We start from the raw sequence: 243,793 nt of genomic DNA, 5'->3' as shown, positions 1-243,793 counted from the left end.
AAATGTATTTGAAGTTAAGAGATCAACAACATAAAACAATCATGTATAAATACAGATTACTATATAAATACCTCATGGTAACTACAAGCCAAAAATCTATAATAGATACACAAAAGAAGAGAAAAGGAATCCAAACATAACACTAAAGATAATCATCAAATCACAAAAGAACAAAAGAAGGAACAAAAAAGCCCTACAAAAAAACCCTAAAATAATTAACAAAATGGCAATTAGAACATACATATAATTACTTTAAATGTAAATGGACTAAATGCTCCAATCAAAAGACACAGAGTGGCTGAATGGATTAAAAAATAAATAAAAAGACCCATATATATCCCGCCTTCCTGCCTACAGGAGACTCACTTCAGATCTAAAGACATACACAGATTGAAAGTGAAAAGATGCAAAAGGTATTGAACACAAATGGAAATCAAAAGAAAGCCAGGGTAAGTAGCAATATTTATATATGAAGATGTTACAATAAGGACTGTTGGAAGAGACAAAGAAGGACACTACATAATGATCAAGGGATCAATTCAAGAAGACATAACAATTGTAAATATATAAACACCAACATAGGAACACCAAAATACATAAAGCAAATACCAGCAGACATAAAGGGAGAGATAAACAGTAACACAATAATAGTAGGGAACTTTTACACCCCAATTACATCAATGGACAGATCATCCAGACAGAAAATCAGTAAGGAAACACTGTGTCTTAAATGACACATTAGACCAGATAAGACTTAATACATTTAGAACATTCCATCCAATAGCAGCAGCATACATTCTTTTCAAGTGCACATAGAACACTCTCCAGGATAAATCACATGCTAGGCCACAAAACAAGCCTCAGTAAATTTAAGAAAATTGAAATCATATCAAGCATCTTTTCTGACCACAACACTAAGAAGACCAGAAATCAACTACAAGAAAAAAATTGCAAAAACACAAACATGTGGAGGCTAAACAATATGCTACTAAAAAACCAATGGATCACTGAAGAAATCAAAGAGGAAATTTTAAAATACCTGGCGACAAATGAAAATGAAAAACAATGATCCAAAATCTATGGGACACAGCAAAAGCAGTTCTAAGAGAGAAGTTCATGGCAATACAAGCTTACCTCAGGAAATGAGAAAAAGCTCAAACAACCTAACCTTACATCTAAACTAGAAAAAGAACAAACAAAACCCAAAGTTAGTGTAAGGAAAGAAATCATAAAGATCAGAGCAGAAATAAATGAAGGAGACTTAAAAAACAATAAAATGAAACTAAAAGCTGCTTCTCTGAAAAGATTAAAAAAAAATTGATAAACCTTTAGCCAGACTCATCAAGAAAAAAAGAGAGAGGGCCCAAATCAATAAAATCAGAAATGGAAAAGAAGAAGTTACAACTGACACCACAGAAATATGAAAGATCATAAGAGACTACTACTACAGGGACTTCCCTGGTGGCGCAGTGGTTAAGACTCCCTGCTCCCAGTGCAGGGGGCCTGGGTTCGATCCCTGGTCAGGGAACTAGATCCCATATGCATGCCACAACTAAGAGTTCACATGCTACAACTAAGGAGCCCGTGATCCACAACTAAGGAGCCCATGTGCCACAACTAAGGAGCTGGCGAGCCACAACTATGGAGGCCATGTGCCGCAACTAAGGAGTCCGTGATCCAAAACTAAAGGAGCCCTCCTGCCCCAACTACGACCTGGTGCAACCAAATAAATAAATAATTTTTAAAAAAAAATAATAAAAAATTTTAAATTATGGAAACTAATTTGATAAATAGATCCTTTCTTTGAAAATCTTTTGTTATGAATCTCAGTATAAATGAGTGAATGGTGTATTACATCACAGACTAATTTTTTAACCCACCAAGTATATTCTGATCTTTTTTTCCAGAAGTCCTTTATAAAAAAACCAAGTAGAACATCTGTAGCCTAGTTAAAAGAAACTGCCACTTAACATATTGATGTGTTTTGTTCTATAATTACTTTTAAAAGCATTTGTTGCTCCTATAGGAAGTAAAATACGGTTGTTTTCCAATAAAGTGTAATAGACAAGTTTCTTAAACAAAATATAATCTTTAACATAAAATAAGACTATCCACATGCTCCATAATGTAAAATATTTTCAAACATCTCACAGATATATTCTAGCAAGGACTGTACTTCATTATCTTTGATTGCCACCCAATAAATCCAGACAATAAACATAATTATTTCTACATCCAATAATAAGCATTGATTCCCAGACCACAGGAGAAGAGAAAACTTCTCCAGGAAGTTGATACACACTTTGCAACTCTCCACTCTTAGATTCCAAGATCCATAGCTTCCCATCAGTAGATGCTGCTGCCAGCAACATTTCATTGCCACGGTTGTGGTTATGGAAAGCAAATGGTGTTGAATACACCCTTGAAGTAGTTTCAAATTTCCATTGGAGGTGACCTTTCATACTACAACAGTAGATAAAGCAATCATGGGAACCAAAAAATATTTCTTGCTCTGATGCTGAGGTACATGGGGATGAAAAGATTGGTTCATTGGTAGAGAACTGCCAAATCTGAAGAGTAATAAAGGCAAAAATAATTCATTCATCTCATTTCAACAATTCTGTAAAGCTTTTTGAAATTCTTAATAAAATGTGAGAGATGCAGGCTACTGAATGGTAACTATACATAGAGAAAATAATGGCTTTCTCCCAAAAGTAGCACCCTCAGATTAGACCTCTGTCCCAATGGTAAAATCTAGCACAAAACACACCAGTGTCCTTATTACATAAATCACCACTATGCATAATATTATGAAGTAAAATTCATTTCGAACCCCATTCAAAAGTTATTACTAATATGTTCAGAGACACTTATTTCAAAGAAAAAACTACACAGTTTTCAGTGTATCTTATTAAAAACTGTATCTTATTCTGGTCTCCTAATGGAGGAATAAGGGGGTAAGTAGGCTGAAAGGAAGAGTTTATGTGCAATAATTTAAAGCTTTAAACAAAGAGCTATGAGTTGTGTGTCTACCCTGTAGATATATACACTGTTTGCTTATTTCAAAGCTACTATAGATTAACCTGTCAGCCATATTTTAAAGAAAACACACAAGGAAGAAAAAGCCTAAGTCTAAGATAGTGTTTACAAATCCACAGTAATAGCAGTATAGTAAAAGCAAAATAAAAAGAGTGGGTATATTCATGAAATATGATTTGTAATTTCAATTCTGTCCCTGACTTGGACAAAATCACTTTAATCTTTCTTTGGTTCATTCAGAAAAGGTAAAAAAAGGGGTAATAGCATTTGCTCCTTCTTTTTAGAAATCCAAAGGTGAGAATATATTCAAATTACTTTGTAAATAAAAAATATTAAGTGAACTTAATAAAAGATTTCATCACAGAGTAATTGTCACACAGAACAAAAGAAACTGCTAGGCTATGAGGGGTGAATGTAGAATAAAAAGCACCCAGAGTCAACTCTAGCCAGCAATGGGCTAACTTATGTTGGAGCTAGTACACTCTCAAGTCCACAAAATAATCCCCAAAATCAAAAACACAGAAGTTGTGCCATAGTCACTTATGGGTAAAGAAGTAGAGATTATTATCCCAACGAAAGAAGGAGCCTACCCTGCCGATCATGAAGTTGAAGATGGAACTTCCATACAATGTAAATTGGGTTATGTAACAGATTTAGGTTTTCATAGAAAAAGCAGGAGTTTATTTCAATGTTCACAATCTGAATAGAGGTTATAATAAAGTTGGCTAAAAACTGGTAACATTTTTTAAATTGTGAGCAGAGAATGGCAAAAGTAAAACAACGTTTGGATAGAATCTTTTAAATCTATTATAGTGTCATTCTAAAATTTAAATACCCGTGGTTTGACAAATAAAATAGAATTATTTTTCAACACAATGGTTCGAATACTGTTTAAAATTTTACTTCAGTTGTCACCAGCTACCATGCCTTTGAGAAATGTAAGTAAAACAGAACTAGAAATTTTTACCTGTTCTCCAAAGTGAGTAAAGCAGAGAAAATTCCCATCTACACAGCCAATACAAATATACTGTAGGCAACACCGTGGAGAAGAAAAGAGTGGCTTTCCACAGGAATGTTTCCAAACTCTCTTCCCAGTGGCCTGTCATGGGCAAAAGCAATTCACAGCATTTAAATCATTCTACTAATCAACTACCCTTTATAAAATAAACTCATAAACCTCCCAGAGGTAAAGCTATAAACACCAGAAAATGCTATAATGGCATGCTGACATTATAAATGAAGCTAGTACACATATACACAGCTATAAAATTAATGAGTGCTACTTATGAATGCTAAGATAAAAACTTGCAATAAAACCAGGAAAGAAATAACTAGCACATAAACTCCATCCTTAGAATGGACATGAAGTTCTTGACAGGACTGAGAACAGTCTGCCAACTTAAAAAATTGATAGGACTTCCCTGGTGGCACAGTGGTTAAGAATCCGCCTGCCAAAGGAGGGGACACGGGTTCGATTCCTGGTCCGGGAAGATCCCACACGCCACGGAGCAACTAAGCCCGCATGCTGCAACTTCTGAAGCCCACGCCTAGAGCCCGCACTCTGCAACTACTGAAGCCAGAGCGCCTAGAGCTCGTGCTCCGCAACAAACCACCGCAATAAGAAGCCCACGCACCACAATGAAGAGTAGCCCCCGCTCTCTGCCACTAGAGAAAGCCCATGCACAGCAATGAAGACCAAACACAGCCAAAAAAATAAAATAAAAAACTGATAAAAGACATACACAGAACTTAGATTTTTCTCATCTTTCTATACTTCATGTCAGTCATTTTTAATGAATTCTGGTTCAGTAATGTATGGACTATATCTAACTGAAATCTACTTCAAATTTTCAGAATTCAAAGCAAAAATAAAAACTATTAAAGAAAAATAGGTAATAAAATCAATAAATATTCTTTTATGCCTACAGGATTTATAGCCAGTAAAAGTCCTCCCAGTGTAGCAAAATACAAGTGATATGGAATCAGGCTCAAACAAGGAGAAGAAAAAACAGTTCCTCCGCATTTCAACTTCCAAACACACTTCTTTTTCTGCAAATAAGAAAGCAAATTAAAAAAAAAAAAAAAGAAAAAGAAAGCAAATTAATTGGTTTCTGCTGGTGATTAACAAAATATACATATCCTGTCCCTCCTGATGTTATGTCTATCTTAGTTAATATAATTTTTATTTTTAGTATAAAAATAATATATACTCACTGTGGAGAATCAAGTTAGTATAAAAAGATGACAAAAGCCAATACCCAGAGATTACCACTGTTACCATTTTAGCATTTACCCTTGTGATCTTTTTGGTGTATGCACACCCACACACAGCTTAATATGCTTGAGATCATCATTCTGAATATCATACACTTTGTATCTAATTTAGCTCACTTATTTTGTAAAACTCTTTAAATGTTACTTTAATGGATCATATCCCATATGAACACAAAATAATTTCTCTACCTTATCATTGAAAATTGTCTGGAACTAATTGCTTGGTGTTATAAACAATTTGGAAATAGACATCTTGGTGCATATGTCTGTCCATGTTTCTGATTATTTTGCCAGGATAGATTCCTAGAAGAATTTTACTGAATCAAAAGATATGAAATTGTTACCTATGGTCAAATTGTTTTCCTCGAAGGCTTTACCTCCCACCATTCTCATCAGCATTTAATGCTACCCTCTAATCTAATAACATTTGCTTCTTTATCTCAAAGTTTTAAATTTTCATTCCTTTGATTCTTAAACATATGAAATATTTAAATACATTTACCAGATATTTCTTCTTTGGGGTCCTGTGCATTTATATCCCTTGTTTATTTTTCTATCTGGACCTTTATATTTTTCTTATTAATTTGTATTTGCTCTTAATTTATACTTATAAATATTTTAACTCTGTCACACTTGTTTCAAAAACTTTTCCCAACTTATTTCTTTTTAATTTTATAATTCTTAAATTTAAAAATTTTATGTAATCAGTTCTTACTGATATTTTTGTGATTCTTCTCTATTGTCAAGATGGCATTCTAAGTTCCTTATATTTCAAAACTCTGAGTAGCAAATTTATTTGTGAAAATTCGGTAAGGAAGTTAAAATTGTCTTAAGATATTATGGCTGTTAATTAACCCCTTAATCTTCCCAGATCACAAACTTGGGAATAGTTAATACCTGCTCCCCTAGTCACCACCACCTGATAGTTTCACACTCTTCTATCTATGCTTATGGTATGAAATTGATGAAGTGAATTCTTACATATATATCTAAAGCATATGCATGCTGGTCATGAGAGCCAATGTAAAAAAGTCCTGTGGTTGGATCCACAGTTGCTGAGCTTTTGACAGCATCCTCAGTAGTAAACGTCCAGTATTTTTCTCCACTATTACTCTTCAGAATATAAACCAACCCATTATAACAGCCTGTTGGGAAACAAAATACAAAAGATGAGATTTAGATATGTCACTGGAAAATAATTATTTGGCTTAAATCATGACAATATATATTCGATGTTCTTCATGTGTACTTAGGCTCTATGTCTGGCTCGATTTACATTTCAGCAAAGCAGCAACCATTTGTGTAAAAAACCTATTTAGTAGGTACACCTTACATTTTAAAAAAAGTACCATAAAGTGCTTCACTACCAGGAAAACAGTGAAGATGAGCATGTTGCAGCAGAAAGAGGCTTTGACAGACCTGGATTCAGATCTTGTCGTGGCCATCCTTTGGGCAAATTACCTAGCATCGCTGGGCCTAGATTATCCTTCTGCTGAATGTGGATACATCTACATCAGGGTTACTGTGATAATTAGGATAAATGCCCAGTACATAGTAGGTGTTCCAGAAATGCTAACATTAACAATGACCAAATGTTTATTGACCTTTTACCTTGTGAAGGATACTACTCGAAGAATTTTATATCTATTAACTCATGTAATGCTCACAGTGAAGTGCTAGTATATGCACATATATATATATTTTTTATTTTGGAGGTGTTGGGTCTTCGTTGTTGCGCACGGGCTTTCTCTAGTTGCGGGGAGCAGGGGCTACTCTTCCTTGCGGTGCACGGGCTTCTCAATGAAGCGGCTTCTCTTGTTGTGGAGCATGGGCTCTAGGCGTGCGGGCTTCAGTAGTTGTGGCGCATGGGCTCTAGAGCACAGGCTCAGTAGTTGTGGCGCATGGGCTTAGTTGCTCCGCTGCATGTGGGATCTTCCCGGACCAGGGATCAAACCTGTGTCCCCTGCATTGGCAGGCGGATTCTTAACCACTGCACCACCAGGGAAGTCCCTGGAGCAGTGGACTCTTGATTGTGGTAGTGGTTACATGATAGTATGTATCTGTCAAAATATAAAACTGTATACTAAAAAGGGTTTTACTGTATATTATATTAATAACAAATATTTAAAGTACTAAGTGATAGTTAACAACACTGAACTGTATATTTGAAAATTGCTGAGAGTGAATCTTAAAAGTTCTCATCACAAGAAAAAAATTGTTACTCTGTGAGGTGATGTATGCTAACTAGATTTACTGTGGTAATCATTTTGCAATATACACATATATCAAACATTATATTGTATACCTTAAGCTAATAAAATGTTATATGTCAATTACATCTCAATAAAACTGGAAATTTTTTTTAAAAGAGAAAAAAAGTACTAAGTGACCACCATGTGCCAGAGGCTTTGGGTTTAGACACTTGGAATGCAAACAGTAACCTCAATGAGCTGACTTTCATGGATAGGGATTACTCATGATCATTCACATGTATAACTTAAAGTTTCCTGTAGTATAATTTTCAAAATGTAGGTTTTCAATACAGAAGAATCAAACTCAGATTCAAGTAGATTCTAGCCAGGATAATATAAGTAGGGAGATATATTCCTAAGCACTTAGTCTGAAAAGCTTTGGTAAACAGATGCCATGAGCACTAAAGTAAAACTTGATGTAGTTTGGGGGGTAAAAAGAGAGTGGTAGTTGAGGAGACATTATGCCTAGACCCCCATATCTTTGTAAAGTAAAAGTCACCTACACCTTAATGAAACTGAGTAGAAAGTAGTAGCTAATACTTGTTGAAGGTCACAGAGCTGGTAACAGCTTTAGAGCTAGGTTCAAATCCAGAAACTCTGACCTAAGGCCCACACTGTGAATCAGCATGCAGTTAACTATTATTCTTTGAGCACTTAGTCTGTCCCTAGCAATGTACTAAAGGATTCACAAGCAATCATTTCATTTAATCCTCTCAAAAGCTCTATGATTATTGTGGTAGTTTTAAAATATATCCACAATTTCTTTGATACTCAAAGAGATATTCAACAGGTGAAGCTAATTCCCCTCCCTCTGAGTGTGGGCCAGACTTAATGATGTTCTTCTAATAACAGAATAAAGCACAAATAATGGTATACAACTTTAGACACTAAAAGTACTGCGTTCCTCCTCAATCACTCTCTTGGGTCACTCACTCTGAGGGAAGTTAGCTTCCATGTTGTGAGGGCACTCAAGCAGCCTATGGAGAAGCCCATGTGGCAAGAAACTGAAGCTTCCTGCCAAAAACCAGCAAAAACTGAAGTCTTCTGTTTGCAGCAGTGTGAGTAAGCCAACTTAGAAGCAGATTTTTCCAGCTCGTCAAGCCTTCAGATGGTTGCAGCCACATGAAAAACCCTGAGCCAGAACTCTCAGCTAAACCCCTCCTAAATTCCTGACCCATAGAAACTGTGAGATAATAAATGTTTATTAAAGCAACTATATCCCAATAAATAAATAAATAAATAAATAAATAAATGTTTATTAGTCTAAACCATTAAGTCTGGGGATAATCTGTGATGCAGCACCATGTTTTATTTATTATGCCCATATAGTCATAAGAAAACTGAAGTTCTAAGAAGTTCAGCAACTCGTTGAAGGTCACAGAGCTGGTAACAGCTTTAGAGCTAGCTTCAAATCCAGAAACTCTGACCCAAGGCCCACACTGTGAATCAGCATGTAGTTAACTTTTATTCTTTGACAGCAACCAAACCTACTATACATAGGTTTTTTAAATTTAACTTGGTCCTACTAGCATTATCATATGGTAATTAAATTTAACTCTATAAACATCAAATTCAGAAACTTACCCACTACAATAAAGTTTCCACACTTAGATACACATGCTGAGGATTCAATGCGATCTCCCAAAATCTGTTCCCATTTCACCTTTCCAGAGTAAAGATCAACTGCCATCATCCTATGAGAATGGGAGCCAATGTACACAGTCGCAGATGACTTATCAACAGCTGGTATTACAACCAGAGGTGAAGCATCCACACATTTGCCTGTGTCCGACCTCCACCTCACATGAAACTCCATTTTCTCAGCCCCCATCACAGATGTTTCCTCTTCAGAAACTTCTGCAACACAGGACATATCTTTTGACTTCCCAATAAGAGCTGGAGGATTTAAGCTTTTCATATTTTGAATGTTAGTCTGTGAAATTAAATCAGAAGAATAGGCTGAAGGGCAATGTTCCAACTTAGTTAAAAACCTAGTAGTATTCAGAGACAAAATCTGACTCCCTCGGCTCAGTGCAATAAAAGCATTGATTTCGTTGTCACAATTTAAAGGCATGACAGATTCCTGATGTAAAGATTTTCCACTGGTTTCCTCTTGATTAACATCGCTGGATTTTCTTTTTGTGGCATAATTCTTGCTAAATGTCAGATCTTCATCTGGAAACACTGTTTGAAGGATGTGATTGTAAATCTCTAAAATAGAACTGCTAAGAATAATTTCCAGAAGCCCAGGTACTGATGTGCCAACAAGGTTTTCAATCTCATTGAGGAGCCGGATGGACTTCAAAGAATCTCCACCACTATTTAAGAAGAGTGACTCATCAGGAACCTTCAAAGGGTCTTCTGAGAGACTCAGAACAGACTACAGATTAGAGAAGTGAGAAATATGGTGAAGTTAAAGATCTAAAACCAAAAGAATTCAGCATTTAAAGGTAATATATAGATGATGGTAACTACATTAATGAGATGAACACAAAACACACACAAAATAAATTTTTTAACAATTAAAATAAATTTTAAAATTATTTTCTGTATAGTAAAGGAGACCATCATTATGCTACCAATTTTGTCACAAACTACCCTAGAACTGCAAATTATACTTCCCTTTAGAGCAGTTTTTCTACCCATACAATAGGGAATGGAATTATAAAAACACCTGATTTAATATCAGATATTAACAATATCTGATGTTTCTATAATACGGGAATAATTATTTTCATTAACTTCACATAAACCAAAATTATTTTCCAAGAATCTAAAAATGTAGTGGATATTACTTTTATCTAGATATCCTCTATTTTCAGACAAGACTGTACAGTTACATCCTCTTGTTAGAACCCTTTAGAAAACTCCAAATTTTATCTAAGAAAAATTATACTGACCTGTAAATCATAGGTAATAAAATATATATATTTTAAAATAAGTTTTTAATTGTTATATACATATATATATATATATTAATTTCCTTAAGCAGAAACATACATGTTGTTACTGAAAGTTCTTCTGGAATAATTATGTTAAGCCTTTATACCACAGATTGTGGTACAGCAAGATTCGGCTATTTTTTCAACTCTGACAAGTGTTACTGCACTTGACTGACCCTCTTAGGGAAAAGTTATGTCAAGAGAGGTTTTGTCTACTCGTGCCTTTTATGACTACCTCACTTCCAATAAATTTCTATATAGGGAGCTTAATCTAATCTTGCAGTAGAGAACCTAACCCTTATTTGAATACAAATTGAATAAAACAAAGCTATACTACTTAACATCTGGGCAGCAGTAACATTCTTGGAAAATTTTATCAGACTTATTAGGATGCTACATTCCCTGAAGATATACAACGACCTCTTTATAATAACAAATTTGTATCTTAAAAGTTGTACCGGGCTTCCCTGGTGGCGCAGTGGTTGAGAGTCTGCCTGCCAATGCAGGGGAGACGGGTTCGAGCCCTGGTCTGGGGGGATCCCGCATGCCGCGGAGCGGCTGGGCCCGTGAGCCACAACTGCTGAGCCTGTGCGTCTGGAGCCTGTGCTCCGCAACAGGAGAGGCCGCGATGGTGAGAGGCCCGCGCGCCGCGATGAAGAGTGGCCCCCGCTTGCCAGAACTAGAGAAAGCCCTCGCACAGAAACGAAGACCCAACACAGCCAGAAATGAATAAATAAATAAATAAATTTATAAAAAAAAAAAAAAAGTTGTACCTTCCACAAATGATGTAATTTTTCCCAAAGTTCCTCTTTTCCATTTAGTTTACACTCAGACTTCAAGTCTATGGAGTTTAAATAAATCTTATTTAACTCAGAAACATCAATTTTGCCTTAATACAAAAGAGAAATAACAATTTTTAAATTTCAGCTTGACCCCTTCATGTCTTTGTTAGTCACAATACACACATTTTTCATTGTTAAGGTTAGAAAATCCTATAAAAGTTTGTCATGCAGAATCAATAATCAAGAATACAGTCCCATGCTACCCAGAATGTAGTGGGTAGCAGATAAGAAGAAAGGAGGGACTTCCCTGGTAGCGCAGTGGTTAGGAATCCGATGCCTGCCAACGCAGAGGACACCGGTTCGATCCCTGGTCTGGGAAGATCACACATGCCGCGGAGCGACTAAGCCCGTGCGCCACAACTACTGAGCCTGTGCTCTGGAGCCTGCGAGCCACAATTACTGAAGCCTGCGAGCCTAGAGCCCATGCTCCACAACAAGAGAAGCCACCATAATGAGAAGCCTGCTCACCGCAACACTAGTGCACCACAACAGAGTAGCCCCCGCTCGCCACAACTACATAAAGCCCGCGCACAGCAGCAAAGACACAATGCAGCCAAAAATAATTTTTAAAAAAGAAAAAAAAAAAGGAGAGAAAGCCCGCGTGCAGCAACAAAGACCCAACGCAGCCAAAAAATAAATAATTTTAAATAAAAGAAAAAAAAAAGAAAGGAGGGGCTGATGTTGCTCTCATTTAAAGAGCTAAAAAAATGGTACTATTTACTGAGCAATAACCACATTCTGAAATATTAAATAAAGATGAAATTGGGAAAGTAATAGACTATGGTGATTAAGAGCACATGAAGTCAAACAGTCCTACAGAATTTCAACTCTACTACTAAGTAGCAATGTGATTTTGGGGAAATTATTTAACCTCTTAAGCCTTATTTTCCACATCAGTAAATGGGAATAATACCACCTACTCACAGGAGTTTCTGGAGATAAAATGAGTTAATTATACAAAGTATTTAACAGAGGGTCTACCACAATATATATTAGTATTACTTATAATAATAAGGATTTAAGTGGCCTTTAAACTAGTTAATACAATTAGTATCATTTGGCACTGAAACATAGCTGCTTCAAATTATTTTACCATGAGATGTAAATGGTAGAGAATCAATCAACACAAGCTCATCCGGGATTGCATGACTTGGAAGATGTTTCTGCAGTTCTTTAAAGATGTAATCCTTTACTAAATCATTTTTGGACACCATGAACAAAATTAATTTTTCCTGATTATACCATGTAACTGCACAAGACTCCACTTGTTGAAGACCTTCAGCAACCTATGAGAGAGATTATCTCAATTTGCCAATAAGGACATTTAAAAACAAACTTCCTAAATACTCTGCATTCAATACAGTCAAATTAAAATCTGTAATTCACTAGAGATTTTTAAAAAATTGTTTCCTACTATCACTATTACCAGCACATAGGGTTCTTAATGTTTTCCAAAAATAATAGCTCCCAGAGCAAAATAAGTCAACTTATTTTCACAGTTATCAAAATCCACTTTGTCACTTATTTAAAAAACAACTCTTCATGCTGAGAATAAAGTGCACAATGTATTATCCATATCTTCTACTGTAATTCACCACTAACACAAAAGTCTTAGGTTTAAATAATACTGACAGAGAACCCTGGAACAGAAAAGTAGTTATGGCTGCCTCTAATACCTACATATATTAATAGATATTTAATATTTAAACAGTTCTACCTGTTGCACAAGTTCAATGTTAAGACGTTTGCCATGACGTTTGATCTGACTGTCCTTTCGTCCCAAGAAAAATATCTCTCCATCTTTTATAGTCACAAAGTCTCCTGTGGCCCTCATTGTGCCAAGTGGTACTGTCATTTCATCATCAAGAAAACATACTCTATTTCTGCCACCTTTCACAAGATATAAACAACAATGTAATTTTTAAAATTCATGGAAAATATATTAAAAACCATGAAATCAGAACACCTCCAAAAGCTCAGTTACTAAGTTTCAAAGTTTGAATATTTATATAAAAAGGGGGATTCACTTTTAAATGTTATCTGATAAAATTATATACAATAAGAACCTTAGTAAAATAAGCAAAGGGACGAAACACAATCTAGTTCTAAAAATACATGTGATTAAAAACATTCTTAAAATACTAATTAAATAGAATTTTGGCTATAAACAGAAATACAAACAACCAATTTACAGTTTCTAAATTACTTTTATATCTTCTCTTAGAGTATTAGACATTGTTATCTGAAATAATTATGGTAACTAATTAAATGTTTCATGACTGTGAGGATGAGATTAAAAATTACCATCACTGAAAAGAATACTAGACTTAAGAATAATTGAGGAAAGAATAAAATTAACACATCAGATTTTTTTCTTGAAAAAAAAAAAGAAATTATTCCCAATCAACAAATGTAAAACAACCTAAAAATACTTGGCCATTGCCTTCTTGAACTGTGAAACCATTAGTATCTTTGACTTCAACTACTGTTCCAAGCAGTGGAAATCCCAGTTGTACAGGCAATTCACATCTATGAAAACACAACAACCCAAACCAAATTTAAAATTTTTCATTTGAATAGAAAATTTACCAGTGTATTTAAATCACATTGTACCAAATAAAGAAAAATAAAGTTTTTGTTATAATTCAAAGATTGACAAGAGGAAAAGGTTAGGTGGAAAAGTTATCATGTTATTCATTGCTGTTTAGTTACAAAAACCTCTAGCAGGATCTGTAGCACCAGTTAAAATAAGAAAGGTTCTGGATTCCCAGCTTAAAATTCTAGATAAAATAGTGTTTATAAAATATTACTCCAGTGCCCATCAAAAATACTATTTGTGTTAAGATACTGGAAAAATAACAGTTTCTCTCTACCCTACCCTGAAGTAACTGAAACCCTTACTTCAAAGTAGAGTTAAGAATTTTCTCTGGTATCCTGTAAAAAGTCGCCCAACTTGATACCTCTGTGATACCATAAACATTAAATATTTGTGTTTTATTGCCTATTCCTCTCCAGCTTTTGAGAACAGTTAATGATGGAAATGCTTCGCCACCAAGGGCCAATACTCGAAGAGAAGTATTGGTTGATAAAACAGTTGACTTGATACGCTGAGATCCAAATCTTCTAAGCAATGTCGGTGTTGCCTGTAGATACATTAAAAATAAATTATTTCTTTCCCATCACTTCTTTAAAAAAAAAAAAAAAAACAACACACTGTAGTGATTAGTCCAAAGCTTAACATTGGGAGCTCACAAGGAAATTAAGGCTGTGTTTACTAAATGGCAAATCATATTTGGAAAACTACTGAAGCAGCATTACCTTTTTAATGTGGACATAAATTTTGCTTCAGTAAAAAACAAGCAAATATTAATTATGTTTCATTATGCAGTTTAGACAAAAAGGTTTACAAGGACAAAAATCTATAAAATGAATTTACATTTCCTTTCCCATTATTTCTATGTAGAAAAAGTATATAAAAGTGTTAAGGAAGTGCCTAAGCAAAACAATGAATAAAGATTTTAAAAAACAACTTTATTAAGATAATATAATTGACATACAATAAACTATACATATTTAAAGTGTACAATACAAATTTTGAGATATATTATCGGTGAAACCATCACCACAATCCAGATAATGAACATATCCTTCAACCCTAAAATCACCTATGTACCATTGTAATTCTTCCCTCCAACTGGACCTCTCCTCCAGACAACCGCTGATCTATTTTTTGTCACTGATGATCAGCTGACATTTTCTAGAATTTTATAAAAATGGAATCATACAACATGTATTCTGTTTTGACCTAGCATCTTTTACTGTATGTTCAGTGAAAATACTTTGTGATTCATGTTGTATATATCAATAGTTCATTCTTTTTTGTCTTAGTCTGTTCAGGCTGCTATAACAAAATACTGTAGACTGGGTAGGTTATAAACAGCAGAAGTTTATTTCTCACAGTTCTTGGAGGATAGAAGTCCAAGACCAGGGTGCCAGCATGGTCAGGTTCTGGTGAGAGCTCTCTTCCAGGTTAGACTTCTTGCTGTGTCTGCACATGGTGGAAGGGGATAGGAAGCTCTGTGGGGTCTTTTTTACAAGGGCACTAAAGCCCATTCATGAGGGCTTCACCCTCATGACCTAAGCAGTCCCAAAGGCCCCATATGAATTCTGGGGGGACACAAACACTCAGACCACAGGACTTTTTATTCTATTGTATGGATCAGGACTAGCTTTTGAATTTCCATATAAAATTTAGGATCAGCTTGTCAATTTCACTCCCAAAAAAGTCTATCAGGATTTTGATAGGGACTGGGTTTAATTTATAGGGAGAACTGCAATCTTGACAATATTGAGACGTCCAATCCATAAACATGAAATGTCTCTTCATTTATTTAGCTCTTCAATTTCTATCAACAATGTTCTATAGTTTTCATCGTACAAGCCTTGCTCTTCTTTAAATTTATTCCTATTTTATTATTTTTGATGCTATTGTGAATATAATTATTCTCTTAATTTCATTTTTGGGCTTTTTTTTCTATAATGTAGAAATATAGTTGATTTTGCATATTGATCTTGTACCCTCCAACCTTGCTGAACTTGTTTATTAGTTGTAGTAGTTCCCCCATGTCATCTGCAAATAGTTTTACTTCTTCCTGTCCAGTGTGGGTGCTTAATTTCTTTCTTCCTTTTTGCTTTATTGCACTGGCTAGAACAACCAGAATAATGTTGAAGAGAAGTGAAAAAGCAAACATCCTTGCCTTGTTCCCAATCTTAGGGTGAAAGCATTCAGTCTTTTATCCAATTATAATGTTAGCTGTAGTCTTTTTGTAGACATCCTTTATCATGTTGGGGAAGTTCCCTTCTATTCCTAGTTTGTTGACTTTTTTTTTTAATCATTGGCATTGGATTTGCCAAATAATTTTTCTGCATCTGCTGACATAATTATGTGCTTTTTGTCCATTATTCTTTATCTAGTATATAGCATCAGTGGATTTTTGGATGTTAAAGCAAATGTGCATTCCTGGGACAAATCCCACTTAGTCACATTTGATGAAATAAAATTATTTTTAAGGCAGGACAAAAAAAAATTTTTTTAACATAAAATTCTTTCTCTGCCCATTTGGTCCTCACTACCCTTGCTTTACGGTGCAATGTGCATCTGCATTATACATTAACCAGACCACCTTAGAAGACACAGAAATTCCTGCTTCATCATAAAAAGCAAATTTCTCCTCGCACCAACAAGGTAATCCTTAGAAGATAACATTCCTTTCTTAATCCTGTGACGGGTCACAATGACCCACTACTTGCCTTATATGTGCAGATCTAGACTATGTAAACTATCAATATGTCACTTCAATAACTCTTTGTTTCGAAAATGTACATAATTGTGCTTTGACTTCTAACAGGCAGAAGGGTCCTCAGATCTTTCTGAAAGACTGTCTCCCGGGTTATAATCCTCAGTTTGGCTCAAAGAACATTCTTTATTTCTTTCTTAGATTGACTAATTTTTCATCAACACATTTTACATTTCCTGAGACTTATTTTGTAGCCTAGCATATGACCTATCCTAGGAAATGTGTACTCTGCATTTGGTGGATGGAGTGTTCTACATATGGAATTTGACTGATAATGTTATTCAAGTCTTCTTTATTATATGCACATTGATTTCTGTATAGTTTTTCAATGAATTACTGAAAGTAGGGTACTAAAATTTCAAACCATTGAGTTGTCTATTTCTCCTTTCAGTTCTGTCCATTTTTGCTTCATGTATTTGGAACCTCTATTTTCAGGCAGATATCATGTTCTTGATATAACAATATACTTCTTTTTTTAAAAATTAATTAATTAATTAATTTTGCACCAGGTCTTAGTTGCAGGAGGCAGGCTCCTTAGTTACTGCTTGCCGGCTCCTTAGTTGTGACATGCGAACTCTCAATTGCAGCATGCATGTGGGATCTAGTTCCCTGACCAGGGATGGAACCCGGGTCCCCTGCATTGTGAATTGTCTCCCCCGTATGGTCACTGATGCCACTGCTCAGTTGGCTTTTAAAGTAGGTATTTGGGAACTCCCTGGCAATCCGGTGGTTAAGACTCAGCACCTTCACTGCCGTGGCCCAGGTTCAATCCCTGGTGGGGGAACTAAGATCCCACAAGCTGCATGGTATGGCCAAAAAATAAATTAATTAAATACTTTTTTTTTTGGCCCTTGGCAGTGAGAGCTTGGAATCCTAACTGCTGGACCGCCAGGGAACTCCCTAAAATACTTTTTTTTTTTTTTTTTGGCTGCATCAGGTCTTAGTTGCGGCACACGGGATCTTTCGTTGTGGTGCGCAGGCTTCTCTCTAGTTTTGGCATGAGGGTTTTTCTCTCTCTAGTTGTGGTGTGCAGGATCCAGAGTGCGTGGGCTCTGTGGTTTGCGGCACGCAGGTTCTCTAGTTGCAGTGCGCAAGCTCAGTAGTTGTGGCAAGCGGGCTTAGTTGTCCCGCGGCATGTGAGATCTTAGTTCCCTGACCAGGGATCAAACCTGTGTCCCCGGCATTGTAAGGCAGATTCTTTACCACTGGACCACCAGGGAAGTCCCAAAATACATATTCTTGTTTTCATTTTTAAGTCTTACTTCCTAAGGGTCGCCTCATGTCTGCATAGCTCAGATGTCAACCAGTGACTGGACAGATTGTCTGTATAGATGGATCTGTGTGTGGATAGGGGAGCTCATTCAAAGTTAGGTCATTTTCAAGTCTGATCCAGCTTTTATTTTCCATGGGCTCTTTTGTGTCTCTTACATGCATGCACATAGCCTCAAGGTCAGTCAGGAATGTGCTTGCCCTCCTCACCATAGCAACCTCAGGCTATTGGAGCTGTAGGCCCTTCTTGCTGGCTAGAATGCCACAGATTCCCTTTTTTAAAGCAAAATTCAGCAGTTTTTAAAAATGTAAACATATTTCTGTTAAAAAAAATAAAATAAAAACAAAAAAAAATAAACATGTTTCAGATAGTTATATGCCTTTAGTTGATTTCTAAAGTATTGAAATGGTTATTTTTGTCAATTTTGTCCAGCTTTATAGTTGCTTTTTGGGGAGCATATCTGCCAATCTCCTCACTTGGCTGTAGCCAGAGGTTACGTGAATAAAGATTTTAAAATGGCTTCTTTCAATAAAAGCTAAAAGGACAACCTGAATTTTAATTTGGGGAGATTATTTAAGGTCATGGCTTGTCAAAATATTTAAGTAGTAGAATGACCCTATATTCCAGTATGTTCTTATTGTTCCAGATTACTGTCTGGGAATTTAGTGCTTTCATTCACTCTCAGGATTCCAAGTTTCTGGTAATAAATTACAGTGGTCACCCTATTTATCCTGAAATGATCCTAAATCAAGCTCTTAACTGTTCCACCAAGAGCTGTTTTTTTTTTTTTTTAAATAAATTTATTTATTTGTTTGTTTTTATTTTTGGCTGTGTTGGGTCATCGTTGCTGTGCGCGGGCTTTCTCTAGTTGCGGTGAGCAGGGGCTACTCTTCATTGTGGTGCATGGGCTTTTCATGGTCGTGGTTTCTCCTGTTGCGGAGCATGGGCTCTAGGCGCACAGGCTTCAGTAGTTGTGGCACGTGGGCTCAGTAGTTGTCGCTTGCGGGCTCTTGAGCGCAGGCTCAGTAGTTGTGGCGCACGGGCTTAGTTGCTCTGCGGCATGTGGGATCTTCCCAGGCCAGGGCTCGAACCCGTGTCCCTTGCATTGGCAGGCAGATTCTTAACCACTGCGCCACCAGGGAAGCCCCCAAGACTTTTATCATAAGGAAAATCTCTTGTCAAAATGACGACTGAATGGTCCTGCTCTCCATTTTCAGTAAAGCAAATCTGAAACATTCTGGCCTAATTTCTAGTGTTAAGGATAATTTCAACTTTGAACTCTACAAATGAATGCACAACTATGAATATTCAGCAAGGTAAAGCATAGTAACACTTTTCAGATACTGATAAACTGAAATGATCAATTTATTGGCACAGGACAACTCAACATCCTTTGCTACCAAATCACCTTAGGCATAGGAAAACAGGACTTAGCAAATAACAGAAAAACGTGATAGAAAATATTATAGTTTTCTTCCAGATTGTCTAAGTAAAAATTTATGTAAAAATGAAAAACACTTATGTTGACCCTTTGGTAGCTAGCAACCTAAGATTTTGCTCTAACTAAAAGGTTTCACTTTTAAAAGGCATCAAGTTTAAATAATATAACTTTGTTACCCAGAGTATGCAAAAAATTCCCAAATATACTTTAGGTTTGTAAGAAACCAAATACTGGCCCTTTCTTCGCAAGAGAAAACTCTTACTCCTGAGATAAAGAGGTTCTTAATTTCCTCAAAAGCTTAGTCCATCTCACTTTGGGGCCTTTCTCTCCTGCAATAACTCAAGATATTCTATTTTTTCCAATTTTCAAAACTTTAGTAGCATGTATTCTCTTTGAGAGCTTTTAAGATCCTTGTTTAATATCCAATTAGGTTTGGGCAAGGTTATCTGTAAATAAAATCTGTACAAGGAGCTCTTAAAAATATATATATATGTATCTCCTTGATGACTTACATATTATTTGGTAAGAAATTGACTCTGGAGGGAAAAGGTGAACCCTGATAATAAAATAAAGCTAAAATTTACTACAAGACATGTGTCTTATACGAAAGAAAGGCTAGCCTGTCAGCTTTTGTGCTTCTCTTCCTTACTCAAACCAAGTCAAATGTGATCTGCTCATAATATTCCAAGTAAATATGTATTGTGAGTTATATAAAATCACAATGAAACTATATGCGAAATTTGCTGTATTTTGGGAACAGAGTTAGTAAATGTGTATCCATTTCTCAGAAGGATCTATGATCCCAGAAAAGTTAAAAACCACTGCTAAAGTAAATTTATCTGAGATTGTGCTTTAACATTAAGCAAGGGGGTCAGATTTAGAGAGGTGTAAGACACTATTAAGGTACTTAGCAAATATTCCCTGAAAAATTATGCTCCTTGAATTTTACAGGAAAATAAAAGTTGTATTAAAATCTTGCCCAGATTCATAGAATGATTCACCAACAGATGAGAATTTATACCACTGATACCTAGCAAACTGCATTGCTATACTCATTTCATTTATATATAATGGTTTTTTTAATAGGAAGAAAAACACATTTCCTAAGAAGAAAGTCAGCATCAAATTTTGTCTCTGGGAAGAAATTTAACATCCTCTCAAGTCTCATTTTAAAAAATTTTAATTTATCATGATATGCATATAATTTTATTAATTCTCTCTAGTTTCATTAACCACTTGCAATGCTATATCTTTAGGCTAGAGTACAAGTCACATACTTTCACATATATATTTTTTAAATCTTCAAAAATGCCAAACTTAAAAAATATATTTTTTTAGGTTAATATAAAACATACCGATGTAAAAATCAGAAAATCTAAATTTCTAAGTCAATTATAATTTAACTTACTTAAAGCAGCTTTTAGTGGGAAACACAATAAACTCAAAACTTTAAGACAAGAGAGGCATATTCCAACAGATTTGAGTAAAAGTTCCTTTAGTTACTATAGTATGTACAAAGTGCATAGTAAAAGAATTTTCTAGACAGAATTAACTGATTTTTTTCATTCTCAAACAAACAAAAAGCGACATCATCAGGAAGACAGCCCTTGATAATCTAACTAGATTATCATTAATCCATTGTAAAGAGCTACAGGAATATAAAATAGTCTCTAACACACTTAAAATACTGAATAATTAAAGACAAAACATTTCATTTGCTACTAAAATGTACCTGTAAAATAGTCACTCTGTGATGGGAAAAGAGAACAGCAGCTAATTTTGACGGGAGCACTTTGACAGAAGTTGGTACAATAAGCAGAGAGGCACCACTTGATAGAGCAACAAATATTTCCACAACAGAAGGATCAAAGGTCAGAGGTGAAGCCAGAAACAAAACATCTTCTTGAGTGATCTCAAAAAGCACCCTAAGGCAAAACAGAATGTAATTATGAGAAATGCCTAACACTTAGTAAACACATATCCTAAAGAAGTATTTACAACCATTAAGTTTCCAGATGTTGGCCAGATTTTTTTTTTCTCTTAGATTAACCAAAACGGTGCTATTAATTCTAGAACTCTTCTTTATAAATGTAAGGATTAAAAGCCATTTAAAGCAAAGCCACTTTTTACCATGACGTATTTTATCATATGTGATGGCCTTCTGATGCATCAACTTGACTGGACTGAATTACGGTCCTCAGAATTCCCTTTCTATTGATAGTATGTTTCCCGTTAGGGTAGAAGACAAGGGATATTCTCTCTAGACAGTTGGAGGACAGAAGGCGGACAGCTGTCATTTGATAGCACACACACCTTCTCCCATTTATTCAATCAAACACTAGCTTAGGTGCTGCTGTGAAGGGATTTTGTAGATATGATTAAAGTCCCTGATAAGCTGACTTTAATCAAAAGGGAGGTTATCCTGCACTGGCTGGATTAACTCAGTTGGAAGGCCTTTAAGAGAGTGTTTAGGCCTTCTCTGAAGAGACTCCAAACATCAGCTGGATCAGCAATTAGCTAGTTCAGCAGTTAGTCTCCCTTTCCCCTGGATCCTCTTCCCTGACTTGCCTGTGGACAAGCACATGCCCATGGGGTTCCAGTCTGTTCACAATCACCCCTTTCTAATTGTCTACCCAATGGACTTCCGTCTTGCTTAGCCAGCCCCACAAGTGTAAGCCAATTCCTTGTAATAGATCCCTGATATATACTCCCAGTTCTGTTTTTCAGGTAGAATCTTGACTTCTTCTATACTACTTATTGAATGATGATTAATAGAGACCTCTGACTCCCTTTTCCCATTATTTGGCATTTTCTCTCAGTAACTCAACAAAGAGCAGAACAGAATATATGTGATAAGGGTATTATAGAGCATGGATGGTCAGCGATGAGCCTATAACACTTTTCAATTTAAAGACAAAAAACTCATTCTATCTAAAAGCAAGGATTACCTTAACTTCAAAATATCTTCAAGTATGGTATTGTGGGGACCCACTTGGAACCCCAGGGTTGGTATGAAGATTATTTTAAGCTGAAGACATTTTGGATTCAACAGATGCAGAAAGAAGCCTTCCTGGAGCTTCCCTTATCTGATTGATAGCAGAAACTTCTGGGGAATGAGACTACCATAAATTCCATCTTCAGGGTGACTTTTACTCCCAAAAGTACACCAAGAGTAAACCCACCATAAACCCCTCTACTGGGGAGTTTTATGGCCCTGACGACATGATGAAACTACCCTCACATGCATAGGCCAACATTACCACAAAGTTTCTTATCTGCTTTTGTCTTTCCTAAAGAAACCAATTTGTATTTCCCATAGAAGCCTTTCTTCCCCTCCCTTTCCCCTACTAAGTTAGGTAGATAAGCCCCAACTTTAAGCATTTAATGATGGAGTTCAGAACATGCTACCCCAAAATATGCAGCTCTGGTATATTGACCATTTTGAGTTAAAGGCACTTGAAAAACAGCAAAACAAAAACACTCTGACCTTCCTGTTTTTCATAAAGGCAGATGAAATTCCCACATGAAAGATGTCCTCCCTATACCAGAAGGAAAGTAATGTTCTTAATATCAAGGATGAGACGCTGAAAGCAAGAGAACTCTATACAAACAGACCTGGTTAAAATAATTCTTATCTTCCTTTAGCCTCCCCACACAGTTTAGTCACTTTTCCACAATTGCCTTTCTTTGTTTAACCTAATATAGTCTTGTCATCTCTTTGGGTCATTCCTTATGAAGGATCCTGTGCCACATAAAACTTGTTATACTTAAATGTATGCTTTTCTTCCATTGACCTTTCTTTTGTCAATCTAATTCTCAGACCCAGCCAAAAAGAACCCTAAGAGGGTAAAAAGTGATGAAATAAAATTTACATTTTAAGGCGAGACAAGAAAATTTAAACATAAAATTCTCTGTGTCTGTTTGGGTCTCCCCCACCTCCTTCCCAACTGTGCAGCGTGCATCTGCATTACACCTTAACCAAGCCTCCTCAAAGATGTGAATGCCTCCTCCACTGTAAAAGATCATTTCTCCCCCCTTTCTTCTGATGCTAGCAATGTGACTTCTTAAAAGAACAGCATTCTTTCCCAACTCTGTAGGGGGTCGTAATGACTTGCAACTCGCTTTGTACATGTTTACCTGGACTATATATATCTTTGGAGAACTTTATGTAAAATATCAGTATGTCATTTTGGCATATGATCATTTGTCCAGAAAATGTATGAGTGTGCCTTCGACTTTTAACAGGCAGAACAGTTCTCAGAGCTTTCTGAGACTCTCTCGGGTTATAATCCTCAGTTTGGCTCGAATAAAATTCCCTTTTTTCTTCTTAATTTGTTAATTGAATTTTCATCGACAAAGGTAAAAGTTTGCCTCCCCTACAATGAGCGAGCTATTTCTTTTGTTAGCTCCCATATGTATATGAATAAACATTTTTTCTTTGTTAATCTGTCTTTTGTCAGTCTAATTCACAGGTTCCCAGACACTGAACTTAAGAGGGTAAAGTTTTTCTTCCCCAACAATATAGGTTTTTAAACCTAATTATATATACATATATATATATATATGTATATATAATTTTTAAAAAAATAAATTTATTTTATTTATTTTTGACTGCGATGGGTCTTCACTGCTGTGCTGCTTTCTCTAGTTGCGGCAAGCGGGGGCTGCTCTTTGTTGCGGTGCACGGGCTTCTCATTGCGGTGGCTTCTCTTGTTGCGGAGCACAGGCTCTAGGTGCAAGGGCTTCAGCAGTTGTGGCTCGTGAGCTCTAGAGCGCAGGCTCAGTAGTTGTGGTGCACGGGCTTAGTTGCTTCGCAGCATGTGGGATCTTCCCAGGCTAGGGCTCGAACCCATGTCCCCTGCATTGGCAGGCGGAGTTTAAACCACTGCGCCACCAGGGAAGCCCATGTACTTCTCTTTAAGATATGATTACAAAAATATATTTAACAAGATAAATAATCTAAACAAATATATAAAAAGGATATGTTTTGTTGGGCATTCCTTCAGAGTACTATATTAAGTCATCAAGCTCCAGAAGTGAAAGGGGGCTTAAAAAAAAGCCACAATAAAATAATAGAAAAGTTCTACTTTTTTTTTTTTTTTTTTTTTACTTTTTTTTAACTTCACTGAGCTACTTTTCTTGTTTGACTGAAACAAAAGGAGTTTTAAATTTCCATTTCATTTCTGACTCTGCAATCAAACTAGGTAACTGTGCACAAAAAAGAAAATAGTTCCTTAAAAACTAAAAGCTCACAAATGCTTATACAACTAAAGACTATATATTTGATGCACAGCTATCAAAGAGCAGCTATTCAGCTTTTTTTTCTTTTTTTGTTTTGGCATAATCTAGAAAGATTAGTAAATATTTTAAGGGAAGTTCAATTCCATGTTATCACTACAGAAGATACCATATCTGTCTTTGTAAAATGTCTGTGGGCATAAACAACACAATTCTTCTCACATGTTCTTATTAAAACAATAAAGCAAAAGACAAAAAGCAAATCAAAGTCCCATAATCTGCTTTCAGAGAGTAGTACTGTCACAGCTAAAAAAAACAAAACAAAAAAGGTTTACCCTCACACAGTTTACTGAGTTTACTGCCTATATTAATAGGACTTACTATTTACATTGTCTTCATTAGCACAGTTTTATTATTCTAGGAGACTCTAAACCAAGAAAACAGAAGTTACGTATAACTTTATTGTTCATTAATGAAAACCAAATCATCTCTTTAGCAAAAGCATCAAAAACAGTTTACAACCCAAGACTCTCTGAACCTCTTTTCTCAAAAGTTCCTTTGCTATTTCCACCAATCCATCACGATTATATCACAAACCTTACCCAATCCTTACATTAAGCCCCTGTATTGAAAGGTCTAGGATCCTCCCTGGTGGTGCAGTGGTTAAGAATCCACCTGCCAGGGACTTCCCTCGTGGTGCAGTGGTTAAGAATCCGCCTGCCAACGCAGGGGACACGGGTTTGATCCCTGGTCCGGGAAGATCCCACATGCTGCGGAGCAACTAAGTCCGTGCACCACAACTACTGAGCCTGCGCTCTTGAGCCCGCGAGCCACAACTACTGAAGCCCGCACACCTAGAGCCCATGCTCCACAACAAGAGAAGCCACCGCAATGAGAAGCCCGCAAACCGCAACTAAGAGTAGCCCCCCTTCGTCGCAACTAGAGAAAGCCGGCGTGCAGCAACGAAGACCCAATGCAGACAAAAATAAATAAAATAAATACATAAATAAAAAATCCGCCTGCCAATGCGGGGGACACAGGTTCGAGCCCTGGTCCGGGAAGATCCCACATGCTGTGGAGCAACTAAGCCCGTGCACCACAACTACTGAGCCTGTGCTCTAGAGCCTGCGAGCCACAAGTACTGAAGCCCGCGAGCCACAAGTACTGAAGCCCGTGAGCCACAGCTACTGAAGGCCACGAGCCTAGAGCCCGTGCTCTGCAACAAAAGAAGCCACCGCAATGAGAAGCCCGCGGACCGCAAAGAAGAGCAGCCCCTGCTTCGCTGCAACTAGAGAAAGCCCGTGCACAGCAACGAAGACCCAATGCAACCAAAAATAAATAAATTACTTAATAAAAAAAAAAGAAAGATCTACCTTACTTCAAAATCTCAGTAAATCAGATCCTGCCCTTCTCCCTCTGAGACCATCATACTCTTGGAGGTAGGCAGCATTCTCTCCTACCAATGTAAGCAATAAACTCAGCTTTATCTTACTAACAGGTTATTCTGATAATATTTGGGGGGTCAGCTGAAATTTGGTACTCCGTAGCTTGGTGATTTAGGTCCAAATGAAATAGAAAATTTAACATCACTGTTTCAATTTCTAAATTGGATATCTTAACATTTCATCTTTCAGAATCCAATTATTTAGCACTTTGCTTACTTGTGAACCTAAAAGTAAACCAAGAAGGGTTTAATAAGCAAATAGAGTTCATTAAGTTCAAGCACAAAATAGCTATCAAGAAATTTGTACACTCTACTCACAAATTAGCCCCTCATCCCTCACTGAGCACATATTTGCTCTCACCTTACAGACAATTCCTGCCTGTTAGGCCCAGTGCCTCTTAGTCAGCTGTCTCTCCCACCTCTCCTAGATTCCAAATCAGTTCCACTCTCTTCAAGTTGCCTATATCTCCATCCCCACCTCACTTCCCATAATGTTAGCATAGGACATTGCATCCTATTTCTTTCTAAAGTTACAATCCATCAACTTCCTCTAACATTCCTTATTACATAAAGAATTTATGTAACTTATTATCCCTCTTATCCTTTTAAGGCTCTCTAAAGAAGAGAGAGTATTTTAAATATCATCTCCTCCCATCTCAAAATATCTTACTCCTTTACCATATTCCTACTACTTGATTTTTCTAACCAATCCTCTCTACCAGGTCTTTATGCTCAGCCTACAAGTCTCTCCCATCTAAAATCAAAGATAAAAAAGCTACACCCTCCCAGAATCCTTTCTCTTCTATTAAAACTAGTTTCTAGAAAATAACACTTTACTTTTGTTGTCTCCATTTCCTTATCTCTCATTCTCTTATCTCCAGCCTGTACTGTCTTCAGCCCTGGGAATTAGAAGTGAAGTCACTAAAAACCAGATTGTCAGGACTTCCCTGGTGGTCCAGTGTTAAAGAATCCGCCTTCTAATGCAGGGGATGCGGGTTCAATCTCTGGTCGGGGAACTAAGCCTGCGCACCTCAACTAGAGAGAAGCCCGCGTGCCGCAAACTACAGAGCCCACACACCACAACTAGAGAGAGAAAACCTGCACACCAGAACCAGAGAGAAGCCACACGAAGAGCCCATGCGCCTCAACAAAAGATCCCACATGCCACAATGAAGATCCCGCGTGCCACAACTAAGACCCAACGCAGCCAAAAATTAAAATAAATAAATAAAATAAATATTAAAAACAAAACTAAAACTAAAAAAACAGATTGCCAATTACAACAGACACCTCTGCAGCATTTAACCATTCCTTCCTTCTAGACCTGGGCATCCAATATGGTAGCCACTAGATACATGTGCCTATTGAGCACTAACAATGCGACTGGTCCACATAGAGATGTTTATAAAATACGTGCTAGATTTTGAAAATAATTAGTATATAAAAAAGAATGTAGGACTTCCCTGATGGCACAGTGGTTAAGAAACTGCCTGCCAATGCAGTCAACACCAGTTCGATCCCTGATCCAGGAAGATCCCACATGCCGCAGAGCAACCAAGCCCATGCACCACAACTACTGAGCCTGCGCTCTAGAGCCCACGAGCCACAACTACCGAGCCCGCACGTTCTGCGACAAGAGAAGCCACTGCAATGAGAAGCCCGCTCACAGCAACGAAGAGTAGCCCCCGCTCACTGCAACTAGAGAAAGCCCTTGTGCAGCAACGAAGACCCAACGCAGCCAAAAATTTAAAAAAAAAAAAAGATTGTAAAGTACCTCACTAAATTTTTATATTGATACATATTAAAATGATATTTGGAGTATACTGAATAAGATATATTGTTAAAATTAATTTCACTTTTTACTTTTTTAAAATTAATTAATTTATTTATTTTTGGCTGCGTTGGGTCTTCGTTGCTGCACGCGGGCTTTCTCTAGCTGTGGTGAGTGGGGGCTACTCTTTGTTGCGGTTTGTGGGCTTCTCATTGCAGTGGCTTCTCTTGTTGCGGAGCATGGGCTTTAAGCACACGGGCTTCAGTAGTTGTGGCTCGTGGGCTCTAGAGCGCAGGCTCAGTAGTTGTGGCACACGGGCTTAGTTGTTCCGCGGCATGTGGGATCTTCCCGGACCAGGGATCGAACCCATGTCTCCTGCATTGGCAGGCGGATTCTTAATTACTGCGCCACCAGGGAAGTCCCCACTTTTTACTTTCTAAATGTGGTTACTAAAAAATTTTTAATTACATAAAACTTATAATGACATAAAATTACGTATGTGTCCCATGAGGTTTCCATTTCTATTTCTGTTTCCTCCTCTGATTTTCTAAGCCTACTCTCCTCTGGTTCCTTTCCTCCTCTATTTCCTCCTTTCTTCAGAAGTTGAGAATCTCAACTTTATAGAGATTTCTCATTTCCCATAACAGTAAAACCAACTCAACGATGCTACAAGAGTAAACATAATGAAATGCAAAATTTTTTAATGGTTCCTTGGATTAAGTTCAAACTTCTCCAGCAGAGCACACCAGGTGCCTGCCCCCTCAGGTCTTATGACTCCTACCCTCCCACTCTTCAGCTCTGCCCAGTGCACTCTAGCAAGCCAAGCTCCTTCTTTCTCCCATACCTCTGTAGGTACCTCTGCCAGGAATATGTTTCCTCTCTTCTTACTAATAATTAAGAAGCAAAGCTTCCAGCCATATCATTTGATTGTTGTTTGGCTCCAGGTCTGGATCAAACAGGTAAAGCCCTACTCTGCAGAGAACTAAAGTTCAGATATAGCTGAAACAAGAGACCCAAGTACTTAGGACGGTCAATTTAGAAACAAGAGTTATAAAGAACAGGTATTTCAAAATTAATTTTTCCCTTTAAAATACGAGTTCTGAAGAAGGATTCTAAGGATAGAACTTACCGGAAGTGCTGGATGTTTGGCACTATACATGCATGAGGGACTCTGACAATCTTAGGTATCCCCGTGGTGCCTGATGTATGGAGAACATAGGCCAAGCAATGCTTTAGCCTCACATCCATGTGCTCTTCTGACTTTTCTTCACTGCTGTTCTCAGAATTCATGCTCTTTGTCATTTTTTCTTTTTCATATGTCTCTCTTCTTATGCTATTATTTAGCATCAAGCTCACCTCAACATTTTTCCAGTGAAGTCTGAAGAGTACTAGGTCATTATGTTCTACTGTAAACACATCATAGTTCAATAATGTTTCATAGGAAGATCTGAATTTCTGTGTTAAATGGGGAACAAAGTTTTACAACATTAATATGTTAAAAGGCATTCTCTTTCATATAGAATATATATAGAATATTAAGTATTCATTTACTCATTCAACATAGCTTTTTTTTTTTTTTTTTAAGTACAGCTGACTTTTGAACGTGGGTTTGAATTGCGCAGGTCCACTTATATCCGAGGTTGGTTGAATCTGTGGATGCGGGTACCAAGGACAACTGTAAAGTTATAGGCGAATTTTCCACTGCACAGAAGTCAGTGCCCCTAACCCCTGAGTTGTTCAAGGGTCAACTGTACTTGCTATATATCCAAGAATAAAAAGATAAATGAGAAACCTCCAAGAGTAAAGTGCGGTGCTTACTTTCAAACTCATCTTTAAAATAGAGACATAAAAACACACAACTTCAGTGTAATGTGGTGTGATAATGAAATATGCTTTAAATGTGAATGAGAACAGGGGATTTCCCTGGTGGTCCAGTGGTTAAGATTCCATGCTTCCACTGCAGGGGGCGCAGGTTCGATCCGTGGTCTGGGAACTAAGATCCCACATACCACGGCACAGCCAAAATCAGTCAATCAATCAATCAAAAGAAAAAAAAAAAAAAACCATGAATGAGAACAGAGAAGGCTGAACTTAACTTGCCTGGAAGGTCAGAGATTGATTCTTCATATGTAATATTTGTGTTATAAGTAGCTATTCTCCAAATAAAGAGGGGTACTTTAAACAAACAAGTCAATACACAGTATCTGACCTGACAAAGCTGGTGTTATGGAGAACAGTACACATTCCAATAAGCTGCAGAATTGGGGGAGATGGAGAAGATAAGTAGTGCTATTGATAGGAGATGAGATGCTAATCCTTAAGAACTGTATACTCAACACCAAGGAGTTTAGACCTTAACCTGTGATGGGATCTAACTGAAAGTGGCAATAGCACAGACTAGACTTTGCTTGTCAAGGAGAGACTGATATGCAAGACTCATTTAAATGAGAGCCTTTAATGAACCTTTCATAACAATTCAGATATGCTATATGGGCCTGAATGGTCTGTTGCAGCAGAAGTAGATAGAAAGGGTCTATGAAGAAAGAATCAATAGGACTTGATGACTTTCTGGATAGGGAGTAAGCTTGAGAAGATTGCTGAGTTTCTGGCTCAGTTATCTGGTAGATGGAAATAGATTAATACAGAAGTTTGCTTTGAGTATGTCTTTTTAGGTTGATAAGCAGCAGCTTAATGAAGCATAACAAGTTTTCACAATAAAGAAATCAATTTAAATGAGAGGAAAAGATCACAACCCAGGACCAGGAGTTTTCTGTTTGTGTTTGTGTTGTGGTTTTAGGTGTAAGGTGTGGTATATCCTATAATGTGAAAAAAATTAAGGCCCACATATTCTTAAGACCTAGCTCAAAAACCATCCTCCTCCATTAAAACTGTCCTATCTCTACTAGGTTATGTATACTTTGCTTAGGGCAATATCACACTATGCAGACCTTGGAAGTACTAACCTTTTCTCTCCAACTATATAAGCAACTGGGGGGCAAGAATCATATCTTAGGCTGCTTTCACATACCAATGCCCTCCCAAACACCCTGTCTCTAGTGCAGAGTTTCTCAATGTAAACACTACTGACATTCTGGAACAGTTAAATCTTTGTGGGGACTGTCTTATGCATTGTAGAGTTTTTAGCAGCATCCCTGGCCTCTACCCATTAGAAGCCAGTGCACCCCCTTTCCATCATGACAATAAAAAATATCTCCAGACATTGCAGAATATTTCCTGGCAGGTAAAATCATGGCCAGCTGAAAACCACTACTCTAGTGGATCATGGGCATACAGTAGATGCTCAATAAATACAATGATTGCTCCTGTGTTAAGTGAAGGAAGAACACTTACACCATCATCAAAATCATGGAACAGGAAGCAAGGTAGTTTCTGTGGGGTTTGCTGCTATGTACTCAACTCCTTCCTATATGCAGTTATAAAGAATAGCTTGATGTTGACAATTAATTCTCCCACCCACCCACCTTGTCTATAGAACTTTCACCAAGGTTGTTATAAAAATGAATATCACATCCTCATTTTAGTCTTGCTAACTTATCAACAAATAACCAATTTCAGGAACAGAAGAGAAAACTGTGGCCAGACACTGATATATGTGTACTTAGAAAATATTTATTAACCAAATTAATACTTTATTGTCTCTTTCTGGAGGCCTTACTCTAATACCCATTATTCTCTAGGACGTCCTCCATATAATATCTGAAGCTTTTGAATTGTCTTACTGCTATATATTACAGATATAGATGCACACACATATACACAAATAGGTAAAATGCATTTAAGTTACCCCTAATATAAAATGGTTCATATAGGAAATGGGTAACAATAGGCTAAATTGAATATAGTTTCTATAATGTTTTCTCCATGGTAAAACAATATTTTATAAACAAGAAATGAAGAAATAATAATGAAACATGGGGTACCCTGCTTAACATATAATACCAATTCTTGCCCCTAAAGCAGTGTTTCTTGGCTAGATCTCTGGTTGGCAGTCACTTAAAAATAAAAAAAATAATAAATTTAGTTTTCCAGAAAGGTCTGGTTTAAGTGCCAATCTCTTTTTCAAAATCTAAGCTTGGATACAGTTCTTTAATGTTGCTGACCACTGTAAGTTGCCATAAATACACCAAGATAAAAGTATCAAGTATTATAAAAGTTTCCTACTATAAGAACAACTTTGGAAAGAGAAAGTAAATTCAAAACAATGCACAATACATTATTATGAGGCTAGAAGATATGTCCATGCCATTGAGCAGTGGTTCTCAGTGGAGCATGCGGGGTGGAGGGTGCCTCCAGGAGACATCTGGCAATGTCTGAAGACAATTTTGGTTGTTGCAACTAGGGGGTGCTACTGGCAATTATTAGATGAGGCCATGGGGGTTACTAAACATCCTATAATGTACAGGACACTCCTCACAACAAACACCCAACCCAAAATGTCAACAGTGCTGAGACCAAGAAATTTTGCTGAGTTAGTGAATTTAGAAATCAAGACAGAGGATGGGACCCCTTCAATTGAAAAGTAAATGTAACACATAAAAATACAAACAAACAACTGAAATACCCACACTTACATTAATTTGCTGTTTTTCAACAAGGATATACTTTAGATTACATTTTTTCATAAAATGAATTGATAATGCTGGTGGTGAATCTGGATCAATAGGTGCATAAGCAGCCGGGACTTGGAGAATTCTAAAGAAACAAAGTACAGAGTCAGCACAGAATATCTGTTGAAAATAATCTTACTTTAAGATATCAAATTTTTAGTTCTAAAAAATATTACCCTAAAATCCAAGAGGGTAAGTTTATCCCAGGATGGCAGTACAGACCAATTTCCCGAATTCCTTGAAAGTCACAATGTAACAGCAGAAAATTTGATAATTCTGAAGCAGCATTAACCACAGTCTTGTAGGTGTAATAAACTGGAGGCTGGTTGTTACATTCATCAAAACATACAGCTATTTTATCCGAATAACGGGAGGCAGCCTGATGCACCAATTCCTGAAGAGTCATTTCACTGAAGTTTATCTGAACATCACTGGTAGCAGAGAATTCTACCTATTTCCAGAAATGTTAGGGGGACAAGGAGTTTTAGGGAGTTTGTTGGGGGACGGGAAGTAGAGAAAAAATTCTATACAATCACTCCTCACAAAAATAACTACATCAAAGACACACAGTTAATCTCTGAACTACCAACTGTCTATGGTAACTTTGCTGAGAACAATGAGGTTGAAATTTTGATACAAGCAACCTAACTCCCTGTCAGAGGTGGAAGAAAATTTGAGAGGGGAATGGTATATACATAGGTGAGGATGAAACAAGCAGAAATGTAGAATTCTCTCAAAACAGAACACAAGGTAAAAAAGAAATGAATAATAATAAATAATTACCCAAAATAAAACCAAATCTAAAGTACCACATGCTTAATTTTTTCATTTTTCTTCAGTTGTTACACATTGATTAAAATAAAGTGGTTACAATCCTGTATGGTAACTTTGAAAAGACTAATGCAAATGAAGTCTGCTTTTAGGAACTGAATTTAGGTGAAAGCAAAACCAACCTCTGATAGAAAGAAGACAAAAAACCTTTACATCCATCCAGTTCTAGTCCTCTATATATAAACTGTGCTTATTATTATTGTAACACAGTAAGCCACTTTTATAATTGTTAAGAAGTAAGCTCTTCATACTCTAGTTTGATATTTATTTGTTTGGTTTGTTTGTTTGGCAGCTTGCAGGATCTTAGTTCCCCGACCAGAGATCCAACCCAGGGCCCCAAGAGCGCCAAGTCCTAACCACTGGACCGCCAGGAAATTCCCTCTAGTTTGATTTTTAAATTGTCAATAAATTCATTTAAATTTAGACTCTAAATATAGTATTATGACTCAGTAAAGTATTGTATCAATACAATGTTCTTTGGGCTTCTCAATGCAGATTCTATAAAAAGAAAATCTGGGGCTTCCCTGGTGGCCCAGTGGTTAAGAACCTGCCTGCCAATGCAGGGGACACAGGTTAGAGCCCTGGTCCGGGAAGATCCCACATGCCTCGGAGCAACTAAGCCCGTGCACCACAACTACTGAGCCTGCGCTCTAGAGCCCGCGAGTCACAACTACTGAGCCCGCGCGCCACAACTACTGAAGCCTGCATGCCTAGAGCCCGTGCTCTGCAACAAGAGAAGCCACTGCAGTGAGAAGCCCGAGCACCACATCGAAGAGTAGCCCCTTCTCGCCGCAACTAGAGAAAGCCCACGCGCAGCAATGAAGACCCAACGCAGCCAAAAATAAATAAATAAAAAAAATTTTTTAAGTTAAAAAAAAAGGAAATCTGAAACAGTATTTCATCTAAGAAACTTTAGGGATGACTGAACAACAACAAAAAAACTTCACAACTCCTAGTATTTCCTTGAAGGTAAAGGTGATTTTTGTTTTCCCACTGTGAAATTTATTTTCTGGATTTCAAAGCAAATAAGATTTATCAAATAGTCTATTTTAATTATTCAAGTTTTTTATTTGTTTATGCTTATTTGAACTCATTTCCCTACTGATTCATCCATGTCATTTAATCAATATCAATTACAGAAAATAAAACATTTCTAAAGAGAGTAAAATGAACCAATAACTGCTGACACCCATAAGGTTTGGAAATGCTATGATTTCTAAACACAAAATTTTTAAATATAAAGTAACTTTAGTACGTACAGTCTTTTCCATAAATACTAGCTCTTTCTGTGATGCACAAGATAAAATTTTTAAGCTTTCCTCATACACACAAATGACCGTTACGTAAATATAAGGAAAGCTTTTCATAACATGCACTAAAATTATGGGAATGAGTTCATTCTTCAAGATTCAGTTAGTGCAGAAGGGGACCTTCTGCTTCCCTCTCCCCAAATGAATAACAAATTGCCTATACTACAGAATGTATTATACTAAAGCATTTTAACAAAAAGTTATAGTCTACATGCAAAAAAAAAAAAAGCACTGTTTTAATGCAAAAACACATCCAGCAGTTAATTTTCCACAGGAGGACAATTTGATTAATATACTATAATCTAAAATCCCTTGACATCAAAGTAAGGGGCAAGATTATAAAATGGATTAAATTCTTTTTTAAAAAGTCATTTTTTTATGACAAATTACAAGATTCACCACACATATCTACACAACAATTAAGATGTTTTTAAACTTTTAATTGCCAGTTTCCCAGTGGCTGCTATAGAGAATTAAGGCAAAAATCTATTCTTGTTGTCTAAGGTTTTCATTTTCATTAACTGAATCATAAATACATTCGCTCCAATAGAGAATGCTATACTAAATTCGCTCCAATAGAGAATGCTATACATATAAGAAGGGGGCAGGGGGGAAGCAAAATCTGATAAACAGATTATATATGTAATGGGGTCATTAAGTTTTAAGATATTTGCTACTTTATATCTGTAGAGGCTGCTACTTTAGTCATCAGAAGTCTCAGGGGCTCTCCCTAGGTTATTGGCTATTTTAAAGACATAAATAATCTAAAAACTTTATTTTCCCGTATCCACCAGCTTCTTAACTTTCACTAAGCAACTCCGTTTAATAACAATGCACTTTATACCTTCTAACACATTTTTTCAATTGCTTTTCGAAACCACGCTAACAAGACAGGGTAGGCTTATTTCCATTCGAAATAAGGAGCAGAGGGTCTAAGGCAGGGTGAGTGGGGAGAGCACACGGGTCAAGTTCAGCTTTTTGCACCACACTCTATCCCTCCAGACACCACTGATTCAACTCCGAGGCCAGGCGGTTGCCCGGAAGCTAAGCAAACCTGTGCGCAGTCAGCCGCAGGTGTCTTCGTACTTCGCCTCCCTCACACATGTCCCCAGTGGATACCGCCTCCTGCCGAGACCCACTCACAAGGCGTAGGGGTGAGGGGGTAGCGGGGAGGTCCGAGCCCATACGGACCTTCTCCCGACAATCCAACCCCAACACTTCTTCACACACAGCGAATAAGCCAACACCTTAAAGCCGACCCACCGCGCAACCCACCGGGCTCTCTGGTTCCTAGAAATGTTTCTCGTCGCCTTGCTGACGTCAGCAGGAGCGACCCGGGGCAGGCAGCGTCCTGCTGCCCCGCCCCTTCCCGGAGCTGCGGAGCCAATGGGAGAGAAGTGTTGGCTGCTTTGCCGCCCGCTCTCGTTTCAGATCTCTGGTCTGGTCTTGCTGGGTTTTGGACAGGGCTTGCAAGGACTTTGAAGTTGACCCGGTTGGAGTCGTACCCTTTCATATTTGCCAAGAAACTCCGGGCAAGAATCTTTAATTCCAAGCAGCTATCTCCTCGTTCACAAAGTGGGGATAAAGATATTACGTAGAGTTAACGTGAAGAGCGATGAAATCATTGTGAAATAAGAGTGACTGGACTTCATGCGTTGGACTCTTTTTTATAACCTGCCCTACACTGTGGGGAACTGTGCAACAATAAAGCCTGCAAACGAAGTCCCTGTCATAAGTAGGCTGACATTTTAATCGGAAGAGATGAATTTAAACGATAACTAAGAAAATTTCAACTTTCAACAGGAGCTATAAAGAAAACAGGTCTGAGGAGAGTTACTTAAGCTATACGCTGAATAAAAATCTGTTTTTAAGGGAATTTTAGTTGGAATTTTAGTTGGAGGCGTTTAAGTTAGTTATTTAAAATGTCAAGAGCAGTAATAGTGATATTTTTTAAAGCTACTGTGCCGGTAGCAGAGAGGAAATTGAAACCGAGTCCCCCCTACTGAGTTTATGATTAATCTCTCCCTCCACAACTGTATTCCCTTTCTTGTCCCCTCTGACCTCAATCATGTGTTAACTGAACACTAATCAAAGTCAGATGAGTAAGACTGCTGTTGTTGACAACATCGTTAATGTACTAAAATTGCTGTTGTAGATATATGCATCATCATTAACATACAAACTCAGGATGTTTCTCCAAGGCAAGATGAGCTCACAGACCTGTATCACCTGGCCAGAGAATCATAAACTGGAGACAACCTGGCTCACAAAACCATATTTAAGAAATGTAAGAAGACTGTGATTAACCCCAGTTTCTTTGTTCTTCCCCTTTAAAACGTCCCTAACTCAAAGACCAAGATGGGGTGGATATGAGATCTATCTCCCACTTCCTTGCTTGGCACCCTGCAAATAAACCCGTACTTTGCTGCAAACACCTGCTGTCAAAGAGTTTGGCTTTCTGCACCTGGCACACGGGATCCCTTGCTCAGTTACAAAGTGATCAGGGTTTTGGTTTTGTTTTGGCTAGGGGAAGGACTGAGGAGGCAGCCGGGCATCAATAAACGATACATGAAAAGGCATAGGATGCTTTCGTGTCCTTTGGCGTGGTGGCAAGAAACTGTAGCAGTAATCCAAGCAACAGATACCTCCACTTGCCCATGAGACTTTCACCAGGTTGTACTATGGGTCTTTTATTTGGGGAGGGGCCACTCAAAGGTGTCTCTTTTTTTCTGTATTTGGGAATGACACCATTATCCACCCAGTGAGACAGTAAAGAAACCCTAGATATCCACTCCCACCCAACTTCTTTTTTACCCTCCTGTATGCAATTAGATCCTACGTCCTCTACTCCCCAATCTCTAGACCAATGCCCAGCTGGCTATATCAGAATTGCCTGTGGTAATGTTAAACAACACAGATTCCAGATTCCTGGATCTCCATCCCAAGAGGTTCTGAATTCATTTTCTAGTGAGGGAGGGGCCTGCAATCTGCATTCCTCCCCTGCCCCCCATCTGCATTCTTTAAATGATAACACTGTCATCTCCACTACTGCTATGTTAGTTCAGGTCTTCTTGGTCAGTGTTTCCCTAAAGCCCTTCCAGTCTTGCTTGGCTACAGTAGACTCTGAACTGCTGCCAGGATAATGTCTGTTTCATTATTGAAAATATCATTTTTCAATTCTGATATTAATGATAGCTTTTTAAAGTTTTTTTCCCCCCTTGCAGTCTCTATTTCTTCTGCTGGTTTTGGATTCTTTCATGTTAGAGGCTTCCACGGGTGTCTGGTAATAATCATTGATTATCTAATCATATTTAAAAGTGGGCATTTAAAAGCTGATTGGAAGCTCTGAATCCATGGAGCAAGTGTTTTGAAAATCAAATGAGAGAAAAGGGCTGCAGGGGTGGGAGGAGGGTCTCAGAATTCTGTATAAAATTTTTCACTTAATTCTATTCCAGGTGCCTGATGTCCTCCAATACAAAGACCCTCTGTTTTACTCTCTCCCAAACAAAACGGCCTTCAGAGTTAAGCTTAAGGGTGCTGGGAGGTAGCATAAGGGTGTAACTCATTCCTAAGTGAATTTCCAATCCTTCTGGTTACCATCTTTACCCCTGCTTCCAAAAGCCAGTTTCTCAGTTTTTAAGGGTGCTCTATGATGTAAATAGGAGTGCTTATTGGCTTTGCTCACTGCTGGTTTAGTCTAGCTTTTCCAAATCAGCCAAGCCTTTGCTTTTTTGCTTTTTTAAAAAAATTAATGAGTTTGTTTATTTATTTATTGGCCACGCCATGCGGCATGTGGGATTTTAGTTCCCCAACGAGGGATTGAACCCATGCCCCCTGCAGTAGAAGCGCAGAGTCCTAACCACTGGACCGCCCAGGAATTCCCTGAGCCCGTTGCTTTTGATTTCAGAATTTTGTTTCTGTTATCTCTTTCCCTCTATCCTTGAGAGTTTGTGACTCTAAAAATCCCTTCACTGTCATTTTCAGGGGGTCTAAGAGGGAGCAAATGTAGAAGACTATGTTCATTTTTACCTGGTAATCTAGAGTGATCATTCTAAAACATACACCAGAGCAGCAACAGCACTCTCCTGCTTAAGAAGCTTCAGTGGGCTCTCATTGCCTGCATGACATTCAGACTCTAGCAAGGTAAACAAGATAGTTTGTTATCTTTCTAGCCTAATCTCTCACAGTTGGCTACTGCTTCCTCACCCCATGCTCCACATTCCCCACACCTGGTACTGTAAGATCCAGCTATAATAAGACCCTAGTAAGTCTTCTGAGCCTACCAAACCCTTATCAAGTCTCCACACCTGTGCTTTGGCTGAGTCAGGCTGAAAAACCCTTTCCCTCCCCACACCTGCTTGATGAACGTTTATTCCTCTTGTGAAAAAAGTTCTAACCTCACCTCCTCAATGCCTTTCTTCAAGCCTTGTATGAGAATTTACCCCATCCAACCCCCATCCCATAAACCTAGCATACTGCTGGGAAGAGCAATTTGCCATGGGCCCTGAGTGTCCCTGCAAATTTTTGCTGGGTACGCAAAGAATGCAAGGTACTGACTGCTCTTTATCCAGGTCATTTTTCAGGGTTGTTCGGGGTGATCAATCTTCAGAGCTGAGGTAATGCCTTCCCCAAGCAGCAAGCTTTCTTCCACTTACTGTAAAAGGAATGAATCCCCCCCAAACTTAGTATTCCTTTCCTGTAACGCAACCCACTGTGTGTGCAGACATCCATCTATGTCTATCTTAGTTACCCGAGGGGGACTGAGGAGGCATGGAGAATTGACAGACATGAAGCTCCAGCTACTGCTTTTGCCGTGAGTAATGAAGTTCTCTTTGACCCAGGAATCTCACGTCCACTACCATGAAACAGGAACACACTGGCTTATTAGCTTTTAAATAGGGTACAAGCCTTCCCAAACGGTGACTTACACTTCTCATAGGACCTGTAACAGCTGCATTATTTCCAAGTCTGCCTTCATTTAATCCCTTCTTGACAGCAGAGATTCATGTGTTTTGCACCTGTTTCCTGAACTATCTTTTTACTCTTCCCCATCTATTTACTACATCATTCCAATTCCCAAGAAGTATCAAATGCCTGCCCCAGTACCTTGCTGATCCTTTGCACATTTATTGGTACATTGGTACATTCTCATTTCACTGCTTCTTCAGCTACTTCCCAACTCATCTCTCAGTTGTCAATGTCATTGTTTCTTTCAAAAATAAAAATTATTTCAAAAATAATTTTGAGGGACTTCCCTGGAAGTCCTGTGGTTAAGGCTCTGCGCTTCTACTGCAAGGGGCACGGGTTCGATCTTTGGTCAAGGAAGGTCCGGCATGCCACGCAGCGCGGCCAAAATAAGTAAATAAAATAAATACGCTTAAAAAATTTCTAAACAACAACAACAACAAAATTTGAAAACCTTTGACCCTACCCCAAGACAAGGTTAGGTCCCTGTTATGTGCTCTGGTAGCACTGTAGCCCAGGTCACAGTTGGGACAGTGGTGTGTGATTTACTCTAAGGAAGCTCAGCTGCCCATGGGTTCATTCAGGTTTGGTATTTTTGTCAGGTGATTGTGAAAGAACGGAGGGATGAGGGAAGTTAGGCTTTTTGCAAGAGTGAGCCCGTTAGAGTTCTCTAGAGGGAATTCCCTGGCGGTCCGGTGGTTAGGACTCTGCGCTGCCACTGCAGAGGACACGGGTTCTTTACCTGGTTGGGGAACTAAGCTCCTGCGTGCAGTGGCAAAAAAAAAAAAAAAAAAAAAATTGATGTTGCAGTCTTGAAACAGGTTGGAGACTCTGGCAGGGTTTCTAGGGTGCAGTCTTGAGAATTCTATCTTCTTCTGGAAACCTCAGCCTTTACTCTTAAGGCCTTCAACTGACTGGATGAGGCGCACCCACATTACGGAGGGTAATCTGCTTTACTCAGAGACTACTGATTTACACGTTCATCCCAGGTAAAAAAAATACTTTCACAGCAACGTCTAGACTGGTGTTTGAACAATGTGGCGCCAAAGCCTAGCCAAACTGAAACATAAAATTAACCATCACATCTAACATACCCATCAGTGGAGCCAAACAAGCAATCTTCAATGATTGAGGTAGAGTGCAAGCGCCCACTTGGGTCTCCGTTGTGTAATCATTATCTGTTTGTCATAGTGCAGTGAGAAATTGATTCACTTTGTTATAAAGCAGAAACTAACACACCATTGTAAAGCAATTATACTCCAATAAAGATGTTAAAAACAAAAAAAAGAAATTCTAAAAAGGTTAAAAGCATTGGTTCCTGCCATCCAACAAATTCTCAGCTACATGAGAAGACAATTTCTGCACACAAAAACATAAATTTACATGGCATTTTTTGCAGTTTTCTCTAAAATGTCTGAGTGAGCAGTTATTTTCTGAGAGGGCTGGATTTTCTTTTTGACCTCTTTATGAAACATGAAGGCAATTTTCCTTAGAGGAGTTGACTACACCCTACTTGAAACCCTAAGAAAGGCATCAGAAACTCAAGTGAGTTAATCATATTAATATGATTAACTTAAGTCTACCTGTCAGAGCAAACTTTGCTAGATTCCAGGGAAGAAATAGAGATAATATCTAAAGTTGGTACAGTAAGAAGTAAATAGTATGAGCTAATTGTTTAAAACATAGAGATTAACAACAGAAAAAATATTTAAAAGTGGATGCACTACAGAGGACTGGAGAGGGCAGTGACCTCTTTATTTTCTTCATTTTTAACTATATGCATGTATTATTTTGATAGTTTTTTTTAGAGGTAGGACCCTGGTATCTTTATTTTTAAAGACTGTTTTTTAAAGTAGTTTTAGGTTCATAGCAAAGTTGAGCAGAAAGTACAGAGTTCCCATATGCCCCCTACCCCCGCATAAAATAATCTCCCCCGTTATTAATATCCCCCCCCGGAAGTGGTCCATTTGTTACAGGTGATCATTACACTGACACATCATTATCACCCAAAATTTATAGTTTACATTAGGGTTTATTCTTGGTGTCATACATTCTACAGATTTGGACAAATACATAATGACATGTATCCACCATCATAGTAACATACAAAATAGTTTCACTATCCTAAAAATCCCCTGTGCTTCACCTATTCATCCCTTTCTCCCCACCAGCTCCTGGCAACCACTGATCTTTTTTATTCTCTCCACAGTTTTGCCTTTTCCAGAATGTCATATAGTTGGAATCATACAGTATGTACTCTTTTCAGATAGGCTTCTTTCACTTTGTAATATCCATTTAAGTTCCCTCCACATCTTTTCAAGGCTTGACAGCTCATTTCTTCTCAGGACTGAATAATATTCCATTGTCTGGATGTACCACAGTTTATTCATGTACCTACTTTATTTTTATTTTAAAAAGTACTCCTCCTCAACACACACACGCAGTTTGGGAATCTAAGCCTCCTCTTCTGTGACACCTTCCCTATTCTTGCTAGTGTTTCCACATAACTTGGCACTAACATAGTGCTTACTTAGCACTGCATTTCTAATTATTTTATTTGTCCCTCCTACTCAGCCAGCAGTTTTGCCTGGTTCATCAGAGATGGTCTATTTACTGAAATGCCTGAATCAGAGAAATAAGATATGACTAGCTGGTGCCAAGAATGGATCCTGGATGTGACTGTCACTGTGCTGTTCACCATAATGCACTACCTAAAAGTCACTATTTAGAAAAAGTACACGCACATATTTAAATGTACTCATTACATATATTTGTCACCAACGCATCACAAGGAAGTCACAAAAAGTAGGCTTAGTTTAGTACACAACATAGATCCTGTGAAAACACATTTCTCATTTGCTCTGCAGTTTACAATACCTATATAAATTTAAAGCAGTTAAACAACATTTGAGATTACACTGGTATAAAATTGTAATTCACACTTCAGAAACTTGTGAAATAAAAGGCCATGATGGAGAAAGAGTAAGAAATTTGTAGAATTACCAAACTGTCACAGTACCATTTTCCTTTATAAACGCATTTCAATAAAACAAAATAAAAACTATGGAAAACACAGAAGTCAAATCAGAGATTTTGGTTTAGTACTTTCCCTGAGTCTCTTGTTTTTAAAAAAAATAAAAGTAAGTAAGGCTGGTTCAAAACTGACCCATAAGGTCTTGCCTCCTCCATATGCTGCCATGAGGAATACATTTAAGGCAAGAGGCTATACACACAAATGGTCCCAGGGCTTTATTCAGATGCCAGTTTGCTTGTGTTACCACCACAGGGTTATCTGACTGCTGCCCGCTGCACATGGGCTTAAAGAGCTGTCAACATTTTCTCTTGGCCTGCCATGATACAACACATGAGACTAAATATCAAATGAAGACAAAAGATTATGGTTATTAATAAATATTACAATTCTAGGTGGATTTGGACACTATGTACACCAAATCATGGTAATAACACAGAAACAAACACTTTTATGTTTTAGAAATCTTACATAAACAAGGGTTCAAGGCAAGTCATTTTAAAGTTTTAAATCTCAGATGTTAAAAAACAAACAAACAAAAACCTTTAAAAAAATCTAATTCATTAGATCCCAATAAAACAAAGTAGAAAAAGTGATACGTTGATGCTCGGAATTAGATGAACGTGCTAAATGACAAAAGTTGCTGTCTCCTTGTTCCGTAAAATTGGCCCCTACAATGTTTCTACTTGATCATCTCATTGCATACACAGTATATTTGCAAGTGATCAAGCACTTCATTAAAAAAGCATATAATCAAATTAAGGATAAAAGGTTTGTTAGAATCTAAAAAATTATTTTTTACTTCAAATGTACCAGGTTACTTGCTGGGCTTCTACTATAAGGGCACTAAGTAGTATGGATCATACTTTCTAGTCAAATGTAGGAAAATATTTTGCACAGCCATGTTTTTACAATCATTCTCAGAGCATCTCAAAGATAGGTTGCAAACTACTGCTGTATGTCTCCCTCTTGAAATCTCGATTGCAGACCAACGGCCAACATTTCAAAAGCTAATAATCATGCACTGTCTTAAAACTGAGGGGTGGAATGATGGCTCTAACCACCAAAATAACTGCTGCTAGTTATTTAATTTAGTAATATAAGCACCTCATTGCACAGGTGGGGAAAGTGAGGCACAAAAAGGTGTTTCTTCTGTTTTTTGTTTTTTTTAAAGAGAACTCTTGATGCTAGATAACTTTGGGGTATAATGGATTCAAGGTTTGCATGAAATGTTATACTTAACTCACATGTCCTGTTTGCATCACAACACCTTAGTCTAACCTCTTGCAAACTCTTTAAAGCATGGACCTGGCAAATGCCACTGACCACCTGCCTTCTCTGACCAGGTGAAAAAGGCTAGCCAATGCTTGAGCGAAAAAAAAGAATACCACATATTGTTGTATTATATGTAATTAGCAAGGTTCAATTATGAAAATATTCCATAACTGAACTTCCGTAACTCTCAAACATTCCACAAAATTCTCTAAGAACCTGTGGGAGGGTAGAGTACCTGGCAATCCTCTCTTAAACAGAAATTTACCGATTTGTTGCATTACTGTTGATGATCTGAAGTTAAATGTATACGATTTCTAAAAAGAAAAGTACTAAACTACTAAATAAAACTGAAAGGATCATCCAAGTTCCTAGATAATACCAAAATATTTATCTAGGATTACTAAAGAAATCATAGCACTTTGGTACCCTTTTCAGAAAAAAAATCTCAAAACTTATAACACAAGCATGTGGCATTTCACACTGTACCGAGTAACAGTAAATGGAGGTGTAACCACTATAACTTCTCCACTAACTCTGTGTTTTGAAACATCGTGTCTGCCCCTAGCAGCTACCATTCCAGTTCCACAGGGTATTTTCCAGTCAGACAAGCTGTACAATGATCGTTCTTTTCAAAACATTCCAGACCATTCCCATTCTCTTGAACCATAACATCTTCCTTTGTACAATGACCGTTCTTTTCAAAACATTCCAGACCATTCCCATTTTCTTGAACCATAATATCTTGCCTTTTCACTTTCTGTTTTTTAAATGTTATCCCTTCTTGTACAGATGAAACCAGTCCTTCTACTGACAGATACACAACACTGTTTGCTCCTACGGGGGAAAGACAGGGAAAAAGGTCATGAGACTTCCTTTGGAAAGGAAGAATTGCCTTAACAGAGAATAGTTACAAACAGAAAAACATAAGCCAAAATAAAAATTTCTCCTTTAGCCCCTGTCTCTTTTTTTTAATTTTTAAAAATTTATTTATTTATTTTTTGGCTGCGTGGCTTGTGGGATCTTAGTTCCCTGACCAGGGACTGAACCCGGGCCCTCAGCAGTGAGAGCTGGAGTCCTAACTACTGGACCACCAGGGAATTTTCTCCATTAGCCTCTCTTAAAAAAAAAGGCGGGGGGGGGGGCGGTGGTGGTGGTGGTGGCTGGAGAATCAATAAAACTCAGGGCCTTTATTATTTTTTTTTAATTTTAAATTGGAATTTAAGGGATAACAATTTAAAATAGCAGTGGAGGATTCAAGTCTAGAATGGCTTCAGAAGGCTTTAGGAGTCATTTTCTTGAATAACAGATCTTGAAGTCAGGAAGATATGGGTTCACATTTAAGCTCAAGGTCACTTACTTTTCCTAAGCCTTTTTTTTTCAGCTATCAGATAAGGGAAATATTGCCTAATTGTAGCATTTTTGTGATGTTATTATGATAATATAGATATGTTCCTGGCAAAGAGTGAGTGCTCACAATATATCAGTTGGGTGACATTCAAAATATTTAATTGGTAAGGTGCAGGCATGACCAGTCAAGAGAAACAACAGCCGTAAACAATCAGTGTGGAGGTACCATACATGGATGAACACGTATGTGATATTTATAGTTTATACCTCACCTGAATTTGAAAGGCAAATGTCTTATCAAGGATAACCTCCATCTTCAAGACTTCTGACCTCATTATTAAAGATAAGCCTATATAAGCTTTTCACTTTTTGATTTGTACCCACATCCAAATTATTCTATTAGAATCTGTGGTGAAATTGCTTTTGTTTTTCTTCTGATCTGACCTTTGGGAGGCTTTAACTGATTAGCAGTTCTCTCTACTAGGAAAGCCTTTCTTCCTTCTTCTCTGATCTCACCTTAGCCTAGCTCTCCATCACAGCACTCACTATGGTGTCCACACATATCAGGCTCTCTCACTATTCATCTGCTCAACACATACAACATTTACTTTCAATAAATACTGAACACTATTTTTTATTAAAAGTGTAAAGATTAACAGGCTTGGATTTTCTGTTAATAAATGAATAAAGATAAAATTTTATAGAAATTGTAATACCTACCTAGATGATCTGAGATATGCTCAAATTCTGGTTTATTGGCAATAAGCTCTTCTTTTGTTGGTATGTTTATTCCCATGAAGCATGGATATCTAATTGGTGGTGAAGCTACGCGAATGTGTACCTTGGAAAGAAATCATTTCACACATTCATTAGTTTGACATTCACTGTAAGAACAATTATGCAAAATTCTGTCACTGACAAATACAACATAAAATTGTTTTACACAATACTTTAACAACATACAGGTAATAAAGCATACGAAAAAATTTCTTTCACTATAATAGGTGGAAAAGAATCCTAGAAAATCATGTGATATACATATAGAACTCCAGTGTTCACTCAGAACTACTTTTAGAATTAATTCATTACCAAGAATCCTACTTGAGCAGTCCTGTCCTAGACTCCAAAGTGTCCTGAACAAGAATTTCAAAATGTTAGACACCTGTAAAGGGTTCTTTTTACAGAGATGCCCATTGTTTCCTTCTGTCACCTACTAACAAGGACATTTCTTGCTTCTGATCTGTCATTTCTCATTTATTATATTCCTAGGACCACCTTCATTTTTTTCTTCTAACACTTGAATGGTACTTTTGCCTACCTCTTATTTTACCTTTTTAAAAAGAAAAATAACATCTACCAGGATATATAATAAAAACCTTACTACTACTACAAAGAGCTATGTTTGTCTATTTTTTTATCTATCATTATTTTCTGCCTTTTGTCAGGAACATTTACACAGCTATAATCAGTGTCCACATTTACTTTTTACCTTTCTTGTAACAGCAAAGATTTTCCCATGTTTTGCAGTCTTCATAATTATAGTTTTTAATGGTTGCATCGTATTTCATCATACTGCTGTATCGATTTACTAAATTATTTCCTGTTGGTAGATATATGAGCTATTTCCAGTTCTTTTGTTTGTTTATTTCTGTCTATTCTTTTTTACTATTGTAATGGATCTGAACTTGCTTTCTAAATAGACTGTCATACTGCTTTCTATACCATTTTCTCCACAATAGATTTTATTTCTAAATCTGATCAACTATTAGCTGTAAATGACATCTCACTTCAGTAATTTGAATTACTGAATTATTTAGTTAGAATAAGCTTTGAGATTTGAAAATATAACCTAATGTGTCAAATTTATTACACTAGGATTGCTTCTATATCTTCAAAAAGAAAAAGTAATCAATACTCTACAAATTTAAAAGTATTCTATTTTGTGGTCTGTTAGTTTTAAAATTAGGTTTATAAAAATTTTAACATAAAATTTTCATGACTATCATATTGTAATTATTGGTGCTTCAGGATAGGTGTTTTAACATTACTTACCTCTTTTGCACCAGATTCTTTGAGCAATTTGATTATGGGTGAAATGGTATTGCCTCTCACAATTGAATCATCTACAAGAACAATTCTTTTGCCTTTAAAGTTGTCCGACAATACTCCAAATTTTTTCGCAACACCAAGTTGTCTTAACCTCATGTTTGGCTGAATGAATGTTCTTCCTACATACCGGTTTTTACATAGCACCTCCACATATGGAAGCCCACACTGACAGAGAAGGAATAAAAGGACAATGAGTAGCACATATACAGAGAACTCTAGGGTTCTGTTTTCTCTAGGTCATGTTTCCATTATAACATGTATGTAAAAAATTTTAAATGTGGTTGTTATTCTGAGCTCTCCATCATCAGATTATAATTTTCCTTCACTATTTAAACTGTAGGGAAGAAAACGCAAAAAGAAAAATTATTGAAAGTCCTCTACTTAGTAGGAAAAACAATTCATTTTGCTAGAATTTGTAATGCTTCTTTCTTAAACAAATATTATTTCTCTATCTTGGAAAAAAACACCAAGAATGTGAACACATGACAAAGAATAAAGCACTGTCAGAAAAATTCACATATTTAAAAACTGTCAGCCGGAAATGAATTAAAACCAGTAGGCTAAGGAGATACTTTCTGAGGGACAGGAGGTGACTTATCCATCTAACAAGGTAATACTTCTCTAAAATGTATGCATATTATTTCATTTAAAAATTCACAAACTAAACTTTCCAACGTAGTGAATGTTGGGTATTATACACCAGGATCACTATAATTACACATTCTACCTGGTTATGAAAAATGAAATTAAGTATAGTACTAAGAACATTATACAAAATTAACATAAACAACTTTATTATCACCCACATTCAGTAGGGAATAAATACACCAGTGGCTTGTGAGGGTACTTAATAATAAGCAAATATTACCACTAAATTCTATATATAGTCATGATATTATTTGTTTAAAATGAAGGGGATCGTTTTCCTAGTCTTTGGGTCAACTTTTTGTGGACCCATTAAAAAATAGTGCCACTGAATGAAAAGGCTGGAAAATAAGTAACTCTTGCAAAGGAACCAACACTTTCTTTTTCCTTACAATAAACTGATGAGTTTCTCTTTATATACATGGATTTCTAATCTCAGTGCTAAATGAGCAATTCACTGTGTGTTAATTAAGAGAAAATACCTTTGCTGCGTAACCAAGGGCAGCAGGCGTAGCAGATTCCGGGACAGTGCTAACTAAATCCACATCCACAGGGGCTTCAATTGCCAGCTGCAGACCACAACGGTATCTTACTGTGTAAACCATTTGGTCTGGAATGTTTGGAAAAGGAAATAAATTTTTACTTACTATAATATAGCACAGCATAATATCACTATTCTAAGAAACTAGCTTGTTAGAACTCTATAGAATTGAGCGTGCAGCAACGAAGACTCAACACAGCCAAAAATAAATAAATTAATTAATTAATTGAAAAAGAAAAGCAAGACAAAAAACCACTAAAGTGGAAACACATAAACTGGGGGAATTCACTCTTTAAAAAAAGAATTAACCTTAATACATATCTGAAAATCATAATCCTTACTCCTAAAAGGAAAACAAAATCCAAGAGTCAGATGAAAAGGAAAAACTGTGATCTTATGACTTGTAAGCTCAGTCCCAAAATTCGCAACATATAACTATGTGCCTTCAAAGAGCCAGGTAAGCCTTTGGGCCCAAGAATTGCCATGTTTCAATGAGGTAAATAATAGATTTATATCAATAGTTAGAGATATTTTACTTACCTTCAAATATACTATCTGGTCTTGCAAAATAAACATATTCAAAGATACAGAAAGCCATTGGGTTTCCTTCAGACCTTGGTATAATATCAAGAGTTTGGACATTATGTCTGGATATTTCCACAATTTCTCCAGGCAAGATTTCACGGTAATATCTTGGGAAACAATATTAAAGAAGACTATAAATAAACCAGTCAAATTAAGGCAAATTATCTATTATAAAGCACACAGAGTCCCTTCCCTTATAAAGGAAAAATGGCTCAATTTAATATAAAGTCTATTGGCTTAAAAAATTAAAAAGTAGTATTCCTGGGCTTCCCTGGTGGCACCGTGGTTAAGAATCTGCCTGCCAATGCAGGGGACATGGGTTTGATCCCTCGCCCAGGAGGATCCCACATGCCACGGAGCAACTAAGCCCGTGCGCCACAACTACTGAGCCTGTGCTCTAGAGCCCATGAGCCACAACTACTGAAGCCCGCACCTACAGCCCGTGCTCCCCGACAAGACAAGCCATGACAATGAGAAGCCCGCGCACTGCAACAAAGAGTAGCCCCTGCTCGCTGCAACTAGAGAAAGCCCGCACACAGCAACAAAGACCCAATGCAGCCAAAAATAAAAACAACTAAATAAATAAATTTATTAAAAAAAAAAAACTAGTATTTCTCCAGCAGTAATTTCTATAAATCTGTTACCCTTAAATTCAAATTTAGAATTTAAAAAATTAAAAGCCCTATATTTTATTGATTTTTAAAAACATGAAGGCTAAAGAGAACATTTTTATCCTGGCTTAAATTTTTTGCTCATAACTATTACTTGTTGAGGAGATTCTTCCTTTCTAAAATAAGTCGCATGGTATTTTGAAAACAGGATGCCAGTTCCAGGATTAGAAGGTATTACTGGGACATTAATGTCAGTGCAACTGCTGAGCACAATGTACAAAAGGAACTGCATTTATAAACATGTATTCTTGCAGACATCAGAAACAAAAAAAAATTTTTTTTATCGATGTGGAAAAAGTTGATCTGCTGAGTGAGATAAAACTTACCTTGCACCAATAGATAAAAAGCTACAAGATTCTGAGGACACCACCCATCCTTCTGTTTCTGAAGATTTTTTTTCTGTAAATCACAAGACAATCGATTCAGTTACTGAATTCAAGAAATTTTAAAAGAGGCTACGTATTTCAAGAGAACAGTTAAACACCAAATAGGTAAGCAAAAGAGCTCATAGAATATCCATTACTATGACTTTAAGAGAATATGGTTCCTCATTTGACTAGAAACAAAGATAAAATTAATAATCCCAGGATTCCTTCAAACAATATGGTTTCATGGCTTGAATAAGACATCTGATAAGTCAAAAAGGAAATCACTGAAATCATACTGCACAAATGAAAAAGCTGGGCAAAGGATATGAATAGGCCACTCAAACAGGACAAAACAGGAATGTCCATTAAATATATTAAAAATGGCTCAGCTCAGAAATACTCAAGGAAACGTACTTTGAAAACTAAGTGCCATTTTTTTCTTTTTTACCTAGCTTTTACTCAATAAGCTCCTTATACCTAAAGATTTCAGGGTGTGCCAATAGTAGGACAATGACTTGGGAAAGCATTATAAAATTATATTTCTTTTGAAGTTCATTACCTTTATCATTTATATCAGATACAGGAATAAGACGACCAATGCACAGAGGACGATTTCCATAAGGATCTCGTACTGCATAAATCACATCTCTGTGCATTATAATCAGCGAGTATGCCGTGGGTGCTTCCTTCATTAAGTTTTTAATCCTGGAATCAATTAAATAATTGAATGAATAATTTTAGTTATAAACACATGCAAGACCAAGCTCTCATTACCAGAGCTGCACACTCAGCCTACTTTTACCATTACCTTGCCACCCAGTCTGGGGTGTCATCTTGTTCCTGAGGAGGGGTATATGCCAGTAACTGGGTGATCATTTCGCTATCAGAACTTGTTGACAGACCAATACCATGACGCAGAAGCTATTTGGAAAGGAGAAAAGTTGCAATCATTAGAGGGGAAGCTTTAACTCACCCCTCACCCAATAGCCTGCCAAGAGAAGAGATCAGGCACTGTGTAGATGCTCAGTTAAGGAATCCTGCCTCCTACCAATTGTAGGTATGTATGCATAATAACGGAGAACCGCTGCTGGAGGCAATGGGAAGTGTCTGAATCTTTTCAAACAGGAAAAAAAGGGGGGAAAAAGTGCTTTAGGAGGTATACAGGAAAGCTTTTGAAAACTAAGTTTGATGGAATGTAGACCTGCAGTGGGTGGCTGGAGGAGGGGGACGGAGAAGGCATGAGGGTTTGGGATTATGGTTCTAACTTTTTCAGCCCTCGACACTCCTGACAGATAGGACACATTCCCGTAGAGTGGCACACTGCAGTGCAGGCTCTCAACTCAGGTTTTTTGGTGGTGGTGACGGTGGCTACCCATCCTCACTGATCATCCCTGATGCAGCGAAATGCGTAGAGGTGAAGTCTAGCATTTGGGTAAGGCGTTAGGCAGAAAATAATGACCTGGGTATTGTTTAGAATGGAACTTCCAGTGGTACCTCTAAATAGTGAGTTTTTAAATAATTTTTACTTCATATTTATATTTTTTAAATTGTCTGAATAAAAAAAAATATTTCATTTCGGAGGAAAAAAACTGTATTATTGTAATGACAATGCCAGAGCTTAAGAAGAGGGCAGGACAAAGTTCTGGGAATACTTAAATCAATTTTCCAAATCTCAACTCCAAAGCAGTGCATCAGAATCACCTTAGGAGCATATTAAAATGCAGACTCAGCAACCAGTCCCTCCCCAGACTCTGGGGAGGAATCTCTTAGAATTTGTAATTATAACAAGTACTCCAGCTAATTCTGATACAGTTGTTCTTTGCAGTTAGATAACGGGTAGCAACAATAGGATAATACCTTTTTCCAAGTTCCTCAATAACTTCTTTTCAGTAATTTATTACAATCATGAAAAAAGCATTAAAAAAACCTTACCTTTTTCCTTAAGCGAGCAGCATTTACCAATTCACCATTATGTGCCACAGCTATTTTCCCATGAAGTGTTTCAACAACAAAGGGCTGGCAATTTTCTAATTCACAGTTTCCTGTAGTGGCGTACCTCGTGTGTCCAATTCCAAGATTTGAAGTATATAATTTCTTCAAATTGTCTTCAGTAAAGACGTGATTTACAAGACCCATTCCCTTGCAAAGTCAAAGTAAGAGCTCATTTTAGGGAAAAAAACACTAGTAGCATTTTTATATGTCTCTGCTCAGACAATCCCAAATTACAAAATGCAGTTCACTTAATTTCTCTGTGCTTCAGAATTCTAATCTTAAAAAAAAAAAAAGGGACTAACCTAATTGTAAGAACTGTGATGCATTAAAATATATATTTGAGGTGAAATTCACATAACATAAAATTAACCATTTTAAAGTGAAAAATTCAGTGGTATTTAATGTAGTCACAATGTTGAAGTGCTTGTTTTATAGGATACTTTTTGATAAAACATTGAAGAACAGATGTACTAAGCTAACATTTGTCAAATACAATAAACTAAATTATTTGTAATTTTAAATTAAAGCATGTTAAAGTATTCAAATAAATGACTTGTCTGAGTCAGTCTAGCAAATCATCACTGGGAGAGAAATAAAAATAGAAATGACAAATAGAAATGGTTGACCCTTGAACGATATAGGCTTGGACTGCACAGGTCCACTTTTTCATGGATTTTTTTCAATAAATATATCAGAAAAATTTTTTTGGAGATTTGCAACAATTTAAAAATACTTGGCAGATGAACCGTGTAGCCTAGAGTAACTGAAAAAAATTAAGAAAAAGATGGGTATGTCATTAATAAAATATATGTAGATACTAGTCTATTTTATCATTTACTACCACAAAATATACACAATCCTATTATAAAATGTTAACATTTATCAAAACTTATGCACACAACAAACATAAACCATAAACTGTGCTATTTGCTGTTTCGAGAAATGTAAACAAACATAAAGGTGCAGTATTACATCATAACTGCATAAAATGAACTGCAGTCTGTACAGTAATACTGTAATAATTTCGGAGCCCCCTCCTGTTAATATTGCAGGGAGCTCAAGTGCTGCAAGCACCCACTTAAAATGCCATGTGACACTAATCCTCTCCGGGTGAGCCCTTCATCTCTACCTCAAGTTGCCTACTGCAGTAAAATGTCTCCTCTCCCAGTTCCTGCGTATTTTTCTTCGTGTTTACTGCAATACCGTAAACCTTGAGTAACACCGTGGGACCCATACAAAGTGCCACTAGTGATGCTGAAAGTGCTCCCAAGAAGCAGTCACGACTTTACAAGAAGAAGTTGGATTGCTTGATGTGTACTGTAGATTGAGGTCTGCAGCTGCGGCTGCCCCACCATTTCAAGATAAATGAATCCAGCATAAAGACCATTGTAAAAAAAAAGAAAAGGAAATATGTGAAGCCGTCGCTGCAGCTACACCAGCAGGCACAAAAATCTTGCACTTTTTGTGAAATACCCTTTTATCTCATATTGAAAATGCAGCTTTTATGTGGGTGCATGATTGTTATAAGAAAGGCATACCTATCTAATATGATTCGAGAAAAAGTGAGGTCATTATATGATGGCAATGCAAAAGGAAGGTGAAGGATCTAAAGCTGCAGAATTAAATGCCAGCAAAAGATGGTTGGATACTTTTAGGAAGAGATTTAGCTTAAACAATGTCAAGATAACAGGAGAAGTGACTTCTGCAGACCAAGGGGCAGCAGACAAGTTCCCAGACAGCATTAAGAAAATCATTGAGGAGAAAGGATATCTGCCTGAACAGGTTTTTAATGCAAAAAAAAACAGGTTTTAACGCAAAAGTGCCCTACTGTGGGAAATAAAATACCACAAAGGACATTTATCAGTAAGGAAGTGAAGCAATGCAAGCACCAGGATTTAACGCAGTAAGGGATAAGCTAACTCTCCTGTTTTGTGCAAATGCAGTGGGGTTTAGGATCAGGACTGCCCTTATCTATAAAGCTGCTAACCCCCGAGCCTTGAGGGGAAAAGATAAACAGCACCTGCTAGTCTTTTTTTTTTTTTTAAATAAATAAATTTATTTATTTATTTATTTTTGGCTGTGTTGGGTCTTTGTTGCTGCATGCGGGCTTTCTCTAGTTGTGGAGAGCAGGGGTTACTCTTCGTTGTGTTGCACAGGCTTCTCATTGCAGTGGCTTCTCTTGTTGCGGTGCCCGGGCTCTAGGCGTGCGGGCTTCAGTAGTTGTGGCATGCTGGCTCAGTAGTTGTGGCTCACAGGCTCTAGAGCGCAGGCTCAGTACTTGTGGTGCACGGGCTTAGTTGCTCTGCGGCATATGGGGTCTTCCTGGACCAGGGCTTGAACCCGTGTCCCCTGCACTGACAGGCGTATTCCTTTTTTAACAAATTTTTATTTATTTATTTATTTATGGCTGTGTTGGGTCTTCGTTTCTGTGCGAGAGCTTTCTCTAGTTGTGGCTTCCCTGGCTTTCTGTAGAGCGGGGGCCACTCTTCATTGCGGTGCGCAGGCCTCTCACTATCGCGGCCTCTCTTGTTGCGGAGCACAGGCTCCAGATGCGCAGGCTCAGTAATTGTGGCTCACAGGCCCAGCTGCTCCGCGGCATGTGGGATCTTCCCAGACCAGGGCTCGAACCCATGTCCCCTGCATTGGCAGGCAGATTCTCAACCACTGCGCCACCAGGGAAGCCCGACAGGTGTATTCTTAACCACTGCACCACCAGGGAAGTCCGGCTGCTAGTCTTTTAACTCATGGTTGTACAACAAGAAAGCCTGCACAACAAGAACACTTTTTCTGGACTGGTTCCATCAATGCTTTATCCCTGAAGTCAGGAAGTACCTTGCTAGTAAGGGATTGACTTTTAAAGTTCTTTTGATATTGGACAACGCCCCTGCCACCCAGAACCCCATGAGTTCAACACGGTCAGACCCAAGCGGTCAAAGTGGTGTGCTTGCCGCCAAACATATCTCTAATTCAGCCTCCCTATCAGGGGATCATAAGGACCTTCAAGGCTCATTACACAAGGTACTGTATGGAGAGGACTGTCTATGCCATGGAAGACAAACCCAACAGAAAGAACATCATGGAAGACTGGAAGGATTACACCACTGAAGATGCCGCTGTTGTTAGAGAAAAAGCTGGAAAAGCCGTCAGGCCCAAAACAATAAATTCCTGCTGGAGAAAACTGTGTCCAGATGTTGTGCACGACTTCACAGGATTTACGACAGAACCAGTCAAAGAAATCATGAAAAAGATTGTGGATATGGCAAAAAAATAAAAAATAAAAATAAATATATAAATAAATAAAAATGGGATGGGATGAAGTTGTGTGGGATGAAGGTGAAGATAAGGATCTTGGAGAAATTCAACAGCGAACAGTCACCATACCAGAGGAATTAACAGAAGATGACTTGGTGGAGATGAGTGCTTTCGAACCAGTGCCAGATGATGAGGAATAAGACACAGAAGAAGCAGTGCCAGAAACAAACTGACACTCTGGCAGTAGGGTTCCGATTATTCAAGACTCTTTTTGGACTTCTTTTACAACATGGACCCTTCTATGATACAGGCACTGAAACTAAAGCAAACCGTGGAACGATTGGTACCACATAGAAACATTCTGGGAGAAATTAAAAAAGCAAAAAAGTCAGACAGAAATTATGACATATTCCCATCAAGTTACATACAGTGTACCTGCCTCTCCTGCCTCCCCTTCCCACCTCCTCCACCTCTTCCACACCCGGGACAGCAAGACCAACCCCTCCTCTTCCTCCTCCTCCTCAGCCTACTCATTAGGAATGAAGACTACTAGGATGAAGTCCTTTATGATGATCCACTTCCACTTAATGAATAGTGAATCATCAACATACTGTACAGTTAATAAACTTATCTGTTGTGGACGTGTGAGAGTCTTCTTGTGAAAATCTAGTAACTGTACAGCAAAAACCGTATGAGACATTTTTGTGTCACCACCATCACCATTGCCTAAGTAGTCATCGTGTACAACATCATGTGCAAGACCGGTATTAAAGTGGATAGCCCATCCTTACATAGGCATAAAGTGAGTGATATTTTATAACGATTCAGTTATTAGTGTATAGGCTAGGCAACCATAAAGCAATCATATTGCTGCTTCTTTGTTACCAATGCATGAATTGTTATACCAATCAATATGAATTTTTTCACATTATCTTTTCATTTTTCAGGTCTAGTGTTAGTAATACATATAACATATACAGTGTTCTATATTGTTAAGACATTAACATAGGTACCGACAGAATTTATCTTGTAAAAAGACAACAAAGCTTATTGTATCGATAAAGGCAGTACCAAACTGTAAATGTATTTTCTCTCCTTTATGATTTTAATAATATTTTCTTTTCTCTAGCTTACTTTATTGTAAGAACGGTATATAATACATATGACATACAAAATATGTGTTAATCAACTGTTTATGTTATCAGTTAAGGTTTCCCGTCAACAGTAGGCTATTAGTGGTTAAGTTTTGGGGGAGTCAAAAGATATATGCAGATACTGGACTGCACGAAGGTCAGCGTCCATAACCTGCATTGTTCAAGGGTCAACTATACTTCTAATTACAGATTATTTTTATTCAAAGTTCCTCCCCTCACCACTATAGACTAGTTATCTTTGGGCTATTGTTACCTTTATACTCAACATTTTTTAATGCTTAACTATACCTTGTGTGTTTTGAATGTTGGTATCGAATTCCCATCACTGGTCACAATACCAGCACTCTCCTGACCCCTGTGAATATAAAAAGGTATCAGCTGTTAAATTTACCCCATTGATAAGCTTCTTAATGACTTTTATGAAACATACTTTTCTCAATAACATCCATGAACTCAGTCTGACAACACAGTAAATGCTACTAGCACTAGTGCCACTTCCACATCATGTCATGATGATGACAATGACAACAATTAGCAATAGCAGCAGATGAGACTGAGTTCTAACTAATATGCCAGGCACTGTCCTAAGCATTTACATGAATGATCTAATTTATTAGGCTTTGAAAACAATCCTCTGAAGTAGGTACTATGATTACCATTCACATTTTACAGAAAAGGACAACACTAAAGAAACAGAAGTAACTTGTCTAATGCCACACAGAGAATGGTGGCACGGCCAGGATTAGAACACAGACAATCTGACTTCAAAACTTGTACTTCTAACCTCTGTATTATGTGACCTCTAAATAAGGTTGAGTATGTAGATATAAATAAAAAGCTCCAAATAAAATAGCAGGTAAAATGCTTGTGGGTACCGGAATTATGAACAAAATTTATTTTTTTGTTTTGTTTTGCTTTTTGCACTCATCAAATTTTTTCTGACAAATATCTATCACTTTTGTCTTCAGAAAATAAATGCTACTTCAAAAAACCCCAAGCTGATGAGGCACTCTGTATCTCATTTCCTGCATTAGTATTTTTAGGTGATGATACAAAGAAAGCCAGAAGCTAGGCTTCTAGCTAGGTAGGGTAACACACTGGTAAGACTTAGAGGATCTGCACCACAGTGGAGTACAAACTCAAAAGATACAATAAAGGTTCAAAGTGCTCAACAATTTTTAATAGTTCTGAACAAGTGCTATAAATACTAGATGTTTATTAACAAATTTTTGTTCCAAAGAATATATATCAGGGTAGAAATAAAAAGTAAATCTCTACCATAATATGTATGTATACATTAACAATTAATACATGATTTATTTGGTAAAAAGGATCTTTTCCAAAATTGTAATTGTTCAGACATTTTAATGACATGAAAAACTACAATATTAAATGTACTTGCAAAGTAAAAATCTAAAAAATTAAAATTGAAGTGATTTTACTAAATGCTTTAAATTTTACTAAAAGCTTACCAATGCTTTAAATACTATGAACTATTATGCTGAAAACAGACATGCATAATACTCTACATCCTATATAAATGAATAATTTGTGACTTAGGATTTATTTGTTTAGTGAAATGATGTGGTTTGTAGTTAACCAATGTTCAAAGACTAAGTGATTCATATCAGAGGAGAAATAAAAATGTTAGCCATAAACCTTAGGGCAGAAAGAACCTCTGCCAACCATTTCCAAAACAAACAAACAAAAAATCAACAATCATATAGTAAACTAGAAATAAACACAAAAAAAGTTTTCTTTCCCTTTCCTCTCAAGGGTAATTTTTCCTTTAAAGCTGAAATGAATAACATTAGGAATCATTTAGGTCCAGGCTTCTTTAATCACAAAGCCTGCTTATTTGGCAGTTTCTCAAGTTACTCCCCTCAGGCAGCTTGAACCAGTTAAACTAGATCCTTTCAGCTCTTCAGAGCTTATTGACAACCAGCCGTCTGGTTTCCTAGGAAACAAAACCTTGGCTAGAAATAGTGAATCATTTCCAGGTCACTTTCAACATGGAGAGTGGAGCAGGAAAGCACTGGACTGAGGAAGAGGTTAAAGCTTTGCTAAGTATCTGGGCAGAAAAAAATATACGAAAACAACTTTATGGAACACTGAGAAATAAAGGAATATTTATCTACATTGCTAAAAGGCTGCAAGCACTAGGAGTATACAGAGATTGGAAACAGTGCCGGGCAAAGTACAAAAATCTCAAATATGAATACAGAACAGTTAAATATGCCCACAACTCTGGAGACAGCTCTAAAACTATGAAGTTCTTCCATGATTTGGATGCGATCCTGCAGTATGAACCTGCCACACAATTAACAGAGGAAGATGCAAATGACAGGTGCCTGGCAACGCTGAGCCAAAGTACAGCTCCAGAGATCACTGAAGGTAAAAAGAAAAAGTACCATTCTTTTGTTTTTACCTAACAAACTGTAAAAGAACCAGACTTGAGTCCATATGATAAATATAGCCTAAATATCAAGGTTGAGAAAAATAACTGACCTGTTATGTATATGCTATTTTGCACAAGGTAAAAATTAATTTTAAAAAAGAGTTTAATGCCAACCATTTAAAAAATCTGTAAAATACAGAAAAAACACATTAAAATGACACCAACTGCTAGTGCCAACTGCTCCTTACCCATGTTGATGCAGTTTTTGGAAAATGGATTGGGTTCTGAAAATATTTTAAGTCTTAATTTTATGAGTCGTGAAAAAAAAAAATATTGCTCAACTGTTGTTTTCCCACAGCTCCAAATAAGACAGAACTTTCTGCTCTATATTATGTTCCCATTTTCCTAAATTTATAAATAAAAGCACTAAAGTACTAATAACTGATAAAGAACTTCAATACTTGTTTGGAAGAACATCTCCATTTTAACAGTAAGTAAAACAAATAGATTTGATAGATTAAATGATTTATGATTAAATGATTTAAATACTGGCATATCTCAGGGATATTGTGGGTTCAGCTCTAGACCTCTGCAATAAAGCAAGTATCCCAACAAGGCAAGTCACACAAACTTTTTGGTTTCACAGTGCATATACAGTATGTTTACACTATACTGTAGTCTATTAAATGTGTAACAGCATTAGGTCTAAAAAAAACCCAATGTATATACCTTAATTAAAAAATACTTCATTGCTAAAAAAATGCTAACCATCATTTTAGCTTTCAGTGAGTTGTAGCAGTAATATCAAAGATCACTGATCACAGATCACCATAATACAATTAAATAGTTTGAAATATCTTGAGAGTTACCAAAATGTGACACAGAGACCCGAAACGAGCATGCTGTTGGAAAAATGGCGCTAACAGGCTTGCTTGACACAGGGTTGCCACAAACCTTTAATCTGCAAAATATACAATATCTGCAAAATAATATATGCCTTATTAAAACAAGGTTCTTGAGCTGTTGTGTTGTTAAACCCAACACTATTTACATAGAATTTGCTCACTGTGAAAGCTGAATGCATCACTAGGCAAATTGGGAAAAATCAATGGCAGTAATGAGATTTCTCCCATGGCCAAAATCTTAGAGTAGCTATTTTTAAGAACAGAGTTGTTCAATTCAATTCAAAATCTGTTTAATACCTACTGTCTGTGTACACCGTGTGCAAAGCAGTGAGTTACATGCATTCAGGGATATAACCACAGAAAGGAGGGAACTGTGAATAAATGTAACCCAAAAGCAAGTGGTAAGTTGTATAATAAAGGTACCAAATAAGAAGGGGGGTTAAAGATGAGAGATTACAGTTGAGTTAACTTGGGTTATCTGAACTTCGTGTTTAAAGCTCAATAATAAAATCCTTTGGTAAAAAATCCACCCAACTTACTGCCTTTACACTTCTAATACCAAACCAAATTCTGAGAAAGTTTTGCAGTCATTACCAAGTTAAACAGTAATTATATTATTTTATTCAGTTAATCACTCTGCACTCATCATCATCTAAATGCTTTAAGTATTGATTAACAATAAGTAAATCACTCACTGAGCTTCTGAAAGGGCTTGATTTAACCACAGATTGGCGTAATGAAGATGTGATGCTAGTATCTCCACTTCTTAATGGGACCTTCTAGCCCTTTCAGCTACTTGCATGGCCCCATTTCACTCATAAGCAGAGGGCCCACAATACACCTTAACCATGTATGTTTAGGGTATGTCAAACACCCAGTTCTAAAACCAACTCTCTTTCCCCATCAAAACTGATCCTCCTACAAATTGCTTCCACCTTACTATCACTGTATTTCTGGTCACTTAAATAGAAATGTTTGAGACAACCTTGATTTTTTGTCAGTCACTAAGTCCTTAAAAAAAATCTACTGATGTGTTTCATAAATTTATCTCTCTGCTCCATTTTCATTACCACCATCCAGAACTTCATCATCGCATGGAACATTAGGATAACCTCTTAACTGGCCTCCCTAGTTTTCAGGCCCTTCTCACATTATCTTCCACAATACCACTGATTGTTTTTATACAATTTTTTAAATTATAAAATTACAAAAAAATTAGCATTTTGTTTACGTTTAAAATAATCTTTAAATTATACCCAGAATTGACCATAATTTAGGGTTAAATGTTACTTAATGGTTCCATAATATTTAACTGAGTGCATATACCAGAGTTTGGGTCTTTGCCCCCTTATATAACGGATGCTGCAATCGATTACCTTTCTCTTTTTTTGGCCACACCGGGATCTTAGTTCCCTGACCAGGGATTGAACCTGGGCCCCAGCAGTGAAAGCGCCACGTCCTAAACACTGGACCGCCAGGGAATTCCCTACAATCAATTATCTTTTGTCCATATTTAAAATTATTACTTTAGGATAGACTATCAGAGTTCAATTTCTGGTCGGGGGGGTATAATTACTTTGAAACATATTGCTAAAATAACTGCTTTCCAAAAGAATTGTACTTTAACAATGAGACTGTCCCTTTTATAGAACCCTGTCAAGTAAGATTATGGAGTGAGGTTGAAAGGGGGAGAGACTTTGCTAATTTAATAAATAATGGAGTATGCTAATTTAATAAAGAACAGAGTACAACAGTGTATGCAATAAATTACTTTGCATTTGTTTAATTACTAGTGCTGTGGAACATTTTCCTACATATTTATTCAGTTTTACAAATTGACTGTTCATGTCAATTGAGGTCTTAGAAAAATCTGCATGACCTCTTTCGCCTTACAAGTTTGGCTGATTTTTATTAAACCCACAAAAGTTGAAAGTTTTAACATAGTCACATAGTTTCTTTTCTAAGGCTTAGAAAGCTCTCCTTTCTCCAGGTCTAATTCATTTATAATGTCTTCTGGTGTTTTTGGTGGAAGCAGTAGAATTTTTATTGGTGTAGGGTAAAAAGAGGAAGGGAAGGAAATGAATGTGCCTTTTCTACTGTTGGGATCAACCGCATTCACGCAAGGGGTAAGGACAGAGGATCTGGTCCCCTCTGTTAGGCAGCAGGTAGTCTGACTGAGCCTTGGCAAAAGACCCAAATACAAATTCTAAGACGCTTCATGTTCCGGAAATTGTAATTATCCTCAACCTCAGAATACCTTTGGCTGACTGCGGCCAAATCATATTCCTTCACTGAAAGAAAGTTTCCGCTCTCTTTCCCTCCTCTTCCTATATACAAATGCATTAGGAATAATGACTTAAGTGTTTCAGTTTAAAATCTCCATGCCATGGGGCCCCGACATGCAATTTTGGGATTCATGCTAGGAATGACCAACCTAAGGGAAAAAAAAGAGAAATCCCCTGAAGAAGTTGGGGAGAGAGAGCTTCTCTTTTTTCCCCCCATCTATATGTTCAGCTCCAGGACCTTTTCAGTAAATGAAAGTAGGCCCTAAAGCAGATAACAGAATAGCAAACCCTACCTTTCCTTGCTGTTCTAATCAAGCTCAGTTGTTAAATTACCTGGGGATATGAATATCTTTTGTTCTTCTCTCTAAAGAGAATTCTTATGTAACTTCAGGTTTTTATTTCCCATATTCCCAACTAAATCCAAAACATTCCCTAACTGCAATTTAGCCTCAAATAATTATGAAACTTGATTTAAAAACTGACAATTTTTATTTTGAGTTTTAAATTTATGTAATTATGCCATTTGAAAACACTGATACTTCCCTTATTTTTCACTTGTTTTTTTTAATATAAGAATCCCCAGTATAATCTTTAAGATGATAAACAGCATTCATTTTCTTATTCTTTAATGTAATGCCTTGTAATTATAATGGTGAATAGTGATTTTAAAATGAACGTTTACACCATCAAAATCATACCTAACATTTGATCTCCTAATGTAAAATATAATGCTATTTCTGTTACTCAGTAAAACAAAATTAGAAAAACATGTGGAAATGATATAAGGAGATCAAGGAAGGATGTCTTCATATTTCAAGGCTGGCATGGTTCTTTTAAATGGTACATTCCTTGGTCCATTTAAGCAAAACTTAGATTAATTTCTGGAAAGTTTAGTATGTATCCATCAACTAGTTACATAAGATACATACAAACTCAGCTATTTGACCATATATGACAATAAAACAAGATTTTCTGATTATCTCATTGCAGGATTTCTCTCTCACATTACCAGTATCACTTAAAGGGCCAACTATGTTAAAGCACCTAAAATACAAAAAAAAGAAAATACCTCATTTTAAAGATGTAATTTAATTTGAAAACTAACTACAACCATCTCTAGAAACTTATAAAATAAGCAAACAATTCTAGTGGAAGTTCAAAATGTCAATGGGATGGAAGAAATTAGATTTCTCTTTATGTACATAAATATTTAAACCATATTATACCACTATTACAAAAAGCATCTACCCTAAATCTATAATCCTTCATGAATATGAACAAATTCAACTCAAACTATTAGCATTATAAGTTATAATCCAATTTTAATTTTCCTTCATACTTACTTCTAAAAGGAATTCTCTCTTTCCAGGCAAAATGTCAGTTACATCAGTAGACAAGGAAGACATCCCAGGAAATCCTTTACTGTTGGTTTCTCATGTCAGACCAATGGAACTAGGTAGGTATGGTATGGTGGGCCAAATATATAATGAAACTGATCCAATTTCAAATTGGAAAGTAAGATTGGTTTCAAATCTGAGAAAATGGATGCGTTTTCCTGGTAGAAACACTTAAGATTAATTTATGTTTCCCTCTTTTTTACCAACCTATACAAAAAAAAAAAAAATCATTTCTAAAACAAATGATTTCCTTAACAAAATGTAAATTGCCTGGAAATATTAGCCTTCAAACCTCCAATCTTTATTCTTTAAACATAGTAAGGAATCTGATGGCCAAAATTACACATAGTAAGTGCCTAATATTTAATGAGCATATGACTTCAGCATTCCTGGGGTCTAAGAAAACCAGAATTTTATATTTGAAAGTAAATAATATCAAATCCATAATGAAGTCAAGGATGATTTTATTCACCCAAAAAGTCAACATAAATCTCCTTCTTGCTTCTAAATTCTTACTGAAAGTTAATCCAAGTATGGAAAAAGACTGAAAAGCATCTTGAAGAAAAGAAATTAAATACACCACAAAATAAAAACAACTCCGTACCTCAAGTAAATACGACAGTGTTTTTTAATGAGTAATGTTATGGATGCTGAGGTCTGAACTACCTTTTTATTAAACATGAAATCTGAGAAAAACAAGATAATGGGTTGTTAAATAACCAATATAATGTCAAGTAATGCCATTACCATAAGACGAGTTGCAAAACTGTACCAGAGATGTAATACAAAGTTATTAAAGGATTTATAACTAAGTGGAGACATTCTGCCTAATGCATTATGAAATTTCTGGCACATTTCCTTGCATTGAAGGAATATAATATTTCACTTTGGCATTTGGTCTTTAACCAATGGGACATCTTTTATTTTCACAAAGAGTAGGAAGCACCAGTTATTAATGTGCCTCTTCCAAGCCCTTCATTCATGAATATTCTTGGTTCTCAACCCTGAACTGCACAATAGAATCACAATCCAGGGATGAGGGGTGAGGGCAGTGGTTTATAAAAGCTCCCTAGGAGATTCTGATATGCAGCAAATGGAAACCATTAGATAAAGAAAAAGCATGGGAAGGAGATAAATTGCTCACACCTATCATGAAAAAGTTGTCTTCAACAAGCTGTTTTCTTATGTAATTATATTTATTGCTTTTGACAAATAAATATTACAAAATTATATATTCGACTTTCACTATATACTAACATACATCCCACATACTAAAGGAGTGGAATGGAAGAGAAAGAAACGATAGAGAAGAAAGTTGATCGAAATGTAACTAATTAAAAACACAGCTTTATTAAAGCCAGTCACTGTCACGGTAAGGAACAGATTCAGGTTCTGTACTTCCATTTCCCAACTAGTTTAAGAGAAAAGCTAAGCTATGATTTGCATTCCATCTCCTACAGAGAAAATTACTTCCTTTACTAATGTTGCATCCAATTATTTATCTTAGCTGACGTATGTAACCCATATATCTGTTTCCCTCCCCACCCGGTACAGGTAACTCTACACCAATAATGGAACCCCCTAATAATCCAACTTTCATTCCAGCTGTAGCAAATGAAGGAGGAAAACACTGGACTGTGCCAGAAGTCAGGGCTCTAATAGGCATCTGGTCTGATAAAGGCATACAACAACAACTAGAGGGAACAGTGAGAAATAAAAGGATATTTGAACAAATTGCTGCCGAGCTTCAGAAACTCGGAATAGAGAGAGACTGGAAGCAGTGCAGAACAAAGTACAAAAACTTAAAACATGAATACAAGATTGTAAGAATGGCTCAAGACCTAAGCATGACTAAGAGTATGAAATTTTTTACTGAGTTGGATGCTATTCTGGGACACAGTAAAACAGAAAACTCACAAGAACAGGAATCCCACGATGGAAAGCAAGCCACAGGATGTGCCAATGTAAAAATGGAAGAGGATCAGACAGGTAGGAAGGCAAAGAAAAGTAATCTTAACATCATGCTACCATATAAAAAAATGTCAATACATGAATACAGTCTAAGTTAAATAGGTTTCATTAACTGCTATTCAACAAGCTAATTGCTCAATTTATCATGAAACAGATTTCACATATATTTGATCAGAACACAGAGAATAGTACAGAGTTACATAGAAGGAGGAAAGAAGTTTGAATTTCTAGAAGTTTAAAAAGACCAATTTTAATAAAGCAAAAATGCAATTCCAGATGGCAGAAGTTAAAGCAAATTTTCATACTAGTTGTGGTAAAATCATGAGTAAACAGAAAAGGGGCAGTGAAAAACTTAGAAAAATACAAAACTTGTGAGACTGTAAGTGTGAGTTGTCCTGGGACACATCATAAAGTTCTTCAAAATGAGTTTAACCCAAAGAATTGAGATGCAATATACACAAAGACATGACAGACAGCATGAAATAAACTGCATGAGTTCTAGGCCAGGAGTCAGGAAATCCAAGTTCTAACTCAGTCTCTGTGGAACTTTGAACTCACAAGTCTCTCCTCTAGACCTGACTATGTAAAATGGCGGACTGGACAAGACGTTCTTAAAGACCTCTACCAAACATAATGTTTCTAGATCTTAACATCATTAAATGATGCAGTCTTAATTCTTAAGAGTATGAGTGTGTGTCTACGGGAAAGAGAGGGAAATGATAGAGAGTTAGGATTGGGAAATGGTGGTGAGAAGTCCTAAAATGTTTCACTGGTGGACAAGAAAAGAAACTGGTCTGCTGGAGAACTATACATCTCCCCCATTAAAATTAAAATGTAAAATAACTGGTGATCAAGTAGCCCAACAGCAGCGGCCTGATTATGTTCATACAGTAATTGCTGGAGGTGCAGCTGAAGATGACTGTCAGTTTTATGTCAGAAGACCTAGTAAGAGATTTGTAACACCAGATATTTATAGTGACCTAAGACTAAAAAATATGTTTAAGGATGGGGAATCTAAGCTACAGAAAAGTAAACAACCATAGTTTTTAGTATCAGGTTCACTCTAAAGGGGAAAATAATATATCAGAACTTAAAACACAAATCTGAAAGTGAATAAAAAACAAACCACCATATATCCCACTATGTTCATACAGTCATTGCTGGAGATGCAGCTGAAGACGACTTGGTCAGTAATATGTCAGAAGACCTAAGAGAGACAGATATGAGACAAAGCCCTGGCACAGGTAAAACAATATTCGTTTTTGTTTTTTTTTTTTGGTCTGTGACAAAATACATAAGATGTTATTATAAGATGCTACTACAGACTGAACTGTGTCACCCCCAAATTCGTATGTTGAAGACCTAACCCCCACTGTTATTACATTTGGAGATGGGGCCGTTGGGAGATAATTAGGTTTAGATGAGGTCATAAGGGTGAGGTCTTCATGATGAGTTTTATGGGGACATGTGTATGCATATGGCTGATTCGCTTTGTTGTGCCACAGAAACTAACACAGTATTGTGAAGTAATTATACTCCAATAAAGATCTATTAAAAAAAAAGAACATATACGAGAATGTTATAACATTATGAAGTACTGTTCGATAATACATTTCCAAAATACAGAAATGGAAGGTGGAAATTATTAATGACAGTAAAGTTCCCTAAGGCTGTTGTTCTCAAAGTGTAGCGGCACCAGCATTATCTGGGAACTTATTCAAAACGCAAATTCTTGGGCCCCATCCAGACTCAGAAACTCTGAAGGTGAGGCCCAGCAATCTCTTAAGTACTTCAGGTGATTCTGATATATGTTCAAATTTGAGAACCACTGCCCTGGGGTATAGGGTAGTAAGGGGATGAAGAGTGTGTGTTTCTTCTTGGATGGTTTGCCTTTTACACAAACCAAAATTGGGGGAAGAGGGGATCACTAAGCCCCCAAGCAGAAGCCTAGCCATCACAGACCTTGTATGTAGTCTTTCAGTCCAAAGCTTCATAAAGCCTTGGAAAGTATAAAGACCAATGCTGATTAAAAAATCAGGTGCCCCACGGTCTTGGCAAACTTCAGATAAAAAGCTTGATGGGAGAAAGGATAGCTGCCAGAACACTGACAGGTATAAATGGAGGGAAATTAAGGAGACTAACTAGACAGGAATGTGCAGCTGACTAGAGTGAGACAACAAAAGTAAACAAAGCTCTGTGCTCCTAAGGATTCTTAAGGTATCACTGCAATGGCCCTTGTCATTAGGAGTTAAAGTCAGATTACTACGTATAGTGTTTAATAAGGCAGAAGGATTTCCATGAAAAAAGTTAAAAACTTTAGCATTCAGAAGATGTAAGCTTGTTAGTCCTCTGGAAAACTCACTTAAGGACAACACCTCAAGATAATTTTTTATATGTAAAAGGAAAATATTAAGTCGGATGTAAACTGATAGGTTTTAAAAAGTTGTTTGGTATGTTTACATGTTAGTATGGAATATATTTAGAAAATATGAAACAGGATGTTTAGAGTCATTCTAGAAATAATGCTATTTTAAACTTTCAGATGAAAATAAAAGCAAAGGTATAAACCCACATGGATCTCAGCAGCTAAATACATATGAAAACAATTTAAATAGGCAAGAATTTTAGGCACACCTGCAATATATACCTCTTGATGCACAAGTTGCCAGTCCACTATTTGGAAGATTGTTCTGTTGAGGTTAAAGACATGGATATTTATCTTTAGAAAAAAAGTTCACATCAATAGGTAGAGGTCACCTCATTTTGTTTTTATACATTTTACTAATAAATATTATTATCGGAGTTGCCATTGCTCCATATTGTTAATGTTGACACTTGGTCATAAAACCTATCTCCCAAAAGTAACACTTTCCTACCTTAAAAGTATACTATAAGCTTCTTTCGTATTTCAAATAAAAATCCAGCTAGAGCTGTGGACCCCTGAATTCTGGATAACTAAGTAGTTCCCAACTTAGAACTCCTGGAGATTTTGGTTTAGTGTGTGTTGTAGAGTGGATTCAGGCACCTGTATTTTTAGAGAAGATCATCAAGCACAGCCAGGTTGTCATGGTTTTAGAGAATAATACCGGCAGATGGCTGAAGACAGTAATACATAAAATCCAATTTGATTCCACTCGGGGTAGAAAAATCAGCTACTTCCAGCAAATTATCACTTAAAAAATGTATGACCAATGAAATATGAAGAAATTAATCACTGGAAAGAATCATAGAACTCTTAGGCTATGCCTAAGTAAATAAGTAAAAAGAAATGGCCCATGAAAACTGAATAACTACTTCTTTGGATCTTAAATAAATTTATTTTTCTCCCTGTCTGAGCATAGGCAACAGAGGATAAAAGGAATCAGAAAGCTACCGCGGGAGAAAGGGCTGGTTGTCTGAAGGGAAATTTGTGTTTGACAATCTTATCAGCTAGCTACCTGTCTCTTCTGAATATGGAGAAATTAAATTGCCTTAATGAATCTCCATATCAGTTGCTATTTAAATGAGGTAGAATACCTCAATACCTTGGCATTCTGGCCAAAGTCACTGCTTTCTAGTATAGGACAGTCACAGGTAGATCAACTCAGAGGGGTAGAGACTGGCACATATATCCTATTAGAGGCCACTCTTACCGTCAGCCTAAAAATCACATGTGAAAGACTACATGGTTCTTTTAAGAATAATCTTAAAATTATTTTCCTTTTGTCTGTAGTAAAATGTATTTCCAAAATTAAAATATTCACTACCCTGGCAATTTCACAAAAATTAGCAATGTGATGGCCAGCAGAGGGCATTAAAGTATCTATTAGTATCTCAAAAGGCGTGCCAAGCATTTTGTTTTCTCCAATTCATCTATTTCTTTTAACAGACTGAAGATTAGTCTATAGTTTTCCTTAAAATGGAATATTTAAACACTTCTGTATATTTTGTATACAATTTGGATAAACTTAGCAGTAAAATTATTATATATTGTAATGTACTTTAGTCATATGAAACAGTGTTGAGAACTTTTAAAAAATTATAAGTATATAAAAAAAGCTAAGACGTAGGTAAGCCGATAAATTTAAACACAGGCAACTTGTTAATTAAAAAGGTGTCATTTTTCTAATTCTTACTGTTTATACTTTAATAAACTTTTAAAAAGCTGTGACAAAATAAAGCTTATGTCTGGTCTTTGCCCCTAGTTCCTAGCACAGTTTCAAAACCTTTGGAATTTCTAGTGGTAGAAGTGTTTTGGGTTTTTGTTTTTGTTTTTGTTTTTAATTCTAATGAGGTGATCCAGGGTGGGTTTCTAGGTAGCTTCAGGATGGTCACCAGAAAAACCACCCTTGTGATCAGAGTTGGAATTTTGGCCCAGCCTGACCTCCAGGAGGTAGGTCATGCCATAAATCAATCATGTTGATGAAAACTTTGGCTCAGGTGAGCTTCTTGGATGAACACACTGATACGCTGGGAGGGTGACACATCCTGCATCCTGGACCCTCCCAAATCTTGCCCTACGTGCCTCTTGATTTGGCTGTTCCTGAGTTCTTTTATGATAAAACTGTAATCCTAGGTATAGCACTTTCCTAAGTTCAAGAGTCGTTCTAGCAAATTTATGGAACCTGAGGAGGTCATGGCACCCCCTGAATTTATAGCCAGGCAGCCAGAAGTGTGGCCGGCATGTGAAGTAAAGGCAGTCTTGTGGAAGATTTGAGTCCTTAAAACTGCAGAGTCTGATGCTAATTCTGGGCAATTAGTGTCAGAATTGAATTGCCGTACACACAGTTGGGGTGGACATAACAGAAACTAAATGCTCCTCTTTCCTTAAAAGATACTAAATTTAGGGAATTCCTCCCTCCCCCCCCAACATATGACATTTTACTGTCTAGAACTAATTACTCAAAATTTCTACATAATACCTAATCTCTGTAAATGTTATTTCCTGGAATAGAACGTGTGCCTCAGCCTAGGAACTGACAGTTTTAGTCACGTAAGTAAAATGTTCACTTAAGTATAAATTCATGTTTTGCTGAAATGAGATTTGAGCTCAAAGTTTACCTTGGACTTGGGCTCTCCGAAAGTAACCACTGGGGCAAGGGTAGGGGAAGGGTTTGGGCAAGGAAGGAGGTGGTAGGTGTAGTTATAAAAGGGCAACCTTTTGATGAAACTGTTGAGTATCTTGACCTTGATAGTAAAGACACAAACTTACATAGGTGATAAAATTATTATAGAAGTTAATGCACACTGCAAGTGCACATGCACACATTCACAAGTGAGTATAAATAAGATCTGGGAAATCAGGATCATAGTGGCAGATTGTACCAATGTCAGTATCCTTGAAGTAACAGAATATTATGGTTTATAAAATGTTACCATGGGAGAAAACTTGGCAAAGTTTAGAAGGGATCTCTATTATTTCTTACAACTGCATGTGAATCTATAATTATCTCAATAAAAATTTCAATTAAAAAAGTAGCTTATTAGGTAGCCTTATGTGGCTCCAGAGTACAGCCTGTCATTTGAGGTCTTGATGTTGCCAGAAGCTAAACTTCATCCTAGTCTCATAGTCCAGACATGTCCTAAATAAGAAGATCAGGTCCTATCCTGATATAAATCTCCACATACCCATTGCTGCATATGCTTACTGCCCTCTTAACTACATTTTTGCCTCGCAGATCTACTAATACAAACCTTTGTCTAATTTTACAATAATGATTGCAAGCAACTAGACGCCTAATCTTAGTAATATAGATTTTTTTAAAAATGTCCCAGTGTATAGGAAAGTACAGCTGGGATAAAAGAAGAGTGTCACAGCATTGCTGTACTTCAGCATAACAATCCAACATACCCATATGAGGAGCTCTCCCCAAATTACAAACATCTGACTTGTAAACATCCTAAACATATATTGGTCCACTAGAATAAATCCCTGTTATATTTACCGGGCTAAGCATTTTAAGTTCCTTAAAATATTTATCACTTGTCTGCTGTTAACATCTGAATGTGAAAACTGCTAAAACCACTTAAAATCTTATGAGTCTTTCATTCCTTTATATGTACTGCAATAAGGATCATTCTTAGTTAAAATGAGGATCAAATGAAAAAAGAGATATAAGAGCACTTTGGCAGGCATTAAAATGTAACAATGATAGACGTTACCAAATTGGATCACAAAGCACTTCCATACTCCCAAACAGAGCATACTGCCTTGAGACTTTTAAGGCAGAACACTTCCAACATTTTGGTGTTGGTGGTGAATCCTATAAGGGCATCTTAAAGTTTGGTTACAGATGGCAAATATTCCTGGCTTTGAGGTTACAGTTTTGATGCTGGGATCCAGTCTTACTACTTTTTCAGCACAATCTTCAATTGCAAAAGTAGATTAGGGTTCTGTGAACAACAAATTTAAATTGCTACTGTTTGTTTTCTGACAGAGGAAGACACTGTAAGTACTGCCTCAGAAGAGGTGGGCGGCCCTACAGCACTGCACAGTATCACTGGGTCAGGTACAGCATATACATTGTTGAATTTTAAAGGTTCTTTTGATACTGAAAATCTAATATATACCAGTTTAAATAGCTACAGGGAAGATCTCTGTTATGTATTATCCCAAATGCCTCATTATACCTGAGTTGGTAGAGAATATGGTAGGGAGTAAAGAAAATGTCTATTCCCACTTCTTTTTTTAAGTTAATTAATTTAATTTTTGGCTGCGTTGGGTCTTCGTTGCTGCGCACAGGCTTTCTCTAGTTGCGGCGAGCCGGGGCTACTCTCCGTTGCGCTGCGCGGGCTTCTCATTGCGGTTGCTTCTCTTGTTGCGGAGCACGGGCTCTAGGTGCGCGGCCTTCAGTAGTTGCGGCGCGTGGGCTTCAGTAGTTGTGGCTCACGGGCTCTAGAGGGCAGGCTCAGTAGTTGTGGCGCACAGGCTTAGTTGCTCCGCGGCATGTGGGATCTTCCCGGACCAGGGCTCGAACCCGTGTCCCCTGCATTGGCAGGCAGATTCTTAACCACTGCCCCACCAGGGAAGTCCCTATTCCCACTTCTTACTAAAAAAATCTGTAAATACAGAGACTCTCCATATTCATAAATATCCAATGAAGAATACCTATTGATGAAAAGCAGCTAAATTATTCTCACTAATATTGGGGATTAGTCTGCCTTATAATTTAAAAAATATTTTGTTTGCATATGAATATATGACAAAAATTGATCCTTATACTGAAATTCTCAGTGCTTTACATCAATCCAGGTTGTTTTAAATGAATGATATTCAAATACAGGATGTATCTAAAAGTTTGAATAATTGTAACTCATGTCGATTCATAGGTAATCATATTCCTTTAGAAGATGCTAAAAGTCATTTACAGATTATAACAGTGAGCGACACAGAGGCTGGAAAACACTGGTGTGACAATGAGGTCAGAGCACTTATAAACATATGGTCTGACGAAAAAATTAAGCAAATGCTTGAAGGGGCCACAAGAAACAAAGAAATATTTGAGGAAATCGCCAGAAGACTAATGCAGTTTGGAATAGACAGAGACTGGAAACAATGTCGTACCAAATACAAAAATTTAAAATATGAATACAGAGTTTTACAAAAGAAAAATGGCAACCCTCAAGGAAAAATGAGATTTTATGAAGAAGTTGATGGCCTCCTAGGACAACCATCTCTCAGAACTGCCAAATGGAAACATGGTAACCTTGGAATTGACCCTTTCAAAATGAAAATACTATAAACTTTCCCCTTTGCATTTAACTTAGCAAGAAATTCTTCAATAATAAATTCCTAACACTATTTTATGTTCAAATGACCCCCTAAATTATTATAAATCACATACCTAATATAAGTCAAGAATTTCAATGTCTTTTCAAATCTTGTACCAAAATATTCCTAATTCTTAAACTCATTTCTTCATCTGTCCAACTGCTTAAATGTTCTAACTTTAGTGTACTTGAATGCTTGAAGACTAATGTATTTTAGACGATGTCATATAATGATTCTTCTCCTATGTTCTCTTGTTTAAGAATTATTTGAAAGTCATACCAAAAACCCAAGAACTTTGAGCATCAAGAGAAAAGCACATGAAGACGGTAAGAGTCTGAGAAATGCCAACTTTTTCCACACTGAGAAAAACTTCTGTAGCTTTTTCCTGATAAGAGATGGTTATTCCTGTCCTTGACAAATTAGACTACATTGTTTATGAGCTGTGTGAGAGCAAAAAATGCTGAAAAATGATTTCTTTCATAGCTTATTAAGAGTGCAAGTAAGAAAGTAAACAGAAACTTTCCCAGATCAGAAATTTCTGCACAACTATGCATTTATCGTGAGCCTTTAAATTACACTTTTCAGTGATTGCTATTAGAAGACTAGGGTATAAAAGGAAAACCCCCCACAAACTAGTAAGTTCTGAATTTTGGTTTTCTCCAAAGGTAGCCAGCAATGGCTGTAACATTTTAGTATTGATAATTCTACAAATAAGCCAAACGCAGAAGCCAGCTAATTATGGAGCTGTAATTCCAAACTGACCCATTATAAGTATCAGGAAAGGTAACATACTATAGTATAGCACAGAGAAGAAAAACGGAGAATATAAGAAAAAGCACTGGTCTGAGACTCAGAAAACCTGAGTTCTAGTCTCTCTACCCGAAAAATTCAACACGGAGCAAATGACTGCATCTCTCTGGATCTCTATGATGATCCAACTTTAGCATATAGATTTATAATTTATCGAATTGTTTTGAGTTCACATAAATAGTTAAAGAGCTCAGTTTTTACAAAGTGAAGACATCTATGGAACTACTACTCAAGTCAAGATATAAAACATTACCAGCACCCTAGAGGCCCCCCTTCATCATTAATCATCCTCTTAGCCCCCATAACGGTTATCAATATTCTGACTTCCATCACCACAGATTAGTTTTAGAATCATACAGTATGTTCTTTTTCTTTAGTATGTATTTTTTCATGTCAAGCTTCTTTTATACAACATTGTTTGTGAGATTCATCCATGATTTTACTTGTAGCAGGAGTTTGTTCTTTTATATTGCTGTAGAATTTTCCATTATAGGAACGTACATCCCACTACCTTCTTTATCCAATGTTTCCAAATTGGGGCTACTATGAATAATGCTGCTATAAAAATTCTTGTGCATGTCTCCCAATAAACATATGTATGCACCTCTGTGGAGTATACACCCAAGAGTGGGATGCAGGGTCACTGGGTATGCATATATCCAGGCACTGTTCTAAGCACTTTATATATTAACGCATTTAATCCCTACTACAACCCTATGAGGTATAGGTGTCATCATCATCCCCAATTTACAGAGGAGGAAATGGAGGCATAGAGAAGTCTGTGCTGTTGCTCCGTTGCCTCTCTGTGAGGGGCAGGGACCACATCAGCCCTGTGTAGTACAGTATTCCTAGTGTCTATCACAGTGCCTTGCATACACACAGGAAGAGCTCAACAAATATTTTTTGAATAAAGTATTGGAGAATAGCAGGAAGCCACTGCCCCCCAGCCCTGCCAACAATGCTTATACCTCAAGTGAGCTGAAGATTTTATTCTCCACTTTTTGACATAAATTACAAATCAGACGAGTTGCCCCATGTTTGCCTTCTCTTAATGCCCTTTAATGGATACGCTATTGAAAAGGGAAACTGCTAAGGATTAACCACACAAAAGTATCATTCCCAATACACTGAATTGTGCACTGGACCTTTAAAATACATAAGTCTAGCCCAACAGATAAGAAACCAGACTCAGAAATTAAGGAGACTTGACCAAGATCAAACTGTTACTAGCAAACTTGGGACTAGATTTCAAGTCTTATGTTAAAGAGGCTGTTCCCAGTACTCACCAGAATGACAAAGCAGTAGTACTTTAAGACCCTTTTGGGGATAAGTCACTTTTCCAACTAAGGGAGTGTAAAACACTATAGGAATGTAACACGTCTGGTCATTATTTCTAAGAGATAAAAATCAAAAAAGTTAACTCCAGCCTTAATATGCAACTCAAAGCAAGTCCTCTGATAATCTACTCCTGTGTTCTCCAACAAACTAAATGAAGATAACTGGGAACTAATTCCCCAGGTTGGTCTGAGTGCATCTCTCTATCTCGCAAGTGCCTTTCTAGTGATACGTTATATACTCTGTTTGCAGAACCAGCGGCAGTATCTCTTAAGAAAACTGCTCCTGAGATCACTGCAAATCAGTTTCCTCAAAGAACAACAGAACCAAAAGATTGTACAGAATGTTTTTGCAGTCAGGAGACCCCCTACGTGACCCAACTTCATCAGGTAAATGTCATAAATTTTTAGAAAAAGTATGAAAATGTTTATCAGTTGTAGGGTTCAATTCCTAACCCAGGGAAATGATAATTCACTGAAAGGCATTTTCGTCTCCTAACTAACCAAGGAAAGGCTAACTAGTTGATTCACGGGATAAATCTATGAAATTTTAGTAATTCCTTTTATGGAATCTTCAAATATGTCCATGTCATTCTAGTCTCCATAAAATGTGACTGTGGTTTAAAGATGAAGATTTCTGATCTGTGAGGGGGTGTGTGATTTGTCCGGAACTCTGCAAACCACTGAACTAATATTTTTAGGGCTGAAAAAGCACTTGGTGATTATATGAATCTGGCATAAACAAGCATGCACACACAGTTTTACAGCTGAAGAGGACAACTAGTTAGTTTAACGTTGAAAAGTCCCCCTGACAGAAAGTAGAGCTATGGTATAAATCTGCAAATAGCCAGACTACTAAAAAGAAGTACTTCTGGACAAACCCATCTGAATTAAGCATCCAGTACATGACTGTCTAGTAATTGATACTCCATTTGTTTTTATATGTAAAATACATAACATTACAACTTTCAGGTGTTCTGTTATTCCTGACACTAAATGTCTATGCCTAAGACAAAAACAGAACCAAATACAATGCAAAAGTGATAGAAATTTCACCTTCTAGATTCCATGTCTTAGGAAGAAAACGTGTAAGGCATAAACCCCTTCATCAAAAATGGGCAAAAAAAAAATCAATTGAATCTTGTTGCTGTTGTTTTAAAACTAGCCATTGAGTGGAGGAGGGTGAGGAGGTAGATAGAGCCTTCTGCAACAAACCACCACTTGCCAGTGTACACTGTATATAACTAACTCTATATTAAACTATAACAACCTATCTAGGCTTCTAATTTTGACATTCCTTGATTCAATGCCATATTAAAACATTTTTTGTTAGTTTATTTTATTGAAGTATAGTTGATTTACAATGTTGGGTTAACTTATGCTGTACAGCAAAGTGATTCAGTTATACATATACATACATTCTTTTTCATATTCTTTTCCATTATTGGTACCACAGGATATGGAATATAGTTCCCTGTGCTATACAGTAGGACCTTGTTGTTTAACCATCCTATTAAAAGCATTATTTCTTAACCTTCGACCCCTACCTACGAGCTTAGAGAAGCAGAAGATTTTATCTTCTAGGCATAAAGAAGTTTCATATTCTTGGAATCAGAATCAGTTTCCCTAAAGGGTGAGGACTTTTGCTAATTTAAAATTTTGAATTGGATAGGATTATGGGTAAGAACCAGCCCTCTCAATGAACCTTAATGATTCTATGCCTACACAAGAAAAATTTAAATAGTTTTCCATTAACACCTTTCTTCCCCAGAAGCTACTGTTTTTCTTGCCACTGTTATTGAAAATATCACAAGGTCAATTTTCAGTACTACAGTTTAACAAATACTTGCTCCATCAAATAAGCAGCCTGATAGAATCCATTTAATTTTCTCTATCATCATGTAGTAATCACATTTTTATTGCCCTTACCTTGTATTATCTTATCTCATAATCCTTTCACTTAAAAGCCACTGCAGAAAAGTGCATGTAATTAGGAATGAAGTTATTCATTAAAAAGAAAAAAAAAATCACCCCCCTTTTCTTTACACACACATTTAAAGAGGAGATCTTGGGATGAACTTTCTGAGTTATTTTAGCTAAAAAATAAATAGTTAAAAAAAAAATTCAAGGTCAGTTCATTTCTTTCTCACAGACCATCAGGCAACTCTAAAGATCCCTTGTTTTTTATACCTCTTCCCATGACAGAATATCCACAATAACTTCTCCGAAGAATGTTATAAACTAATGTTGCTCTGGACTACCATATGAATAGCTTTTAGTTTTTCCTTGGATTATATATAATCCTCTCAATAATGTAAATGTATTTTAAAATAAGATTTCTATTATGGTCAACCCACAATTATCCAAGATTAGAGTAAGTCAAACTAGAAATATTCTTTTTGATTCATCCCAGATTCTAAGTTACTCTCAGCTCTTAGAAAACAAGGAGTACACAAGATGTGAAACTCAAACTCAAGTATTCAGGACCCTGGAAAAAGCAAAGAGACTACTTCTAATTTAAGTTTGGTGAGGGAAAGCTAATCATTTGGAATGCATTTATACATATTGCTCCCATACTGCTGATAAGCGTTGTTGCCAAGTTCCTTAACTGTTCTAGAAGTTGTTGCTGAGGTATTGCCTTATGGAAACTTTGTAATAGTTTCAGTGATAATGCCAAACTTAGGTTTATATTTCTTAAAGAAATTGTTTATATCAACTTCCAGTTAGTTCAGTTAGTAGAAAATGGAAAGATCACAGAAGCAGTTATTTTTTAACTCAAAGGATCTATCAGTTTTTCAAAGTCAACGTGTATCTTGTCAGACAGGAACTACTCTCCTCTCCCTCTTTTAAAGAGGGGAGTTATTTTGGCATTTCCTTACTACCAACCTTTTCATTCGTTATCTAAAACGTTTACCAATGAATTTTTTGCAGATATACTATTCCCTGTGATTGGGTTATTTTCTGTTAATTCATATGAGATCTAGAACCGGTAGTTCCTTTTGAACACCAAACTAATTCAGCTTCCCCGGGTTTGAATCCCTAAGTTCCCAATGCCTACGTTCAAATACACAATCTGCCCAGTAGCTCTGCCCTTGCAAACAAAAGCTTGCGGTGGCTGCAGGCTCCGCGCGAAACCTCAAGGTGTATTGTAGGTCCTGGACCAGCAGTCACCCAACACAAGCCTATCACAAGAACCGCTCCAGGCTCTGGGAGATTAAAACCCGCAAGCAGTCAAGAAAGAACCTCGACTGGGCTAGTCCAAGCGAGTCGGAGCCTTATAAACTGGCCAGACCAAGGAGGGGTGCACGACACCGGAAGAGAGGGGAGAGCCCCTAAAGAGCATGAAGAGTTGCGGGGGACAGGCTGAAATCCAGGGAGGCAAGGTAGCCCCCTCGCCCTCCTTGGCAATCGGTGGACGCCACCGGCAGGTACCCGTCCAGGTAAGAGAGAGATCCGGCCTCCGGTCCTCAAGCGCCCGCGAGACCGCCAACACCGGCCGCGGGAAGCGGCTCGGGCAGATGGAGAAGCACACGCGCCGCCATCCCCACCCCTCACCCAGTCGCTCACCGGTGCTGCAGCCCCACGAGTCCCAGAGTGATCACATGCGGCACATCTAGCTGCGTGGGCCACTCTCCTGAGGCGATGCATCCGAACACGCCACATTCCTCTCGGACCCCCAACTCCTCCAGCTCCATGTCGCCGCCGAAAGCACGTGGAGGGACCCGCCGCTGCAGCAGGGGTCTAAGCAACCAGTTGTTCGTTCGGCCTGTGAGCCTCAGAAGCTCGAGCCAGCTGCAGCCGCTTCCTAACCAGCTGCTCGACCCTCGCTACTGCGGCGGCGCGTGCTTTCCCTAAGTGAGAGTGATTAGCTCGCCCACCGCCACCCTGCCCCGCCCCTACAGGCCCACCAATGAGCGAGGACGGAGGGAGAGGCTCCGCGGCTGAGGGGCGGAGTCGAAGGCCCTGTGGGGGTGGAGCTAGCCCTCCACCGGAGCCCTGGGGGAAGATCATTTTTCTGCACGTGGGAATCTCCGTTATTTTCCAGCACCCAAGACTGAGATGATGAGACTAGCGGGGTTAACGTCATTTCTCTCCTAGAGGATGTAAATTTTATATGTCCCTCCCCACATGCTTTCCCCCCGGCCGTCACTACTTGGTATGCTCCAACCTCTGAGCCACTCTCGCTGCCGAGGAGGGGGCCAAGTCAGCGAGCTGCTGTAGGGTGGGGAGGGGCCGCCAGTGCGCGCCACTTTTCCTCTTTTCTGGAACTGCGCCCGCGCAGGGCGGGGCATGGTCCGCGTCGCTGCGCCTGCGCGGCGGGAAGCCTTGCGGGAGGCGCTAGCTCCCGGAGTCCAAGTTCCTCTCGGTCCGCAGAGACCCCCGAGGTTCCGTCACCGCGGTGGTGCTCGAAGAGACCGCGAGGGGGCACTCTGGGTTACGCGGCCCCGCCGGGGGCGTGTCTGTGGGCCGTGCCTCCCTTCCCAAACCCCGTGAGCCTCTCTGATCACTCCTCTTTTCCAGAGTCCTGCGTCTCTTCCTAGAGCTGCCGCTGCTTCCAGACCACTCCGGATAATGGCGACAGCCGAGGGTGAGTAACAGGCGTCCCCAGGACTTGGGACTCCCTGCCATCCACGGTCTTCCTGCCCCTCTGCCTTGAGCTCGAGGGTTCACGCCAGCACGTGCGCGCTCCGCGGCCCCGACGGCAGCCTTCCCCGGGCAGAACCCGGTCTCCCTGCACCCGCCCCTCTAGGCCACTGGGCTGGCGAGCACGTGGCCCAGGCGCTGCTGAGCGGTGCGTCGGAAACAAAGCGCTCCCGGGCCTCCGAACTTTCTGAAACAAACAGAACTGCTTCTGGGATAGGGAAAAGGCGCAAAGGGTCATTAGGAAGAGAAACGGCCAGGGGTTGGAGAGGTGCTTGGAAATCGCGTTTGCAATCAATAGATATTGCAAAACAATCGCAGGAGCATCTAGTGTTGACTCTTGAAACCAAAGTCTTGCTTTCTCCTGTTAGGCTAATAATAACCTGCTATTCCGGAAAGTTAATAATTGAACCTTCTGAAAAATTTGCTATTTTCTGTGCAGATTTTGTGTGTGTTTTTAGCCTTTTTATGCCAGTGATGGCTTTGGAGAGTTACAAAACCACCAGGGAAAAATTTCCTTCCTTCACTTTGCACTTATTATATTACATATTTATATAATCATTTTGGCCACTCGTGATTAGGATCCTCAGGAAAGATCGTTTGTGCTATTTTTACTGTAAAACGTTGTCTCCCAGCCCCCATACCCTATTTCTAAACTTACGGTGAACCAAATTCCTTGTGTTGCCCGGTCACTACATTCTCTTCCACATAGAAAAATTAAATTTAGGTAAAAAACTATAGACTAAACAAAATGGTCCTGGTAACAAGTAACAGCTCCATAAAATAAATGCATTAGACCAGACTTTTCCCTGCCATACCTCTAAACTGACAGATCTCTAAAATCTTTGCTCTTCCACTTCCTTCCATCTTGCTTTTTTTTTTTGGCAGGTTAATTTTTCCAAATTTTCACTTTTATGGTTTCTAAATGGCACTTCATTGCCCAAAAACTGTTCTCTGGCAATGTGAAAACTATTGAAATCCAGTCTGAAGAACCTTTCATTCACATCCTGCATACTGCTTCCTTCCTACCTCTTCAACCCTTACTTAGGTTTTTCTCTCTTATGAATCCTAAGCCTACATTCCAGGCAGGTTAATTCGCCAAGTTTACTCTTCTCTATGTTTGTTTTTGCTGTTTCTTCTAGAACAGTGCTGTCTAATAGAAATATAATGTGACACTATATGTAACTTTGTTTTCTAGTAGCCACATTTTGAAAAGTAAAAAGAAACAAGTGAAATTATATTTAATATATTTTATTTAACCCAATAAATCCAAAGTAGTGTCATTTCAACACGTAATCAATATAAAAAATTGTGATTTTTGCAAACCTTTTTTTCATATTGAAATTCACTGTGTATTTTACGCTTAACTTAACATCATCTCAATTTGGAGTAGCCGCGTTTCAAGTATTTCATAGCCACATGTGGCTAGTGACTACGTTATTGGACAGCACAGTCCTAGATGTTCTTACCTCTTTGTAGAAGTTCTGTACTTTTCAGTACTCTTAAATGTCAACTCTATGAATTATTCTCAGTCCTCATCAATCTCTTCTGAATTCATCTATGAATTTGTAGCAGGCATTTTGGCACTTATAGCAAATGTCTCCTATGATGTTATGTTATTTCTATCCATTAGTTGAAATTCCTACCCTGTTTAAAAATTAAGTAATAAATACCGATTCAGGGAATTCCCTGGCGGTCCAGTGGTTAGGACTCCTTGCTTCCATTGCAGGGGGCACAGGTTCGATCCCTGGTTGGGGAACTAAGATCCCACAAGCCGCACAGCGAGGCCATATGTAAATAAATACATACGTACATACCGATTCAACTAAATCAAGAGAGAGGAGCAGTAGGTACGAATTATCTAACCCAGGCAACATCTTAACTTTCCCTTCTTTTATCCCCCATATTGAATCAATTGTTATAAAAACTTTTACCTTTTAAATATCTTGAGTCTTACCCAACTGCTTTTTCTTTAGACCAGGACATTTTTTGCCTGGATTGCTGCCACAGCATCGTAAGTGGTCTCTCAGTCTCTAGTTTTCCTCCACCCACCCCCTCCTCATTTCATGCTCCACACAGCAGCCATAATGGTCTTTCTAATATAGAAACTCTGTCATTTTACTGAGGTACTTAAAAGCTTTATAGTTGTTCCTAGGATAAAGTGTAAACTCAATCAGCATGGCTTGTGAGACCCGAAGGGTGAGTAGTGAAATGGAAGGGAAGGAAACAGTGTTTCAGGCCTAAGGAAGAGCATGTTAGAAGCCTGAGAGGAGGATATAGAGATTCAGTTACAAAGATGGAGTTCTAGGAAGGGAATAGAGAAATCTGAATTTGGAGCCCTGAGCTGGGACTCCATTCTTGGAAGGACCTTTTAAACCTTGTTAGTGAATCAAGACATTACAATAAGAGGATGGGAATTCATCCTCTGAATTAGGTACCCTGCAGTGGCAACTATTAAACTGAATTGTAACTGTTTTGTTTACCTTCACTAACTGGTTATATGACCCCTGCCCAATTCCTCAGGCTTATCTCCTGCCTTCCCTTTCTACTCCTTAGCTGCTACCCTATCCTGCTCCCACCCCTTCACCCCCAACAGCAATGTACACACACAGTGCTCCAAACATACTGAAGTTCTGCCAGGCGCTCTTTCATCCCCTGGTCTTTTTCACCACCACTCTCTACCCCTTGCCATCTTCCAGCTAAATTTTGACTATTCCTCAGATCTCAGCCTAATCCTCACTTTGTTCTAGACTTCCTTCTTTGACGTCTAGACATCAGAGGTTAGGTTAAGTGATCCTGCTATGAACCTGTGATCCCATAGTCTGTGTATTTCTCCCATTATACTGATTATGATGTTTAATTTCAGCTTCCCTCAGACTCCAGTCACTTGAGAGCAGGAACTCGGTTTACTGGTACATCCCTAGTACCTGGCACATGGACACTAAAAAATGCAGATACTGAGAATGAGTTGATGTTCTGGGAGAATGAGGGGTGATTTCTTCTCTTGGAAATTTTAAGTCCTTAAATGTCTATTATGTCTGATCTTCATCGAAATCATTCTTTCTAATGACCCAAGTCTACTTTTCTTTAGGTCTGATGACCTGCATCAAAATTGGATTCTCTTGTCCTTACTTCTCACAGTTTTCTATAGCTGTTAGTGAGGAGAGGGGATCAAGGATGGGGGGGTGCTTCCAAATGGGCTAACTTCAGTGGGTGGAGGTGCCCCCTTTTGCACATTAGCTTGAAATCAAGAAACACATCTGGCTGAACTTTCCCATTTTGCCTGCCATGGAAAGCAGAAGACGGGAAAAATACAGCATTTTTTTCCCTGCAAGCTAGTTTAGTTATTGTATTGTGAGAACATATATGAAACTACTCATGTTGTTGCATTAACTTTAATGTATTTTAACTAATTCTACTTCAGTTCTGCTGTGAGAGAGGCAGGTTGATGGTGAAAAGAGCACGACACAGCATTAGATATCGGAAGACAGGGTTTTTTCTGGCTCTGCTATTTCTTAACTGTGTGACCTCTACTTTTTGATACTTAGTTTCCTAATCTATATAATTATTTACATAATTAAAATTCGTCACAAAATTTTATGAATGAAATTGATGATGCATTGAAAATTGTAGAGTGTAAGGTTCTGTGCAGATGAGTTCATTTTTATTAAAATTATTTAATTACGTTATGTTCACTGATTCATCGTTCTAGACAATTTAGTCTTCTAAATTATCTTCTCTACGAAACTTCCTGAAATCTGATGTTTCTGTTTTATTTCCACAGTACTGAAGATTGGTAGAAAACTCTATGAGGGTAAAACAAAAGAAGTCTATGAATTGTTGGATAGTCCAGGAAAAGTCCTCCTGCAGTCCAAGGACCAGATCACAGCAGGAAATGCAGCCAGAAAGAATCACCTTGAAGGAAAAGCTGCAATCTCAAATAAAATTACCAGTTGTATTTTTCAGCTGTTACAGGAAGCAGGTGAGTGGCTCTCCTAGTAGCCTCCCCCTTCATGTTCTTTCTCACGTATACATACTGGTCCTTTTCATGGGGAAATGACATTATTTGGATAAATAAGATGTTGATTACCAGTTGATTTATTTTTTTTTCAGTTGTTATATAGGAAGCAGGTAAGTGACTCCCGCTACAGCCTCCTCCCTTTCACACATACCACTCTGATCTCTTTAATGGGGAGACGGCATTATCTGGTTTAACAACATGTTTGGGGATGTCTCACATGCTAAACTTATTTAAATTAAACCAGAAACTTAAATTTCACTGTAACACTTTACTTGGTTTGGAATTACTTAAGTAGTATCATTCAGTTAGTTAAAAGGAATCTTAACAGTTTGCTACAGTCTTTGTCTGGCATGTATTTCTGCAACTTTCCTCTGCTAGGACATCTTAGGAGAGGCTTACCTGTGAAGGAACTTAAGGAACTTAACCTGTGAAAGAAGCACATTCTGGTGTTTGGCAGCTCTAACTGATGAATTGAAATTTAGTCCCTAAAATTCTATATAAATTTGCTCCACCTGTTGGAGATTATACAGAACTTCAAATCCCTCTTCTACTTGAAAGCCCTAAAAAGTAATTGAAGACTGCAACCTCGCTTTCTCATCCTGCCATTCCCCAAGTGAGAGATTTGGACTAGATCAAGATCTGCAGGGTTACCTCCTGCTCTAAAACTGAATGAAGACTATTTCCAATAGAGAAATCTATTCGAAAGATGAAATTCAGATCAAAACATTCTGTGGAGGGCATTTGGAGTGAAAGAAGGGAAATTAGGATAACGGTTTTTCTGCAGGAATTCAGGCAAAAGCTGATCGGTCTGTAGTGTATAAAATCTCAGCCAGCAAAAGATTTGAGCTCTTTGCCTACAGTGTAAGAGATTTTGTGCCTTGGATCATTCAACGTGTGAAGCGTCCAGTTCCTTATCTATAAAGTAAAAGCTTTGTTCTTTATCATTCCGGTTCTAATTTTACAGTTTAATAATATTGTCTCCTTTTACTTCCAGTATTCCCAGTTGCCCTCACATTTCTTAGATTTTCCAGTAAGCATTAATCTTAATTATTAGTAATTAAAATTAATTAATTACTCTTTCTTAAATCCAAAGGGGAATTTAATACCTTTGTTTCCAGTGAAGATAGATGTGCCTTCCACAAAATAACAAGGTAATTCAAGTTAAACCCATTCCATCAATACAGAATAGGTTCTTGAGTAGTTTTGCCTCTTCCAAAGTACCCTGTTTCACATTTTTAATTAATGTGTAAAAAATATGTTTACTTGACAGCCTAAATTGTCATCCATATCATAAATCCCTCTATGCATTGAGGGTGAAAATATTGCTGTAAATTTAAAGCACCTCCCTCAGTTCATAACTAATACAACCCAGGACTTTTACTTCAAGGCCTCCTTGATTGGTGGTTTCCCAATGACTGAGTAGATTTCTAGAGAGAGCATCAAACTAATATTAGGTTTCTTTTGCAGTACAAATAAGTGCTCCATTTTTTAACCTCACAAGTTATCTCCTCCCCATACACATTAAAATGGTTTATAGTTGCTAGACACTATAAGCTCTTAACAATACAACTAGCTTCTGTGTCCCCATAGTAATTGTACCCCTCTATGGGATTATATATATGCATTTAAGTAATGGGGGATAAGTACAGGCCCAAGTTTTTATTTGCTTATTTAATATGGCACCTATTCAGTGTACTTGCCAGGGCTTAAGAACAGGTGAATTAGGGTGATATAGTTTTGACTCTCAAAGTCCTGCATGCAGCTGGGAAGGTTGGTCATCCATGTGAAGTACTCCAGCAATCATCTATTTGGCATACTTAACATAGCTAAAACTTACTTGGTTCACAAGAAATGCTGAAAGGTGTTTTCCAGGTTTTATATACTGTGGAAAATCTAAGGTTTTAAAAATTCTTAAACAGATGATTAGTTTTGGGTATGGATTAAGAGTTCTATTAAGCCTTATATAATTTTTACTTGCTAGTAGTTAAATGCTATGTCTAGTTGACCATCAGTGGTCTATTTAAAACTGCTTTCTTGGGGCTTCCCTGGTGACGCAGTGGTTAAGAATCCACCTGCCAATGCAGAGGACATGGGTTCGAGCCCTGGTCCAGGAAGATCCCACGTGCCACGGAGCAACTAAGCCCTTGCGCCACAACTACTGAGCTCACGTGCCACAACTACTGAAACCCACACGCCTAGAGCCCATGCTCCATAACAAGAGAAGCCACTGCAACGAGAAGCCCGTGCACTGCAATACAGAGTAGCCCCTGCTTGTCGCAACTAGAGAAAGCCTGCGTACAGCAACGAAGACCCAACGCAGCCAAAAATAAAACTAAAATTAAAAAGTTATAAGTTTATTAAAAAAGTAAAATAAAACTGCTTTCTTTATAAACAGGGATATATTCGAAATTAAGATATTTCTAGAAATTCGAATGGAAAAAGCACCAGAATGAGAATCAGTAAATCACAATTCTAGTTTTCTCTTTGTCACTCATGAGCAAACTATAAAAGACTGTATTATACATGCTGTACCTGAATTTTGAAGTTCCTGAATTTAGTCTCATTACTAAAAAATCAAAATTTAACCTTTTAAGTTTCAGTTCCCTCCTGCACAGAAACGCACTATGATTACATTTTGGTGTGATAGTAGTGATATGACTAATAGTCTTGCAGTTGTTAAACCACAGGTGGGGAGCTGGGCAACCTTAATAGAGGGATGGCTCCAGCGCTGTCATACTTGGCCATTGTAATTCAGAATGTGAAATGACATTTACATTTTCTTAGTAGTCTTGATAGGCGTTTTGAATTTTGTAAACAACTGAGACTAATGGGAGGATTTCTTTTTCTCACTATATGAAGCCATGGAATTTGCTTTAATGATTAACACGTATATTAGAAGCAATCATTATATCATCTAAACTGAATCTCTCTTTTTTTTCTTAGTAGCAATTTTTTTTTTTTAATGTACAAGATCATTACCATAAGTTGATTCTGTGGTTTTGATTCCCTTAGATATAGGGGAGGACTTTCCTCTGAGTAACAATAACTGTTGTGTATATTTGAACAATAGATTTGGATGCTAGTCTATCAAGCTTGATAGACAACTGAGCAAATATGACTACTAGGTAACAAACCTCTTAAACCCAGACATGTACTTACCACCTCAAGTTAAGGATTGATTTAAATCATCTGCCTGCCCATGATCCCAATCATTCATTAAAGGTTAAAATGGCCTAAATATTGACACTTCTAACATTCTTTCCCAGAGTTGCTGTTCGTGCAGCATACAACAATTAATTTATTTATTTATTTATAAATTTATTTATTTTTGGCTGTGTTGGGTCTTCGTTGCTGCATGAGGGCTTTCTCTAGTTGCGGCAAGTGGGGGCTACTCTTTGTTGCGGTGAGCAGGCTTCTCATTGCGGTGGCTTCTCTTGTTGTGGAGCACAGGCTCTAGGTGCGTGGGCTTCAGTAGTTGTGGCTTGCGGGCTCTAGAGCACAGGCTCAGTAGTTGTGACGCACGGGCTTAGTTGCTCAGCGGCACGTGGAATCTTCCCAGACCAGGGCTTGAACCCGTGTCCCCTGCATTGGCAGCTGGATTCTTAACCACTGCGCCCCCAGGGAAGTCTACAATTTATTCTTTTCCCTGTTTTAATTGAATCTTCCTGGTTAAACCCAGAGGGAAGGTGGAGAAAACAGTACAGGTTTAAAAACTGGATAGTGCATTTCAGGTCCAGGCTCCATTACGGATTGGCAGCATGACCTAACTTGTTAAGTTACTTAACTGCTATGAGCCTCTACTTCTTTCACTGTAAAATGTGAATAATAACAGCTACCTCAAAAATTTTATGTATGGTTAAATGAGATAATATGTAAAATACTTCGGGGACTTCCCTGGTAGTCCAGTGGCTAAGACTCCATGCTCCCAATGCAGGTGACCTGGATTCTATCCCTGGTCAGGGAACTAGATCCCACATGCATACTGCAGCTAAGAGTTTGCATGCCACAGCTAAAGATCCCGTGTGCTGCAACTAAGACCTGGCGCAGCCAAAATAAATAAATAAATAAATATTTTTAAATAAATAAATAAAACACTCAGCATGATACAGGGTTTCCATAAATGTAGGTTTCCTTTACATATGGATACATACATAGGTACATACATACATAGATACATACATAAGATCAAAGATCTTCAGTCCTTTCCTGATAAGAAAAATTTGATCTTATTAGAGGTTTAGATGGGGATTGGAGGTACTAATATTGTAGCCCAAAGATGAGCATTATGTTAAACCCATGCAGGTTTCTAGGAGATATTTTAATTCATGTTAGTGCTATGATGTAATAACACGTCTAGGAGAGGCGGTATAGCATAGTGGTTAAGTGAGCAGCGTAAAGAGTTCAGACAGTGTGGGTTAGAAACCCTGCTTTACCTAGTACTAGCTGACGTAACTCCTGTGTCTCAGTGTTGTTATCTGTTTCATTGGATGAACATCATACCTTATCAGGTGCTATGAGGATTAAGCAAAAAGAAAATGAATTTATAATGCCTGACCTAAAGTAGGTCTTGCAAATTGTGGTAAAATATACACACATAAAATTTACCATGTTAACCATTTTTAAGTGTATGATTCAGTGGTGTTCAGGTACACTGACAATGTTGTGCAACCATCACCACTATCAATTTCTGGAACTTTTTCATCATTTCAGACAGAACCTCTGACCCATTAAACAATAACTCTCCACTGATAACCTCTATTCTACTTTCTGTCTCTATGAATTTGCCTATTTTAGGTACCTCATATAAGTGGAATTATACAATTTTCACCTTTATTTCACTTAGCATAATGTTTTCATAATGAATCATTCATCATGCTGTAGCATATATCAGAATTCCCTCCTTTTTGTGACTGAATAGTAATTCATTGTATGTAAACTACATTTTGTCTGTCCACTACACTCATCTGTTGTTAGACACTTGGGTTATTTCCCCCTTTTTGGCTCTTGTTAATAATGATACTGTGAACTTTGGTGTACAAATATCTGTTTGAGACCTTGCTTTCAGTTCTTTTGTGTATATACTTAGAGTGGAATTGCTGGATCATATAGCTTATAATACATTGTAACTATTATTAGAGAGGTTGTTATTTTTCATGGCTGCCACATAAACTAGCTCTTTATCTTAGTTTTCCAGTAACAGTTGGCATAAGAGTGAAGAGAGGACGGGCAAATATTTTCTTTGCTCTTGGCCAAATTGGCCTCCATGTTCCTGCTGCTACCTGTTGAATGCTTTTTTCAAGGACTCTTTGCTTTAAATATGGAGAGAAAAAGGCTGTCCAAAATTTAGGGCTGTATCTTATTATGATAAATAGATTAATATTTTACAAGGCCCATATAAGCCCGGACCATAGAATGAGAATTCTGCCACCAGATCTGATTTAGAGATAATTTAGTGCCACTTAGTCATGTGCCTTGTGCAAAGTTAGGTGCACAGTGGCAGAGGAGATAGTATTTTTTGAACAGATAAATGATGGTAAAAACATTGGGACCCAGATTTTTTGATCCAGCTTGCCTTGCAACATTAACATGAAATATTCCTGAATATTCTGATAAGCAGTAGAAAGCCATATTAATACTTTTTTTCCTAGTTCTGCCTTTTTAAAAAAAATTACATTTGTTTTTGGTATGCCATTTAAGGGTAATGCATTTGGCTACATAGGCTTTTTGTTTTGTTTTTTGTAAAGGGTAGAATTTTATTAGGCCTCAGATCTCCGTTTTTTAAATACAATTTTAATGCTTTTTTTTCTTTTTGTCATCAATCTGTAGGTATCAAAACTGCTTTCACCAGAAAATGTGGAGAGACAGCTTTCATTGCACCTAAGTGTGAAATGATTCCAATTGAATGGGTTTGTAGAAGAATAGCAACTGGTTCTTTTCTCAAAAGAAATCCTGGTGTCAAGGAAGGATATAAGTTCTACCCACCTAAAGTAGAGATGTTTTTCAAGGTAATTATTTTATACCTCCCTGTCTTACTGTAACATAGCAACAAGTTTATTACAAAGTCAAAAGATTTAAATATTATCAAAGCTTTTGATACTACAGTTGTCATTCCAGAAATATTTGTCAAAAATGTACACTTTAATTAGCAATGATAATTCAGATTTTTAAAAGAAAACCTTTGAAAATCTGCTTATCTTATTTTGGACCAAGATGACTAACAAAATGAACAAATTAAAATTAGCAGTTACAAGTCACTGGAAGAGCCTTTCCCAGAAGCATGGAGTGACACTTTCTCCTCAGGAAAAGGTGTTTTTTCTTTTTGGAGGCGGGTTGTGGGATCTTAGTTCCCCAACCAGGGATTGATGGCGTGCCCTCGGCAGTGAAAGCTCGGAGTCCTAACCACTGGACAGCCAGGGAATTCCCAGGAACAGGTTGGTGGGAAGCCTGGGTGAAGAAAAGAAGATGAACACAAGAACCAGATTGAAATCACCTGTACTCTTTGAACCCTATTAGGTGAAGCCAGAGTGAGGCCTTCACATAATGAGATTGAACTTACTGTTTTCTACAGTCGTGTGGCTGACAGGGTCTTGGTGCTCCAGCCAAGTGTCAGGCCTGAGCCTCTGAGGTAAGAGAGCTGAGTTCAGGACATTGGACCACCAGAGACCTCCTGGCCCCACGTAAAATCAATCGGCGAGAGCTCTCCCAGAGATCTCTGTCTCAGTGCTAAGACCCTGCTCCACCCAACGACAAGCAAACTCCAGTGCTGGACACACCATGCCAAACAACTAGCAAGACAGGAACACAACCCCACCCATTAGCAGAGAGGCTGCCTAAAATCATAATAAGGTCACAGACACCCCAAAACACCACCAGACGTGGTCCTGCCCACCAGAAAAACAAGATCCAGCCTCATCCAACAGAACACAGGCACCACTCCCCTCCACCAGGAAGCCTACACAACCCACTGAACCAACCTTACCCACTGGGGGCAGACACCAAGAACAACAGGAACTACGAATGTGCAGCCTGCGAAAAGGAGACCCCAAACACAGTAAGTTAAGCAAAATGAGAAGACAGAGAAATACGCAGCAGATGAAGGAGCAAGGTAAAAACCCACCAGACCAAACAAATGAGGAGGAAATAGGCAGTCTACCTGAAAAAGAATTCAAAATAATGACAGTAAAGATGATCTAAAATCTTGGAAATAGAATGGAGAAAACGCAAGAAATGTTTAACAAGGACCTAGAAGAAATAAAGAGCAAACAAACAATGATGAACAACACAGTAAATGAAATTTAAAATTCTCTAGAAGGAATCAATAGCAGAATAACTGAGGCAAAAGATGGGATAAGTGACCTGGAAGATAAAATAGTGGAAATAACTACTGCAGAGCAGAATAAAGAGAAAAGAATGAAAAGAATTGAGGACAGTCTCAGAGACCTCTGGGACAACATTAAACGCACCAACATTCAAATTATAGGGGTCCCAGAAGAAGAAGAGGGAAAAAAAGGGACTGAGAATATATTTGAAGAGATTATAGTTGAAAACTTCCCTAATATGGGAAAGGAAATAGTCAATCAAGTCTAGGAAGTGCAGAGTCCCATATAGGATAAATGCAAGGAGAAACATGCCAAGACACATATTAATCAAACTATCAGAAATTAAATACAAAGAAAAATATTAAAAGCAGCAAGGGAAAAGCAACAAATAGCATACAAGGGAATCCCCATAAGGTTAACAGCTGATCTTTCAGCAGAAACTCTGCAAGCCAGAAGGGAGTGGCAGGACATATTTAAAGTGATGAAAGGGAAAAACCTACAACCAAGGTTACTCTACCCGGCAAGGCTCTCATTCAGATTCGACGGCTAAATTAAAACCTTTACAGACAAGCAAAAGCTGAGAGAGTTCAGCACCACCAAACCAGCTTTACAACAAATGCTAAAGGAACTTCTCTAGACAGGAAACACAAGAGAAGGAAAAGACCTACAATAACATACCCAAAACATTAAGAAAATAGTAATAGGAACATACATATCGATAATTACCATAAAAGTAGATGGATTAAATGCTCCAATCAAAAGACATAGACTGGCTGAATGGATACAAAAACAAGACCCGTATTTATGCTGTCTACAAGAGACCCACTTCAGACCTATGGACACATACAGACTGAAAGTGAGGGGATGGAAAAATATTCCATGCAAATGGAAATCAAAAGAAAGCTACAGTAGCAAATCTCATATCAGACAAAAATAGACTTTAAAATAAAGACTATTACAAGAGACAAAGAAGGACACTACAGAATCATCAAGGGATCAATCTAAGAAGATATAACAGTTGTAAATATTTACGCACCCAACATAAGAGCATCTCAATACATAAGGCAAATGGTAACAGCCATAAAAGGGAAAATCGACAGTAACACAATAATAGTAGGGGACTTTAACACCCCACTTTCACCAATGGACAGATAAACCAAAATGAAAATAAATAAGGAAACACATCCTTTAAATGACACATTAAACAGGATGGACTTAATTGATATTTACAGGACATTCCATCCAAAAACAACAGAATACACTTCTCAAGTGCTTATGGAACATTCTCCAGGATAGACCATATCTTGGGTCACAAATCAAGCCTTGGTAAATTTAAGAAAATTGAAATCATATCAAGTATCTTTTCCAGCCACAACGCTGAGGCTAGATATCAATTACAGGAAAAAAACTGTAAAAAAATACAGACACATGGAGGCTAAAAAATACAGTACTAAATAACCAAGAGTTCACTGAAGAAATCAAAGAGGAAATCAAAAAATACCTAGAAACAAATGACAATGAAAACACGACAACCCAAAACCTATGGGATGCAGCAAAAGCAGTTCTAAGAGGGAAGTTTATAGCAATACAATCCTACCTCAAGAAACAAGAAATATCTCAAACAACCTACCCTTACACCTAAAGCAATTAGAGAAAGAATAACAAAAAAACCCCCAACGTTAGCAGAAGGAAAGAAATCATAAAGATCAGAGCAGAAATAAATGAAAAGAAATGAAGGAAACAGTAGCAAAGATCAATAAAACTAAAAGCTGGTTCTTTGAGAAGATAAAATTGATAAAGCATTAGCCAGACTCATCAAAAAAAAAAAAGGGAGAAGACTCAAATCAACAGAATTAGAAATGAAAAAGGAGAAGTAACAACTGACACTGCAGAGATACAAAGGATCATGAGAGATTACTACAAGCCACTATATGCCAATAAAATGGACAATCTGGAAGAAATGGAGAAATTCTTAGAAAAACACAACCTTCCAAGACTGAACCAGAAAGAAATAGAAAATATAAACAGACCAATCACTGACACTGAAATTGAGACTGTGATTAAAAATCTTCCAACAAACAAAAGCCCAGGACCAGATGGCTTCACAGGTGAATTCTATCAAACGTTTAGAGAAGAGCTAACACCTATCCTTCTCAAACTCTTCTTAAATATAGCAGAGGGAGGAACACTCCCAAACTCATTCTACAAGGCTACCATCACCCTGATACCAAAACCAAACAAAGATGTCACAAAAAAAGAAAACTACGGGTCAGTATCACTGATGAACATAGATGCAAAAATCCTCAACAAAATACAAGCAAACAAACTCCAACAGCACGTTAAAAGGATCATACACCATGATCAAGTTGGGTTTATCCCAGGAATGCAAGGGTTCTTCAATATATGCAAATCAGTCAGTGTGATACACCATATTAACAAATTGAAGGATGAAAACTATGTGATGATCTCTATAGATGCAGAAAAAGCTTTTGACAAAATTCAACACCCATTTATGATAAAAACTCTCTAGAAAGTAGGCATAGAGGGAACTTACCTCAACATAATAAAGGCCATATATGACAAACCCACAACAAACATCATTCTCAGTGGTGAAAAACTGAAGCCCTTTCCACTAAGATCAGGAACAAGACAAAGTTGCCCACTCTCACCACTATTATTCAACATAATTTTGGAAGTTTTAGCCACAGCAATCAGAGAAGAAAAAGAAATAAAAGGAATCCAAATTGGAAAAGAAGAAGTAAAACTCTCACTGTTTGCAGATGACATGATAGTATACATAGAGAATCCTAAAGATGCTACCAGAAAACTACTAGAGCTAATCAATGAATTTGGTAATGTTGCAGGATACAAAATTAATGCTCAGAAATCTCTTGCATTCTGATACACTGATGATGAAAAAATCTGAAAGAGAAATTAAGGAAACACTCCCATTTACCATTGCAACAAAAAGAATTAAATACCTAGGAATAAACCTACCTAAGGACACAGAGGACCTGTATGCAGAAAACGATAAGACACTGTTGAAAGAAATTAAAGATGATACCAACAGATGGAGAGATATACCATGTTCTTGGATTGGAAGAATCAACATTGTGAAAATGACTCTACTACCCAAAGCAATCTACAGATTCAATGCAATCCCTATCAAACTACCACTGGCATTTTTCACAGAACTAACACAAAAAATTTCACAATTTGTATGGAAACACAAAAGACCCTGAATAGCCAAAGCAATCTTGAGAAAGAAAAACGGAGCTGGAGGAATCAGGCTCCTTGGCTTTAGACTATACTACAAAGGTACGGTAATGAGACAGTATGGTACTGGCACAAAATCAGAAATATAGATCAATGGAACAGGATAGAAGGCCCAGAGATAAACCCATGCACGTATGGTCATCTTATCTTTGATAAAAGAGGCAAGAGTATACAATGGAGAAAAGACAACCTCTTCAGTAAGTGCTGCTGGGAAAACTGGACAGCTACATGTAAAGGAATGAAATTAGAACATTCACTAACACCATATACAAAAATAAACTCAAAATGGATTAAAGACCTAAATGTAAAGCCAGACACTATAAAACTCTTAAAGGAAAACATAGGCAGAACACTCTATGACATAAATCACAGCAAGATCCTTTTTTACCCACCTCCTAGAGAAATGGAAATAAAAACAAAAATAAACAAATGGGACCTAATGAAACTTCAAAGCTTTTGCACAGCAAAGGAAACCATAAACAAGATGAAAAGACAACCCTCAGAATGGGAGAAAATATTTGCAAACGAAGCAACTGACAAAGGATTAATCTCCAGAATATATAAGCAGCTCATGCAGCTCAATATCAAAAAACAAACAACCCAATCCAAAAATGGGCAGAAGACCTAAATAGACATTTCTCCAAAGAAGATATACAGAATGCCAACAAACACATGAAAGGATGTTCGTCATCACTAACCATTAGAGAAATGCAAATCAAAACTACAATGAGGTATCACCTCACACCAGTCAGAATGGCCTTCATCAAAAAATCTAGAAACAATAAATGCTGGAGAGGGTGTGGAGAAAAGGGAACCCTCTTTCACTGTTGGTGGGAATGTAAATTGATACAGCCACTATGGAGAACAGTATGGAGGTTCCTTAAAATAAAAATAGAACTACCATACGACCCAGCAATCCCACTACTGGGCATATACCCTGAGGAAACCATAATTCAAAAAGGGACATGTACCACAATATGCACTGTAGCACTATTTACAATAGCCAGGACATGGAAGCAATCTAAGTGTGCAGTGACAGATGAATGGATAAAGAAGATGTGGCACATATATACAATGGAATATTACTCAGCCATAAAAAGAAACGAAATTGAGTTATTTGTTGCGAGGTAGATGGACCTAGAGTCTGTCATATAGAGTGAAGTAAGTCAGAAAGACAAGAACAAATAGTGTATGCTTACACATATATATGGAATCTTAAAAAAAAAAGTTCTGAAGAACCTAGGGGCAGGACTGGAAAAAAGACACAGTTGTAGAGATTGGACTTGAGGACACGGGGATGGGGAAGGGTAAGCTGGGTCGAAGTGAGAGAGTGGCATTGACATATATACACTTCCGAATGTAAAATAGATAGCTAGTGGGAAGCAGCCGCATAGCACAGGGAGATCAGCTCGGTGCTTTGTGACCACCTAGAGGGGTGGGATAGGGAGGGTGGGAGGGAGACGCAAGAGGGAAGGGTTATGGGGATATATGTATACATATAGCTGATTCACTTTGTTATACAGCAGAAATTAACACAATGTAAAGCAATTACACTCCAATAAAGATGTTAAAAAGATAAATAAATAAAAAGTACAATTAGCAGTTATTAGGAAGAAGGGAAAAGTAACAATTCAGTAAATTTTTAAATCTATTATTTAAGAGGTTGAAGTAAAGGCTAATAAGGGGACCTTTTTATATATTTTTTTTGGCCACACTATGCAGCTTGTAGGATCTCAGTTCCCCGACCAGGGGTTGGACCCAGGCCACGGTAGTAAAAGCCTGGAATCCTAACTACTATGCACCAGGGAACTCCCAAGGGATCTTTTTATAGTCTAATATAGAAAAACTGTTACTCTCAATGTTTCTTATAAGCAAAAACATACAATAAAGGATGTAGGAATCAACGGTCATGAATTTGTATTGGTTTTCTTTATTGAAACTGCTTTTTTCTTTTCATCTTTGTTTATGCTGTTAAGTATATTTCTTCTATTTCAGAAGTGATGTTATTGTTGCTTTTTATTTTATTTATTTATTATTTTCTTTATGGGCTGCACTGTGCAACTTGTGGGATCTTAGTTCTCCAACCAGGGGTTGAACCCAGGCCCTCGGCAGTAAAAGCATGGAGTCCTAACCCCTGGACCACCAGGGAATTCCCTGCTGTTGCACTTTTATTCAGTGAACTGCACAGCTTAAAGCATTGTCTTATAATTATACAAATCAAGAATCCATAAAAGAAAAATTTCATGTTCAGTTGGGACACTACTTAGAATAAAATGAAAGTATTGTACTTTTTCACCCATCTCTTTACTTTGCACGAAGTCTCTTGAATTATCAAGTAATGTCCCTGAAGACTTATAGTCTTGTATGAATTCTTATCAAAAATAAGGTCAGGGGATTATGAAAGTTGCATTCTGCAAAGATTTTGGTGGACTAAAATGTGTTTTGGCCTTCTTACCATCTCTGTTGCCTCTGATTAAGGAAAGATAAAAATCACAAACTTGTATTTAAATTATTTATATATGGAAAGCAAATTCTTTACAAATACTTTGACATAGAATAAGTTACCCCAAAATTTTGAATTTTAAAGTAGCTATTGAAAATAGAAGCGTTTAAAATGATTGCTGTGAATTAAAGGGTTTTAAACAAACATTAAATCTTTAGAGATAATGAATGTTTCTGAGGAATTTATCATGCTCAAGGGACAAAGGACTTCAGTTTATCTGAAAAGTTCAAAATTTGTGTACTTAATTGTACTTCTATACTTTTTTCTCAGGATGATGCTAATAATGATCCACAGTGGTCTGAGGAACAGCTAATTGCTGCAAATTTTTGCTTTGCTGGACTTGTTATAGGCCAAACTGAAGTGGATATCATGAGTCATGCTACACAGGCTATTTTTGAAATACTGGAGAAATCCTGGTTGCCCCAGAACTGTACACTGGTTGATATGAAGGTACAAATGAAATGGAGTTTTGAAAGTAAAGGTTATAACCAAGAAATGTCTTTGTAGTAATTTTGAAAAACTCTTTGGTGATGTGCTATTTCTAGATTGAATTTGGTGTTGATGTAACCACCAAAGAAATTGTTCTTGCTGATGTTATTGATAATGATTCCTGGAGACTCTGGCCATCAGGAGATCGAAGCCAACAAAAAGACAAACAGGTAGGTAATGCTTCAGGTTTTCTTTAATCCTTTGCAAGATCAGGCTGGGATAGAGAAGAAGGGGAAGATGGGAGGAAAAGAAAAGTCAGTTATTGTTACTTATGATATGAACCTGAGTTGTTGATTGCTATTTATTTTTAAAGATAAATATCTCTTATGTTTCATATATCATGGAAAAAAAGATAGGAGTGATACTTCACATTTATGAAGCAGATTTCTCATTTATTATCTTAATAGACTCACGCAGAGTAAGTATTATCCTTGTTTGGCTAATTGAAAACTAAGGCTCTAAGATGATAGATACCTTCACAGTTACAAGAGTAAGTGGCAGATCTGGAACTTGGGTCTTGCAGATCTTATCAGGCTCCATATCTGCTCTTTCCTATGAAAAACAAAATTAGGGCAAGACTCTCTCTATACTTAATACGTAAGAATTGTCAGGGCAGCTAATTGTAGTTGCTGGTGTAGTAACTCAGATGAAAATACAAGTATACATCACCATCTGAACTTTCTCTAGTCTAATTCAGGAAATGAATTTGTTGACTCACATACATTTTCAGATATATCCTTTGCTATGCAAACTCTTCATAATCTGTACCCAAAACTCAGAAACCAAATAATTTTAGATGGGAAGAATATTACTAATAGAATACTTTACCCAGTCTTCTTTTCTATCAGAAAACTCTGGCTCTTTGAACTGACTTAGGTCTGGGAATTGGGTGAGAGGTAGTGAGTCTCTATAATGGTGGCTCACATCAGTCATCTCTGCTTACTAGATCTAGTTGCTGGGTGTTTTTTGGGGGAGGGAGTAGGGGGAGGTCATGCACATCTAGTGCTTGTATTCTAAACTTTCTATCTTATTTTCTAGTCGTATCGTGACCTCAAGGAAGTAACTCCTGAAGGGCTGCAGATGGTAAAGAAAAATTTTGAGTGGGTTGCAGAAAGAGTAGAGGTAAACCTTTTGTAATAAATCAGTATTGTATTGTATGTTTTTCTCCAAGAAAATCTTGCTTCAAAAAGAAAAAAAAAAAAAATGAGAGGGTGCAGTGCTTTTCTTTTTTCCAGTGAGTTTAAAGAAAGGAGCACCTTTAAAAAATGTACCAGATGAACTATCCTCACTGGCATACTGGAACTCCCTGCTGTGAAACTGGCCAGTCCTCATCTCCCAAATCCTGTTGGGGAAACCTGGAATCCTTTCCTCCCTGCCCCCTACAGGAGAAGCCTTACATTTCTTACCCACCTCTCCACTGCTACTCAGAGTTCCACTAGCAAGAGTTTAGAATTGGAACTCCATGTGACATTAAAATGTCACTCTAAAATTTATGGTATTATTATTAGTATAATTCCATGGAAATTGAATGGGGTTTATGGTTATCCAAGGGTAGTAACTACTTTTTAGAACATCATTGCCATAGGAACATGCATTTTGAATTCCAAGAAACTAACTTAAAAAGATTTATAATATGACTTCTATTATGGCTGATTATACCTTAAAACCCCCATTGAACAGAATGTACTAAAAATCTTCAATGATATATTTTATATTGTAGCTTCCTGAATATTAATTAAAAGGTTTGAGTATTTATCCTTGCTTTTTATTACAATAGTAAACAATTTATCTGATTAAAAATCTTACTCATTAGGTCTTAGTTATGAAGACCACTTTCCTTTATATATAGAGGTTATTTTGAAAAATAAATCCTCTATCATTTTGTTCTGCTTGTCTGTCTTAAATTTGGTCTATTAAAGGAAATATTATGGCAGGTTGTAATTTTACTATAAACTATAGCTCTGTAAACTGACTATTCTTACAGTACTCATTCCTATATTTATTCATTTTTGTCTTTGCCTTCTTTTGCATATTCATGTTTTTCTTTTCCAGTTGCTTCTGAAACCAGAAAGTCAGTGCAGGGTTATAGTATTGATGGGCTCAACCTCTGATCTTAGTCACTGTGAAAAAATTAAGAAGACTTGTGGAAATTTTGGCATTCCCTGTGAACTTAGGGTAACATCTGCCCATAAAGGACCAGATGAAACTCTGAGGATTAAAGCTGCGTATGAAGGTAAATGTAGAATAACTAGAGCATTTCAGGAAGTTCTCCTGATTTTGCCCCAAATTTTATGTTTAGACTAATAATGCTGAAAAATAGTGTCGCCACATTCCAAGGGAAAAAATGTGATATTCTAGGCTTTCATGATGTTTACCTCAAAAAGTTTTAAGGTGCTCTAGGAGCTTATAAAAGAATGGACCAGGGAGAAAGAACTGAAAATGCAAGCATGGGAGGAAAATGAAGACTAGAATTAGTCTTTACCTAATGCCCTCAAGCATCGTTTCTAATATGCTGCAACAGAAGACAGGCCCCACGTCAATTACAGAAGGAGGGCCTAGGGTTGAAGCAGCAGATTCTCTCAAGTATCTTTAACGGTCAGCCTTTCCTGGGAGGCAGTCAAACATGAAATTAAGGAATAATTTCAGAATTTAGAATATAAAAGAAATGCCTTGATGGGATAGCATCTAAAATACGGAGCCCTGTAGATCGGAATGTTTCTCAACTGGAAAAAATATTGGTTGAGTATTCCTTCTGAAGGTAGTTGCTATAGGAGCATCGTTAACTGAATTTTGGAGGGTTTTTTTTTTCAGGGGGTGGGTGGGAATGTCTCAGACCTCTTTGATAAGCTAATAAAAGCCAGATCGCTTTCTCCAGAAAAATGCAAACATAAAATTTTGGATTCTAAGTTAGGAATCACTGTTGTAGGAAACAAAGGAATAACTTATGAATTTATGAAAAAGTAAAATATTTATGAGGTATGTTTAAAAATATATTGAAGGGTCTTAAATATTTGGGTACTATATTATTGAATTCAGTTCCTCAACTCTTATTTCAAGAAGTGTCACTAAATGCATATATGTGGAACCTAGAAAAATGGTACAGATGAACCAGTTTGCAGGGCAGAAATCGAGACACAGATATAGAGAACAAACATATGGACACCAAGGGGGGAAAGCGGCGGGGGGGTGGGGATGGTGGTGTGATGAATTGGGCGATTGGGATTGACATGTATACACTGATGTGTATAAAATTGATGACTAATAAGGACCTGCTGTATAAAAAAATAAATAAGATAAAATTGAAAAATTAAAAAAAAAAAAAAAGTGTCACTAAACCTCTAGTCTCTATTAATTGTGTCTCCCATACCCTGTTGGTTGAAAGACACCAGGACAGATGCCGCTTCAGGTGGTGTCATTCTTTGCTTCAGCGAGCCAAAGTAGCAATAGTAGAGGGGGCCTTTGAACCATTCCCTCACTCACACCCTGGTGTTATACCTCCTTTGTACTGCAGATCTCAAAGATGGCCAAACTTCTTCTTGCTACTTCATTACTTGATATACAGTAGTAAGTGGCAGAGTGAACCTTATATTTTGAATATATATTTAATAATAGTGTCAATATAGTGCCTTTTCTGGAGACTATTGTTAAAGAACTCAAGGAGTTACTACACATGGGCCCTTTTTTTTTTTTTTTTAAACCTATCTTTAAATCTCTTGAGTGCTTAGCCTAATTATAAACTTGTAATTTGCCTAGGGGATGGCATTCCTACTGTATTTGTGGCAGTGGCAGGCAGAAGCAATGGTTTAGGACCAGTGATGTCTGGTAACACAGCATATCCAGTTATCAGCTGTCCTCCCCTCACTCCAGACTGGGGAGCTCAGGATGTGTGGTCTTCTCTTCGATTACCCAGTGGTAAGATAATTGAATTTTTAAAAAACGTTTATTAAAAAGTTTCAAATATGCACTGTAGTAGAGAGAATAACATAATGAAATCTCACGTACCCGTTACCCAGCTTCAGAAATTAACATCTTGCTGCATCTATAGCCCTCTCCTGCTGGATTATTTAAAGCAGATCTGAGAGATTATGGCATTTTATACTTCAATATTTATGTATGCCTTTCTAAATGATAAAGACCCTAGTTTTAAAATCATAATTATGATATCATATTCACACCTAAGAAAAATTAATGGTAATTTCTTAAAATCTAATTTCCAATTAGTGTTAAAGTTTTTCCAGTTGTCTCATTTGTTTTTACAGTTTGTTTATTCAAATTAAGATCCAACATAGCCCTTATATTGCACTTAGTTTATATATCTCTTAAGTCTCTTTTAATCTTCCTTTTTTTTTCCTCTTTCATTTCTCCTATAGAATTTTCTGCATTCTGGATTTAGCTGATTACATTCCTGGGTGTTGTTTAACATGCTCTTCCATCCCCTATTTTCTGTAAAGTGGTGGTAAAGTCTGTAGTTAGATCAAGTTCAGATTTGGTTTTGGTTTTGGTTTTTTTCCCCACCCAGGAATACATCATTCATGGTATTTTGTTGTTTTGTTTTGTTTTTTGTAAATGTGATTGTTACTTCTGTAGAGGAAATAAAATATTTAAAAATTAGGGATTAGAATAATTAAAACCAAGGAAGTTTCATCAGTTGGCTGGCTGAGCAGGATCTCATAAAATAACAATATTGTTGTGTGCTCATCATGGTCCAAGATAATGATCTGATCTACAAGGCCTGAGTGTCAATACTGTTTCAGTAAGAGTCGATCTGCTTATTACTTAATAAACCTCAATTTTTCTCACAGTCGTGTAAGTGTAAATCCGCTCTTGATACGTGTTAAGTAACTGTACCCTCTGACATGTTCCCATATGGACTGGCTTCTCTCTAGGCCTGCTGCACTGCTCTTGTCTTAGGATCTCTCTCTACAGCATCCTGGACATTCATTTTGCCTTCCTCTAGTCTCGGATCTCCTGTTTCCTAGGTCCCATATCTTTACCTTCTTGGTTTACTTTTTGTTGGAGAGCATTCTAGGGAACTTCCTGAGGAAAAGGTACAGAAGATAAACTTTTTGAGACCTTGTATACCTAAAACGTTTTTATTGTAGCTCAGTCTGATTTGATAATTTAGGAATAGAATTCGAGGTTGAAAACTATTTTCTGTCAGAATTTTTTCTTTTTTTAATTTATTTATTTTATTTATTTTTGGCTGCGTTGGGTCTTTGTTGCTGCTCGCGGGCTTTCTCAAGTTGCAGTGAGCAGGGACTACTCTTCATTGCAGTGTGCGGGCTTCTCATTGCGGTGGCTTCTCTTGTTGCGGAGCTCGGGCTCTAGGCGCACGGGCTTCAGTAGTTGTGGTGGGCGGGCTCAGTAGTTGTGGTGCATGAGCTTAGTTGCTCCGTGGCATGTGGGATCTTCCTGGACCAGGGCTCGAACCTGTGTTCCCTGCATCGGCAGGCGGATTCTTAACCACTGCGCTACTAGGGAAGCCCTGTCAGAATTTTGAGGTCATTACCTCTCTGTCTTCTAGCTTCCAGAGTTATTGAGAACTCCAGTGCCCTTCCACCATTCTGGTTCTAGGTCATTTATGAATTTTGTTTCTTTCTGGAAACTTCTTGGATCTTTTATCAATCCATTATTCTTAAATTTCACGAAGATGCATCTTGGTGAGTCTGTTTTCATCCTGGGCTTGTAGTGGGCTCTTTTATCTTTTAATCTGGAACTTTGATTCTTTAGTCCTGGGAAATTTTCTTGAATTACTTAATAATTTCCTTCTGCCTCCATTTTCTTTCTTCTTTCATTTTTGGATTTACTTTTCACTGCCTTGATTTCTATTTTGTTTTCTTATTCTTTTTTTTTTTTAATATTTATTTATTTTATTTTTGGCTGTGCCGGGTCTTAGTTGTGGCATGCGGACTTCGTAGTTGCGGCACACAGGATCTTCATTGTGAAATGCGGACTCTTAGTTGCAGCATGCATGTGGGATCTAGTTCCCCGACCAGGAATCGAACCCGGGCCCCCTGCATTGGGAGTGTGGAGTCTTACCCACTGGACCACCAGGGAAGTCCCTGTTTTCTTATTCTTGTTGCCATACTTTCTGGAAGATCTCTTCAACTTTACATTTCAACCCATCTATTGAGCTTTTCATTTTGAACGTGGTATTTTGAATTTCTTACAGCTCTTTTTTGTTCTCTGGTCTCCCCCTACCACCTCCCCAAACATCCTTTTCTTGTTTAATCTTTGCAATAACCTCTTCTATCTCTCTGAGATTATTATTGTTCCTTTCATTAGTTCCTTTCCATAGCTGTTTGCTAAGCCTTGGCTGTTTTCTCTTGTTTAAGAATGGCACTGTAAAAACCAATTGGAGGGACTTCCCTGGTGGTCCAGTGGCTAAGACTTCACGCTCCCAATGCAGGGGGCACAGGTTCGATCCCTGGTCAGGGAACTAGATCCCACATGCATGCTGCAACTAAAAGATCCCACGTGCTGCAATGAAGATCCCGCACACGGCAACGAAGATCCTGCGCACCGCAACTAAGACCTGGTACGGCCAAATAAATAAATATAAATTTTTTTTTTTTTAAAGTGTTATAAAAAACCAATTGGAAGCTCTGCAAGTGGGTAGGGCTTGTCAAAAGTGGCCTCCAGGGCTTCCCTGGTGGCACAGTGGTTGAGAATCTGCCTGCCAATGCAGGGCACACGGGTTCGAGCCCTGGTCTGGGAAGATCCCACATGCCGCGGAGCAACTGGGCCCGTGAGCCACAATTACTGAGCCTGCGCGTCTGGAGCCTGTGCTCCGCAACAAGAGAGGCCGCGATAGTGAGAGGCCCGCGCACTGCGATGAAGAGTGGCCCCCGCTTGCCACAACTAGAGGAAGTCCTCGCACAGAAACGAAGACCCAACACAGCCAAAAATAAAAATAAATAAATAATAAATAAAATTTAAAAAAAAAAAGTGGCCTCCACTGTGAGTGATCTTGTAGGGTCATTCTTTGAATAACCCCTCACATCAGTGTCTTTGATCTTTTCTCATGTGTTGGCCAGAATTACCAGAGAACCTTTTTAGTCTCAGTCTCCTGCCTGAGTTTGTTAACGTGTGCAAATTTAATCCCATGTTTTCACCGTGGCATTCCTTGCTTCACCTGTGCCCAGTTGGCACAGAAGTCTGGACTAAAGTCTGTTTTGCCTCCAGAAGAATTAAAAATTCTGCCACGGTGCAGAAGGGGCCATTGTTCAGGTACATAGAGTGGGGAGGAGGATCTGATGGCCTTACTTCTTCTTGACTTTCACTCAGTCTTCTTCTTTTTAGCCCCATTTTCAACCTGATTCCTCCCCTAAAAGGTATCTGGTGTCACCAATTCCTCAACCTTTGAGTGGGTTCTGTAATGTCAGGTTGCTTCTCATCTTTCCCTGCTTCTAGTTGGGATTAAATTTTCTTGGTCTGCCAAGTTAGTTACTACTCCATTTGCCAAAATGTTATTGCTGTTATCTCTTTGTGTATGTCTATTTTCTTTATTCCCTTTACTGTTGTTTTTATAGGTTTCAGAGATACATACATCTTGTGAGTAACCTGTCTTTAGCTAGACTGATCTGATTATATCAACTTCCCAAGTTAAAAATCTATAACTATAGATGAAACTATACCCAAATTTATGCCAGAGGAATAGTATAGATATTATTATCCATGGAGCTTAGAAAAAGGAATTTTGAGCAAATATGTGGCAGTTTTTGCCTAGTAATATCCAAGGAGAGACAGAACCTAGAATATTTTTAGATTCTGATCATTAGAATTGGGGAGAATCTTTTGAGGAACGTTTTCACAGTGGCCTGTGTAAGATCCTGAAAACTCCGTTCCTCTTGCTCTTATGGCATGCTCACCAGGTAACTTAATTTTTTGCTAATTAGGTTTTCTTGACATCAGAAAGTGAGTCATGGGCAGTAGGCACAGGTATTTCAGTTGCTAGAGTGGAATACTGTACCTAGTTTACTACTACTAATAATAATGGTTGACATTCATTGAGTATTTACTATGTGTCAAGCACTGCTCCAAGCACTTTATCTGTATTAACTCATTGAATCCTCACATAAGGTAGCTACTAGTTATCATTCCCATGTTACAGATAAGGACACTAAAATTAATTTGGCTGATGTTGGTTATGTAGTAAGTAGCAGAGCTGTGTAAATTGATTTATTAATACAAATTAAATCTTGTGATTTATACCTTAGTCTGTTCTTATTGGGGATAGTGAGAGTCAAAGAGCCTGATGAATTCCAAGAGTATTTAGGGAAATTGGAGCTTTTGGATCTATAACCTATTTAGTCCTTGACTCCAATGACACAGACATAATAGTACCACCTCAAGAAACTGCCTGAGCAAACCTGTGGCCCCCGAGGAAGTTACTTTCTTAGTCTACTGTCTTTTAGATCTTATTACTATTGAATTTTTTTTTTTTTAAAGAAATTCACGTTCTTTTATTTATTTATTTATGACTGTGTTGAGTCTTCGTTTCTGTGTGAGGGCTTTCTCTAGTTGCGGCAAGTGGGGACCACTCTTCATCGCGGTGCGCGGGCCTCTCACCATCGCGGCCTCTCTTGTTGCGGAGCACAGGCTCCAGACGCACAGGCTCAGTAATTGTGGCTCACGGGCCCAGTTACTCCGTGGCATGTGAGATCTTCCCAGTCCAGGGCTCGAATCCGTGTCCCCTGCATTGGCAGGCAGATTCTCAACCACTGCGCCACCAGGGAAGCCCATATTGAATTTATTTATAATATTTCTTAAAATTATTTTATGGATTTGACTTTTCCACTGCTTAAAAATGTTAGAATAATTCCAGTGCAAAAACAAAAGGAATAACTAGAAAATTACCAAAACAATGAACATACCTCAGGTTTGTCTAAGAACAGATGATTCTACCTCATTCCCTGTTTTATTTCTATTGCGTTTCACCAGGGATTTAAAGGAATAATGTATGTGAAACGAACTTTGAAAAAGGTAAATTTCTTTGCAAGTGGATTCAGTGAGAAGAGTGATAGTTGTATACAAAATATCTGTTCCTGGCTGATAAATATTACTTATCATCTTATAATCACTTTATCACTCTAAAGAGTAAAGATGGAAACTCCTTCCACAGATCTTACTTCAGACAAGGATAATATAGTAGCTGTATTGTCTGTGGCTAGCAGGGCTTCTGAGAGTATAAAATAGTTGGGTAAGTGGTATTTTCATTATTAATTTACAGCTCAATTTTCTGTCTTTTCTTTTATGAATAGGTCTTGGCTGTTCAACCATACTTTCTCCAGAAGGATCAGCTCAGTTTGCTGCTCAGATATTTGGATTAAACAACCATTTGATTTGGGCCAAACTGCGAGCAAGTGTATTGAACACCTGGATTTCCTTGAAGCAGGCTGACAAGAAAATCAGAGAGGGCAATTTATAAGAAAGAACATCATTGCATTTTTTAGGAGAAAAACTATAAATTTCTAGTTTAGCTGCAGAAAAAGAAAATCAAGTAAGATGAAAAGATTTTAAATCAATCAGAGAAAACAAAATTTATAAGTGAATAAATGCTTCTCTAGATTCATGAATTAGTAGAATAAATGTACATATATATTAGTATTTCTTTATAAGTAGTGAAATTACTATACATTTAAAATTAATCTCTTACCCATATATGGTCATTGTTAGGTAGGCAGTATAATTAAATATATTTCTTAAATGATAATAATGTCCTATTATAGAGCTAGCTCTAAAGTTACTACTTGACGTTCTACATCTCAGTCTGTAAGTTTTAGAAACTTAAAATGGTTGTATCTTAGGGTGGTTAAGGGCAATATAGTCCTCTTTCACATTATGATCTTTACAAAACTCTAGGGCATGGTTTTTTATTTGCAGTCAGTATGTCAGAAAATGATGTTGTATTTATCCCTAGCTATAGTTAGAGATGATGTTTGGGTTTGATATTGCCTTTTTTAAGAAAAGCTGAGATTGACGCTGGGGGTAAGAAAAACATGAAATAAGATGAAGGGGCACTGTGGAAACCATGGAGAGACTTCTGAGAACTTCTCTGTTAAGTATCAGGGCAATTTCCCATGGAAAAGAAGTAGAGTCACCTTTGCCATTGCAAATGAGTTAGTAAATCTTACTTGGCTCTGTAGGTCATAAAATTCTTTTAATTCTGATAACATATTTTAGCCAGACTAACAATCTCCAACCTACCATCATTTTCAGAAATTGGAATCTCCCAGTTAATACCCATAACTAGTTTCTTTCTTGTAATAGTATTAAGTCTAGGCAGTATACCCAGCAAAATGCACTTCTAAAGGAGCAGTTGTTACTGAGAGGTATGATAGTTCATCATGAGTCTATAAACCATATTTGGAAATATCAATGTTACATTATGCAGCCTTGAGGATTTTATAGATCATTAAACTTTAATCCAGGTGTCTATGAACCTCTTAAGCTTACATGTAAAATTTTATGTATATGTTCACTTCTGTGAGAAGGGGGCAATCAATTTTTACCTAAAAGATGTGTCCCCGCCAAAATGTTAAGAATCTCTGCTACAGATGAAATCTTGATAAAACTTTTGCCACTGGCCTACACTGCCTATGCTTTTTCACCTCCCTCTCAACTGTTAACAAGCTGGCATCTCATCACTTCCTTCACCTGATCGCTGTTGGGTATGACTGACCTAACTTCCTTTCTTGGGCTATACACCAAGTTGTTCCAACCTCAATCTTAATCATTCCTCATATTTTACTCTTTCCCTTAAGTATTGATGTTTCCTACTATTGAGTCCATTGTTTACAAATAATGATAGGATAATTTTAATTCTTTATAGTGAATGTCTGTAGACTTGTATTTTCAGCTGTCCATTTCTGTCTGAATGCTCCAAACTTAACTCATCTTCCACCAAGCCTATATCTGGCTGCACTCACTGTCCCAAATCAGAAGCTTAATTTTATCCTTGATGTTTTTCTCTGACCTTTCATTTCTAACTCATCACCAAGTCTTGAATTTACCCTGTTTACCCATCCACTGTACAGAAACCTCAAGCACGGGTCAAATTCAATATATTATTAGCCTGATGTAGGTCTTCATTCTTAACCCAGCCTTTCTGAGGTTGATTGTCCAAGGACTTACAACAAATACTCTTAAATAAATGTATTTTGCAACATAGACTCCTTTGAAAATATGAATGCTGTTGACCCTCTCCCTAGAAAATTACACAGTATGTTTACTAACAGGTTCCATTTGTTCCTGGGTTCCTTGAAGCCTATCCATAGTCTGTAGGTTAAAATTGCTGTTGTAACCCATCAAGGGAACTTGCTTTCCTCTTTTTCAGACTGTTGCATATCTGTACCTTTCGTTCTTAGAATGTTCTCATTTGTCATTAAAATCTACTTGTTAGTTACTAGAGCTTCATCTTCGCTTTCTCCATGAAACCTTCCCTGATAAACCTTCCAGCTACAGTGGCTACAAGTACTTTCTCTGTTGGATTGTAAGCTCCCAAAGAGGAGAAAACGTAATTCTACAGTTTATTTCCCTTACATTGTCTTATGGTCTGATGTGCTAATGCCTAGCTGTCTGTCAGAAATGGGGGAATTATAAAAATCATGTACTGCTTTATTTTCTAAAGTTAGATCACAAGAACAATTAAAAAGATTTGACTTTAACATCTTTGAACTTGGGCTTCATAGTCTCTGAATAGTCATTGGCTGGCTGCTATTTCAGCTGTTCTATCCCTGCCTAGCAAAAGCTCCACCTGTTTCTGTGCAGTACATAAAAATTTCAAACACGGATTGAGACTCGTAGATAGGACTTACCTTTATCAATGGTCATTATTTGTTTCTTAATAGAGTACATATATCCTCAGTAGTATAGTTCATCAGTGCTAGAGTAAATAATTGTTTGAAAGTATTTTAACTGTTATAAAAAGTAATTTACACAAACCTACCTGGTTTGCCATCTTTGGGTGTTTATACTTTCTGTGGGCTTATAGTTAAATAGAGGAAGAAAAATTGTGTCCGAATAACGCTGTACTTAAACTTTATATCTTAAAGCCACACTTAGAATTGCTTTAATGCCTTCTGAAATTTAAACAAAGCAGCCAAATAAAAGACAAGGATAAGCTCTTGTGTGAAGCTTTATTCATTCATCCATGTGTGAAATACATGTTTTGCCTTATTTTATTCTAGGCCCTAGGAAAGCAACACTGAACAGAGACAAGGCCCTCGCCCTCACAAAAGTTACATTTTATTGGGGATAACAAACCATAAAAGATAAATCAGATAGATTCAGGGAAGTATAAGTGCACATGAAGAACAGCCAAGGTGAGAGGACAGTGATGGGGTAAGAGGAAGGTTTTTAAGGAGAGCAGGGCAATGGTGTAAAAGAGGAAGCCATGCAAAGATACGGGGAAATAGTTTCCCAGACTAAAAGAACAGAAAGTAAAACAGCTTTGCCTTTCTGAGGACCTGCAAACATGCTAATATTGCTGGAGCTCTGTGAGCAAGGGTAAGAGTGGAAGGAGATGTTGATGTAAGCAAAGGCTAGATAGCTTAGGGCCTACAGACCACACTGATGTGTGTCAGGAAAAACCATTGGTAAGTTTGAGCAGGGGCTGACATGATGTATTCAACAGGTTTTAAAGTATTCTCTGGCTGTTGTGTGGATTAGAGGAGAAGCAAGGAGATTGGTTAAGAAGCTACTGTAGTCCAGTTGAGAGAAGATGTGACCTTCAACAAGTTACTTAAATTTCTTGTGCCTCCATTTCCTCGTGTGTAAAGTAGGACTAATACTACCTACCTCAAGGTGATTATGAGAACTAAATGAGTCAATATATGTAAAGTATATCCTAGCACATGAATGTGTAATGTAAAAATCTAGTTGGCTGACTGTATAGAATGAGTGGAGTTGATTCCATGAAAATTACCTTGAATTTGATATTCCCTTCAGCTGATTTAATTTCTAAAAATAGGAAAAAAGGGCAGAGAGCATAATGTGACTTAAGAAAAACATGACGTGCCATAGAACATCCACAATTTCTCCCCGCCATCTTCAGCCCAGCGGTCCTTGGAAAGCCAATGGAAACGCTTACTTATAATGGTGCCTTTTGCATTTAACTCCTCACAACCTCAAATACTTGGGGTGGGGTTGCTAACCCAGCATTGTGGTACAATGAAAACAGCAGTAGAATGGGAATGAAAAGATTTCTTTGGGCACATTTCTCTTTGAGCTTCAGTAACTCCTTGCACTCTGTCCTCAATCCCTCTTACCTTTCCTTACTTTTCTTCATAGAATTTATTACCACCAAACATGGTATATATTTATTGCCTCTCTCTCCAACTAGAAAATACATTCCATGAGTACACTAGGTTGTCTTTTTGTTGTTAATTGTATCCCAAGCGACTAGTATTGATATAATGCCTGAAATTGGCATTTAGAAGGCACTCAGTAAGTATTTGTGGAATGAATATATGTGCAAATTCCCATAGGTAATGGCAACATGGAACCATACGTAACTAAATATTAGAGAAGTATAACATGAAAGGGGAGTAGACAGTAACAAAAGATCATAAAGGACCTTACATGCTAGGCTTTGTAGTTTGGATTTTATCCTGAGGATAGAAGAGTGACATCAGGTATATGCTTTAAAACATCACTCTGGGGCTTCCCTGGTGGAGCACTGGTTAAGAATCCGCCTGCCAACGCAGGGGACACGGGTTCGATCTCTGGTCTGGGAAAAATCCCACATGCCGCGGAGCAACTAAGCCCGTGAGCCACAACTACTGAGCCAGCGTGCTGCAACTACTGAAGCCCGTGCGCCTAGAGCCTGTGCTCCGCAACAAGAGAAGCCACCGCAATGAGAAGCCCACGCACCGCAACAAAGAGCAGCCCCTGCTTGCCGCAGCTAGAGAAAGCCCGCACGCAGCAACGAAGACCCAACGCAGCCTAAAATAAATATATTTTTTAAAAAAATCACTCTTGTTTGGAAGACTCCTGTTTCAAAAGGGGCAAATTAAATCCATACATTTATATCTTGTTTGCCACAAAACCCCATTAAAAATGACAGAAGAAACAAACACAGGAATCCACAGCAGAGGAATTGAGGAAATTTCTAGAAGCTACAAAGTATATGAGATCAGACTGATATAGAATCCGAACTGTGAATCCTTAACATAAAGTCAATGTTCTGAAAAGAGAGAAATGCACTACTAAGGCAGTGGTTCTTAGCTTTTGGAGGGAGAGAGGGGAGTTGGTATAAACACCTTTGGAGAATCCAATGGAAGCTACAAAATCTTTACTCAGAAAAATTCTAATAAAATTTTGGGTATACCAAATGTCTTCCAGAACTCCCTTAAACCCTCTGAAATCCAGGCATAATTGGCTTGAAATACATGACAGTTCCACAGCTAGTAGAAGTCCACAGCCCTTCTCATGATTTTTACTAATTCACAGAGATTATATCCTCCTGAGCTATAGCTCATTGGATCATTAGTGCTGTTTTTGCATTGTACATATTAACCAGACATGAAATGTGACAGGCACCATAGGATATAGCCATAAGCTGGACATAGTTTCTGCTCACAAGGAACTCACAGATTAAGGGAGAAATAAGCAAAAACTCATTTAGTTAAAAAGTTGAGTACCAACTATATGCCAGGGAGTGCGCTAGATCCTAGGGATGCTGCAGTGAGCAAGGCAAATATAGTCCTTGGCCTCATGGAAATTACAGTCCATCTGGAGAAAGACAGGCCTTAAACGATGAGCAGTGCTCAGAAGCAGAGAGCTCCATAAGAGAGTGTAATGGGGAACCTTGCAGAGTCTGCAAAGTCAAAGAGGTAACCTTTAACCTGGAACCAGAAGGATACAGAAATATTGAAGGATGAAAAGGAATTAGCTAGTGTGCCGAGAAAGAGAGGAGGGGTGAAGAGGCAGGAACTGGTAGGATCGTGACCAGAAATGAGCCTGCAGAGTAGGCGTTCAATAAAATGTCCTGTCGTTCTCATCAAGAGTACTCAGTAGGTACTCGGTTTTGACAAGCACATCTTGATATTTAAGGTCTTACAAAAACTCTAAATCCCCTATGTCTCTGTGTTACTTGAGTGCTTACTATGACAGGATGCAGGAAGTATCGTTTATCCCTAGAACAATTACATATTATCCCTATTTTACAGCCAGGAAAACTGGGACTCTGATAACACGTTCACAAGTCATACATCTAGTGCGTCACATAAGCCAGGAACTGAACCTGGTATTCTCACGCCAAAACACATCACCCTTTCAGCCTTATTGCCAACTGCTCCTGAAATGCAGCCCAAAGGGTAGCCAGGGGGTTTTCACCAAACGTGCTTTGCACTTGGAGATTCTTTTCTTCTTTGCCTTTCCTCATATTCGCTTCTCTGACTGAACTTCACCCAGAACCAACCCCAGGTTTTCCTAATCACCTTTCAAGATCCCAGTCAAATACCAATTCCTCTATGAAGTATTCCCAGGCAGCAAGAAGCCGTCTCTCTCCCCCTCCCCTTCTCTCCCGTTCCTTCAGATGACCCCCTACGGTTTCTAGTTGGTATTTTACCACGCCATAGACCTGTTATTTATTTTCCATAGACCTTCGCCCAGCTCCGCCTCTAGGGACCTGGACACTTCTCCGCCCCCAGCGGTCGCCCCGGAAACGCACGCTGTTTTTAGCCGAATCTGTTTGGTGAATCCTTTTCAACCCCTTCCTGGGGTCCGACGCCTCGTTCCTCCAGACCCCCTTCTACTAAGGTGTATCGACTCTATCTTCGCAAATTTCTAGGTACGAGAGTGAAGACTACGGTCTTTGACGCCAACTCTGGAATAAAGACGCTTCCGACTGCGAAACGCTTAGCAACCACCTGCTTCCTTCTCCGCTTGGCCACCTCCGAGATCCTCTTCCGGGGCAAGAGGTCGTCCCGCGTCTCCGCCAAGATGGCGAGCGGCAGTAGTGGGGGGGTTTCGGTGCCTGCGCTCTGGAGTGAAGTGAACCGTTATGGCCAGAACGGCGACTTCACGCGCGCTCTCAAAACCGTCAACAAGAGTAAGTGTCCCGGCGGGCGCCGGGGCGGGGGCGGACCCGGGCCGGTGGGAGGATGCAGCCTCCTTCCGTAGCGCGCGACCACCTCCGAGCAGACAGCGGGAGGGGAGACCCCAGCCGCCCGCCGCTGGGGCCCGAACGCCCAGCGGGCGCGGGTCGCAGTGCCTCCGCTCCCCCCGGCCAGCCCTGGGTCCTGGGTGGCTTAGAGCCACGTGTACTTCCGTCTTTACTTCCCCCAATGCAGAAAGCGAGGGAGGGATTTAAAGAGACCGCAGCTCCCGACGTCTCTTCCAAACTGCTTTCTTATTTTACTCTGTTGTTTTCACGCCTTATTTCGCAAATACTCCACATTGCCTCCTTTTCGCTTTCCTTATAGCGGAGTGATCAAGACAGTATTGCTGAGGGAGCTTTTTCTCTTGGGCCGCAGCTGGGGGAGGAACCTGCCTGGGACACGTAATTTGGAAGCTGGCGCTGACAAGGTGGAAGCTGTACAGACTTAGGGTAGAGGGAAGGGTTGGATCTGGACGTCAGGCCTGTCATTCCCACAGATAGAATCCCTCCAGCGTCCTTAGACCAGAAAATGTGTGTGTGAAAGCACTAACATTTGCAATAACGTTGCAAAGACAAATGTTAATCCTGTTTTTTGCCCGGTAACTGATCATTTTGAGTGACCTGTCGTCGGTGTGAGGTTCAACTCATTATATTCTTTTATCCTTTACTGCCTAACTGTAATACGGCCATGCTTTTTAATGCTCTCTGTCGTGCTAAATTCTTTATTGAAGGTGTTGTCTGTATTTGTTAGATTTGGAAATGTAATTACCAGGACAGGGTTTGACTGTTGAAAGAAGTAATAACATACATGGTATGTCTGTAACGTACAAGTGTGAATTTTCAACAAACTATTTCTGGGTTAATGTGAAAAGAAGTGATTGTGCCCACAGTGCACTTTTGGTGATTTCAGACATTGAGGAAAATAGCTACTAATGACAATTATTTGATTCTTAAACTTGTTTTGAATTAACTTTGGCCTTTGCTAGGCCTGCAACCAGTATTAATCAGCAATGTAGTAAGTATTGTGCAGGAATTGTTTAATCAGCAAGGGCTGTCAGTTCTCCAATATATATTTTCTTAATTGATAGAAATTACTCTGATTCTTAGGTTGAGATTTGAATTCCTATAGTTGCCCAGGAGCAAGGGGGTGATCCTAGTCATTTTGACACTGAACAGCTGTTCAGCATTGAAATTTGGCCACCTGACTCCTTCCTTGCACTTCTCTTTAGTTATATTAGCTGAAAAGGGAAATTTTGAATGGTGTTTGGAAATATTGCCAGCAAAACAAATTGTATTTGTATACTTTACAGGTTATAGATTTTTTTTCAAAATATGCTCATGTAATTTTTTTAATAACCTTGTAAAATAGATAATGCTTTCATACTCGTTTTGCAGATCAGAAAGTTGAGATTTGGCAATCAAATGACTTGTCCAAGACCCTTGATCAAGGCATTTAGTGACAAGCTTGTACTCAAACCTAAGTCATTTGCTGCCAAGTTTTATGTGAACTTTTTTCTTTCCCTGTGAAGTATGAAATGTGTTGGATATAGCATGCATTGCAAGATGAAAAAGCAGTAGAAAACAACTTCATTCTTGCTTCTTTATCTCACTTTACTTTTTTGCTACATGCATCTTGGGAAGCTATCTCACTGGAAAGTCTAACTTAACTCTCCTTATTGTTACTTCTTAACTTAAAAATAAAGATCAGTCATTTAAAAAAATGTTCTGACTAATCATTTCTGCTGCAATAAAATTGGAAATGTGGCTTCCTGAGATGGGAAATGTGGAAAGGGAATGGATTTAAAAATTGCTTTCCTAAAATTGCTCTCTAGTACTGCAGATCAACAAGGATGATGTAACTGCCCTACACTGTAAAGTGGTGTGCCTTATCCAGAATGGAAGTTTCAAGGAAGCCTTGAATGTCATCAATACTCACACCAAAGTGTTTGCCAAGTAAGTGATTTAATTAGTTGTTTGTGCATGTTTACCATAGCTATAACCATTTCCATGTTTTTTTCCCCACTATTCAGTGACTTTTGACCTTTTTCTCTCCTTCCCCTCTTTTTTCCTTTTGCCTGCCAATGGTGCTTCTGAAACTGGAAAGAGCAATAGTAACTTTTGTTCTTTTCTGCCTTAAGGAGCCTTTTCTTTACCCCTGTCTTCCGTTTGAACCACTAAGAAGAAGGGAAACTGGAGGGATGTGGGGCATAAACAAGAGTCACAAGATTTCTTGGAGGACATAGGGAAAACAAGTCAGCAGAAGTTTAATTTTAAAAAAAAGACAGGGCAGAACATATAGGGTAGGGATGTATTAGTCGAGGCCTCTAGGATGGTATGGCAGTCTTAGCCTGACCTCTGTGCCTACCTCCTTTGAGAATTGTGTAGGTGAGTATGATTTTAGGCCAAGATCTTTCAGTGTCAGAGTTCTTTAGCAGCCTTTAGAATATATAGCAGTTTTTTTTCAATCTACTTTTTATTTATTTATTTATTTATTTTTGGCTGTGTTGGATCTTCATTGCTGTGCGCGGGCTTTCTCTAGTTGCGGCGAGCGGGGGCTACTCTTCACTGCAGTGCGCCGGCTTCTCATTGCAGTGGCTTGTCTTGTTGTGGAGCACGGGCTGTAGGCATGAGGACTTCAGTAGTTGTGGCACATGAGCTCAGTAGTTGTGGCTCGCAGGCTCTAGAGCGCAGGCTCAGTAGTTGTGGTGCACGGGCTTAGTTGCTCGGAGGCATGTGGGATCTTCCTGGACCAAGGCTCGAACCCATGTCCCCTGCATTGGCAGGCAGATTCTTAAACACTGTGCCACCAGGGAAGCCCTATAGCAGTTTTTTATTACTCTTAATCTTTTTCATTTATTTATTTAATTTATCATTTCATGAAACGTGAACTTATAATCTGAATTGGTACTGTAATTTCATTTTTCTTTACAGTTATGCCTAAGCCCCAAAAGAAATATGTATTGAAATGAAGGTTGTAGCATATTTATTATTTAATGTTTATAAGGTACAGAACAGTATATTGTATACTTCCTTTTGTATAAGAAAAGGAGGATATAAGAATTTCTATGTGTATTTTTTTGTATTTGCAAAGACAAACAATAGATGGAGAAACAATGAATAAAAATAGTCACTTGTAGGAGGTGAGCGGAACAGAGTAGATTTGAATAACAGTGGGAGTAAAACCCTTTCAGTGTATACCTTTTTGTTTTTTTACTTGGGCCAACTGCATGTATTACAGATTAAAAACAAATTTTTAAACTTTATTAAAAATAAAAGGGTAATAAAAGGGACACTGCTTTGTACTAGTAAACATGTTTATGCTAAAATTCAGTGTTTTGATTTTTGGCCATTTTGTGAGAGAGGGAAATTTTCAAATAATTTTTTGTTAGGTGAATAAAGGATGTTGCCATTTGCTTGATGTTTATTTTTCCTCACAGATTATGGTTGAAACTTCAAAATGTTTCATATGTGACATTAATGTAGATGAATTTTGAAGTCTGTATGTAAGTAGTGTTTTTGTAGTTGTGTGTTTGCCAGTTGTTTGATTACAAGTGCTATGTTCTTTTAAGATTTCTAGTTACTTTTTCTTTGCTAATTCTTTGCTTCTTGACAAGTTAGAGCAGCATTATGTGGCTTATTATAGCTTCTTAAATGGATTTAAGAAACTTCTATAACAACCCATTTAAAACAATGTTCAGATTGTCTTTTATCTAAAACAGTTTTTAGCTAATTCAGGATTTCATTCTTATATATTCGTTTCAAAGGCCAGTAATTCTAATAAGAATATCCATGAAAGCAAGAGAGCCTAGGGAAATGGATGTAATATTTTCTGCCACTTATGAGCCATCTGATTTTAGACAAATCGCTAACCTGTGTCATCTGTTGTTAAAGGGGATTAAATAATATGTATCAAGTGTGCTTAGAGCAGTGTCTGTCTTATAGTGGGTGCTCTGCAGTGTTAGCTAATAATCAGACATTGGTTTTTCCTTTTTCAGTAACTCTCTTTCCTTCGAGAAGGCATACTGTGAGTACAGGCTGAACAGAATTGAGAATGCCTTGAAGACAATAGAAAGTGCCAACCAGCAGACAGACAAACTAAAGGAGCTTTATGGACAAGTGGTAATTACTGCTTTAAAATCCCTGTTTGACAGTCGTCCTGCATGAACGTGATTCTACCTATAGCAAGGAGCAGGGATGAGGAAACCCAGCCCATCCTGATGCTCCGTAAAACTTGCCACCAAACCAGTTCTTGAGGTTTGAACATATTCCCTCTCCTTGATCTTCATATGAACAATTGCATGTATAGTGTTCGATGAACAAATGACTTCCTAAGGGTAATTGGAAAATTAAGAACTATCCTATGAAATTTGGACTTTTTAGTTGGAAAGATGAAGGCCAGTAAGCTTATATACTTACACAGTTTTGAAATAGTCTTTTTAGTTTTTAACTGATATTTTATTCTAAGTGTAAAATAAAGAAAATCATGATGAATAAGAATTTGGATGAATTCAGATGGTTCATGAAATCCCTGGAAATACCTTATTCTAAAAGAGTTTTGAGACATACAATTAAGCCTAATGTAAAATAGGGTTATTTATGATAAGAGGACAGAAATGTTATATTAGAACTAGCAAAACCCTCTTAAAATTTTTTAAAATGTCAGTTTAGGGCAAATAATGTATTGCATATATTGTCCCCAAAAGGTAGTGTGAGTTTAACAAAGATTTGGGCAAGTTCATGGATTGTAGGTCTATGAAGAACTTTTCATGTAAACTGGGTTAGCTTAGGGTAGATTCCAGCATTTTGATATTGATGAAGGGCACCCATCTTTGTCATACATGTAGACTAATTGACCCAGAGTGGCAGTTCTTATTGCCCTTTAAGAACAACTTGAATGAAATAAGCAAGAATTATGTTGTGTATACTTGATACTACCCTATACAATAGTTGGTTTCTGGAAAAGAGAAATGAAGATTCGGTATAATGAACTACTAGGAAATAGTAAGTCCTTTTGTTAACATCTAATTTTGTTCCTGTTTACTGGGGCTTAGTAAACTTGTGGGAAATTTTTTTAATTGTAAGTCAGATTTAGGTAACGGTTGATTTCTACAGAATGGTTTTCATTCACAACCCACTTAGACACTTACCTCACCTCAAGATGGGGGTCAATACAATGGCTTTTCTAACTGAATCATGCCTACAAATATGCAATATAGTAGAGATTCATTGCAAGTAACTTTTGGGAAGTATTAGTAGCATACAGAACTAATTGAAAAATTGTAAAGGAAAAACAATTAATTGCCCACGTTATGCTGAGTTAGGTTTCTTACATGGTGGTTTCAAAAAAAGGGTTTATATGGTGTTAGGATGTAACACAATATTTGTCTTCTCTGATTTTTTACTTGCTATTTATCTCTTCAGTTGTACCGATTAGAACGCTATGATGAATGCCTGGCTGTGTATAGAGATCTTGTCCGAAACTCTCAAGATGATTATGATGAGGAGAGAAAAACAAACCTTTCAGCAGTTGTTGCAGCTCAAAGTAACTGGGAAAAAGTGGTTCCAGTGAGTATCTCTGTGTACTTACACAGCCATGACATAATATTCCTGTCTAGTGTTTGACTGGTATTTTGCTCTGTGACAGGAGAACTTGGGTCTCCAAGAAGGCACACACGAACTGTGCTACAATGCTGCATGTGCGCTGATAGGACAAGGCCAGCTAAACCAGGCAATGAAAATTCTGCAAAAAGCTGAAGGTTGGAAGTTTGTTAAAATGATATGTAAATGTAATGTGCATATAACTTTGCAAAGCATTTCCAAAAGTTAAAAAGTTAAAAACTTTGGGAAGTTTTTAAATGGAAATTATTGATGCAGTGTAAATTTCTCAAAATCCATCTAGCCTTTCTCTTGGGTTCTTGACTCTTATCTCTCCTCTGTTACTATCTTATTCCTAAGCCTGTCTACTTGTCCATTTTCAACCACACCAAACCTTAAGTTTGAGTTTTTAGGAGTAGGTTTTTGAACAACTTACTATGAATGTTAAATGTAAATTAACTGAGTTAGTAAGCATTCGGTAAATATTATTATCATCATTATTATTGGTATTAAACAAGTACACAAATATAGTAACGATATGGTGTGCCACATTTATGCATTGATAACACTATTCAAGCACATTTTAACTCCACTTAGTATGTTTCCATATACAATATCTGCATGCTTTGAAGCTCTTAATTAAGTGAAAAAGAAAATAATTTATTAGAGAACTTATGTCTGGTCTCAACTCCTGAAACATTTCGACTTTCTTCTCCATACATTTCCCTTGGAAGCTATAAAAGTGATGTTGTAGGGACTGCAGTGAATGGTGGGAAGGAAAAATGGTGAAACAGGGTCTGTTTTATTCTTAAATATTGATGGTTAAAATAAGGGCAGAGGGGGCTTCCCTGGTGGTGCAGTGGTTAAGAATCCGCCTGCCAATGCAGGGGACACGGGTTCGAGCCTTGGTCTGGGAGGATCCCACATGCCGCGGAGCAGCTAGGCCCGTGAGCCACAACTACTGAGCCTGCGCGTCTGGAGCCTGTGCTCCGCAACAAGAGAGGCCGTGATAGTGAGAGGCCCGCGCACTGCGATGAAGAGTGGCCCCCGCTTGCCGCAACTAGAGAAAGCCCTTGCACAGAAACGAAGACCCAACACAGCCAAAAATAAATAAATAAATAAATAAATAAAAATAATAAGGGCAGAGGTTAGAGCATCATGAGGAGAAAAGTATGTTTAAGAATTATAATTTCTGGATCATACCCACTATTGACAGTGGTATGGGAGGACATCCTCATATATTGCAGGTATGAATGTAAAAGTAGTAGAGGCTTTGCCGTGGGCAGTTTGGTGCTGTGTAGCAGATTTTGAAATTTTCATACCCTTTGATCTAAGAATTTCATTTTTAGAGATTTAAGGAAATAAGGGAATAATTAGATAACATCCATACAGATATATATATATAATATATATATATGAATTTAATTGAAGGGATGTTCATAAGAACAAAAATTTAGAAACATAAGTTTCTGTCCTATTAGAAGACTTTATTATAATCACAGAATAGATTACCATGCAGTCATTAACAATAATCATGTTAAAAATACTAATGTAGATGTAAATGTGTTATAACATAAAGATGTCCACAGTATATTAAATGGGGGAAGGGAGGTTTCAAAATAGTAGACTATCCCACTTTCATTTAAAAATGTAGCTGTGCGTTTACATTAAAAAAAAAAATAGCTGAAATGCTACAGTGGTTATCTTTGGGTGGCAGGATTATTGTCCTTATTTTTATACTTTTCTATAATTGATTTTTTGCAGTCAACATTTGTTAAATTTATATATTTTAAATTCCCTTAAAAACTTTTTTTAACATAGGGATTACAAGTGAAAGAAAATTCCAAAGAGCTAGAATAATCAAGGATTGATTATATTTATGTAATATATTTGATGTTAACGATAAATTCCAAATTTGCTTGTTATTAAAATTATCTTAAATCTTCTGCCTAAGAATTTAGTTCTTGTTCTTTGGAACATGAAAGAAATGAGAGTTACCCAGCAATGTTAATTTTAAAACCATTTTCTCCTATAGATCTTTGCCGCCGTTCATTATCAGAAGACTCTGTAAGTATTCCACTGTGGTTAAACCCAGATTTTACATTTCTGCTAATATAAATTTGTAGGAACCTTCTTTGTAGTATTTATTGACTTTTTGAAATGATATTGATTCATTAGATAGGAATCACAGAAACCCTCTTAACCAGTTATTTGATGGACTCTCTTAGGGTGAGAAATTACAATACAAAATTTTATATGCCTTATGCATTTCATTTTAAATTCATATAAATTCATTCTCCTGTTTTAGATGTAGGGCTCAGGTCTTTGAGTAAGGTCCTATTCATAGGAATTCCATGCATATTTCTTACATAAACTATACATAATCCAACAGTCATGATCTCCAGTTTTTTTTTCTTAAGTATAACAATACTTTAAAGACAGTTGTGAATTAGTTTCATTACAGAGTCCTTTTTTTTTTTTTTCCTTCATTTTCTGGCTCATACCTAATTAGATAGTAATTTTCTTTAGGAACTAAACTTTGTCAAATATTTCTGAGCATTCAACATAGTTTTCATTGAAGCAAGTCTCTTTTCTCACGCATAGTTCTTGTCTTACTATAATACTTAAGTTTTATCATTTCTTTATCAAACACAACTGGCATAATGGGATTGGAAACAAACAGGTCTGACCTCCTGGTCAGCATATGCTTACCAGGTGAGAGTAGGAGCGCCTGGTATGGCAAAAAGGAGCAGCCTCCTAGCCGTGAGCATTCCCTCTACGTGGGCGTCAGTCAACCTCTCCAAAGGAATGGAAAATATAGATTGATCTGGGGTATCAGTTAAGAGGGCTGCTACTTTAATTACAGAATTAGTTTCAGCTTTTGAAGTTCTTTGTACAGTGATAGTTACTAGTTAGAATTTTGTAGTCTTTGGATTCGAATTATTTTAGAATTAAGAGTGAAGCATTTTGAAAATGTGTTTCTATGAGAAAATTGTTTCCAGAATTTAGGGGTACTGGAAAAAGTTAAACTTGTATGCTGTTTTTTACCTTTTTTTTTTTTAGTCTTAGCTTTTTAGAGAATAAAAATGATCAGTGAATGGTATTCCTGAGCTTGTCGCCATGTCCTTCCAGAATTTGTCTTTTTGCCATTCTCATTTAAGCTTCCCTCTTTTGGTAGCTATTCCTAAATTTTAACAAACTGACTCTACAGGAAAGTTCCTGGAAATTATATGTCTTCTTTAGGATGATACATCTTTTGAATGTTTGGATTACTTGGTTAATATGTGGATCAATTTGGAGAACTCACAGGAAAAAAAAATATTTCTTCTTCTGCTTAGGATGGGACTGAAGAGGACCCACAGGCAGAACTGGCCATCATCCACGGGCAGATGGCCTATATTCTGCAGCTTCAGGGTCGTACAGAGGAGGCTTTGCAACTTTACAATCAGATAATAAAACTAAAGTAAGTGGGTTATTAAAATGAAGTGTCTTTTATAGGGGATGAGTTTTCTTTTTAAAGGTTTATTCCTTTTTGACTGTTGCTTTTTGTTCACAGACCAACAGATGTAGCATTACTAGCTGTGATTGCAAATAACATCATTACAATTAACAAGGTACGGAATATCCATGGTTTTCCTACACTATTTTTTGCTGGAAGCATATTACCCCAGCCTTGTTCTAGGGTAAGTTTTTCCATGACAGAGTCCAGTTGCAGCAAAATCACAATGGAGAGTTTTATTTAACTCTCATAATGATTCTGCAAGGTATATTCAAATAACAAAACTATTTTGTAGTTACATACCCTGGACTTTAAAATCTTACCCTTTTCCCATTGTTTTTAAAAATTATTATTCTATATAATTACAATATTAATATAATTATAATATTATTTCCCATTATTATCATTATATGGAGAATACTTATTAGAGATATAAGTTGTTTGGACTTTGATTTCTTCATCTAGTAAGTCTGAATACAAGTTTTCCGTATATAGTTTTTCTCTTTCCAGTGGTTTTTATTTTGGGGGAGAGGAGGCATGGGCAGGTTCTGTCTCTTTCTCTGCCCCCCCGCCCGCAAGCCCTGTGTAAACTATTACAGGCATATATATAAACAATCCTAAAGAGTACTGTACTAGTCAAATTAACCACCTTTTGGAACATTGTTTTAATGGGAAGTTATTTCAAGTTCAGATTTGAAATTCAAGTCAATAGAAAATTAGAAAAGTAACATTTAGTTTCTTTTGATAGGCTGTGTGATTTTCCAAGTGCCAGCTTATTTCATCCTCACAATTATCTTTTTAGGTGGCAGTACATGTCTCCAATTTATAGGAGTGTAATCTGAGGCTAAAAGGAGTTAAGTGATTTGTATAAGATCACGGCCAGTAAGAGGTAGCACTTGGATTCAGATTCTAGTCTCTGACTCCAATGCACTCTCCTTTTAGGCCTGTGTGGTATCTCTCTCCCCCTATAGCAGAAATTCAGAGGGTTCTCAGATGTCGGATAATGGCATTAAGGGGGTAATAGATATAGGATGTTGTGGGCCATTGGCATGGTTTAGGTTTCCAAAAATTGATGCTGGCATTTGACTCTTAGCAGCAAAATGTACCTGCCTATGTTTATGAACAATTTGAAATGCCAGTGAGGACAAATTGTTTTTATCTGATACATAATTATGGGGAGGAGAGTATGTGAAGTACTAAATATCTCAATCTAAATGTATTTATACACTGAATTTTTCTTCAGTTAACATTTATTTCTAATTTTTTATTCAGTATGGTGCTGGATGCAATAGGAAATGCAAAAATAAATATGAAATGTGGTCTTAATCATTACATGGTATAAAAAAATCTAGTGTTGAAAAAAATTGTGCACATTTAAATTTCTTGTCGTATACTTTGTAACTACAGTATTTGGTGAAAGAAGATCTGGGTTGGCTAATTTGAGTAGAGCCTTGAAGGAGGGATATGGTTTGAAGGTTAAGCAACAGCATAAGCAAATGACTTATGGAGGGAAAGTGAGAGCAAAAGATGTGAGGATACGTACATGCTGGCTAGTTAAGGAAAAAAAAAAGGTTACATTGAATGATAATCAAGGTGTGGGAGACGTTGAAAAATCAAAAATGTTAATAAGTGCCATGGTAGCAAAGTTTAAGAGAAGTCTGGCAGTGGCATGCATGGTGAGTTTAAGTACTAAAATAGTGACATAGGAGTACCAACTAGAAATATGGTTTCTTGAGGATTGATTTATATGAAAGCCAGTTTCTTGCTGTACATTTAAAATAATTTCACATTGGTTTGGAGCTTCACAGTAAAAAGTAGAATTTATTTTAGATTTCTTCTTTGCCTCCTTTTAGTCTTTAAACTAGTAGAATACATGGTTTAAAAAGCACAGTGGTAACACATATTTGCAAATAATATTTAACAAAGTTAGAATACTGTGCACATAGTAGACACTTAGATGCCCTTTTTGTCCTTCTCAGGGTGCAATGTGACTTGTCTTCCATTCTTATTCCATTCCATTTGCTTATGTATGACAATATGTCAGAGAGGAATAAGTTACTTTCCTCATTTGTCATCTAAATTCTAAAGATAGTTTGTAGAAATTGCAAATTTAGGTATCTTTGTAGTCCTAATTTCCACTGTAAGATTTGTGCAGTCCCTTTGTACTTTTCATCAAAAAGCTAAAAAAAGCAATTAATAGTAGAAAGATAAAACCAAACCAAGAAACCAAGCCAAATTTATATGTACCTTAGGAGCATAGGCACCCCAGCCAGGTACGTGTATTATCTTCCAAGCTCTCCTGTTGTGTTTACATAAAATAACAAAATGAAAGAGGAATAAGGCCTTGGAGTGTTAAAAGAGTTGAAATCTGAGATTGCTGTTAATGGTGAATGAACTTTTCTTTGTCAGGACCAAAATGTCTTTGACTCCAAGAAGAAGGTGAAATTAACCAATGCAGAAGGAGTGGAGTTTAAGCTTTCCAAGAAACAACTGCAAGCTATAGAATTTAACAAAGCTTTACTTGCTATGTACACAAACCAGGTAGGTAATAGACCTCTGGTTCCCCTGGCTAAACCTTTTGGAGTATGGCACATGAGGCCTAATGGGTGTATCAGTCCAGTCTGTTTATGTTTTTGCTTATATTTTGTCTTAGACTCATGTAGTCTTCAGAAGGTCATGTATCATAGATTTTATCTATTAAGTAAGTAATTTGCCCAGTTCTTTGTAAAGGTCTGCAGTGGTGGCTTTTAAGAGGAAGAAAACACTATTCACGGCTATAAATGAGATAATTCTCTCATTACCTTATTTCTAATTTCTCTGAATTAAAGGAAAAATCATCAAAGATGCTGATCATGATTATAAATTTAAGATCCATCTTTCATTTTAGTTTGTGCATAATCATATCAAATTATAAATAAGAAGGGCAATTCTAACTCCAATATGTGTAAATTCTAATTAAATTATGATTTTGTACTCTTCTAGAGCAGAGGTTTTCAGTGGGGGACTGAGAGGCAGTAACATTTTCATTATTTAGAACTGAGTCAAGTTGTTCCTAAATACTGTAGCAAGAAATACCTATACATTTTGTTGCTTAGAAGCAAAGGCTGACACTTTATGTGTTTTGGGTTTTTTTTAAACAAAATTCTGCAATTTAAGCATCCAAATGAATGTTTAGGACTTATTCTTTCCTAAATGCTTTAAGAACTCATAGCTTACATTCAGTAAATGGAAATCTTTTTCTTTCAGGAAAAAATTGAGGATACTGTGAACCACCTCTCTTACCCTAGGTAGTTCTTCACTTACTATTTTGTTTCAGCTGGTTTCCTTCCACCTCCCCATCCGTCTTTTCTTTTTGGTCATTCACTTAATGTTTGATTTAATTAACCAGCTTATTTTTGTGTGGGGGGGAAATACTGTCTTTTAGGCAGAACAATGTCGCAAAATATCTGCCAGTTTACAGTCCCAAAGTCCTGAGCATCTCCTTCCTGTGTTAATCCAAGCTGCCCAGCTCTGCCGTGAAAAGCAGCACACAAAAGCAATAGAGCTGCTTCAGGTAAAACAATTACTTGCATTTTTAATGAGATGTCAGGTAGTTGTAGCCTTGTTTTATTTTCATCATTATAATTACAAGCTTGTAAATTTCATGGGAAAACTAATAGGTAATATACCACTATACACATGCCAGAGTGTCACTTTAGTTAGTTCTTGGGCCGCAGCTTTGTTTTATAGAAATTTGCATTAGTAAATGTTTGCTATAAACTCCGAAGAATGCTTTTCATTTGGAGATCGATATAACACTAGTTAACGGTTTGTTTTAGACTTACAATACCAGAACATGCTTAGCCCCTTTTTCAATAATGTATTTTCTAGTAAGTCCCAATCCAAAACCTCAGACAATTACAGAGATACTGACTTGGTTTTTAATTAAGCTAAACCAAACATTAAATCACATTCGAATTTCCTGAGAGTAGACTACATTGGAAAGTTGGACAGCATAAAATTAGGACCATCCTGAGGGGCAAAGTTGCCAAGCAGGGATCCTCAGTAAGGAGTCATCATTTTTTTGGAGTATCTTTCTTTAAAAAAAAGAAAAAGAAAAATCTATGTAGTAATTTTAATTATTGTTTCTCTACTGGCGACTTCCTAGAAACTTGACATTATTGCACTTTCTTTCAGAGCACAATCTTAAGCAAAGTGGGTGTCAAATAAAATTTTTCCAAATTTAAAATTTTGACCTGAAACCAGAAGTTTAATGTTTCAAAACTGGATTTAAAATTTAATGAGGCTGAAATAAGTAATTAGAATATGTGCGCTTAGTTGTATAAATGTGATTTTTTTTTTCCCAACTAAAAAAATTCTAGGAATTTGCAGATCAGCATCCAGAAAACGCTGCTGAAATTAAGCTGACCATGGCACAGCTGAAAATTTCCCAAGGTACTCATGATTATTTCATTATGATTACAATAATCCTGTTAATGGAAACATATGATTGGAATGATTCTGAAGTAGTTGTGGGCTATGTGATTTTTAAAAATTTCTGCATAATAGTGAAGCATAATGCTGTTTCAAATATAAAGCTAGATTGTGTGAACTCCAACAGATTTAGTAATAAGTTAGGAGGCCTTTTCTTGGGTTAATTCCTAAATTGTTAGAATGTTTCTCAATCCATGCCTTGAAAGTCTGTAGAAGCATAGAATTCCTCTGTTCTGTACTTGAATTTCCTGTGTACATCATGTGTAGAAATGCTTATATCTGTCACCTGGTAGTATTTGCATGAATTAAGAGTTACTTTGCTTCCTAGTTTTCAAAATTTCTTAGCCCTTTATTCTTCATTTATACTTTATAACCCATATCTTTGGTAGAGAAGAGGCAAGGAAGTTTAATGAGAACTCGTGTTTTTGAATCTTACAGAGAACTGACAGTTTTTTGTTTATAATTTTGAACCAGTGTTGAGTATCTAGAGCTGTGTTGTCCCCATTTGGTAGCCACTATCCATATGTAGCTATTTTAAGTTTAAATTAAAATTAAACGAAATTTATTTTTTATTTTTTTTAAAGATTTATTTATTATTTATTTTATTAATTAATTAATTTATTTTTTGGCTGTGTTGGGTCTTCGTTGCGGCACGTGGGATCCTTTGTTGCGGTGCACAGGCTCTTTGCTGTGGTACACAGGCTTCTCTTTAGTTGTGGCGTGAGGGTTTTTTCTCTTCTCTAGTTGTGGCACACAGGCTCCAATGCATGTGGGCTCTGAGTTGCAGCGCGCGGGTTCCAGAGGGTGTGGGCTCTGTAGTTTCCAGCACACAGGCTCTCCAGATGAGGCGCGCGAGCTCAGTAGTTGTGGCGCATGGGCTTAGATGCCCTAAGGCATATGGGATCTTAGTTCCCTGGCCAGGGATAGAACCCGTGTCCCCCTGCATTGCAAGGTGGATTCCTTACCACTGGACCACTAGGGAAGTCCCAAAATTAAACTAAATTTAAAATTCAGTTCCTCAGTTGTGCTGGCTACATTTCAGAAGTTTCATTGCCACATGTGGGTAGCTGGACAGCATAGATAGAGGATGTTTCCATCATCACAGAAAGTTCTATCAGACAGCTCTGGTGTAGACCATACATTCTCAATGGGGGTGATAATTGGTTTGGTGCACAGGATTGAAAAATATCTTAGATATTGTGATGGCTAAAATGAAAAGTTCATGGGTAGAGGGGAGGGGAGTTGGCAATTAGGAAAAAAAAAATGTCTAAAAAGGCACCTCAGTGGGGTAGTAATGAAAATCCGGTTGAGACCTGATAGCTACCCTGTTCTCACATTTCTTATCTTCCTCCTTTGTTTCTTTTTCCTTTTCCCACCTCTCTTTCTTCTTTCTTGCTTTCCTCTTTATCTTCTTTTCTCATCCAGTTTTCAGTTTATTTTTGTGAGGATTATTTATCATACTAATATTACTGAGAATGAGTCTGTCATGGTTATTGTTTTGTTTTGTCTTTAAAGACTTTGGAAGGTTTGTTATTGAGGTTTGCAATGAGTAGAAAATCAGACTTTAACATTGTAGGAAACTATCCATTGCACTCATATCTACAGTAACAATTTCAAGGCCTTTAGGGAAGGACTCCGACCTTTAAGTTACACTCTGAAAAGGGAGAAATAGAACTCAACAGATTGGGAGCTGGGAGACTTCTTTTCTGGTAGCAGCTCTGCCATTAACTTTGTGGGCATATGCAAGATATATTGTTTCTTTAGGATTTACTTTCCTTTGTAAAATGAATAAATAGAATACATTATTCCCAAGGTCCCAAAGCTTGAGTGTTTAGAGATGTTACAAAATATGACTCTTAAATTTTTTGTCTTTTTTTTTCCTCCATGAGATAATTTCTTCAACGTGATGCTGATTTTGTTTTTATTCTATTAAGGTAATATTTCCAAAGCATGTTTGATATTGAGAAGCATAGAGGAGTTAAAGCATAAACCAGGCATGGTGAGTTTATAACTAAAATATTTTAAGACTGAAAAAGTAATGGAATTAATAGTTCATTGGTATGTCTGATATTTCTTTGTTTTCACTTTAATTTCTGCTTATTTCTTTATTCAAAATGTAGAAGTTGTAGTTAAAATAATAGCTTTCTGGTGTAAATTTAATTACATTTTATGCTCTGCTTTGCATTGATTTATTATTTAGTCAAATGTGTCAGGAACTGTTTAGGCCTTATATTACCACTTGAAAGCCAACCTTAAATATCCTAAGACATATATAGGGAATTTCTTAGCCTATTATTTTATCATGTCTTCAGTGTGATTTCTTTGAGTTAAAACAATTTGGTAATAATGGCCTATGAATTTAGTTTTTAGTTCTCTGATTATTCAAGCATCACAGGTTTAGATCACTAATATAGCTGTGAGCACATCTGTTTCGAAGTAAAGACATTCTGTAGTGGTGGTATGTACATTTATTGTACAGGGACTGTTTCATTCTCCAACACAGCTTGTCTACAAATGGCACTCAGTAAATGTATAATAGTATTATGGTAGTGTTTTCTCTTTTGAAGAATCATACTTTAAGACTGGGCTGTGATTATGTTAGAATCAAATATAATATATATGACTAACAATAATCTTTCATCTAGGTTGTTGGATTTATTGGCATAAAAGTTGTTCAGATATTCCCTGTTTGTCCTTTTAATATCTGTAGGACATTTTGTTCCTATTATCTTTTTTTTCTAATTAGTCTAGCGAGAGGTTTGTTAATTTTATTGATTTTTCTCAATGATCTGGCTTTTTGTTTCTGTTTCCTTTTTGTCCTCATCTGCCTATGGCTCCTCCCCCTGTCACTCCACTCCAGTTACATGGGCCTCTTTGCTGTCCCTCCAGCACACTAGGCAAGCGTTCACTGGCTTCATGTAGTGGAGGCCACATGCAAGTTTAGCCTCTCTAGTGTGTGTACCTCAGTGATCATATAAACTAATTTTCTAAGTGCTTCTTCTCAACTTCTGTATTTACCTTGTGGTGTACTGGTAACAAACCATTTGTGAATGAGCTTTAGGGGAGGTATTTTTTTTTTTTACAGATAACCACCTTTGTGTTTGGAAAACACCATTGTTGTTCATGGTATTTCTAGTTATGCATTAGCAATTTTTATGATGAAATAGGTACTAGCACAGAGCCTAGCAACCTTTATTTGCTGTTTCTTTAATGTTATTCATTTTCAGAAAGTTTATTCTGAGAGAGAAGGAGGAATTCTGTTCACTAATTTATACCTTTGGCTGGGTAGGTGTCTGCATTAGTGACAATGTACAGCCATGAGGAAGATATTGACAGTGCCATTGAGGTCTTCACACAAGCTATCCAGTGGTATCAAAACCATCAGGTAAATAAATGGAGTAAAATGTTATGAGGGTACATTTTTGCATAAGAATGAAAAGCTGCAGCAGTGAACTCAAAATTAAGGAGAATTGAAACATTTCAACTCGCTGTTTAAAAAATGGAATGCTGTTAGACTGTCAGTCAGTTTTTAAGTATACCAGATCCAAATAAAGTTATTAGAAGAAAGAAATGGCTACCAAAAAAAATAAAAAGCTCAGTTATATTTTCTGAAGCTCCTTCCTGAGTGTATGTATGTGTGTTTGTGTGTGTAATCTCAAGAAATAAGAATATTAATTGTACATGATTGTGTATAAGAGAGCTCATGTTTAGTGGCTAGAGAGCCCATGGATGGTAGTAATTGGTAGAACAGCAGTACATAGAATAATTGTATATCTCTATCTAATAGGAACATCTTCTTTTTTTCCAGTATGGGTCTCTGCATAGGCAATATCCAACTTATAGATACACATACACACAGGGGGCATTAATACTGTTAGCACTGTTAGCAGTGAAGAGATATCAGTGTTCTAGGAAGTATCGTGTCAAATTAATGTTTGAGAACTATAGTGACGTAACTTTAAGATTTGATTATGCAATATTTCTAGTTGTAGACAAGACAGTCTAAATAGAGATGGGTTGTATACCAAATTCATACATTGGTCTTCACTTGTACTAATTTGTCTATCCCTCTCCGTGTGTGTGTGTGTGTCTGTGTGTCTGTGTGAATTTCTTTTTGTTGTTTCATGCATTCAGTAAAACTTAAGATGGGAACTCTAATGGATAGGTCCATTTTAAAGATCTAATGAATATAACTTCATTGACTTGCTAGATATTTAGCTTAAAACTTTTTTTCTTTCTTTATTGCACCTGTAGCCCAAATCTCCTGCTCATTTGTCCTTGATAAGAGAAGCTGCAAACTTCAAACTCAAATATGGGCGGAAGAAGGAGGCAATTAGTGACCTAGAACAGCTATGGAAGTAAGCTCTGAAAGGTGGAGGTGCAGAAATCCAAGTTTTATTTGATATGAGGGAGTTATTTTGCTTGTTTATGTTACTTTCTCCAGTTTTATAAACTGTTCAGTGACTTTCTTATTTCTTCTTTTAGACAAAATCCAAAAGACATTCACACCCTGGCACAGCTTATTTCTGCTTACTCACTTGTAGATCCTGAGAAGGCAAAAGCGTATCCTTTTGATTGTTCTAGACAGCTCCCAAGTAGTGCAATAAATCCCTTCCCTTACCTGTTTTGACCAGGGCTTTTTGTTATAAATTTCAACAAACAAAACCCCTCCTCTAACTAGTAAAAGCAAAATGAGAATTTATTGATCAATGTGCCTGAAAAATACAGTGATAGATCCAAACATATATATGTATATATATTGTGTTCCTGAACTCTTGTTCTATCCCAGCCTTAGTAGACACTTGCCTTCATCAGATAGTATGTCTCTAAAAGTAGATGTTGAGGCTCTTGAAAATTCTCCTGGTGCTACGTACATTCGGAAGAAGGGTGGAAAAGTTGCTGGAGATAGTCAACCAAAGGAGCAAGGGTAATGTTTTTCATTGTAACATTCACTAATGCTGATTTTAAGTTATATAAGGAATAAAAAATGCATTCTCATGAAAGTTCCATGTGAATAAAGTTTAAGTCCGCTTTGTTTCTTTTCCCTTCTCTTTTGCTGTGCCCAGCTTTTTGTCCTTGTTTCCCCTCCTCCTCCCCACCCACAGTTTACCTCTGGTACTAATTTAGTGTGTTTACTTCCAGATCTTTTTCTTTGTGTTTGCACACAGGCTGATGTAGAAATACTTTTCTTAGATTAGATTTTTTTTTATAGAAATGGGATTATATTGTATTTAACTGTCTTCGAATTTTCTTTCATTTAATAAGTCTTAGAGATTTTTCCATATTCTCAATGTAGACATATTTTATTCTTTTTATGCATAGTGTTCCATAGGCTGGATGTGTCTTACTTTATTTACCTGTGAGATATTGATGTACATTTAGTACATCATTTAGAATTCTAGACCAAATTTCAGATAAGGTTTATTTTGCTGATTTGGAGGAAAGTTAGCCAGCTTCAATAACTTATAAGAAGTCAAATTCCAGTTCTTTTCTTCTTCTCATACATTGTCATCTCAAAAATAGCAGAGGCCTACTAAATAAACTGTTTTAAGATTCTATTTTTGACTCAGGATGAGTAGAGAATGGAAGAGATATAGCACTTCCCCAGTTTTGTGACTTTCATAATTTTTCAGTTTTCTCTTTTTTTGAATGACTTTTGAAATCTAATTTTTCATAATTAAAAAAATATATATATCAGCAACAGTATATGATTGACTTCATTATGAACTCTGTGTTTGTTAAAAAGGTATTACCATCCTCATAATAGATTTTTTAAAGTTAAATAGGAAATTGGAGTCTCAGAAATATTACATTGTTCCAAATTTCATTTTATCATGATCCCAATTTCAAGCCTTATCAAGATCTCCTAAATAATAATTCAAGCCAGGTCTTAGGAGATTTTCATATAATGTGTATTTAAGTATTTTCAGTATTTTTTTTTTTCCTTTTCCAAAACAGGGCTGGGTAATTAGTAAGAACATACAGTTCTTTTCTAATCCTTTAATCGTCTTTATCTTTTCCATTAGACAATTATTAAGATGTACATTGACTTTAAAGCTTCTCAGCTTCAGCACAGTATTTTCGTTAGGCATTATTAATACCTTTTATTTTATGTTGACTTTTGGATACATAAAAAGGTGTAGTTTCTTTTGAAGTTAGCAGTATGTTGGTGACAAAAATAAATCATTGTCCTTGCCCTGAAAAGAAGTTCAGTCTAGCAGAAGGAAATATACTTAAGCAGTAGTTGAAATAAAGGTTGCACGTGCTGTGATTGTGCAAGCATAGAGGAGTACACCACAGGGAATAGTCAGTCCTTCCCGGGGACGGTGGGAGGTTAGGAGAGGCTTCATGGAGGAGGTGACTGTGTTGACTCTGGAGGAAGATGAGGATGAGACGGGCAAAATGTGAGCAAAGGCAAAGAAGTAAGACATGGCAGAGAGTCTTTGGGAAATTGCAGATATGGCTGTGTAGTATGATTTGTAGGGAGACAATTCAGAAGACTGTGGCATAGTCTGAGTGAGAGATGAAGCCCTAAAGTAAGATGCTGTATGTTGCATTTCTTACTCTTCAGGGTACCCTAAAAGAACTTTCACAATTGAATGACTTGGTAGAATGAAATTTGGGCAGACATTGTTGCTGTCTTATCTTTTTAGTTCACTGTTTCATAGTTCCCATAGAGGTATATAACATGAGTATATCCAGAGGGATTTTTTTAATGTCTTCCTCTTTTCTACTGTAGCTGTCAGAGTACTTAATAGTTATTTTGAAGGATTCCCCTGACTTTTTATGCTCTTTCAATACCTTTATTTATTTATTTTTGGTCAGTGTACTTAATAGTTATTTTGAAGGATTCCCCTGACTTTTTATGCTCTTTCAATACCTTTATTTATTTATTTTTGGTCAGTGTACTTAATAAAGATTTTACTTACTTAAAAAATTCAATAAACTCACAAGGTTCAAAGCCTGAAAGATTAAAAAAGTACAGTCTTCCTCCCACCCCTGTCTGCCCTCTTCCCACCCAAGGCCACAACCAGTATTACTTGTCTTGCATATCCTCCCAGAAATATTCTTTGCATGTATGATACCTGTACATGTTCTTCTGGCAAAGAGTTTAAATTACCTGTTTTCTAGTTTTGCCAAATAATAAGGTAACTTAGCACAGAACTATAGATTTTTGTGCTTGTACAAATTTCTTACCTTTTTACATAGACTTAATATGTGTCAGTGTAAATGGTATCTGTTTTCTGAAAACAGTTGTCACCCCTCTTTTCTAAAGCACCTTCCAAAAAGTACGGTGTTTGAAGCTTGATTAAATTTAACCTGAATTAATATCCCAACTGGTTTATTAGCTTTGGTGAGGTGACACCAAATCTTAAACACCTTTATGATAAAGTACCCAGCTCACTCTTTTGCACATGCTTAATGCTCTATAAATATTTTATCACAATGATGATAATGATTTTTCTTCTCTTTGTAGACAGGGAGATTTGAAAAAAAAGAAGAAAAAAAAGAAGGGTAAGGCTTTTTTTTTTTTAATCTTTAGATTTCTTTCTATAAGGTAAAAGCTTGAGTTTGGCCTTACATAGAAATCTTCAGACATAAACTCTCATATCTTTGAAACTGAGTTTTGTCTTGACTATAGCTAACATTTACTTAAATTTATAACTTTAAAGAGTGCAATTCTGAAGTTTATGAGTGCCTGAATTCAAATTGTTGCTCTAGTAACATTGCTGTTTCACTGTGACTGTGAACAGGTTAACATACCTTCCTGAGTTTTTCATCTGTAAGATGGAATATGATAGTATACACCTCATAGGATTAAATAAGATACTACATGTAAAGCTCTTAGAACAGTGCCTGGCACACAGTAAGCTCTTATACATTAGAATGCTTTTGGCTACAAGTACCATAGAACTCCGTCAAACTGGCTTAAGAAAATTTACTGTTTATGAAACTGGCAGTGTAGAGGAAGGTTATATCAGGGTTAGTTTATCCAGTAGTTGTATCTCTTTGTTCTCCTGTGCACAAAAATGAATCCCATTAGAGTAATCAGATGTTTGTTGGAAACAGAGCCATATACTTGTCATTTATATCCAGCAGGATGTAAAGAGAGCCTCTGCATTTGGCAAGTCTTTCCCATTAACCTGATTGGGCCAATATAGGTCAGTGTCCAGCCCTGAACCATTAACCAGAGGAATGCCATGCATTGATTGGCTTACCTATTTTAATCCATAGCAAGAGAGGATGGAATTACCATGCTTGGCTTCAACTAGTCAGAGGATATCCCTGGAGCCACCTACCTGTTCCTGAGTCTTTGGGAAATCTGTGGTATAAATCAGTTTGCTTCTTGATTTTGCTTACTGCAAAATCAAGGATTCAGGTTCCCCAAATCTGCTAAATTTATTACCACTCCTCCATCTGTTTTCCAGCTTCTAGAACTTTACTGAAAATATCTTTTCTTCCATTCTTCCTATTAATGGGTTTATTACTATTTTAGTGGAGTTTTGGATAGTGCAGAAGCCAGTGTTCCATTCACTCCACTGTCTTTACCTACAAGTCTTACTAGTTCTTCACTTTTATCACTGTACTTGGAAATTGGTAAAAACTAAAGTATTTGCTTCATGTGGTTTTATTTATTAGTAATACTGCAAGGAAATAGCTGTTAACTATAGGTATCAGTAACCTCCAGTTTCAGTTTCTTTTCTATTTTCGTGGTTTCCAGATGAGTATTTTTTTAAATTTACAAGAGATATGCTCATTATAAAAACAAAGGAAAATAAAAACAAAGGTAACAGACTTCTGTCATTATAGAATGGCATAAAGAATGGAAAATTCCCTACCCCAAATTCATTCTCCTAGAGATAATTACTTAACTTTTTTTGTATATAGAAACACATACACATTTACATGCTCAATTAATATTTTTACAAAACTGATATAAACAAATCATCAGGATAATTTGTTTTAATCTTCTACTTTAGACTATATTGTGCAGACATTTTTCCAAATTATTAAATATAGATGTACTTCATTTTTTAACTCAGTTTTATAGCTTGCTATAGTGTGGGGATACTATATTTAATCATTCTCTTATTGATAAACATTTAAGTTAATTTGCTGTTTTCAAGAATATCACAGAGAGTATTCTTACACATATATAGCTTTGTGACTTAGGAGTTTCTGCAGGATAAATTTCTAAAAGTATAAATTTTGACTGGTACTGCCAATTATTTGCTCTCTACAGAGGCTATACTAGTATATACTTCTGCCAGTAGTGTTTGAGAGTTTCCCACTATCTCACAAACACTGCATATTACGCTTTTTAATATAGAATTTTTTATCCTTTAAATTTTTTTTTTTTTTTTGGGCCACGCTGCACAGCTTATGGGATCTCAGTTCCCTGACCAAGGATTGAACGCAGGCCACGGCAGTGAAAGCCTAGAATCCTAACCACTAGGCCACCAGGGAACTTCCCTATCCTTATTATTTTTAATTAGTGAGGTCATGCATCTTTTCACATGGTTAATGACTTTTATTTCTCTTGGCTTACTCTAATTGCAGCTATGTCCATTTTCTTTACATGATTTACGTACTGATTATCAAGAACTCATTCTATATTAAGAATATTAATTCACTCTGTTACATAGTATGCAAATGTTTTCTTGTTTTGTTATTTCTCTCAAAAATTATCTTTTACCAAATCAAAATTTAAATTTTTTTATACAGATACATCTATGAAATCTTTTTATGGCTTCTGAATTTTGTGTCATGCTTAGAAATAAGTCCTTTTCCCCTGCTGGATTATACAAATAAAACTTTCTCAGATAAATTTATTTCAGTTTGAATGTTATTTATTCCCAGGTTTGGACACAGTGTTTAAACAAACTATCTCAAAAACATTATGGACTGATCTCTCATTTCTTTATCAATTAATTGTTACACAGGAAAATTGCCTAAAAATTATGACCCAAAAGTGACCCCAGATCCAGAAAGATGGCTACCAATGCGTGAACGTTCTTACTACCGAGGAAGAAAGAAGGGTAAAAAGAAGGATCAGATTGGAAAAGGGACCCAGGGAGCAACTGCAGGAGCTTCATCTGAACTGTAAGTCATTGCTTCCCAGTCCTCAGAGCATAGGTTGCTTCTTTCTGAGATTGACTCAGGGTCATCATTAAGAATTTTTGAAATATGTTTTCAGTATGAGAAGTATAGTCAGATATCTTTAATAAATGTTTTGTAATATGCTTATGTAAAGGAAAGAAAACGTGCTGTTTCTGGCTTGGTTGTATTGTAAATACTAGAATTGCCGGATTGTATTGCAGATGCTAGGATTACAGTACCTTCAAAAGGAAACTATGTACACTGAGTAATTCAACTAACTGAATATCTAGAGAAACAGATATAAATAAATAATTTGACTAGAAAGCAGAATTTAAAATGTTACTAAATCAGTTATTTCTACATGGTAGGATTATAGGTCATTAAAAGTTTTTTTTATTTTCTAAGCTTTCTAAAAATTGACATGTACCATCAATTACATTTTAAAAAATTATAAAGCAGTAAAAATTTTAATCAAAAGAAAAATGGATAGGGAGTTGGGGAATGCACCTTAAAAGAAAATATTTGTGGGAACTTCCGCGGCAGTCCAGTGGTTAAGACTCCGAGCTCAGAGGCACTGCAGGGGGCACGGGTTCCATCCCTGGTCTGGGAACCAAGATCCCGCATGCCAGCCCTGATCGGGGAACCAAGATCCCGCATGCCGTGTGGCACGGCCAAAAAAAGAAAGAAAAAGAAAATGTGTGTGGGAGATTGTGAGAGGTGGAAAGTGAAATCCATGTACATACGTTTTTATAGCCTTTTCCTTTGTTGAGTATATGAATGACCAACACTTCCCTGATCTGATGATTTCAGGGATGCCAGTAAAACTGTGAGCAGCCCACCCACCTCCCCAAGACCTGGCAGTGCAGCAACAGCATCTACATCTACAAGTAATATCATACCCCCAAGACACCAGAAACCTGCAGGGGCTCCAGCAACAAAAAAGAAACAGCAACAGAAAAAGAAGAAAGGTGGAAAAGGTGGCTGGTGATTAGAACATTCTTTTTGCAGGCTATTTTTAAACTAGTCTCAGTGACACTGGGAACATAATAAAGGTAACACAGCAAGAAGCACAGAGCTGCTCCCTCTCCCATCCCCACATTTTCATAAAATTATTTTCTTGTGCATCAAACAGAAAAGCATCTTCCTCAAACTCTGCCTAGTCAGACTTGGCCTACTTGTACCACCTTGCTTTGCACCGATGAGGAGGGCTTAGAAGGGCATTTACCCACTTTGATATCTGTTGCATCCTTTCTCTTTGTGTACTATCTGCTGTTTTTTTCAATTTCACAAACAAGGCATGTTATCCAAGGTTTCCTAGGATGTAAACAGAAACTACTTCTGTTTCAACTAGAGTGCAAAGATATTTGTTCTGTCAAGTCCCACTTTAAATTATGTCTTAGGAGGCCTTAGGAGACTGAAAGTGGAGTCTTCTGAGCATTCCAAATATCTGCTTAGAAATAGCATGTAATAAAAAGGGACCTTATTAGTACACTGGTATTTTTCAGTTTACTACATGAGTGGCCACAGGAAAACTAAATTAAATGTCTTGATTATTCTGACTGTAAATTCTCTCTGCCATGTGATACTGGAATATGGGATGCTATATATATATAGTAATGAAAAGTATGTGTATGTATATACATATATACACATGTATATAAATTAGGACTTCTTTGTGCCCGCATGTCATTTTCAAATTATGATAACATTATGCTGATTTAGCATTATTAAAGATCTCAAGGGAAAGACATCGATGTTGCAGGAAGTTGACTCTTAGACCCAGTGTTCTGAGGTCAGATGGATTTGACAGAAATCAGAAAGATTTAAACAGCCCCTATCAAGAGCATGAGCATTGACTTCCTACATAGAGAGGAAGTCAATACTAGAGTTCAGGAGTAGGCAGTATTAAAGCTTAAAAGAACTGTTAGCCCAATTGATAGGTCTCTAATGACTCCTCTTTCTAGTTGGGGGTATGACCATTCACTACCCTTCTCAAAGTAATGAAGTATTGTAGTCAGTGTGTGGTATCAGTGTTGCTCTGTTCTTGCCTTGCTTACAAGTCACCTTCCCATTGAACAGGTGTGAGACAGATACACTGGGATGCCTACCCTTGTTAGTATTCATTTTATGCTGCCCAAGATAGCATTCAGTTTAGACTTACGAGTATTTCCTTGTGATCATATTGCTCTGTCCTTGTTAATAAAGTGCTGCTGTGTTTGACTCTGACCATATCTACTGAAACTTCTTCAAAGAGTTTTTTTAAAGACTTTTCTCCTTTACAAGAGTAAGAAATGTGGTGCTGCCTTTCTGTTTAACATAAACTGTGGTAGCATCTAAACAAGAGACCTTCATATATGAATGATTTATTATGGCATTATACTTTTTGAGCTCTCAGAATAGTCTTGGTAAGTGACAGATATTTATTCCTTCTGAATATAAACCCCATTACAAAAATAATTGTTAGTAAATTTATGATTTTAGGATTCCATTAAATTTCTATGGTGAAGGATAATCATTTTTTAGGTTAACTAAGCTACAGAATTTTTGGTGAAAATTATCCACCAGTAAAAATTTTGACCCAAGGCACACAGAGAAATTTATAGTTCTCTATTTAAGTCATTGTAATTGCCAGTCGTTATTATCAGTCATTACTAAGCAACTGAAACCTCAGTTCAAATAAATTGTAATTGTCAAATGAAGTGTAAACACCTACATTAACTTTCTAGTAATTATTTCTTCTTTTGGACAGGTCTTTAACCAATGACCTATATACTTTGTGTGTGTGTGTATATATATATATATATATATATATATATATATATATATATATATATATGTCTCTGTGTGTGTGCATTTATAAAAACCAATATGGATATATCCATTCACTGTAGCACATTTTAAAATAAAATAATCTAGCAGTGAGTATGGATTAAGGTGTTCTGGGGTGTTGGCATTTTACAGAGGACTTCTGTTAGTATATCTAAGAATTTTTTAAGCGGAGTATCTAAAATTATACCCTGCCTCTCCCCCCAAAACGGGAAAACTAAACTAATGGGATTGAGAGAACCCAGTTTTAACTTGACTGAAAATTCATCATGTTGATATCTGTATATAAACAAATTGAGGAGTAAACATTTTTTCAGTTTTTATGCATAGCATTTTCAAGACTGCTTGGAAACTGCTAACCTTAAGAACTACTTAAAAACTGTTGCATCACTGACGCTTTCTGAAACCTGCAGTTCATTCGTTGTTTCCTTTAAGCCTGTTTAAAATGTAGATCTGATGAAGGTAAGTCAGTTTATTGCATTAAGATAATTTTGTTAGATTGTAAACTAAAGGGTCCAATTTAACAAAATAATAAAAAAGAACCATCCATATACTTCCCAAGCAGTGTAAGCAACGTTACACCACCTTTGCAAAGCCCCGTGGGTACCCGATTTGTTACATATTAGATCATTGGGAGCGACTAGACTATTTTGTTTAGTTGTGGTTTTAATACCCGGTATTACCAGTATCTGTGATCCTGGCAGACTAATCTCCAGAGAAATTTTTTTTTAAGCGAAATGTAACAAATTTAAAATAAGGGAACCATTCACATTCCTCTGTTTTTCCTTAAGCATCCTGGATAGCGTCTCTAGACGCTGCTGCTGGACTTAAACAGGACGGAGGGCGGAGAGATCCCTAACTTCACTCTCCAGGCTTGTGACTACTGACGAGGGGAAGGCGGGGCATCCTCTGGGGCGCCTCAAGCGTTCGGGTCGGAGACACGAGCGCTGGGCGGGCTCGGAGGGGGGGGGGGGGGGGGAGGAGGCGGGAGAGGTGAGAGGCTAAGATCTGGGCGTCTCGAAAGGCCTTTCTGAGACACCCTGCCCAGCCCGAGGGGATCTCGCTGTAGCGCGCGCTCCCGAGGAAGTGGCATCTGGGGACGCTTTTCCTGTTTGACTGGTCTTTCCGAGCTCCCGAGGCCGGGCGTCCCAGACCCCCTCGCCTGGGCTCGACCCTTCCTCTAGCTACCCTCGCCTTACCCTCTCCAATTCGCCTACCGCCCCAGGCTTCGGCGAATCTGCTGCGTGCAGCCCCCTGCGAGCGAGCGAGCGCGAGATGCCGTCGCCCCTCGGGGCAGCGCGGTGACCGCGGGGGCGCTGTACGCTGCGTGGACCTGCGTCTCCTCCCTGCGTCCCCCGCAGGGGCCACTCCTGCCGGGACCCCGCACCGCAGCTCCAGCGCGCGGGCGCGTGGGGGGAGGGACGGAAACAAGGGTGGTGGGGATGGAGAGGGGGAAAGTGAAGAGAGAGAAGGGAAAGGAGCCGGAGAAAGAGAAAATTCGGGGAAAAGGAAAGGAGGAGAAAGATAAGGAGGCGGAGAAGGAGAAAATTAAGGAAAAAGAAAAGGAGAGGGGGAGGGAGGAGAAAAGTAAGAGTAAAGAAGAGGAAAAGAGGAAAGGGCGGGAGACGGAGAAAGGGAAGGAACAATTTACGGAAAAAGAAGAGAAAGAGGAGGAGAGCAGCACGTTGGCAAAGCCCCCGCTGGAGCTGCTGGTAAGAGAAGGGTGCCTCAGACCCTCACCCAAGGCCGTTGTCGGCGTTCTGGCCGGAGCGCCGGCTCTCGCGCCGGCGGGAATCCGGTCTCGTGTGCAGGCCTTGTACCCGCGGATGGAACGGGTGTGCCAAGCTGCGAACGCCATCTCCCCAGCTCCTTGCCCGCTCTCACCCTTAACCCCGACCCTGCGTCCAAGGTCTAGGTCTAGTGTTGAGGAAGGTCAGGTCTAGTGTTGAAGAGGAGGCCTTAGTCGGGTTCACGGGAGCGCGGGGAACAGCCCTCTTTCCAGCCCCGTCTCTGTCCGACGCCCAACGCTAGCTCCCAGTCCGCCCACGACACTGAAACCAGCCCCAAACCCTCACCACACATGCGCTCTCTCTCCCAGTCTTTTCTGTTCCTAAGTTCCATGTGGGAAGGTGCAGGGTTCCTGAATTTGTGCAGGATGTGTTTTGGGTCCCTCTGGACATTTTCTGTGGGTGCTGAGGTTACTACTTCCATTGTTTTCAGACCACCAGCGCCCAGAAGGGACGGGCACAAAGGTTTAACTGAGAGGTCTCAGAAACCAGGCATTGCAGTCACAAAAGGACAAATACCTATGATTCCACGTATATGATGTACCTAGAGTAGTCAAAATCATAGAGAATAGAATGGTGGGGCCTGGGGGAAGGAGGATTGCGGAGTTAGAGTTTAATGAGTAGAGTACAAGATGAACAGTTTTGGAGATGGATAGTGGTGATGGTTGCACAATATTATGAATGGATTTAATATCACCGTATGTTAAAAAATGGTTATGATGGTAAACTTTATGTTGTGTATTTTACCACGATTTAAAAATTGAGGGGGAAGAAGGAAAAACAGGCATTATTTGGATCAGCTCACTGGGCTCTGTGCTCCTGGAGTTCCTGAGCTCAGAGCTGCTTTCTGGTTCTAAACAATGTGAATTATTAATGGAGATTTGATCTCTGGTAAAACACAGACTACATAGGTTCACATATAGTTAAATGAATAACTTTTGCAAGGAACAGTGGTGTTGAGAATCACATTTTGGGTCTGAACTCCTGGTTTACAGTAACCCCAGCTTTTCTTAAGAGATTATAAACATGAGGAGGCTTGTATTTTAGACTAAAAAATAAGCAAAATGTAAAGCATCAGTGACTGCAGAGTTTCTAGGGGTTTAGGAGCAGCGATATGGTTGGAAAGGGAGTAGGGAACTTTTTTATTCACAAAATTTCATAGGATCTAAGGTGCCATTATTTTAGGTACCACAAACAAAGAAAAAAAATGCTGCCAACCAAAATATGACATACCATAGATTTTAAAGTCGTCATTTCAGAGATGTTAAAATGTGAAAAAAACAAAAAACAAAAACCACACAGCATCTTGGAACTGATGAAATATGTTGGGATAGCCTGAGTAGAGCCATTGGTGGAGATAATGAGGGGGACACAATCCACATCTTGCAGCCAGTTCTTGGTGGCATCATTGCTTTAAAGCATCCCCTTCATGCATCAAGTCCCTCTTCCTTACCATCGCTCTCTCAGAATGACACTATGACATTTAGGTGTGGGTAAGAGGGAACGGGGAGGAAGTAGGGATGGAGAGAGGAAACACCTATGGAAATACCTTTTGCTTTAAGAGCCATCAAGAATTCACTCCAAAAACAAACATTATGTTATTCACTACACAGGTTTCTTAAATGCTGCCCTGTACACAAGACCCTATTAGACCAGACCTTAAAACATCTTACTTTTACACAGATCTTATATATTTAAAAAAAAAAAAAAAAAAAAAGAGGTTGGAGGTGGGATAGACATTTAGTGCTGTTTAGGATCACTTTTTTTTTTTTTAAACAGAAATCCAGTCTGAGTCTAATGTCAACATTTAGTGTTCAAGCAGAAATGTATAAGATTATTATTTTTAAACGAATGCCACTGAAGACATTTACTAGTGTTTTTTTATACATGAGAAATCTCTTTAGTAGGCTGTTTGAGAAATAGAATTCCTGTGAGTACTCTGGCTGGATTGTTGCTCATTTATTACTGTTTACATTAAAGTTTGTACCCTAAAAGTCACCTTTCTGAGCACTCTGAAATTTCTATTTCTGTCTTCATACCAGCCTGCCCTCTTGCCCCTCAATCACTTGTCATAAAATTTTACTTGTTGGTTGAATGCTTCTTCCTAAAGTTTACATCTAGTTCATCAGGTTTTAGCATCAGATTTTAAAATACTCAATTATGATTGGAACTGGTTTAACAGTTTCTATAATCTTCGCCTTTTCATTTATGAGGGTAAACCTTGCCCTAAGAGCTTTTAATCTAGTGATTCAACTGGGAAGACAAGACAGATTAATAATATGAGAACTTAGATGCTTACATGCTCAGTGGCAAAGTCAGTACATGGAACAAGTAGGCCCCAAGACCCCATACAACAAATTGAATTCTGTTGCAGTCTCCAATAGACGTGAACTCAGGAAGCAAAGTGAAGTCTGAAAATTGACCCTGAAAATATGGCACCTCCCATAAATCCTGATATATATATATAAAGTATTTATTTGATAGATTGACCAGGAGTTGGGGGATGGAGAGGGGGTATGCAATTAATATCACATAACTGATGGCTGATTATATAAAATACAAACTGACTGGTACAGTTTGTCCTATTAAATTTTTTACGAAGTTTTGTTCTGGTTTACAATTCCACAATATTATTGGCAGGCACACTGCCAGGAGCCAGGAAAACCAGGCCCTGATAGCATAGCTTTATTGACTTATCTTTTGTTTCGCAGGAGAAAAATAAGCAGATCCTAGTGCTGGGCCTGGGTGGAGCAGGAAAAACCAGTGTTCTCCACTCTCTAGCTTTAAACAGAGTCCAGCACAGCGTGGCACCAACCCAAGGTTTCAATGCAGTGTGCATCAGCACTGAAGACAGCCAGTTGGAGTTCCTGGAGAGTAAGCTGTCTTTCTCAGTAGTTCTGGGGATAACCGATAGCCTATAGCCACATTATTGTTATACCTTAAGCCAGATTTAATGTTATCAACATTGGGTCCTTGTGAAATGAAACACTGGGTCAGATTTTCCTAGATTTTCAGAATGCATGTGTAGTTTAGTGCTTGAGTACAGTGTGGGGATCACTTTCTGTTCTTTTATTTTTTTCTTTTTGCAGTGGTGGTGATAAAGGGGAGTTGAGACGAAGGCTTTCACACCTGTCCTATAACAGCCTCCCTCCTCCCTTACTACCCCAAATATAAATGCAATCTAAGTAAATACAGTGTGTTTCCTTCTCTGCAAATGCAAATAGAGGTAAGCTCCAAACCTCTTGTAACCAGATGGCAACCCAGAAACCCCTCCTCTGGCAGTTCTGGAGTCACCACCTCTCAAAATATTGCTGTACCCCAAAGTTGCATCCGATCCTCTTGTCTCCTCTTTATACTCTCTCCTAGGATGATTTCATCTTTCCTCTTGACATTAAATACTATCTATATGCTAATGACTCCCAAATTTATCTCTCCACCAAACATATCCAAATGTTGCCTGACAACTCTACCTGGCTGTCTGATTGGCCTCTCAAGCCTAATATCGTCAAGACAAAATGTTTGATATATCTCCGTATCTGTTCCTTTCCCTTGTAATCCAACTGGTCAGTAAATGTCTCCTCACCCATCAATATGCTCAAGCCAGAAAACTGGGAGTTTTCTGTACCCGCTTCTGTACCCCACCTCCAGTCTGCAAGTAAAATGCTGTGAATTTTTGCTTTCATTCAGTTGCGAAGAGAAAATGGTGTGCAGAGAAACTGGTAAACCTGCAGGCAAATCTTTATGATAAAAGCATTATTAAGAATAGAGTTTTCAATTTCCCCAGAAGCTATGGAAGAAATAATATTTTTAATGAAATGGATGGCTAACAAAAGTCTCAAAATATAAAAAGTGAAAAGAAAAAAGGGAAGGAAAGGAAAGGGAAGGAAAAAAAGAAAGGGAGATAGGAAGAAAAAAGAAAACTCCAGTTAAGGGGAAAAATGGACAGATCTGCCGTTGGAGTGAGGGGTTTCAACATATCTTTGTCAATTATTAATAAGATCAAGGAGAAAAAAAGTCTGCAGAGATATATAAAATTTGAACACAGTCAACAAGTTTGATCTAGTGAATAATATAAAATTGTCCAATTAGACAATTTTAGCCACATACAAAAGTTAAAATTCACGTTCTTCTCAAACACTCACAGAACAATTACCAACAATGACCGCTTACTGTGCCATACAGCAAGTCGTAACAAAGTTTTCAAAGAGGATGCATCATACAAACTGTTCTCAACTACACTGCTGTTAAGTTGGAAGTTAATAACTAAAAGATAGCAATCCCTATGTAGGTGAAATGTCATGGTGTTGCCAAAAACATGGGGAACGACATGTTCATTCATCTTTAAACTACATGTGTTAAAACCATATGAATTACTTGGATTATACACATTCTTTAAAAAAATTAAAAACACAAAATACTTCAAAGAATGACTAGCCTGGCTCTCCATACAAAAGAAAACAAAGCAAAGACAAATCAACACCCTTTCCTATTAGTTTTTTAAATGGTATTGTTAAGTCCCTACAACAGGAGTCTGCACACTTTTTCTGCAGAGGGCTCGAGAATAGCTAATGTAGACTTTGTGGCCGCACGGGCTCTGTGCAGCTACTCAACCCTGCAGTTGTACTGCGAAAGCAGCCGGAGACCATATGTGCACAAATCTACGTGCCTGTGTTCTCATACAACTTTATTTGTACTGAAATCCAAATGTGATATAATGTTCATGTGTTACAAAATGGTATTCTTTTTTTCCCCAAACATTTAAAAAGGTAGAATCCATTTTTTGTTCGTGGGCTGTACAAAAATAGGCAGTGAGCCAGATTTAGGCTGTGGGCCATTGTTTGTCATATTCTGTCCCAGGAGAAAAATAAAAACTGAATTCATTGTGTATGTATTATTATCATTCCAAAAAGTTTCTTCTGGGAAGAATCAGCAGAGTGAAATAACCCAAAGGAATTTTTTCTGAGGCAAGTATTCCTGAATGCCCACAGGATCATATTAACTCTTAGTGCAAGATTAAGAGAGGAAATTAGTTCTGGGATTTTGACAAAGGAAAAAAGTTGTGCAAGTGAGGCTAGCCTATGACATTTAAATCAGTCCATTTAAAACTTATTTTAGAGAAATATGTGTTTTAACCCACCACCCTGAATTATTTTAGTAGCCTACTCCCATTTGCTGAGCTATACCTGACAGACAGGCATTGGCCATCGTGGCTGCTGTGTATAACAGATCAGGAGGCATCCACTGTAGTACAAATTTAAGATCTTTATGCTGGTCCTTTGTGTTCCAGAATGAGTGACCCGCATGTGGAGGGTAAATATTCCCACCAATAAATTCCCCAGTAACATCGCTCAAGTTGTTCGAAGAATTGGGTAGAGTCTCACAGAGGTCTTTTATCAGAATACGTATCCAGTGTCCAGAAATTATCAAGATGTGTCTTTCCTGCCCCCCTCAGTGGACTCTTCTGAGGTTTGTGTGTGTGTCTTCCTTCTCTACTGTTCTTTGTAGTTGGTGGCAGCGAACCTTTCCGTTCTTGTTGGGAAATGTACCTGTCCAAGGGGTTGCTGCTAATCTTTGTGGTGGATTCAGCAGATCACAACAGATTACCTGAAGCCAAGAAGCACCTTCATCAACTAATTGGGACAAATCCAATCCTTCCTCTGGTTGTGTTTGCAAACAAACAGGTAAAAATTTGTGCAAATAAAAATTGTACTCAATAGTTTTATTATTAATACAAGAAGTAGAAATGTCTACTTTTAATAGCAAGATATTCAATAATATGTTGTATGTTCAGTTCAACTTATACTATTAGATCTATTGGATTATACAGTCAGCCCTCTATATCTGTGGATTCGACCACCCGTGGATCAGGAAAAAAAAGATTCTGGAAAGTTCCAGAAAGTAAAACTTGTATTTGCCACACACAGGCAACTATTTACATAGCATTTACATTGTATTAGGTATTATAAGTAATCTAGAGATGATTTTAAATATATGGGAGGATGTGCATAAGTTATTTGCAAATACTATGCCATTTTATGTAAGGGGCTTGAGCATCCTCAGATTTTGGTGTCTGCTGGGGTCTTGCAACCAATCCCACTCAGATACCAAGGGGCAGCAGTAAATTCCTTGAGAAAAGAGACTATCATTTACCTTTGTGTCCCTTGTAAAACCTAGCATAATGCCTTGTACATAGTAGGAATTCAACAAATACCTGTTGAATTTATTTTTTTTTAATTTTATTTTATTTATTTATTTTTTACAGAGCAGATTCTTATTAGTTATCTGTTTTATACATATTAGTGTATATATGTCATTCCCAATCTCCCAATTCATCCCACCACTTCCCCGCCTTGGTGTCCACATGTTTCTTCTCTACATCTGTGTCTTTATTTCTGCCCTGCAAACCGGTTCATCTGTACCATTTTTCTAGATTCCACATATATGCATTAATATATGATATTTGTTTTTCTCTTTCTGACTTACTTCACTCTGTATGACAGTCTCTAGGTCCATCCACGTCTCTACAAGTGACCCAACTTCGTTCCTTTTTATGGCTGAGTAACATTCCATTGTATATATGTACTACATCTTCTTTATCCATTCGTCTGTCGAGGGGTATTTAGGTTGCTTCCATGACCTGGCTATTGTAAATAGTGCTGCAATGAACACTGGGGTGCATGTGTCTTTTTGAATTATGGTTTTCTCTGGGTATATGCCCAGTAGTGGGATTGCTGGGTCATATGGTAGTTCTATTTTTACTTTTTTAAGGAACCTCCATATTGTTCTCCATAGTGGCTGTATCAATTTACATTCCTACCAACAGTGCAAGAGGGTTCCCATTTCTCCACACGCTCTCCAGCATTTGTTGTTTGTAGATTTTCTGATGATGCCCATTCTAACAGGAGTGAGGTGATACCTCATTGTAGTTTTGATTTGCATTTCTCTAATAATTAGTGATGTTGAGCAGCTTTTCATGTGCCTCTTGGCCATCTGTATGTCTTCTTTGGAGAGATGTCTATTTAGGTCTTCTGCCCATTTTTGGATTGGGTTGTTTGTTTTCTTAATATCGAGCTGCATGAGCTGTTTATATATTTTGGAGATTAATCCTTTGTCCGATGATTCATTTGCAAATATTTTCTCCCATTCTGAGGGTTGTCTTTTCATTTTGTTTATAGTTTCCTTTGCTGTGCAAAAGCTTTGAAGTTTCATTAGGTCCCATTTGTTTATTTTTGTTTTTATTTCCATTACTCTAGGAGGTGGGTCAAAAAAGATCTTGCTGTGATTTATGTCAAAGAGTGTTCTTCCTATGTTTTCCTCTAAGAGTTATATAGTGTCCAGTCTTACATTTAGGTTTTTAATCCATTTTGAGTTTATTTTTGTGTATGGTGTTAGAGAGTGTTCTAATTTCATTCTTTTACATGTAGCTGTCCAGTTTTCCCAGCACCACTTATTGAAGAGACTGTCTTTTCTCCATTGTATATCCTTGCCTCCTTTGTCATAGATTAGTTGACCATAGGTGCGTGGGTTTATCTCTGGGCTTTCTATCCTGTTCCATTGATCTATATTTCTGTTTTTGTGCCTGTACCATACTGTCTTGATTACTGTAGCTTTGCAGTATAGTCTGAAGTCAGGGAGCCTGATTCCTCCAGCTCCATTTTTCTTTCTCAAGATTGCTTTGGCTATTGGGGGTCTTTTGTGTCTCCATACAAATTGTGAAATTTTTTGTTCTAGTTCTGTGAAAAACGCCAGTGGTAGTTTGATAGGGATTGCATTGAATCTGTAGATTGCTTTGGGTAGTAGAGTCATTTTCACAATATTGGTTCTTCCAATCCAAGAACATGGTATATCTCTCCATCTGTTTGTGTCATCTTTGATTTCTTTCATCAGTGTCTTATAGTGTTCTGCGTACAGGTCTTTTGTCTCCTTAGGTAGGTTTATTCCTAGGTATTTTATTCTTTTTGTTGCAATGGTGAATGGGATTGTTTCCTTAATTTCTCTTTCTGATCTTTCATTGTTATTGTATAGGAATGCAAGAGATTTCTGTGCATTAATTTTGTATCCTGCAACTTTAGCAAATTCATTGATTAGCTCTAGTAGTTTTCTGGTGGCATCTTTAGGATTCTGTATGTGTAGTATCATGTCATCTGCAAACAGTGACAGTTTTACTTCTTCTTTTCCAATTTGTATTCCTTTTATTTCTTTTTCGTGTCTGATTGCTGTGGCTAGGACTTCCAAAACTATGTTGAATAATAGTGGTGAGAGTGGACATCCTTGTTCCTGATCTTAAAGGAAATGCTTTCAGTTTTTCACCATTGAGAATGATGTTTGCTGTGGGTTTGTCATATATGGCCTTTATTATGTTGAGGTAGGGTCCCCCTGTGCCCACTTTCTGGAGAGTTTTTAACATAAATGGGTGTTGACTTTTGTCAAAAGCTTTTTCTGCATCTATTGAGATGATCATATGGTTTTTCTTCTTCAATTTGTTAATATGGTGTATCACATTGATTGATTTGCGTATATTGAAGAATCCTTGCATCCCTGGGATAAATCCCACTTGATCATGGTGTATGATCCTTTTAATGTGTTGTTGGATTCTGTTTGCTGGTATTTTGTTGAGGATTTTTGCATCCATATTCTGATTTTTCCATCAGTGATATTGGTCTGTAATTTTCTTTTCTTGTAATATCTCTGTCTGGTGTTGGTATCAGGCTGATGGTGGCCTTGTAGAATGAGTTTGGGAGTGTTCCTTCCTCTGCAATTTTTGGAAGAGTTTGAGAAGGATGGGTGTTAGCTCTTCTCTAAATGTTTGATAGACTTCACCTGTGAAGCCATCTGGTACAGGACTTTTGTTTGTTGGAAGATTTTTAATCACAGTTTCAATTTCATTACTTGTGATTGGTCTGTTCATATTTTCTGTTTCTTCCTGTTTCAGTCTTGGAAGGTTATACCTTTCTATGAATTTGTCCATTTCTTCCAGGTTGTCCATTTTATTGGCATAGAGTTGCTTGTAGTAGTCTCTTAGGATGCTTTGTATTTCTGCGGTGTCTGTTGTAACTTCTCCTTTTTCATTTCTAATTTTATTGATTTGAGTCCTCTCCCTCTTTTTCTTGATGAGTCTAGCTAAAGGTTTATCTATTTTGGTTATCTTCTCAAGGAACAAGCTTTTAGTTTTCTTGATCTTTGCTATTGTTTTCTTTGTTTCTATTTCATTTATTTCTGCTCTGATCTTTATGATTTCTTTCCTTCTACTAACTTTGGGTTTTGTTTGTTCTTCTTTCTCTAGTTCCTTTAGGTGTAAGGTTAGATTGTTTATCTGAGATTTTTCTTGTTTCTTGAGGTAGGATTGTATCGTTATAAACTTCCCTCTTAGGACAGCTTTTGCTTCATTCCATAGGTTTTGGATCGTTGTGTTTTCATTGTCATTTGTTTCTAGGTTTTTAAAAATTTCCTCTTTGATTTCTTCAGTGATCTCTTGGTTAATTAGTAATGTATTGTTTGCCTCCATGTGTTTGTGTTTTTTACATTTTTTCCCTGTAATTTATTTCTAATCTCATACCTTTGTGGTCAGAAAAGATGCTTGATCTGTTTTCAGTTTTCTTAAATTTACTGAGGCTTGATTTGTGACCCAAGATGTGATCTATCCTGGAGAATGTTCCGTGCACACTTGAGAAGAAAGTGTAATCTGTTGTTTTTGGATGGAATGTCCTATAAATATCAATTAAATCTATCTGGTCTATTGTGTCATTTAAAGCTTGTGTTTCCTTATTAATTTTCTGTCTGGATGATCTGTCCATTGGTGTAAGTGAGGTGTTAATGTCTGCCACTATTATTGTGTTACTGTCGATTTCCTCTTTTATGGCTGTTAACAGTTGCCTTATGTATTGAGGTGCTCCTATGTTGGGTACATATATATTTATAATTGTCATATCTTCTTCTTGGATTGATCCCTTGATCATTACGTAGTGTCCTTCCTTGTCTCTTGTAACATTCTTTATTTTAAAGTCTATTTTATCTGATATGAGTATTGCTACTCCAGCTTTCTTTTGATTTCCATTTGCATGGAATATCTTTTTCCATCCCCTCACTTTCAGTCTGTATGTGTCCCTAGGTCTGAAGTTGGTCTCTTGTAGGCAACGTATATGGGTCTCGTTTTTGTATCCATTCAGTGAGCCTGTGTCTTTTGGTTGGAGCATTTAATCCATTCACGTTTAAGGTAATTATCGATATGTATGTTCCTATGACCATTTTCTTAATTGTTTTGGGTTTGTTTTTGTAGGTCCTTTTCTTCTCTTGTGTTTCCCAGTTAGAGAAGTTCCTTTAGCATTTGTTGTAGAGCTGGTTTGGTGGTGCTGAATTCTCTTAGCTTTTGCTTGTCTGTAAAGCTTTTGATTTCTCCATCAAATCTGAATGAGATCCTTGCCTGGTAGAGTAATCTTGGTTGTAGGTTCTTCCCTTTCATCACTTTAAATATGTCATGTCACTCCCTTCTTGCTTTTAAAGTTTCTTCCGAGAAATCAGCTGTTAACCTTATGGGAGTTCCCTTGTATGCTATTTGTCATTTTTCCCTTGCTGCTTTCAATAATTTTTCTTTGTCTTTAATTTTTGTCAATTTGATTACTATGTGTCTCAGCATGTTTCTCCTTCGGCTTATCCTGCATGGGACTCTCTGCACTTTCTGGACTTGAGTGGCTATTTCCTTTCCCGTGTTAGGGAAGTTTTTGACTATAATCACTTCAAATATTTTCTTGGGTCCTTTCTCTCTGTCTTCTCCTTCTGGGACCCCTATCATGCGAATGTTGTTGCATTTAATGTTGTCCCAGAGGTCTCTTGGGCTGTCTTCATTTCTTTTCATTCTTTTTTGTTTGTTCTGTTCCATGGCAGTGAATTCCACCATTCTGTCTCCCAGGTCACTTATCCATTCTTCTGCTTTAGTTATGCTGCTATTGATTCCTTCTAGTGTATTTTTCATTTCAGTTATTGTATTGTTCATCTCTGTTTGTTTGTTCTTTAATTCTTCTAGGTGTTTGTTCTTTAATTCTTCTAGACCTTTGTTAAACATTTCTTGCATCTTCTTGATCTTTGCCTCCATTCTTTTTCCGAGGTCCTGGATCATCTTCCCTATCATTATTCTCAATTCTTTTTCTGGAAGGTTGCCTATCTCCACTTCCTTTAGTTGTTTTTCTGGGGTTTTATCTTGTTCTTTCATCTGGGACATAGTCCTCTGCCTTTTCATTTTGTCTATCTTTCTGTGAATGTGGTTTCATTCCACAGGCTGCAGAATTGTAGTTATTCTTGCTTCTGCTGTCTGTCCTCTGATGGATGAGGCTCTCTAAGAGGTTTGTGCAGGCTTCCTGATGGGAGGGACTGGTGGTGGGTAGAGCTGGGTGTTGCTCTGGTAGGCAGAGCTCAGTAAAACTTTAATCCGCTTGTCTGCTGATGGGTGGGGCTGGGTCCCTTCCCTGTTGGTTCTTTGGCCTGAGGCAACCCAACAGTGGAGCCTACCCAGCTCTTTGGTGGGGCTATTTGCGGACTCTGGGAGGACTCACACCAAGGAGTACTTCCCAAAACTTCTGTTACCAGTGTCCTTGTCCCCGTGGTGAGCCACAGCCACCCCCTGCTTCTGCTGCAGACCCTCCAACACTAGCAGGTAGGTCTAGTTCAGTTTCCTATGGGGTCACTGATCCTTCCTATGGGTCCCGATGCACACACTACTTTGAGTGTGCCCTCCAAGAGTGGAGTCTCTGTTTCCCCCCAGTCCTGTCAAAGTCCTGCAATCAAATCCCACTAGCCTTCAAGATCTGATTCTCTAGGAATTCCTCCTCCCATTGCCAGACCCCCAGGTTGGGAAGCCTGACGTGGGGCTCAGAACCTTCACTCCAGTTGGTGGACTTATGTGGTATAAGTGTTCTCTAGTTTGTGAGTCACCCACCCAGCGGTTATGGGATTTGATTTTATTGTGATTGCGCCCCTCCTACCATCTTATTGCAGCTTCTCCTTTGTCTTTAGATGTGGGGTATCTTTTTTGGTGAGTTCCAGTGTCTTCCTGTTGATGACTGTTCAGCAGTTAGTTGTGATTCCGGTGCTCTCGCAAGAAGGAGTGAGAGCATGTCCTTCTACTCCACCATCTTGAACCAATCTACCTGTTGAATTTAATTCAGTAAACATTTATTGACTTTTGAATTGATTTCTACAAAATATTTGAGTGTTTAATATGTATAAAGAAGTAGTTTTAGATCAATTAGCCTGACCTGAATTTATTTCACACACATGCATTAAAATATTAAACATTCATGAAGAAACTGGAACCCTTGTGCAGTGTTGGTGGGGATGTCAAATGGTGCAGCCACTGTGAAAAACAGTATGGCAGTTCCTTAAAAAATTAAAAATAGAGTTTTCATATAGTCCAGTGATTCCACTTCTGGGTATATAACCAATAGAATTGAAAGCAGGAACTCAAACAGATATTTGCACACCCATGTTCATAGCAGAATTATTCACAGTAGCCAAAAGGTAGAAGCAACCCAAGTGTCCATCCACAGATGAATGGATAAACAAAATGTGATATATACATACAATGGATATTATTCAGCCTTAAAGAAGGAAATTCTGACACATGCTACAACATAGATGAACTTTGAAGACATTATGCTAAGTGAAATAAGCCAGTCACAAAAGGACAAATACTGTATGATTACACTTTTTAAAAAATATTTATTTATTTATTTATTTATTTTTGGCTGCACTGGGTCTTCGTTGCTGCGCGCAGGCTTTCTCTAGTTGCGGCGAGCGGGGGCTACTCTTCGTTTTGGTGCACGGGCTTCTCATTGCGGTGGCTTCTCTTGTTGCGGAGCACAGGCTCTAGGCATGCAGGGTTCAGTAGTTGTGGCACACAGGTTCAGTAGTTGTGGCTCGCGGGTTCTAGAGCACAGGCTCAGTAGTTGTGGCGCACGGGCTTAGTTGCTCCACGGCATGTGGGATCGTCCCAGACCAGGGCTCGAACCCGTGTCCCCTGCATTGGCAGGCAGATTCTTAACCACTGCGCCACCAGTGAAGTCCCTGATTACACTTTTATGAGGTCCCTAGAGTAGTCAAATTCATAGAAATGAAAAGTAGAATAGTGGTTTCAGGGCCTGGGGGAGGGAGAACGGGAAGTTATTGTTTAAAGGGTACAGAGTATCAGTTTTACAAGTTGAAAAGAGTTCTGGAGATGGATGGTGTACAACAATGTGAATGTACTTAACTGTACACTGAACTGTACACTTAAAATTGGTTAATATGGCAAATTTCTTTACGTGTATTTTACTACAATAAAGAAAGTTAAAAAGGGTATTAGACTATAGCATTGTACAGGCATACCTCATTTTATTGCACTTTGCAGATATTGTGTTTTTTACAAATCAAAGGTTTGTGGCAACCCTGCATCGCGCAAGTCTATAGGTACCATTTTCCCAAAAGCATTTCTCACTTCATGTCTCTGTGTAGCATTTTGGTAATTCTTGCAATATTTCAAACTTTTAAAATTATTATTATATTTGTTATGATGATCTGTGATCAGTGATCTTTGATGTTACTATTGCAAAAAGATTACAACTTGCTGCAGGCTCAGATGATGGTTAGCATTTTTTAGCAGTAAGGTATTTTTAAATTAAGGTATGCACTTTTTTTAGACAATGCTATTGCACACTTAATAGACTACAGTAGTGTAAACATAACTTTTATATGCACTGAGAGAGAAAAAAATTCATGTGACTAGCTTTATTGCAGTATTCACTTTATTGCAGTAGTCTGGAACCAAATTTGAAATATCTCTGAGGTATGCCTGTAATGCTAAAACCCCTCTCTTAATTGCTAGGGTTGCCAGTCATAAGAGAGCTCAGTTCCTGCCATTTCTTCCACTACTTCTATGGGTGAATATTTATGGAAGTAAACTAAATAATTACAAATGACGATCTAAAAGTGGGAGCCTATATTAAAGTCCAGCATAGATGCTAGTCCAGAAGATTATTTCTAAAAGAATAGCTGGAGATTTTTTTTAAAATGAGCATCTTAAGTACCACAAACTGTAAAGAGTTAGAGGATCCTGGTACATTTAAGTAAGCTGTGTAGTATTCCATGGCATGAATGTACCACGGCTTTACCATTTTCTCGTTGGATATTTGGTTTATTTCCAATGTTTTATTGTTAAAATCAGTTCTACAGTGAATCTTCATGTATGTGTCGCCTCATTGATGTGTACCAATATTTCTCTAGTGCATGAGGAATTGCTGGGTTTTGGATTTGTCCATATTCGATTTTGCTAGATATTACCAAGTTGCTTTCCAAAGATATTGAACCAGTTTATTTTTCCTACCAGCAGTACATGACAGTTTTTATAGCTCCACATCCTTGTCAGTACTTGGTTTGTCAAACTTTCATTTTTGCCAGTCTCATGGGGATGAAATTTTATCTTATTATTCTAATTTGCACTTCCTTAATTACTAGTGAGCTTGAACATTTTTTCAGATGTTCACTGGTTATTAGTTTCAAATTAGTTTCATTCTTTGAAATGAATTTCCACATTTGTGAATTATCTTTTAATATCTTTCCCCAAATTCCTGTTACGGTGTTTATCTTTTCTCCTTTGAGTTGGAGGAGTCTTTCATGTCCTTTGGAAAAACTTTTGTCTGTTACATGCCTTACACATATCTTCTCCAGCAATCTATTAGCTTATCATTTTACTTTGTTTATGATTCTCTTTTTAATACATAGGTTTTCATTTTTTAAAATAAATTTATTTATTTATTTTTATTTTTGGCTGTGTTGGGTCTTCATTGCTGCGCGCAGGCTTTCTCTAGTTGTGGTGAGTGGGGGCTACTCTTCGTTGCGGTGCTCGGGCTTCTCATTGTGGTGGCTTCTCCTGTTGTGAAGCATGGGCCCTAGGCATGCAGGCTTCAGTAGTTGTGGCATGCGGGCTCAGTAGTTGTGACTCACAGGCTCTAGAGCGCAGGCTAAGTAGTTGTGGCACATGGGCTTAGTTGTTCTGTGGCATGTGGGATCTTCCCGGACCAGGGCTCGAACCTGTGTCCCCTGCATTGGCAGGCGGATTCTTAACCACTGTGCCACCACGGAAGTCCCAGGTTTTCATTTTTAATAGTAAAATTTAGCAATACTCTCCTTTGTGGTTTATATCTCTTCATCAAATTGAATAAACAGAGCCATTTGGTGTCAAATTTATAACTTTTTCTGGGGTTTAATAATAAAAGGTTTGGATATTCTAGTTTAAGTTTAATGCATCTTGGTTGATACTCCTTGGCCAAAGTAATTTATTCTTTTGTATGACTCATTGGTTCAAGTTATTACATAAGTATTTTTAAAACGTCATCTTACTATCTTTACTCTTTGAGTGATGATCTCTATTAAGGCTCAGTTATGTAAGTGTGGAATGCACCTGATATTTATCCCTGATGTGCTTTTATCATTACAAGGAGCCCCTCCTCCCATGCAACACCCTCCTTCTCCTATTTTCTTCCTCTCCAATTCCATCAGTGACTTTTTTTTTTTAACTTGAAACATTGTCCACATGTTACTAGATTCATTAACACAGTTGCAAAATTCACTGCAGGCTCTAGGAATAAGTGAATTCAGGTTTCAGACAGGCAATATATTGGGAGGACCAGAAAGGTAATCATACCACATCAGGAAAAGTCTCACAGGCTCCCAGTTATGGAATTTGATAGGTTCATATTGGTACAAGAAAAAAATGACACAATATTGGACTATTTCCAGATGATGCCCTAAAGTTATGGGAGAACACTATGAAACAACAAAAAGCCAAATACAAATGCAATTTTAGGAGTGAAAATACTTAAACTTTTGCAAAGGACTTAAAAACTGTAACTGAATCTGTGTATGTATTTAGGAGAGGGAATGTCAGAGGTCATTTGCATAAATAATTCTTGATGTGTGAGAGGCAAAGAAATGTGTTTTGACCTTGGCATTTTGACCTCAGGGAGGTTTTGACCTTGGCATGCAGCATAAACACATGCTTTCTGTCTCCTCATTTTAATCTCTCTTCTCTCTGCCTCTCCCAGTGGGTTTCCGTCCTTTAAGCCTTCCCCACTTCTCCATCTTGTCCTCTTTCCCTCCACCTGTCCCTCCCCTCTCAGCCTCCTTTACGCACTATTTATTTTCTAAATTCACTTCCTCCCTTATCCCTTCTCTGTCTCCCTCCATCCCCCCAAATTTGATCCAAAATTTTTTGTTCAGTAGAAATAATGGTTGCAAAAGAAAACTCACATTTGGCAAATGCTTAATCAATAAAATATGATATGGACAATAACCAATGAATTAATGAATCAAATTTCTATTGTTAAAGACAAATTAAAAATTATCTTAGGAAAATAAAGATAAAAATGGAAAAACAAAATTAGAAGCAGATTGACTGCACTGTTTAGGAAATTGATTAAGGTATTATATTGACTTAACTTCATTCCAGAACATACTTTTTTGATGATAGCTCATAAATGCTGATATAATTCCAATGAAAATCATTATATTCAAACAGTCATTAAGATCATAGTAATGGGATTACAGTATCCTCCATATTAGAATGGAGGTGGGGTCATTGAGAGCAATAAATGAGAGTAAAAAATGTATCTATCCAAAAAGATTGCAAAATAACCAACTTTTTCTCAATTCTTTTTTCATTCTTGGTGAAGGATCTTGAAGCAGCCTATCACATTACAGATATCCATGAAGCTTTGGCGTTATCTGAGGTGGGAAATGACAGGAAGATGTTCCTGTTCGGAACCCAGGTGACTGAGAATGGCTCAGAGATACCCTCCATCATGCAAGATGCCAGAGACCTGATTGCACAGCTGGCTGCAGACATGCAGTGATCAGGCCTAGGCCCACTGTGAGGCTCATGATTTGAATGTCACCAGGCAATGTTTAGTGGCAGGCTGGAAGCCAAAAGTTTCCACTTCCCAATAAAAAATAAGGCATTTCCTATTTTCTCAATGCACGGCATATACACATATATAAGATAATGTTAATTGATTAAGAGGATCTCTATTTATATCTTGAACTTTAAAAATATTGGTAAAACAATGTATTTGGAGGGATTTGGATTTTTTTTTAAATTTTTATTTATTTTTGGCTGCGTTGGGTCTTTGTTGCTGCATGTGGGCTTTCTCTAGTCGCGGTGAGCGGGGGCTACTTTCCGTTGTGGTGCATGGGCTTCTCATTGCGGTGGCTTCTCTTGTTGCGGAGCACGGGCTCTAGGTGCATGGACTTCAGTAGTTGTGGCACATTGGCTCAGTAGTTGTGGCTTGCAGGCTCTAGAGCGCAGGCTCAGTAGTTGTGGTGCATGGGCTTCGTTGCTCCCTGGCATGTGGGATCTACCCAGACCAGGGCTTGAACCCATGCCCCCTGCATTGGCAGGTGGATTCTTAACCACTGCGCCACCAGGGAATTCCTGGGATTTGGATTTTTAATCAACCAAATTAAAGTGAACAGTAGCAAGCATTCATTCCATTTGTAATTTCTCAATGAAATGAGATTTACATTAAAATATTTTAATAACTTTTCTCTTTTCAAGTAAAAATCCAGGTGTCTTTCCTTTAAGTGGATCCGTTTAACACTGTAGGGAAAGAAATATCAGGATAGGGCAATAAGAAAGGTAAGCACTATCAAACCCACATAGAAATATAAATTAACAGCATTCAGAAAGATTTAGGAAAGGCTTCTTTTTTTTTGTTTTAATTTTATTTATTTATTTATTTATTTTTGGCTGCATTGGGTCTTCATTGCTGCATGTGGGCTTTCTCTAATTGCGGCGAGCGGGGGCTACTCTTCATTGCGGTGCACGGGCTTCTCACTGCGGTGGCTTCTCGTGTTGCGGAGCATGGGCTCTAGGCGTGCGGGCTTCAGTAGTTGTGGCTCTCGGGCTCTAGAGCACAGGCTCAGTAGTTGTGGCGCACGGGCTTAGTTGCTCCATGGCATGTGGGATCTTCCCGGACCAGGCCTCAAACCTGTGTCCCCTGCATTGGCAGGCAGATTCTTAACCACGGCGCCACCAGGGAAGCCCCAGAAAGGCTTCTTTTTAAGAAACTATTGCACTAAAAGAAGAACACCGTAGGGATTTGTTTTTTAAATTCTTGATATTTAGCTTTTTTATATAGATAAGCTTTCTTTACTAGAAATATTTTGTAAGAGTGATAACTCTATTTACCTACAGACATGATATAAATCCAACTTCAAACCTTAGTGTCCTGTCTTGATCTTTTTTTTTAAGAAAAAAAGGACTTCCAGTTTTGAGTCCAGCATGTAAGAAGCTTGGAAGCCACCACTCCATTCTAACAAGTTAAAAAGCTGAACAGACTAAAATATCAGCATTGGAGGGAGCAACAGGAGAATACAGAGATTAACAATTTACCAGAGCAGAGACTTATAGTGGGAAACTCCCCATGGGGACCCCAGGGTAGAACAAACGGAACGGTGATTGATGAATTGCTGGTTGCTCAAAGTGGAGTAATCTGAAAGTTAAAAAACTCTAGGGGAACCCAGTCATTGGAGGGGCCCCCAATTATTTGAGATTTACCTCCAGGACCTTGACCAGATTCCCATAATAAATATTGGAGAGAAATCCCCTGGTGCTTCCAAGGGAGGGGAAAAAAATTTTTGAAATATGCCAGAGCACTCTGTCCTTCTTAACAAGGCCTGCCCTCAGGGGAAACTAGTTAACCAGAGCCTAGCCTGCTGGGTTATCACCAGAGCCTAACTGACCTGGGGGAAATACCCAACTCCAGCCCACTCTAGACATTCTGTTCCACCTAAAAGGGCAGAAAACTAAGACTTAAGTTTGCAGTCCAGGGGCACTTAGTCTCTAAAAGACTAAGACCTAATCATAGGACTATATAACACTCCCCCTCCCCCCACACCTCACCACCACATTACTAAAGGCCTGTTTACAGCAGCTCCTTTTACCCAGTACATCATGCCTGGCTATCAAGAAAAACTACAAGACATACTAAAAGGCAAAAAATACAGAAGAGATACCACAAGCACCATACAGAAATGAAGAACGTGTTTGGTGGGCTTGTTAAAAGACTGGACATAGCTGAGGAACGAATCTCTGAGCTTGAGGATATCTCAACAGAAACCTCCAAAACTGAAAATCTAAGAGAACAAAGACTAGAAAAAAACAGAACAGAATATACAAGGACTGTGGGACAACTGCAAAAGTTGCAACATGTGTGTAATGGGAAACCAGAAAGAGAGAAAAGAAAGGAATGGAATAAATATTTGAAACAGTGAGTAAGAATTTCTCCAAATTAATGTTGGACACCAAACCACAGATCCCAGCAGCTCAGAGAACACCAAGCAGGACAAATGCCCTCCCCCCCAAAAAAAACAGCAACAACAACAAAAAACTATAGATAGGCATATCACTTTTAAGCTGCAGAAAATCAAAGATGAAGAAAAAATCCAGAAAGAAGCCAGAGGAAAAAACACCTTACCTATGGAGGATCAAAGATAAGAAGTACATTAGGCTTCTCAGAAACCATGCAAACAAGAAAAGAGTGGAGTAAAATATTCACAGTGTTGAGAGAAAAAAAACCGTTAGCCTAGAATTCTGTACCCTGTGAAATCCTTCAAAAGTGAAGGAGAAAAATTTCTTAGACAAAAATTGAGGGAATTTTTTGCCAGTACTTCTGTGTTGCAAGAAATGTTAAAAAGAAATTCTTTAGACAGAAGGAAAATGCTATAGGTCAGATATTTGGACCTACATAAAGAAAGGAACACTGGAAAAGGAATAAGTGAAGGTAAAATTAAAACTTTCATTTGTCTTATTTTTAATTGATCTAACAGATTACAGTTTCTTCAAAATAACAATAGCAACATTATATTTGACTATGTATGCTTATATGTGTGTATAAATGTTATGACAGCAATGATACAAGGGATGAGAGGGAGGAATTTGGATTATTTAGTTATTGTAAGGTATTCACATTACCTGTGAAGTGGTATAGTGTTATTTGAAAGTAGACTTGGATTTGTTGTTAATGTATATTGCAAACTCTAGGACAAGCACTAAAAAAAATAAAAGAAGTTATAACTGATATGCCAAGAAAAGAGAGAAAGTGAAATCAAATAAAATGCTCAATTAAAACCACAAAAGGTAGAAAAAGAATGGAAGACAAAAAGAGAAACAAAGAACAAGGACAACAGATAGAAAACAGTAAAAATATGGTAGCTATTAATCCAACTAAATAATCACTTTGAAGGTCAGTGGTCTAAATGCACCAACTAAAAGACAGAAATTGTCAGAGTGGATTAAAAAATAAAAGATCCAGAAACTCACTTCTTGCCTACAAGAAACTCACTTTGAATATAAAGAGACATATAGATTAAAATTATGTGAATGAAGAAAGATACAACACTAATCAAAAGAAAGCAGGAGTAGCTATATTAATTTCAGACAGAGAAGATTTGAGAATAATGAAAGTTATCAAAGATAAAGAGGGGAATTATACCTAAAGCACAAGCAACAAAATAAAAGATAAGTGGGACTACATCAAACTAAAAAGCTTCTACACAGCAAAATAAACCATCAACAAAATGAGAAAACAACCAATGGAATGGGACAAGTATTTGCAAACCATATATCTGACAAGGGGTTAATATTCAAAATATATAAAGAACTCCTACAACTCAATAGCAGAAAAAATAAATGGGCAAAGGACCTGAACAGACATTTTTCCTGAAGAAGATCTATAAATGGCCAACAAGTACATGAAAAGATACTCAACGTCACTCCTCATTAGGGAAATGCCAGTTAAACAATGAAGTATCCCCCCAAGCCTATTAGAATGGCCATCATAAAAAAGACAAGATAATAAACGCCAGCTTGGATGTAGAGAAAAGGGAATCTGTGGTACCATTGGTGGGATTGTAAATTGGTACAGCCACTGTGGAAAACAGTATGGAGGGTCCTCAAAAAATTAAAAATAGAACTACCGTATAATCCAGCAATTCCACTTCTGAGAATTTATCCAAAGGAAATGAAAACACTAACTCAAAAAGATATCTGCACCACGATGTTCCTAGCAGCATTATTTTCAGTAGTGAAGACATGGAAACAACCTAAGTGTCCATGGATGGGTGAATGGATAAAAGAATTTGTAGTGTATATATATATGTATATACATGCATACAAACGTGCATACAATGGAATATTATTCAGCCATTAAAAAACAAGGAAATCCTATCATTTGCAACAACATGGATGGACCTTGAAGGCATTATGCTAAGCAAAATAAGACAGAGAAAGACAAATACTATATGATCTCACCGATATGTGGAATTTAAACAAACACCAAACTCAGAAAAAGGAATCAGGTTTGTGGTTATATGGATTGGGGGGAGGGGGTCGGTTAGAGGAAGGTGGTCAAAAGATACAAACTTCCAGTTATAAGATAAATAAGCACCAGGGATGGAACCTACAACATGATGACTCTAGTTAACACTGCTGTATGCATTATAGGAAAGTTGTTAAGAGAGTAGATCCTAAGAATTTTCATCACAAGGAGAAAAAAAAATTTTTTTTATTGTATTGGTATGAGAGGATGGATGTTAACTAAACTTATCGTGGTAATCATTTCACAATACATGTAAATCACACCATCATGCTGTACACCTTAAACTTATACAGGGATGTATGTCAGTTATTTCTCAATAAAAGTGGAAAAATAAATTTTTAAAAGAGGGGAATTACATAATGATAAAGAGGTCAACTCTGCAAGAAGATATAATGATCCTACACGCAAGTGTATGCGCTTAGAAACAGACTTAAAGTAAGGGAAGCAAAAACAGCTGATCAGGGGCCCGCCCCCTTTCTCTTTTTCACCTGTGTCTCCTCTCTAAGGGGCGGGGCCGCAGGTGGGCCCTGGCAGCTTGGCGCGTCCTCTTGGCAACGGGAGAACGTGCAGGGAGGGGCCCAGAGGCGTCGCGCCGCTGCCGCGTCCGGGTTGGGCGCGCTGGGGCGGGGCGCGCTGGGGCGGGGCGCGGAGGGCGGGCCGCCCGCCCATCCTCTCTCATCTTCTAGAAGGCGAGTAGCCTCCGGCCGTCGTCCAGCAGGAGCTTCTGGGCCGCCAATGGAGAGCCAAGAGTTTTCCGGTTCTTCTGGGCTGTCCGATGGGCATGACACGGCAGAAATATCCGCTCGCTCCGAAGCCCTCCAGAAGCCCTTTGTAGTCAGGATATTTGACGTGCACAACCAGCCTGAGGAGTCTGAGGAGCCGGAGTTACCCGAGGAGGCCGACGAGCAAGACCAGCCAGGCGAATCCGAGGCGTGTGCAGAGTCCCACCAGATCCCCGAGCCCCACGAGCCCTATGAGCTCTACCAACCCTGTGAGCCCCACAGGCCCCCCAAACCCCATACACCCTACAAGCCTCATCCACCCCGTGAGGCCTGCGAGCCGCATAAGCCCCAGGGGCCCCGTGCTCCCCGCGAGCCCCACAAGCCCCACAAGCCCCACGAAGTCGAGTTGCTTCCCAGAGCTGGCGTGATGGTCTCCCCGTCTCTGCTGACCAGATTCCCGCCACGGCTTCCGCCATCTTCCCTGAGAGGTAGGTGTTGGGGGTCCCTCTGGGGGTTCTAATGGGAAGGTTTGCCTGCAAGGACCCTTTTTTTTTTTTAATATAAATTTATTTATTTATTTTTGGCTGCACTGGGTCTTCGCTGCTGCGCGGGCTTTCTCTAGTTGCGGCAAGCGGGGCTGCTCTTCATTGCAGTGCGCGGGCTTCTCATTGCGGTGGCTTCTCTTGTTGTGGAGCACCGGCTCTAAGCACGAGGGCTCAGTAGTTGTGGCACGCGGGCTCTAGAGTGCAGGCTCAGTAGTTGTGGCTCACGGGCTTAGTAGCTCCACGGCATGTGGGATCTTCCCTGACCAGGGCTCGAACCCGTGTCCCCTGCATTGGCAGGTGGATTCTTAGCCACTGTGCCACCAAGGAAGTCCCCTCATTTTGTTTCAAAGGAGGATAACACTTGTGTCATTTACCTGCTGTTTTACAATGCCCTGTCTTTGGACCTCAAGACGCTCTGATAGGAAATTGAGACTCTGGTGATGAAACAATCTCTTCACTCTGCTCTCTCTCCACCTGGGGACTTTCTAGCTGTCCTTGATTAGTCACTGTCACTAGCTGTCTTCGATTAATCACTGTCACTTCTTTTTGAAGCCCTTCTTAAGGCTTCTCTACAGTTAGTCATTGCAGTCCTCTGGGTTGCCACTTTGAACATACCTCTATTATAGCACTTAAGATTTTGGGTTATATCACTATCGTTTTCCTCAGCTAAGGGGAGGGATCCTTGAAGGGAGGATAGTTTTCTCAGTGTTTAGCACATGGTGGTGCTCAATAAATGCTATTACATTGTTAAAGATGGAGTAACAAAACACTCATTGAGCAAAAATTCAAAGAGTATGTTTACTAAGTGCTTGCTATATGTTCAGTCATCACCAAGTTCACAAGCTAACAGAGCTGATGGGAGTTGGGTATAAACATCCAGCTCACTTATGGCCTCTCATTGATGACTCCACCCAGAACAATTCCTTGTCCGCATTGGGCTTCCAGTTCCTTGGCTGACCACGTTTTATCTCATGTTCTCCTTGACTTGTCTTTATCAGCCTTGATTCTATGATCTGTCATGTCAGTTGCTTACTTACAACATCTTCACCACCCCATCGGCTCTTTGGCTGTTCACCGTACTTCTCCTGGGAAAACCTCAACCCTGGTTAAGCCCACCCATCCACCCTCTGCCTACACCTGAGCAGCTGACTCTTCCTGTACAAAATCACACAATCATACTGACTGCTTTTATTTCAATTTCATGACCACAAATCTCAGCTGGTCACTTGGCACTGCCTAGCAAGCCCACTTTATTCGCCTAATAAATTAGTTCTCCTAATCAGTGAGATGACTAAATGCCTTCTTTACTCTACTCCAGCCTTCACACCTTTGACCCCAAACAGCTGAAGACTTTGCCTCACACTTGAGAAAATAGAAGCGATGTCATGAACTCCCTTATTTTCTTACCACTAATCTATTGCCTTACTCTAATCTGCACCCATGGATTCTTTCTTTTCTCATATTTCAGGGAAGAATTGTGCCTCTTTCTATGAGAAGCAAAAGCTTCCACTTGTGCTTTAGATTCCAATCTTGTCTCCTGAAGACCTTTGTTCCTGCAGCTATCCCCTCTCTCTCCTAACAGCATCAGTCTCTCCCTTTCTAATGAATCAGACCCATGAACATACACACATACTCTAGAATCTTCTATCTTTTTTTTTTTTAACATCTTTATTGGAGTATAATTGCTTTACAATGTTGTGTTAATTTCTGCTTTATAACAAAGTGAATCAGTTATACATGTACATATATCCCCATATCTCTTCCATCTTGCATCTCCCTCCCTCCCACCCTCCCTATCCCACCACCCTAGGTGGTCACAAAACACCGAGCTGATCTCCCTGTGCTATGCAGCTGCTTCCCACTAACTATCTACTTTACATTTGGTAGTGTATATATGTCCATGGCACTCTCTCACTTTGTCCCAGCTTACCCTTGCCCCTCCCCGTATCCTCAAGTCCATTCTCTAGTAGGTCTTCGTCTTTATTCCTATCTTGCCCCTAGGTTCTTCATGACCATTTTGTTGTTGTTGTTTTTTAAATTCCATATATATGTGTTAGCATACAGTATTTATTTTTCTTTTTCTGACTTACTTCACTCTGTGTGACAGACTCTAGGTCCATCCACCTCACTACAAATAACTCAATTTCGTTTCTTTTTATGGCTGAGTAATATTCCATTGTATATATATGTGCCACATCTTCTTTATCCATTCATCTGTCGATGGACACTTAGGTTGCTTCCATGTCCTGGCTATTGTAAATAGAGCTGCAATGAACATTGTGGTACATGACTCTTTTTGAATTATGGTTTTCTCAGGGTATATGCCCAGTAGTGGGATTGCTGGGTCATATGGTAGTTCGACTTTTAGTTTTTTAAGGAACCTCCATACTGTTCTCCATAGTGGTTGTATCAATTACATTCCCACTAACAGTGCAAGAGGGTTCCTTTTCCTCCACACCCTCTCCAGCACTTACTCTTTGTAGATTTTTTGATGATGGCCATTCTGACCGGTGTGAGATGATACCTCATTGTAGTTTTGATTTGCATTTCTCTAATGATTAATGATGTTGAGCAGAATCTTCTATCTTGAAATAACCCTTAACCCCATGTCTTCTTCAGACCCTTCCTCTCGCACCATCAGCCCCATTTTTCTGCATTTTCCTGCAAGTCACTGCAGAGCTTGTCAAAAGAGTTATCTGTACTCACTGACTCCTTTTTCTTGCCTGCCATTCTCTCCTCAACCCACCTCGTTAGGTGTCTTTCTCCTCCACTCCACTGAAACTGCTCTAGTTTACTGTCATTCTCCCACCGCCAACCCTTTTGTCACGTGTGGATATTTCAGTATAGGTGATCCATTTGCCTTCTTAGTTCTTTGACCTCTTCAGTTTGAATGATGGGATCCTTCACTGCATCTTAGACACCCACTGCATTAGCCTTTGATAATGTCAATTGCTGTATCATTTTCCAAAATCTCTGTTTCAAGCACTCTAATCTCTAAGCACGTCTATCTTTCCAGCTCACTTACTCCTCCTTGTACCCTCTCAATTCTTCAACTTCAAAGGGACCTCTAATCCACTGATGCTATCAACTGTTCATTATATATCACTTACTACCTTATGTCCTTCTGTCTCTCCTTACTCACCTTATAGTCCATGGTCTACCAATGGAATCACTTCCTTGCAAGTATTAGCTCCCTTGTCTCTCCTTCTATCATTCTTGCTTAGTTAAATCCAATTCTTGCCTGCACTTGAAAAGATGCAAAAAAAAAAAAAAAATGATAAGAGAAAACAAACAACTATGTTGACTGATCTTTAAATCCATGACCTTGAACTTCAAGTGTGCTTTCATTGCTCTCAGTGTTTGTATGGCAATCATACTACATTTCCCTAATCAATTCATTTGCTAACGTGGAACCTATCAAACTACCAGGATCTATACATATATACTCTACCTTTTGTCCTGTTAATAATAGACAAGCTGTCTTTGTTCTTACCAGAGGCCATTCTCTCAACCTGTATGTTGAATCCTATTCCACCTAACTTTAAGTTCTTTGCCCTTAAAATTAACCCCTCTCTTTCCTGCATCATTTTATTTCCCTCTCCACTGGATCATTCCCATGAGCACATGAACATGCAGCAATAACTCCTAACTTGAAGAAACCAAACCTTCCCTTAACCCCATGTACCCCCCCCAGGTACCACTCCTATACTCTGCTCCTTTTTAGAGGAAAATTCCTCAGAATAGTTGTTTATGAGTTATTATCTCCATATCCTTTCTTCCCATTCTCTTGAGAACCGACTTAAGCTTTTATCCCCTCTACTTAGCTGAAGTTGCTCTTGTTGAGGTCACAATGACCTCTGCCTTGCCAAATTCAATGGCTAATTCTTCATCCTCATCTTACTTGTTTGACACATTCACTCCCTCTTTCTTGGAAATCTTTCTCTACTTGACTTCTGGGATACCACTTCATTGTCATCCTACCTCATTGAATGTTCCTGACTCAGTTTCCTTTGCTAGATCGTCTTTCTTTTTCCAACCTCTAGGTTGAAGTGGGCGATAGCTCAGTTCTCTCAGATTCTTTAGAACTTTCCTTGCTCCCTGGATGATGTCATCAGTTCTGTGGCTTTAATTGTATGCTGATGACTTCCCAAATTATCTCCAGCCTCCATTTCTTTCTTGAGCTCCAGAGTTTTGTAACCAATTGTCTCTTTAACAACCCTACTCGAATATCTAGTAGAAATGTAAAATTTAACATATCCATAACTGAACTCTTACTTCTGCCCCCAAACTTGTTCTTCCTCCATTGTTCCCCATTTTAGCAAATGGCACCACAATTCATTCATCCAGGTGCTCAGGTCAAAAACCTTGGAGTCATTCCTGACACCCGTTTTTCCCTTACACTTTGCCTCCAAGCCATTAGCAAACCCTAATTTTGAAATATGTCATGACAATGACCATTCTTAACATCCAAGCCTTCATGACCTTTGTAAGCCACTATCATCTCTTGCTTGGTCTGCTGCAGTAGCTTCCACTCTTGCCACATTCATGCCTTCCCCACACCATTTCCACCAGTTCATGGTTCATGTGGCAGTCACAGGGATCCCTTAGAACATAAATTACACACAACTCTCCTCTCCAGAGGGGGTTCTCATCTTGCAGAGTTTGTAGTCTAAAGTCCTAAGAAAGCCTACAAGGCCCACATGATCTGACCTGCCTCTCCAGCTTCGTGTCCCACCACTCTCCCCACTGTCTCTGCTCTGCAGCCACGTGGGCCTCCTTGCTCACACCTCGATCATTTCACTTGCTTTTTCCTCTCCCAGGACACTCTTCCCTCAAGTATTTGTCACCTCCTTATAAAGGTGTACCAGATCACTCTGCCAAAAATACACTCTTTGGTCTGCTCATGTTTTTAAAGTCCCACACTTCTGTATTCAACTGCCTACTGGACATCTTCATTTGGATGTATCATAGGCATCTCAAACATAATATGCTTTGAGACAGAAGTCTTGATTATCCTCCCAATCTTGTTCTTCCTTCAGTCTTCCAACTGAAGACTGAAGATTTCCCCCGCACCAAAATCTATTTCTCCCTGATTCCTTTTTCTTCACCCTCAAATCCAATGGAAGTTCTGTTTGTTTTCTTTCCAGACCATTTCCTGAATTATTTCATTTCCTCTGCTACTTACGGTCATTTACGGTCATCATCCCACTCATCCCACTTACAGTCATTTCTCACCTGGATTTCTACGTTCTCCTCCTGAGTAGTCTCCCTGCTTCTGCTCTTGTCCCCTTTCAGGTCTTTACTACCTTAGCCAGAGGGGATATTTTAAAAACCAAATTGGATCACATCTTTCCCTTACTATATTATCCTTCCTGTGGCGTCCCATTGCTCTTAGGATAAACCCAAACCTTTTGTAGGGGTCTCTAGAGCTCCACGGGCTCTCTGACCTCACTGCCTACCACTCTCGCTCCTGCTCACTCTGCCCTAGTCACACTGGCTTCTTTTCTGTTCCCCTAAAAGGCCAGTCCCATACTTGCTCCTGCTTCAGAATCTGCATGGGTGGTTTTCTCTCCCTAGATGTTTATTGTTTTCCTAGGATCATCTTATGGTTAATTCCTGTTCAGATCTCAGCCCATGTTTTGTTTTGTTTTTTTTAATAAATTTATTTGTTTATTCATTTATTTAATTTTTGGCTGCATTGGGTCTTCGCTGCTGCACGCGGGCTTTCTCTAGTTGCAGTGAGCGGGGGCTACTCTTTGTTGCGGGGCGCAGGCTTCTCACTGTGGTGGCTTCTGTTGTTGCAGGGCACAGGTTCTAGGCGTGCGGGCTTCAGTAGTTGTGGCACACGGGCTTCAGTAGTTGTGGCTCGCGGGCTCTAGAGTGCAGGCTCAGTAGTTGTGGCGCACGGGCTTAGTTGCTCCGCGGCATGTGGGATCTCCCCGGACCAGGGCTCGAACCCGTGTCCCCTGCATTGGCAGGCGGATTCTTAACCACTGCACCACCAGGGAAGCCCTCAGCCCATGTTTTTAAAGGGTGGGAAAGCCTACCTTTTAGAGGGCCTTGCCTGTCTGTGCTGCCCCACAGTAGCCCCCCTGAAGTCCCAGTATAGAAAGTTTTCAGACTTTGCTTTAGAAAGGACTACTTTAAAGCGTCTATCTTCTCAATTTACCTTCTAGATTTTCCTTGTTAAAAATTCCCGTAAGTCTTTATATTAATTCAGTAAGTAGCGAGTATATTTATATATTATTTACATAAAATAATGTAAACATTAGGCCATATTTAGTCAGCATGTCACCATGCCCCTCTCACTCAAAAGACATTCCTTCATATGAAAGACGTTTACTGAGAATATACTAAGGCACTCTTCTGTGTCCTGTGAGGGTGTTGAGATGACTGAGACATGGCAGTTTGGTTGTGTGCACATTTAAAAAATGTATATTGTAGAGTAAGTTCCATCATTCTAACACCTTACTAATGTGTCGTCACTAATCATCACTGTCACTGTTAACCTTTATTGAGCACTTACTATGTTCAGGGCATAGGCACTGAGCTGTAGATGAATAAGATGTGGATCCCATCCTTGAAGGACTGTCAGTGTGATTGGGGAGGCCAAACACATTCTCAACACATCCATGGCATAGAGAGTAAAGTGGACTGGAGTGTCCTATAGGACCGTCACTTTATTTTTCTGAGTTAAATGGCAATGCTGACCTCTTTTATGGCTTCTGTATTGAATCATAATTAGAAAGGTCTTTTTCTATTTCTAGGTGTTGAAAGAATTCAACATGGGTTTTCTTTTCTTAAACGTTGAAATCTTTGATCCATTTAGAATTTATCCTGGTGTATGGTATGAGTTATAAACCCAACTTTCTTAGTGCCTACTCAGTTGCCAGTGCTATCTTGACACAGATGAAATTGGATGAAAATGAACATGAAACATATATTTGAAACAAGAGAAAAAAGTCACAAAAGTGCAGACCGAGGGGGTGTGAGAGGAGACACAGCTTAATAGTTAGCTTGGTGATGTGATATTTTTGAGCTCTAGTTTGCATGGAGGTCCCAGTTTTTGTTGTTATTGAACCAGATGAAAGGGCTTGCCCTCTTCCTGCCTCTGCCTTCTCACCCTCAAGCAAAACCCTTTCCCACATTCTCCTATCTCTTGCCCAAATGACCCTGAGCTAAGGCAGTGGGGAGCTGTGCCTAGGAGAGGATTGAGGAAGAATGAATAGTAGTAATGACTATATAGCTTAATCTGTCGTGTCAGAGAACATCCCAATGTTTGTTGACATGGTCATACCCAGCATAGACCTGGATTGCTTTAAGACCGGTCTTCAAAACCATAGTGCACCTAAAACAAGCACAAATTTTACTTCAGAAAGCTTTGAGACATAATGTAGGTCTTACCGAAGTACCTTCAAGGGAATTATACCATCTAACACAGAGCAAATCCTGCTGAAATGTTCTTGAGGCACATCTCTTCCCAAGTCCCGGTCACCATGACAGCTGTTCCCCACAAATACCTTTCCTCTTTCTCTCAAGCTGCAGCTTGCCTCTCTCTTGCCCTCCTGTGTCCCCTAGTTCTGTCCTGAGAGGCGTTCCCTGCCTTTCCTTTATAGGTCAATGGTATCCCGTTCGAACCTGAGGCTGAGCAGTTCACACATGGGCTCCTTAAGGAGGCAGGGTAGAGGGCAAGTGGAGAGTAGTTATACTTTGATATTTCATCCTTATCGTGTTACAAAACGCTTTACTTCTACATGCAGCGGGAATCCCTGTGTAGGAGTGCCTCAGTCCCCATCAGGGAACAACAGCTTTTTAATCATGCTTCCTCCCAGCAGATGGCAGCCTTCCCCATCAGATGGCTTGGAGCACAAGCCAGATCATCCCACTCTTGGCTCCAGGGGCAACAGGAACAATGTGGTTTGTTTGCTACGGAATAAAATACAAACATCTAAAGGGCATAACACAGCCATAACGTCCTGATTAGCTCTTAAAGGGAGATGCTATTCATCATCCTGCTCAGAATCCTTTAGAGGTTCCTTCCTGTTGGCCTTAGTAAGAGCCAAACTCTTCCAGGGCTCGTTGTGATCTGGCCTCACCACAAATCCTGCTCTCCTTTTCCTTGCTCCCTTCCCTCCAGCCACCCTCAAAGCTGTCTTGCTGCGCCTTTCTCTTAATTTCACCTCAGGCCTTCACACTTGCTGTTTCTTGGCCTGAAATGCTCTGCTTCTCTCATTTCCTTTTCTCCCCTCTCCTATATCTGGCCCTTTCTTGTCTTTCATTTCCACAGGTAGAGTGTCACTTCCTCCGAAGACGCTTCCCTATCTCCCTAAACTAGGTGCCCCCTTCCTTCCACGCAGTAAACATCATGCTAGTTTATCTTCTTCGGGTACTCACCACCGTCTGAAATTGTTCACCTGCTTATTGTCTGTCCACCTGAAGGACAAGCTGCTTGAGGGTAGGACAGGGACTTTATCTTGACCCTTCTCTAGTCCAAAGCTTAGAACGTCGAGGTGAATTCCGCATAAAAGTCATTCATATGGACCTTGTCTAGATTCATCCAGTCGTTATTCAGCTCACGGTAACATGTCCATTGAGTGTCCTACATATGTAACACCATCTCATTTTATCTTTAAAACAACCCTTTGAAGTAAGTACTATTTGTGTCCCCACTTTGCAGATGAGGGAACTGAGGCAGAGAGGAGGTAGGTGACTTGCCAAAGGCCACACACACAGTAACAGAGCAGAGGTTGGGCCCAGGCAGGCAATCCCACACCCTGCTCCACTTCACCACCCCACTTCTACCTGTGCTAGGTGCTATGGGTGACAAGGGAAGTAAGGAAGATAATGAGGGGAAGGAGCTCAGCACAGTGCTTGGCACATTGTAAGTGCTCAATAGATATTATAGTGTTTTGTAAATAGTGGGCCTGTCTATTCTATCTATTCAACTGTGTATGTTACGTGCTGTGAGGAGTACAAAATAAAGCAGTCTTTCCTCACGTGTTTACAAGCTTAGGGAAATGATATAGACATAAATATAACAAAATATGTAATTAGAGCCCAGATGAGTGATGTGGCCTTCAGTCCAACCATAACCAGACCCTCTACCTCTATGTACAATTATCTCCCATTCTTGTATCACCCTGCAAAGTTGTTTTTTTTTTGACTGGGAAAATAATTTTATTTTGTTTGGCACAGTGGGCAGGGGTCCAGTCTTAGAACTTCTGGAATTGCATCTTGGTGCCAGCAGCCTTGGTGACCTTCACATTGAAGCATACCATTTTGCTCAGGGGCCAGCCCTCACCCACTGTGTAAATGTCACCGATCTGGATGTCCCTGAAGCAGGGGGACAGGTGCACGGACATGTTCTTGTGGTGCTTCTCGAAGTGGTTGTACTTTCGGATGTAGTGGAGGTAGTCTCGGCAGATGACAGTGGTCCTCTGCATCTTCAACTTGGTCACCAAGCCAGACAGGATCCGCCCTCAGATGGAGAAATTACCAGTAAAAGGGCATTTCTTGTCAATGTAAGTGCCCTCAATGGCCTCCTTTGGTGTCTTGAAGCTCAGACTGATGTTCTTGTTGTATTGCGGGAGCTTCTCCTTGACAGTTTCTCCAAGCAGGACCCTCTTCTTATTTTGAAAGATGATCAGTTGCTTTCTGTAGACACGCTCAGTCTGAATGTCTGCCATCTTCCAAGCTGCCTGAAAAAAGGTTCTGCAAAGTATTTTTGTCCTCAATTCACAGATGAGGAATCTGAGACTTGGCATTTGTCTGTGGGCATGTAGTGGTGGAACCAGCATTCAAAGCCCTGTTAGTTTGATCCAAAGCCTGTGAAATACTGCAGTGGCTATACAGGAGAAAAGAATGGAGAATGGAGAAAAGAAGCACTGCTGTTACTCTCTAGGAAAAAGGAGCTGGGAAATATTTTAGGAACAGGGAGTGATACTGGAGTTTTACTCAGGTACATCTGCCCCAAGGATGGATTGGATGTTTGAAATCCTGCCCCTGCCCCCAAAGAAATGTGAATGCTTGAACACTGCTGTGCCCGAGTCATGGCTCCACCCACATACTGGGGATTTCAATTTGAGCACATAGTTAGTAGGGGAGGGAGCTTGATGCCACTGGAAAGGGCACTAAACTAGGAGGTTACTTCTGGTTTTGTCATAGCTGCATGTCTGTTTCCTTCCTAGTGAAATGAGAATTATAGTGCTGAGAATCTGGATTTTAATACAGCTGCTTAATTTGATACAGCAAGATGTTGCCAAAATGAGATTACTATATATTCTTGAATATAAGGAAATTTGGAAAAACTCTAGCCAATTTGAATAGATAAACTTTTAGGAAGAAAGATAGATAGACAAATGTTTATTTAGAATTGTGTTAATTTAGTTATACCTATAAAATTAAAATAACATTAAAATCAATGATATAATTTAGAAATAGTTCTTATTTCTAATGTTACATTTCATGGATGGAAAAGCAGTTTTATTCAACTTTTTCACTTGCATGCTTGACATCACTAGAGTCACCTTTTGAGTAATTTAACACTTTTTCCAGGAAAATCATATTTATTTCTTAAGTTATTTGAGATAGAAAATTTAAGAGTTTTATTTTAGAAATTTTCAAACACACCCAAAATACAGAATGTTATAGTGTACCCCCATATACCCATCACTTAGTTTTAATAATTATTAACACTTTGCTAATCTCATTTCATCTAGGTATTCTCTTACCAACCCTCCCTACCACACACACACACACACACACACACACACACACACACACACATATTTTTGGGCCTCCTGTAGGACAAGTTTTTTTGTTTTTTTTTTAAATTAAATTTATTTTTTATACAGCAGATTCTCATTAGTTATCTATTTTACACATATTATTAGTGTATATATGTCAGTCCCAATCTCCCAATTCATTCCCCCCACCCCCTGCTCTCCCCGCTTGGTGTCCATGCGTTTGTTCTCTACATCTCTGTCTCTATTTCTGCCATGCAAACCAGTTCACTGTACCATTTTTCTGGCTTCCACATATATGCATTAATATACGATATTTGTTTTTCTGACTTACTTCACTCTGTATGACAGTCTCTAGGTCCATCCACGTCTCTAAAAATGACCCAATTTTGTTCCTTTTTATGGCTGAGTATTTTTTTTTCTTGAAGGATAAATTTATTAATTTATTGAACAAATACTTATTGTACTTAACAGCACAGTTCCAGAAGCTGCCTGTTAGTCTGATTCTGCCTTTGCTGGGGAACCTGTCATCTGCTTGTGCAACATCACTCATGGGCCTCATCAGACAAGTTGTTTTAAAGAAAATACTAGACACCATTTCATTTTGCCCATAAGTATCTTATATGCCTTTCTCATTGCTAAGGACTTTAAAAAACCCATAATTATCATGCCATTATTTACACTTAAAATTTACAATTATTCTTTAATACCGTCTAATACCCGCTAAATATTTAAGCTTCCTTAATTGTCTCAAAAGTGTATTTTTACAGTTGGTTAGTTTGAATTAGCCCTCAAACAAGGGCCACACATTGTCTCTTCTCTGTTACTCTTTTTTTTTTTTTTTTTGGCTGCACTGCGCGGCATGTGGGATCTTAGTTCCCAGACCATGTATGGAACCTGCACCCGCTACAGTGGAAGCACAGAGTCTTAACCACTGGACCACCAGGGAAGTCCCCCTGTTACTCTTTAACACTAACCCTAATCCTCTCTCCCTTTTTAAAACACATTTGTTAGAAACATTGGGTAAAATATCCCATATTCTGAATTTAATTTGTTCTTTGTGACGTCTTTAACTTGCTCTTCTAGCTCCCCTATCTTTTGCAAAGCATATAGATTAAGAGGCTTGCTTAGACTGAAAATAGTTTCAAGCAAGAATTTTTCATAGGTGGTGCCATGCTTGGGGGCATACGGTGTCAGGCTCTGACATTTGTGTTGGTTCTAAGATTGATGAGTGAGTTCAGGTGAGGTTGGCTCAACCCCCCAATGGTAAAGTTCCCCATCCACCTTTAACCAGATGGTTTCAGCAACCAGTTTCGTTCTTCGCCTAGATTCCATTATATCATTAGGGGTAAGATAGGCACCTTTTGAAGCTGTGTTTGATGCTGTCACTAGAAATTATGTAACAAGCCATCAGAACCCATTCACGTAATGTAACAGAACTTTAAAAAAAAAAATTCATTCTGTAGCTCTACTTTTATCTGCACAACTACCTCATTCTTTGTGTTTTGTGTTTCTATTTTGCTTTTTAAAATGATGTTTAATTATTTAGAGCAACATCCAATGCTTAGGATTACAAAAGCATATCCCCAAGAATAATTATTAAATCTGTTTTAAATTTCTTTACCTCGTCCCTCTTTTTAAATACTGATTTAAATTTAAATTGTAGGGAGAGCTCTATAATTATTTTAGCATTAATTGAAGTTGTTTCAGGCTGATATGTTTTCGTTTCTCATTTCTTTGTTGGGAAAATAAAGTAATTGAGAAAGTGCCTCATAAGATGAGTTTTTATAAGAACTTGCATGCAAGGTAACCTCGTTTCTGAGGAATAATTTTTCGGAACAAAATCTTTCCTTATACTCAGTTATTTATGGTGCTCTACTGAAAACTTCTTATTTTTTAAAATTTATCATGGTTTCTTGAAACGCATATATCAAGAGTAAAGTTTAAAGAAGGAAGAAAACTAAGAAAATAGGATTCTCTTCACCTTTTCATTCTCAAGTCCTATAATTTATTTTATGTGTGTATAACACCGTTGAGACCTCACAAGAGAAGTTTCTTTCAGATTTCAATATTAGGAAAAGTTGATGTTTTTTGCTTTCAATGGTAGAATTAGAATGCTCAGATATAACTGTACAAGGCTTTAATTATACATTCTTCATTTTGTTTCATTTTATTTTCCTTTCTCTTCTCCCTCCACTATTTTTCTATCTCTTTCCTTGAATTTTTCATCTTGAAACAGATAATATTCTAATGTAGTGTATGCGTTTATGTAAGCAATCTAAAATCCTTTTAGAAATGAGGGGAGGGTATAAATACATAAGGAAACCAATGGAAATACATGTGAGTACATGATCACAATTAGGTTCTCATTTCATTAATATTAATTTTCATAGTTGGAATCTTTAATAGTAAAATATTGGATTGGCCAAAAAGTTCGTTCGGGTTTTTCTGTAAGCTGTTGGAGAAAAACCCAAATGAACTTTTTGGTCAACCCAATACTTAAACTTTACAATTACTGAAACTTAACAGTTACTTAAACTTTTTTTTATTTACAGAAATTTAAGCATTTAAAATTAATTAATCTTAATTTTTAAATTTTTAGGATTATAGCTACGATTTATTGTGTATTTACTATGTTTTGGGCACTATGCAGATTGCTTTACACGTATTATCTTATTTAACTTTCAGACAACAACCTTTTGTGGTACATGACCGTGAGAAAACTAAGATAATGGAGAGCTTTAGTAAACTTGCCCAAGATCAGAGGTTAGAGCCAGGATTTGGTTCTAGGCAGTCTGATTCCAGAGCCAGTGGTCCTATCCATTAAACAATATTATAGTATTCCCTAAACCTGTTTGCTTCAAAAAATACCAGTGCTTGTCCCACCCCCTGAGGTTGTGACTTAACTGGGCTGGGACCCAAAATTTTTAAAAGATTTCCAGGTGATTCTAATGTGCAGACAAGTTTGGAAACCATTGTAATACTGCTTTGCTTGGGACATAGCTAACACAATGGCCACCTGAGAGCTATTCCTTCCTGCCAGTTGATGAGATAACATCAAAAATGTGTTTCTAAAATGAAGCATGAAAGCTCTACCTGTGGGAGAAATTATAGCATGAAAGGGCAAAAGGAAATAGCATAATTCATTCATATTACCAGCATTTGTAGAAGTTATTTTAGGATTGACTCAGCGTTATACTGACTCTGACTTGTGTATATAAAGCTGGAAACCAAGCTTGGTGATGCATCAAAGTCCACAAAACAAGTGCTGTATCTTTCATGAGTGACAGCATGACTGTGTACAAGGGCATTTTTGTAGACTACTCTCCCCTCTTCCTTAGGTCTGAGTCAGTTTAGCCTTAAAAGGAGAGTAATAGAAAATAGCTGAATTCAAAATTTTCATTTACTTTTTTTTTTTTTTTTTTAAGGTCATAGCCTATCTCCTAGTGGGCTGTAAACTCCTTGTAAAGAGAAACCATATCTTATAAATTTTGTTCTCTCAACTTTGGCACCAGGCTGCACATACTAGAAACCCAATCAGTACCTGATTGCTGTGTTTCCTACAGTGCTCCTACATTGATGCGCTAAAGTTGTAACTAATAATTCTACCATTCATCTACTGTCTGCATCTATTATATGCAGGGTATTTTACATACATGTCACTAATCTTTACACACACCTACCCATTATCCTCCTATCTGAGGAGAGGAAACTGAGTCTCAGAGAAGTTAAGTAATTTGCCCAAGATTGTACAACTGAGTAAGTAACAAAACTGGGGTTTGAGCCATGTCTGTCTGATGCCAGAGCACACCCAGTTTCCTTTACCCCAGACACTCCAGAGGGTGGACTCCCAGGCGTGATTAAAAACTCCCAAGGAGAAACTGTCTGGAACAAGTTGTCATAATGAGGCCTATTATAATAGGCCTTTGGATAATTTGGCCTGTATGATCGCCTATATTTTCCCACAGTGAAAAAAAACTTCTAAACATGAATTTTTTTTTTTTTTTACGATTTAATTTTACTTATTTTTGGCTGTGCTGGGTCTTCGTTGCTGTGCGCAGGCTTTCTCTAGTTGCGGCGAGTGGGGGCTACTCTTCTTCACTGCTGTGCCGGGCTTCTCATCGTGGTGGCTTCTCTTGTTGCGGAGCATGGGCTCTAGGCGCGCAGGCTTCAGTAGTTGTGGCACACGGGCTCAGTAGTTGTGGCTCGCAGGCTCTAGAGTGCAGGCTCAGTAGTTGTGGCGCACGGGCTTAGTTGCTCCACGGCATGTGGGATCTTCCCGGACCAGGGATCAAACCCATGTCCACTGTGCCACCAGGGAAGTCGCTCTAAACATGAATTTTAATTTGCTTCCATTTTGTCTGTTTTGAATAGTTCAGGTGTATCCAGCTTTCTACTGTTAAAGATACCACCATTAACATTTTTGTGCATAAATCTTTGCCCACAATTGGAATTATTTCTTTAGGGTACATTTTTAGAAGTAGAATTGGATTAAGGAGTATAAGCATTGCTGACTCGTACTACCAAATTATTTTTCACAAAGTGTACTAATTTAAATGTCCACCAGCAGCATGCAAGTACTCATTTCATCTTACCCTTCCAGCATTGTTTTTTTTTGTTTTTTTTTTTGCTGCGCCTTGTGGCCTGTGGGATCTTAGTTCCCTGACCAGGGATTGAACCTGAACCTGTGACCCCTGCAGTGGAAGCACAGAGTCTTAACCACTGGACCACCAGGGAAGTCCCTGCATTGTTATCCTTTGTAAAAAATTTTTGCTCATTTGATAGTTTTTAAAAATCTCATTTTTTATTTGCATTGTTTTGATTAAAAGCAAGTTTGAACTTTTTCTTATGATTATTAGCCCTTTGTGTCTCCATAGATGAATTTCTCTTCTTTGTTCATTTAACTTTTGACACCTTCCTTAGTGTTTTCCTTATTCATCTATCCTTTTATACTCTTCAGTTATTAATACTATTAAGCCTTTATCATTTTACCAAATATTTCTCCAAGTTTTTATTCTAAGTTTTACTTTTTGACACACAGAAGTTTTAAGTTTTAAATATTTTAATCTGTATGTTTCCTCTATATCTTTTGTCACCTTTAATGCAGATTAAAATCCAGTGATTAAGTAGGTATTCTCTTTTTTTTGCTCTAATTCAATTTTTTAAAAAAATTTAGGCTTTCTGAGTAAAAAAAAAAAAAAAATTTAATCTTTGATTTACCTGTGGTTTACTTTGGTAAAATAGTGTGACATATTTAATTTGGTCTTTCCCCTAAATAGTTACTTCTCCTAGCTCCTTTATTTATTGATTTGTGATGGCTATTTTTATCATATATTTGATTCTTACTGAATCTAATTTTTGCTTTTACTTTTCTTTTTGCAGATCCTGGTCCCTGTGACTTTGTAAGGAAATGGTAAGAATATAGATATAGTACCATTTTCCCAGACTTTACTAGCTGAATGGGGCACTCAATCTGGGGCATTTGAAGTGAAAGCCTATCTTGGGGGTTTTGAGAAGATTCCTATGCTTTCCCTTTGTCATAAGGCCCTTTTCTCGTGGTAATTCCTGTGGGAAAAAGGAAAGAAGAGAGATAAAGTGATTAAGATGAAGATTTAGGAGAACTCTTCTTATATTCACTCAGTGCTTACTTGTTTGCTCAATGCTATGTGTGTCACATAATAGGGCTGAACCTTTAAGGGACTTGGGATTCTGCACTGACAATCGCATGTCATAGATTTTGTGAAGCTCCAAGTTAATGTATCCCAGTCTCCTCTTGCCTCTAATTCAAATTCAGTAGCTAATGAAATTTCAACAAAGTGTCCTCTATGAAAAAAAAATGTGTGTATGTGTGTGTACATACAATGTGTAAACTAGATGCCTCCTGAAAATAGATGCTTACTCTTGGTTTGGCTAAGATATACTTAGAAGAGGTAACAGAATAGAATCATTAAAGAGAAAATACCAAGGGTTCATATCAATGGCTCATATAGATGAGAAGTAAATAATATCAGATTTTATTTTTATCTACTCTTTTAATAAGTCAGTTAAAACCATTCATATTGTTATTGTTTAACATTTACATTTATTGTTATTAGTTAGACTTATTTTGCATTTTCTATTTACTATGCTTTCTAGTTGTTTTTTCCTCACCTCTTTTAGGTATTAAATACTGCTACCTTATTTTTATGTAATACTTTGCTGTTTAAAAAGATTTTTTGTCTCACAAGAATCCTGAGAAGTCGATAGGGTGGATATAATCAACTAGATTTTACTGAGAGAAAATGAAATTAAGAGAAATTATGTCACTTTCCCAAGGTTGTATGATGGCTGAGTAGAAGATCTGGTAGAACTAACATTTACTGAGTATTACTGAATAGCCACTTAAAATACCAAATTACTTCAAATAAAGGTATGCTGAGTGAGCAGACTCTCCAATTACTAGATAGACAGTGAAATTGTTTACACCTGGTAAGTTTTTATACTTAAAAAAAGACTGTGAAGAGAGTGTTTTTAAAATGTTTTTGTTTCTGCTGTTATACTACTTATTGCTTTTGTTTTATTGCTTAATTTGGTTTGATTCTGTGAGAAAATTGTTCTCTCTCCATTTTCTATCCCTGTCCCAGTCCTCTCAAATAATCTTGTTAAACAAATGTGCTGTACCTGATTGTTATAAAAGAAAATATTTTCTGAATATAAGCAAAATAGTCAAGTGTAAAAGAGCATTTTGACTGAAAGAATTATTTGAGTTACCCAATCAATTCAGACCTGAAATCATTTCCATAATTGTTGCTATATAAACATATATTTATTGCTCTGCACCTAAGGTAAGGATTTCCAAAACTTTCTTAGCTGTTGTCAAACTATAGGAGACTAATTACCAATGAAGACATGGAACAGCAAGGGAATCCTCGTTAAAAAAAAATTTGCCTTCAAGAGTTAAAATCCTTCGACCACATTCTCTTGTTTCTGCACAGGATCACGACTAGACATTGTGAGGTAATATAATACCTGAGAGAGAAGGGAAGCCTGCCTTAAGATGAAGAGATGTAGGTTGCAGATGTAACTATGGTGACATAATGCACAATAAGTGAATGAAAAGGAGAGATATTAGACCTCCACATAGGATTAGCAGATGTTAATGAGATAATTTCCAATTGAAGTAACAATCCAATTTAAGTATCTATAGGAATAAATGAGGAAACTCAACTGTCTTGTGTAAAATGATACATTAAAAGAATATTGTTTAGCTGATGAAGAAAAGGTAGGGAGGGAAATCTTGGCTTGGAGGTGATGATGGGAGCCAGAAGCTGACTTGCTTGCAAAGATTAATATATAATAAAATGTTTTGTCTGGACTAAGGCTTGCTTTTTTCCTCCACCTAGCCACCCCCCCTGGAAAGCTGGCTCAGGCTGTCTCAGCAGGGCTCAAAGAGTACCTGCATGGCAAAACCATTCTTTTATTGAGTAAGGGTGTAGTTTTTTGGGGTTTTTTTTCCTTCTGGCAATGGACAGTGTCTTCATTGTTTCCTGACAGTAACATGGCTTAGGGAGTGCATTGTATCAATTACATAGCAGATCTCAAACATTTCACCACCAAAGAATCTTTTGGTTATCTCAATCCACCACCACGATTTCATGTTTGGAAATATTTTTTGTTGTTATTGTTCATTATATTTGTTAATTTTTAAAAAAATTAAGGACATGCAAAAGTACTAATCAGAGTCTTCTATCAGTGTGAAGTAATGTATGGAGTTGATATAGTTCAGAAACAAATTTGGTGTTTTGGAGAGCCTCAACAGCCTGTTAGTGCGTGGTGTAGGATTCCATTTGATTTTCTGAGATGTTCTAAAGGTTGTGGACTCCCATTATTGTCTTCATAGATCTCCTAAGGTTTTGGGAACTTTAGGCTGGGAACCCTTGAGGTAAGCATCAGAGTAGTCCTGAGGGACAAAATGCAGATAGGTTAGTTGCAGTAGGAAAGGGGGTAGTTAGAAGAGTCCAGAATATGACACTGGGGGAAAAGGGTGTAGAAGCGGTATACTGTTCTTACTGCCTTCAAACCTGTATTTTACCTAGCAAACTCTTTGAGTGATAACACAGTTTAAACAATCTTAAATGCATTACTTTATCTGGTTTACTGATGGTTCCATGATTTTCCCTTATAAGATGCTTAAACTCAGTTTATATTTTAAACAATTAAATACCAATTCAATTCAATTAGCATTTACTGAGCATTTACTATTATACATGCAAGGTATCATACTAGGTGCTGTGAATGAGAAAGGAAAAATGAACTAACATTTACTGAGTACTCACTCCATGGTTAGAATGTGCTAGGTATATAACCCTTCGAGATGGATATAGTTATTTTTATTTACAAATGAGGCTAACTGCACTGGCCTCCTGTTATTTTTCAGACATATAGGCATGCTTCTGCCCCAGGGCGTTTGCACTTGCTATCACTGCTTCAATGAGATGATCTTTTCTTGAAAAGTTTATATACCTTATCCTTGTTCAAATATAAGCTGATCAGTGATGCCTTCTTTGACCACCCTATTTAAAATTGCAACCCCGTTCCCCTCTACATACTCCTCATCCCCTTACTGACTTTATTTTTCTTTGTAGCTCTTATTGCCATCTTATATACTATGTATTTATTTTTCCATTATTGTCTTTCCGCCCTGACTTGAGGGCAAAGATTTTGTCTGTTTTGTTCCCCTATATACTCTCAGTCCTAGAACACTACTTGTTACATAGTAAGTGCTCAATAAATATTTGTTGAACAAATGAATGAAAGCTGAGAGAATTAAGTAATTTGCTCCAGGATAAGAAAACAGCACTTCATTTAAAAATAAGAAAACACAGAATATCCATTGTTGGTACTGAAATAATAATCTCTTACATGAGAAGAATGGTTGGATCAAGCATTCCATGTTTCTAAGATTGAGTGCTGCCACCACCACACTGGCCTCAGGGGAAATGTTCCATTGTTAATACTGTGGCCTGGGTGTGTGCCTAGAATCCTGACTTGCATTTCTCTTCTAGCACAGCTAAGGCAAGGCATTAAGGGGCAAATAAGTCATTACTAAAGGCTGAGGGACAACAAAAGTTGTTGAGTTAAACAGAGAGTAACATGGAAATAGATAAACTGATTGAAAGATTTCAGCTTGATCTTCAGGATGGATGGCCCAGTTTTGTGACTGGGCAACCTCAGGAGTTCCTGTTAATCCCCCCTTGCCTCCTCCCACTTTCTAAAAGGAGCTTCATGATGCATCAATCACCATTTAATTAGGAAGACTTCATGTAAGGGTTTGCCTGTGCTGTGTCAGGCTGGAATCCTACCTGGCACCAGGGCCAGGGCTTGTTTTAACATAAAGAGTTTAGAGCCTATTAGAGAGCTCAGGCAAGGGAGAATGCTTTTCCTCTCACCTGCCTTTTTGTACATAGAAGCACTTTCCTTGAGTAATTCTGGCCTCTTTCCTTATCCCATAATTAGACTCCCCAGGGGGTGGAAGTGACATCTGTTTGATGGGATTGGGAGAGAGAACTGGTCACTTCTGGGTCCTCACTCTTTGGGACCTGCTTATCTACAGTGAATGATCTTTGTGATCTGCTTTCTGTCACATAGCAAACTTAGCCTCTGAAGGGTGAGGCTTGCAGCCTTGGGGGACAAGTTCAATACAGGGATGTCAGAGATCCACAGGACTCTCTTCAATATCATCTTATCAATAACAGAGAAAGTATTTTTTTTCTACTTGTCTGACTTCTATGCCTATTTTTCAGTTAGTTCCTAATTGTGGTAGGCAAAAAGGGTTGTTATTTATTGGGTCCTTCAAACTCCAAGCAAGTACATAAGTAATTATAACATGAGCTATAGTAAAATAGGTGGTGTATTAGTCTGCATAGGATAGACAATGCTGCAGTAACAAACAAGGTACAAAACTCTCAATGACTAGATGCAATAAAAGGTTACTTATCCCTCATGTCACAATCCAGTGTGAGTTAGCTGGCTGTGCCGTACAGAATATGTAGTTTCTAGGGTCACTGCAACAGGAAAAGAGAGATGGAGGAGGAGGACACTAGTTCTCTCCTTTTTTTTTTTTTTAATTTTTATTGAAGTATAGTTGATTTACAACATTGTATTAGTTTCTGCTGTACAGCAAAGTGAATCACTTATACATATACACATATCAACTCTTCTTTTTTTAAGATTCTTTCCCCATATAGGTCATTACAGAGTATTGAGTAGAGTTCCCTGTGCTATACAGTAGGTTCTTATTAGTTATCTATTTTATATATAGTAGTGTATATATGTCAATCCCAATCTCCCAATTTATCCCTCCCTGTCCCCCCCGCCAGGACACTAGTTGTTAAGTGCATTGCCCTGGAGTGATACCCAACACTTCTGCTGAACTTAGACATAACTGGTCACATGGCTTCAAACAACTGCAAAGGAGGCTGGGAAATGTAAAGGATCACATGGATACTTGGGGAGCACAAACTGTGTCTGCTATCAGTGGTTTCAGAATAGTCAGGAAAGGACCAAGGGAGCAGAGTAGGGCAGAACAGGGGATGAGCAGTACCCAGAGTATATTTTGCCTTTTTCATAATTTTCTCAAAGCCGGATATTCTGTCTGAAATTTATCTATACAATCTCATCAGAATCCAATGCCATCAAGCCATTTACAAAATTACTTAAATTACTTAATATGAAAATTGTGGGGTTTTACCATTAAGTGTGCATTTTACCTGGGTTCTTCTGGAGACAATATGCTCTTGGTTATATTGTATATATATTATCTTTGTTTTATTATGTACTGTATTTTTAATGATTTTAGAAGTGAGTATTTTGGGTCCACAATATTTTGAATACTTTGCACTTTTTAGCACTCTTCAAATCACATAAAATAGAGCATGTGGAAAGAAGGGCCTCTGGAGTGTGGAGTTCCGGACTTTGGAGAAGCTGCTGGCCTCACTGAATGCTGGAACAACCTCCCGAAGGCACAGCTGAAGCAACAGCTCAGATGTAATTCTTTTTGAGGATGGTGCCTACGTACTCTAGGACAAAGTATCTACTTTGAATCAAATAACTTGATATGGTTCTGTGGCCCAATAAGAAGAATACAGTGGTGACCAGGCCCTCCCATCAGGAAACTTGCTCAAGCCTCTTAGATAGCCTTATCCACCAGAGGGCAGACATCAGAAGTAAGAAGAACTACAATCCTGCAGCCTGTGGAACAAAAACCACATTCATAGAAAGACAAGATGAAAAGGCAGAGGGCAATGTACCAGATGAAGGAACAAGATAAAACCCCAGAAAAACAACTAAATGAAGTGGAGATAGGCAACCTTCCAGAAAAAGAATTCAGAATAATGATAGTGAAGATGATCCAGGACCTCGGAAAAAGAATGGAGGCAAAGATCGAGAAGATGCAAGAAATGTTTAACAAAGATCTAGAAGAATTAAAGAACAAACAAACACAGATGAACAATGCAATAACTGAAATGAAAAATACACTAGAAGGAATCAACAGCAGGATAACTGAGGCAGAAGAATGGATAAGTGACCTGGAAGACAGAATGGTGGAATTCACTGCCGCGGAACAGAATAAAGAAAAAAGAATGAAAAGAAATGAAGACAGCCTAAGAGACCTCTGGAACAACATTAAATGTAACAACATTCACATGATAGGGGTCCCAGAAAGAGAAGCGAGAGACAAAGGACCCGAGAAAATATTTGAAGAGATTATAGTCGAAAACTTCCCTAACATGGGAAAGGAAATAGCCACCCAAGTCCAGTAAGCGCAGCGAGTCCCATACAGGATAAAGCCAAGGAGGAACACGCCAAGACACATAGTAATCAAATTGGCAAAAGTTAAAGACAAAGAAAAATTATTGAAAGCAGCAGGGGAAAAACGACAAATAACATACAAGGGAACTCCCATAAGGTTAACAGCTGGTTTCTCAGCAGAAACTCTACAAGCCAGAAGGGAGTGGCATGACATATTTAAAGTGATGAAAGGGAAGAACCTACAACCAAGATTACTCTACCCAGCAAGGATCTCATTTAGATTCAAGGGAGAAATCAAAAGCTTTACGGACAAGCAAAAGCTAAGAGAATTCAGCACCACCAAACCAGCTCTACAACAAATGCTGAAGGAACTTCTCTAAGTGGGAAACACAAGAGAAGAAAAGGACCTACAAAAACAAACCCAAAACAATTTAAAAAATGGTAACAGAAACATACATATCAATAATTACCTTAAACGTGAATGGATTAAATGCTCCAACCAAAAGACACAGGCTTGCTGAATGGATACAAAAACAAGACCCATATATATGCTGTCTACAAGAGACCCACTTTAGACCTAGGGACACATACAGACTGAAAGTGAGTGGATGGAAAAAGATTTTCCATGCAAATGGAAATCAAAACAAAGCTGAAGTAGCAATACTCATATCAGATAAAATAGACTTTAAAATAAAGAATGTTACAAGAGACAAAGAAGGACACTACATAATGATCAAGGGATCAACCCAAGAAGAAGATATAACAATTATAAATATATATGCACCCAACATAGGAGCACCTCAATACATAAGGCAACTGCTAACAGCTATAAAAGAGGATATAGACAGTAACACAGTATAGAGGGGGACTTTAACACCTCGCTTACACCAATGAACAGATCATCCAAACAGAAATACTAAGGAAACACAAGCTTTAAATGACACAATAGACCAGATAGATTTAATTGATATTTATAGGACATTCCATCCAAAAACAGCAGATAACACTTTCTTCTCAAGTGTGCACAGAACATTCTCCAGGATAGATCACATCTTGGGTCACAAATCAAGCCTCAGTAAATTTAAGAAAATTGAAATCATATCAAGCATCTTTTCTGACCACAACACTATGAGATTAGAAATGAATTACAGCGAAAACGTAAAAAACACAAACACATGGAGGCTAAACAATACATTACTAAATAACCAAGAGATCACTGAAGAAATCAAAGAGGAAATCAAAAAATACCTAGAAACAAATGACAATGAAAACACGACAATCCAAAACCTATGGGATGCAGCAAAAGCAGTTCTAAGAGGGAAGTTTATAGCTATACAAGCCTACCTCAAGAAACAAGAAAAATATCAAATAAACAATCTAACCTTACACCTAAAGGAACTAGAGAAAGAAGAACACACAAAACCCAAAGTTAGTAGAATGAAAGAAATCATAAAGATCAGAGCAGAAATAAATGAAATAGAAACAAAGAAAACAATAGCAAAGATCAAGAAAACTAAAAGCTGGTTCTTTGAGAAGATAAACAAAATTGATGAACCTTTAGCCAGACTCATCAAGAAAAAGAGGGAGAGGACTCAAATCAATAAAATTAGAAATGAAAAAGGAGAAGTTACAACAGACACTGCAGAAATACAAAGCATCCTAAGAGACTACTACAAGCAGCTCTATGCCAATAAAATGGACAACCTGGAAGAAATGGACAAATTCTTATTAAGGTATAACCTTCCAAGGCTGAACCAGGAAGAAATAGAAAATATGAACAGACGAATCACAAGTAATGAAATTGAAAGTGTGATTAAAAATCTTCCAACAAACAAAAGTCCAGGACCAGATGACTTCACAGGTGAATTCTATCAAATTTAGAGAAGAGCTAACACCCATCTTTCTCAAACTCTTCGGAAAAATTGCAGAGGAAGAAACACTCCCAAACTCATTCTATGAGGCCACCATCACCCTGATACCAAAACCAGACAAAGATACTACAAAAAAAGAGAATTACAGACCAGTATCACTCATGAATATAGATGCAAAAATCCTCAACAAAATACTAGCAAACAAAATCCAACAACACATTAAGAAGATTGTACACCATGATAAAGTGGGATTTATCCCAGGCATGCAAGGATTCTTCAATATACACAAATCAATCAATGTGATACACCATATTAACAAATTGAAGAAGAAAAACCATATGGTCATCTCAATAGATGCAGAAAAAGCTTTTGACAAAAGTCAACACCCATTTATGATAAAAACTCCCCAGAAAGTGGGCATAGAGGGAACCTACCTCAACATAATAAAGGCCATATATGACAAACCCACAGCAAACATCATTCTCAATGGTGAAAACCTGAAAACATTTCCTCTAAGATCAGGAAAAAGACAAGGATGTCCACTCTCACCACTGTTATTCAACATAGTTCTGGAAGTCCTAGCCACAGCAATCAGAGAAGAAAAAGAAATAAAAGGAATACAAATTGGAAAAGAAGAAGTAAAACTGTCACTGTTTGCAGATTTTATTATACTATACGTAGAGAATCCTACAGATGCCACCAGAAAACTACTAGAGCTAATCAATGAATTTGGTAAAGTTGCAGGATACAAAATTAATGCACAGAAATCTCTTGCATTCCTATACACTAATGATGAAAAATCTGAAAGATGAAGGAAACACTCCCATTTACCATTGCAACAAAAAGAATAAAATACCTAGGAATAAACCTACCTAGGGAGACAAAAGACCTGTATGCAGAAAACTATAAGACACTGATGAAAGAAATTAAAGATGATACCAACAGATGGAGAGATATACCATGTTTTTGGATTGGAAGAATCAATATTGTGAAAATAACTATACTACCCAATGCAGTCTACAGATTCAATGCAATCCCTATCAAATTACCAATGACATTTTTTACAGAACTGGAACAAAAAATCTTAAAATTTGTATGGAGACACAAAAGACCCCGAATAGCCAAAGCAGTCTTGAGGGAAAAAAACGGAGCTGGAGGAATCAGACTCCCTGACTTCAGACTATTCTACAAAGCTACAGTAATCAAGACAATATGATACTGGCACAAAAACAGAGATATAGATCAATGGAACAGGATAGAAAGCCCAGAGATAAACCCATGCACCTATGGTCAACTAATCTATGACAAAGGAGGCAAGGATATACAATGGAGAAAAGACAGTCTCTTCAATAAGTGGTGCTGGGAAAACTGGACAGCTACATGTAAAAGAATGAAATTAGAACACTCCCTAACACCATACACAAAAGTAAACTCAAAATGGGTTAGAGACCTAAATGTAAGATCGGACACTATAAAACTCTTAGAGGAAAACATAGGAAGAACACTCTGACATAAATCACAGCAAGATCTTTTTTGATCCACCTCCTAGAGTAATGGAAATAAAAACAAAAATAAACAAATGGGACCTACTGAAACTTAAAAGCTTTTGCACAGCAAAGGAAACTACAACCAAGACGAAAAGACAACCCTCAGAATGGGAGAAAATATTTGCAAATGAATCAACAGACAAAGGATTAATCTCCAAAATATATAAACAGCTCATGCAGCTCAATATTAAAAAAACAAACAACCCCATCCCAAAATGGGCAGAAGACCTAAATAGACATTTCTCCAAAGAAGACATACAGATGGCCAAGAAGCACATGGAAAGCTGTTCAACATCACTAATTTTAGAGAAATGCAAATCAAAACTACAATGAGGTATCACCTCACACCAGTTAGAATGGGGATCATCAGAAAATCTACAAACAACAAATGCCGGAGAGGGTGTGGAGAAAAGGGAACCCTCTTGCACTGTTGGTGGGAATGTAAATTGATACAGCCACTATGGAGAACAATATGGAGGTTGCTTAAGCTAAAAATAGAATTACCATATGACCCAGCAATCCCACTACTGGACAATATACCCAGAGAAAACCATAATTCAAAAAGACACATGCACCCCAATGTTCACTGCAGCACTATTTACAATAGCCAGGTCATGGAAGCAACCTAAATGCCCATCTACAGATGAATGGATAAAGAAGTTGTGGTACATACATACAATGGAATATTACTCAGCCATAAAAAAGAACGATATTGGGTCATTTGTAGAGACGTGGATGCATCTAGAGACTGTCATACAGAGTGAAGTAAGTCAGAAAGAGAAAAACAAATATCGTATATTAACGCATATATGTGAAACCTAGAAAAATGGTACAGATGAACCGGTTTGCAGGGCAGAAATTGAGACACAGATGCAGAGAACAAACTTATGGACATCAAGGGGGAAAGTGGCATTGATATTGGGATTGATATATATACACTAATATGTATAAAATGGATAACTAATAAGAACCTGCTACATTAAAAAAAGAAAATTTAAAAAAAATCACATTAAATAGGACATTGGTTTTTCTTTCTCCCTCAAATGAGATTTGTTTGAGTAGGAGCCATCTCATGTAATCGTATTTGTTAAACATTCTCTTTGAATTAATCAGCTGGTATTTGTTAGTTCTTTTTCTAGGAAGAGAATTCAAGATCTTTCTAGGCCTAAGAAACAATGGGGAGCCCCAGATAGGTAAGGCAATATTATGTAGTCTTGTGTGTGATGATGTATTCCTTACATTAAATAGGTAAGTATTATTCTTACCTGTCCACTAACACTGCATCCCAGCACCTCTGTGCTCAACTGGATCCACTGAATCAATATTGTCACCTCAGTTGAGTTAACACATGGAAGGCAAACCCTAGGTCAGTGATTCTCAAATTGGACTGCACACTGGAATTACCTGGAAAATTTTAAGACTGACTGATGCTTGAGTCCCGTTCCCAGAAATCCTGACTCATTTGGCCTAGGGTGCAGCATAGGCTTCAGGAGTGTTAAAGCTCCCCAGATGATTCCAATACGCAGACAGGTTTGAGAACCACTGTCCCAGGGCATTATGCCACACTCACATGAAACACTTGTGCCCATCCTCCAAGTTCAACTTTGTTGCTTCTAACAGCTGGTCCTGCTGTCTCTAAGCCTCTGCCTAGAGCATACCTGTTTTCTAGATTTCCAGCAGGCTGGACCCACTGTCTTTCCACTTTTGGCCACAGGACTCCCCCTTTTCTTTTTTGGCTCCCGAGTGAAGCCTGATTTTTTTTTTCTTTTTTCTGATCTCCTATTGCTTTTTTATTTTTTAAATTAATAGATTTTATTTTTTAAAGCAGTTTTAGATTTACAGAAAAACTCAACAGAAGTACAGAGAAGTAGAGAGAAAATTTCTATATTACCAACCACTAGTTTCCCCTGTTATTAACATTATTATCTTGCATTGATGTGATACATTTGTTACAATTAATGAATGAATATTGACACATTATTATTAACAAAAGTCTGTAGTTTACATTAGGGTTCACTTTTCGTGTTGTACAGTTCTATGGGTCTTGACAAATGCATAATGTCATATATTCATTACTACATTACTATACAGAATAGTTTCAGTGCCCTAAAAATTACTTGTGCTCCACTTAGAGACCCCTTCCCTCTTTCCCTCTTCTTCAGACCCCTGGTGACCACTGATCTTTTAACTATATCTATAGTTTTACATTTTCCAGAATGCCATATAATGTTGGAATTGTACAATGTGTAAATTTTTCAGACAGGCTTCTTTCACTTAGAAATATGCATTTATGGTTCCTCCATGGCTTTTCATTTTAGTAGCGATTTCTTTTTAGCATTGAGTAATATTCTGTAGTCTGGATGTACCATAGTTTATCTGTTCACCTGCTGAAGGACATGTTGGTTGGTTCTGATTTTTGGCAGTTATGAATAAAGTTGCTATAAATATTCATATGCAGGTTTTGTGTAGATACAAGTTTTCACCTCATTTGGGTAAATACCTAGGAGTGCAATTACTGGATCATATGGTAAGAATATGATCTTAGCTTTGTCAGAAACTGCGAAACTGTCTTCCAGAGTGTCTGCACCATTCCCACCAGCAATGAATGAAAGTTCCTGTTGCTCCACAGTGTTATCAGTGGTTTATATTTTAGCCCTTCTAATAGGTGTGTAGTGGTATCTCATTATTTTAATTTGCAATTCTGTAATGACATGATGAGCGTATTACATATGTTTGTTTGCCATCTGTATATTGTCTTTTGTAAAGTGTCTATTCAGATCTTTTGCCCACTGATCGGGTTGTTTTCTTATTGTTGAATTTTAAGAGTTCTTTTTGTATTTTGAATACCAGTACTTTATCAGATGATATAGACTGAATGTTTATGTCCCCTTAAAATTTATATGTTGAAATCCCAACCCCCAGTGTGATGGTATTTGGAGGTGGGGCCTTTGGGAGTTGATTAGGTCTGACCACCTGGTACAGTACTTTACCCAAACTGAGAGCACAGTGTAGATAACTGGCATGCCCATTTTTTGCTGACCTGACTATAAATTACAGTGTTAATTACATGTTGGCAGAAATAGAACTATCTCTAATAGGTTCATTTTTGGTCATCATCTTTTAAGACAGTAGATAAAACAGTCTTGTTCTTGTTTTAAATTCCATAAGTAGTTTATTCAGCTTCTGATGTCTGGAAACTAAAATTTTGTAATAGAGATAGTTCTTGAAGTGAAGTAAAATTAGTAGAGAAGATGTCAAGAGCCATTTCTAAGATGCCAATTAGCAGTGAATTTCTTACCATTTTATTTTTCTGCTTTTTAACAGAAAACTGTTTTGGGGAAATCAAGATCCTATTCGCCCTGTTTCCCGGAATGCTTTGAAGGCTCAACTGACCAAAAGACTTGAGAACCTTGCCCAGCCTAAGGAAGTCTCCCACCGATATGTACCTAACAGGTTAGTATTTGTGTGTTACCAGGTTGTGTGTTATCAGGGACACAAATTTTTTTTTTTTTTTTTTTTTTTTTTAGGGACACAAAATTTATTGAGGATTAGGGATTCTATATCTGTTTCCAATCTGATGCTACAGTAAAACTTTTCCAGAGCAACATCTAATATTTAGCTCTTGCAGACTTGTATTATATTTTATAGTGTCTTGGCTTATCACGATTTTGATTTTTTAATAAAATAAGGGTATTATGCAAGGATATGTACCATATATAACACTGTTGTGGATGAACTTATTTGTGCATGAAACTGTGAATTTTGTATACCACCAATGGGCGTGGTTACCGTAAGTTAATTAGGGCATCTAAAGGTAATAATGTTAAGACTTTTGACGCCCATTGCAAATTTGTTTTTGGTGCATGTTTGTTGAATGACTGGACTTTCTGCTGGTTGGCTCTTTGAGGAAAGATGGTGAGGTGTAGGGAAGATGGGTACAGGCAGTGAGGGAGGTTAAAGTAAAGAAAAAAGTGAAGATGCTATTATTTATCTGAAGTTTGGTTTCCATGATAATTGAGGTAGCCATTTCTCTCCTCTTTCAATATACACCTTTAGTCAAAAGTCAACAAACTTTTTCTGGAAGGGGCCAGATATAAAGTTGGCCATTAAATATCTACAGCAACTACCCAACTCTGGGAAAGCAGCTATAGACATATGTAAACCGAGAATGCCTGTGTTCCAATAAAATTTTAGAATTTTTGCATCTGTGTTCATGAGGGATATTGGTCTGTAGTTTTCTTGTAATATCTTTGTTTTTTGTAATGTCTTTGTTTATGGCAATGCTGTCCTCATAGAATCAATCGGAAAATGTATAGAATTGGTATTTATTACTTCTTCTCTGTGGGCTCCAGTTACACATTAGGCTGCTTGGATTTGTCCTACAGCTCATCGAATCTGTTCTCTTTCCCTCTCTTTCTGTTTTATTTCTCTCTGTGTTTTCACTAACCTTTTTCTCTGTAGTGTATAATATACTATTAATCCTATCCAGCGTTAATTTTTATTTCATGTGTCATAGTTTTTATCACTAGAAGTTCAATTTGGGTATTTTTTATATCTTTTCTCTACTTGCTCAATTTTTTAATCTCCTTGCCTACTAATTCTATACTATGTCATTTGTGGGTCTGTTTCTAGGGATTGATTTTTCTCATTATTGGTAATAATTTGCTGCTTTTATATGTTTGCTGCTTCTTTTATATGTTGGAAATGCTTACGCTATAATATTAAGTGAAAAAAATTAAATAGAAAACTGTATTATGATATTATCCTCTTTTTATTTTTAATAATGTTTATTCATCAAACATGTCATGATCTTTACCATCTCAAGACCTTATTCATATTTCTCCCTCTGCCTGCAATGCTTACAATGACTAAGACTTTCTGGTCCTTAAGTCTCAGCATAGGTCTCAACTTTTCAGAGAGACTTTCCTGACTGCTCTTCTCCACATAACATTCCACCTCCTCACAAACCTACTCTGAAAGCCTCTATCTCTGCATAGCCAATGCCCTTCATAGCACTTATCACAACTATCTACCTAATTTTTGCTGTTCTCCTCCCAACATAGAGAAGAAGCTCCAAGAAAGCAGTGATTATGTCTGTCTTACTTTCTACTCTCTCCTTAGTGCCTAACAGTGCCTGGTGCTCAGTAAGTATTGAGTGTATGAGTCAGGAAATATTTTTCCAAAGTATTGTTGTCTCTGAATGGCAGGATAATATATGCTTTTTGTTTTTCTCTCTTAAACTTTTCTTGCCCTTACAAAGTTTCTATAATGAATACTCATCTCTTTTACAATGAGAAAAATGCAGAGTAGTCTATATTAAAATAATATTTGAGTACCTGCTACATTGATGGAATGGTGAGACTTGGGTGTGTGAATGACTACAAGACAGGAGAAGCACCTAAAGGCAGCAGCTATATATTCTATTAATATACAGTATCTATAAGCGGAAAAGATAGGTACACATGAAATTTAGAATTAATATACAAGTTAGTTAATAATACAATTTTATTTGAATATTGCTTTGTAACTTAATAAAATGACTTATATTCTCTTATTTAATCTTCATAACCACCATAAGATGTATTATCTTCTCCATCTTCTAGAACACTCATGTACTTATAGTTGTTGGCAGAGTAAGGCATAAGTATTATGGTTTGGTGTTAGCCACTCCCACCTCAGAGAATGTTGAATAATTGAGTTATGTCTCTGGTGTCCTCCCATCTTTCTTCTTCTTCTTCTTCTTCTTTTTGTTTTTTGTTTTTGTTTGTTTTATTTGCTTCTTGGACTTCTACCCTTTGCCCTACTCTCCAAGAGCATCTTAACTTTGTGCTGCTCACTCCTTCCTTCCACCCACTGTGCCCTCCTTTCTTGGGTCTGATCTCTTCCAAATGCCCCCCTGTTCAAAATCACCTCTTCCTTCTCTGTCTCCAATTCCCAAACTGAACTTCCAGTTCCTGCAAAAGGCAAATCCCAGGTAAGTGCTGGAGGTTCTCTGCCTGTCAGAGCTTGGCTGTGTATGTGGGTGGCGGTGGCTGAGTCAGCTCTGTCAGGCAGTAGAGCCAGGGCTGCATAGTCTCAAGCCCCTTAAAAGCAGATGTGTGACGGTATGGATGGGCCTCAAGTCTGAGTGGTCAAAAACAAGGGAAATACAGGCTTAAACTCAGACCAAGGCTTATATTAGCAACCAGCAGACAGAAGCCTGGGCAGATGAATGCAAAGCCATATCTATGAATGTCCTAAAGGAGCAGAGGTCCTTTGGAAAATAATAGAAGCAGGAGTGGGACTGCAATCTAAATTAACGCCAGGTTAAAGTAGTCAATATCACTTCTTTTTCCACTAATGATAATATTTTGATAAAGGAAAGATTGAAGGGCAGGAGTGATAAGAAGAACAATATTATTATCTTAAATAAAATCTCAGTAAACAAAACCTGATAATGATTAAATAATCTACAAACCATGATCAAGTAGCATTTATTCCTAAGCTCAGAGGTCTTTAACACAAAGAAAAGCATCAATGTAATTTATCCTATTAACTAAAAATTTAGTAAAAATATTTAAATTGTCTATAGAGATGCTAAAGAAAATATTTTATTTAAAAAGCAGCAAATTTTCTCTTCATCAGGGTATTTTTTGGTCTATTTAGAAAATGAACTTTATTTATTACAGAAAATTGTCTGTTTTAGAATAGGATATTAGAAGGCAGCTGAAAACTTGATGGCTTATAACCGTTTCTAATTTCTCCCTATGTAGAAAATAGCTCAGCAGTGAAGGGATAAACTGTCATACCCGCTCCCCTAGACCTGGGGTGAGGGGGTCAGTGTTGGAAATTACTATGGTAATTTGAATTCATGCCTGTTTCATTCACTTCTTTTCTCTTTTACAACTTGCAGGGTTCAGTATTACTACAGCTGCGGTAGAGAGTCTGTAATCTGGGAGATCCCTTCTCCTGCACTGTTTTGCCAACCTTCCAAAAGGATCCAGAAGCTGGCACAGCCCAACAGAGTCAAGAAAGGGAATCTAATAAATAGGTAGAGTACCTTGAGAATCTCCATAAATTCTCATCTAATTTGGTGAATGTCACAATATTGTTGTTCTAATTTTAGTGTATGCAATTTCATAAAATAGAAGTCCACTTGTGTTTCAAAGCATCAGGGTGAAAAATCAAATATTTGCAGCAATTGTGGGTAATCAGAAGATCATCATCAGTAATTACATTTGACTCAAATTGTAGTGAAGCTAAAATTCACACTAAACTTACCATTGTCAGCCAATTAAAAAATATGCAAATGAAACATTACAGGTTTTTGCAATTCATGTTCTCTTATGCCTCTGTGACTGCAGATGCTCTTCCTTCTGCTTTAAATTCTGAAATTCTCCTTGTCTTTAAAAGACAGATTAGGAAATTCCCTGGTGGTCCACTGGTTAGGACTTCACGCTCTCAGTGCCGAGGGCCTGGGTTCAGTCCCTGCTGGGGGAACTAAAATGCCATAAGCCACACGGCACGGCCAAAGAAAAAAAGAGCTTAGGTGATACTTTCCACATGGGAGTTAAGATTGTGATAAGAGTATTGGAAAAAATGTTAGGTTGCATTAGTGGAATATGTACAGTGTACATGTTCCACCAAGTGTAGAGTGTGATAGTACTATTGTACACTACTTTAATCAGAACACATTAGGTATATGTGTCCACTTATGGATGTTATACCTGAAGAAACTGATAATAAATTTGAGACTATTCAGAGGTGATGAATGAGATGTTGATTTTTCTGGAAGCTATGTTATATGAACAACAGTTAAGAGAAATAACATGTTTAGCTTAGAGAAGACACTAAAGTAGCAGTGATAGCTATGTTTCAAGGGTCAGCATCTGAAAGAGAAAAGGGAAGTCAAAGTAAAATTACTTAGAACTAGAAGTAGAACAAGGAATTTACAGAGCAGCCGATGTCAGCTAAGTGTAGAAAAATCCTTCTGGTAGCTATGCAGTAATGGAGGCATTTATTTGGAAAGGTCAACTGCCAACTCCACCCAAATCCCTGAAAACGTTCAAGCACAAACTGGAATGATGACTATACATGGATTTTAGAAAAGATTCCTGTATTCAGGCATAGGTTGAACTGGACAATTTGAGTCTTTTTCCATCATAGAATCCAGCAAAAGTGGCCCAATTCCTCCACAAAATTTGCTTATTTGTCAGTTTATTAAACAAAATCTGTTAATTTAGTTAAAATATGCATGTAAATCTGGTAAAGATCTGTATCTGTAAACTAGAAGAATACTTTAATTATCTGTTACCAATTTTTGAGACACCTGAAATTGACGTTTCATATAAGTGAAACCCCCTTGAGTGCTAAAACTTTCTGTATTTTTAAGTTTGTTTTCCTGCTTTCCTAAGGAGATTCTTTTGATACTGAACATACATGTAACCTTTTTCCATTGGCTTGAGATATTTATTATGAACATCAACTATCACATAATAATTTGGTAAACCTCTCAGAAAGTGTTTAAGTATGAAGCACATTGCTTAGGCTAAGTGGTCTGACCTCTTTAGATTATGATATTCACTTCTCATAGTTTTCCTGTCATTTCTCTTTTTATTGGGAGAATAGTCTCTTAAGTAGCCTCTTTTCTGATCTTTTGTGCTCTGGAAACAGATAACCAAGCTTGTTCAGAATTGTGTGAGGGGAAAATGCAAGTGCTTAATGAAGACACACAGGGTTGTCCAATAAATGTACTACGTGAGCCTGGACTTTGTGACATATATTTTAGCTGATTCACTAGAGGGGCTCAACAGTAGATTTGAGCAGTCAGAAGAAAGAATCAGCAAACTTAAAGATAGGTCAGTGAAGATGATCACGTCTGAGGAACAGAAGGAAAAAAGAATGAAATAAAATAAACAAAGCCTCAAAGCCCTGTAAGACAGCATCAAGAGTATTAACATATTGATAATGGGAATTTCATAAAGAGAGTAGAGAGGTAAAGGGGCAGAAGGAATATTTAAAGAAACAATGGCCAAAAGCTTCCCAGGTTAGATGAAAAACAATCTTCACATCCAGGTAACTCAACAAACTCCAAGTGTGATATATTCAAAAAGATCTACAACCTGATGAATCATAATCAAACTGTCCACAATCAAAGACAAAGAGACTCTTGAAAGTAGCAAGAGAAGTGACTCATCATATGCAAAGGATCTGCAGTAAGATTAACAGGTGACCTCTCATCAGAAACCATAGAGGCCAGAAGGCAGTGGCATGACATATTTAAAGCACTGAAAGAAAAATACTGTCAGCCAAGAATACTCTAGTTAACAAAATCATCCTTCAAAAATAAAAGAAATTAAGACATTTCCAGTTAAACAAAAACTGAGAAAATTCATCACCAGCAGACCTGCTTTACAGTAAATACTGAAGGGAGTCCTTCAGGCTAAAATGAAAGGACATGAGACAATAACTTGAATCCACATAAGAAATAAAATTGAGTTAACTACATAGGTAAATATAAAAGATAATATACATGTATTTTTCTGTTTGTAACCCTTTTATTCTCCTACCTAATTTAAAAGACAACTGCATAGGACTTCCCTGGTGGTCCAGTGGTTAAGACTCCATGCTCCCAATGCAGGGGGCGCAGGTTCAATCCCTGATCGGGGAATGAATATCCCACATGCCGTGTGGCATGGGCAAAAAAAAAAAAAAGACAACTGCATAAAGCAATAATTATAAATCTGTGTTGATGGACATACAATGTATTAAAAAACAACCCAAAGAGAGGAGGGAATGGAGTGATATTAATCTGAATTAGATTGTTATAAGTTAACATATACAGGGCAACAACTAAGAAAATAATTTTTAAAATATAGTAAAAGAAATAACAAGGAATTTAAAGGGTACACCAGAAAATATCTAACATGGAAGAAGGGAGGAATGGAGGAATAGAGGAATAAAAAGATGTAACATGTGAAAAACAAAAGCAAAATGGCAAGCATAAATTCCATGTTATGAGTAGTTGCATTAAATGCAAATGAACTGAACAGTCCAATCAAAAGGCAGGGATTGACAGAATGGATTAAAAAAACATACTCAGTAGTATGCTGTCTATAAGACACATACTTTAGATTCAAAGAAATATATACGCTGAAAGGAAAAGGACGAAAAAAGATATACTATGAAAACTAACTAAAGTGAGTGGATATACTCATATTGGACGATTAGACTTTAAGACAAAGAAGGACATTTTATAGTAATGAAATGGTCAATCCATTAGAGAACTATAACAATTATAAACATATATATACTTAACAACAAGAACCCAAAATAGATGAAGCAAAGCCTGGTAGAATTGAAAAGAGAAATAGATAATTCAACAAGTTGAGTTTTTCAATACTCTACTTTCAATAATAGAAAGAATAACAAGCAAAAGATCAACAAGGAAGTAGAAGGCTTGAACAATACTATAAACCAAAAATATCTAATTGACATTTATAGGACACTATACCCAACAATAGCAGAACGCACATTCTTCTCAAGTGCACAAGGAATATTCTCTAGGATAGATCATATATTAGGTCATAAAACAAATGTCAATAAATTTAAAAGAATTGAATTCATACAAAATCTGTTCTCTGACCACAATGATGAAATTAGGAACCAATAGCAGAAGAAAAAATTTAAATATGTGTAATTAAATACACTCCTAAACAAACAATGGGTCAAAGAATAACTCACTTTGATATTAATAAAATGAAAACACAATATACCAAAACTTATGAGATGCAGCTAAAGTAGTGATTAGTGGGAAATTTTAGCTGTAGATGCCTACATAAAAAATAAAAAAGATTGCAAATTGTAACCTACTCTTCCATCTTAAGAGATTACAAGTAGAAAAGCAAACTAATTCAAGCAAGCAGAAAGAAGGAAATTATAAAGATTAGTGTGGAAATAAATGGAAACCAGAAAGACAGAGAAAATAAACAAAACTGAAAGTTGGCTCTTTGAAAAGATCAACAAAACAAACCTTTGGCTAGACTTATCAAGACAACAAGACAGAAGACTCAAATTACTAAAATCATGAAAGAAAGAAGGGACCTTTCTAAGGAATCATTTGCAAAAGAAGGGTTGCAAATTGATCTTATAGAGAGAAAAAAGGATTATAAGGGATTACTATGAGCAATTGTAAGGCCAACAGATTAGATAACATAAATGAAATGGACAAATTCCTAGAAAGATAAACCACTGAAACTGACTGAATAATGGAAAATCTCAACAGACCCATGACAAAGAGATTTAATTAATACTTTTTAAAAACTTCCTATGAACAGCTCAGGAACAGATGCCTTCATTGATGAATTCAATGATATGCTTAGAGAAGACCTAGACCAATCCTGCAGATTCTTCCAAAAGATAGGTCACTTCCCAACTCATTCCATGAGGTCCATGTTACCCTGATACCAAACCAAAAAACGTTTGTAATGACAAGAGAAGAAAATGACAGACAATATCTCTTATGAATATATGTGTAACAATTCATTACCAAAATACTACCAAACCAAGTCCAAATATACATGCAACAATCCACACCAAGATACTAGCAAAGCATATCAAACAATATATAAAAATATTTATACACCATGACCAAGTTGGATTTATTCTAGGACTACAAGAATATGTTGAGTTCAACATACTAAAATCAATGTACTACACCAAATTAATAGAATAAAAAAACCTAAAACTACATGATTACCTGAATAGACTCAGAAAAAGCACTTAACAAAATTTAACACATATCATACTCAACAAACTAGGTATAGAAGTGAACTTCCTCAGCTTGATAAAGGGCATCTACAAAGAGCCCACAGCTAACATCATAATTAGTGGTGAAAGACTAAAAGCTTTCACCCTAAGATCAGGAATAAGACAAGAACATCAGCTCTCACCACTTCTATTCAACATCATACTAGAGATTTGAGTCAGGGCAATTAGGCAAGAGAAAGAAATAAAGGTATTCAGGTTTTAAAGGAAGAAGTGTTGATAACTCTCTACTCATAGATGACATGATCTTATATATAGAAAATCTCAGGGAATCCACATGAAAACGATTAGAGCTAATAAATTAGTTCAGGAAGGCACAGAATCCAAGATCAATATACAAAAATCAATTGTATATCTATCCACTAGCAATGAACAATCTGAAAATGAAATTAAGAAACAATTCCATTTGCAGCAACGTCAAAAAGCACAAAACAATACATGCAATGGAATATTAGCCTTAAAAAGGAAGAAAATTCTGACAAATGCTACAACATGGATGAACCTTGAGGACATTATGCTAAATGAAATAAGCCAGTCACAAGAAACCAAATACTGTATAACTCCACTTATACACAGTACCAACTGTAGTCAGATTCATACACAGAAAGTAAGATGGTGGTTGTCAGGGACTAGGGGGTGGGGAGAATGAGGAGTTGTTTAATGGGTATAGAGATTTGCATGACGAAAATTGTTCTGGAGGTTGGTTGCACAACGATGTGAATGCATTTAATGCTACTGTACTATACACTGAAAAATGGTGAAGATGGTAAATTTTATGTTATATGTATTTTAATATAATTAAAAATAAAAGAACAAAATACTGAGGAATAAACTTAACAAAAGAAGTGCAATGTACATACACAGAAAACTACAAACATTGTTGAAAGAAATTGAAGATTTAAATACATAGAAAGACATTCTCTGTTCATGGATTAGAAGTCTTAATTTTGTTATGATGACACTTCTCACCAAATTGATCTACAGATTCAATACAATCCCTAATAAAAGTCCAGCTCTCCTTTTTGGGTAGAAATTGACAAGGTGATTCTAAAATTCATATAGAAATGCAAGAGACCTAGAATAGCAAAAACAATCTTGAAAAAGAATAACAAAGTTGGAAGACTTACAGCTTCTGATTTGAAAACTTACTAAAAAGCTACAGTAATCAAAACAGTGTGTTACTGGCATAAGAATAGACATATAGATCAATGGAATAGAATTGAGAGTCCAGAAATAAACCCTTATGGTATATGTCAGTTGATTTTTGACAAGGATGCCAAGACAGTTTAATTGAGGAAGAATAGTCTTTTAAACAAATGGTGCTAGGATAACTGGATATCCACATGCAAAAGAATGAAGTTGAACCCCTACTTCACACCATACACAAAAGTTAATTCAAAATGGATCACAGACCTAAATATGAGAGCTAAAATTATAAAACTCTTAGAAGAAAACATAGGCATATATCTCTGTGACCTAAGCAGTGGTTTCTTAGATATGACACCAAAAACACATGTGACAAAAATACAATAAATTGGACTTCATCAAAAGTGAAAACTTGTGCATCAAAGGACACTCTCAGGGGAATGAAAAGACAACTCGTAAATTGGGAGAAAATATTTGCAGATCATATATCTGATAAGAGACTAGTATTCAGAATATATACAAAGAATTCTTAGTACTGTTCAAAAAAGACAAATAACCCAATTTAAAAAATAGGCAAAGGACTTGAATAGACATTTCTCCACAGAAAATATACAAGGAACAAGAAGCACATGAGAAGATGCTAAATATCATTAGTCATCTTGGAATCGCATGTTAAAACCCTGAGATTCTACTTCACACCTCTAGAATGGCAATAATAATAATTAATAAAGAGAAAATAACTTGGAGAGGATGTGGAGAAATTGAAACCCTCATACACTGCTGGTGGGAATGTAAACTGGTGAAGCTTATGTGGAAAATAGTTTTCCAGGTCCTCAAAATGTTAAACATAGAATTATCATATGATCAGCAACTCCACTCCTAGGCATGTACCCAAGACAGTTGAAAACGTGTTCACACGAAAGCTTGTACATGAATATTCACAGCAGCATTCCAAAATAGCCAAAAAGTGGAAGCAACTCAAATGTTCATCAATACATGCATGGATAAACAAAATGTGACAAATCCATATAATGGGATATTATTCAACCATAAAAGGAAAGACATACTCATACATGATTCTTGAAAATATGCCAAATGAAGGAAGCTAGACACAAAAAGTGACATATTTGTGTGATTCCATGTATTTGAAATTTCCAGAATAGGCAAATCCATAGAGACAGAAAGTAGATTACTAGTTCCTAGAGGTGGGGAGGGGCTGGGGAGGGGGTAATGGGATGGGATTTTAATAGGTATGGGATTTCTCTTTAGGGTGTTGAAAACGTTCTGAATTTAGGTAGTGGTGATGGTTGCACAATTTTGTGAATATTCTAGAAAGCATATAATTGTACACTTTAAAAGGGTAACTTCTATGGTATGTTAACTATATATCAATTTTTAAAACTAACAGACTACCCCTAGAGGGTAATCATATTTATTTGAGAAAAACTTTTTCCATATTAGGTTTGTAGGTTTGTTGGTTGATAGGTTTCTGTTCTGGGAAAGGAGTATGTGGGGAAACCACCTATGATAATCGGCCAGGTTGCTGGGAGTTATGTCCAGCACTATCTCAAACTGCACTGCAGAGGAGACTGGCCATCACAGAGGGTTCTTGGTAGTGACTGGAATTTTTATCTCAGGGTTTTAATAGGAGGTTTTGGTAGGAAGTGAAGTGTTTTTTACACTGCAAGTCTCAACCCATCAGTGGATCATGAAATCAATTCCAGTTGTTGTTGTTTTTATGAAATCAAATGAAATTTTAAAAATCAGAATGCATTGCCTAGGGAAAACATCGTTTCATGATCATTTTGTTTCAGATACACAGATTTACATATATTGTATCACAATATAAAATGTACTTCTTACCGTGGATCATAGTAAAACAACTTTGAGAAACACCAATCTAGTAGAAAGAACACTAATGATTATGGGAAAAGATGTTCCTAAGATAGAAACAATATATATAATTGATTGGAGGTTGATTATAGCAATGAAGAATGAAGTTATTGTTCCTCCAATGATTATAATATTTCATGTTCCATTTGCATATAGGCCCTTCGGTGATTACTTAAGAGATTCTCTTCAAATCTCTGATCCTTCTCCCCGGATATTACAACTCTCAATAGCCAAAGCCACAGATCCAAACTATGTTCCTCCAAAAAGCGTAAGTAGGTCCATGTGAAAGAAACAGTTCTTGATGGACTTTGTAACGTGTAGCATGTTTGTAACTGTAACGTGCTCCCCTCTTATTTCTAGGTGTGTATTTTCCTTTTCTTCATGTTTATTTTCCCCTCTCATCAAATGAATTTTTCTATCTCCCCTGTGCCTAATGTATCAGTCAGGATTTGATGAGAGAAGCCGAACCACAATGCGTGTTATAGAGTTAACCTTAAGCAATTGTGGGAGCTGATGAGAAGTCTATGGAAGACTGTTACAGCAGCTGGGACTTGGGTCTGGTCATAGATCTAGAAGAAATGAGAGAGACTAGGGGTAGTTCAGCAGTCCCCTGGAAGATATTTACTTCAGGGGAGGCCATTACAGGAGAGTCTTGCCTCTGCAGACAAGGGAGGAAGGGCTGATTCTATTGGTAAGGAAGGCTCAGGTATGTTCAGGGGTTCAAAGTCCCCCCTTCATTGGAATGTGCCCTTATGTTCCGATTCCAATTTTTAAGGTCCAATTCCTTCTCAATCATTGCCCTAACTTTAATATAGGAGACCATATAAGTTTAGGAATTCAATTTGCGCTGTAATTTACCCACTCACAGAATTAGATTTTGAGCTTGGTTTTGAGAATTTTCAGTCCTGTGACCATTAAAGATAAGGGTTTCTTTTGGGTAAGTCACAGAAACTTTCTGGTCCCTTAACTACACCTTAAGGTGGGAATTTAAAGGCCTGAGCTGGTAATTTCTTTCCTCAAGTTCTCCAGTGCACTTAGAAGCAATGAGCCAACCTCACTATACCTCTTTATTTCACTAAAATGATCTCTGTCAGCAGCTGCTTGGTTACCAAATCTTGCTTTCTGTTTTGTCAGTGCATGCCACGGATTACCAGTGTCTTTTTTTTTTTTTTTTTTTAAACCACTGGCAATAGGATCATTAAATAGCTTTAAATCTAATCTGCTCAGAAAACAAATTCCAGGTAGTCTAGAACCAGTACAGGCATACCTCAGAGATATTTTGGTTTCAGTTCTAGACCACCCCAATAAAGCAAATACTGCAATAAAGCAAGTCACACAAACTTTTTGCTTTCCCAGTGCATATAAAGGTTATGTTTACACTACTGTAGTCTATTAAATGTGCCATAGTATTATGTCTAAAAAAACAATGTACACACCTTAGTTAAAAAAATACTGCTAAAAAATCTTAACTATCATCTGAGCCTTCAGTGAGTTGTAATCTTTTTGCAATAGTAATGTCAAAGATCACTGATTACATATCAGCATAATATAATAAAAATGGAACAGTTTGAAATATTGTGAGAATATTTCTGACACAGAGACACAAAGTGAGCAAATGCTGTTGGGGAAATGGTGCCGATAGACTTGCTTGATGCAGGGTTGCCATAAAACTTCAATTTGTGAAAAACTCAGTATCTGCAAAGTACAATAAAACACAGTATGCCTGAACAGAGAACCCATCCTTAAAGTTCTCATCTGGTTATCTGTTGCTTTATACCAAACCAGCCCCAAGCTTATTGATGTAAAACAACAGCCAGGGGGGAGGAGTCAAGATGGCGGTGTGGGAAGCTGCGGAGTTAGCTCTCCCCACAACTAGGGCGCCTGCTGGCCGCTGGTGGGGGACTCTAACCGCCAAGGAGACGGGAGGAACCCCAGAGTGAACCAGTAGGATGTAGGGGGACCGAGCGGGGAGAAGTGGAGGCCAGACAAGATCAGCACCCCTGAGGCCGGGGAGATCAGGAGAGGCAGGCGGGAGGGACTCTCCGGGAAGAGTGGGAGAGGAGCGGAGGGCAATCACCTGGCCCACTGGGGCCACAGAGCCTGCTGAGCTCCCAAGCCGGTTCCCCCCCTCCAAAGCCCCATCCAGGCCGCGTGGGCCCTGGGGGCATAGGAGGGATGCCAGGGAGATCAGGAGTGGCAGGGGGGAGGGGCCGTCCAGGAGGAGTGGGAGAGGAGCAGAGAACGATTGCCCTGCTCACTGGGGCCTGGGGAGTCTGCTGAGCTCCCAGGCCGGTCCCCTGCCCTCCAGAGCCCCCTCCAGGTCTAGTGGGTCCTTGTGGGCATAGGAGGGAGGCCGGGGAGATCAGGAGAGGCAGGGGGGAGGGGCACTGTGGGAGGAGCGGGAGAGGAGCAGAGGGCAATTGCCCCACCCACTCGGGCACCAGGAGCCTGCTGAGCTCCCAGGCCAGTTCCCTGCCCTCCAAGGCCCCCGCCCATTGGTCCTGGGGGCATAGGAGGGAGGCCAGGGAGATCAGGAGAGGCAGGCGGGAGGGGCCCTCCCAGACCCCAGACCGGAGGAGTGGGAGAGGAGAGGAGGGAGTTTGCCCCGCCCACTTGAGTCCAGGAAGCCTGCTGGGCTTCCAGGTGAGGTCCCCTGCCCTCTGAGACCAGGGCATGCCTGGGCCCCTTCTGTTCCTTGAGCCTAAGCCCCACCCCCACAGCCCCCAGGGCCTTTTCCAGCCCTGTGGTTCCTAAGCATAGGCCCCACCCACCACCCAAACCTCGCCCTTGCTTAGGCCCTGCCCTCCACAGCCAAGGCCTTTCCCCACCTCCTTTTTGTTTTTCTTTTCTTTTTAGTGTTCAGCAAGTATTAAAATGAAGGAAAATTTATGGATGACACTTTGTAACAATCAGCAACTGTTGATTAATAAAGTCAGTTCATTATTCTCCTGAAACCTAGGCAGCTATGAGAATTGTCAGACGGGTCATTTTATTCATTATTTTTGATTAATGCAACCAGATTCTCTGACTCTGAAGGAAAAAAAAAAAAAACTTCCTCCTCTTTTTCACTGTTGTGGTACTAACATACCTTCCGGTTGTTGGTTCATCTATATTTTTATTTTTACATTCTTTCTAACATATCTCTTAGTTTCCTAGTCTAATTTTATTTTTTACTTTGTTATTGTTCTTTTTTTTTTGCCACCCCATGCGGCTTGCGGGATCTTGATTTGTGAGCACGGGGTCAGGTGGAAGCTCCTGTGGTGGGAGCTCCGAGTCTGAACCACTGGACTAACACAGAACCTCAGACCCCAGGCAATATTCATCGGAGTGAGGTCTCACAGAGTTCCTCATCTCAGCACCAAGACCCAGCTCTACCCAGTAGCCTACAAACTCCAGTGTTGGAAGCCTCAGACCAAACAACCAGTAACACAGGAACACAATCCCACTCATAAAAAAAAACAATGAGATGGCAAAAAAATATGTCACAGGTGAAGGTGCAAGGTAAAAACCTCCAAGACCAAATAAATGAAGAGGAAATAGGCGATCTACCTGAGAAAGAATTCAGAGTAATGATAGTAAAGATGATAGTAAAGATGATCCAGAATCTTGGAAATAGAATGGAAGCATGGATTGAGAAAATACAAGAAACGTTTAACAAAAACCTAGAAGAACTAAAGAACAAACAAACAGAGATGAACAACACAATCACTGAAATGAAAAATACACTAGAAGGAATCAATAACAGAATAACTGAGGCAGAAGAACGAATAAGTGAACTGGAAGACAAAATGGTGGAAATAACTACTGAGGAACAGAATAAAGAGAAAAGAATGAAAAGAATTGAAGACTGTCTCAGAGACGTCTGGGACAACACTAAATGCACCAACATTCGAATTATAGGGGTCCCAGAAGAAGAAGAGAAAAAGAAAGGGTCTGAGAAAATATTTGAAGAGATTACAGTGGAAAACTTCCCTAACGTGGGAAAGGAAATAGTCACCCAAGTCCAGGAAGCACAGAGAGTCCCATACAGGATAAACCCTAGGAAAAACACACCAAGACACATATTAATCAAACTAACAAAAATTAAACTCAAAGAAAAAATATAAAAAGCAGCAAGGGAAAAAGAAAAAATAACATACAAAGGAATCCCCATAAGGTTATCAGCTGATTTTTCAGTGGAAACTGTGCAGGCCAGGAGGGAGTGGCAGGATATACTTAAGCTGATGAAAGAGAAAAACTTAAACCAAGATTACTCTACCCAGCAAGGATCTCATTCAGATTCAATGGAGAAGTCAAAAGCTTTTCAGACAAACAAAAGCTAAGAGAATTCAGCCCCACCAAACCAGCTTTACAACAAATGCTAAAGAAACTTCTCTAAGCAGGAAACACAAGAGAAGAAAAAGACCCACAAAAACAAACCCAAAACAATTAAGAAAATCATAATAGGAACATACATATTAATAATAACCTTGAATGTAAATGGATTAAAGGCCCCAACCAAAAGACAGAGACTGGCTGAATGGATACAAAAACAAGACCCATATATATGCTGATAAGAGACCCACTTCAGACCTAGGGACACATACAGACTGAAAGTGAAGGGATGGAAAAAGATATTCCATGCAAATGGAAATCAAAAGAAAGATGGAGTAGCAATATTCATATCAGATAAAATAAACTTTAAAATAAAGACTGTTACAAGAGATAAGGAGGGACACTACATAATGATCAAAGGATCAATCCAAGAAGATATAACAGTTATAAACGTTTATGCACCCAACATAGGAACACCTCAGTACATAAGGCAAATGCTAACAACCATGAAAGGAGAAATTGACAGTAACACAATAATAGTAGGGGACTTTAACACCCCACTTACACCAACGGACAGATCATCCAAACAGAAAATAAGGAAACACAAGCTTTAAATGACACAATAGACCAGATAGATCTAATTGATATTTATAGAACATTCCACCCAAAAGTGGCAGAATACACTTTCTTCTCAAGTGCACATGGAACATTCTCCAGGATAGATCACATCTTGGATCATAAATCAAGCCTCGGAAAATTTAAGAAAATTGAAATCATATCAAGCATCTTTTCTGACCACAACACTATGAGATTGGAAATCAATTTCAGGGAAAAAACTGTAAAAAACACATATACATGGAGGCTAAACAGTGTGCTACTAAATAACCAGGAGATCACTGGAGAAATCAAAGAAGAAATAAAAAAATACATACAAATGGCAACGAAAACACGATGACCCAAAACCTATGGGACACAGCAAAAGCAGTTCTAAGAGGGAAGTTTATGGCAATTCAGTCTCACCTCGAGAAACAAGAAAAATCTCAAATAAACAATCTAACCCTGCACTTAAAGCAACTAGAGAAAGAAGAACAAAGAAAACCCAAAGTCAGTAGAAGGAAAGAGATCCTAAAGATCAGAGCAGAAATAAATGAAATAGAAATGAAGAAAGCAATAGCAAAGATCAATAAAACTAAAAGCTGGTTCTTGGAGGAGATAAACAAAATTGATAAACCCTTAGCCAGACTCATCAGAAAAAAAGGGAGAGGACGCAAATCAATAAAATTAGAAATGAAAAAGGAGAAATCACAACTGACACTGCAGAAATACAAAGGATTATAAGAGACTACTACAAACAACTATATGCCAATAAAATGGACAACCATGAAGAAATGGACAAGTTCTTGGAAAGAAACAATTTTCCAAGACTGAACCAGGAAGAATTAGAAAATATAAACAGACCTATCACAAGTAATGAAATTGAAACTGTAATTAAAAATCTTCCAACAAACAAAAGTCCAGGATGAGATGGCTTCACAGGCGAATTCTATCAAACATTTAGAGAAGAGCTAACACAGATCTTCTCAAACTCTTCCAAAAAATTGCAGAGGGAGAAACACTCCCAAATTCATGCTACAAAGCCACCATCACCCTGATACCAAAACCAGAAAAAGATGTCACAAAAAAAGAAAACTACAGGCCAATATCTCTGATGAACATAGATGCAAAAATCCTCAACAAAATACTAGCAAACAGAACCCAACAACACATTAAAAGGATCATACACAGTGATCAAGTGGGGTTTATCCCAGAAATGCAAGGATTCTTCAATATACACAAATCAATCAATGTGATACACCATATTAACAAATTGAAGGATAAAAACCATATGATCATCTTAATAGATGCAGAAAAAGCTTTTGACAAAATTCAACACCCATTTATGATAAAAACTCTCCAGAAAGTGGGCATAGAGGGAATCTACTTCAACATAATAAAGGCCGTATATGACAAACCCACAGCAAGCATCATACTCAATGGTGAAAAACTGAAAGCATTTCCACTAGGATCAGGAACAAGACAAGGATGTCCACTCTCACCACTGTTATTCGGCATAGTTTTAGAAGTCCTAGCCACAGCAATCAGAAAAGAAAAAGAAATAAAAGGAATACAAATTGGAAAAGAAGTAAAACTCACTATTTGCTGATGACATGATACTATACATAGACAATCCTAAAGATGCCACCAGAAAACTACTAGAACTAATAAGTGAATTTGATAAGGTTGCAGGATACAAAATTAATGCACAGAAATCTCTGGCATTCCTATACACCAACAACGAAAAATGAGAAAGAGAAATTAAGGAAACACTCCCATTTACCATTGCAACAAAAAGAATAAAATACCTAGGAATAAATCTGCCTAAGGACGTGAAAGACTTTTACTCAGAAAACTATAAAACGCTGATGAAAGAAATCAAAGATGACATAAACAGATGGAGAAATATACCATGTTCTTGGATTGGAAGAATGAATATTGTGAAAATGACTGTACTACCCGAAGCAATCTACAGATTCAGTGCAATCCCTATCAGACTACCAATGGCCTTCTTCATAGAATTAGAACAAAAAATCTTACAATTCATATGGAAACACAGAAGACCCCAAAGCAATCTTGGGAAAGAAATGGAGCTGGAGGAATCAGGTTCCCCAACTTCAAACTATACCACAAAGCTACAGTAATCAAGACAATATGGTACTGGCACAAAAATAGAAATATAGATCAATGGTACAGGATAGAATGCCCAGAGATAAACCCACCCCCATGTGGGCACCTAATTTACGACAAAGGAGGCAAGAACATGTAATGGAGCAAACACAGTCTCTTCAATAAGTGGTGCTGGGAAAACTGGACAGCTACATGTAAAAGAATGAAATTAGAACACTCCCTAACACCATACACAAAAATAAACTCAAATGGATTAAAGACTTAAATGTAAGACCAGACACTATAAAATTTATAGAGGAAACTACAGAAACGAAATTGAGTTATTTGTGGTGAGGTGGATGGACATATCCTAAGATGTAGTGTCCCAAGGGTGAGCCTTCCAGAAGAATCAGGTAGAAGCTACATGTTTTTTTATGATTTGGCCTTGGAAGTCACATTATGTCACTGCAGTCATACTCTGTTGATTGATGCAGGTACAAGTCTGGCCAAATTCAAGGGGGCAGGGACACAAACCCCACCTCTCCATGAGAGAATTGGCAAAGAATTTATAGGCACTTAAGAAAAAAGACTTCCATACCCAGTGATGTGAGTCTTTTGGTATCCTTGAGCATGGTTTTTGTCTGCAGAAAAGGCTGTTCGGAAGTATGCTCTTGATTTAAATGATTAATAGTTTAAAAAAATTCAAATTAGAAAATCTATTTCTTAGGCTTTTAAGTTTAGTTTGGAGTTTTTATTATTCTATTTATAATTCTAGCAGTTTTTTGTTTTTTTTGTTTTTGGCTGTGTTGGGTCTTCGTTGCTGTGTGGGCTTTCTCTAGTTGCAGCGAGTGGGGGCTACTCTTCATTGCGGTGCGCTGGCTTCTCGTTGCAGTGGCTTCTCTTCCTACGGAGCACGGGCTCTAGACTCACGGGCTTCAGTAGTTGTGGCGTGCGGGCTCTAGAACGCAGGCGCAGCAGTTGTGGCACATGGGCTTAGTTGATCCGCGGCATGTGGGATCTTCCCAGACCAGGGCTTGAACCTGTGTCCCCTGCATTGGCAGGTGGATTCTTAACCACTGCGCCACCAGGGAAGTCCCAATAATTCTAGCAGTTTTTGACAATGACTTTTAAGAGTCCTAAATAATGTTTGATTTGGTTTCCAAACTTAATTAAATACCTTCAAATAATTTAAACTATATTTATAAATACGTTAAATTTGATTTCTTTTTAAAGTATTTTATTTCAGCCATCTACATTAACAAAACCTTCTCAAATATTAAATAATTATTAAAAAATCTAATACGTTAAACTTATAGTGAACCTGAAGTTTTTTAACATTGTAAGAATTGATACTGACTAAGGTTCTTGGACTCTTTAATCAATAGAAATTGATGAGGCTGGATGAGAAATTCAGGCAAGGCTTTACTGGGACTCGTGCTATAGCAGGAGGGAGGGAAAACAAGTAACACGTGCCCTTGCTTACTCCCTGAGAGGGGGCGAGCTGGTCCCTTAAACAGGGTGAAGATAGGGACCAATAGGTGGATCGGGCCGGGGGGTGGCGTACGTGGTGGGCCCACCCCCTTGGTGGTGCTGGGTGCAGGGATCATGCATAGTACCCTACTTTTGCTCCTGGTACCTCAAAAGTGGCAGTTGGGTTTTGGCCTTTTTGTATCTTCTTATTGTTCATAATTTGCTCCAACTGCACATGCACGCAGTTCTTTTTAGTCCCTTATAGTTTCTTTGTATTCTGTTGCTCCAGGAGGCATTTGTCGAGGTGGAAGCACTACAGTCAAGGGTCTCAGGTCCCAGCCAGTCTCAGAACGACATAAATTTAAGATTTCAACTTAATGTCGTAATTCTAAATCAGTTACTCTGTTATATATTTCAAATTGCAATTGTAATGTTATCACTCTTACAGACCAAATTCTCTTAAAACATGTACCTGCTTTTTATTTTAATAATATACACTTATTTTTTGTTTTAACAATAATTTCATATTTACTGAAAATCTGCAAAAGTTAAAGTCCATTGGCTTTATCATTCTCTCTCCTCCGTGGTGTGTGTGTGTATATTTAATTTTGTCCCTGAATCATTTTTGAAAGTTAATTACAGACATCATATACCCCTTTTCCTCAGTACTTCAGAGTGTGTTTCCTAACAAGAGGACATTATCTTATATAACTACCATACTGTTATCAAGATCAGGAAATTTAACATTGGTATAATACTATAACTAATCTATGGTCCCTGTTCAAATTTCATCAATTCTTGCACATATTTATTATTAAGACAAAGTATTAATTCTATGATTTTGATTTTCTTAGGTTTTTGACAGTTAATTCTAAATCTTCTCAGAGTTTAAAAATAACACACGCCCACAAAAGAAGTCAAGTTACTATTACAGGTACCTGAGGTTACTTGCCACCAGAGACTTTGTATGGATACGCTGTAGGAAGTCCTTTTACCTCTATGAATGTCATACCAATTCTCTTTTTATAATAACTGTTAGGACCACAAAACTTAAAAAGAAAGGGGTTGGTTTCATAGCTCACTTAATCCATAACTATTTTAATGAGATATATTTTATTATAAAATTAATATGTTGTAAAATAAATAATTAATATATTATGTGCAGTAAAAAAAGGCAGCCCAAATAATGCAAGTGAATATGTAAATAAAAATCACTTTGTTGTAACACATTTTCGGATTTTATGTGAATCACCTCAGAAATGTTCATACCCTTGATTCAGTCATTTTACTTCTAGAATTTTTATTCTCAGAAAATAATCAAGATTGAGAATGATGGGGGAGAGACATGTTGGTATAATGACCTCATGGATTAGGAGAAATTTCATTTCTCCAATTATTAATAAAGTCAAATCGTCCTCCACATTTATTTGCCATCTGTATTTTCCTTTTCTAAATTTGTCTGTTCATGGCTTTATTTTTCTACTGGTCTGTACATTTTTTATTGATTCATAAAATTCTTTACATCTTAGGGATATTAATTCTTCATCTGTTATATATGATGTGAATATTTTTCCCAGCTTGTAACTTGAAAGTTTGGGGTTATAATTTATATAATAATAATATATATATAATATACTAAAATTATAATATATGTATAAAATTTTAAATGTGTAGATCTTATGTTGTATAGTTTAATAAGCTTTTAACAAATATATATACCCATTCATTAACCACCGTAATCAAGATACCAGAATAAGTATTATTCTTGACTGAGAATCCCAAATGATCTTTTCTCTTTATTTTGTTAATGTGCAGACTTCTGTACATAGTTGCTTAGAGTTTTTTTTTTAAAACCAGGAATTTTATAGAATGATTTTCTGGATCTATTAAAATGGCCATATGATTTTTGTCCTTTACTTTACTAATGTGATTAATTACATTTATTGATTTTAAAAGTAAGAAACCAGCCTTGCTTTCCTGGGAAAATCCCACTTAGACATTATGAATTTGATTTCCTAATATTTTAGTGAGGAACTTTGCATCTATGTTCATGATGGATAGTGATCTATAGTTAAAAATATATCTGTTGAGTTTTGCAATTAGGGTTATGTTGGTCTTGTAAAATGAGTTGAGAAGTATTTCCTGCTTTTTTATTCTCTGTATATTTGTGTAAGATTCATATTATTTCTTCCTTAAATATTTGAGATAATTTACCCTTAAAGCAATCTGGACTTAGTGTTTTCTTTATGGGGAGGTTTTTAATTATGAATTAAATTTCTTCAGGTATTCCTTTAGGGTATGGGTCAAATCAGATTTTTTATTTCTTCTTGTGTCTGTTTTGTATTTTAAAAGAATTTGTCCATTCTTCTATGTTGAATTTATTTGCATAAAGTTTTTAATGGTAATATATATATTCTTCTCTTTAAGAGCTTTAAGATATATAGTGGTGACGCTTTAATTCCTGTTTGTTAATTTGTTTTCTCTTTTTATTTCTTGATCAGGCCTGCTAGGGATTAACAAATTAGCTTTATTAATCTTTCCAAAGAGTCAACTTTTGTATTTGTTTATTTTTTTTCTCAATTGTTTTTAAGAATTTCTTTTACCATTTCTTATAGAGTGGATCATTCAGTTTTTGTTACTCTGAAAATGTTCTTATTTTATTTTTATTTGTAAAGGATATGTTTGTACGATATACAAACATATTTTAGGTTGATAACACTTTAGAGTATCGTTTCATGATCTTCTGGCCTCCATGGTTTCTGGTGAGATACAAACTAAAATTATAATTTTTACTCTATATTTAATGTGTCCTTTTCCTTTAGCTATTTTAAGATTTTCTCTTTATCTTTGGTTTTTAGCAGTATGGCTAAATATGCCTACATATAGTTTTCTTGGTATTTGTCCTACCTGTGGTTCCCTGAAATTCAAGGATTTGTGGGATGTTGCTTTTAATCAAATTTTTCAATAGTTTCTGCTATCATTTATTCAGACTTTTTTTCTGTGTCATTCTTTCTCTACTCTGAGGCCTCTAGTTATACCTGTGCTATATCATCATATTCTATACCATAGATCACTGAGGTTGTTTTATTTATTTTTTCAATATTTTTCTCTATATGCTTTATTTTAAATAATTTATATTCACCTGTACTCAATGTCATCAGTTCTTTTTACCACAATGAACAATCTCCTTTAATCTCATCCAATGGATTTTTAATTTAGATACTGTGTTTTTCAGTTCTTGGATTTCCATTTGTTTTTTTAAAAATATATATAATTTCCATATTTCTCTTGGACCTTTAATCTCTTCACTCATTGTATCCATCTTTGGACCCCATTCAAGTTTCACTTATTTTTCCCAGTAATATCCTTTATAGAGGAATAATCCAGTTCAAAGTTATGTGTTGTCAAGTATCTTTAGTCTCCTTCGGTCTGGAATGGTTCTTCAATCTTTTTTTGCCTTGTTGACCTTGAGCACTTTTGAATATTACCATCCAGTTATTTTATAGAATAGCAGATGAATTGAATTTGTCTGAATGTTTCTTGTAATTAGGGTAAGATTATGAATCTTTGGTGTATATTCACATACATACACACATTTTCATCTATATTTATTTCCATATCGATTTATATATGATTTTTCACCTTTACCTCCAATTCTGATCCAACACTACGGAGTTTACTCTTTTCCTCCCTTTCCTTATTTATAATGCTTGTCTCTGAAAGTTAAAAACCTGGCTCCCATTACCCTTAATACATGTCCTCTCTGTGTATAATCATTCTCCCATCTCTGCTGTCTTCTCTATCTGCATGTGGGCTCTTACACCCTGCACTATGCCACTCAGTCTCTGACACTTCATACTGGTAGGCCCCTTCCCAAGGCTCTGATCTCTTACTGGTGTCTCTGATATCTCAAGCCCTCTTACTTGGTCGACCCTTCTTTTGATGCTCTGGCCCTAACATCCTGCTGTGGGCCACTGTGCCTTCTCCCTTCCCACCAGGCTGAGACACCTACCTTGCTTTGCTCTCCCAAATGATCAGGAAGGGGCGAGGATGAACTGCTTTCCTTCTTTCAAGAGTCTTATCCTGTCTAGTTTCTGCCTACTTCTGATTGCTTTCCAGTGCCTTCAAAGAGTTTTGTTTTGTTTTGTTTTTAATGTTTTATTCAGAGTCTCTAACTGTTATAGGCAAGAAGATTAGTTCAGTACAAGCTACTCTGCTATTACTGGAAGCAGAACTTCTAATTTGCCTTTTAATTTTGTTTTGGTTACCTTGAGGATAAAATTTTATGTGTGGTAAAACCCATAATCTTATTATTTTGAGGTTTCTTCCATTGCTTTATGATTAGAAAATTCTACCCAAAAAGAATTCAGAAAATCACCCCCAGTAGTGTGCTTGTACTGGCTCACAAGAGCTGATGGTGCACATCTCTTTCTAACTTTGCATTTAGTGAGATCGATCACCTTCATAGTTTGAAATTGACTATGGTGGGAATTTTTACACCATAGAAATTGGCAAGCACTACAAATCAGTCTTTTTTCTCTGAGGAGCTAACTGTTAAACATTTACCAGCACACCACTGGTCACCTCTATTTTCCTGTAGTATTTTTGTGGTTTCTTTTTATTTTTAAAGTAGATAATTCCTCAACTTATTTGAAGTATATTTCTATGTAAAATATGGGGAAAGAATCTGCCCCTCCCCCATGATTGCCCCAGCCTTTATTTGTTCACTGCCACAGTTATTATATACCACAATGTTATTTATACTAGGGCAATGGTTTTCAAAAATGTGACCCAGGTATGCATAAAGGTTTCCCAGAACCTTTTAAGTAATCTGCAAGTTCAAAATTATGCACAAGTAAAAGGTTCATTCAATGTGTAAGACAGACAAATGGATTTTATGGTAATGGAGTATGAAAAGTTCCTTGACAGTTTCAGATTGTACATTGCAACTCTTATATTTAAGAAACTACCCTTTGTCAAGTTTTATTTTAGTATCAAAGAAGAATATCCACAATTATCTGAAAAAGCTGTTGAAATACACTCTTTTCCAACTAGTATGGGGAACTGGATTTTCTTCATATACTTCAACCAAAAACCAGTGTCTTCTTAAACCAGAGAGATTTGCAAAAATGTAAAACATATCAGTCTTGTCACAATTTTTTTTTGTTTTGGAAAATATAGTTCTTCGTCATAAAAAATATTTGTATTTCCATGTAATGGGTTCTTTTTAGTGAAATAATAAATGTTTTTAAACGTCTCAGTCTTTGGAAGCCCTCAGTCACTTTTTAAGAGAGTAAAGAATGTTACACATCAAATTTATTCAATTAAAAAAAAAGTGTAAATGGGCTCTAGACCAAAAAAATTGAGAACCACTGTACTAGATAATATTTCTGAATTCTCTATTTGGTTACACTGATCTGTTTTTATGCAAATATCATTTTGCTTAAATTATTGTAAATTAAAAAATATTTTAGGGCTTCCCTGCTGGCGCAGTGGTTAAGAATCTGCCTGCCAATGCAGGGGACACGGGTTCGACCGCTGGTCCGGGAAGATCCCACATGCCGCAGAGCAACGAAGCCCATGCGCCACAACTACTGAGCCTGCACTCTAGAGCCCAGGAGCCACAACTGCTGAGCCCGTGCACCTAGAGCCTGTGTTCCACAACAAGACAAGCCGCCGCAATGAGAAGCCTGCTCACCGCAACGCAGAGTAGCCCCCACTCGCCACAACTAGAGAAAGCCCGTACGCAGCAACAAAGACCCAATGCAGCCAAAAATAAATAAATAAATTTATTTAAAAAATATATATATATATATTTTAGAATAGGGTAGGTTATGTATACCCTTGTTTTTCTTCTTTTGGCCATAACTTTCTTATTGTCCTTCTGGCTTCCCATGTCCCGCTTCAGTCTTTCTCCCACATGCCTGACAGATTAATCTCCAGCCCTGACCGTGCTTCCTCTCCAGTGAAAAGATTTCATGGTTCTTCGCTGGCTGTGAGCAGTGCCCTCCACATCTAACCTAGTTTCAGATGTATTTGCAAGCCTGATCTCCCTGCCTGACCAGACACAATCTGCTCCGTGCCTCCTTGCTTCTGTGTCCAGACTTTCCCTTCAATCTTCCTTCCTTCATTCTCCCTATCTTTTCTCTTCCCTCTACTTGTCAGAATCTGATCCTTCCTTCAAGGCCCAATTTAATATCTCTTTATCCATGAAAAGAGAATTCTTCTTGGATTCTCCCACCTTTCCTCTGATATTCCTCAAAACTTCATTCTCTTTTATGGATATCAAATAATCAGTGATTTGCTTATAGGTTTATGATTCCTTCTAAGTTGAAAACTACTTTAAGGAAAGGTATTGGTTTATTATTCTTTGTTGTGTCTTACATAATATAATTAAGAGATATTTGTATAACGAATTAATGAATGATTGTTTTATTTCCTTTTTGATTGTAAGCCTTAATTGAAGGCACTGGTTGTCATATATTTTTTTGATTTTCCAAGAGCCTGATAAGAGACAAAGCTTAATTCATTGGAAATGCTTGATTAGTACTTCATGGTATTGTGTAGATAGATAGGACCTTTGTTTGAATCCCAGCTCTGCCACTTACAAACTATATAAACTTAAATAAATTGCCAAACTTCACAATACCTTGGTTTCTCCATTAGTGAAATAGAAATAAAAATGATACCCAGATGAGGAATAAATGAGTTAATAGGTGTAAAATACTGTCTGTGTTAGTATCATCATCATCATCATTTTAAACAACATAAGAAGGGGTTTGGAATATACCTTGTGTGTTACTTTTCTACCCACAGTTAAAACCCTATTTCATTTCCAGTTATTGATTATGTTCCCTCCTCAAAGTTTTTGGTAAGTTTTGAGTTTGGATATAAGTAATTTAAATAGAAGACCATGTAATTTGAACACATTTCCACAATTAAGGTAGTGAGGAGTGTCTTGGGGGACCAGTACAACATTGTCTATGGAGATATGGTTCTGTTCTGCCTTTCTTCCTCTTGTCTTTGGTTACTTTGTGTTATCCATTCCAACTAAAAGAGAGCTACTTAAATTCATTTTTTTTTTTAAATTTTATTTATTTATTTATTTATTTATGGCTGTGTTGGGTCTTCGTTTCTGTGTGAGGGCTTTCTCTAGTTGCGGCAAGTGGGGGCCACTCTTCATCGCGGTGCGCGGGCCTCTCACTGTCGTGGCCTCTCCCGTTGCGGAGCACAGGCTCCAGATGCGCAGGCTCAGCAATTGTGGCTCACGGGCTTTGTTGCTCCGCGGCATGTGGGATCTTCCCAGACCAGGGCTCGAACCCGTGTCCCCTGCATTGGCAGGCAGATTCTCAACCACTGCGCCACCAGGGAAGCCCTTAAATTCATTTTAAGCATGGGGATTTGTAATAATGTGAATTCCAATTTCCAAAGGGCAAGATAATTAAGAACAAAGCAGAGGGCTTCCCTGGTGGTGCAGTGGTTGGGAATCTGCCTGCTAATGCAGGGGACACGGGTTTGAGCCCTGGTCTGGGAAGATCCCACATGGCGCGGAGCAACTAGGCCCGTGAGCCACAACTACTGAGCCTGCGCGTCTGGAGCCTGTGCTCTGCAACAAGAGAGGCCGCGATAGTGAGAGGCCCGCGCATCGCAATGAAGAGTGGCCCCCACTCGCCGCAACTAGAGAAAGCCCTCACACAGAAACGAAGACCCAACACAGCCAAAAATAAATATATAAAAATAAATAAATAAATAAAAACGATTACTATTAAAAATAATAATAATAATATAATTTAAAAAAAAAAAAAAAAGAACAAAGCAGAGCTCTCCCCCTTATAGTGTTCTCATGTGATAGGGCTGAGAACTTCCCTCTTGGCTGAGTTTATTGTTCTAGTAATCAGCATTGCCATTTACCTCTTAGTCCATTTGTGTATTTGTCATTTTCTCCCCATCGTTAGTTTAACAGTAAGTTCCAAAAAATCTGGGTTGGAATTTATACAACCTAGTTTGAGAAGGATGGAAACTGATCCTTTCAGCTGTGATCATAGGTTACTGCAATATTCTCATCTTTCTGCTGGATTTACTGAGAAGTCTGGTCCAGTGGTCAGATACTACTTTGTAACTTTGATTGCGATAGTGTTTATTGTTTGATGCTTACAGGTACTGTTTTCTTTTTCTCCCCTAGACTGAAACCAAAATTGCGGCGTCTGCCCTGACTGCTGTTGCAACTCCAAGGACTGTAGACCTTGCCCATCCAAGGATTAAGATAGAGGGTCTGTGCTTTGAAAGAGAAAGAAGTGAAATGCCCATCCGTCCTGTAAGCCATCACTACCTTGGCATCCTTCAGCTCACTTTCTGTTTGTTACTAGGATGTTGTTTTGCTTCTATAGGGTATAGACCAAAGTCGTTGGAAAAGAAAACCTTGAAAGAGTGGTCTGTGGCAGGAAGGAAGACCTAGCTGCAAGATATGGAGAGAGGCTGCGGGTAGAGGGTGAAGAGCATGGACTTTGGAGTCAGTAAGAGCTGGGTTCAAATTCCTGCCTCACCACTACTAGTTCTGTGATGTTGTAACAACCTTCCTGAGCGTTATTCATTCCATAAGGATTTGAATCTCTACTGTGTGCCAGGCACCGTGCCCAGTGAACAAGATGGAGGGAGACAGAAAATAAATAAGGAAACAGATAAGACAATGTCAGGTAGTGGTAAGTGCTATGAAGAAAATAAAATGGGAAATGAGTGACTATGGCTGGGGGTGGAGAATAAGCTTCTTTGCGTATGGTAGTCAGGGAAAGCCTCTCTTAAGGAAGGGATATTTGAGCTGAAACCTGAATAATGAGAAGGAGTCAGCTAATTGAAGATCTGAGAAGAGAATGTTCTAGTAGAGGGAAGAGCACATGACAAAGTCCTTAAGTTGGGTAGCTTTGAAGTCGGGTGGAGCAAGGTGAGCAAGGGGATTGTGAAGATAACAGTTCCCAGTTTCAGGGCTGTTATGACTTGTGATAATGGATAAGGCAGGTGCTCAGCACAGAGCCTGGCACATTCAGTGGATTGTTTGGGGGTTTTAAAAAAATCCTTTAAAAAAGTGATACCATTGCACATAATCATACTCATAGAACCCAAACTAATCTGTATCAGTGCAATATAGAACATTTTCAGGGCTACTGAGTGGTGTTTGTTGTGGTCCTCATTCTTTTGAATAAGCACTTGAGAGAGAGAATAGTAGCTGTATGTCATCTTTCCTATTTTACCAGTAAAGCAACATAATAGAAAGGCCTCCTGGCAGATGTGGTTTCCAAAGTAAGACCAAAGGGAGTTGATGAGTCAGTCAGTCAGAATATATTTATTCAGCACCAATTATGCACCAGAGCCTAGTCTAGTTTTTGGCAAACAAGTACTTCTCTCAAGCGGCTTATATTCTGGTGGGGAGAAACAGACAGTAAACATACCAACAATGAAATAAATGAGCTAAGTCAGGTGTTGTTAAGTGCTATGAAAAAGATTAAATAAGTACTGTGGAAGAGGGTAATTAGAAAGGCTGATATATCTTGGATGGTCAGGGAAGAACTACTTGAGGATGTGATGTTTGAGTCTAGGGACTTGAATGACGAAGAGGCAGCCATGACAAGATTGAGGAAAGAGGGTTTCAAGCAGAACTAGTAAGTGCAAAGGTCCTGAGATGGAAAGAGCTGGGCCAGAGGGGCCTTGTGTGGCTAGGGTCATAGTGATTGAGGTGGGGATGGGAGGAAGGTGAGGTTGGAGGAGGGTATAGTAGGCAGATCATGTAGGACCTTCTAGGCCACAGTAAGGAGCCTAAGTGTTATTCTTAGCAAAATGGAAAGCCACTGGAAGATTTTAAACTGGGAGTGACATGATCTGGCTTGGGCCTTGGAAAGTACTTCCCTCATGAAGTTGTTACGGTGATTGCATGGGAATGATTTAGGCAGATCACTGAGAACACTGTCTAGCTCATGGAATACACTTGTTAAAATGCTCCTTCTCTCCCTCAGTAACTGCTGTGTGAAGGCTGGGTTGTGGAGGAGTGAGAATGGAAGCAGGGAGATCAGTTAGGAGAGTCTGTTACAGTAATCCAGGAGAGAAAGGATGGTGACTCGATTAGGGCTATAGCTGAAAAGAGAGGGAGACGTGGTGAAATTTGAGGTATGTTTTTGTGTCGTTTTGTTTTCCGCTATAGATATCCTGTGCTGCCTTGCTCGCCAAACCTAGCCCTCGAATACTAGCTCTAGCTAAGGCCAGGCCTCTTCATCAAGATTATTTACCTCCTCGTGATGCCTACTGGCCAGTATCTTGTGCTGCTATCCATTCCAAGATATCTCCCAGAATTCAAGAACTAGCTAATCCAAATACAAGGTATGTCAGTCTAAGGCTAAGATGGGACAGGAAAGGCAGGGGGTGCTAGGGACAGGGAAAAGTTGACCTATTAAGGTCAGTGAAATGAATCATAGAAATACTAAAAATTTTAAAAATCATCTTATTTGTTACATTTATTGTGACAAATCTATGCTCTTCTTACCATAAATATAAGGCTACAGTTAAAGGGTTAGTGGACTAGTATTGAACTTTAGACCTAGGAGACAACTCTGTAATTATGGATATGGGATTATTTATCTAACATATATTGATCTAACAAGTTGCAGAACAGAAACATAATATGTTGTAATTTGTGTAAGAAAAAAATACATATATGCCATATATTTGCTTACATATGCCTATACTATCTCACAGGAGTATGTAAGAAGCTAGTAACAATAGTTACTTTGGGGGCCTAGGGAGCCAGGATGGTAGGAAGACTTATTTTTCACTAAATAGGCTTTTGTATTTTTCAATGTTTTTGCATCATGTACATGTATGAACTATTTCAAATGAATCAGAAAATATATTCAATGAAGAAGAAATTGCCTCTAATTCCTGTTCATTTTTTTTTTTTTTCCTGTTCATTTTTTAGAAGACCTCTCAACTTGCCTGAACCTCAATTCATTTTGTTACCTTCAAGGGATAATACCTGATCCCCTTTTTAAAACACCATCAAGAAAACCTAACTGAAAAAGTTGTAGTAGTCTTGAGCTCAGGGAATAGGAAATGTGTTCAGTCTTATATAATAAAATATTTCTAAATTTTTTTAAATTTAAATTTTAATTTTATTTTTTTTTAAAATAAATTTATTTATTTATTTATTTTTGGCTGCGTTGGGTCTTTGTTGCTGTGCGTGGGCTTTCTCTAGCTGCGGCGAGGAGGGGCTACTCTTTGTTGCGGTGCGCGGGCTTCTTATTGCGGTGGCTTCTCTTGTTGCGGAGCACGGGCTCTAGGCGCACGGGCTTCAGTAGTTGTGGCTCACAGACTCTAGAGCGCAGGCTCAGTAGTTGTGGTGCATGGGCTTAGTTGCTCCGCAGCATGTGGATCTTCTGGGACCAGGGCTCGAACCCATGTCCCCTGTATTGGCAGATGGATTGTTAACCACTGCACCACCAGGGAAGTCTCGATTTTTTAAATTTTTATAATGTATTTTTCCTTAAAAAAAAAGTTCAACATCAAATGAAATGACACTCATTCTCTGTACACTGACAAAGGAAAGTGAGGAGTAAGATCAAGTGCTCAAGAGTCTATCCTGGTAGCAAGATTATTTGGTGGTTAAGGTGTTAAGGATGAAAACTTCAAAAAATTGATTTCTTTAAGTTCACCAGTGGATTGTCTGGCTTGTTTTAACATCGTCAAATTATTGAGAAATTTCCAGAATTTACTTTCTATGGAAAGAGGAAAGGCTTTGGAATCTGACACATATACAAATCTAGACTTGACCACAGGTCATTCTTACAAATTCCCTAAGCCTTCATTTCCTTATATGTATAGTGGAGGTCATGATACCTGTTTTATGTGGTGCTTAAGAAAATCAAAATGAGATAATATAGCACCTAACACATAGTGGATGCCTGAGAAATGTTAGTTCCCTTTTCTGTTCATCTTATTTTAGGTCAAATCCTTTTTTCCATTTTAGGACTCCTGTGCATATTGTATATTACGATCCGGAAGTCTTTAAAGTCAAGCCAGCTGCTTTGAAAGCACAGTGTTCTCCGAGGATCCATGAGTTGGCACAACCTCTTACGCGTTAAACACGGAAAGCCACATCAGTCAAACTCATTATGTTTCTAGAAGACATATTAGATGACTTAGTTCCCTTGTCTGGTACTGTCAGTTTATAGCCCCCACTCCCTCAAAACACACGAGACCTCTAGGGAACACCACTGCTGCTGTTACCTGTAATCATGTCTTAAGCAGGTTTGGGGACTCCGGCATGCAATAAAAGAGAAAATGATAGCCTGCCTTATTATCCTTACTATCTCCTCACGTGCACCTTGGCTGTCTCGTTGCTCTGACTGACCTGAAGATACATTCTTCCTTTTATTTGCCGGTTTTGCTTTTCTTTTCCCAGTGAGATCTGTGTTCCCCAGTAGCTGATCTCACCTCAGTGCCTTCTCTAATAAATCCTGAGAACTGAAATCATTCCTTGTGTTACTTTTCCGTAACACTGAAATGGTGAAGCCTTTGTGGCTAAGTCAAAATGCTTTATATAATCTGTAGATGAAATTGAGGGAATAGGTTACCTTAAATGATCACATCTCCACCAACTTCTGTTCCTTCACTCATGCTCAGTGTCATTTATCATGAATGACAGAAGAAGCTAAACATCTGGTAAGCATTATAATGCTTTGTCGAATTGCATCTGCCCAGAGTTTTTATTTCATTTGCTTTATTCTCTCCATGGATTAGTATTTTACAAAGTAAACTAACTTTTATGGCCTATCTAGATTTACATGAAAATGAACTTGTTTGAAAACCAGTTTTACAGATGAATGAGTTCTATCTCTAAGGCCTTTATGTTAAAGAGATAAGAGGCAATACCATACAATAATAGTTTTGGTTGGTTTTTGTTTTAGTTTTTTTTTTTTTTAGGTAGAAAAAAAGCTAGGTGTATTGATTAAAATGAAGCTAAATTCTTTTCCTAGCTCTAATGAAAATAAACAAGTCTAGAGCTATTGAATTTGAATCCAACAAAGAGGAAGAGAGACAGTCACTTTTCATGGTCAGTGCTCTCTTAGATAGGCCGTGGTAGATTTGTCCATCCTTGGATTGCACAGCAAGTGTATTTTTTGTACTATTGGAATAAATCACCTAAATTGCCCCAAATTGAACCTAGTATGTAAATTGATTACTGCAGGACAAAAAGTCCAACTGGAATTTGTCTGGGTCTAGAATAAATCATGAAATTTATAAAACCCAAGTACATTTCTGAGATACCTTCAACGTTTGTATGTTTCAGAACATGATGAAATGTATCCATTAAAAAGTACTCTGAAGAGATGGACTTCCAGCAAGGTGGCATGGGAACTCCAGTGACCACACTTTCCAGTGAATGTTATTATTTTTTTAAATTAAAGCTTCTGGAAATGGCCCTTAGGACAAACAACAAATGAAGAAACATCTATTCAGGGATATCTATGAAAATTCAGTAAGAAAGGTGAGAGTCTGTGATATTCAAACTACATGTAAGCAGATGGTTTCTTGCCATGAATTACGATTCTGTTTTTAAATTCCTAAATTATATACACCTTTTGCCTGTTTCCTCCCTTTGACTTGGATACAAGGATCTTAGAGCCTAATGAATGTAATGTTCAAACATGGTGAGCCCCTCAGCCAGTAAAATTCCTAGCATCATGACTAGTCATAGCGGGAAACTAAGCAATAACTGCTGCCACCATCATCACCTCCTCCACCACCACCCCAGGAGACTGACAGCTCATCTGTGCCCCTCTTCTGCTTGGTTTCCGGTACTTTAGTCTGACTTTATTTTTACTTGTTCCATGGAGTGTATATGTGTGTGCATGTTCATAAGCATGTGTGTCTGTATTTGTCTTTATTACATGTTTGCGTGTAAATTGAAAACTTCCTAAATCCTTTAAAGAAGTGGTTAAATTAAAATTAAATAATCTCATTGAGGAATACTACAGAGGCCTGTGATTAACTACCAAAAGTTATAATAACTTCGCTAAGAAGCTCAAATGTCTTCTCACCCCTTTTAGCTGTTGAGTGTAATAGCTGCAAATGTCCACCTTTCTGCAGCTTTTATTCCCAAACTACTGTATGAACTGTCTCTGTTAAGCCTTGGAGTGATTTTCAGCTCCCTGTTAGGAGAAAGGTGGAGAATGTTATTATTAGATTTGTGAAATTTAAGTAAGTTAAGATTGTTCATTTTGGAATATGGCATCAATGAGACTATTCATGGTCTGCCTAAACTATCAAAGGATTTTTTCCAAAGCCACTAGTTCAGGAAGGCCTGAAATTTCTCAGGACAAAGGATGAAGATTAAAACTTTTATTTTGCCTTACCTGATAATATTCCCTTCTTCCCTCCTCTGGTTCTCGAAAACAAACAAAGTGAAAGCTTAATTGAAAGTTCCCACTAGATAAGTTTAATTAAACAGCATTTTGTTATACTTGGCTATCATTGCACCCCTAACTCAAGCATCTGAATAATTATTTTCTATTTTCATAACTCAAGTATAGACTAACTTCACATTGAATTAATAATTAAAGCAAAGCTCATTAAAATGCTGATATAAAATATGTTTTGATTTCTTGAACAGTAGGAAAAATTAAATATATTCATCTAAATACTCAAAAGAGAAGGTAGTAGTAAAATTTGTATGAAGAAAGTCAACTGACCTTAAAGTGCCAAAATGAATACCTCTATTTAATAAATAACAGCATATTTTACAGGGAGGTAAAAAGGAAAGCATTCCATTGTTAATGGGTGTTGTATTTTACTAAACTTAAATAGTGTACTAGTGAGTAATAATTGACCACTATTACTGTGGTAGTTATAATTGAAAAGTAAGGGGCTTCCCTGGTGGCTCAGTGGTTAAGAATCCACCTGCCAATGCAGGGGACACGTGTTCGAGCCCTGGTCCGGGAAGATCCCACATGCTGTGGAGCAGCTAAGCCTGTGCCCCACAACCACTGAGCCCGTGCTTTAGAGCCCGCGAGCCACAACTACTGAAGCCCACGTGCCACAACTACTGAAGCCCACACTCCTAGAGCCCGTGTTCTGTGACAAGAGAAGCCACCACAATGAGAAGCCCACGCACCCCAACGAAGAGTAGTCCCTGCTTGCCAAAACCAGAGAAAAGCCTGCGTGCAGCAATGAAGACCCAACACGGCCAAAAATAAAATAAATAAAATCTATTAAAAAAAAAGAAAAGTAATATCAAAGAAATACCTCACATTTAAGTAATAATTTTAACTTCTTTAATTCCCAAATATTATTAGTTTTACCTTCAATTATACTATAAGAAGAGATAGAGAAGACATTCTACTTTGTTTAGATTTCTTACTGAAAAACAGAACTAGAAGTTATGTACCTTTATTTAACTATAAAAGTACTAAACTATGAATCATCCAGGTGTTGTTTTATTATGATTTAACCATGGATTTAATGCTTTTCTTGAACAATCAATGAAATGTTCGGTACTCTGGATTTTTATCTGAAGGACTGAAACTAAACATGTTGAACAGTCTCCCCAGATAGTTTTAAAAATTAGTAGCAATTCTAAATAGCTTCTTTTGGAACTAGGAGGAAGAATTTTATATAACTATATAGATTATATAATTATATAATTTTAAAAATATATATATTTTTTTACCTCAACCACTTTTTTTTTTTTTTGAGGTGAAATTGGTATATGACACCATATGGTAGATTTGAACTTGAGTTTTGGAATCAGACCTGGGTTTGTATCCCACGTGGATCATTTACCAGGTATGTGATTTTGAAAAAATTCCCTAACTCCCTGTGCCTCAGTTTCTTTATGTATAAAGTGAGTTCCTGTGGCATTGTTGTAAAGAGTAAATAAGAACATTATGTAATAAAGTATGAATTGGAAAAAATTGTTTAAAATTTAGCTCCTTTTGCCTTCTAAGGGGGGAGTGGCATAATTCATATCACTAGGAAAAGAAATATCTTTATGGCTTGATTCATACATTAAATGAATGTTTGTTTGATGTCTTTACTTTGCCAGGCACTGTGCTAGGCACTAAAGCTATCATAGTAAGCCGAACATATATGGGCTCTGCTCTCATAGGCTATTTAGCCAATTGGGAGACATGGATGTTATTCAAACATTCACAAATAAATGTAAAATACAGCAATGGCAAGTGCTATGAAGGAGAGGTTATAGTGCTATAAAATGACAGAATAGAGAACTTTGACTCCCTTGGGAAGGTGAGGGAAGGATTCTTTAATGAAAGGACATTTGGGCTGGAACCTAAAAATTAAGTAGGGTTAACTAACAAAGAAAGGACAGGAAATCAGTCCAGGTAGTGGGAAATGTGGTTAGTGGATATTTGTTGATTTGGGGGTGACCCTGCACCCATTCCTCCTCCTTCTGGTAAGAACTCCCAATTTTCTTTGGGGGATTTCTCTTCATCGATAAAGGTTTATTGAGACTTTTATTCCAGGTACCCTGGCCAAGGGATGGGCATGTGACTTGAGCCAGCTCATTGAACTGTCCTCTGGGGCTTTGGATCATGGGCAGAGTGGTGCAGAGGCAGGGGTAGTTGGAGGCGGTCGTTCCCAGTAGTGGTGCCCTGATGAGACTTCACTTTTCTCCTCCTACTTTTGTACCTGGAGCTGCCCTGGCCCCCACCGCGGCCCTCCCCTGTTCATCTGACTCAGGAGCTGTGCACAGCCTTGCAGTAAATCCCCTGTGGCAGATGGGTAGAGGTGTTGGGGACTGAAAGGCCAGCGTGGCTCAGATGGGAAGAAAAAAGGGGTTGTGTGATCAGTGAGGAGGCAGAGGATGGAAGCCAGACTGTACAGGGCCCTGGAGGCCGCCTTGAAGATTTTAGTCTTCCAGTGGGAGCTGTTGAAATAATTTAAGCATGAGGATAATGTAACCATGGTTGCCTTTTGAAAACATTACGTCTACAAATAAATTGGGGAGGGGGCAGTGGAGGCAGATTGACCAAGTTAGGAGGCTACTTAGTAGATCAGATGAAAGATGAAAATAGTTTGGTGGTACCATGGTGGAGATGCAAAGAAGAGACAGGCCTTGAGAGATATTTGAGGAGGTGTATTTTCACAGGATTTGGTGATGGATTGGATATGGGATTGGGGAGAGAAAAGCATTCAAGATAATTCCTCGATTTCTAACTTATGAAACAAGATAGATAGTGAGGGTCTGAATATACAAGTGGACAATGGCCAGGCCACATATGACAGTAGAACTCTGACTCACCACCTCTGCAGCAACAAGGTCAGGAATCCAAACCATAGCCTCTGCAGCAATCAGCCCAGAATGGTCAGGATCTGGCCAGTGGTCCCAATTGATACCTATTTTTTGCCCCCACTTCCATCTCAGGACCAAGTAGAGAAAGCCAAATATACTCCCTAAGCCAATCGCCTAGGATGCCCTGTTTCTAGTTAGGCGGTCTCCACCTTCCCCATGCCAACAGGGTCTAACAGAGCATTCCCAAAGCCTCCGTCCCCTGCCCCGCTCCCCCCCCCCCACTATAAAGCTGTCCCACTCCTCTGCCTTTGAGTCTCTGCCACCTGCAAGTGATGGTGGCTGACTCCCTGACCATAGCAGGCTCTGAATAAAGAGCCTGGGTGTGTTCTCATTTGACCGATCTTTTCCACAACAGTGAGCCCTTCACCGATGTAGGGAACACCGGGAGATGACCAGAAGAAAAGAGTGGAGAAGCATGAGTTCAGTTCTGGACACTTAGATTAGAGGACACCTTTGAGACATCTAAAAGGAGATGGCAGCTGCAGGGCTGTATTATGACTTTCAGGGACCCTAGGCACTTTTGCTTTTCTGGGTCCTTTCTTCCTTAAAATAATATTAAAAATTATATTTTATGACTGCATTAGTATAAAGATGAACATATAAATATTATATATTAAGACTTTTTTAAATTAAAAGTTCATCTTTTTTTCTCATATAAAAAGAACTAAAACATTTTTGTAAGCTCCAGAAAATGTTATGGTCTGTAGGCAATGGGCCCACTGTGCCCAATGGGGCAGTCGGCCAGGTTCAGGTATGCAGTCCTTACATGGGTCTGTGTTGTAGCGTCGAGACCTGAGATCTGCTGCAGGTGTACATGTGCAAGTTATCTCAGTTAGCTGTGGTTGGAGCTACGGGGTAAGAGGGAGGACTAGGAGAGGGGGAATCCTGACTTGATATTTGCTGATATTCGAGAATTGCTGTTAATTATATTTAGAAGGGTATTGGTATGGTGGTTATGCTTTTAAAAGCAGTTCTTTTAGAGATGCAAGCTGAGACAATTGTGGATAAAGTGATATCTAGAGTTTGCTTTACAATAATCCCAACAGGGGAGTGGATGAGGGTATAGATGAAACGACTCTTGGTTGTGAGTTGGTGATTGTTGAAACTAAGTGATGGAATCCTAGGGTTCATTGTCTAGACTATTCATTCAATAGTCTCTCTTCTGTTAGATATGTTGGTAGTTTTACATAATAAAGTGCAAGGTAGGAGAGGAGCTAGGAAGGACAGTTACAGGTCTCAGCAGAGGCTTGAGGGGCCTGAGCAACTCAAAACTCCCCGAACGCCACGCCGCACACCAATCAGGTCTGCTTCACTCCCACACATTTGGTGTTAGGGCTGTTTAAGGGGAGAAATCAAGGCAATCTGTCTGTAGTCCATGGCTGGGGACAGTGTGGGAAGAACTAGCACATACAAGATGGTAAGGTAGTTTATAATTTGGTGGAAATAGGATCGTGGATTTACAACCCACTAGAAATAAGGTAAAACGAGATAAACTGGTGCTCCCACCCCAAATCCAGGGGAATGGGAGGGACTCAGGACTTTCACCACACTTCTGGTTGGGGAGATATTTGAGTCAACTCTGATTAAATTTTCAAAGGTCAGGATACCTCTGTCGACCTCTAGGTTGCAAGTGCTTGACACACAAGATGTGAACAAGTGGGAACAGAGAAGGTGTTAAAGACTTGTTTGTTAACCTGGATTTGGTTGAAGGAAGAAAAATTGGAGCATAAATATTACATGGCTTCCTGCAGTCTAGGAGAGAGGGGGTGAAGGCAATTCCGTTTCTGGTTCAAGGTGGTTGGTCTGGAATGAGGCCTTACCAAGTATTAGCTGTGCAACCTTTTACAAATTACTTAACTTCTCAATGAAAAAGGGCTAATAGTGTTTGCTGTCGAGATTTGGAAGTTTCCAATAAATTATACCCATCCTTTCCCTGCCTGAGTTCAGAAACAATTGAGAAACCCAGGCAGATGGAGTTCAAAACAACTCATTTACAATTGGTAAAGCAGTTTGGAGAAGGTGACTTTGGTGGACCAATTGGATTTCTAATAACCCCCTCCTCCTGAACTGAACTGAGCCTCTGACTCAACTCACCAGACACACCTGCCCCCGGAGCAGGCTGAACACACTCTGCTTATGGCTCTAAGATCTCAAGGAGGAAGAAATGCACTCCTTCTCCTAGATTCACCAGCGGAGGAGTCACTGCTCCCACGGGAAGGAGGAAATAGGGGTGGGTGAGGGCAAAAACCAGGAAGTTCTTCTCTGGGGAATTCTCCCTCTCCACATGGAAACGGGAGCACCGGGAGATAAATGTTCATCTCTAACACCTACCTCACTGGGTTCTTGTGAAGTATTGTACTTAGCACAGCATCCAGTACATGGTAAGTAGGTTTTGTTTTCTTAGTCATTAGTATTAGTGGATATTAAGATGCTTCTCACATCTTTTTGGATAAGGGAGTTTACTTCCTCTGGTGGTACCCATTGTAGTCCCAATGAAAACACAATCCTCCTATCAAGAAGTGGAGTCCACTTCCCCATGCCTTGAGTCTGGGGTGCCTGTGACTTGCTTAGACCAACAGAAGGTGGCAGAAGTGACATTGTATGACTTCCAAGTCCAGGCCCCAAGCAGCCTTGCCTTCTTGGAACGCTGCTCCAGACCTGCATGGAAAGAAACCCAGCCTCCTTGAGAGACCTCATAGCAAGACAAGTCCAGACCTCCCCGCTGAGTCCGGCGGCCAGCACACCCTCTGCTGAATGCGTCCGTGTGAGTGAGCCAGCAGGACCAGCAGAAGGACTGCCCGGCCAACCCACAGAAAGGTCAGGAAAGAAAATGATTGTTTTAAGCTCCTGTGTTGGGTTGGTTTGTTATTCAGCTGTATGGAACTGAAACAGTGAATAAGCCAGTGGAGCAAGAGACTGAAGCCGTGGGTGGTAGGGAGGGCAGCAAGGGGTTCGGACTGCAGCCAGCTGATTTTCATAGGTTTGTGAGCAAGTACTTGGTTAGGGTCTGCTAAAGGAGCAGGCACACACTTCTCCTTCAATTAGCTGTTTTAAGTGCCTTTATCAACTTGTGTGAACTAACCTACAGCAGACCTGAACTTAAGTGACCCCTGATTGGCCAGTAAGAAACTGCATGAATTGAGGCAGAGGAGTGGGCTGGTCATTAACAAAGCCGAGCCTCCCACCTTACCTAACTCTCCCCTCCTCCTTCAGAGGGCTTTGCTTCCTGAGGACCTATCTGAGGAGGTCCTGGCCTATGACCACCCTTAGAGACATAGCACAGGCAGTAAGGAGAGGGAGCCTGAAGGCATGCATTCTTGCACAGTTTGTGTTGGTTTTTCTTCTCAGTCTGGGAGGTGCTGCCAGGTGGGAAAACTTCCCCACCCGTAGCAGCATGCATCTGCCTGCCTGCCTGCTCTCTGTTGCCAGGGCGTGGTCTGTTGAGACTTCCAGGATGTTGGGCATCCTAAGCTGGATTGCAAGACAGGGCAGGCAGAAGGCTGGAGACAGAGAAAGGGGGCTGGGGGAGCAGGGGAGCAGAAAGAAGCAGCTGGTCCTCAGTGTGAAGTGGGGAGCAAATTCACCCCGGGATACCAGGGATATGATGGCAGTGGGCGGGCAGCTGCTCTGTGAACAGGGAGAGGGTGATTGAGGCTTGGGCAGGTGGACATCAGAGGAAAGCAGTAACAGACCCCAGGTAATACACCTCGTTTTCTGTAATGATCTAAGCAGGCAGGAGTGCCCTGGGGCTTGGATAGTTTAAAAGCACCACATTCCTGGCTTCAGCAAAGCTTAAAGCATGGCCTAGGTCAGGGAGCCATTTTAAGTTCTGGCTTCTCTGGGATTTTTAAGTGACCCATGATTGTCTAGCAAGAAGCTGCATGAATTGAGGCAGAGGAGTGCATTGCTCACTGACAGAGCCGAGCCTCCCACCTTACCTAACTTCCCCCTCCTCCTCCCAGAGGGTTTTGCAACTAAGGACCTATCTGAGGAGGTCCTGGCCTATGACCACCCTTGACAGCAGAGACATAGCACAGGCAGTAAGGAGAGGGAGCCTGAAGGCACACGTTCTTTCACAGTTTGTGTTGATTTTTCTTGGTTGATCGCTGGTAGAGAAAGAATAAGTGACTGTATTATATGATTTCATATAATACAGGGAGGCAGTGTAGATATGGCTGGGAATGTGCTTTCTGGAATCAGAATGGCAGGATTTGAACCCTGGACCCACCACTTACTAGCTCTGTGTCTTTGGATAAATTAACTAACTCCTCAGGGCCTCAATTTCCTCACTTGCAAAATGGAGCTAAGAATAGTGCTGTCAAATGCTGCTCCCCAAAGCACCACCAAAGAGCTTGTGGACAAAGCAAAGCTGAGTTTATAACTCACTGAGATAAGGGAGATCCCTACCTCAACAGAGTTTTAGCAGCATCTAGTAAAGAGAGGGCAGTGGTAGGGTATTTATAGGTTTGGGGCTTGTTTAGGATTGAGCAAGGGCTTGACAGACACAGCAGTGTGACGGTTTCCAAAGGAGTCTTTGAGAATTGATGAGACCAATGGAGTACTTTCATGACAATAACAAAAGTTGTGTGTAACTTCATCTTCCTGGGCAAGAGTTTCCAAAAACCTATTACTGAAGGCAGTGGGTAAAAGTCATGCTAATAATGTAGACAGTGATCTGTGTAGGCACAGATGGTTTAGGTTCAAGTTCTTCCAATTTACCTCCAGTATTGCTGTGAGGATTAAATGAGACAATGGATGAAGTGCTCTAAGTATAGTCATAGCACTTGATAAATATTCAGTGATTATTGCCATTAGTAGCATCATTTTCCAGTCCAGCCCCCATTTCTCCTGCCAGTTTGCTAGTGCATAAAATTCCACCTCCAGAATTGTTTTCTCAAAACCTAAGGCTTTATCCCTTTTTAAAATGCAAACACGGGAGAGCCTCCCATCAAGCCTCTTAGATAGCCTCAACCACCAGAGGGCAGACAGCAGAAGCAAGAAAAACTACAATCCTGCAGCCTGTGGACCAAAAACCACAGTTACAGAAAGATAGACAAGATGAAAAGGCAGAAGGCTATGTACCAGATGAAGGAACAAGAAAAAACCCCAGAAAAACAACTAAATGAAGTGGAGATAGGCAACCTTCCAGAAAAAGAATTCAGAATAATGATAGTGAAGATGATCCAGGACCTCGGAATAAGAATGGAGGCAAAGATTGAGAAGGTGCAAGAAATGATTAACAAAGACCTAGAAGAATTAAAGAACAAACAAACAGAGATGACCAATACAATAACTGAAATGAAAACTACACTAGAAGGAATCAATAGCAGAATAACTGAGGCAGAAGAACGGATAAGTGACCTGGAAGACAGAATGGTGGAATTCACTGCTGCGGAACAGACTAAAGAAAAAAGAATGAAAAGAAATGAAGACAGCCTAAGAGACCTCTGGGACAACATTAAACGCAACAACATTCGCATTATAGGGGTCCCAGAAGGAGAAGAGAGAGAGAAAGGACCAGAGAAAATATTTGAAGAGATTATAGTCGAAAACTTCCCTAACATGGGAAAGGAAATAGCCACCCAAGTCCAGGAAGCGCAGAGAGTCCCATACAGGATAAACCCAAGGAGAAACACGCCGAGACACATAGTAATCAAAGTGGTAAAAATTAAAGACAAAGAAAAATTATTGAAAGCAGCAAGGGAAAAACGACAAATAACATACAAGGGAACTCCCATAAGGTTAACAGCTGATTTCTCAGCAGAAACTCTGCAAGCCAGAAGGGAGTGGCATGATATACTTAAAGTGATGAAAGGGAAGAACCTACAACCAAGATTACTCTACCCGGCAAGGATCTCATTTAGATTTGATGGAGAAATCAAAAGCTTTACAGACAAGCAAAAGCTAAGAGAATTCAGCACCACCAAACCAGCTCTACAACAAATGCTAAAGGAACTTCTCTAAGTGGGAAACACAAGAGAAGAAAAGGACCTACAAAAACAAACCCAAGACAATTAAGAAAATGGTCATAGGAACATACATATTGATAATTACCTTAAATGTGAATGGATTAAATGCCCCAACCAAAAGACATAGACTGGCTGAATGGATACAAAAACAAGACCCATATATATGCTGTCTACAAGAGACCCACTTTAGACCTAGGGACACATACAGACTGAAAGTGAGGGGATGGAAAAAGATATTCCATGCAAATGGAAATCAAAAGAAAGCTGGAGTAGCTATACTCATATCAGATAAAATAGACTTTAAAATAAAGAATGTTACAAGAGACAAGGAAGGACACTACATAATGATCCAGGGATCAATCCAAGAAGAAGATATAACAATTATAAATATATATGCACCCAACATAGGAGCACCTCAATACATAAGGCAACTGCTAACAGCTCTAAAAGAGGAAATCGACAGTAACACAATAATAGTGGGGGACTTTAACACCTCACTTACACCAATGGACAGATCATCCAAAATGAAAATAAATAAGGAAACAGAAGCTTTAAATGACACAATAGACCAGATAGATTTAATAGATATATATAGGACATTCCATCCAAAAACAGCAGATTACACGTTCTTCTCAAGTGCGCACGGAACATTCTCCAGGACAGATCACATCTTGGGTCACAAGTCAAGCCTCAGTAAATTTAAGAAAATTGAAATCATATCAAGCATCTTTTCTGACCACAACGCTATGAGATTAGAAATGAATTACAGGGAAAAAAACGTAAAAAAGACAAACACATGGAGGCTAAACAATACGTTACTAAATAACCAAGAGATCACTGAAGAAATCAAAGAGGAAATAAAAAAATACCTAGAGACAAATGACAATGAAAACACGACGACCCAAAACCTATGGGATGCAGCAAAAGCAGTTCTAAGAGGGAAGTTTATAGCTATACAAGCCTACCTAAAGAAACAAGAAAACAATCTAACCTTACACCTAAAGAAACTAGAGAAAGAAGAACAAACAAAACCCAAAGTTAGCAGAAGGAAAGAAATCATAAAGATCAGAGCAGAAATAAATGAAATAGAAACAAAGAAAACAATAGCAAAGATCAATAAAACTAAAAGTTGGTTCTTTGAGAAGATAAACAAAATTGATAAGCCATTAGCCAGACTCATCAAGAAAAAGAGGGAGAGGACTCAAATCAATAAAATCAGAAATGAAAAAGGAGAAGTTACAACAGACACCGCAGAAATACAAGGCATCCTAAGAGACTACTACAAGCAACTTTATGCCAATAAAATGGACAACCTGGAAGAAATGGACAAATTCTTAGAAAGGTATAACCTTCCAAGACTGAACCAGGAAGAAACAGAAAATATGAACAGACCAATCACAAGTAATGAAATTGAAACTGTGATTAAAAATCTTCCAACAAACAAAAGTCCAGGACCAGATGGCTTCACAGGTGAATTCTATCAAACATTTAGAGAAGCGCTAACACCCATCCTTCTCAAACTCTTCCAAAAAATTGCAGAGGAAGGAACACTCCCAAACTCATTCTATGAGGCCACCATCACCCTGATACCAAAACCAGACAAAGACACTACAAAAAAAGAAAATTACAGACCAATATCACTGATGAATATAGATGCAAAAATCCTCAACAAAATACTAGCAAACAGAATCCAACAACACATTAAAAGGATCATACACCACGATCAAGTGGGATTTATCCCAGGGATGCAAGGATTCTTCAATATACGCAAATCAATCAATGTGATACACCATATTAACAAATTGAAGAATAAAAACCATATGATCATCTCAATAGATGCAGAAAAAGCTTTTGACAAAATTCAACACCCATTTCTGATAAAAACTCTCCAGAAAGTGGGCATAGAGGGAAACTACCTCAACATAATAAAGGCCATATATGACAAACCCACAGCAAACATCATTCTCAATGGTGAAAAACTGAAAGCATTTCCTCTAAGATCAGGAACAAGACAAGGATGTCCACTCTCGCCACTATTATTCAACATAGTTCTGGAAGTCCTAGCCACGGCAATCAGAGAAGAAAAAGAAAAAAAAGGAATACAAATTGGAAAAGAAGAAGTAAAACTGTCACTGTTTGCGGATGACATGATACTATACATAGAGAATCCTAAAACTGCCCCCAGAAAACTGCTAGAGCTAATTAATGAATATGGTAAAGTTGCAGGATACAAAATTAATGCACAGAAATCTCTTGCATTCCTATACACTAATGATGAAAAATCTGAAAGAGAAATTATGGAAACACTCCCATTTACCATTGCAACAAAAAGAATAAAATACCTAGGAATAAACCTACCTAGGGAGACAAAAGACCTGTATGCAGAAAACTATAAGACACTGATGAAAGAAATTAAAGATGATACCAACAGATGGAGAGATATACCATGTTCTTGGATTGGAAGAATCAACATTGTGAAAATGAGTATACTACCCAAAGCAATCTACAGATTCAATGCAATCCCTATCAAATTACCAATGGCATTTTTTACAGAGCTAGAACAAATCATCTTAAAATTTGTATGGAGACACAAAAGACCCCGAATAGCCAAAGCAGTCTTGAGGGAAAAAAATGGAGCTGGAGGAATCAGACTCCCTGACTTCAGACTATACTACAAAGCTACAGTAATCAAGACAATATGGTACTGGCACAAAAACATAAACATAGATCAATGGAACAAGATAGAAAGCCCAGAGATTAACCCACGCACCTATGGTCAACTAATCTATGACAAAGGAGGCAAAGATATACAATGGAGAAAAGACAGTCTCTTCAATAAGTGGTGCTGGGAAAACTGGACAGCTACATGTAAAAGAATGAAATTAGAATACTCCCTAACACCATACACAAAAATAAACTCAAAATGGATTAGAGACCTAAACATAAGACTGGACACTATAAAACTCTTAGAGGAAAACATAGGAAGAACACTCTTTGACATAAATCACAGCAAGATCTTTTTTGATCCGCCTCCTAGAGTAATGGAAATAAAAACAAAAATAAACAAGTGGGACCTAATGAAACTTCAAAGCTTTTGCACAGCAAAGGAAACCATAAACAAGACGAAAAGACAACCCTCAGAATGGGAGAAAATATTTGCAAATGAATCAACGGACAAAGGATTAATCTCCAAAATATATAAACAGCTCATTCAGCTCAATATTAAAGAAACAAACACCCCAATCCAAAAATGGGCAGAAGACCTAAATAGACATTTCTCCAAAGAAGACATACAGACGGCCACGAAGCACATGAAAAGATGCTCAACATCACTAATTATTAGAGAAATGCAAATCAAAACTACAATGAGGTATCACCTCACTCCTGTTAGAATGGGCATCATCAGAAAATCTACAAACAACAAATGCTGGAGAGAGTGTGGAGAAAAGGGAAACCTCTTGCACTGTTGGTGGGAATGTAAATTGATACAGCCACTATGGAGAACAATATGGAGGTTCCTTAAAAAACTAAAAATAGAATTACCATATGACCCAGCAATCCCACTACTGGGCATATACCCAGAGAAAACCGTAATTCAAAAAGACACATGCACCCGAATGTTCATTGCAGCACTATTTACAATAGCCAGGTCATGGAAGCAACCTAAATGCCCATCAACAGACGAATGGATAAAGAAGTTGTGGTACATATATACAATGGAATATTACTCAGCCATAAAAAGGAACGAAATTGAGTCATTTGTTGAGACGTGGATGGATCTAGAGACTGTCATACAGAGTGAAGTAAGTCAGAAAGAGAAAAACAAATATCGTATATTAATGCATGTATGTGGAACCTAGAAAAATGGTACAGATGAGCCAGTTTGCAGGGCAGAAGTTGAGACACAGATGTGGAGAATGGACATATGGACACCAAGGGGGGAAAACTGCGGTGGGGTGGGGATGGTGGTGTGCTGAATTGGGCGATTGGGATTGAAATGTATACACTGATGTGTATAAAATTGATACCTAATAAGAACCTGCAGTATAAAAAAAAAACAAAAAAAAATGCAAACACGGGCAGAAAGGGTACCTCACTAAACCTAATCAGGCATTTACACCTCAGCATGGAGGAGTTTATAAAATCCTAAACAGGAAGACTGGAAGCTTAGAATATAAGCTTTACTAACCCCTTAGGAGAAATGGCCTCATACATCCTTAAGCTGTTCTTGAGGAGCCTTGCACAGGCCCAATTACATGCAAGACTAAGGACAGTAACACTAGGTCCAGAACATCTGAATTTCCCCCTTTCAATCTGGTGTCAGGCTGCTCCAATCTAGTAAGATACTCTTACCTCTTTGGCATTTGTGCTTGCCCAGGGTTCTCCAGAGAAACAGAACCAGTAGGGGATTTTCTTCTTTCCTCCCTCCCTCCCTCCCTTCCTTCCTTCCTCTCTCACTTTTTGTCTCTCTCTTTCTTTTCTTTCATCCTATCTATCTATCTAAATGGGGTTTATTATGAGGAATCGGCTCACAAGATTATGGAGGCTGAGAAAGACCCATGATCTGCCGTCTGCAAGCTGGAGACCCAGCAAAGCCAGTGGTGTAATTCATCTGGAGTCTGAAGGCCTGAGACCCAGGGGAGCTGTTGATATAAATCCCAGTCTGGGGGCTTGACATGATGAGATGAGATGTCCGAGCTCTAGCAATGAGGTAAGAAAAAAAGAAGGAAATTCCACCTGTTTCTGCTTTTTGTTCTATTCAGGTCCCCAGTGGATTGGGTGAAGCTCATCCACATGGAGGAGGAGGGCCATCTACTGAGTCCACCAGTTCAAATGGCTAATCTCATCTGAAAACATCCTCACAGACACACCCAGAAATAATGTTTAGTCTGGACACCCCATGGCCAGTCAAGCTGATATATAAAACTAACCATCACCCAGTCATAGAGAGGAGGTGGAGATTTGCAGGTGGAAGAGGGATGCGTCATTATCTCTAGAGAAGGAATAAGGTATGTTTTTGAAATCACACACTACCAGTGAAGCTCCTTAGGTTAGGGAGTTAGTAAGCTGTCTCACTTTACCCAGAGTGCCTACACTCAGTCATCTCTTCTGCAGGTTTCCACATCGTGCCAACAGGCTCTAGACCTGGGGAGCTTAGCCCTGGCTATACCTTAGAGTCAACAGGGCAGCTTAAGAAAATACCTAAACCAGGTCTGCCCATGCAAACCCTGACCATCCAACACTCAAGCAACTGAACCAAAATGTTAAGGTGAGGCCCAGGCACTGCTCTTTTTCAAAAGTTGCCCAGGTGATGCTGATACACAGCTTGAAGAAGCACTGCTCCAGATCAGTGCTATTCAAACTTTAGCTGCACAAGAGTCACTCAGAGGACTTGTTCAAACACAGATTTGGGGGTTTCACTCCCCAGAGATTCTGATTCAGTAGGTCTGGGTTAGGGCTTGAAAATCAGTACTTCTAAGATGCTCCCAGGTGATGTTGATGCTATGTATTAGTTTTCGGAGGGCTGCCATAACAAAGGACCACAGGCTGGGTGGCTTAAACGACAGAAATTTATTTTCTCACAATTCTGGTGTCTAGAAGTCCAAGATCAAGGTTTCAGCAAGGTTGGTTTCTTCTGGGTGTGTGGACCCCACCACTTTGAGTAGCAAGGCTCTAGATTCCACAGATCAAAGAAACAGTATGGGTTCACCAGTTAAGAGTCATTTATAAGAAATATGATCCCTAATGGAATGGCTTCTTTTATATATTCCTTTGATATTAATGAGATCTCTGAATTCTCTTTGCCCTTCCCTCTAGAGTGAAGTGAGCAAAGGGTAGAGAGGTAGACAGAGAGGTCTGAGGTCAGAGAAATAGCCAGGAACCAGGACTTTGTAGACTATTATGAGGTCTTTTCACAGAAGAAGGAGATGAGGGTTCTCCATATTGTGACCTTCTGCTGAATATTCCAAGCTGCGGGAGATCTTCATATATTAAGATCTTCCTTTACCATCCTTCGTCAGCCAACTGAGATGTTCCACGGCAAGGTATCTGTATTTTCCTTTGCCCGTTTCCCTGTTTTAGTTTAAAATAGGTTAACATTTTAAAAAATTTGTTTTATTGTGGTAAGAATACTTAACATGAGATCTACCCTCTTAACAAATTTTATATGTACAATACCTCATTGTTGACTACAGGTACAATGTTGTACACCAGGTCTCCAGAGCTTATTCATCTTGTTGGACTGAAAATTTATGTCTGTTGGTTAGCAACTCCCCATTTCCCCCTCCCCCTAACACCTAACACCAACGGTCTACTCTTTAATTCCATGAATTTGCCTGTTTTAGATACCCCATATAAGTGGAATTATGCAGAATTTTCTTTCTGTAACTGGCTTATTTCACCTAGCATAATGTCCTCAAGGTTCCTCCATGTTATTGCATATTGCAGGATTTCCTTTTTCTTT

At 38.0% G+C, this 243,793-nt stretch overlaps 6 protein-coding genes and 1 pseudogene across 14 annotated transcripts; 4 read left to right on the top strand and 3 right to left on the bottom strand.

Annotated features, from left to right (window-relative positions):
• Positions 1-2,075: 2,075 nt before the first annotated feature.
• On the bottom strand, positions 2,076-35,943 carry AASDH (aminoadipate-semialdehyde dehydrogenase). Of its 6 annotated transcripts, none has more exons than XM_068542201.1 (15): positions 35,915-35,943; positions 32,675-32,949; positions 32,463-32,583; positions 29,000-29,325; positions 21,150-21,342; positions 14,251-14,492; positions 13,772-13,878; positions 13,067-13,239; positions 12,443-12,635; positions 11,281-11,396; positions 9,150-9,945; positions 6,295-6,458; positions 4,966-5,088; positions 4,007-4,138; positions 2,076-2,570 (listed from the first exon to the last, which is right to left on the bottom strand). In XM_068542201.1, exons 2-15 carry the CDS (start codon positions 32,902-32,904, stop codon positions 2,181-2,183), a joined length of 3,306 nt encoding a protein of 1,101 aa, XP_068398302.1. In that variant the 5' UTR covers positions 32,905-32,949; positions 35,915-35,943; the 3' UTR covers positions 2,076-2,180. The 6 variants fall into 6 exon arrangements, with proteins under 6 accessions (XP_068398302.1, XP_068398301.1, XP_068398305.1 ...); XM_068542200.1 differs by lacking the exon at positions 35,915-35,943 and adding an exon at positions 35,694-35,754; XM_068542204.1 differs by lacking the exon at positions 32,675-32,949 and having other exon boundaries at positions 35,915-35,938.
• Positions 35,944-42,838: 6,895 nt separating this feature from the next.
• Positions 42,839-79,271, bottom strand: PPAT (phosphoribosyl pyrophosphate amidotransferase). Its single transcript, XM_068542898.1, has 11 exons — positions 78,992-79,271; positions 56,863-56,929; positions 52,109-52,315; positions 50,985-51,097; positions 50,736-50,881; positions 50,135-50,207; positions 49,093-49,244; positions 48,494-48,621; positions 47,310-47,531; positions 45,978-46,098; positions 42,839-44,744 (listed from the first exon to the last, which is right to left on the bottom strand). The coding sequence occupies exons 1-11, from the start codon at positions 79,117-79,119 to the stop codon at positions 44,479-44,481; spliced, it is 1,623 nt and encodes a 540-aa protein (XP_068398999.1). The 5' UTR covers positions 79,120-79,271; the 3' UTR covers positions 42,839-44,478.
• On the top strand, positions 58,587-109,800 carry PAICS (phosphoribosylaminoimidazole carboxylase and phosphoribosylaminoimidazolesuccinocarboxamide synthase). Of its 3 annotated transcripts, none has more exons than XM_068542896.1 (17): positions 58,587-58,968; positions 63,532-63,618; positions 65,165-65,548; positions 66,685-66,774; positions 71,947-72,018; positions 72,839-73,210; positions 73,541-73,606; positions 75,678-75,814; positions 79,946-80,012; positions 83,850-84,047; positions 89,913-90,091; positions 97,455-97,634; positions 97,730-97,843; positions 98,712-98,795; positions 99,726-99,906; positions 101,427-101,585; positions 106,937-109,800. In XM_068542896.1, exons 1-17 carry the CDS (start codon positions 58,587-58,589, stop codon positions 107,101-107,103), a joined length of 2,919 nt encoding a protein of 972 aa, XP_068398997.1. In that variant the 3' UTR covers positions 107,104-109,800. The 3 variants fall into 3 exon arrangements, with proteins under 3 accessions (XP_068398997.1, XP_068398996.1, XP_068398998.1); XM_068542895.1 differs by having other exon boundaries at positions 65,114-65,548; XM_068542897.1 differs by lacking the exon at positions 65,165-65,548.
• A 3,699-nt stretch (positions 109,801-113,499) lies between these two features.
• Positions 113,500-139,672, top strand: SRP72 (signal recognition particle 72). Its single transcript, XM_068542894.1, has 19 exons — positions 113,500-113,730; positions 115,611-115,731; positions 117,774-117,897; positions 119,200-119,343; positions 119,423-119,534; positions 121,409-121,440; positions 122,712-122,836; positions 122,930-122,987; positions 125,282-125,413; positions 126,297-126,425; positions 127,234-127,306; positions 129,280-129,344; positions 130,635-130,730; positions 131,600-131,703; positions 131,831-131,908; positions 132,135-132,272; positions 134,823-134,860; positions 137,290-137,449; positions 138,257-139,672. Exons 1-19 carry the CDS (start codon positions 113,622-113,624, stop codon positions 138,432-138,434), a joined length of 2,016 nt encoding a protein of 671 aa, XP_068398995.1. The 5' UTR covers positions 113,500-113,621; the 3' UTR covers positions 138,435-139,672.
• Positions 139,673-141,714: 2,042 nt separating this feature from the next.
• On the top strand, positions 141,715-159,097 carry ARL9 (ARF like GTPase 9). Of its 2 annotated transcripts, XM_068542198.1 has the most exons (4): positions 141,715-141,984; positions 144,771-144,933; positions 147,565-147,740; positions 158,757-159,097. In XM_068542198.1, exons 1-4 carry the CDS (start codon positions 141,715-141,717, stop codon positions 158,934-158,936), a joined length of 789 nt encoding a protein of 262 aa, XP_068398299.1. In that variant the 3' UTR covers positions 158,937-159,097. The 2 variants fall into 2 exon arrangements, with proteins under 2 accessions (XP_068398299.1, XP_068398300.1); XM_068542199.1 differs by lacking the exon at positions 144,771-144,933 and having other exon boundaries at positions 141,902-141,984.
• A 5,098-nt stretch (positions 159,098-164,195) lies between these two features.
• SPMAP2L (sperm microtubule associated protein 2 like) lies at positions 164,196-226,130 on the top strand. Its single transcript, XM_068542893.1, has 9 exons — positions 164,196-164,670; positions 180,852-180,882; positions 191,805-191,870; positions 194,002-194,130; positions 197,570-197,707; positions 205,678-205,789; positions 222,191-222,322; positions 224,198-224,373; positions 226,016-226,130. The coding sequence occupies exons 1-9, from the start codon at positions 164,196-164,198 to the stop codon at positions 226,128-226,130; spliced, it is 1,374 nt and encodes a 457-aa protein (XP_068398994.1).
• Positions 173,940-174,413, bottom strand: LOC137763740 (small ribosomal subunit protein uS17-like; annotated as a pseudogene).
• Positions 226,131-243,793: the final 17,663 nt, after the last annotated feature.

This window comes from Eschrichtius robustus, chromosome 4 (genome assembly GCF_028021215.1).
Source record: "Eschrichtius robustus isolate mEscRob2 chromosome 4, mEscRob2.pri, whole genome shotgun sequence".
NCBI lineage: Eukaryota > Metazoa > Chordata > Mammalia > Artiodactyla > Eschrichtiidae > Eschrichtius > Eschrichtius robustus.
The sequence above is the reverse complement of the archived record's forward strand: the minus strand, read 5'-3'. Positions and strand labels throughout refer to the sequence as shown.

Coding starts and splice junctions, on each gene's coding strand:
- AASDH (XM_068542201.1), bottom strand. CDS start 32,904: ATGACTCTTCAGGAATTGGTGCATCAGGCTGCCTCCCGTTATTCGGAT. Junction 14,493..21,149: donor ACAGAGTGACTATTTTACAG/GTACATTTTAGT, acceptor ATGTATCTACAG/GCAACACCGACATTGCTTAG. Junction 5,089..6,294: donor CATATGCTTTAGATATATAT/GTAAGAATTCAC, acceptor TCTTATTTGCAG/AAAAAGAAGTGTGTTTGGAA.
- PAICS (XM_068542895.1), top strand. CDS start 58,587: ATGGAGAGTGGAGCAGGAAAGCACTGGACTGAGGAAGAGGTTAAAGCT. Junction 90,092..97,454: donor AAGTAGAGATGTTTTTCAAG/GTAATTATTTTA, acceptor CTTTTTTCTCAG/GATGATGCTAATAATGATCC. Junction 99,907..101,426: donor GATTAAAGCTGCGTATGAAG/GTAAATGTAGAA, acceptor TAATTTGCCTAG/GGGATGGCATTCCTACTGTA.
- PPAT (XM_068542898.1), bottom strand. CDS start 79,119: ATGGAGCTGGAGGAGTTGGGGGTCCGAGAGGAATGTGGCGTGTTCGGA. Junction 52,316..56,862: donor CAACATTCAAAACACACAAG/GTATAGTTAAGC, acceptor TGACTTTGCAAG/GGAATGGGTCTTGTAAATCA. Junction 50,208..50,735: donor ATCTGATATAAATGATAAAG/GTAATGAACTTC, acceptor TGTGATTTACAG/AAAAAAAATCTTCAGAAACA.
- SRP72 (XM_068542894.1), top strand. CDS start 113,622: ATGGCGAGCGGCAGTAGTGGGGGGGTTTCGGTGCCTGCGCTCTGGAGT. Junction 119,344..119,422: donor ACTGGGAAAAAGTGGTTCCA/GTGAGTATCTCT, acceptor GCTCTGTGACAG/GAGAACTTGGGTCTCCAAGA. Junction 125,414..126,296: donor TTGCTATGTACACAAACCAG/GTAGGTAATAGA, acceptor ACTGTCTTTTAG/GCAGAACAATGTCGCAAAAT.
- ARL9 (XM_068542198.1), top strand. CDS start 141,715: ATGGAGAGGGGGAAAGTGAAGAGAGAGAAGGGAAAGGAGCCGGAGAAA. Junction 141,985..144,770: donor AGCCCCCGCTGGAGCTGCTG/GTAAGAGAAGGG, acceptor TTTGTTTCGCAG/GAGAAAAATAAGCAGATCCT. Junction 144,934..147,564: donor CCAGTTGGAGTTCCTGGAGA/GTAAGCTGTCTT, acceptor TGTTCTTTGTAG/TTGGTGGCAGCGAACCTTTC.
- SPMAP2L (XM_068542893.1), top strand. CDS start 164,196: ATGGAGAGCCAAGAGTTTTCCGGTTCTTCTGGGCTGTCCGATGGGCAT. Junction 180,883..191,804: donor TGTGACTTTGTAAGGAAATG/GTAAGAATATAG, acceptor GGTATTTGTTAG/TTCTTTTTCTAGGAAGAGAA. Junction 197,708..205,677: donor AAAGGGAATCTAATAAATAG/GTAGAGTACCTT, acceptor ATTTGCATATAG/GCCCTTCGGTGATTACTTAA.